General features: G+C 43.5%; 1 protein-coding gene across 1 annotated transcript; it reads right to left on the reverse strand.

Moving 5' to 3' along the window:
- Positions 1-3,413: 3,413 nt before the first annotated feature.
- Positions 3,414-218,238, reverse strand: SLC16A2 (solute carrier family 16 member 2). Its single transcript, XM_073556213.1, has 6 exons — positions 217,819-218,238; positions 35,859-36,003; positions 31,497-31,947; positions 30,825-30,968; positions 13,023-13,251; positions 3,414-10,454 (listed from the first exon to the last, which is right to left on the reverse strand). Exons 1-6 carry the CDS (start codon positions 218,198-218,200, stop codon positions 10,237-10,239), a joined length of 1,569 nt encoding a protein of 522 aa, XP_073412314.1. The 5' UTR covers positions 218,201-218,238; the 3' UTR covers positions 3,414-10,236.
- Between the last annotated feature and the right edge of the window lie 70,120 nt (positions 218,239-288,358).

Consider the following 288,358-nt stretch of genomic DNA (forward strand, 5'->3'; position numbering starts at 1 on the left):
AATTTTATCACTAACATGAAGTACAATTTGTCACAAAAAAACAAATCTCAGAATCAGTGGGATCCATTGAAGCTATAACCTCAAAGTGACAGTGGCCAGAATTGTAAAAATTGGCTTGGTCATTAGGGTCAAAATTGGCTCAGTCACTAAGAGGTTAATATTGTGTCTACAGATAGGACTGCATTTCATATTGACCGCTTCTGTTTAAGGCAGAGGTCTCAAACTGCATTCTTCAAGGGCCACAAACAGGTCATGTTTTCAGGATTTCCTTGTATTGCACAGGTGATAATTTAATCACCTGCACAGATAATGATTCCAGCACCTTGTGCAATGCTGAAGATATCTTGACAACACGCATGGTTTGCAACCCTCGAGGAATGCAGTTTGAGACCCATGGATTAAGGAGTTATCTAGATTTAGAAAAAAAAATGGCAGGTTCCTTAAAAAAATAAAAAAAAAAATTAAAAAAAACAACATGTGTCCATAGATTGTGCATAATATTACTTAATTGACAACAACAGGACAGAGCTCTAAAAAAGGAACAACAGGATTGTACAGAAATGAAGAAAAAACATGACTGTTTTCTTCAAGGAATGTCACTGTAATCATCTGTGCCTGGTGTTGCAGTTCAGCCTTGAGAAAGCTGTACCCCAGACAGCGAAACGCGCATCAGGGCTCTTCCTTAGGGGTCACCTTCTTTCTGCCACTTTATTGGTAAGCCTGATTATCCTATTATTCTACTGATGTGATTTTTCTATGTATTGATACTCTTGTGATCAGGCTTTGCCCGCAGATCAGTTACTGCATTATGCTTTTTCTTAATGCTCTTTTAATGGAAGGGTGACCCTTATCCCATAGAGTCACTATCTTGTACCTCTATTATGTTTTGTTTGTGATTGTCTTGTTTTCCTAACTTTATATTTAATAAAATTTTGATACATTTTACTAATAATCATTCGTAGCATATTTTTTCTCTCCTTGATGCCCAGTTCAGCACCACAGTAGTATGGCTGATCAGTTTCATGTAATTCAAATAACCTGAAGTTAGAAAAAGCTGTGCACCTCAATTCTGGATACCCCTATAATCTGTGTATGGCAGTCTATAGACACTGGTATTAATTTTAACCGTGAAAAACAGGGATAGCACTTGTATGAGAATAACGAACATCTGAATGAGTCCATAGTCAACCAAATTTATCATACAACAAGAGCTACCATTGCACATTTCCAGATTATTTAACTCATATTCCCATGCTTTTTTTCTGATTTATTCTTCCGATGTCCACAGTAAAATACACAGTAGCAATCTGCTCTGAAAAAAAAGCAAAAAAGCACAGAATCCCAATGTTTCTGAACTTAATAAAGAAAAAGAAAAGAAGAGGAACTAAACCATTGAAAATAATGCAACTGCTTTTTTCATGCATTTTTGGGGCTCCCCAATGATACCTATAAGGAAAAAATGCACTAAAACCCACTGTTCTGATAAGAGTCTGTAAATATACAGTGGGCATGAGTTTTCTGGAAATCACATCCACTTTGCTTGAACTATCAAGCACCATGTATTTTCTGCCCCAAAAACCCCGCAGCATGTGTTATGTGGGAACAAAACCTTCAAAGGTGGTTTTTTGCCATTTGCCCCAATTTCATAGAAATAGAAGCTGTATAGTCCAACATAATTCAACCATCTCTCTATATAAAAATGAATGTGTGTGTATCACCAACCAATCATGAAGCATCTTTCATTTCACCAGAGCTGTTCAAAAGAAGCTGAGCTGTGATTGGTTGCTATGAGCAACAGTTTTCCTTGCAAACAATCATTAAGCATCTCTCATTTCACCAGAGCTGGTTAAAAGAGGCTGAGCTGTGATTGGTTTCTATGACAAACAGTTTTCCCACTTGACAATACCTCAGCAGACACTGACATGGCAGGAGAAATCTAGCATCCCTGGGAACATAAGCTCCCAGCCATTGTCTGCCCCCCAGACAGGAGCACAGAGCACGACAGAAATGAATCCCCCCTCCCGTGCCCATATACACATCACACATCCTCCAACCTGTAGGCACATCTTCCCTCTTAAAGGGATCATTGGTATGGAAGTCAGAGCAAATCCATCCAGCGCTTTGGTTTTGACCCCAGGCCTCTCTTAAAGGGATCCCCGGTATGGAAGTTAGGACAGTTCCACTCAGCTCTGTGTTTCTGACTCCAGGGTCTCTTAAAGGGATCATTGGTATGGAATTTAGGGTAAATCCACTCTGCACTTTGGTACTGACCCTAGGCCCTTCTTAAAGGGATCTCCGGTATGGAAGTCAGGGCAAATCCATCCAGCACTTTAATTCTGACCCCAGGCCTCTCTTAAAGGGATCCCTGGTATGGAAGTCAGGGCAATTGCCTTCAAATGCTCTGGTACTGCCCCCAGGTTCTCTTAAAGGGATCTCCTGTGTGGAAGTTAGGGTTAATCCCTCAGCACTCTGATTCTCATCCCAGGCTTCTATTAAAAGGATCATTGGTATGGAAGTCAGGGCAAATCCACTCAGTGCTCTGGTTCTGACGCCAGGACTCTCTAAGGCTACTTTCAGACTTGTTTTTTAAATCCGACAGACTGCGGCGAAAAGTTGTCAAACCTGATCCGGTAGAAGTCGCAGCCCGCCGGATCATCTGTTGAGGCCGGAGACGGTGCAGGAGAGGGAGAGGGCGAGAGAGTCTTCGGGCATGCACAGTGGAAAAAAGCGGTCCGGCGCTGACAAAAAACGTTGCAGGGAACGTTTTTTGCAGACGCCGGACAGGCATTTTTTGCCGTATCCGGCAAAAGTCGGACACGCCGCATGGCCATCAGGCGCAATGCGGCGATAATGCTAGTCTATGGGAAAAAAGCCGGATCCGGTGGCAACCGGCGCCGAATCCAGCTTTTACATTTTTCGCCGCATCGTGCCTGATGCTTAAAAACTGATGTGTGAAAGTAGCCTTGAAGGGATCCCCAGTATAAAAGTTAGGACCGTTCCACTCAGCGCTCTGGTTCTGACTCCAGGCTGACGGGATGATGTGGGATATTAGTGGTAGTTGTCCGGTGGATCTGGCTGATGGGATGATGTGGGATATTATGGGTAGTAGTCCGGTAGCTCTGGCTGACGGGATGATGTGGGATATTAGTGGCAGTTCTCCGGTGGCTCTGGCTGATGTGGGATATTAGGGGTAGTAGTCCAGTGGCTCTGGCTGACGGGATGATGTGGGATATTATAGTGCATGTGGCTATGCGGAATGGGTGAGGCTCTACACTCAGATTTATATATATAGATATAATCATTATAATTTGTTATAACTAACCGTAGTTAGTTACTATGACGGGAAGCGCCGGGCTCTTTAGCTAGTTCTAGATAATTGTCCGTGTAATGTTGTAGAATGAATAAAACAGGACTTCTCAGGTTAACACGATTTTATTGTATTGTTCTTTGTTATAAATATTACTGCTAATGTTCAGTAAATTATCATTTCTCATCTTGTACAGTGTATATAGAAAATATTTTACAAATATCGAAAAACAAAGCAAAATTAAGAGAAAAAAAAAAAAAAAGAAAAGTCAGTATGAGCCTTCACGCCCACATGCTTCAATACAAGTGAATCCAATTCTATAAAGAATTATAACAAGGACATTTCTTTTATAGAAAATTGTTAATCCTTTGGGGATGAACTCATCTTTATTCCCCATTTGGTTTCTATTAGGACAGTTACAATAAAGCAAATTAAAGCAGCAAATTCTTCGCAATTCTCAGTTGAGGTGTACTGCATGTTGGCAGAGGTCGTGGGGGAAACTCGGGAACAAAAGGCCGGGAAAGTGGTAGCAAAATTGCAACATTGAAAGCTAAAAATGACAAATGGATTTTGAATACATCATTTCGTACTAAATTAAAAGCAGGGGCAGATCGGTGCCCGGCACGTGCACATTACTGGCATCTACGAGAGGTATATTTAAGGCATGGTGTCAAAATTCGACAACACTTCACATTACTGAAAAACTTAGTATAAAAACACAATCTTGAGAAATAAGATTGTTTCAAAAGGTAAATGGCACTTTTCATTATTGATATAGTCAAATTGGTAATTTTGGTTGAAAATCCAGCAAGCAGCACTTAGTATAGCAGACAGGATAGTGGAAAGGCACTCGCTCTCACAGGAGGATACAAGAAGATGCTTTAGATTGCAATCGGAGCATATTTCCAGTTATTTAAGTTGTGCTACCACATGTACTTGGGGTTTTCGTCTACATTTTACATTACTCTATAGGATATATTGTATGTAACCCCTTCTCATGTATAGCACCATGGAATCAATGGTGCTATATAAATAAATAATAATAATAATATCTTTGGGTTGGAAATGTTCTTGATCAATAAGTGGTGAGCAGCAGAACCTTTCTAATTTCAGACAATCCCTTTAATGACATGTGCACCATTGTTGCGCACAGACATATTAAAGATGTGTTAAAATGCTATTTAAGAATCTATGGGCCATTACCATACCCCCATGTGCCTCCAGTTTTGTAAAGGAGGCTTATTCACATTGCTTTAAGGGGAGAATATGGCGACAGTGGCACATAGAGAACTTATGTTTACATAATGTGGACCTATAGGGAATTTGTGTACATGAGACCTTAAGAACGGTCGAGAGTACTTAAATGGAAATAGTCAGCAGGTTTTTGTTATGTAATCTCAGAGCAGCATGATATTGGGGCAGAGACTCTGATTACAGTGACATAAAAAAAAATATAAAAAAAACCTGACCGTCACATCCAAACATAAATTTGGTCTGGACAGGTGCTTACCTAGAGTAGCCAACTCATGTCCAATCAGTCTAAGAGAGGATTGGAATTAGGTCCTGTCAACAAGAATCACCTTATCGTGGCTGCTAGGTACACATGAATTGGCCAATTTATGCGCTAAGCATTCTCAATTTTTCATATTTCTAGTGCAGTAAAGCAATTCAATTTTCATATTTCATGTTTGCATGCTGTGGCGCAACAGAGTGCTGCTTTTAGTCTGATTACAGTGATGTGTCACTAAAACTATGTGATAGCGTTTCAATAAAATCCCCGTTTTGTCAGAAGATTATCACTACAAGACTAGTTGTTTCATGACTCCTCATCAACATGGCAAGTTCTTTCAAAAATAACCTGCCTCCACCACTGATTGGCTGCTGTCTATGTACAGTGAACACAGAAAGCTGCCAATCAGTGGTGGAGCGGGGTTATACAGGGTTCAGCATTCAGAGAATTTCAAGATTTACAGGAGGCAGGAGATAAGAGTGACTGTATAAAAATGGCAAGCAAGTGAAATTGCTCGAATCAGAGCCTATGCCCCTACATCAGGCTAATCTCAGATTACATAGCAAAAACGTGCTGATAGATTCACTTCAAGATCTGGATGACATGTAGATTCCTCTGTTTATTCCAGAGCAAAAGTTAGCCAAAAGACCCACAGTATTTGTTCAGTTTTTTGCCTAAGTATTTGTAAGCCAAAACCAGGAGTGGGTAAAACATGCAGAAGAGGTGCAAATGTTTCTATTACACTTTTCCTCTGATTGTTCCACTTCTGGTTTGGGCTTACAAATAACGAGGTAAAATACTGACCAAATACTGAACGTGTGAATGTGACCTTATGTTGTAGACCTCTTTGTGTGAGCGTAAACCCTGCTCTGAGTGGTCAGAACTTCTGTGCTGAATGGCCCGACATAAATGCAACTTATTACAAATAAATTTGGGCCCCAAGGCTACAAACACACATGCATGTGACATGTTTTGTGTGTTGTCAGGTTTTTTTCCCCACCTAACACTACACAAACCTAAAGAATTTCAATGATCCATACAAACATCCATTTCAAAAACTGATCCATGTGACTGAGAATGTCCTAGTCGCATCGGTTTTGCAACGTACAGTAGGGAATTAAAGTCTATGGGGATCTGTATAAAACACTGAAGACAGACATTGTACTTCAGTGTATCATTTGCTTTTCACTGATCCAATGTTGAGTCACTGGCTATATAAAAGTTCAGGCAGTCTACCGGCTTCAGTTTTTAAAAACTGACGAGAAAGAAAACCGACGCAGTATGGATGTAAAAATTGACATGGATGTGTGATTGTAGCCTAATTTCAGGGCAGCAACATCTTAATATATCCTCCTGTAATCTATTTGTCGCATCCAATGCATGGATTTGTGAGATCTGTCAGACTTCACACATGGATCTACCACTGGTGTATGCATACAAAGACAAGTCATTTTCATTTGAGGAAAACTTTTTGTAACTGGGGAAAGTTTATAGCAGGACATAAGAGAATTTCTGTGGTCTTGAACTTAAGAGTAAAATAATGTCAGAAAAGTCTGTAACAGCAGGGGAATAGTACGTTTAGTGAACCTACCAAGCTATTTGACCCCAATATCAGTCGATGACATTGAGTAGAGATGAGTCTTGTCCATGGTTCCACAAGAATTAACCACACGGATTTCACAGTGAGTACTGCAGGCCAGCCAAGTAACAACATATAAAATGCACAAAAGGCTTACAGCAAGAAGACATGCACTACAAAATATTGTCAGCATTATGAAATTGGATTACACGCTTTACACAAATCAAATAAAAAATATCCACAGCTTCACGAGAGTCCATTAAATAGTAAAGCTAATGTGCGTTCACGTCTCCTTGGTTGATACTCTAGCGATTCTCCTATCTCCTCTAAGGCAAGGTTTCCGCCTATGAATGATTGTCATTGCTTCTTAGATATGATGAGCAGCTTCTATATATTGCAGGAAAAACACTACTTATTTACATCAGGACATACATTTCTTCACAAAGAAAAGAGAATGAACCTTCCCTTCGTTTCCGCAGGAGCCATGCAATGCAGTGCTGATCCTCTTGATGAAAAACTCCAGGTCGGCTCTTAAGACAAGAGCTCCCAGTTTGATCCCGATGGACGCCCACTCTCAGAAAGATTCTCCAAGCATTTGGAAAAGCCCATATTTTATCTGTAAATGGTACTATTCAGTGAGGAACCAATCAAACCACAGAACCTAATCTAACTTGTCAGTCACAGATATAAACATATTTGGTGAGAACTTAGTTTTGACCCACTTGACAAACCTCAATGTAACAGTTCACAGACTGCAGCTTTTTAGCATATAATGTATATATATATAGCTCATGCATTTGAAGAGCAGACTCTAAAGCAATAGTCTCCAACCTGCAGCTGTCCCAATGCTAAGACATCTCCCAGCATGCCTAGACAGCCAGAGGTTGTCATATCACACCGGGATTGGTAGTTTTCCTACAGTTCACGAGCCACATGTTTGAGAACGTCGGTCGAAAAGAAGGATTTAGGAGCAGAATTTAAGCTTAATTTTTATCCAGAATTATTGCTAGAAAATACATGAAAACCTAAATCAAAATTTAAAGTGTGAACTGGGGCTTTTTTCAGTTTAGGTTGGCTTGATACAGTTGACATTGAGCCTCTCTTTTACAGCTGTAACCCTTGGTTTGGTAGAACCACGGGTAGGCACATTAAGTGGGCTTGTAAAAAAGGCCCTAAAAACGCAGCCATATTAAACCTTACTCTTGAAGGCCGTGTTCACATAGTCCACGATCACAAATTTTCTTTGAACGTAAAAAGTGATTTGATCCACAAAAAGAGAAAGAAGTATAAGACTTTCGTTTGCATTTTGGAATTCATTCCTTTTGGCCAAAATGCATTTAAAAATGTATTAAAAGTTATTACCTATCCAAGGAAGGGGCGATAAATTATTATAGATTGGTGGGGGTCCAAATGTGAAGACTCCCACCAATCCTGAGAACGGAGCATGGAAACGGCTGCTTGAAATGAAGCGGTGGCTGCGCGTTCTCTATGGCGAAGGCAAGGCACTGTATGATGTGAACAGGACCCAGTTCTCGTCTCGTGACAATTCATTTAGGCTGCTTCCATTGTGCAGCAGCAAATGACATCCACAGCCTTATCTTTCTAATTGGGGATTACATTTGCAGCTAAATACAGTGCAATTAATTAGACATTATTGTCACTACTCTGACCTGACAAATTATACCTTTTTCAGACTAATAGAGCGAAGCCTCAGACAAACAACTGCAAGGACGTTACACACTAAAACATTGTATTAACCTACAGGAGACACACACTCTCACATACCTTAGTAGTACAATAGTGTTGGATTTTGTGCAAAAAATAAAAGACAAAGCTTCTGTTATCACACAACCAGCCAGTCAAAAGAATGAATGGTACGACCCTACAGACTATGTGCAGATGAGTGACGGAGCATTGGCAGGGTCACGTATTAAGTCAGGTCTGCTTACAGCTCATACCACAGGGCTGGTCTTCTAGAGAAGGAAGCCCAACTTTATTGGAAATCTCCAACCAGTTCAGGCAAGAATATCTGTTCACCCAGCAGCACAAGGCAGGAGTGAAGATGCCAGAGGCATGGAGACATTTACTACTCACAGTGGCCATCACATCCCTCTGCCCACATGTTCTTACTGAATACCTATATTTCAGTCCTTGCAGCATCAGAACACGTGCAATATTGGTTCCTTGTCCTACAAACTTAGATCACTATCTCCTATAGATCCGAATAGTTAAGTGGTCTATGACCCCCATTACTTTGACTTCTTGCACCGCGGGATTATCTTCAGAGACGTAGATGCACAGCATCTTTAAGTGACACATGACATCGTCATTCCAAAATCTACTAAACACGGACAAATGCCAATCCAACCTCCCGTTTTATGGAATAAGTCCTTTTAGTATTAAGTATTTATGGTCAAGGTAATATTTGGAAAACGCTGCTTAATTTTACAAATGGGCCATAGCATCATTAGATTTACACTCCTTGATTCGGCAAGCCTATCGGTTATGGCATCCTAAGGCCCTGTCCAATCCTACATGTTAAGATTAGACTAACATGGCAGCTTTTTTTCAGACACAGTGCCTCCATTGCCCTTTGGTTCTGTCTGGTATTGCAGCACAGCTATATTACATTGAATGGGGCTAAGCTGCACTACCACTTATAATATATGGACATGTGTGGCGCTATTTTACATTTTTGTAATCCTGGAAAAACCTTTTTAATCTATTCAATTCATTGAATTCATTCATTACATTATATTGCCTTTAGGCTCAAGCACACTGGTTACTGATAAAATCCAAGCTTTCCACTGCAATACAAAACATTGCATGCTAGATCATGCTATCGCACCCTACTATTCAGGGACAGAACCGTATAAGGCCATTGCCCCCCTAACCCTCATATCCTTTTCCTACTTGTCAAAAGTGCAGCATGACCCATCTACAGTGTTCCCTCATTTTCCACTTCCATGTAGGTAGACAAGTTGGAGCTATGGCTGCCCTTCTTTCGACATAAGGTGCATGGGTTACCTCTGTGTTATGTTCATCCTTGAATGATGGGCACAACAGAAAAATGACCAGAGAGTATAAGCTTACATGGCGTGATGAGACTGCTGATCTTACGCAAGAGAAGATGCTACATGAGCAGATACCATGGAAATGTCTGAGCTCAGTCAGAGACATTGTTTTTCCTCTGACATTTTGCGACACAGATTTCTTTAGTTTTTCTTGTGTTTTACCCGAATGCTTCATTTAAAACCATGTGGGGTAACCAGCCCCGATAAAACCGCGAAAAATCTATTCCTTCTCTAAATTACAAGACGGGAAGAGGCCAATTAACAAAATCGCACATTGAAAATCTTAACATTACACTTCAAAGTGCAGAAACTTGTAAGTTTTGTGTCGCCGGTCCTCTAAAATGTGTTATCTCAATGATGAGCAAGCAATGTAAAATGCATAAGACAACTGAACATTCAATGAAAAGATGCCTGTGAAGGACGCACACCACGCAGCACGATCAGGTCTCTTTCACACTAAAGAACACGGAGGGCTGACACAGAACATATACCTTCATAAAGGGTCACCTCAGTTAATCCTGTGAGTCTAAAATCAGCACAGCCAGGACCCCTCCCTCATGTATGTGTTTTGTACAAAGATAAAATCATATCACTAATGAGCCTTGTATAAAAATCATATCAATTATATGGCTCCCTAACAATATAAGGCTCGATTCTGAGACTCTTCCAGTTAAACAGCAACTCAGAACAACTAAAATATGTTTCTACCCAGAATTGCCATGAGGTTGGCATCATGCCCTGTGGACGTTGGATTCTTAGAAGCTGATTAAACACAAGCGTCAGTCACAGGGCTTCCAGGAAGAAGTTCTCCGTTCACCACGCCATCCTGTGTCTTCTCCTTCCCTGCCTCAACCTGTTCAGCTTTCTTCAGGTCTCGCTCATGGAGCAGGGGAACAGACAGCAGGACCAGAGCTCCGATCAGAGGGGGAATGCCAGCCAGGTAAAATGCCAGGTTATAATTACCAAAATGATCCCGCAGCAGTCCTGTGACAAGAGACAAAAGGTCATATTTGTGTTTCCATTTACATAAACATACAAGTTCTCTAGTTTTGTTGGACAACAGAACGTTAAAGAGTTTGGCCATTTTCCAGTTATTCTTACACATGTCCAGGATACATCCACTTAATCCAGTTACTAATATAATGAAATTATCACTGCATTGCCAATGTCCACACTTAAAAATTGCCGCTCCCTCCACGGCATGGTGCATAACATGGAGGCTGATGAGGCTCATGTGATCAGACCCCGCCATCAGCAGTCTCAGATGACCCGGCACTAGAAACTAGATCATATGCAGTGCTGTATACAGTGGTATTCAACTAATGCCACGAATGGCGGGGTCTGGTTACATGTAGCTGTATCCAAGGCCTTATTCCAGAGCGCCATACTAACAGGGGGCTGCACTTTGTAATTGAGGACATCAGCACTAGTGTGCTAATTACATTGCATTTAAGGAGACCCTTAACAAAATTTGGAATCAAGAGGAACTGGACTAAGCAATAATGGCTGCAGAGAAGACATTTTTTTTAAAATGTTGCGTCTATTAGCAATCAAAGCATTCGACACGTAATGAGTTAATTTTGGTTAAGTCTAAGTGGGTGTTATCAGAGAGCTTTCACTGAGAGTCTGTACTCTGTATGACGCTGACCAATCATAAACAGGCAGCAACACAGCAGAAAAAGAAAACGACCCATCATAGATAACAGCAGAATTCTCAGTATGTGAGATGTAATCATACTTATGTCTGCTTTGCTCAAGCTCGCTCTGCAATAAGATCAGGGTTGTCATTACTTCTCACACAGGAACACACTGTTATGGCATAATCCTATATGAGATATAATGACATCCGCCTCTAATCTCACTGCAGAGGGATTAAAATTGTCCTGAACACAACAGACATAAGTGTGATTACTGACACATCTCGGGGACGATAGTACAGCAGAGATGATGGTGCTATAAGAGGAAGAGAGCTGATACAAGGGTATATAATGTCACACAGCTAAACTCAGTTGCATTGCTCATCCTCCCTACAGTCATCTCTGCTCTACTTCAGTGCTTTGTAATCATGCAGGAGGTTCGACCAGGAGATCATGCCATCATTATACACCTGACACACTGTCAAACCTGCTGTAAGCTATGGTGAGTGCATATTCTTTTTCTGTTGTGTTGCTTGCCTGCTTATGATTGGTCAGCATCATACAAGATGAAGAAGTACACGCCCCCAGTGAAAACTCTCTGATAACACCCACTAGGACGTAACAAAAGTTAGTTTGTAAATTGCACCTTTCATAGCCAATATCTCCGTAATGGAAATGTGAAATAAGTTAAAAAAGTTTTATTCTGCTCTGCATTATTATATCAAGTTTCCTGTTCAACATGAAGATTTGGTGAGATCCTCTTTAAGGGGATTCTGACAACCCCTAAACTCAATTAAAACTACTTACACAGTCCTATATGGGACTTAAGCCCAATAATGAAAATCACACCTGCAATATAGATTTTCCTCTTTATTCTTAGAAAAAAACTTTAATTTCGTATAGAAATAAAAGCTCCTCGATGCACTATCACTTGTTACACAAAACCGGGTACCTCAATCAACATACCGCGCACCTCCCTTTCAATTGATTGACAGCATTCACTTGTCCAGAGTTATCGTTGCCCGATTTGAATCCCCTGCTGTGCACTGACTCTACAGGTGTGCACACAGTGTCAGTGCAAGCATACTCTTAAGGGCCTGTCACACTAAGCGATATCGCTAGCAATATCGCTATAACTTCTGACGTTATAGCGATATTGCTAGCGATATCGCTGTGTGTGATACTTACCTACAACCGTCTCTTATCGCTGAACGTCCAGGACCGCTTCTCGTCGTCAGCTTCCTGTGGAGAGACGAGCGACGAGTGTGGACGGGAGGACGTAAGATCGCCTAGTCTGACAGGTAAGTAGCGACCCCCGTCCCCTGCGATGTCGCTGGTGAGATCTGCCTGTGTGGCAGCTCACTAGCGACCACTTAGCGATGTACCAGCGATCCTGACCGCGTCCTATCGCTGGTCGGGATCGCTGGTACATCGCTAAGTGTGACAGTACCTTTACTCCTCTATCCTGTCTACAGCGGCTGTTCGCTACAAGGTGTGCAATGACTGGATGCCTATAGGATCACTGTATGAGTAGTTTAATTCAAGTCTTGGGGTGACAGACTCCCTTTAAATGTAGCCGTTTTGGACATTTGTACAACTATTTAGAACCCTTTCAAGCAAATTGGTTTTATTTCTTCATGGAATCTAAAACTTACATCAATAAAAGGAACCTTTCAGGATGGATGACTTTACTAATTGAACTAGTGGAATTATTTTAATATTGGGGGGGAGATAAACCGATGCCTGACACCAGACACGGGCTATGCAGACTTTCATCTAATGTGTTCAGCAGATGTGTACTCGCTGTGATAACCCTTTTGACTTTATTGTATATGAATATCAACATTTAAAAGACATGGAAAATTAATTTGCTAAGTTTATATTTGAGATTTACCAATCAATGCTTAAAACAAACCTGCTAAAGGAGGTCCAGCGGTCATTGGAATGGACATCAGTCCCAGGACGTAACCAATAGCTTGTGACGCTTGCATTGGGCCCACCAACTCAAAAGCAATAGGGCTCATCATACTGATAAGAAAGCCATCGCACAAGCCAAGGAAAAGGCACACAACAATCACGCTTTCGAACACTTGGCACTGTGGCAGCATCATACTCATAATGCCCAGCAGTAAAAAGGAGGCCACCTGAAAAATACAACGATTGAAGATCATAAGAATGGAACAGTAAATCCTGAAATGGTGAGATCATAAAATTGTCAACTTATCAAAGGTAATCACTGAATGCTGGTAATACAGAAGAGATAAGGTGGCAGCATACACAGGTAGGTTGTTGGAAATGCCATACTACATAAAATGCCGCTAACAAGCCTTGGTGCCCAAGCACAATAAAGTGCTGAGAACTGCACTGGCAGAAAGGGTGTTAGCTGCTGGAATTATGAGCAGTGGAAAAGTGTGAGATGAAACACTAATCCTAATGGGCCTTAACTGCAGTGCAGATGTTTCCCTCATTCATCCCACAGGAAAACAACTGCAAAATTCCTGTGAGGGCAAAATGTGTCAAGAACAAACCACTGATCTGCAGCAGTTCCAGTAGAGACAATGCTACAATAAAGCTATTTGCACATATATAATGGATGAACCGCACTGCAGCAAGGTCTTACAGATTCTTTCCAGCAACTAATTGCTCTTCTAGGTCTTTTTCAGACATCCAATTTTCCCACTTACGACAAAAATGGCCAGATTTTGTGGGATCAGACTTTGATCAGAGTGTTGTGCGAGTGTCATTAAGTTTTCAAACAAAAGTTTCTTGACGTTCTCTTCTCTGACAGTCCGTGAAAATTGGACCATACTCGAATGGCATCAGAGTGTTGTCTTAATTTTTTTCACGGTCCCATAGACTTGCATTGCTGATTTTGATCTGATACTCAGATCAAAATTAGACAAAGCGCTGCAATTTTCCGTAAACAGCAAAATATCATGGACACGTAAATGGCCCCACAGACCATCATAGGCACGGGTACCTATTCATGAAAACCATGGAAAGCACTTGTACATGAAAATCCTATGTCTGAATGAAGCTTTCTCCAACGGTATTTAGTTACCTGAAATGCCACATTAAATCTTCTTGACCCCCTCCAAACTTCCACTACAGATAGTCAAATATGTGCTCGTAATAGTGTAAAAACAGACACAGGAACATTTTTAAAAAAAATTATTTAGTTTAAAAAATTGTTCAGTTTTAGAAGATTTAATAGAGAAAGGTAATGTATAAATGTGGGACAACCCATTTAAATACCAGTTTTGCCACCTATGTTGTAAGGGAATTTCTATCTCTAGCAGATACACACTGATGGTCGAATAGGCAATTGTGTTTTACAGTGTGACTGCTAAATGAAAATTGCTGCACAAAGCAAATATCCAGGGCAGAAATTTCACATGTACATTAGTAGCAATGAACAGACAATGACCCTCTCTTTTGCATTGAAGCATCTAATGAGTATGTGCAATGTCACAGAGGGATAAGGAGCAGGGACCGCTGTGTCCTCCCCTACTGTGATTGGTGGATCCTGTGTTATTAACTGTGAATAGATGTGTTACCTGTCACTGTAATCCTGCCTGTGGTAATAAGGAGCCTGCTGAAAACTCATCCTGAAAGGAGAGGAAGTAGGAGTCTAAAAAAGCCCCAGTGGTCAATGTGTAACTAATAAAATAAAACAAAATAATAAATGAGTAAGGGTTGTAACAGAAAAAAAAATTAACATCTCACAAATCCCTGATTTACACAATAAGTAATTTAAAATTGAACAGCACTCTGATGCCATCTGATTGCTGTTTGATTTTCACCGACATCTAGATAGAAGGTAGAGAAACTTTTTATTTTTTTTCTCATCCAAGAAAAACTGAGGAAACTCTAAACAAAACCTCTGATGAAACTAGGACTGTTTCTCGCATGGAAAAAAAACCCCAGATGTCTGAATGGGCCCCAAGGAGAAATATGTTTCTTTGCAAGACCAAAGAATCATCATGCTATTATGTCTATACATTACACATAGACCGTGGGCAGGTGTAAAAGACTGTGTACAGATTTACATATATTATAGTGAGTCTGTGTGCGTCACCTTATACGCAGACCTGATTTATAACACAGTGTTCACTTCTCAACGTGAAATATACTTTTAATGAATATTCAGTTATTTCTGGGAAATTGAAAACCAATAAAATATTCTCCTGTCTGTACCCACATGTCATGATTTAAAAGTCTTGTTATATAGGGTCTGGGCTCTAGACCCATTACACGTCAGCGGTATAAAATTTCCTGTAACCTATACAGCCTCTTATAAAACCTCAAACTTTGGCTGGCCAAGAATCTCGCTAAACATAGCACTTCATTTCCAAAATCCAGCAGGGACCTTCTATATGTTGTAACTCTGGATAAAGAAATGAATGTTACCCTATAAATTACAATGCAGCAGCTGCACCACATAAAAGAGAAATATTCACAATCTGCCTGGGCTAACAAAAACTGAGGATAAAGAAGCCTAACCACTCCAAAGATTAGTTATCAACATTATCTGGTGAGAAAAACAAGTTAAAATGTGCCTGGCAAGAAAAAAAACAAACAAAACATTGTGTTGATAAGCACAAATTAATGAACTTCCTGTCAATGCATTTTACCATGGAGGAAAATATGCTTCAAATTTGTGTCCAAAGTCAGGAAAATTTACAGGTTTGCACAACCCCAAAATGAAGCTGTGTTACAAGAAAGTGTGTGTTACTATAACTACTAAAGGTTTTCACTTCTTTCAAGTGGTGATTTTGTTCAGTTCCCTGACCACATCATCATCAAAAGACAAAATAAAAAAAGACAAACTAGCAGAGTTTGAGTTTTATCGGTTCCATGCATTATATGAATCTCTAATTAAGGGGGCACTTTGAACGACATCCCCGACAGTGACATTGTGTTTTGCACATTCCTTCAGGTGTTCTGTATGAATCCCTGAAAGACATGATTCACATGGAAACTCTGACGGAGCCATGGAGTACAGTGAGATAAAGAGATTTCAAATAGACTCTTGCTGCCAGGAACTGGCACAATAATATATAGCTCTGGCAAAAATTAAGAGACCACTGCAGAGTTTTATAAAAATCAGCTTCTCTACATGTCTGACAGCCATTCCATTCCAGTGTCAGGTGAATTCCAACCAGAGTATACCTCATTCTACTTAATGTGCTTCCTGACGAAGGAATCTACCGAAACGCGCGTCGGGGCGTGCATCCGCACCTTTCCCGGGACCACTATTACATTCAGGTAACCCCTTCCATGCTGCATACTTCCAAATATATCCCGATATCTTTTACTGATGTTGGCTATTCCTAACCTTATGCCCTTTGGCCATATTAACTTGGTGAAGATTCTGTGACATAGGATTATTATTATTTATTTCCGGGTCAAGTCACTGATATTTATTCCTAATTATTCACTTTTTCGATCTATATTAATTGTTGTACTCTTTGTATTTGTTTATTTGTATATATGTATACACTATTTTCATAGATTTATTTATAATAATAATTTTATTTCTATAGCGCCAACATATTCCGCAGCACTTTACATTATAGAGGGGACTTCTACAGATAATAGACATTACAGCATAGCATAGCAATAAACACATAGATCAAAACAGATACCAAGAGGAATGAGGGCCCTGCTCGCAAGTTTAAGAAAAAAGGGAAGACACGAAAGGTAGATGATAACAATTGCTTTTATTGTTTGGACCAGCCATAGTGTAAGAATCGGGTGTTCCTGTTGCTGCATGAACCAGTTAACAGTCTAAATATGTAACAGTACAGAAACAGAGGGCTATTAAATGCATAAAGCATGTGAGAACATGATGCGAGGAACCTGGTTATGGTAAAAATTTTTGAATGAGCCACACAGGGATATTTAGGTTAATGCGTTGAGGCTATAGGCCAGTCTGAACAAATGCGTCTTTAGGGCACGCTTAAAACTGTGGGGATTGATCGTATTAACCTGGGTAATGCATTCCAAAGAAATGGCGCAGCACGCAAAAAGTCTTGGAGAAGGGAGTGGGAGGTTCTGATTAATGAGGATGTTAACCTCCGGTCATTAGCAGAATGGAGGGCACGGGTAGGGTGGTAGGCTGAGACGAGGGAGATGTAGGGTGGTTCTGAGCCGTAGAGTGCTTTGTGGGTGAGGGTAATAAGTTTATACTGAATTCTGGAGTGGATGGGTAACCATTGTAAGGACTGGCACAAGGTAGAGGCATCGGTAGAACGATAGGTGAGGAATATGATCCTAGCTGCAGCATTCAGGACGGATTGGAGAGGGGAGAGTTTGGTAAGAGGGTGACCGATTAGTAGAGAGTTACAATAGTCCAGACGAGAATAAATAAGAGAAACGGTAAGAGTTTTTGCAGAGTCGAAAGTAAGAAAGGGTCGAATTCTCGAGATGTTTTTGAGGTGCAGATTACATTTTTATACAGAGTATACAGAGTATATTTTTTATGGCTCATCAGTATACATTATAAATTTTATTGGGGTTAATTTATATTTTATACAGCATGTATTTTTATTTAAGGTGATACAATTTATTTAATAATTCAATGATTACTTGTATCAGTATATTTTTGCACCTTAGATTTAATATTGATTTTTTAATATTGGTCCCACTTACATTTTATCTATTTTTCTGTGTTTTATGTATTTTTATGTCTTATGTGTGGTGCATCTTTTTATAGCACTTTTTTGTGGCCAATACTTCCAATAAAGGCATTTTTTAATCAAATTTCCCTGTCTATATATTTATCTATTTATTTACATATAGATGCATTTTATTTCCCAATTTTTTCTTAAACCATCTCGCAGTTTTTAGGTTCATCTAATTTTGAGTGGTATCCACTCCTCGATCTTTTTGGTTGGTCATAGATTTTTATACATAACCCTATACATATCTTCTTTATTGGAATTTATGATTATATTGAATTTTAGGGAATTTATATGTATTTTTTATCACGTCCATCCTGTTTGGTTTTCTAACAAGGTCAAGCAGCAGACATTGGGGACAACAAAGCTACAGACCGTCAGAGGGCGAAAACGACCGTCATCTTATTCGAATGTCACTCAGCAACTGCAGGATGACATCAAGTGACCTACAAAAGGAATGGCAAATGGCAGCTGGGGTGAAGTGCACGGCAAGAACAGTTCGTAACAGGCTCCTAGAGGCAGGGCTCAAGTCATGTAAAGCTAGAAAAAAGTATTTTATCAATGAGCAGCAAAGGAGAGCCAGGCTGAAGTTTGCCAAAGACCATAAGGATTGGACCATAGAGGACTGGAGTAATGTAATCTCTGTGATGAGTCTAATTTTCAGCTTTGCCCAACACCTGGTTGTTTAATGGTTAGACAGAGACCTGAAGAGGCGTACAAGCCACAGTGTCTTGCACCCACTGTGAAATTTGGTGCAGGATCGGTGATGATCTGGGGATGCTTCAGCAAGGCTGGAATTGGGCAGGTTAATCTTTGCGAAGGATGTATGAATCAAGCCGCATACAAGGTTATCCAGTTGATTTCTTCTGCTCAGGCAATGTTCCCCAACTCTGAGGACTGTTTTTTCCAGCAGGACAATGCATCATGCCACACAGCTAGGTCAATGTGTGGATGAAGGACCACCACATCAAATCCCTGTCATGGCCAGCCCAATCTCCATATCTGAACCCCACTGAAAACGTCTGGAATGTAATCAAGAGGAAGATGGATAGTCACAAGACATCAAACAAAGAAGAACTGCTTACATTTTTGTACCAGGAGTGGCATAAGGTCACCCAAAAGCAGTGTGAAAGACTTGTGAAAAGCATGCCAAGATGCATGAAAGCTGTGATTAAAAATCATGGTTATTCCACAAAATATTGATTTCTGAACTCTTCCGGAGTTAAAACATTAGTATTGTTGTTTCTAAATGATTATGAACTTGTTTTCTTGGCATTATTTGAGGTCTACAAGCACTGCATTTTTTTGTTCTTTTGACCATTTCTCATTTTCTGAAAATAAATACAAAATTTAGTGCTTGAAAATTCAAAGACATGTTGTCAGTAGGTTTTAGAATAAAAGAGCAATTTACATTTTACTCAAAAATATACATATAAAGAGAAAAATCAGACAAACTGAAAATTTTGCAGTGGTCTCAATTTTTGCCAGAGCTGTAGTAGGCTATGTTCTTGTGTCCTTCTATAAAATAGAAACTGCCAGAAAAAAAAAGCACAAAGTCAATCTGAATGGTTTGTCCTATTGTACTTTGCTTCACTGGTTTGTCCCATTGTACTTTGCTTCACTGGAGCTTGTGTCCAAGTCACACTCTTTGGGGATGCAGATGGAAGGTATAAAATGCAATGAGAATGGCAAGGAAGCTTTGCGAACACAGTCTGGCAGACATGTTTCTAGAGACAGATACACTTTATACTGTGTACTAGAAAAATGAAAAATGCATTCTGATAAGTTTCATAACAAAGTGTTCATGTGATAAAACTGAGCTGTCAGAGAGCAGCTGTCACAGGAACACAGCATAACTTCTCGTAACAAGAAAGAAAATATCTCCAGGCAAGAAATTTCTGCTAGAACCTTTCTATGCACTTGTATTAAAAACATGGATTTTTGTGATAACTCACCGTAAAATTCTTTTCTCCGAGACGCTCATTGGGGGACACAGGTACTGTGGGGACACAGGTACTGTGGGTGTATGCTACTGCCGCTTGGAGGCTGACACTAAGTGAAAAAAAAGAGGTTAGCTCCTCCTCCGCCGTATACACCCTCGCCCCGATTGCGGGCGGAAACCAGTTTGGTGCAAAAGCAGTAGAAGATCAAACAAAAATCAGACATCAACTTCAATACAGGTAACAACATGTCTAGAAAATAGCCACCCTAGTTTCATACAGAAAGCATATTAATTAAATAAACAGAATCCACTTGGCTAATAGGGTGGGTGCTGTGTCCCCCAGTTAGTGTCTCGGAGAAAAGGATTTTACGATGAGTTATCACAAAAATCCATGTTTCTCCTTCGCCTCATTGGGAGACACAGGTACTGTGGGACGTCCTAAAGCAGGCCCTGGGTGGGAAGTTGACTCACCGATCAAAGCTACATGCACCTCTTGTCTAAAGGTGTGCCACTGCTGCTTGGAGAATCCTTCTACCCAGGCTCGCATCCGCCGAAGCCTGAGTATGGAAATTGTAATGTTTAGTAAACGTGTGCAGGCTGGACCAGGTTGCTGCCTTGCAAACCTGTTCCGCCGAAGCCTGGTGTCGATGTGCCCAAGAGGTGCCCACTGCCCGAGTAGAGTGTGCTCAGATCCCTGCTGGAATCTGCGCGCCTCTGACACGGTAGGATTCCTGAATAACAAAATGAATCCATCTGGCTATGGTCGATTTTGAGGCAGCGTGTCCCTTCCTGCGACCCTCGGAGCATGAACAGCGCGTCTGACTGACGAAAGGGTGCCGTCCGCGACACGTACCTCCTGAGAGCTCTCACCAGGTCCAACGTATTAAGAGCCTTTTCCACACGGTGCAACGGTGCTGGACAGAAAGAGGGCAAGACAATATCCTCATTAATATGAAACGATCTTTGGTAAAAAAAAGGAGGAGCTGGTCTAAGAACCACCTTGTCTTTGTAAAAGGTCAGGAATGGGGCTCGGCAAGATAACGCTGCCAGCTCCGAGACCCTCCTGATCGATGTTATGGCTACCAGAAACACCACATTCCAGGAAAGGTATGACAAAGAGACATCCTGCAGCGGCTCAAATGGAGGTTCCTGCAGAACACTTAGGACCAGGTTAAGGTCCCAGGCGTCCATAGGTGCCTTATAGGGAGGTACCAAGTGGGAGACCCCCTGGATGAAGGTCTTAACCTGCAAGTTGGTAGCAATCCTGCGCTGAAAGAGGACGGATAAAGCAGATATCTGTCTTCTGAGAGAACTGGGAGCCAAGCCTGAGTCTAAACCAGACTGGAGAAAAGCCAAGATATTAGGGATGGAGAATCTCAGTGGCGAACAACCGTTGCCCCGGCACCATGCAAAGAAAACCTTCCAGGTGTGGTGGTAAACTCGTGCCGAGGTAGGCTTTCGGGCGCTAACCATTGTAGCAACCACCTTGCGCCCGAACCCCGCCTGCGTCAGGATCCAGGATTCAACGGCCAAGCCGTCAAACACAGGGCCCCTGAGTTCGGGTGGCAGATCGGCCCCTGAGACAGTAGATCTGGGCGCTCTGGCAGGCGCCATGGTACGCCGACGAGCAGCTGCACTAGATCTGCGTACCACGCCCGACAAGACCAGTCTGGGGCTAGCAGAATCACTGGCACCCCCTCTGCCTTGATTTTCTTGATGACCCTCGGAAGCAGAGGCAGCGGGGGAAACAGGTATGGGAGGCGAAACTGATTCCATGGCAGAACCAGCGCATCCACGGCGATTGCCTGCGGGTCCCGGGACCGCGCGACGAACATGGACACCTTGGCGTTCACCCTGGACGCCATCAGATCCACATCCGGAGTTCCCCACCGTTGGCAAATCTGCTGAAAAACCTCTGGGTGAAGTGACCATTCTCCGGACGCAAGCCCCTGCCGGCTGAGAAAGTCTGCCGCCCAGTTCTCTACCCCCGGAATGTGGACCGCCGATATCAGAGAGCGGTTCCTCTCGGCTCAGCGAAGCACGTGCCCTACTTCGCGCATGGTTTCCCTGCTGCGGGTGCCCCCCTGGTGATTTATGTAAGCCACCGCCATGGCGTTGTCCGACTGAATCCGGACAGGGCGGCCTGCTAGAAGGTGATGGAATCGATGCAGAGTCAGCCGGATCGCCCGTATCTCCAACAAGTTGATCGGGAGGGCTGCCTCCTGCGGTGACCACCGTCCCTGGGTCGTGTGGTGGCGAAAAACCGTTCCCCAGCCGCAAAGGCTGGCGTCGGTTGTGACCATCAGCCACTGATCTGGGGGGAAGGGTTTCCCATGAAGCAGGGAGGAACTGAATGTCCACCACTCTAGTGACTGCCTGACCTGAGAGGACAACCGGCACCGATGATCGAGCGTGAATGGGTTCTTGTCCCAGGCTGACAAGAGGGCGTGCTGAAGGGGACGAAGATGAAACTGAGCAAACGGGATCGCTTCTATCGCTGCCACCATTTTCCCCAGAATCCTCATGCCGAAACGGATGGTGTGAGGGACTGGTTGGCGCAGTACTCGCACCCCCTGCCGGAGGGCTAGGGCCTTGTCTCGAGGGAGACCTACCAACGCTCGTCAAGTGTCGAAGGTCATCCCTAAAAAGGAAATTCTCTGAGCTGGAACCAACCACCCTAAGCGGGCAAGAGTATCTAGCGTAATGCTGACAATTTCCTCGCATGCCTGCCTTGAAGGGGCTTTGACCAAGAGGTCGTCTAAGTAGGGGAATACTACTATGCCCCGGGAGTGCAGGATGGCCATGGGGACTGGCATGACCTTTGTGAACACTCTAGGAGCCGTGGCTAGCCCGAAGGGCAGCGCTGCAAACTGAAAATGTAGACCGTTGATGACGAAACATAGAAACCTTTGATGCGGAGGGAAAATGGGAATATGCAGATAGGCGTCCTGGATATCGATAGAGGCCAAATTACTCTCCCTGCCTCCTTGCCGCTATGACTAAACGGAGAGATTCCATCCGGAAATGTCTGATCCTGATAAATCTGTTCAGGAACTTTAGATCCAAAACGGGCCTGACCGTCCCGTCCTTTTTGGGAACTGCAAACAGGTTGGAATAGAAGCCCTGCGCCTTTTCGTTTTCCGGTACTGGAATGATAACTCCGTTGTGAGAGAGCGAATCAATGGCCTTTAGTAGAGCCCTTGCCCGGGTATCCACTTTGGGAAGCCAGGAAAGAAAAAATCGTCTTGGGGGGTACCTGTCAAATTCTATCTTGTACCCTGTGGACACCAGCTCTCTCACCCATGTGTCGGGCGTAAAATTGAGCCAGGCGTGGTGAAACCGGAGTAGGCGGTCGCCTACCCCGCTGGGGCCGCCTGACAAATGCCCCGAGTCATTTGGCTGAAGATCTTTGGGACCTGGATCTTCTCGACCTAGACTGGTTAGCACGCATCCTCCCCAATGGGTTGGCTCTATATGAGACCTGCCGGTCCCTATTGTGGTTGGGACGCCCTGATGTGGCGGAGTTAGCCACTGTCATCCACCCGGGGTTGCGAAAGGTCCGAAATCGCGCCTGCAACTGGTGACGAAACGGCGGCTTGTCCTTTTGCTGAGGAAGAAAGCCGCTCTTGCCTCCTGTGGAGTCGGAGATGAGCTGATCTAGCCTCTCTCCGAACAGGCCGGCCACACTGGTAAGGTAGAGCTGTCAAGGCCTTTTTTGAGGCTGACAGCCCACCATGTCCTTAACCATAGCGCTCTCCTAATGGAGATTGCATTTGCGGCTGCAAGTGCCGAGCAGTTGGCCGCATCTAAAGATGCATTAATCAAATAGTCCGCCGCCATGGCTATCTGATTGGGGATTTCTGATACTTCCGCTGGTAGGCCTCGGTCCTGCAAGGCTCTATTCAAAGTTTCTGACCAAGAAATCATGGCCTTGGCTACCCACATTGCTGCGAACGAGGGAGAAAGCGCTGATCCTGATGCCTCAAACATTGAGCGAGCCAAGTTCTCTATGAGACGATCAGTGGGATCTTTAATAGAAGAACCACTAGGCACAGATAGTAAAGTTCTTGTAGCGAAGCGCGACACCGGTGGGTCCACCGTTGGGGATTCTGTCCACTTTTTACAGAGATCCGGGAGAAAAGGGTACTTTGTCTCGAGGGCCCTCTGACCCGAAAACCACCTGTCCGGCCGTTCTGTGTTTTTGCACTATGTCCTCAAATTCAGGGTGAGTGCAAAATACTCTATGGGGACGCTTGACACGCTTAAATGACACTTTATGGCCCGCAGCCAGAGTGGAATCATCCTCAATCCCCAGAGTCTGGTTGACGGCTTCTAAGAGGCTGTCAACCGTTTCCTGACCACCTGGCGTATCTAGGTCAAGGGGTATATCCAAGTCCGTAGTCCGAGCCTTGTTCGCTATCGACTGCTGGCGACGGGGAGCGAGAAGCAGAGCTCACGGATGCCGAGGCACCGGATGGACCGGGAGACTTCGTGTGGGTTCGTTTCCCCCGGGTCTGCCTGGAGTGAGAGCGGCCCCTGCAGACCGGAGGCTCGTGTGAGGTAGAGGACCCCTCTAAGACAGGGGAGCCACTGTCTCTGCCCCTATCTGGGGCTCGAAGGGACTCGATTGCTCTCGTAAGTGACGCCATAGATTGCGACAGTGATAACGCCCATTCCGGGGAACCTGTTACACTGGGCTCGGTCGCAGGGGAGGGCTCCCGAGCGCGTTAGGACTCACAGGCTTCGCATACCCGTTTGGTCTGTGCCCGCGGAAAAGCTGACTGACAGGAGATGCATGCAGCGTATAGGAATGTATGTGTCTTAGATTTTTCTGACATGTTGTACCTGTCAGGTCTCCGTGCTGACAAAAAAAAAGCCAGGGGAGGGCGCTCTTTGTTCCTGATAGCGTGGCCTGTCCGTGGGGCTGGGGGGCAGCACTTACCCCAGTCCTGTGTCCCCTGTGTCCTCAGCGTGCGAGTCGCTACTTTAATCTGCGCGCCAGTACTGCAGGTTGGTCCCTGGAAGAAAAAGAAGGATCCTGGGGGCGGTCTTTTCTTTGCGGCCTAGTTCCGGCCTAAAGCCGGGGACTAAATTTCCTACGGCGCCCGCCCAGGCTACAGGGGGCGGGGCCACCGTGACGCGATGCCGGGGGCGGGGACTTCTGGCCACGGCCTAGCGCTGGCTGAAGCCGCGGCCTCGATTTTTTCCCCCATCCGCCCGGGGGGGCGGGCGAAACCGCCGGACCTCCAGAAACCGGATCCCTGGATGCCGCAGGAGCCCTCCCTGGCCATCATTCCTCAGGTAGAGGGGAGGGGGCCCTAAACGATCAGGACGGTGCAGGTATCCTAGCTCCATCTAACCCCCTGCAGGGGTGAGAGGGACCGTCCGCCACCTTGTCCCCCGCAGTCCTTAGCATTGGTGGGGCAGCGGAGCCGCCGCGGACTACGCTTGTGCCTCTGTGCAGCCCAGGGTTTCAATACCCTGGGGTGGACAGGACTAAGTTCGGCATCATGTCCCACGGTGCGGGAGAGGATATGTGGAGGGACACTCACACGTTCTCGCCCGTTGTTAGTTTGGGGAGATCGGACCCCTTCGATAGGGTCCGTCGCCCGTATCTCACCTCCGTAGTCTGAAAATATCCCACAGTGCGGGAGAGGATACGTGGAGGGACACTCACACGTGCTCACCCGTTGTTGGTTTGGGGAGATCGGACCCTTTCAATAGGGTCCGTCGCCACTATCTCCTTTTCATCGTGAAAAAATGGAACATCCGGCAAAAATCTCCGTTGCGGGAGAGGATACGTGGAGGGACACTCGCACGTGCTCGCCCGTTGTTGGTTTGGGGAGATCGGACCCTTTCAATAGGGTCCATCGCCCTTGTCTTATCTTCATGGGGAAAAAAAAAAAAATCAGTCTCGAGACAGACCGACGTGTGCCTTTAACAGACACTAAGCAAAAAACTGGTTTCCGCCTGCAATCGGGGCGAGGGTGTATACGGCGGAGGAGGAGCTAACCTCTTTTTTTCACTTTGTGTCAGCCTCCAAGCGGCAGTAGCTTACACCCACAGTACCTGTGTCCCCACAGTACCTGTGTCCCTCAATGAGGCGAAGGAGAAATTTTTTTTTTTTTTTTTACAGGTAATCTTTCTCCATTGGATGAGCAGCTGCCTTTCCCCCTTGAATGTATGAGCGTATGTAATATAATATATAAATAGAGAGCAAATCACAGTGGATCTGCGACCAACTTTCACAACACAAATGGCATATTAAATAGGTCTTTTTGACCTGATGAGGCAGGTGTATATACTTTGAAAATATGTCAGAATAAATATTGTTAATCACAAAACGCTCATCTTTATTTCAGGATTCTACACCCATTCTGACATTCTACACCCATTCTGACATGGATTTTCAGAATCCTGAAATAAAGACCAGAATGTTGTGAATCTAGGTAGCGTTTGATTATTACAGTGGTTCTGACCTGCCTCATCACGTCTAAGAGATCTGCTTAAATAATGCAAGCAGTTTGAGTTGTGAAATGAGCTGTCGAAAACTGAAAAAGAACTTCAACACAGACCAAAAATCTTGCTTTTCCTATAGTTTCCTTTGACAGTTGATTGTTTCATACTTGATGACTGTCATTACAGAGTGGTACTGAATGAAAGGTTACATAGTCTCTTATAAAGCGGAAGCCTGGCTGTGTGTATCTCGGCTCATTCTTTTTAAAAAGGACCTGCCACCAGATCAAAAGGCGACAGTTTTTATTCATCGGAGTATTTAAAAAAAAAAAAAAAAAAGATCCGCCATATAGTTTCAGAGATACGGGCCTTTCTATTTGGTGCTAATTTTTATGATCTTTACCAAGGAGGCGTGTGTCTCATGGTTCTCTTCCCTGTGAGCCACGACCCATTGTTAGGGCTAGCTCACATTCACATGTAAAAAAAATAAATCTGTCCTATTCCGCTTCTGAAGAAACTTCTGTCATGAGAGTGTGCGATTATTTTCTTACCTACCATACGTATGACGTGTATGCAATCTGCATGCAAAGTGTTTTAACATAATCTTTTACATACTATAATTTTTTATGCACTGTAACTTAAAACTGGTTTACAAGGGTGAAAAATCAACCTTATATAAAGATATAGATAGAATAGATAAAATATCCTGCACACACAGTATACACTCCCTAACAGAAGTTATATCGCTTATCCATGTTATGTAAATAAAAGCTTATAACCTGACGTTAAATTCATCCATTGGTTGTATAAATTATTCTTTTGAAAGCTGAAACCCTCTGAAATGTGGTTTGGGTTAAGAAAATATATTGCCATCAATGCAGAAATATTGATCATTTAATGGACACAGAATGGTCAGATTTTGGCAAGACAAAAGTTTTGTCGGCCACAGAAAGTAATGTGATATTCAAACAAATAATTAACTTAAAATACAAATATATGTTGCATAACATTGGTGAATGAAGTTGTGGTGCTATTAGTCATATTTAATATTTTGTGTGACTTCCATGAGCTTGAAGGACTGCATCCATGCGGTTCAACAATGATTCATACAATTTATTAATGAAGTCATCAGGAATAGCAGAGAATGCAGTCTTACATAACATGCCTCCCAGAGTTCATCTAGATTCTTTGGTTTTGTCTTCCAAGCTTCCTCTTTCATCCTACCCCAAACATGCTCAATGATGTTCATGTCTGGTGACTGGGCTGGCTAGTCCTTGAGCACCTTGATCTTTTTTGCCTGGAGGAACTTTGTAGAGATGGATGTATGAGATGGAGCACCATCCTGCTGCAGAATTTGACCCCTTTTATGATTTGGAATATAAGAGGTAGCTAATACTTCTTGATATTTTAGGCTATTAATATTGCCTTCCACCTTGCAAATATTTTGCACACCCCCATACTGAATGTAACCCCAGATCATGATCTTTCCACCACCAAATTTAACTGTTTTCAGGGTGTATTTTACGGGCTCCAGTAGGTCTCCTGCACTATTTACGGCGGCTATGGTGTAATTCTACTGAAGATTCATGAGAGAAATCCACCTTCTGCCACTTTTCCAGCGTCCATCTGTTTAGCAGGCTGTGGGACTTTGCAAATGCCACACGGTTTTTTATTTGCCTTTTCTTTAATGCTGGCTTCTGGGCACTGATTCGACCATGGAGGCCATTTCGAAACAGAATGCTACAAACTGTTCTAGTTGACACAGGGACTTGAGGTGACCAGGCCTGTTGGAGCTCTGCTGCAGTGGAAGAGGGGCTTGCTTTGGATTTTCTAACCAACACACGTTCCTCCTGAGTAGTTGTCTTGCGGGGTCTACCAGACCCGGGCTTGTCAAACACATCTCCAGTCTCTTTGAATCTTTTTTTAATTCTTTGTACTTGACGATGAGACACATTAAAGGTGCCAGCCACCTCTGCAGTGGATCTGTCTTGTCTTCAGCCTCTTGATAATCCAGGCTTTGGTCGCAGGGTGGATTTTTGGCATGTTGTCTTGCCAAAATCTGACCTTTCTGTGTCCATTAAATGATCAATATTTCTGCATTGATGGCAATTTATTTTCTTAACCTAAACCGCATTTCGGAGGGTTTCAGCTTTCAAAAGAATAATTTATACAACCAATGGATGAATTTAACGTCAGGTTATAAGCTTTTATTTACATAACATGGATAAGCGACAACTTCTGTCAGGGAGTGTATAGTTTTACAAGACCCCTACATATTATTAAACTTGCACCCTTTAGTGCCTTTCATGTAGCATTAATAAAAGGGGTTTAGGCTGGTTTAACCTAACAAATAATTTAAAAAAAGTGAGGTGGGGTCTCCCCTATTTTTGATAACCAGGCAGGGTAAAGCAGACAGCTGTCCCTTCCCAGCCTAACAATACCAGCCCACAGCTGCCCCAGAAGTGACAAATAACATAAGATGCTCCAATTCTGGCACTTTGCTTCGCTCTTCCCCATTGCCCTGGTGTGGTGGCAATCAGGGTAATAGTATTTCAGGTGGATTCCAGCTGAAATCTTCCAAAAATCACAGCTAGCATCAAGCTCTGGTGTTTATAATGGAGAGGTGTCTATCAGACACCCCTATTACTAACCCAATAATCAAAAAAATACACACAAAAAATACTCGGTGTGTCGTCTGATTTTTTTTATAGCACCCATTGACTTGCACTGGAGAGTCTCGTATGTTCTATGCAGTCAATTGTGGCATGCTACGATTTTTTCCTCGGCCCGATTAGACCCGAGAAAAGAACCTCACAGATGAGCACTGACTCATTGAATAACATTGATCAGAGTGCACAGCGATGTTTTCTCGCACTGTACTCCTCTGTATTATACGCCAGTGTGAGCGAGCACTAAAGGCTATAGAAATTAGCATTAAATAAAAAGACCCATAACTCTGTAACCATACGGTGGATTTGTATAAAACAAAAAAACAAAGACGCCGAGGACCTGTCACCAGTCAGAGGACCTGTCACCAGGTGAAAAGTGGCCAGTTCTTGCTCTTCTTTTCTTCCGGCTTCTCCTGTGGGTGGCTGCAGGTGGGGACCTGCCTACCTAGCACAATAATATACCTGTTTTGGCAGTTTCCTTTTCAGCAGTGATCCAAGGTTACATATGTGACTGAATCAGCTGGAGTTATTATATCATTCCGATAATCTTCTTATGATGTCCCCTGCATTGTCAGCAGACTAGACCTGACGCTGCAGCATAAGGTGATTTTGATTCAGAGGAAAGTTATAAGCAGCAGCTAGAACAATCGCTGGGCGACTGGACTTTCCAAAAAACCCTGTAGGTAACTGTTTCCTACTGTTATCTTTCCAAAATCGTTTACATATACACAAACTATATGATCCTGCGTCATGAGAAGTGCAGACACAAAGTAAATGTTGGCACATTGCTTGTGAAGGAACAAATGTTCAAGGGCAGCCACTGACATCTGTAATGTCAGGATGACTCATTATCCTGATCTGCACCAGAATCCAAAAAAAGCCATGGTTGCTACGGTTACTCTTTTGCAAAATAAGTGCTGCAAAGCTGACCACTCTGCCCTAGTCTGCAGATGCTCTGTCTCCAGTGCAACTTAAGGGGCCTCAACCTAAAGGACAGCATCAAAAGTACAATACAGATCAGTTACTTCATGCAGAACATAAAAAAACCCACTATATATAAGTGATACGGTAGAACTAGCGAGTGGCGAGTGCTATATCTTAGCAATATGCCATCACTGTAGGTCTTCACTATAATAAAGGGTGTCCAACCTCTGCGTTCCCCACTGATCGGGAGTATGAAGTTCTCACTGGAGTGGGGCTGTGCTGAACATCCCTGCATAAGTGGCAGTGATGGCCGCCTTGCAGAGAAAGAAGCCAGACACTAAAAAAGTTCATTCTCAGGATTAGTGGAGATCTAGGCGATGTGCAAGCACCATATGTGATGGGTAGAACCCTTCAATAAATTATTTCCTAGCAGCCCTGCAGCTAAATAAAGTGGTTTCTCCAAAATATAAGCATATCGACTATGCCCCGTTTGAATGAGGCGCCACAAGAAAGCAATGCAGGTATAAAGTCTATGGGAGTGACAGCAGGGTACAGTGCTCAGCAATCTGAACCAGTCCTATAGGCACTGAATAAGGAAGATGCATGCAGACACTTAGTCAGAAAGTCGGACACTTAGTACTTATCTGACCAGTAAGCAATGCTTTAATTTTACAAAAACCTATTTCAATAACCATGATAAAAGGGCATTCCCATCATGATTACAGTGGAGAACTCCCTGCCATTACAGCCTTGATGTAGTGGAAGGTGAGACTCTCTCGAATTCTTGCTTAGAGCTATATTGTGGTTTACAAGTGACTACTTTGCCGAGTATCTATGAGCAGGCTGAAATTCGTTCTTCATCCCTCTTCTGAAGTAACCAGTCCCCCTTGCTGCCTTATTCTGGGGAACCCCAGTTTTCAAGGAACGACTCTTGAGAAACACTTTACTAGGCAGCTGCCATTTATACCATCTTATTGTGGCTCCATAACTAAACTTTATATATGGAACCAATACAATTCCTAAAACTTTATTAATGCCAATACCTGCAAGTAAATCTTCTTTAGACCTGGAATAGAGTCACCAATTTTACCAGATGCAAGACGCCCCACTCCAGATGTTGCTCCAATGCATACCAACAGTATCCAATCCTGGGAATTTTCCTTAAACTTCTGCTCCACAAACTTTATCTGAAAAAAATAAAACCCAGTTAAAAAGTCAGTAGCAAAGGTTTTCATACGCAGTGGTTTGTATTACCGTGTGGCAAATATGTTATATTAAAACAGGTATCATATACAGTATGAGTGCATGACGGGAAATTTAGAGTTGGTGTAAATCGATTCGTAGGAACCTGGCCCATCAGCCACATCGGTGCCCAGGCTGTAATCAACAGAAGAGCCATGAATGTAGTCAGGTAAGAGGTGGTTCTCAGGCTTCCCGTCCAGGATCACAGATTACTAACGTGGCCGCTGGAAGGAGTCCTGCGAATCGATTTATACCACCTCTGGTAGGCATCCCAGCCGTGGCACTCCCATTATAAGCAGAACACAGGGGAAGAGGCGTCACAGTCCCTTGTCTGCAGTAATACCAGACAAAACTGAAAGCTAACAGGTACTGCAGTAAAACGGGTGCACTGCTCCAGAGACTGTAAGACTGCGTCAGGTACTATAGCAGATGCACGGTTACATACATTTTGACCATTTGTAATATTCACATACCAGGTGTATGTATGGAACAAAATATCCCAAAACCGTTGTAGCAATACCGCAAGCCCAGATTCTGTAGGTCTTCTTCCTGATCACTTGCATGTTGAAATATTTCCGGGCATGAGCCAGATACTGCTGGGTCTTGCTCCTTCCTGCCAAATTCTCTTTAACATCTATTGGGGGTGTCAGAAGTGGCTTGAACGTCAGAGAAAGGAAAATCTGGATGAACATGAAAACGCTGAGCACTTGAAACGTATGTGCCAATCCGATTTCTTTTCCCATTGTCTTCAGCAAGAAGGGAAAGCATACTGTGAACACGCAACTGCCCCCGGCCACTATGCCATTCACAAGACCAAGGCGCTTCTTGAAATAATGACCAAGTATGACCAGGGAGGGCTGGAAAGCAAAAGAGGAGCCACAACCAAAGAGGATCCCATAAGTAAAATAGCGGACACCTAGAGAACTGTGGAGAAAAATAAAATTATGTAGATATTTTATTGGCACGCAACAACTTGAGCATTGTAGAAAAATATTACAAAATAAAGCAAAATGTCAACATGCCCACTGTGTAAATCATGTATAAGGCCTCTTTCACACTTCAGTTTTTTGGATCAGTTATAATCCGCCAAAAAGGCGGACAAGCGGATCCGTTTGAGAGAGAGAGAGAGATTAATGCAAGTCAATGGGAAAAAAACGGATCCTCCAAAAAAATTTGAGGATCCGTTTTTTTTCAAAACCTGGCGGATTGTGACTGATTGTAAAAAACGGAAGTGTGAAAGAGGCCTAAGAGTAATGGCTGTCTGAACGAGGCCTAGTAGTCACACAGGATTACTGAGGATATATATCTCTTTTTATGATAATGCGAGACAAAAGATCAAAGAAGAGGAGATTAAGAAAAAAAATTGCTGGGATTTTTTTGCACGTTCTGTTTTCAGTGGTCTTTTAATTCATAATAAGCACTAGAAATCCTACTCGAGCTTTTGGTGGTCAGGCCTCCTTACAGCACATGTTAATTAAGTGTCATTAGCTCATCCTGATCTAGCCGCAAATTGATTTTTTTCTAATTGTTTACCATGTTTCTAGTTGTCCTCAATTTGTTGTTAGTTCTCGCTTTTTGATATTTATAGCGGTTATACAATGGTATGCTACATCATTTACGAGCACCGCTCAACATCAAGTACTGCACAAAGTCCACAAATTTCTAATCTAATTCTTAACATGATCATGATGGGTTGCCATGCATTTGAGAGAAGAAATTGAAATTGTGATAGCTGGCTCATGTTTTTCCTAGAACCTTCTCTAACTACAATCCCTAGAACTACGTCAATAACTACTGTATTATTTCCAGACTCACAGCGGTGCATCTTCAGCTAAGCGTGTACATGTGGACTCACCAAGAATAATACAGATCAATACGAGAAGTGAACAGAGGGAAACAAATCTGCACTGTTTCCTTGGTTCTTTGCCTGGGCTTTTACATGATGATTTACTGAAGTTAAGACAAACAGCAGAAATGTTAATTTGCCATTGACTTCTACTCAATTCTGTAACAATTATTTGCAAGATAAAAAGCTGCTGATGAAAAGATAAAAAGGACAGGATTCTGAGTGTTAGCACCATATTTTCCTCAGGGTATAAAGCACGGTACTTTGCTCTGACCACTAGCTCATCTCTCCCATTACAAAGTCTCACGCATACTCAAAATGATGGGTGACAACATATAACCGGCATCAGACTGACAAACAGTAACAGTGTGCGAAGCGCACTCTACCATGACTCCCTTTTATTCCACATGTGGGATGGGCAGTCATGCGACCAACATTTATACAATTTGCATACCTGCGGACACTTAAGACTCCTGCACTACTCTCAATTCTGTTCTATTGAGTGAAGCCTTGACTGCAACTTTACAAATCGCATATATGTGGGCAAATGACCACCCACCCACACGGGGAATACTAGAGAATCATAACAGTGTGCACATCACACATTGTGTCTATCCAGTAGTCTACAGTCATAGTGACTGCAGACTTTTCTTCTTAGACTGGACATTACTTGAAAGCACCACTCCAGTGTTTTTTTTAATCCCAGCACTGGAGTGGTGCTTTATTTGCAATTCCCATGTCCAGTCTCATACTCCCCTGTAGCTTCCTTCATTCTTTTCCAGCATCACTCAGGACGGTCTCTGGCAAAAAGTGACCTGCTGGCCGCTCGATTGTTTCATGGAGTGCGCCGGAGATCACTGTGCAATACATCTCTATGGCTGGTTTCACATTTGCGTTTTTTAGCGCTGGAAAAAAACGCACACCTGCGCATGCGTTTTTTCCCCTATATTTAACATGGGTGCGCATACCTGCGCGCTGGTAAGCGCATGTATGCGATTTTCATGCGCTGCATTTTTTTGGGGTGTGCGTTGGGATTTTCCAGACGCAGCATGTTGCATTTTTTGGCCCTGCAAAAAAGCGCATGCGCACATATTCGCACGTTTTGCGCTAAAAATGGCCATTATAGCCTATGGATGCGCATATGTGCGCACTGGCATGCTCATGTATGCGTTTTTTTGCATATGCGTTTTTTTTTTTTTAAACCATGGAATTTAGGGGTTTGGGTTAGAGTTAGGGTTAGTTAAGGGGGTTTAGGGTTAGGGTTATGGTCAGGGTTAGGGTTGGGGTTTGGGTCAGGGTTAAGTATGGTTTTGTTAAGGATTAGGGTCATGGTTAGGGTCAGGATTAGGGTTAAGTATGGTTTTGTTAAGGGTTAGGGTCAGGGTTAGGGTTAGGGTCAGGGTTAGGGTTAGGGTCAGGGTTAGGATTAGGGTTAAGTATGGTTTTGTTAAGGATTAGGGTCAGGGTTAGGGTCAGGATTAGGGTTAAGTATGGTTTTGTTAAGGGTTAGGGTCAGGGTTAGGGTCAGGGTTAGGGTTAAGTATGGTTTTGTTAAGGATTAGGGTCAGGGTTAGGGTCAGGATTAGGGTTAAGTATGGTTTTGTTAAGGGTTAGGGTCAGGGTTAGGGTTAGGGTCAGGGTTAGGGTCAGGATTAGGGTTAAGTATGGTTTGGTTAAGGGTTAGGGTCAGGGTTAAGTATGGTTTTGTTAAGGGTTAGGGTCAGGGTTAGGGTTAGGGTCAGGGTTAGGGTCAGGGTTAGTTAGGGTTTAGGGTTTGGGTTAGGGTTAAGTATGATTTGGTTAAGGGTTAGGGTCAGGGTTAGGGTTAGGGTCAGGGTTAGGGTTAGTAAAGTCATGGTTTGGGTAGTGTGCCACCTAAAAATGTTGGAAAAAAACGCAAACGCGGTAAAAACGCGCTAAAAACGCATACAAATGCATAAAAACGCTGCGTTTTTTTCATGCATGCTCATAAAAATGCTTGAAAAAAACGCAGCAGTTGTATGCGTTTTTTCAATGCGTTTTTTTGCGGGAAAAACGCGCTGCAAAAAAAAGCAAGTGTGAAACTAGCCTATGAGATCATCATTTTGACTCTCATACACTTGCACTGAGTTTTTGTGACGTAACTTCTGACTTCCGGACAGTCAGACGTTATGGACACGAGATGGCACTGCGGGACCGGAGCACCGTCGTTAAAAGGTGAAGTCGCAGAAAGCGAGTATAAGAATGGGAGCGGGGGGTTACATTTAAAGCGCCAATCCAGCGATGAAAAACAAAATAAGGCGCAGGAGTGATGCATTGAGAGATCAATGAAAATAGCTACACTTTCTCATTAAGGGCTTTTCACATGTCAATATTTACATCCAAGCACAGACTATGATGTCGGTACCGGCAACAAATCTACTCACCGAAACTCAACCCACTAACACAGGCCTTATACTAAATATGAAGAAAACTCCCATAGATAGTGAAATATGCACTACAGAAATAAAGAAGTGTAACTCGGAAATATTTTTTTTTATTGTCTAGGGCTTTTTGTTTTGTCTCAAAAGTAGACCAAAAATGGAATCCAAATGGACACATATTGTCTGCTCAGGAAAACTCATCTGTGTCACAGATCCGTTCTACTAATGGGTTCAGTTTCTCTGTTCATAATGCAATAAAGAAACAGAACTTTAAAAGGCCGGTTGTGACACAGCCGAAACATGACTTATGGAACGTCTGAATACTGTGCATGAAAAGCTGCAGGGTCGCATAATTCGAAAATACTCATCATTTCCCACGAGACATTTGTCTGTACCTGTGGCTTAGTAATAAAGGATATATGATATATTAAATTGTATGCCACTGTAGAGATCACAGAGTAGGTCCACCTCATAAAACAAAGAGTAGTTTTGTGCTTCGGGGTAATCTGGTCTATAATGAAGGTAAAGAGCTGAGAGAACAGGTGTTTAGTACCAAAGAATGTGCGACATGAGAATCACAAGCTTACTTGGTGAAAGAACTTGACAACAATCCAATGAAAGCCAATGCAGCTCCTCCAGATGAGGTCTTTCGACATCCCAGTCTGTCTGTGAAGATGCTGACAATTGGGGAGCAGAAGAAGATCATTCCCATGGCAAGAGATCCAACCCAAGCTGCAAGGAAAAAAACAACACATGTTTAACAGATAACAATTGGATACAAAGTACTCTTCAATTCGTTTTTAACTTATTATTAACTTATTTCGAATCACGAAAATGCAACTTTACTTCAGTGAATTTTATGGGAAAAAAGGCCTGGTTTGTTCCATTATATCCTGGTAGATAATCAATATCTTGGATAACCACTTTGTGAAGAATATAGGGGATATACTTTCATAAAAATGGACTATCATATCCAGCCAGAGATTACAGACAAAAATGTTAAGCTGTGACAGGACACCTGGCTAAACAGGTTATCAAGCTCCAAAATCTCCAAGTGGAAAAATTCACAGTCCTAGCAGCCTAAGTTCTCCTGTGTATGGAAGTGACAGTGAGATAGATGCTGGTCGAGCAATCAGCTAAACTATTGTTTGCAGACCACTATTTAAAGAGTATGGGAGGCTTAAAAGATGTATTAAGTAATATATGCATGTGAAATCTGGTGACAGATCAGATTGAAGCTTACCTGGTGTTTTTTTATCTATAGATTACACTACAATACTCTAATTGGCATTCTTGGAAGCGCAGGTGGTCTTCTCTTCCATCCTCCCAGTGGATGGCCATGGAACAAGGAGGTGGAATAAGATTCTGCAGGTGAACAACTGGCTACGTCGATGGTGCCGTCAGCAACGATTTGGATTTCTGGATCACGGAGTGAACTACTTATACGATGGACTACTTGCTAGAGATGGGGTGCACCTTACGAAGACTGGTAAGCATGTATTTGGAAGTCGCCTTGCTACACTTGTAAGGAGAGCTTTAAACTAGAACAACATGGGAAGGGAAGCAAAAGACCAGAAAAAGCCATACACCTGACAAATGCTATTGAGAACTCTGCTATTAGAAGTGGAAAGGAAGAACAAAGACGAAAGAATCTAATTAATAAAAATATTGGAGAAAGAGAAACCAATCACAAACTAAAATGTTTCTATACTAATGCACAAAGCATGGGCAACAAACAAGGAGAATTGGAACTACTAACACAGGAAAAGAAATATGATGTCATTGGAATCACTGAAACTTGGTGGGACAATACACATGATTGGAATACAAGACTAGAAGGATACAACTTATTTGCAAGAAACAGACTTGATAAACGAGGAGGGGGTGTCGCATTGTATGTTAGAAACGCGTATATCTGCACAGAGATTGAAGCTTCAGAGACTGGGAGTTCTGTGGAAACTGTTTGGGTAAGAATACAAGGACAGAACAATGGAAAGGACACCATTGTAGGCATTTACTACAGGCCGCCTGTGCAAGCTGAAGCTATGGATGAACTCTTTATGCATCAAATGGCCAAGTTCTCCAAAAAATATGACATAGTTGTCATGGGAGATTTCAACTATCCAGACATTTGTTGGGAATCTCTCTCAGGCAAAACTAACAGGTCAAGGAAATTCTTATCCTCTCTTGCTGACAACTTTATCTTCCAAAAGGTAAGGGAGAAAACAAGGGGAACTGCTACCTTGGATCTAATCCTTATAAACAGGGAGGAAATGGTTGAGGAGGTAAAAGTGGCTGGGACCCTAGGAGGTAGCGACCATGCTATTTTAGAATTTTGGATAACTAGAGGCGGAAGACCTGTGAAGACTCAGACGTCAAGGTTAGATTTCAGAAAGGCAGATTTTAAGGGATTCAGAAAGAGAATTGGAGGGATCCAATGGCTGGATATCCTTAAAGACAAAAATGTCCAGGAAGGATGGGAAATCTTGAAAAATGAAATTCTCAAAGCACAGTTGTTAACAATTCCGAGGGAAGAATAGGAAGCAGTTAAGGAAACCAGGATGGATGAACACAGAACTTAAGCACATGCTAAAAAGGAAGAAAAAAATGTTTATAAAATGGAAAGAGGGAGGCATATCTAAAGAAGAATATAATGCTGTCTGCAGAACCTGCAGGGCACAAATCAGATTAGCTAAAGCTGAAAATGAATTGAGGCTTGCAAGAGATGTTAAAAGCAATAATAAAGGATTTTGGGGATATGTCAAAAGTAAAAGAAAAGTCAAAGATGCTATAGGATTTTTTCAGGATGAAAATGATGAAATGGTAAGACAGGATGTTGAGAAGGCTGAACTTTTAAATTCCTATTTTGCATCTGTTTTCTCTCAGAAAGGAAATGTAACATCAACTGTTATTCACTGTCCTATTAAGGGAATAGAAGAATCCAGGATATCTATAAACAGAAAGATAGTGAGGAAACACTTAGCTAGCCTAAATGAATTCAAGTCTCCAGGTCCAGATGAATTTCACCCCAGAGTACTGAAGGAGATAGCAGAAGAAATTTTTGAACCCCTCTCTATAATCTTTGAAAATTCTTGGAGAACAGGAGAAGTGCCAGAAAACTGGAGAAGAGCAAATGTTGTTCCTATCTTCAAAAAGGGGAAGAAGGTGGACCCAGGTAACTATAGGCCGGTGAGTCTGACTTCTATACCAGGAAAGATCTTTGAACAAATTATTAAACAACATGTATGTCAATACCTGGATAAGAATGAAGTGATTAAACAGAGTCAGCATGGGTTTGTAACTAATAAGTCATGTCAGACTAACTTAATTTCCTTCTATGATGGTATCACTGAATGGGTGGATCAAGGAAATGCTGTAGATATAGTATATCTTGACTTCAGCAAAGCATTTGACAAAGTCTCTCATACAATCCTTATTGAAAAAATGATTAAGTATGGAATGGACAAGGCAACTGTTAGGTGGATTCATAACTGGCTTAGTGATCGGACCCAAAGAGTGGTCGTAAATGGCTGCACATCCAGTTGGAAGAATGTCTCAAGTGGGGTACCACAGGGCTCTGTCCTGGGCCCTGTATTGTTCAACACCTTTATCAACGATTTAGATGAAGGAATTGAGGGTAAACTGATTAAATTTGCTGATGACACAAAGCTAGGAGGGATAGCTAATACTAGAGAAGAGAGAGAGAGGATTCAAAAAGATTTAAATAAACTGGAGAAGTGGGCAGCAACTAACAGAATGGTTTTTAACAGGGAGAAATGCAAAGTACTACATCTGGGCAATAAAAATGGAAAAAGCATATATAGAATGGGAGGAATAGGGCTAAGTGACAGCACATGTGAAAAAGACTTGGGTATACTAATAGATCACAGACTGAATATGAGTCAACAGTGTGATGCAGCAGCAAAAAAGGCAAATGCAATTCTAGGATGTATTAACAGAAGCATACAGTCTAGATCACGTGAAGTCATTATTTCCCTCTACTCCTCTTTGGTCAGACCTCATCTGGAATATTGTGTCCAGTTTTGGGCACCACATTTTAAAAAAGACATCAACAAACTGGAGCAAGTTCAGAAAAGAGCGACCAGAATGGTGACCGGTCTGCAAACCCTGTCTTATGAGGAAAGGTTGCAGGATTTGGGAATGTTTAGTTTGCAAAAGAGAAGACTGAGAGGAGACTTAATAGCTGTCTACAAATATCTAAAGGGCTGTCACATTGTAGAAGGATCAACTTTATTCTCATTTGCACAAGGAAAGACTAGAAGCAATGGGATGAAACTGAATGGGAGGAGACAGATTAGATATTAGAAAAAACTTTTTGACAGTTAGAGTGATCAATGAGTGGAACAGGCTGCCACGAGAAGTGGTGAGTTCTCCTTCAATGGAAGTCTTCAAACAGAGGCTGGACAGACATCTGACTGGGATGATTTAGCGAATCCTGCTTTGAGCAGGGGGTTGGACCAGATGGCCCAGGAGGTCCCTTCCAACTCTACGATTCTATGATTCTCTAAGATACATACACACAAATCCATTCTAATTTTCAGGTAATGCAGAAGATGAATTTCTGGCTATAAATTAGGTGCTAATGAAAGACTTGAAAAGTAATTTGGCTGAGATCACCATGACATGCAAACTTCTACCAGGTATAGCTAAAAGTGCAAATATTTATTGTTTGTAGACTGCATTCAGGGCAACAGAGATCAAAGCATTCCCCTAACTCACTTGTGAGCCATTGCTAATTGTTTAAGTGTCTGCTTTGCATCAGGAGGCACTTGAAAACATGATGTCAATTTTAAAGCCTCCTTCATGGAAAACATACAAAGAAATCAGTAAAATGCAATAATCTGAGTTATGTGACTAAAGCCTCAAGCTCTTGAGGACAGAAGAGCTATGCTCTATAATATTTTCATTACAAATAATCCTGGAATCTTGTCTACTGTATTAAAAGGATAAGTCAATCTGATATCTAAAAAGAGAAAAATGTAAGGAGGCTGAATTCTTATCCACCGTTCCTGAGCTTCTAGCAGACCATGAAAGAAATAGGTCGACTGCTGGGCATAGAGTTCTCCATAACAAATATTAATAGAAATTCATTTTACAGAGGTTTTCCCATCCAGAACATACTGAAAGGAAATTATAAATGTCCGATGGCTAAAGGTCCCACCACAGGGAAAAGCAGCCTCAGGAATGGGACCCATTGAGATGTGTGACCATAACAGAGATGTGTATCTGCAAACATCTCTTTACTTAATTAGGAGCTGAGTGGGCAACTAATTGCACCCTTAAAAGGGTTATCTATTACATTAGACGACCTGCGACCATTAAATGAACCCTCAAAGGGCTACGTTTGCCAAATTCCAATTAATAGCCTGGTTAGACCGGGCTTCCGATACACACAGAACGATCAGTATTAGATCTATCACTGTTGGCCAATTAAAAGCCAACTCACCCAACGAAAAAAATTTTTCTTCCACTTCATAGGGTGAACGGCAGCCTGTTTACATTGGCCGATTATCGTTAAACGAGTGCAAGTGCACCTTAACTTTCCTTATACTAATAGAACAAGAGCATATCTATAAGATGGGAGGATACAAGGTGGAAGGTAATCTTTTGAGTGATGAAAAGCGATACTGTAGTGAATGAATAACTAGCTGTAGACACTGGTCAAGACTCAGGACCTACAAGACATGCCTATTCAGGATTCGAAACATTTATTGCAATTTATACGCAATCCAATTGGGATTTCTATGTATATCTTATCTGCTAGGAGAAACTTATTTGTATATTTTACTGGATTTGCTGTTTTAAAACATGATTCCCATGCTTCACTACATTTGGCAACTGAAAGCAAACAAAACTGAGGAGAAATGAAGAAGTCTACATCACACCAGCAGCATACACTGGTTCTTTTCAACATATCTTGTAGATATTTTGGGTCAAGGAGACACAGAATAACGTGTCTGAGCTTGATCCATTTACTCTATATTTTCTGTAATAGTACTGTCTCGACTTGAAGTAAAAAAACAACAAATATTTCTATGCGTTAAAAGGGTTGATTCACGAAGGCAATCTCTTTCTAAATGGATGATCAGCTTCTCCAACCTCTGGTGACCAGATGCATCTGATTACACATTTCTAATTTATGGACAGCCAAGTAATACATACACGGTGGCGTGAATCTGACTGAAAGATGTTCTTTGTGATGGCTCTCTGCTGCATACAGGCCATAGAGAGAGAATAAAGAGTAAGTTTCCTTAAAGGGGTACATTTATATTGACTGCTACCTTTTGGATAGGTCATCAATCTAAATCAGAGGGGGTGCAACAAACGGCACCCCCTCTGATCAGCTGTTCCCTCTACAGGTAGGGTGTGCTCAGTCACGTAGCAAAGTACAGGTCAGATAACTGTTGTTAATGGCAGCAACAGGATACTGCAGATCTACCCCTATTCATGTGCAGAATCCACAGGTACTATACAGTTGAAGGAGCTGTGCTGTTCGGCTCCGCAACTGAACACTTCCACTTGCCACCTGCACTGGGAACTGCTAAATCGGTGGCAGGGGTTCCGACAGTCTCGCAGCCCTTCGGATCTGATATTGACAACCTATCCTAAAAACAGCCCATCAATATAAAAGTCCTAGACAAACACTTTTATTATCAAGCAGGTTATTTCTAATAAAATGACCATAGATACATATACCGTATATACTCGTGTATAAGCCGACCCATGTATAAGCCGACCCCCTTAATTTTGTCAAAAAAACTGGGAAAACTTATTGATTCACGTATAAGCCGAGGGTGCACAGTGAGTGGCCCCAGTTATGCTGCACAGTGAGTGGCCCCAGATAATGCTGCAGTGTGTGGCCCCAGATAAATCTGCACAGTGAGTGGCCCCAGATAATGCTGCACAGTGAGTGGCCCCAGATAAATCTGCACAGTGAGTGGCCCCAGATAATGCTGCACAGTGTGTGGCCCCAGATAAATCTGCACAGTGAGTGGCCCCAGATAATGCTGCACAGTGAGTGGCCCCAGATAATGCTGCACAGTGTGTGGCCCCAGATAAATCTGCACAGTGAGTGGCCCCAGATAATGCTGCACAGTGAGTGGCCCCAGATAATGCTGCACAGTGAGTGGCCCCAGATAATGCTGCACAGTGAGTGGCCCCAGATAATGAGGACACTGAATGGCCACAGATAATGAGGACAGTGAGTGGCCCCAGATAATGCTGCACAGTGAGTGGCCCCAGATAATGCTGCACAGTGAGTGGCCCCAGATAATGAGGACAGTGAATGGCCCCAGATAATGCTGCACAGTGTGTGGCCCCAGATAATGCTGCACAGTGAGTGGCCCCAGATAGTGCTGCACAGTGTGTGGCCCCAGATAAATCTGCACAGTGAGTGGCCCCAGATAATGCTGCACTGTGTGTGGCCCCAGATAAATCTGCACAGTGAGTGGCCCCAGATAATGCTGCACAGTGTGTGGCCCCAGATAATGCTGCACAGTGAGTGGCCCCAGATAATGCTGCACAGTGAGTGGCCCCAGATGAGGACAGTGAATGGCCCCAGATAATGAGGACAGTGAGTGGCCCCAGATAATGCTGCACAGTGAGTGGCCCCAGATAATGCTGCACAGTGAGTGGCCCCAGATAATGAGGACATTGAATGGCCCCAGATAATGAGGACAGTGAATGGCCCCAGATAATGCTGCAGTGTGTGGCCCCAGATAAATCTGCACAGTGAGTGGCCCCAGATAAATCTGCACAGTGAGTGGCCCCAGATAATGCTGCACAGTGAGTGGCCCCAGATAATGCTGCACAGCGAGTGGCCCCAGATAATGCTGCACAGTGAGTGGCCCCAGATAGTGCTGCACAGTGTGTGGCCCCAGATAAATCTGCACAGTGAGTGGCCCCAGATAATGCTGCACAGTGTGTGGCCCCAGATAAATCTGCACAGTGAGTGGCCCCAGATAATGCTGCACAGTGTGTGGCCCCAGATAATGCTGCACAGTGAGTGGCCCCAGATAAATCTGCACAGTGAGTGGCCCCAGATAATGCTGCACAGTGTGTGGCCCCAGATAATGAGGACAGTGAATGGCCCCAGATAATGAGGACAGTGAGTGGCCCCAGATAATGCTGCACAGTGAGTGGCCCCAGATAATGCTGCACAGTGAGTGGCCCCAGATGAGGACAGTGAATGGCCCCAGATAATGCTGCACAGTGTGTGGCCCCAGATAATGCTGCACAGTGAGTGGCCCCAGATAATGCTGCACAGTGAGTGGCCCCAGATAATGAGGACAGTGAATGGCCCCAGATAATGCTGCACAGTGTGTGGCCCCAGATAATGCTGCACAGTGAGAGGCCCCAGTTTTGCTGCACAGGGAATGACCCCAGATAATGAGGACAGTGAGTGGCCCCATGTTGCTGCCGCTGCCTCCGTTACAAAAAAACAAAACTGTATACTCACCTATGTCGCTGCCCGCTGCTCATCAGTGTTGCTGGCTCTGAAGTGACTGTTCAGGCAGAGGGTGCGTACTAACTACGTCATCGCGCCCTCTGACCTGAATGTCACTGCAGAGGACGCAAGACAGCAGAGCAGCGGTGGAACGGGGACAGGTTAATATGGCTCCCCCCGTTCATACTCACCCTCTCCTGGCGCTCATCTGCAGCCCCCCTGCTTGTTCCATGTTCTCGGCGCCGCTGCTCTTCCTGCTTCAGCAGTCACGTGGTACCGCTCATTAAACTCATGATCAAGGATACTCCATGAGGAGAAATTTTACATGGTGCCCGAGATCAATGTCGATTGACAGTCATTTTGTATTTTTTCCACTTTCTTACTACTGCACCAACAGTTGTCTCCTTCTGACCCAGTGTCTTTCTTATGGCTTTGTAGCCCATTCCAGCTTTGTGCAGGTCTATGAACTTGTCCCTGACATCCTTATAAAGCTCTTTGGTCTTGCCCATGTTGTTGAGGTTAGAGTCTGACTGATTAATTGAGTCTGTGGACAGGAGTCTTTTATAAAGACGACTATGTAAGACAGTTGTCTTTAATGCAGGTAACGAGTTGATTAGGAGCGTCTAACTGATCTGTAGGAGCCAGAACTCTTAGGGTCCCGTCACACACAGTGATCAGCGAGATCGCTGATTTTGTGACACATCAGTGATCTCGCCAGCGAGATCGCTGTGTGTGACGGGGATCAGCGACCGGCCCCCCTGCCGGTTATCGCTGATTGTGCTCGAGTGGCCTGGGCCGTTTTTCGATCGCTGGTCTCCCGCTGCCCAGCATGCATCGCTGCGTGTGGCAGCGAGAGAGCAGCGATCAGCGACGCTGGTTTCTAATGTAAACGTCGGGTATCCAGGAGCCCCGGCTCCTGGATACCAGCTGTTTACCTTGGAAACCGGCGTACACACTGGTTTCCAAGGTAAACAGAGGGTATCCAGGAGTCGCGCGGCTTCTAGATACCCGATGTTTACCTTGGAAACCAGCGTTGCTATTCCTGATTGCTCGGGTTGTCTATGTGACAGCTCACCAGCGATCAGCCTAACGATGTCCCAGCGATCCCATCCATGTCGGATCGTTGGTGGGATCGCTGGGACATCGTTATGTGTGACGGGGGCTTTAATGGTTGGTTGGGGATCAAATACTTATTTCTCACTGCAAAATGCAAATAAATTTATATAATTTATACTATGTGATTTTCTGGATTTTATTTTTGATATTCTATCTCTCAATGTTAAAATTAACTTTAATGGTTGGTTGGGGATCAAATACTTATTTCTCACTGCAAAATGCAAATAAATTTATATAATTTATACAATGTGATTTTCTGGATTTTATTTCTGATATTCTATCTCTCAATGTTAAAATTAACTTACCCTTAAAATTATAGACTGTTCATGTCTTTGTCAGTGATCAAGCTTACAAAATCAGCAATGGATCAAATACTTATTTCCCCCACTGTAGATGGCTTAGTATTCCTACTAAAAGAGATTCTTTTAAAAGAAAAAAGACTTAAAAATAACCTACCTACCAATTCGTGTTAACAGCTCTTATGCAAACCAAATGAGTGTCAATGGCAACAGACTATAAACACACATTGTATAGACTGAATTATGAGTAGTATGCAACTGTGAAGAAGCAGAGGTTGGCACTGAATGCGTATACAGTATATTTTAAATCGGCTTTCAAAGTTGCTTAATTTATTGTAAATTGCACTGAAACTCCATAAGATCGACACAGACGTGCCAATGCTTATAGAGGTTGTCTAAGAATACTTTCCAGCTTAATTTAACATTGACGGTAGAGAGATATCACTGTGCGCTCAGCCATATAGTTGCTGAGGTAACCGTCTGACACTTAGTATCACGCACGGATCCTATTAATGGCAACCTAGGCGTTGGACACTTGCCTTGGCAATAGTACCAATCAGCACAACTCATGAAAGGCCACTGAGGAATATGGTAAGCCCTCTTTATTGATTCTGTTCACCATATTTGATATTGCCTGCAATAGCACATGCTCCTTCCTCAGTTTACTCGGTCAATCCATAGACTTCAACAGAGTAGGCCGGATGCAAGTGAAGCCACCTCCCATACAACACTTAAGCATTTGTCAATCAGCAGCCGTTGTTCTCTTAGGAGGTGACATACCTGCTACGACTCTTGTCGGGTGTCTCGGGACCAGAGGCTCCTTCCCTGTTCCTAACGGTAGGGGCGCCCTCACTCGCCCTGTTCACCGTATTACTTCTGATAGTGAAGACGCTGGGGCCAAATACCTTTCCTTAGTTCCTGAATTTGCCCTCAGTCTGTACCCTTCCCCCACCCAGGGAAGAGGGGAGTAGTAATGTACCGTAATACACCAAACAGACTAGCAAGGTAATATGGACAGGGATAAAGGAAAATATAAATCATACAAAATATACACACAAACATCAGAGTTAAACATTGGGGAATGGAGGATGGGGTTAAACCAAAGTAGGAGAAGAAAGGGAATTATCACACACTCAAAACCTAGCAAGTCACAAATGAATCCACAGGGGCAGGACTACCGCGGTTGCAGGGGTCACAGCTGCGACAGGGCTCGGAGTGTTTAGGAGCCCGATCGCGGAGCTGCAGCCGCTCATTGGCTTTGCAGCTCCTTGCTTTGAATGGCTGCCAGGCTGCAATTGGCCTGACACGATGGGTGCACACAGGGCCTGTGATGAGGTCACAGGAGGGGAGCAGTCAGGGGTCACATGATCAGGAGCCTCCGTGTGTGTGCAGTACTCTGCCGTGCTGGTTGTCACGGTGCACTGCTGGATGAGGGTAAGTTTATGTGTGGGGTCAGGAGTGGTTTACAGGGTGGATGTAGCAGAGCCGTGTGTGTATGAGGTGTGCGGAGCCGTGTGTGTACGAGGTGTACGGAGCGGAGCCGCGTATGAGGTGAGCGGAGCTGTGAGTGTACGAGGAGAGCAGAGCCATGTGTGTACGATGTGTGCGGAGCGAAGCCGCGTGTGTATGAGGTGAGCAGAGCAGTGTGTACGAGGTGTACGGAGCGGAGCCGCGTGTGTACGAGGTGAGCAGAGCCGCGTGTGTACGAGGTGAGCGGAACCGTGTGTACGAGGTGAGCGGAACCATGTGTGTACGAGGTGAGCGAAGCGGAGCCATGTGTGTACGAAGTGTACGGAGTGGAGCTGCTATGTACGAGGTGAGCGGACCCTTGTGTGTGTACGAGGTGTACGGAGCGGAGCCGTGTGTGTATGAGGTGAGCAGAGCAGTGTGTGTACAAGGTGTACGGAACAGAGCCGTGTGTGTCAAGGTGTACGGAGCGGAGCCATGTGTGTATGAAGTGCATGGAGTGGAGCCGCTTGTGTACAAGGTTGAGCGGAGCCATGTGTACGAAGTGTACGGAGCAGAGCCGCATGTGTACGAGATGAGCGGAGCCGTGTGTACTAAGTGTATGGAGCGGAGCCGCGTGTGTACGAGGTGTACGGAGCGGAGCCGCATGTGTACGAGTTGAGCGAAGCCGTGCGTGTACGAAAAGTACGGAGCGGAGATGTGCGTGTATTTTGGCATGGGGGACCCCATTTGAAAGTTGGCACCGGGGCCCATAACTTTGTAGTTACGCCACTGTGAATCCACCAAACGCCTTCTTCAAAAATAACCAACAACAACCTTCAGTCATGCAGAATAAGCTACTCTGACAATGAGTGGTAGATAGGGCCCAGATTATATAGGAGATGGGAGTGCCAAACAGTGCACAACTGAGAGCCTTAACGCAGGAAAGCTTCTAGGAGCTCGCAACTTAGCAGATTAACCCCTGCACTGCTAAAAGAAATTTACACCGTTTAATATGAAGGTGAAGTGCTTCAAATCAGTGCAGGAGTAGGAGAAATCGAACACTGTGGTCTTCTTGCTCCTCTCTGTCACGGTAAACCCGTGAAAATAGCTATCGGCATTTGTGGCTAATGTATATAAAATAAACATCCAAGATTTAAATACCTCTTCAAGGTTATTTTGGGAGGTAAACATGCAATTGCAAAATTAGGTTCAAATGTCTAAGTCTGCCTTCCAACTTCTGGGAGGCTGTCGTTTCCAATCCACTGACAAGATGTACAATAATGATTTTCCTGTTACCAACAATTCCATGACAAACAAATTAAATAAGTGATTTTGTCATGCTGACAATGGATGTTCAGAAAATAAAAAAGGACTAGCAAGTATGAATGTGCCTAAATAGATCTGAATGGTTTTGGGCACAAGCTGTCTTTGGCACTGCTTTATTCTCCCAAGTTTCAAACAATGCTACCAGCCAGCCTAATGGATTACAAGCACGATAGTATCACACAGAGCCAGGATATAAATACATTTAATCAATTGTGATAAAAAGTTTTAATGAGAACACAGAACAAAAAAAAAAATCCTTCGGTACAAATAGTGTCTCCTAAAAGGACTCTTTTCTAACCCAAGGTAATAATCCAGGCATTGTCCAGCACTTGACCCACTTGCACCCACTGGCAGAGCGATCGCACATTGAACAACCGTCTGCATATAAATTGTGACTAATAGCGCCAGGTCTGTGCCCTACATTTCTGGAACATAGTTTATTAACTATGAATTACACAGCGCAAAGCCAGAACTTTGTGTAGATCCACATTGATGTTCAAGAGATTTTGTGCAATGGGTTTCCCTTAGAAAGACAGAGTATGCATTTTTATCTAAAAAAAAAATGGACCATTACGAACATTTTCCCAATGTATAATTTGTTTGCAATTACTTCAACTTCATCACCTTACTTTTCTGGGCTGTGACCTGCAGCTCTGTGGCCTTCTATTTCCATCCTTTACTTTCCATCATTAGCCATGTGTCTGGAACTCAATAAAATAAGCCCATAGGGATATGTCAACATACAATCATCATATTCACCGTCACAGATGTAATTGTAAAATCTATAAAGCCATCACTGGAGAGGAGACGCATCACCCTCATATTGAACACACTGGATTAACTATAACTGAGGAAGTGAAAAAGAGCTGGCACTTCAATCTCTATTGAACTAGGACCTCCTGCAGTGAGCATGTAATTTCAGCAGAGTATGTGCTGGGTGCCAGACACATAGTCTAGGATCCGTATATTTAAGAGACGGAGAAGTACAAATCTAACAGCTTGAGAGGTAAAGGCTTCCTCCGTTTAAAGCAACATTGAATAATTGGAGTCAGACACCCTGTATCTACCGTAATATCTTATTAATATGGCATAGGTCCTACTGTTATGGCAGACATATTTTCGGCATCGTGACGAAGTGGCGAATTTAACGCATTGACTTACATCCCTGGGTGGTCGTTGCATCAGTCCCAACTTAAAATATTACAAAAGGATGACAATATACAGTGGGGAAAATAAGTACTTGATACACTGCTGATTTTTTAAGTTCTGCCACCTACATAAAATGGAGAGGTCTGTAATGTTTATAATAGGTACACTTCCACTGTGAGACAGAACCTAAAAATAAAATTCAGAAAATCACATTGTATGATTTTTAAATTAATTTGCATTTTATTGCATGAGATAAGCATTTGATACAATAGAAAAACAGAACATTAATATTTGGTACAGAAACCTTTGTTTGCAATTACAGAGGTCAGACGTTTCCTGTAGTTCTTGCCAAAGTTTGCACACAATGCAGCAGGGATTTTGGCCCACTCCTCCATACAGATCTTCTCTAGATCTTTCAGGTTTTGGGTCTGTTGCTGGGCAACATTCAGTTTCAGCTCCCTCCAAAGATTTTCTATTGGGTTCAGGTCTGGAGACTGGCTAGGCCATGCCAGGACCTTGAAATGCTTCTTACAGAGCCACTCCTTAGTTGTCCTGGCTGTGTGTTTCGGGTCATTGTCATGCTGGAAGACGCAGCCACGACCCATCTTTAATGCTCTTACTGAGGGAAGGAGGTTGTTGTCCAAAATCTCGCAATACATGACCCCATCCATCCTCCCCTTCAATATGGTGCAGACGTCCTGTCCCCGTTGCAAAAAAGTACCTCCAAAGTCAGATGTTTTCCCCACTATGCTTCGCAGTTGGGACGGTGTTCTTGAGGTTGCACTCATGCTTCTTCCTCCAAACATGGTGAGTAGCGTTGATACCTAAACTTTATTTTGGTCTCACCGGACCACATTACCTTCTCCTAGATGCCGTCACTGAATCATCCAGATGGTTATTGGCAAACTTCAAATGGGATAGGACATGTGCTGGCATGAGCAGGGGGATCTTGCGTGCCCTGCAGGATTTTAATCAATGACGGCATAGTGTGTTAATAACGGTAATGTTTGAGACTGTGGTCCCAGCTCTCTTCAGGTCTTTGACTAGGTCCTCCCATGTAGTTCTGGGCTGATGATTCTGGACCTTTCTCAGAATCATCCTTACCCCACGTGGTGAGAACTTGCCTGGAAGATTTACAGTCATCTTGTGTTTCTTCCATTTTCTAATAATTGTGCCAACAGTTGTTTCTTTCTCACCAAGATGCTTGCCTATTGTGCTCTAGTCCATCCAAGTCTTGTGCAGGTCTACAATTGTGTCCTTAGATAGCTCTTTGGTCTTGGCCATAGTAGAGACGTTGGAGTGTAAGGGAGTATGTGGATAGGTGTCTTTTATACAGGTAACAAGTTCAAACATGTGCAATAAATACAGGTAATGAGTGCAGAGTAGGAGCCAGATTTCTTGCTGGTTGGTAGGTGATCAAATATTTATTTCATGCAATAAAATGCAATGTAATTATTTAAAACTCATACCATGTGATTTTCAGTTTTTTTTAAATTTAGATTCGGTCTCTCATCGTTGAAGTGCACTTATGATAAATATTACAGACCTCTACATTCTTTGTAGGTGGGAAAACTTACAAAATTGGCAGTGCATCAAATACTTTCTTTCCCCACTTTATATGCCATTTTTCCCACATATGGAAAGCTAATATCAGGATAGGAAATATGGCATTACTATCTCCTGCATGGTCCTCCAGGGGCAAAGATATCCTGAAAGTTGCAGATCCTATCATTTTCTTGAGAACTAGCCCCATCCCATGACCAGCCCCCATATGAGCTCATCAAGCGGAGGTATGTGGACATAACCTTTAGCTAATAAAATCAGAGTTTGAGTTTTCGTCATTGTCAGTCCTGGGACATATAGCCCGCTGTAGTTCTGCACAGTTTCCAAACAGCTCCCCTTCATAAGAGTCAAAGCCACTCCTGCAACGTAAGGTTTAATGTAAAAAATAAAAATGATAAAATAAATGTAATGGTATATACTGTATTGCTTTGTTACCATTTTGTAACTTTTTTATATTTTTTTGAACACTGCTCACTTTTAAGATTAATTATATACAATTTAATAGCTTCGCTCCTCTTGCTTTATAAACCACACCTCTGAAGCCTCGTGAGGCCATATGTTGCCAGTCCAATCGGACTGTATAAATGGTTGGTAGTGACAACGACCATGAAATTATGCAAATTGCAATATATGTTCCTAAGCTGCAGAATGGCCATTCAGAGCACAACTAAAACTTGATAAAATTAATGTACAAATGTCTTTTTTCATCTCTCATGCATAAAATGTTATTTGTATCACTATGACTTGAGAAATCAAACACCTAAATTCATTGTTATAGAGTTCTTAGAGCACACACATGGAACCTAAATGGCATCACCAACATGGAACCAAAAGATTTGAAACATTAACAATGTGTAATTAGATTGAAAGAGTGGACAGAAGAAAGGTATGGAACTATGGTTTTCTTAAACCCCTTCATGTGATGGGAAGCCATTATCTATGGTGTTAGAAATGCATGAAAAATAATAAATACGGTGGGCGTGTGAACTTGAAACTGAACAGAGCCGTGATAAATGAATACTGTGAGGTTACGTCAAGGCCATTTACTGCCCCTTAGACTTTTTAATTTTACAGCTATGCCCCTAAATTGACCCCATTTTGTTTCCTCGAGGAAGTAGAATATTCAGAACATATATGTGATGAAGATCATGTTAATCTTATTATGAACTGAAGGCTAAGAAAAATTTGCAGAATGAATACCACATTCTCATGTGATCCTATAATACATTTAGACAATAAATGAGTGGATGAAGCAAGACTAAAAAACAAAATCTAAGTAAAATCAAGTTAACCTTTACACATGAAGTATTCCTATCCGTACAAGAATCCACAAAGTATTCCGATCACGAACGGAAAAAGTGAACTTCATGAAAAGAAGACAGATTGTGGTTTGCTATGGCATATTGTTCTTCAAGAAACACTTCTAAGAACTGGCTGTAGAATGCTTATTCCATTAAAGGAAAGTGAGGTATAAGAAGTAATGTGCAAGTGGCCAAAAGAATTAAAAAAAGACAATGCCTTCCAAAACGGCACATGTGCCTAGGTAGAGCTCTCACGATTCACCCACAGGCTCAGTATCACTAAAATGACTTAATCTATGCTTTTTACTAATTTTATGTTAATGTTGACTTTGCATTTTCATGGTTTTCCTTTATTATGGTTCACAGTGAATACTCCGATTGTGTTTATTTTTGTGATTTATTACATTTCAAGAATACAAAACAAAAAAAAGGTAAAATAAAACCCAATGATTACAACTAGTGATGAGTGAGTATACTCGTTACTTGAGATTTCCCGAGCATGCTCGGGTGATCTCCGAGTATTTGGATGTGCTCGGAGATTTAGTTTCTGACACCATAGCTGCATGATTTGCAGCTGCTAGACAGCCTGAATACATGTGGGGATTGCCTGTTTGTTAGGAAATCCCCACATGTATTCAGGCTGTCTGGCAGCTGCAAATCATGCAACTACAGATCACCCAAGCATGCTTGGGAACTTTCGAATAACGAGTATACTTGCTCCTCACTAATTACAACCTCAACACCAAAGAGAAGTTGGAACCTTGTGTAAAATATAAAACAAGAATAGAATGATCTGGAAATCTCTTATAGCCATATTTTACTCCCAACAGAACAGAGAATACAGTTCAGAAGTTGAACATAATTGTTTTTTTTTCAAATGAAATAGAAAAATGTCTAACCCCTTTTGGAAATTGATGTCAGCAACACATCTCAAAAAAAGTTGGAAAAGGGATAAGAAAAGGCTGGAAACGTTAATGGTACTAATGAACTAGAGCAGGAGGTTCACTTTTCAACTGAGCTACAGGAGTGCATGAGGCAGTGTCTCTCCAAAGCAAAGGTGGTCAGAAGGTCACAAATCTAAACAGTTGCATCTAAAAATTGTAGAACAATTTCAGATAAATGTTCCTCAACATAAAATTGAAAATATCCCACCATCTATGGTACATCAAAAGATTCAGATATTGTGGAGAAAATGGTCAATATCGAATGCTTATGCTCTACAGACCCTAAGGTTATGTGCACACCGTGCGGATCCTCCCGGATTTTTCCGAGCGGATTTTACTAAATCCGCAGGTCAAATTACCTGCATTTTTCCTGCGGATTTAGTGCATTTTTTGTGTGGTTTTACTGCCGTTTTTCACTGCGGTTTCCTACCTGTGGATTTGTAGAATGGAGCAGGTGGAAAACTGCAGCAAAACCGCACAAAAGAAGGGACATGCTGCTTTTTTTATTCTGCACGAAATCTGCTAGGAAAAATCCGCAGCATGTGCACAGCGGTTTTTTTTTTTACATAGCCAATAATGGTACTGTACATCACCTGCAGTTCTGCTGCGGATCCGCAGGGCCAAATCAGCTGCGGATCCGCAGCAGAATCCGCACCGTGTTCACAGAGCCTTAGATGGTACTGCATTAAAAACAGACATTATTCGGTCATGGAAATCACTGTATGGGCTCATTAACACTTTCAGAAATAATTCTCCGCATACCAAGTTCAAAATGCAATTTAATGCTCTATCATGCAATGAAGAGACCATAACTCAACAAAATCCAGAAAAGCTGCCATCTTCTCTGGGCCAAAGCTCATTTAAAATGGAAAACTGTTCTGTGGTCAGATGAATCAAAATGCGAAATTTGTTTATGGTAAACAGGGACGTCATATCCTGAGGATTTGAGAGAAGAGAGACCATCCATCATGTTATCAGTGCATAGTTGAGAAGCCTGCATGGTATGGGACTGCATTAGTGCATTATGGCATTGGCAGCTGAAACATCTTGAAGTGCTGATCATTATATAGAGGTTTTAGAACACCACATGCTCCCATCTAGACCATGTCAATTTCAGGGAATGCCTTGAATATCTAACCAAGAGGATGCTAACCACACACTGCATCTATCACATCAGCATGGCTAGCCAGGAGAACAGTTTGACTGATGAACTGGTCTCCCACAGACCAGACCATTCACCAAAAGAAAACATTTGGTGCATTATAAAGTGAAAAATGCAGCAAAAACCCAGGTCTGTGGAGAAGCTAAAATCCTACTTCAGACAGAAATGGGACAACATTCCTCTCCCAGAACTCCAGCAATTGGTCTTCTCTCTTCCCAGACGTTTACCGTATTTTTCTGATTATAGGATGCACCCCAAATTTTCAGGAGAAAAATCAGAAGATAAATTTAATGCATAAAATGGGGGTCCATCTTACAGTCCAAATTCAGCTTTCCAGAGGACGCGTGGCGGCAGCGAAGGGTCACAGAAATTGAGGATGTGTTTGGAGGTGCGACTGTGGGGTGATGCGGAAAGTCCCATCCCAGGCTGGTAGAATGGGGTGTCCGGCAGTGCAGGGGCTCCAACACTTTGTGAATGTCCAGAGCCCCCGCACTATCATGGTTTTAATTCAGAGGACTCCGGGAAAATGACCGCGGGAGGCGGAGAATGCACAGATTTTTATCTCAATCTGAGCATGCGCCACCCTCTGGTGGCCAATTTCCTGGAGTCCACCGCATTGAAATCATGGATGTGCGGGGGCTCTGGGCTTTCACAAAATGTCGGTGGAGACCTCGCACCTCCGAACACCAGCTCCTACTAGTCCAGGGCCCACAGCATCGCCCACCTACTTCCACCACCCCCTCCAAGGTAAGGTCATTTTCCCCCTACATTTTGGGGGGAAAAAAATGCGCATTCTAGTCTGAAAAATAAGGTACATACTGTAGCATTGGAAAAAGAAGAGATGTGTTTCTGCCAATTTCTAAATAAAATAAAATTATTCCAAAGAAATGGAAAAATGTCTAACATTCAACTTCTGATCTGTGTTATATGTTCTGTTGTGAATAAAATATGGCTGTAAGTGATTTCCAAATCATTGCATTCTTGTTTTCTTTGCATTTTACACAGAATAAAAAATGTTTTCTTTTTTTTGGAATTGAGGTTGTACATTTTTAGGCTCTATTGGCTTCTTAATATGAACTATTTACACTATTCATTCAAAGTGTGTTCGTTTTCTCAAAATCATCCACTTTTGCAAATGGAATACTTTTGCTTCTTGAATTCTGGCCACAATATATTTGGACCTGCGTGAAGTGGGAAATAAACACCTAGAACTGTACACTGCACTTGGCACATAAGGGAAGAGTTGTGTGTCATTAGTGGAGTACCTGATCTGAATTGAATGCCTTGGTTTTGTTATAGAACAAGAGTCAGGGGTACACACGTTTTTCATATGTGGGCTTTCATGCATTTATATTAGCTAGCAGGGCTGTGGAGTCGGAGTCGTGGAGTCGGAGTTAGTTTTGGTTGGAGTCGGAGTCGGTAGAAATGTACCGACTCCGACTCCAGCTTTAAAAAAATGTATTAATATTTTATAATTGAACTTTCATATGAATTTTATAAATGTTACTCAAATATATATGTTCTGTCAAACTATGAACAACAGTGATAAGCAGTTCTGCTGGAGATAGAGACATTTCTTACTTCTTGTGTGTCACTGTTCTCCACTGCCCTTATCTAATCTTATACTTGGTTAACCTCATGCTGCCCCAACCCCCCTACTTACAATGTATGAAACTGAAAGTGAAAATGTGTTGCAAATTCTTAGTAGTAAAGCTCCTCCTCTAGACTAGATCATACTAGGCGTGCGTCTTCCAAGCATCTCACAGCTGCCTGCTACTCAGAAGAGGAAGACTGTAAGAAGTATTATCCTTTCAACAAACTTTGCATCAGTTAACTGTGAGTACATGAGGAATAATAACAGTATTACTGACCACTATATCAGTTGTACGACCTGGCAATAATTTTGTACAATTGTTTTTAGGAAAAACAATTGTCATTTGGATTGTGAATGCAGAATTAAAAACCTGAGAATGTCAAAGAAGCATCACATTAAATCAGCTGTATTTGAACATTTCACCATCACTCAAGATAGAAAACATTATGTCTGTCAGTGTATGACAAATGATCCAGACGAAAACAAATGCTGTGAAGCCAAGATGAGTGCATATTCAGGCAAAGATAAAAATGCTCCTACCAGAGCTTCTAATCTAGAGACATTTATAGCGCTTTCATCCAGAAGTACTGAAAGCAGTGGATGAGAAAGACTGCATCCAAACCAATGAACCAGTGCCCAGCTCTTCCAGCCAAACAAAGGAGCAGAGAACTTTGCAGCCATCACTTGCAAGATATTTTGTCAGTGACAAAGTTACTGTGACAATAACAGTAGATACATTTAAAAAACAGATCATAGAGCTTGTTGTAAAGGATAGTGTGCCTATTTCATTATTTTCACGACCAGCTTTTATGTGTCTGAATGGGGAAATGGCCCGCAAGCTTGGTGTTTCTCTGGAGAGAGAGAGTATTAGAAAATAAGTAATCGAAGAAGCTTTTAAACAAAAGGAAGAACTTAAAAAAACTCTCAAGGGACGCTTTCTGTTTCTTAAAATGGATGCCTGCACACGTCACAGAGTGAACTATTTTGCCATCAATGTCCGATTTGTTTGTGACAAAAATGAAATAGTTACCAAGACATTGGCAGTAAAAGACACCAAAGCTCATCACACCAGTGAGTTTCTCCAGGTCTTGGTGGAAAAGGTTCTGCAAGACTATGAACTTAAAAAAGAGCAAGTTCTTTCAGTCGTAACTGACAATGCTTCAAATATGATAAGTACTATTAAGCTAATGAATGAGAGTAATGATGGTGACCAACAGCTAGAAGAACATTCTGGGTCCACAGACACAGAAATGTTTGAAATAGAGGAACACAGTATTGTAACTGAGGAGCAAACTGAAGTTGCTTCAGATGAACAGCAACATGATAGTTAAGATGATCTTGTTGAAACTGTGTCAATATGTTCTTTCATTCATCACATGCGCTGTGTTGTGCATACGCTACAGCTGGCTATAAGAGACAGTCTGCAAGAAGGACATGCTGCTGCACTGATTGGCAAGGTGAGAAAATTGGCTACTGTTGCCAGAACCCCTAAAGTTAACTCAATTTTGAAGAAACGTGCTGGAAAAGGGGCAATTATTGATCAAGCCACACGATGGGGCAGTACTTACTTAATGATTCAGCGCTTGGTTGAACTGAAAACCTTTCTTGTAGACATGGCTAACCCTCAACTGACGCTAAATGAAAGTCAGTGGAATCAGGTGACTGAGCTGGAAAAATTGCTAGAGCACCCATTTACAGTGACTAAAAAATTACAAGCAGAGGACTTAACTCCAGGTATTTTCTTAAAGGAGTGGAAGAACCTGATGTTTCGCCTGTCCCAAAGAGGAGGGTTAATTGCAAGTGGCATTGCTACATCAATGAAATGGAGAGAGGAGCTACCTGTAACAATCTTGCTGGCGTCACTGCATGGCCTCCCATCCCCCGCACACCAACTTACTTTCTGCTTCAAGCCATGCTGTGAAATCTGTTGCCAGCCCTGAGCTCCATGTGCTATGCCTCTGGTATTCCTGCTTGCTCTCCATGTTTCCTGACTGTGTGTATAGGGGGGCGGCGCATGAACTCTCTGGTTCTTATGCAGTCTGGGTGCACCTGGGTAATCTGTCCCTGACCAATCACCTGGAGCCCTTGACTATTTAGTTTCACCACTCCCACTGAAACATTGCCTGTGCAATGTCTAAACTCAGTTAGCTCCTTGCTGCTGAATTAGCCAGGCCCTGTTCTGTGTATCTCCTTCTCTGTAGGAATACTCTGTCTCGCTTTGTACCTTGTCCGCCTGCCAGGAGGCAGAATATCCTGGCCCTTGAGTCTTGTTCCCTGTACCTTGTCCGTACTCTGTCTGCCTGACAGGAGGCAGAATATCCTGGTCCTTGTGTCTTTGTCCCTGTGTCTCTGTCTGAACTCAGTCTTACCTCTGTCTGTCAGTCTCCTTGTTTGTGGTTCCTTCTCTGCCGTGTCTTTCCTTGTGTCCTCCCTGTGTGTGCATCTGCACCCTCGCAGCTTTATTTGTGTTCCGCACTCCTGCGGCCCTGCCTGCTCCGCACTCCTGCGGCCCTGCCTGTTCCGCACTCCTGCGGCCCTGCCTGCTCCGCACTCCTGCGGCCCTGCCTGCTCCGCACTCCTGCGGCCCTGCCTGCTCCGCACTCCTGCGGCCCTGCCTGCTCCGCACTCCTGCGGCTCTGCCTGCTCCGCACTCCTGCGGCTCTGCCTACCTGCATCTCCTGTGTGAACAGGTCCAAACCTGTTCTCTCATATACCACACCTTCCTGCCTATATCCATACCTGCATCTCCTGTGTGAACAGGTCCAAACCTGTTCTCTCATATACCACACCTTCCTGCCTATATCCATACCTGCATCTCCTGTGTGAACAGGTCCAAACCTGTTCTCTCATATACCACACCTTCCTGCCTATATCCATACCTGCATCTCCTGTGTGAGCAGGTCCAAACCTGTTCTCTCATATACCACTCCTGCTTGCCGTGTCTCCAAGCCGTGTCCGCTTGCCCAGTGTCTCCAAGCCGTGTCCAGTGTCTCCAAGCCGTGCCCGCTTGCCCAGTGTCTCCAAGCCGTGTCCGCTTGCCCAGTGTCTCCAAGCCGTGCCCGCTTGCCCAGTGTCTCCAAGCCGTGCCCGCTTGCCCAGTGTCTCCAAGCCGTGTCTCCAAGCCGTGCCTGCCTGCCAGTGTACCAAGCCGTGCCTGCTTGCCCAGTGTCTCAGCCTGCTTGTCACTCGCACCTGTCCAGGTGTCCTGTTCCCCAGTGGGATCAGCAGCCACAGCCAGACACCACCCTGGAGTGGCACCCGGCAGCTACCTGCCGCACAAGCCTGACCTCACCATCAGAGGCTCCAGTGAAGACCAAGGTAGCTGTCGCAGTCACGCCCCTTCCAGGGTAGTCTGGTCTGTGGCATAGTGGGGCCACAACCCCCGGCTCGCGCCATTCAGCCAAGGCGCGAGCGTGACACTACTATTACAAAATAACATTCTTTTGGCAGCTGTTTATGTAGACCCAATGCATCGGATTCTTCTAGATGATCAACAGCTAAGTAAAGGAAAAGAAGCTCTGTTTGAAATAGCAGTAAGGATGAAAGGGTTGCAGAACAGTCAGGAGGAACAAGAAGAATTTGGTCGTCCTGCCACATCTTCACCCTCATCATCAACTGATGAAGAATTTAATTTCGAAAAATATTTGGATCACAAGGACCGTGCAAAGCGTTCCCGCATAGAAGAAGAGTCATTCCCATCAAGGAACACAGCCAGTACATTTCAGCAGAATTTTTCATGTGCACTAAAAGAAATTGAGAAATTTGAACGTTCATCAAAAATAACAGTGCAACAAGCGATTCCTCTGTATCCTGACATTGTCAGAGATGTTGCCCGAGTGGTTACTGCTTTGCCACCAACACAAGTTGGTGTAGAGAGGTTGTTCTCTGCTCTCAAAATAATTAGATCATATTTGAGGGCATCCATGAAGGAGGATCTGACAGAGGCAATACTTTTTCTGAGGACAAATTTATAGATTTCTTCTTATTAACTGCATAAAAGTGTTTATTGCATATTTTCTTACAGTTTAGAAAAGTTTATAAAAGTTATTTGCCATATTCTAATTGTATTCTAATAAATGTAGTTTTTGCTCTAAGTGGTCTGATTACTTATATGATGGTGAGAAACTGAATAAGCACGATGTTTAACATTTTACAACAGTAAATTTGTTGTTATGAATTGGCCATTTATGAAGGAGTCGGAGCCGGAGTCGGAGCCTGATAAAATCCAGGAGTCGGAGTCGCAACTGTGGCTTACCGACTCTACAGCCCTGTTAGCTAGTGATAACAAAAACATACTGCCAACATTATAACAATATTTTCTAATAAATGTTGAACAGTAACAGTTTATTCAGCTGGAATAATACCAGGTTTTCTTAACAAGCAACACGAGTATTAAGGACTAATTGCATAAGTTCTTGAAAAACGCAAGAAGGTATCCAACACCATCAACAACCCCACTTAGGGGGATACTTTAGCAACACACTGGACTGACTAGTGGGATATCATGGTGGTCCACCTGACAAGTAGTAGTTAAACAATGTCAACGAAGACTGAAAAGGTGTCGAGGTACTGGGCAGTGTTGGTACATGGTGGATCCTGAATCCACAGTTGTGTTGCAGATACTGATGCAATATTTTTAACTTTTTACTGCCATGAAAAAGTGGTTGTATACTGATCCCAGCTCAGTTCAGCTACTTCATGTTGATATGTTAAAATGATTAAAGCACCACTCCAGCGCTTTTTTTTTCTATTTCACTGCTGGAGTAGTACCGTACTTGAAATCAAAGTCCTCTGCCCCTTGTCCGGTAATCACTTTCTGAGATTTTCACCACCGCTCCAGTCAGTCTCCTGCAGTGTTTCATGGGGCGAGCTGGAGGTCACTAATCAACGTACAATAAGTCTATGAGAGCCTCATTCTGGTTCTCATAGCCTTGCAATGAGAGCTGGTGGCTTAGCTTTTGAGCTCCGGTCAGTCAGAAGCCGCTCTCACAAGATGGCGCTGCAGAACCGGAGTGGCTCCGAATAAACGTGATGTCGCGGATGGGTGCAGAGGACTTGTGCTTAAAGCACCACTCCAGCCGTGAAAAAAACAAACAAGAAACAGATTTAAGAAATCATTCACAAAATTCCCTGCCTATTAGGTTAAAGAAGGAAGAGACAATTTAAGGAGCTTACATGGATGGTCTACTTTAGAAAATCCATGTTATCCAATTAGTAACCCATTCGTGATTGTTGTTAATTTACTGTATCTTAATAGGAATTTATTTTAATCCATCTCATGTGCTACTTCTTTTAGCACCTTCATTCCTTTAATTCCAATTATTCTATCATTTTTTATACACAACTCTGAATAGAAGCAAACTCCTGTTACAATATCAAAATTCCCAGTAAGATATCCTTTAATCTTAATTTTTGTTTAGTGATCGCTATAATTAAAAAACGTATCCACGCTTTGACACTGCCTTATGAAAGATAATCCATTAAATATAGTCATAGCTCTAATCACATCTGTAGGAGTTAAAATAAAAACCAAGGCTTCACTGACATATCTTCAAACTAAAGTTCTTTAAACTAAAGTTATCTAAAAATGCTCACATATGACAAGCCTTTATATTTCCATTAAACCACAAGTAAAAACAATGACAGCTTCTGGCAGTTTTTATAAATCCATGTAAAAAAAACAGATCTCAGAAATTCATAGTTACATAATGTGTTGATTCAACACATCAATAGGAGGCTTAATGCCGCTGCAGACCTCAAAATCCTCATATTTACATAAAACTGTAATGCAAACTATCTACAGCTACAGAAATGTAACTGGTATGCAATAGCATCACGAGAAAAGGAGTGACTCACGGTCTGCAGAGTCTGACGCCACTCTCGGACTGATGTAGAGTGACAACTTTCAGCAAAGAATAGTGTGCAAAATAGTAGAAGGGGCACTTCTTTTCATTAAAAAATGCCAATATAAATGGTAAAAAGTATTGGGAGAAGCAAATCTGGAGCATACATAGTGCCTATACAGAAACATACATCACTTGAGTGATCCCTACTAGCCAAGCAAAGACACATGGTATGTTCATGGCTCTAGACCTCCTCATAAGCAAGAAGTACCACCAGGACATGTAGCCTGAGCCTGGTCACCATTGCAGACTGAGTGAGAGATCTCTGAGGAGAGCCATCTTGTACTTATTGGACTCTAAGGTACTATTCCTCATTCATTCGGGACCTGCTATGACTTTTGCAGGTGGCTTTTGATGGCGCGAAAAGTGGCAGGGCCAGATTCGATTTCACATACTGTGGGATACCCTCTTCCCTATGTACACCATCCATGCCTAGTAGATACTACTCATATCAACAGTGAAGCCAGACAAGCTTTTTAACAGCTATCAAATCAGGATATTATGAATACAAATACACATTCAGAAAGGTTTTAGAATCCTATTTATACCCGAAATGTCCTGCTCCAATACTGAGGGATCTATAAGACGACAATTTTTCTCATATAGAACTGCTGCCCGATATAGCATAAGGGACAGTGTACAAGTCACTGCATTTTAGCACCAAATGACACACACCAGAACACGGAGACATTGCAGATTTTGATCCAAGTCAAAGATCAAACGCGCCAATACAAATCTCACAGTGTTCGTAAAAGAATAAAAAAACCCACATTTTTATATATATACACACACACACTACCCCTTTAAATTAGATCTTACACATCCAGTGAGCAACAAAATATATAGCCAAAACATATCTGTAGCCTAGTGCAGGTCTACGTTTTTGTCCCTGGTGTCCTTAGACAGCTCTTTGGTCTTGGCCATGGTGGAGAGGTTGGAGTGTGGTTGAGTGTGTGGACAGGTGTCTTTTATACAAGTAAGGAGTGCAAGCAGGTGCAATTAATACAGGTAATGAGTGCAGAGTAGGAGGCTTCTTAAAGAAAAACTAACAGGTCTGCGAGAGCCAGAATTCTTGCTGGTTATTAGGAGATCAAATACTTATTTCATGCAATAAAATGCCATTTAATTATTTAAAAATCATACAATGCGATTTTTTCTATTTTTAGATTTTGTCTCTCAAAGTTGAAGATGATAAATATTATAGACCTCTCCATTCGTTGTAGGTGGGAAAACTTGCAAAATCAGCAGTGTATCAAGTACTTATTTTCCCCAATGTATATATACACAGATACAGGAAAGACAGGTTGTGTGTAACTAACATTTTGGGTTTCTATGAGTAGGGAAGTGCAAATCTGGATGTTGATCATGCAGCTCATGTGATTTATCTGGACTCTGCAAAGGCATTTGATACTGAACCACATAACAGCCATAGGGCTTATACTCACTTGCGGGAGACTCGCACGAGAACCAGGGACTGCCGCCGGCACTCAGACGAGACGAGAGCGTGCGGCTACAAGTATTTCTTGGTAGCCGCACGCTCTGGCCCGAGTGCCAGCGGCAGTCCCAGGTCTTCATGCGAGAGAGAAACTACACAGTGAGACATCTGCCATTGTTAGTACTGCTGGGGCAGAGCAAATACTCCCACACAAAGGGTCCGAGAAGCACATTACCCATTAAAATAATCTGTCCCCAGTTGCTAATAGTTCAGTTCTATTCTTACATATATTTTGGCTTATGTTCTCCTGTCACTTCCTCCTTCAAAAAACAAGTACTCACAGTGAGCTCAAGCTCTGTTATCTGTTACCACTGACCACCATTTACGGTACTTCAAAGTAAAAACTAATTAGATAAAGGAGACTAAAAGCAATCGGCAAACTGAAAGATTTTTCTAATTACAGAAAGCGCCTTTAAAGCTACGCTACAGCAGTCAGTGTATGTAGTGAGCAGAGATGAGAAAGTTCTGCGCTTGCTCCTGCAGTAACGCTGTGTGCTCGCACACTGCAGCTCTCTTTTCAGGCAGTGCTCACTACAGCCATGTGAGTGCTGTTATTCTATATAGTGAAATTTGGTGCAGCATGGCGACTGAGGACCAGAACGTGCAGTGGGCACATTTATCCACACCAAGGGTGCACCGAAAAGCCAATTTGGCATACAACTCAAACTGCTTTTTAGGCAAACTAAAGGCAGTGTTTATTACAATAAAAGTATGATTTTATAGGGGCCAAGGGTTTTTATTTGACTATGTGGTGGGTTTAAATACCATTTTTGAGTTGCCAGATCCCCTTTAAAGAACCACTTAAAATTTTTATTGGCTAAACCTGTGCGAATGTATATGTAGTGTAGTGTAACTGTTTTAATATACTCACCGATTGCAGCCTTTTCCGGTTTCCAGTGTCGCTCCGCTCCCCTTCTGGGTCATGTGATGACTATTCCAACTTGACTGATCACACTGGGGTTTATGTGTCACCGGGAAGTCACTTTTACAATATAAGGCTATTGATTCTCGTTCTGACACGTCATAGATTTATGCCACTTCCAGATCACACAGACCACGGAGAGCCTGAACTTCAGTCATGAGACTTAGAAAAGGACCAGAGCCATGCTGGACACTGGAGAAGCCAGCAATCAGAGTGATTATACTAATGCATCCACACTACATATACACTCACTGGCCACTTTATTAGGTACACCATGCTAGTAACGGGTTGGACCCCCTTTTGCCTTCAGAACTGCCTCAATTCTTCGTGGCAGAGATTCAACTAGGTGCTGGAAGCATTCCTCAGAGATTTTGGACCATATTGACATGATGGCATCACACAGTTGGCGCAGATTTGTCGGCTGCACATCCCTGATGCGAATCTCCCGTTCCACCACATCCCAAAGATGCTCTATTGGATTGAGATCTGGTGACTGAGGAGGCCATTTGAGTACAGTGAACTCATTGTCATGTTCAAGAAACCAATCTGAGATGATTCGAGCTTTATGACATGGCGCATTATCCTGCTGAAAGTAGCCATCAGATGTTGGGTACATTGTGGTCATAAAGGGATGGACATGGTCAGCAACAATACTCAGGTAGGCTGTGGCGTTGCAACGATGCTCAATTGGTACCAAGGGGCCCAAAGAGTGCCAAGAAAAAATTCCCCACACCATGACACCACCACCACCAGCCTGAACCGTTGATACAAGGCAGGATGGATCCATGCTTTCATGTTGTTTACGCCAAATTCTGACCCTACCATCCGAATGTCGCAGCAGAAATCGAGACTCATCAGACCAGGCAACGTTTTTCCAATCTTCTACTGTCCAATTTCGATGAGCTTGTGCAAATTGTAGCCTCAGTTTCCTGTTCTTAGCTGAGAGGAGTGGTACCCGGTGTGGTCTTCTGCTGCTGTAGCCCATCTGCCTCAAAGTTCGACGCACTGTGCGTTCAGAGATGCTCTTCTGCCTACCTTGGTTGTAACGGGTGGCAATTTGAGTCACTGTTGCCTTTCTATCAGCTCGAACCAGTCTGCCCATTCTCCTCTGACCTCTGGCATCAACAAGGCATTTCCGGCCACAGAACTGCCGCTCACTGGGTTTTTTTTCTTTTTCGGACCATTCTCTGTAAACCCTAGAGATGGTTGTGCGTGAAAATCCCAGTAGATCAGCAGTTTCTGAAATACTCAGACCAGCCCTTCTGGCACCAACAATCATGCCACGTTCAAAGGCACTCAAATCACCTTTCTTCCCCATACTGATGCTCGGTTTGAACTGCAGGAGATTGTCTTGACCATGTCTACATGCCTAAATGCACTGAGTTGCCGCCATGTGATTGGCAGATTAGAAATTAAGTCTTAACACACAGTTGGACAGGTGTACCTAATAAAGTGGCCAGTGAGTGTACATAGGTTTAGCTTTTAAAAACGTTAATGGCAGCTCTTCTTTAGCAAAGTTATGCTGCCTTCGCACTTCTGTTTTATGGTCTGAGTACAGACTTATGCATGGACAGTCGGTGGGTCTCCTGATCCAATCTTGACAGCCTCGTATATGCTTATGAATCTCTTAAGCTTGAGTCACGACACATGTGGCCACCACATGCATCATGGTCTGAGGCACACAGATGTGAAAATGTGGCATAAGTGTTATAGCCCTATACACAATAGACCAATATCAGCAGAACTCGCAGATATCACTGGGTTTGGCCAATACTCTAATGTGTATGGGTGCGCCGGTCCAATTGATTGATGGGGGAAGAGGTCAATCGAGCATGTCTGATTTTGGACTGCAAATTGTATTGTTCAACCTGGAGATATGCAGTCGACAGAGATGTCTGTCAAAAGCTTTCTCATAGAGAACACAGGAGTGCTAGGTCAAAGGAGCACTCCTTTGTATGGGAGAGATGGCTGCCTGCTGAACGATCAATTGAAGCTTTGATCTGCCATCAGCCATCTATTGTGTATGACAGGCTTTACTACTGCAGTCCTAAAGCATCCGTTATGCAGTATCTCCATCTAATATCCACCATCTACCAGTTTGTCATCATTAATTTTTTCATCTGTTTGGAATACAACATAAATTATCAAAGAAAACTGGTTTAAAAAAACTCTCAAGAGTAGACGCATCTTAAGTCTTCAAAAAGTACATTTGGCCAGGTGTAGAATTAAGGCAAAGAAACTTTGCATAAAATGGTGACTTTTTAAAAGAAAAAACATTTTAAAAGAAAAATCAACATACCATAATTAAGAAGATGAATCCTGCTGCTACATTTAAATTCCAACGAAGGTTATATTGTAGGGAAAAAAAAAATAGCTGTATCCTGAAATGAACCTGGAAACCTCATTAACTGAATTCTCATAAGACAACATTATGTGAAAACCTCAAAAAAAAAAAACAAAGCCTGGGAAACCCATCCCCGCTACATCCCTGATGATCCTGCATTAGGTCTGGAGCTGTGGCACATCCCAGACTTGTATTCACACGTCCAGAAAATGAAGGCAAATTGCTGGTAATCGTACATCTGCTGTGATGTATGATTCACACTGATGTCTCACATATTGTGTAGATTAACTGTACCATGACTAATTATTTTTTAAGAAATAATTATAGTCCATTGGCACCATGAGGCTCTAGTTTCCCCATAAAATAGAAACAAAAAAATAAGTCTGACGATCAAAACTCCCATCTTTGGGTATTAAATTGGCCTATGATAAGTTTACACTATAATTTAAAAAATAAAGCCTAATTTGTCTTGTATTGGCAAATTAAAGAGGTATTCTGGTTCACATATATTTTGAATATGAATTAATTATGGTTACGTGATCTCTGCTTCTTTTCTTTAAAAAACTATGTCTATTCCTGCCTTTTAGAGGGTGGTGGGGAGGTATGTATATTTCCTGTCAATGGACACTGTTACCTATGTATAGTCATGGCCGAAAGTGTTGGCACCCTTGAAATGGTTGCAGAAAATGAAATGTTTCTACTACATAAAATTATTGCAATTACACGTTTTGCTAGACATGTTTATTTCCTTTGTGTGTATGGAACACACACACACACAAAAAAAAGAAGGCAAATAGAACATAATTTCTCACAAAACCCCAGAAATGGGCTGGACAAAATTGTTTAATTGTTTTCACCTTTTCAAAAATTGTGGGTAAACAACTTTGTTTCAAGCATGATGCTCGTTCAAACTCACCAGTGGCAAGTAACAGGTGTGTGCTATCTGAAAATCATACCTGAAAGTCCATCGACAGATATTTTGAGGTTTCTTTGTCCACCGTACGCAACATAATCAAGAGGTTTACAACACATACCACTGTAGCTTATCTCCCTGGACAGCAGAGAAAAATTGATGAAAGATTGCAACGCAGGATGGTGGATAAGCAGCATCAATCAAGTTCCAAAGAAATTCAAGCTGTCTTGCAGGCTCAGGTGCATCAGTGTAAGTGCGGACTATCTGTCGACATTTGAATGAAATGAAACGCTAGGCGACCCAGGAGGACCCCACTGCTGATGCAGACATAAATAGCTAGACTGCAGTTTGTCAAAATGTACGTGAGTAATCCAAAATGCTTCTGGGAAAGCTTCTTGTGGACACATGAGACAAAGATAGAGCTTATTGGTAAAGCAAATTATTCTGTTTACTGAAAAAGGAATGAGGCCTACAAAGAAAAGAACACAGTACCTACAGTCAAATATGGTGGCGATTCAAAGATGTTTTGGAATTGTTTTGCTGCCTCGGGCACTGTGCGCCTTGACTATGTACAAGGCATCATAAAATATAAAGATTACCAAAGGATTTTGGGTTGCACTGTAGTGCCCAGTGTCAGAAAGCTGTTGTTGCGTCCAAGGTCATGTATCTTCCAGCAGGACAAATACCCCAAAAATGACCCAGAAATGGACAGAAACAAAGAGCAGGAGACTTCTGAAGTGGTCAACAATGAGTCCGGATCTAAAACCAGTTGAACACCTGTAGAGAGATCATAAAATAGCAGTTGGGAGAAGGCGAACTTAAAATGAGAAATCTGGAGCAGTTTGCAAAAGAGTGGTCCAAAATTCCAGTTTAGAGGTGTAAGAAGCTTGGTAATGGCTATAGGAAGTGATTGATTGCAGTTATTTATTCCAAAGGGTTTGCAACCAACCAAATATTAAGCGGAGGGTTCCAAATATTTTGTCCGGCCAATTTTTGGGGTTGTGTGTGAAGTGATGTCTAATTTGCCTTTATTTCCCCTCTGTTTTTTTGTGTTGTTCCAATACTCACAACGGAAATAAACGTGTATAACAAAACGTGTAATTGCAATAATTTTCAGGGAGAAATACTTAATTTTCTGGAAAAATTTCATGGGTGCCAACACTTACGACCATGACCGTATACATCTGCCATTCATTGCAACACTATCTATGATGATCGGTACAGAATAAGAAGCGTCAGCTTATTCTCAGGGCTCATTTAAGCCCCTGTCACATATAGCGACGCACCAGCGATCCCAACAACGATATGACCTGGTCAGAATCGCTTGTGTGTCGCTACATGATCGCTGGTGAGCTGCCAAACAGGCAGATCTCACCAGCGATCAGGACCAGTGACAACGCAGGTAACAAGCGTGCGCGTCGCTTAGTTACCCACTGTGTACTTTGGATACCAACGTGCTCGCGCTGGGAGCTGGTATCCAAGGTAAATATCGGGTAACTAAGCGAGCGTGGCACTTAGTTACCTGCTGTTTACCTTGGATACCAGCTCCAGCTCGCTGATCGATGGTCTCCCACTGCGACGCGATGCGTGCTGGCCAGCGGGAGACCAACGATCAAAAAAACGTCCAGGGCATTCGAGCACGATCAGCGATACCCGGGGTGGGGGGGGCGGTCGCTGATACATGTCACACAGCGAGATCGCTGGTGAGATCGCTGCTGTGTGTGACAGGGGCTTTAGACTGGCCTAAGAAAGCTTACCAATTATTGGCCTGTCAAATTTGCCCCCCAATGATCGTTCTGTGTGTATAGAAGTGCTGTCGACCTGTCTAAACAGGCCTTTAAAAGACTTCCAATCTGCTTCCACCCAGCCAATCAGCAGCCCTAAATGACCCCATACATCAGACTAACGTCGGCCAAACTTCAGTCTAATGTGCTAACCGACTCTTGAGATAGGGGTCTGGCATGTCCGATTTTGACTGCCAATCCTTTTGTTCTTGGGGAGAAAGGCCGTTGGCAGAGTCTCGCAATAGCTCTCTTGTAAAGAACACAGGCGTGCTCGGCGGAGTGAGAGTTCCGGTATATGGAAAAAACGGGAGAGATATTTGTCGGCCAACAGTTACACATTGCCCTTTAGGCTGTGGTCAGCCTCCAAACTGCAAGATTTCTTAGTTTTTTAAATATACAAAACTTGATCTATTGCCGCACGCACATTATCAACGGTTCTTTGTGTACCAAAATTCAACAGCTTCTTTCTTTTAGGCAGCTGTGCAGAAACACAGCCTGGATTTCCATCTTACATCCCACAAGATTCCACCCACATGTGCTTTAAGAAAAATTACCATACTCTCAAGCGCAGGAGGACAACTGTATTATCAGTGACCTTGCTACAAAGAAAACAAGTCTATATGCCAAGAAGAACAGCTTTGGGGCAGATTGTGCTACATGCAGAAATGAGGGATGTGATTAGTCTGAGCATCTGTCTAGAGAAACAGCTCATACAGGTGAATGTAAACTTTCAACCACTATACCACAGGGGTCACAAAGAGAAAACGTATCTAGCACTGGTGGCAAAATGCACAGACGCCAATGACTGTTTTCTTTGCTTATATTTCTAAATGTACCACTCTTCTTCACTTTATTCTTGTGTACAAGGTTGCCCTTGGATGGAGAATAAATCTACTATCACCAGATACACAGGACAAATTAATTGCAATTCTTCATGCTGCCACCAGAGGGGGTTAACTGTCCATCGTGTTATTCTTCTGTTCAATGGCAGTGGGCTCCCCCTACTGGTGGCTGCAGTGAAACTGAATTTTACCAACTATCCTCGGTGCTGTGTACCGTGAAGCAGGGAGCTTGGAATCCTATATAAACCCACAAGGAATATTAAAAGGGTTGTCTGGTCTAAATCGATAAGTCTGCAGTCACTTTTTGTGACTCCAGACTCATGAGTCCACCAGTTTCTGAGCCGGGACCGGCAGGTATTTATGTATTATACCTATTCCCAGCCAGTGGCCGTGGCCTCGCTTCCATATATTTGTATGGAGCAAGTCCACATCCATTACGTGGGCTCTGGCTGGGAGTATGTATAACTCATACATACCTTCCGATCTCGGCTCAGAACCAGTGATTCCCCGCAGCTGCATAGGACAGCTTTATGGACACCTTTTTGGGGTAGATGTGAGGTTTTGATAGCTTCTTATTATATTTTCTTCTTCAATCTGTAAATCACGGTCTTCATCAGGTCCTTATCCATCATGGTAATCCATGAGTTCCTTGCGACACAGTGAGACAATAAAAGTGAGTGTGTACAAGCTCCGACGACCGTGCCATTTAAATGCTGCTGTCCTACATTAACAGTGGCATCTAAATGGTTAACAGCAGTGGGCAGAACTCACAGATGACAGCTGTATAATTTAGCTGGAATCTGCAGCGCGTGGACCGAGCTCAGCTCATAAACCTGCTCCACAAATCACGACTCACTCTATGCCGTATATATCAGTCATGGGGTGTTAAGGGGTTAATTGCTACAAAGCTCCATTTAATTCATATAATTGTTGTGTCACAGGACTGCTGCAGTCAATCAGCGACTGTAGGTTGCCTGCAGCGTGTACCATTTTGTCAGAATGAACATCTCCTCTGACATGATACTGATGAGCTACTGTCGGTCAGCGGCTGATGATCGACTGCAGCAGTCCTGTTCACTGCCAGGAATAGCAGTGCCAATTTTGCCGGAATGGCTCGGCTGCAGGAGGGGAGTCCATGGTTTTCATTTAAATGGGGCTCTAAAGTGATTAGGCAGGTGTTGTCCGGTAGTGAACAACCCCTTTAGTAAAGGCGATAAATTATCAGAAAATTTCTGGACACTATTTAGCACTTTGCCATCGTACATGCTTTGTAATTCGGCTCTAAAAAAGTTGTGCTTGCCCTTGATCTATGCAGAACACTGTCAGCAAGTAGACTGCGGGAAAGGAGACAGTAAGGCGCCCGATTTATTATTTTTTTTCTTTTAACAAGACATGGTGCAGCAACAAGCCTGGAAAATAATGAGATGAGTGAGCGAGCACATTTTATTACGGCAATTAATTTGAGTTTTTCTATACGAATAATGTGTGGAACGCTGTTTTAGGGACCACAAAACCAAAGCTTCACTACATCTTAAAAACTGGAAAATGCCACAGTGGAAAAACAGACTCAGCATCTCCCAACAGCTCACTACATAAATTTGCAAACATCAATTTGCCTTCAAATAGAAAATTCACAGAAAGACATACAAAAAATATAATAAAAACAACCTTCTTTCCTAATAGGTCAGCTTCATTCTGCCAGCTTAGCATCTGTCTTATGGACAAAATATTCCAACATTCCCTTGATTTCTCCAAACCAAGTATTGGGAGTAAGTGACACTAGTCTAGGAGGTAGGTAGACGCTCTAAGGCCAAATTCAGACGTCTGCGAAACAAGGTTCGTGTCCGGACAGTGATGCACATTGTGGCCACGGGTCTCGGACCCAAACTGGACAGCCTCATCCATGAAAGAGTGATTTTATCAGCGTGGATGGAGAGCTCAAGAGGGAACAACAAAAGTTTCTCATATGTAGAGAAAAAAAGCAGAATTCTCTCTGATAAAATATATTACAAAGTTCCCTATATACACATGTACTATTGAATTATGCAACGTTTGTGAAAGTACAGTTCTCCCAAAATCTGCAAGGAGTTTGTATGTTCTCCCCGTGTTTGCGTGGGTTTCCTCCGGATTTTCCGGTTTCCTCCCACACTCCAAAGACATACTGATAGGGAATCTAGATTGTGAGCCCTAATGGGGATAGTTCCGATAATGTCTGTAAAGCGCTGTGGAATTATTGGCGCTATATAAGTGAGTAAAATAAATAAATGTGGGAGCAGAGACTCAGATTATAGTGATGTGTCACTTTCTGTGCTGTTTCAATACAATCAGTATTATAAAAAGCAGATTAGCACTATAGGACAAGTGGCCTTGTGCCTCCTAGTCTAAAAGAACTGAGTAGTAGTACTGATCATCTTTCTTTTGTTGTTTTTCTTGCATACAGTTTAGTAAACCTATTTTTTATAAAAGAAGAATGAACCCATGGTATGAATAATGCAAGTAAATGCCAAATGCCAACCAACCTGAAAATAGTAAAAGGGTAAATCTGAGTTCATTTATATTTTTAGAGTTTCAACTCTTTAAAGCTAAAAGAAGACACCGTTCCATTGTGTTCAACTTGTTTAAATTGTCTTTGACTTTTTAAAACTGTATATTAATTTGTGGGAATAATAGTGGGAATAATAATAATAATAATAATAATAATAATAATAATAATAATAATAATAAAAAAGCAAGAGATGAAAATTTGGGCAAATTCCAGTCCTTCAAAGAGTGACAGTAAGCCAGTGTTTCATGACCTGATTGTGCATTTCTGACAAAACACTAGCCTTGTAGATGTCTCATAAATCAGCCAGGTCACATACAGTTCAGCCAGCCAAAAATAATAGCGAAACATCCCCAAACAGTAGCAACATTCTCATGTGTTCCTTGGAAATATCAAGGATGTTCCAAACTGATCAAGAAATCAAGTTGTGCCCTATCCAAGAACAATTTTGGATTATACAACAGGCTTGAATGCCAAATAACATAAAAAATAAATATTAGCGCATCAACATTAAATGCTTATGTTCGGCTAAGCTCACACTGCGTTTATGTACTACGTCTGGGGGTTAAATCTGGATCCCCATAAAAACGTGATTCAGAGAGCCAGAGACTGCAAATACAAGAACAGAATTCAAATGATCTTGGTTTGTGTTTTCTTTTTCCTTAAAGTGTCCTTTTCAGATAGGTACAAAAAGTAGTTGACTGTTATAGTGTCAGTCTAAAAAGATTGATACTTTCAGAAAAAAGGCAATAACAGCTCATTTGAACTTCGCTCCTTTCATAGAGCTTCATCAGGGGTTTCTGTTAGGCAGCTCCAAAAAAACTCCCATAATTGAAATTTAATCTTTATGCAGGTTTCCTGGTAACCTATATTTGTGATAGTGCCACTGCTTAAAAGGGTTAAAAGAAATCGCGTCAGCTGTGTACTGCCAGAGAGTCAGCACTTCGGAGACAGCAGCAGAATCCGGGCGCCTGGAAACGGGACTGAGGTATGTGGTGGTTTCTTTTTTTTCATGTGCATGAATATGGGGGTGAACATGGGGATTTTATGGGGGGTCAACATGGGGATTCCATGGAGTGAACATGGGGATTCCATGGAGTGAACATGGGGATTCCATGGAGTGAACATGGGGATTCTATGGGGGTGACATGCTGCACATGGTGAGGCTATAGGAAGGCTGTATGCTGTCATGCAATATATGGGGAGGCTGTGTGGTGCTCAATCAGTATATGGGCAGGCAGTGGGGGCCTCATGCAGTATATGGGGCCTATCCAGTATGTGGAGAGATTGTGGGTCTCATGCTGTATATAAGAAGGCTGTATGGGCATCATGCAGTATATGGGAAAACTAGGGCTCATTCTGTACCGGGGGAGGCTGTGTGGGGCTTATTCTGTACCGGGGGGAGGCTGTGTGGGGCTCATGCTGTACCTGGGAAGGCTGTGTGGGGCTCATGGTGTACATGGGGAGGCTGTGTGGTGCCTCATGCAGTATATGGGGAAACTGGGGCCCATGCAGTACGTGGAGAGGCTGTGTGGGGCACATGCTGTACATGGGGAGGCTGTGTGGGGCCTCACGCAGTATATGGGGAAACTGAGGCTCATGCTGTACCTGGGGAGGCTGTGTGGGGCTCATGGTGTACATGGGGAGGCTGTGTGGGGCTCATCTTGTACATGGGGAGGCTGTGTGGTGCCTCATGCAGTATATGGGGAAACTGGGGCTCATGCAGTACATGGGGAGACTGTGTGGGGCTCATGCTGTACCTGGGGAGGCTGTGTGGGGCTCATGGTGTACATGGGGAGGCTGTGTGGTGCCTCATGCAGTATATGGGGAAACTGGGGCCCATGCAGTACGTGGAGAGGCTGTGGGGCATATGCTGTACCTGGGGAGGCTGTGTGGGGCTCATGGTGTACATGGGGAGGCTGTGTGGGGCTCATCTTGTACATGGGGAGGCTGTGTGGTGCCTCATGCAGTATATGTGGAAACTGGGGCTCATGCAGTACATGGGGAGACTGTGTGGGGCTCATGCTGTACCTGGGGAGGCTGTGTGGGGCTCATGGTGTACATGGGGAGGCTGTGTGGTGCCTCATGGTGTACATGGGGAGGCTGTGTGGTGCCTCATGCAGTATATGGGAAAACTAGGGCTCATTCTGTACTGGGGGAGGCTGTGTGGGGCTTATTCTGTACCGGAGGAGGCTGTGTGGGGCTCATGCTGTACCTGGGGAGGCTGTGTGGGGCTCATGGTGTACATGGGGAGGCTGTGTGGTGCCTCATGCAGTATATGGGGAAACTGGGGCCCATGCAGTACGTGGAGAGGCTGTGTGGGGCACATGCTGTACATGGGGAGGCTGTGTGGGGCCTCACGCAGTATATGGGGAAACTGGGGCTCATGCTGTACCTGGGGAGGCTGTGTGGGGCTCATGGTGTACATGGGGAGGCTGTGTGGGGCTCATGGTGTACATGGGGAGGCTGTGTGGGGCTCATCTTGTACATGGGGAGGCTGTGTGGTGCCTCATGCAGTATATGGGGAAACTGGGGATCATGCAGTACATGGGGAGACTGTGTGGGGCTCATGCTGTACCTGGGGAGGCTGTGTGGGGCTCATGGTGTACATGGGGAGGCTGTGTGGGGCTCATGGTGTACATTGGGAGGCTGTGTGGTGCCTCATGCAGTATATATGGAAACTGGGGCTCATGCAGTACATGGGGAGGCTGTGTGGGGCTCATGCTGTACCTGAGGAGGCTGTGTGGGGCTCATGGTGTACATGGGGAGGCTGACTGGTGCCTCATGCAGTATATGGGGAAACTGGGGCTCATGCAGTACATGGGGAGGCTGTGTGGGGCTCATGGTGAACATGGGGAGGCTGTGTGGTGCCTCATGCAGTATATGGGGAAACTGGGGCCCATGCAGTACGTGGAGAGGCAGTGTGGGGCACATGCTGTACATGGGGAGGCTGTGTGGGGCCTCATGCAGTATATGGGGAAACTGGGGCTCATGCAGTACATGGGGAGTCTGTGTGGGGCTCATGGTGTACATGGGGAGGCTGTGTGGGGCTCATCTTGTACATGGGGAGGCTGTGTGGTGCCTCATGCAGTATATGGGGAAACTGGGGATCATGCAGTACATGGGGAGACTGTGTGGGGCTCATGCTGTACCTGGGGAGGCTGTGTGGGGCTCATGGTGTACATGGGGAGGCTGTGTGGGGCTCATGGTGTACATTGGGAGGCTGTGTGGTGCCTCATGCAGTATATATGGAAACTGGGGCTCATGCAGTACATGGGGAGGCTGTGTGGGGCTCATGCTGTACCTGAGGAGGCTGTGTGGGGCTCATGGTGTACATGGGGAGGCTGACTGGTGCCTCATGCAGTATATGGGGAAACTGGGGCTCATGCAGTACATGGGGAGGCTGTGTGGGGCTCATGGTGAACATGGGGAGGCTGTGTGGTGCCTCATGCAGTATATGGGGAAACTGGGGCCCATGCAGTACGTGGAGAGGCAGTGTGGGGCACATGCTGTACATGGGGAGGCTGTGTGGGGCCTCATGCAGTATATGGGGAAACTGGGGCTCATGCAGTACATGGGGAGTCTGTGTGGGGCTCATGCTGTACCTGGGGAGGTTGTGTGGGGGATCATGGTGTACCTGGGGAGGCTGTGTGGGGCTCATGGTGTACCTGGGGAGGCTGTGTGGGGCTCATGGTGTACATGGGGAGGCTGTGTGCCTCATGCAGTATATGGGGAAACTGGGGCTCATGCAGTACATGGGGAGGCTGTGTGGGGCTCATGCTGTACCTGGGGAGGTTGTGTGGGGCTCATGGTGTACATGGGGAGGCTGTGTGGTGCCTCATGCAGTATATGGGGAAACTGGGGCTCATGCTGTACATGGGGAGGCTGTGTGGGGCTCATGCTGTACATGGGGAGGCTGTGTGGGGCTCATGCTGTACATGGGGAGGCTGTGTGGGGCTCATGCTGTACATGGGGAGGCTGTATGGGGCTCATGCTGTACATGGGGAGGCTATGTGGGGCTCATGCTGTACATGGGGAGGCTGTGTGGGGCTCATGCTGTACATGGGGAGGTTGTGTGGGGCTCATGTTGTACATTGGGAGGTTGTGTGGGGCTCATGCTGTACACTGGGAGGCTGTGTGGGGCTCATGGGTGGCAGCATACTTAATTATGCTCAATATTAAGTGATACAATTAATATTGAGTAGAATTAATTTCAAGCTATTAGTTTGGCCCTCCACAACAGTCACGGTCTCTCATGTGGCCCCTCGGGAAAATTAATTGCCCTCCCCTGATCTATACTATGCATATTATTTTCACATAGTTTTGGGTATTTTCTTTTTATATAATTCCTAATTCTGTGTCTGCCAACCTTACTCATCCTATATGGCCTTTTATATGTTTAGTGAACTCATTTTTTCTGAACATCCAATTTTAGGGTGCACAGTTTCACTCGTTATTCTGTTTTTTGTCCATTACAATTTCTGTATAATTTTGTGCTGACCCATTAGTGTTTATAATCTTTCTATGGTATTTATTTGAAAGTAAAATTGTGAACTTTGGATCCCATTGCCTCCTCTTGTACTCTGTAGGTTGCAAAAGAAAGAAAAAGGCCTAGCCAGAGTATGTACAAACAATGTATTTTTCACACTGATTTCACCTGAAATCTGCCAGAACGTAAATACACACCGGAAAAAAGGAACATAATGCACAGCAATGTAAAAAAAAACTGGTACTTCTTTTAACCACTTTAGGACACATTCACACGTTCAGTATTTAGTCAGTTTTTTACATCAGTGTAAGCCAAAATCAGGAGTGGATCAATCAGAGCAAAAGTATAATAGACATGTCACCACTTCTGTATATTTTACCACTCTTGGTATTGGCTTACAAATAGTGGAGGTAAAAAAAAAAAATCATGAAATACTCAACGTGTGCATGTGGCCTCAGGGTTTGGAAACCTTGAAGTAATTAAAAGAAGTGACATGTTCATTGTTCAGGTGGCTTTGTTGTAAAGTCATTCACTCTCTATACCTGAAAGTACAGAGCAAAGAAAAAGACTTTTTATCTCTTCACTTTAAAAGCATGTGTCACAAAAAAATTTGGACTTAATCAGAATGTTGGCAAAAACATTCAAAGAAAAAGTCCCAGGGAGATTATAGTTCAAGGTGATGCGTTTCAAAGCAATACAACTTACTCATAACATATTATGAGTAAGAAGTATCAATTTGAAACGCGTGAACCTTAAAGGGAAGGTGCCATGTTTTTTTCATAATTTAATGTAAAAAAGAAAATAGTATAAAAAAATATGGTCTCCTAAGCTTGACTCAGTGGTGTGTTTTTTTCTTTTTTTACTGTATTAATGCAGCCACTGGGGGCTGCTATCTTACCTCTCTGGCTGCTGAACGACACTTTCCATGCTCATTTATGGCAGTCCTTGGGCATAAGAGACAATAGTCGGCTCCCGACCCCTATCTGTATCATTGCAGCAGCATCAGCTGTGAACTGGGCACGCCTCTGTGGGCAGCTCAATTCACAGCTGTAGGTGTGGCCAGGCGCCATCTTATTAGAGCCCAGTGCTTTCCTTTTAGCTCCATTTACACGCTATGGCAAGCCCTGTTATGCCGGATGCAGGGCTTGGCTGTTCACTCTGCACATACCAGCTGCAGGAGAGGATACAGGACCAGCTCCTGGAGACCAGCTGCTCTTTCCAAAACACTCGACCAGCTGCTACCCCTGCTCTTGCAAAACATAGCAGCTGCTCCCTGCACTTGGTCATCTGCTGGACATCTAATCCTCTCATGTGTGATACAGTCTGCTGATCCTTGTAACTAATCCTCTCCTATGTGATACTGACTGCGGAGCCGTGTATCTAATCCTCTCCTGTGTGATACTGACTGCTGAGCCGTGTATCTATTCCTATCCTGTGTGATACTGACTGCTCAGCCGTGTATCTATTCCTATCCTGTGTGATACTGACTGCTGAGCCGTGTATCTATTCCTATCCTGTGTGATACTGACTGCTGAGCTGCATCTAATCCTATCCTGTGTGATACTGTCTGCTGAGCCGTGTATCTAATCCTCTCCTGTGTGATACTGACTGCTGAGCCGTGTATCTAATCTTGTCCTGTGTGATACTGCTCTCCTGAAATACTCTGTGTTGCTGTCACCCTGCTGGTTTTATGTGTGATCTACATGGTGGTATTGTGCATGATCTATATGGCGGCATTATGTGTGAAGTATATGGTGGTATTATGTGAGAACCCTATGGCAGTATTATCTGCTAAAAGGGGACCCATTCTAGGGTGGATCTGGCTGAGCACCTGCACACGGGTCAGGGGTAATAGTTAGGTGCAGTCAGGGGAGGGCTGGTGAGGCAGCTGAAGAGGGGGTCTCATTTTTATCGTTACTGTATGGCTACATTTCCCCCCATTCTGCTTCCCAGCGCCACCCCGGACTGGGCCTGTCGCCTCGCTTTCACACATCGCCAGGACAGGATCTGAGGAGGGGATTGGGGTCTTTGCATGCAAAGTCTGGATCAGAACAGGCCATCAATCAGCAGAAATGTTTCCTGGATTTCTGTGGTGCTGTCACCCTGCTCCCAGAATCCTTGCTGCCTGCCATCCTCAGTGACCGAAGACCCCATTCCTCTCCTCAGATCCTGTCCTGGCAATGTGTGTAAGCGAGGCAACAGGGGCCTGATATATGGTGGAAGGAGCAGGGTGACAGCAGCACAGAGTATTTCAGGAGAGCAGTGTGCTGGTCTATGGGGGCACCCTGTTCGGTGCCAGGGATTGTACATAGAGCGCTGTGTTTTATACACATGGATGGACCGTCTTCTTCTCTGCTCCACAGAAATCCAGGTAACATTTCTGCTGATTGATGGCCTGTTCTGATCCAGACTTTGCATGCAAAGACAGGCCCCATCAAAATGGCTGCTCACTGTGTTCCTAAATGTCATCCTCTCTTTTCCCTTAGCAAATACCCAGAAGAGGAGGAGAGGAGTGACACCACACCCATGTCAGCAGATTCCGCCCATAATTACTGCAGGGCAGTAAAGTGAGCTAGTTGTACACTAGGTTTTTGTGCCAAATTTCAGTAGCTGCTCCCCCTAGTGTTAACAAGTGAAAATGCCAAACTTTTTAACATTATTTTTCATATTTTACAAAATTAAAAACAAATGAGAATATTTTTTAAGAAAATGTAAACATTAATTCTTAACATTTTTTCAATTGCTGAAAACTGAAAAAAAATTTTTTGGATGGCACCTTCCCTTTAACTATAGTTTCCCTGGGACTTTTTCCCTGATGTTTTTGCCAACATACTGATTAAGTCCAAACATTTTTGTGACACATGTTTTTAAAATTAAGAAATAAAGAGTTTTATTTTATTGAAGTGCTGCAACAACCTGTTTGTGGATTGCTTCTCCTTTGGAATGGAGGTCCTGTGCACTAACTGATAGGTGAGCCGATTATATTTTCTATTTTTGCAGTACAAAAATGCCAAGCTGTTGCAAAAATTACTAAAAAAAAGCACTGGTGAAGACACTTCAGGTAAACGACTTTGTTCTCGCTTTGGAAATCTCGTTGATTCCACCAGTGCTGAAATGTACATAAACTTACGGCAGTAAATGCAGAGATTCTATCATGAGCCATTACCCTTCTTCTGCCGTTGGTTTTCTATAAACTATGGAGGAGACAACGGTGTACATGTTTCGCTCTTGAACCATCTTCCAGGTAGAATGTAGTTAGTGGGGACTTGACAAGAATTCCCTACAGATTATCATACACTGCGAGAAAGGAGGTGGCAATTAATCTCATCTTGCTTAAGAAGAATATTTCTGGTGAATCTCCTCTAAAGCGGAGTCGGTTTTGTTTTATTAGGAAAAAAAAGTTTGTTATTCTCCTGAAAAATCAACTAGAAAAGTATCAAAACATGTTTCCCTGCTAACATACTTGTTTTACATAATATTCGTGGTAATCACTAATAGATTCAGTAAAATTACTGTTAAAAAAAAGGTGCATCGGAATAATGAAAAGCAAAAAGAATATTATATATATACACACATACATAGTGCCTTGCGAAAGTATTCGGCCCCCTGGAACTTTTCAACCTTTTCCCACATATCATGCTTCAAACATAAAGATACCAAACGTAAGTTTTTGGTGAATAATCAACAAGTGGGACACAATTGTGAAGTTCAACGAAATTTATTGGTTATTTTAAATTTTTGTGGAAATTCAAAAACTTAAAAGTGGAGCGTGCAATATTATTCAGCCCCTTTACTGTCAGTGCAGCAAACTCACTACAAAAGTTCATTGTGGATCTCTGAAGAATCCAATGTTGTCCTAAATGACTAATGATGATAAATATAATCCACCTGTGTGTAATCAAGTCTCAGTATAAATGCACCTGCTCTGTGATAGTCTCAGGGTTCTGTTTGAAGCACAGAGAGCATCATGAAGACCAAGGAACACAACAGGCAGGTCCGTGATACTGTTGTGGAGAAATTTAAAGCTGGATTTGGATACAAAATGATTTCCAAAACTTTAAACATCCCAGGGAGCACTGTGCAAGCGATCATATTGAAATGGAATGAGTATCATACCACTGCAAATCTACCAAGACCTGGCCATCCCTCTAAACTTTCATCTCAAACAAGGAGAAGACTGATCAGAGATGCAGCCAAGAGGCCCATGATCACTCTGGATGAACTGCAGAGATCTACAGCTGAGGTGGGACAGTCTGTCCATAAGACAACAATCAGTCGTAAACTGCACAAATCTGGCCTTTATGGAAGAGTGGCAAGAAGAAAGCCATTTCTCAAAGATATCCATAAAAAGTGTCATTTAATGTTTGCAACAAGCACCTGGGAGACACAACAAACATGTGGAAGAAGGTGCTCTGATCAGATGAAACCAAAATCGAACTTTTTGGCAACAATGCCAAATGATAGGTTTGGCGTAAAGACAACAAAGCTCATCACCCTGAACACACCATCCCACTGTCAAACATGGTGGTGGCAGAATCATGGTTTGGGCCTGCTTTTCTTCAGCAGGGACAGGGAAGATGGTTAAAATTGATGGGAAGATGGATGGAGCCAAATGCAGGACCATTCTTGAAGAAAACCTGTTGGAGTCTGCAAAAGACCTGAGACTGGGACGGAGATTTGTCTTCCAACAAGACAATGATTCCAAAGATAAAGCAAAATCTACAATGGAATGGTTCACAAATAAACGTATCCAGGTGTTAGAATGGCCAAGTCAAAGTCCAGACCTGAATCCAATCGAGAATCTGTGGAAAGAGCTGAAAACTGCTGTTCACAAACAATCTCCATCAAACCTCACTGAGCTCAAGTTGTTTGCCAAGGAAGAATGGGCAAGAACTTCAGTCTCTCGATGTACAAAACGGATAGAGACATACCCCAAGCGACTTGCGGCTGTAATCGCAGCAAAAGGTGGCGCAACAAAGTATTAAGTTAAAGGGGCCAAATAATATTGCACGCCCCAATTTTCAGTTTTTGAATTTCCACAAAAATTTAAAATAACCAAGAAATTTCGTTCGACTTCACAATTGTGTTCCACTTGTTTTTGATTCTTCACCAAAAAATTTACATTTGGCATATTTATGTTTGAAGCATGATATGTGGGAAAAGGTTGAAAAGTTCCAGAGGGCCGAATACTTTTGCAAGGCACTGTACATATATATATATACATATATACACAGTATATCTCAAAGTCCCATCATGTGGAGGAGACTAATCATATTAGCTGCACCATCACAAATTTCTCACAACAATCTGCCACACTGAAAAGACTGCTGCACATTCCCGTCAAGTCAGCACATTTAAGTCAGATCAAACATACTGTACAGCGAACAAATGATTAACTACAAGGGTCAGCTAAAATGAGAGTAAGCTACAAATGAGGTTAAAATACTCAGAAGTCTCCTGATCATATGATTCACTTCTGTCCTTATTCACTTTGACCACCATGGTATTTTCAACTTGACTAGACACTCCACAAACATGTCCTTTCACCTTGTCTAGTCATCCATCTAATCAAATGAAAAGAGAGTCAGAACAGGTCTCCAGTCCAAAGCACTGCTATGTGTTAACCATAAATTACCATATTCACACTCTGCATCTAATCTACTTAACTCCAAAGTGCTGTTTTCAGATAGCGGTGATACAGCTGAACTTTGCAAAGTTTAAGAGCAGCAGTGGTCATATAGCGTTTAATAGTCTCGTACATCACAGGGCTACGAATCTAAAAAGACCATAGAGAGGGGACTCTCACCCTTTATATATGCAAAGCCATGTATAAAAAAAAAAAGCGTTAATTTTTTTTTTTACATTTTATTTAAAAATAAATTTGTCACACTGATACACCCAATTAATGAAATATGATTGACTTATCTTCCTCTCCCACCACTATTCATTGTCCAAAAACTTTTGAACATCCAAACTTTTTTTTCAGGTGGTAAGACAATAGCCTCTCGACGGTGCATATATGTGGTTAATTAGACATCATTTTAGGGAAAAATTCAGCGCTTTAATATTGCAGAAGTCCACAACATTCCTGGCATCAAAAGCAAAAAACTGATATAAGTTTAAAAAGGATCTGTCACTTGCCACATTTTCTCCACCTGTTGGAAATGCTGCTATTCTCCTGAATCTAGCATTATATTTTTTTCCGCTCCTGCAACTCTCCGCTCCTGAGATATGGGCCGCTCTTCTCTGTATACACAGTGAGCATGGAAAGTATTCAGACCCCTTTAAATTTTTCACTCTTTGTTTCATTGCAGCCATTTGGTAAATTCAAAAAGGTTAATTTTTCTCATTAATGTACAGTCTGCACCCCATCTTGACTGAAAAAACCCCAAAAAGTAGAAATTTTTGCACATTTATTTAAAAAGAAAAACTGAAATATCACATGCTCATAAGTATTTAAGACCCTTTGCTCAGTATTGAGTAGAAGCTCCCTTTTGAGCTAGTACAGCTACAGTTAGGTCCATATATATTTGGACAGAGACAACATTTTTCTAATTTTGGTTCTAGACATTACCACAATGAATTTTAAACAAAACAATTCAGATGCAGCTGAACTTCAGACTTTCAGCTTTCATTTGAGGGTATCCACATTAAAATTGGATGAAGGGTTTAGGAGTTTCAGCTCCTTAACATGTGCCACCCTGTTTTTTAAGGGACCAAAAGTAATTGGACAGATTAAATAATTGTAAATAAAATGTTCATTTCTAGTACTTGGTTGAAAACCCTTTGTTGGCAATGACTGCCTGAAGTCTTGAACTCATGGACATCACCAGACGCAGTGTTTCCTCCTTTTTGATGCTCTGCCAGGCCTTCACTGCTGTGGTTTTCAGTTGCTGTTTGTTAACAAGTGAAATGCATGCTCAATTGGGTTGAGATCAGGTGACTGACTTGGTCATTCAAGAATATTCCACTTCTTTGTTTTAATAAACTCCTGGGTTGCTTTGGCTTTATGTTTTGGGTCATTGTCCATCTGTAGTACGAAACGACGACCAATCAGTTTGGCTGGATCTGAGCACACAGTATGGCTCTGAATACCTCAGAATTCATTCGGCTGCTTCTGTCCTGTGTCACATCAATAAACACTAGTGACCCAGTGCCACTGGCAGCCATGCATGCCCAAGCCGTCACACTGCCTCCGCCGTGTTTTACAGATGATGTGGTATGCTTTGGATCATGAGCTGTACCACGCCTTCGCCATACTTTTCTCTTTCCATCATTCAGGTAGAGGTTGATCTTGGTTTCATCTGTCCAGAGAATGTTCTTCCAGAACTGTGCTGGCTTTTTTAGGTGTTTTTTTAGCAAAGTCCAGTCTAGCCTTTTTATTTTTGATGCTTATGAGTGGCCTGCACCGTGCAGTGAACCCTCTGTATTTACTTTCATACAGTCTTCTCTTTATGGTAGATTTGGATATTGATACGCCTACCTCCTGGAGAGTGTTGTTCACTTGGTTGGCTGTTGTGAAGGGGCTTCTCTTCACCATGGAGATTATTCTGCGATCATCCACCACTGTTGTCTTCCATGGGCGCCCAGGTCTTTTTGCATTGATGAGTTCACCAGTGGTTTCTTTCTTTCTCAGGATGTACCAAACTGTAGATTTTGCCACTCCTAATGTGGTAGCAATTTCTCGGATGGGTTATTTCTGTTTTTGCAGCTTAAGGATGGCTTGTTTCACCTGCATGGAGAGCTCCTTTGACCGCTTGTTTCCTTCACAGCAAAACCTTCCAAATGCAAGCACCACACCTCAAATCAACTCCAGGGCTTTTATCTGCTTAATTGAGAATGACATAACGAAGGGATTGCCCACACCTGTCCATGAAATAGCCTTGGAGTCAATTGTCCAATTACTTTTGGTCCCTTTAAAAACAGGTTGGCACATGTTAAGGAGCTGAAACTCCTAAACCCTTCATCCAGTTTTAATGTGGATACCCTCAAATGAAAGCTGAAAGTATGAACTTCAACTGCATCTGAATTGTTTTGTTTAAAATTCATTGTGGTAATGTCTAGAACCAAAATTAGAAAAATGTTGTCTCTGTCCATATATATATGGACCTAACTATGTGTCTTCTTGGGAATGATGCAACAAGTTTTTCACACCTGGATTTGGGGATCCTCTGCCATTCTTCCTTGCCCTCCAGTTCTGTCATGTTGGATGGTGAACGTTGGTGGAGAGCCATTTTCAGGAGTCTCCAGAGATGCTCAATTGGGTTTAGGTCAGGGCACTGGCTGGGCCTGTCAAGAATGGTCACAGAGTTGTTCTGTAGCCACACCTTTGCTATTTTAGCTGTGTGCTTAGGGTCATTGTCTTGTTGGAAGGTGAACCTTTGGCCAAGTCTGAGGTCCAGAGAACTCTGGAAAAGGTTTCCATCCAGGATATCTATGTACTTGGCTGCATTCATGTTTCCTTCAATTGCAACCGGTCGTCCTGTCCTTGCAGCTGAAAAACACCCCCATAGCATAATGCTGCCACCATGTTTCACTGTTGGGATTGTATTGGGCAGGTGATGAGCAGTGCCTGGTTTTCTCCACACATACGAATTAGAATTATTACCAAAAAGTTCTATCTTCGTCTCATCAGACCAGAGAATCTTATTTCTCATAGTCTGGGAGTCCTTCATGTGTTTTTTAGCAAACTATGTGAGCTTTCATATGTCTGGCACTGAGGAGAGGCTTCCGTCTGGCCATTCTGCCATACAGGCCCAACTAGTGGAGGACTGCAGTGATAGTTAACTTTGTGGAACTTTCTCCCTACTGCATCTGTGGAGCTCAGCCACAGTGATCTTGGGGTTCTTCTTTACCTCGCACACAAAGGCTCTTCTCCCACGATTGCTCAGTTTGGCTGGACGGCCAGGTCTAGGAAGACTTCTGGTGATCTTGTGGTCCCAAACTTCTTCCATTTAAGGATTACAGAGGCCACTGTGCTCTTAGGAACCTTGAGTACTGCAGAAATTCTTTTGTAACCAAGTGGCCAGATCTGTGCCTTGTCACAACTCTGTCTCTGAGCTCCTTGGCCAGTTCCTTTAACCTCATGATTCTCATTTGGTCTGACATGCACTGTGAGATCTTATATAGACAGGTGTGTGCCTTTCCAAATCAAGTCCTATCAGTTTAATTAAACACAGCTGGACTCCAGTGAAGGAGTAGAACCATCTCAAAAAGGATCACAAGGAACTGGACAGCATGTCACTTAAATATAAGTGTGTGAGCAAAGGGTCTGAATACTTATGGCCATGTGATATTTCAGTTTTTCTTTTTTAATAAATTTTCAAAAAATTCTACATTTCTGTTTTTTTCAGTCAAGATGGGGCGCAGAGTGTACATTAATGAGAAAAAAAAAGAACTTTTTTTAATTTACCAAATGGCTGCAATGAAACAAAGAGTGAAAAATTTAAAGGGGTCTGAATACTTTCCGTACCCACTGTACAGTAAATCTTGACTTTTAGGCTAACTATGCGTTGGTCCTGAAGAAGACTCCAAGAAGAGTTGATGGCCACGACAACTTGGTTAAAAAAATACTAGATTTACATACAGGGAGTAAAGAGCAGTATGTCCTGAATGTAGGTTATTCTTCATCCATCCCTTATCTGGCACATTGGTGGATAGATTGGATCTACGTTATATACCTTAATTACAGGAGGAGCGGAAAGCCCTTGTTGTTAATTTATTTGCAAGTAGCATAGCAACAACACAATAATTCTGGATCATCATTGCCATGAATTATTTCTTATCCAACTCAAGTTTTTACTAAATAAAAGAGATGACAAATTTTCAATAAATGCCATTACCATAAAGTACATTTTGATTTTCAATAGCTTGCCATATGTTATACTATTTCTTTCAAGCTGATGAGAAAATTGAGAAATGACAAAATCGACCTCCCGTACCAAAAGAAATAGCGGCTAAAACAGTTAATCATTTCTCTCTGAATGCAGGAACATTCACTTCACTGAAGATCCAAGTTCAATAATGTAACGTGATGCATCTTCCAGTATGTACACACAATTCATACAGTCTTGGTAACGTAATGCTTGCGCTCTTCTGGTCCTCAGTCACAAGAACGTGATCCCAGCACCAAAAGTTAACTGGAGATGAATTGTATCTGGAAATCCCCAGTAATTCTTTACATATGTGATGCTGTATATAATGGCGCTTGCTCAGCCTTGTCTCTATGGTAATTTATCATGCTTCGTGTTCTAGATGTGCCTTTTTCCAAGGCTCAATATAGTAAAATAAAATTAATTTTAAATCTCTCTAATAATGATTTAAAAATACATTAAAAAACATAGGCGCCAATTCAAAGAGTTTTTGCCAAAATTCAACCCACATCCTTCTCCAATGGAAAATGTTCGACAACTGCAAACTGCACTTCTTCTGGCAGCAGTGCTCTTAGTGCCTTGCACTGTACTGCTTAAATAGAGCACAGCAGGCAAGAGGACCATCATTGGCTACTGCACTCTGCATAGGCAATGGCCAAAATGACAACGCTCAATATTATAAATTTTGTCTTCTCAGTCGCTGCCTATTATTGTTATTATTATTATTTAGCACAATGAAAGAATAAGGATGGCACTCACCGTTACCAAAAGTAGAAGTCTTTATTTCATGGATAAAAATGAATGGGCTTGGGAGCAATGCAAAGAGTGCAGACTACGGCCGTTTCGCGCTACTGCGCTTCAACAGGTCCTAAACCTAAACTTTTAGGACCTGTTGCAGCGCAGGAGCGCAAAACGGTCGTCGTCCGCACTCTTTGTATTGCTCCTGATTCCATGCATTTTTATCCATGAAATAAAGACTTCTACTTTTGGTAACAGTGAGTGCCATCCTTTTTTCTTTCATTGTGCTATTGGATTTTGTCATATTTCTTCAGGATTGAGCACCCGTTCCTTGGGGTATGTGGCGTTCATATAGTGTGTGAAGGGTCTCTTTAGATTTGTTTAAGAGACCACGGTGGTGCAGCGGTGCCGAATCTGTTTATCTTTTTTGGACATTATTATTTATTTATATAGCACCATTGATTCCATGGTGCTGTACAAGAGAAGAGTTACATACAAATTGCAGATATCACTTACAGTAAGCAAACTAACAATCACAGACTGATACAGAGGGGAGAGAGGACCCTGCCCTTTCGGGCTTACATGCTACATGCCTATGCAAAGTGCAGCAACCTATGACATTCATCTCAACTCCTGCGCTCTGCATATGCAGTGACCGAGATGAGAAATGAGTAGCTAATATTGACTTTACGATTCAATATTGTCTTCATTCCTTACTAATAGAGGACCTTACGTATACGATTTTGTAACCCTATCTGGCTTAGGCATTGGATTTAAGGTTAGACATAGGGTTGGGGTAATAAAATGGTTATATTAAAAAAAAGCAAGGGCTGCGGAATATATGTTGGCGCTATAGAAATAAAATTATTATTTATAAGGGGAGGCAAAATACTTGCTTTGCCCCAGGCGCTGTCAACCCAAGCTAAGCTGCCGGAGTGAATTCCTCGCATCGGCACATAGCAGCTGAAAGTGGTGATAAATTCATTAAGCGGTACAGGTCTCTTAGTGAATGTCGCACATCTTACTCCAGCACTCTCTTTATCACGACTGGCACACAAAATGCCAGTCTTTATTAATTGAGGCCATAGAATTCATGAAAATCTAAATCCAGTGCTGTATCTGATGTGCATGAAATGATGGATTGGTTGTGTCTTGCAGAATGCTCTGTACCCGTTCACTGCTCTCAAGGTCCAGAACTGATCAGAGCAATCTGCAAAACTAAAATTAAAGACCTTCATCTCTGTTCCATTTGCACTGTGAAACATACCATCGCAGCTTGCACAGATTGTTCTTTGTTAGGCTGAAATGACCATTTTAATCGCTTAATCATCAAAACGATTGACTATTTCTCATTGGTGTAAGAAGGTTTTAGAATTCTAAAACTGCTAAATCTCACCAATGGAAGAAGGGGTCAAGGGGCATAGATACATTGTATTTCCTACAAAGCACTAATAAATGTATGGAAATAGTATTCCTTTAAAAAAAGAAAGAGCATTACTATGCTGTATGGCTGTCAAAAGCCATCTGCAGCCTTCTGATGCAGGGCACAGAGTGCAGGGCTGACATGACAGCTCAATTCTTCTTTTCCTGCAGTGATCATAGATATCAGCTCTAGGAACACATTAGTGCCCTCTAGTGGCTTCACACTTGCATCTTACATGTTAAAGAAAGGCCTAGGGTAAGGAGCAGTGCCCCTTTAAAAGCTTTATAGCATCCCTTTGGAGTGGTACAATATGACAAACAAGCCCTCAAATCGGAAAAGGTTGTGATTACCAACCATACAATAGTATCTAACTCTAGAGGAGACTTAGGACATGACTGGGGGGGGGGTGTTTTGTTAGAAAGCCCATTTTGAGGGAGAGTCTCCCATTCAGGACTGTCATCTATTAGACTTACAATTATTTTTAGTATTATACACAGTGAACTTAAAACCTAACAATATGTCAGTTAATCATGAGTTGGGCCTGGGCTGTTAGGACACCCACCAATTCTGATAATGGGTCAGCGCAACCATTGATAGAAACACGTTTAATTAGAGATTTAACACAGGTTCCATTCTCCCCAGAATCTAGTAAATATGCCGTAAGAATAATTTTCTGTAAACTCCATTAAAATAATCACAGAAAAAGAGCCAGTATGTAATGAACAAAGCTGCTGACCAAAAAGCCAAACATTGCAGAGGGTATAACAGTATTACAAGAGTATAAGACTCCAATAAGGTCACTCTGTTTTACATAACACTGTGTAATATATGACATTGTATCCTTTACCAATACACATTTCCAAACAGCTCGCCGACAAATGATTTCCAATCAATGTTTTTCTTCTCTTTCAGTAGAGATCTTGTGATTTGAGTCATCAGTCTTTAGTATGTGAAGTTAAGTACTGACCGAGGAAAAACAAAACTTTTAACCCACAAAGTAGATAATAAAAAGGAAACATTTCTAGGGAAAATCATTTCCCAAAAATGTCTCCCACACTCAAACAACTGGATGATTCACAATGTAACTCATGACTAGGACGAAGGCATTGCTCAAAAATCCCCAGAGAGATGCTGTAAAGAAACAAGAGGGTAAACATTATTGTTATCCAGAAGATACACAGACCCGTTGTAAGGAGAGGTTTCAGAATATACAGCTCTGGCAAAAATTAAGAAACCACTGCACAGTTTTATAAAAATCAGCTTCTCTCCATGTCTGACAACCATTCCATTCCAGTGTCAGTTGAATTCCAACCAGAGTACACCTCATTCTACTTAATGTGCTTCTCATTAGGTGATCACCTGAACAAAATCTTATTTAACGAAGAAAAGTATAAAAAACCCTGCTGTGGTGTTCACAATCCTCTTGCAACAAGACAAGTTGGATGGCAAAACAATTGCTAGTAATATCCCAAAAGTAATAGGAATGAAAAGATAATTTTTAACCATGCCAAAGGAATTGAAACGTCTTGAGTGAGGAAAAGAAGAGCTCAATTCTGGCTTTACTAGCAGAGGGATACAGTGAGCGTCATGTTGCCTCCATCCTTAAAATTTCTAAGATGGCAGTTCATTACAGCAAGGTCAAGCAGCAGACATTGGGAACAACAAAGCTACAGACTGGCAGAGGGTGACAACGACTCTCCACTGACTGGGATGACTGTCATCTTATTCGAATGTCACTCAGCAACCGCAAGATAACATCACGTGACCTACAACAGGAATGGCAAATGGCAGCTGGTTTGAAGTGCACAGAAGGCTCCTAGAGGCAGGGCAAGTCATGTAAAGCTAGAAAAAAGCCTTTCATCAATGAGAAGCAAAGGAGATCCAGGCTGAAGTTTGCCAAAGACCAAAAGGATTGGACCATAGAGGACTGGAGTAAGGTAATCTTCTCTGATGAGTCTTAATTTTCAGCTTTGCCCAATACCTGGTAGTCTAATGGTTAGACAGAGACCTGGAGAGGCGTACAATCCTCAGTGTCTTGCACCCACTGTGAAATTTGGTGGAGGATCGGTGATGATCTGGGGATGCTTCAGCAAGGCTGGAATTGGGCAGATTAATCTTTGTGAAGGACGTATGAATCAAGCCGCATACAAGGTTATCCTGGAAAAACCGTTGATTCCTTCTGCTCAGGCAATGTTCCCCAACTCTGAGGACTGGTTTTTCCAGCAGGACAATGTGCCCTGCCACACAGCTAGGCTAATCAATGTGTGGATGAAGGACCACCACATCAAATCCCTGTCATGGCCAGCCCAATCTCCATATCTGAACCCCACTGAAAACCTCTGGATAGGAAGATGGATAGTCACAAGCCATCAAACAAAGAAGAACTGCTTAAATGTTTGTACCAGGAGTGACAACAGGTCATCCAAAAGCAGTGCAGTGTGAAAGACTGGTGGAAAGCATGCCACGACGCATGAAAGCTGTGATTAAAAATCATGGATATTCCACAAAATAGTGATTTCTGAACTCTTCCTGAGTTAAAACATTGGTATTGTTGTTTATAAATGATTATGAACTTGTTTTCTTAGTATTATTTGAGGTCTGCAAGCACTGCATTTTTTTGTTATTTTGACCATTTCTCATTTTCTGAAAATACAAAATTTAGTGCTTGGAAATTTGAAGACATGTTGTCAGTAGTTTATAGAATAAAAGAGCAGTTTACATTTTACCCAAAAATATACCTATAAAGAGAAAAAGCAGACAAACTGAACATTTTGCAGTGGTCTCACTTTTTGCCAGAGCTGTATATTTTGATTAACCTTTGCCTAAAATAGTTTTTCACTTAAAAAAAAGTGCTTTTAGATGTGTAACAAAGCAGGTAGTCGTTGTCCGTGATCTAGTGCTGGCTCTCACATGCCACACCAATCTCAGCGTTTTTGCTTCAGTACTGACGTCACATCACCGCTGCAGCCAATTACTCAGCTCAGTGGGTCTACCGATGAAGACGGTTCAGGCCAACAAGCTCAGCGATTGGCTGCAGAAGTCATGTGAACTGCTGAAATTATGTCACAGCTGCAGCCAAAAGATCGGAGACCAGAGTAGTGGCAAAGAGCCGGTACTAGACTCGGGACGGGCTAATACTTGCTCTGTTTGTAACGTTACATATCTAAAAGCGTTTGGAGTCCACTTTTCTTAAAGCTGAAAGTTACTTCAGAAGTGTTTTTAACCTATATTTTAATTTTTTTTTAATTCAGTTTAATCTTTGTTTGTTTACTTATAAATGGGGAATAAAATATATATATAAAAAAAGTTGATTATCAAGGTTATGTACCATTAACAAACTTAACTGGCGCCACAAATACCGAACAGAATAAAAATAACACATTCACTTACAGGAAATATCCAGATTTCGGTCTTATTTTTCTGCCTTGAGAATGACCTATATTTTATTTATTATTTTAGTGACTGATTCCACTGTTTTTTTTCCCCGTGATATAAAAGAGTTGTTTTGCCTTTAAGGTATGCATATTTACCTTCCCATAGAAATGTGTAATCTACACATTTCCTGCTGACTTCAGGAAACAGAAGAACACAGAAAGCTTCAGATGAAGCTCTCTGCGGGGGCAGGAAATGGGGTGCTGTACCCCATCGATTCGCACCTCAACACATTCTAGCTGGCGTTACCGCTGAGAAAAAAAAAAATCTATTTTTTCTCCTGTCTCATGACGCTTTGAACTTCAACACCCTCCCACTCCTCCTCTCCACATCACCCCCCAAAAAATGGCCGGAAAATATACATTGAAGTCCAAACAAAACAGTCAAGCTAAAAGTCCACAGGAACGCGGAGTCGGAGCAGTGCGTGTTATAAAATGGATTTAGGGTTCACTCCGCTCATATGGAAGTAATTCTTATTTTATGAACATCTTGCTTTCTTGTATAAGGAAACACACCATAAATCAGGATTTCCATTAATGGGATACATTTTTACCAAGAACCGCTGACATTAAAACAAGAGGCTCGAGCAGGGAAAATTTCTGGGTCATGGCCTCTCCCCACAAAACCTGGGGCATATAAAGATCCTGTCCTTTATAGCTCATTAAACTGTTCTCTTAACCGGAACAGTGTAATGCTGTGATAATTCCGTCATACAACTTGTTGTTGTTGTCGTAAACTTCAAACAAAAAAATAATTGGATGAGAGGAAAAAGGAGGAGCGCATTTCATTTGGAAGTTACACATGAATATCTACATGCGAAAAATACTACAGACATATCATATGAAGGTCATACATGGAAGTGGGTTTTTTTTTGCACAATATTTTAAATGGGACAATAATGGAAAGATCTTTGTATCAGGAGTTCTCATTTTATATTGACATATGTAGATTTGCCAAGGTAGCCAAGCAGAGAATAAAGCAGTCGCTACAGTTTCTCAACAACTCATGGTAAAACTGTCAGATATGAGTAGAACATGCTGACAAATGACAGAATGAGCTTTTGAGAACAGGAAGACATTCAGCGTCCCTTTCACAAAAAAGGTTGCTGCAACAAAATGATTAAAAGGGAAATTTGTAACCAGGCTTTGGCATGATGTAGGGAAAGAGGCCCCAATTTCAGTGATGTATCACTCACTCGGCTGCTTGCTGTAGTTTTTACAAAATCACCATTTTATCAACATGAGATCATTAGAGGACTAGTATAGTCCTCCATATTCATGAACTCTGTAAAACCCTGCCCCCAAACACTGATTGGCAGCTTTCTGCCTATGTAGAGTGTACACAAAAAAAAATGGCAATCAGTGATGTGGGTGGGGTTATACAGAGCTCAGCATTCAGAGAACTGTTAGATCTGCAGCAGATTAAACCGCTTTTAATCAAAACTGCAGAAAGCAGTCTGGTAAGTGATACGTCACTGGAATCAGGTTATTTAACCCTATAGCATTCTACTCTCAGATGGGGTAGCAAAAACTTGGTGATATATTCCCTTTAAGTGCTATAGCAATTCTAAAGCAGAATTATTAAAAGGAGCACATCTGTCTAGTGCAGGGCACGAGGATAGCTGTGCATGAGCTAGGGGTTCACAGAATGGTAAAGGTAGTTTGTACTCCTCTTCTCGTCCTAAGCTAGACATAAGATTGTGTATAAGATTTTCCTGCTGTGACTTCTGATTGATTAGTACATGTCCAGGTTTCTATTTTCTCTTCAACTACTACTATTTTCTTTCATTTAAACAACGTATCCCACTCCACTGAACCCCTCTATGCTCACAGAAGCAATAAGCACAACTCCACTGTCCCCGCCACCTATCTGTGCCCAGCCCACAAAACCCAAGTCCTCCCACTAATCCCTACAACACCACAGGAGTAGCAGTGGTGTTGTACGGAGCGGTGGGAGAACTTTATTTTCGAGGGCCGGACAGCTGGGCAACGAGCGGCTGCGGGGACAGTGGAATAGTGTTTGGTGCTGTTGTGAGCACTGAGGAGTTTACCGCAATGGGATACTTTGGTTATATGTTACCATTTTAGTTTACGATTGACAAGGGTGTACATTACCATCTGCTGCGGTTCCCCGTGCCCCCTTCGCTTTCAAATAGAAGCGCATCAACTGCAATGGATCTGTTGGGTTTCCATTATGGAGTTTGTCATTTTAACAGACAAAAACAGCACAGCCGCTGCCCTATTTTGTCTGCAATTCTTCCAAAGCAGATGTAAACATACAGCCAAGGCATGCTGTAGTATGTTCACATTTAGTGGAAACTATAGGGCAGCACTACTCTTTTCTGGTAACATGACAATTTGCTTTTCTCCATTAGGGAACATTGAGGTTGTGTGGGAAAACCCCTTGTGAATTGTACATGAAATATAACATCTAACTTCAAATGCATTAAATTAAATCCTGCTTTGTTGTCAGGTGTCCGGAAGAAAAATAGGAGCTGCATAACGCTCAACTAACACATGAAGCCATAACGAAAACCTACTGGATATGAGTTTCTAAAATAGTTCCTGCTCACTTTAGTCTTCGGTCCCATTCAGTCATACCTTGTGAAAGTTTAATATTAGATTAACACCATGAAAAACAGTGGAGGGACGAGGTCTTGAAAAGAGCAGCACAAACCATGACTGCAGTCAGCTAGTCATCATACACAGCTAGTAGACAAGAAGTAGTAGAGACAGATGGGTAAGGTTGGATTAGGGCACATAGGGCAGCGGAATAGATTTTTTGAGGCGCACCTTCCATCTATACAGTAACATAGCATAGCTACACTTTCCCAGCTTCAACACTCTGCAATGACATGCCATCCCATCTGGTTTGCACTTAGTGTTACGATCATGTGTTGCAACATGTTTGTCCAGAAATTGGAAGGACGGAGTGTCATTTCATTCGTTTCAGATTACACAGTCTCCACAATCACTCAACCTTAACCTAACTGACCTGATTTGGAAGGAGTTGGAATTTGCAGCTAAAGCGAGGATAGGGTCCTACTTCCAGCACAAAGGCCCACCAGGGGATTTACCAGCAACCTGGAGGGTCAGTCAGAGGCTGCAGATAGGAATGGATTGTGTGGCACAGAATAAAAAAAATAGGTATAAAGCAATTTGATAGATATTTAACTTTAAAGCACATAACTTATTTACAATTAATTTTTAAGCAAGCAAAATGAGGATCTGTCGTCTCTTAAGAAATTCAGCTTTTAAAAAAAAAAAAAAAAAAAGAGCCTGTCAGCTCCTTTTTGACTGCTATTGGGGACTGAATGGAGATCTGCATAAGTATACCTGTAAATGAAAAAAGTGATAATATGGCTTTTGAAATACAGTTTCACGCAAACACTTGTCACTCTTACTGGAGGCAGAGCCTAGATCTGACGTTACCTCCGGTCTCTGTACTGAACACTTTGCAACCCCTCTGCGCTAAAGTGAATAAGAATTGATCTGCAGTACCCAGGAACTGCACTACACAGTGTATGGAGTGGTGTCATTCAGGGTCTATAAACTGCTTACAGACAGCCACAACTAGAACTGGTAAATGATTGGTAGGGGTGCATGGAGTCAGACTTCCACCCATCTGATCTTGATGACTTATCCTAAAAAAATAGCAGACAGTTCTTTTACATAGCTCCACTACAAATATACATAAAAATAGTTAAATAAGAATGTTAACAGGACAAAAAAACAAACAAACAAAAAAAACCCCACATGTTTGTAATGGGCTGCATATGGTAAAAATTAATTCTTTAAGTAGTACGGCATTCATAGCGTGTTGCCAAACATTCTCATTAGCATGCCATTACAGCAATGATACATAAATATTTAATGTTGCGGATGTAACTCTTGCTTTCGATGCTCTGCTTTTGCCTTATATGACCTCAGTGTATAGCTGGACAGCTGAACATACAACCATATTATCACTGCATTCTATACAGGCTTTCGGGTTCTAATCATCCCATAACTTGGAGACACAGGAAAATGATGGCGATAAATGAAGCATAATATTTCCTACAACATTTTACCTGGAAGAATATTGTATCAAACAAGAATCCTTGATGGTTCTCAAGCTATAGGGCTTTATTCAAACAAAGACTCAAAAGAATATTTGTAGGTCTAAGCAGTGGCATCACAAGGTCACCACCATTAGTTGGCGAAGTCAGCAGTAGTAGAAAGCAATGCTCCCAGTATGGTCCCAGGTGCAATACTGGACAAGAAGAGTAATGTTGCAATGGTCTGTCAGTATAAGCTTTTGCATTCTAAAAGACATATAACTCTAGCCTTATAGAAAACTAAGGGGATAACTGTACTAGAGACTAAAAGGAAAGGCCATTTGGTTAGAGGTGTAGATGCCCCATCATCATTTTCCATTAGTAGAGTAGCTGTATAGCTGAGAACTCAATCATATACTAGCCCAAAGGAACCTCAACCACTCGGGGGGAAAGCAATTCCTTCATAGAGGTAATAACAGTATTGCAAGAATTGCAATATAATATGTTAAAACACAAATCTTTACACAAATTTACACTTTTAAATAACATATACAGTCCTTACAAAGTCAACATGGGGGCACAAAAAAATATGGGGCACTGCATAAATAACATCTCCAATCTGTAATTATGGGAAATGTTCCCTTTAGATGCAGGAAGGTTCTGAAAAAAACAGCAGGAAGTGTCAAATGCCCTTTGCTTGTCCTGTAAATGCTGCGGTCACGATTTCTAAACATGCCGAATATTAGGTTTCCCCATCCACAGTTTGCTGGTTTCTAATCTAGAGCTGAAAATAGTCCCGTTTCAAGCCTCTGTACACATGTAAAAAGGGTAAAGATTTTGGGAAATTAAGGTTTCTTTGTTGCAAAATTTAACATCATAGAAAACAATCGACAATGCAAGTTGAAGATCGCTTGGTAGAACTTCCCAGATTGTCACACAAGGTAGCAGTGGCACATATGGCTCCATGTGCCAACAATACCGATATTCTCACAGACGCAACAATGTAGCAGACGTTCTCACCGTTGCGAATTCCAGAACATCTTGTAACATAAAAGGCTGACTGGTATTAGAAACACAAATGTGTCAGGAAAATGGGATAATCTCTGAGATCATCTCTAGGATAGATGTTATTGCCGTGTTGGGCGTTTGTTCTTTTTGTTTTCCAAGTTGTAGAACTAGACCTTCAAGTAAAGAGCAAGAAGAGCTGGATTCGCCACTTGCAGTTCATGCCATTTTTCTTTTTTGTCTTGTGGTAGTTGCTGACTTTTTATGTATTTTTGTTGAAAAATGTATCAATGTGTGCATGTAATTCAGGAATTTTGCACAAAAGAAAAAAACTATTTGTATTTAACAATTTCTGTAACTTTTTTAGTTTTGAAAAATGTTGCATATAATTTACTTACATAGAATCACTCCAGGCTAGGCTTTAAGTATTTGCGACAAATTTTTAGACTTTTCGGAAAAAAAAAGTAACAAAATGAACAAATAAAATAGGTTGAAGACAAAAAAAAATAAGCAAATGGAAAGTGAATATGACCCACACACACATAAAAAGTGCTAAACACAAAATACTTGACAAAAAAAAAAAGAAAGACAGGTGCAAAGGCATTCACATCAATTTCCTAGTTTTCAGGTACAGTTGGTTTGTTGAAAGGGTTACATTTCATAGAGAAAAATCGAAATAAATTGTGAAATTCGATGCAGGAACAAAATGCAGAGTACTGTTGTGGATATGTGTGGGATTTTACTCTCTGGGGGCTTTGATTCCTGTATTCTTATAAGGTTATAACGGACAGGAAATTCTTTATTAAACTAAGTGGCGAGAGAGTACAGAGAGTCCTGAACGCGGAGCTGGGAGTTGGAGATCAAGCAGAATGTCAACTGGACAGAAAAAAAAAAAAGTTTTCAATCCCCTCAATGGCTCAGCATAGAGAATGTTAATTAGTTCTATACAGCCCAGACCTGGTGTCAAGCATATAAAATAACCCTGTCTGGTGATTAGTGACGGACCGCACTCTAATTCTTACTAGCGACTGACCCTACGATGGAATAGTTACATTACAGTTAGTCCTCATCCAAACTGTACTGTGGTAATAGTGCAGAAATAAATATTAGTCCATACAACGTTCAAACCAATACAAAAGACATACATAAATCTTCCTCTATGGCTCATATTTGAAATGTGGTGCTTGGTAGGAGAAATACAAACACCAATTCCCTGGTTGGAACATGCAGGTGGTACAGGGTTTACAGGTGTCACATCCTGCACAATAGTCCTGTGCCACCAGCTATTGGACCTGTCCAAAGTTCTGATATCTACTTCGATCCCATGTGAACAGGACTTTATCCTATGGCCGGGATCACACATGCGAGGAATACGGCCGAGTCTCGCCGGTTAGTACCCGGCACTGCCGCCGGCACTTGGATCTGACCATGCGGCCGCATAGCAATACATGAGTGCCGGCGGAAGTGGCGGGTATTAACATGCGAGACTCAGCCGTATTCCTCGCATGTGTGATCCCGGCTTTAGGAATAGAACACATCACATATGAGGAATACTTGAAATCCAGGACAGGGCACGGTTACATAGTAATGAGGGTGTGGTTGACCACAATTGGGCAGCATTATGCCAGATAGTGTGCAATGATTATTTTGCCTAATCTCACTATTCCACTAGATTGGTAAATATTACAAGGGAATGAGTAGCGTTGTGCCCATTGATATGTGAAAGACACGGCTATTGTGCCACTTTTAATAGGAGGATGAATTACATAATCTCTGTATAATGGATTCATTCAGTAGGGAAAGCTTCAATAAAACTGGACTGGATCCAGTGTCAGCCGTCTTACAGCCCACAAGTAGGATGTGTGGTAATATAGATGCCCAGAACAGGTTATGTAGAAAACAGCCACCACGAGAAAATGGCACAGCACTGAGGGCACAATGTAAACTAACCAAATTCATATTTTATTTTTATTTTGGGAGGGGACCAGTATTCAGTGGTAATTTCTTACTTAAAAGGCACCTGGCACCATGAAAATGCCATCCAGTCTGCAGGCACAAAGTTATAGAGGAAGGGGAGCTGAGCAGATTGTGCTGAATATTTTCTCATAAAACTATATATCAATCTGTATTTTAATCATTTAAATCCAGAGGCACAACGATCATGATCACAGAGGGTGTTACCATGACCTTGAGGGAAGAGGCCTGCAGACCCCAATTTCACCTGGATGTGCGGCCGCTGGCCAATCAGAGGCCAGCAGCTGACATTGACTTGCTAGTGATGCGTAGTGCATGGCGGTGTGACATAGTCGGCACGCTGAATTCAGCTGCTGGCTAATGCTCCGGCTACAGAAGAGGACGCCACATTGCGCAGGAGCAGACGAAGGTGAGTAAAATAATTTATTTTTAAAATGTGCTGGAAAATAATGTAAAGGGCTTAGGCTTGTGGGTTTAAATCAGGATGGGAGCAGAGGATTATACCAGGATGAGGGAGATTATACCAGGATGGGGGAGATTATACCAGGATGGGGGAAAATATTATAGCATGGGCCCAGGATGGGAGAGATTACTACAAGCAGGAGCCAAGAAGGGAGACATAACATGTAGGCGAACATGTAGGTCTTCATAGAGTCTAGAATGCTACCAGGGCCATTCATCTGATAAACATGAAGGTGGGGGTCCAAGTCCAAATTATGCACCAGGGCCCATCAGACTCTAGTTACACCACTGTTTAAAATTCTGCTGTTTCTGGGATTTTGGGTCCGGTGGTAGCCCCATCAGTGACAGCCATCTGTGTATGCACTCTTATACAAAGAAAGCTGTCCTTCACCGATAGTGACAGTCCACAGGACTGGTGCCTACAGATTGGACTGCATTTTCATGAGGACAGGTTCCCCTTAATATAGCTTTGCAGTAGTCATGGCTTTGCTCTTCTGTTACAGTATTATTAATAAAAAAAATAAATAAATGGCTGCACAAGGGAGATCATTCTAGTTTTTTATAGAACTCAATAAAATCAGCTGATATTTTCCTACATAGTAGGGCAATAATTTTTGTTTAAAGTATTTATTATACACATATCAACCTACGTAAAGGGGTGGCCCGGCAAACAAGTTTTCACCCATCCTCAGGATGGTGTATAACAGATCGGCAGGGGTTCGGTAGGGGTCTCGTACTGATCAGCAGTTCGGCACAATTTTATCGAGTGGCAGTGCACATAACTGACCCCAGCTCCCTTCATACCTCATGGTGCTGCTGAGTGGTGCACTCAGTTTTTTACGGCAGCCTCAGCGGAATGGAATGGAGTAACAATCAGTCATCCTACCTGCCACTCCATTTTGTAACCGTGGTAAAAATTCTCAGTTCTGCCCATCGGTGCAGGTCCCAGCAGTTAAGCCTCTGCAAATCAACAAGTTTGTCATTTTCACCAGACAACCCCTGAAAGCTTAGTGCTGCAGGACTAGCATGCTCAGTCACTCTCCCCACTAGCAAATCCTCCGTGCTAATCTCAGCAGTGATCCTCTGGTCACTGAACAGCACTACAACAGTCCGAATTTCTCCTATCGTGCCAGACAAGGAAAAACTAGAACCTGTGCACAGTGATAAACAGCAGAGATGAGAAGACTGCTACTGAAAGGGATTGTCCAGCCTTACAGAGCGACTGCAGACTTGTAGCCTGACTGCAGACTTGTGAATCCTCAGTTTGCCCGCACGTGACTTAGTATGCAATTTGCATACTACAGGCCACATTCCAGCCCCTCAATTCACTTGCATTGGGAGAGTCAGCACCTATCTAGTTGGCACCTGCCAGCATGTATGCAAATCATATACTAGCAGTCATGCGTCCGCAGCTCCCGAGACTTCACACAGCATGCAGTGCGTGATGTGAGGTTACACAAGTTTGCAGTCATTCTAAGGCAGGACCACCCCTTTAATTCCAAATTGTAAGCAAGCAGTGATATGTTTCATTGCTGCAAAGTGTATGGTATCATAGTCATGTATCTTCAGGGGCACTTACTGGGAAGAGTAAGGAGACTAACACGGGGATTCTAGGGCACTATTTCTACTTGAGACGGTATTTATAGCTACTAGAGGGGAAGGAGACTATATGTGGACTATACGAACAGTATGCACAGGAGAAAGAATATTGTATAGGACGCTTACTGGGGAATATACAGATTGCTGTCAGAGGGGGTAGGGGAATGACTATGAAGAATTCCATAGGCTACATTTACAGCCACTAGAGGGGGAAGAAGACTGTTAGGCTATGTGCACACGTTGCAGATTCAGCTGCGGGTTTTTCCGCGCGGATCCGCAGGTAAAACCGCAGGTAAAGTGACCTGCGGTTTTACTGCGGTTTCACACCTCTACTATGTTAAAGGTGTGAAACCGCTGCGGAAACCGCCCAATTGACATGCTGCGGTTTGTAAACCGCAGCAAAACCGCGCAGAAAAAAACGCAGTGTGAGCACAGCGGTTTTGAAAAGCCATAGGGTTACATGGTACTGTACCATGTCAGCGGAACTGCTGCGTTTCCGCAGGGCCAAAACCGCTGCGGAAACGCAGCAGAATCCGCAACGTGTGCACACAGCCTTAATGTAGTACCCAGTAAAACAGTCACCAGACTGCAGAGGAGATTGACTGGGAACTTACTGGAGATTATACACTACTCACAAAAAATCTGAGATATTTGGCTTTCTGGCAAAACTTCAGGATGAACTTAAAATGCATTCTAACCTTTTTAGGTGAACTTAATGTGACCTTCTCTAAGCTTTTGGATGCACGTGTTCAATGTTTCAGTACTTTTTGCACAACTTGCTTTTCTATAACAAAAAGCTTAATGGCAAAATTCACAACAGGTGTTCCACGAGTTGCCCAATAAATTTTGGGGTTCATCAGCAGGTTGTAACGGAGATACAGAGAGACTGGAAGAGTCACAGAAAGGCAGAGAAATGGACGTCCTTTGGCCACATCCAACACTAATGCAAATCAATTTAATAGCTGGAATAACCCATTAAAAATCCAGGAATATAGTGTGGACAGCTTGAGGTGACAGAATAAACCTGCCAGTAGTCTATATGAGCTATGAAATTACTGGCTAACCTATATTAACATATAAACATGTAATGGAGCATAATAAAACAAATTATATACCAGGTATAAATTAAATCCTTTTGTTTTCTTCAAGATAATCTTGTTGTAGTCCTCACTGCAAAGTCAACAGAACAGACATGTCAGCTTCAGTATATCAGAGGTTAACAGTTTTATGCAAAAGGCAAATATGGATACCCTCTGGTATACTCAGAATATTTATAATGCGGCGTTTTAACCAGATGTCTCTCTCTACGCACCTAAAATAACACCCCCAAAGTTGCTAAACTCCACGCTGCAGAGAGATGGAGACTGCCAAGTCCAGTTACCCTCATGTATCCCAGACAGTGCTAGGCAACATGCATGAATGACCCTGTTCTCCAAACTGTGCTGACTGTGAACGCAGCTTTCATTGCTCCTTTATTTCTGTTCAGCTTTAAAACCTATTGTCTAGGAGAGGCTAGAAAGAGTCGCTGCCCTCTACCTCACTAACAAAGCGGGCTTATCGAGTAATGCTGGGGCTACACAGAGACGTGCCTCACGGCGATGAAATCGCAGTGACATACTGCATCCAATGAATTCCTATGGTGTGGTACTCATAGGTGGATTATAACGAGGGCAATAGGGGATAGCGCCCAAGAGGCCATGGAGTGCCCCCTTTATAATTCGCAATCGCATGTGCTTGTCCCCGCCGTGGCCTCAGATGGTTTACATGATGCTGGGCCTGCCCTGCCGCATGACGTCTGGCAGGACCCAGCATACACAGTGAGAGCGTATGTTCAAAACTCACGCGCCTACCTTAGCCCAATAGCAGGCAGTAGCGTTGTACCGAGGCTGCGGGAGTGGAGGGGACTGAGGGGTTGCACAATGGAGCCGAGTGCAGATTGGCTTGAGGGGACAGGACTCTGTGTGAGTGCTCTGAGGATGTATTTTGGGGGCAAAAATATGAATGATGTTACTATATACGGGCTGCATGTTGAAGGGTTGCAAAGGGAAATAGCCGCTGCTACTTGTGAGTGGGGCTGCAAAGGGAAAGTGATGATGACGAGGGGTTGTGCGCAGAAGGGAGATTATGATGAGAGGTTGTACAGAGAAGGGGGAGATGATGAAGAGGGGATTATGAGGAGGAGCTGTGTGGAGAAGGGGAATGATGAGGGGCTGTGCGTAAAAGGGGAGGATTAGGATGATGTGGAGCTTTGCAGAGAAGAGGGAATGATGAGGGGCTGTGCAGAGAAAGGGGAGATTATGATGAGGAGCTGTGCGGAAAAGGGAGGATGATGATGAGGGGCTGTGTGGAGAAGGGGGAGGATGATGTGGAGTTGTGTGGAGGAGGGGGGATGATGAGGAGAGGCTGTTCGGAGAATGGGGGCTGTGTGGAGAAGAGGCTATGTGTGGGATTATACTGTATATAGAAGACTATGTGCAGGCTCGTACAGTATATATGAGGCCATACAGGGGCTCATACTCTATATAGGAGTCCATGTGCGAGATCATACTACATATAGGAGTCCATGTGCGGGTTCATACTGCATATAGGAGGCCAGGTGCGAGCTCACACTGCATATAGGAGGCCATGTGCGAGCTCATACTGCATATAGGAGGCCATGTGCGAGCTCATACTGAATATAGGAGGCCATATGTGGGCTCATACTGCATATAGGAGGCCATATGTGGGCTCATACTGCATATAGGAGGCCATGTGTGGGTTCATACTGCATATAGGAGGCCATGTGCGGGCTCATACTGCATATAGGAGGCCATATGTGGGCTCATACTGCATATAGGAGGCCATGTGCGGGCTCATACTGCATATAGGAGGCCAGGTGTGAGGTCATACTGCATATAGAAGGCCATGTGCAAGCTCATACTGCATATAAGTCGACCCAAGTATAAGCCAAGGCACCTAATTTTACCACAAAAAACTGGGAAAACTTATGGACTCGAATATAAACTGGGTCTGCATGGCCACCTCATCCCCATTCTGGTCTGCATGGCCTCTTCATCCCCATTCAACCGGCGGGGAGCCAACTCGTCTCCTGTGTGGCTTGGTCCTTGGTGGCTATTAAACTATGTTTTGCTTTGAAACACTGCAACGTTTCAAAGTAAAAATATACATAGATGAAGTCATAGAGCCGGTTACAGATGGGGCAGCGTGCATCAGCTGTCAGGTTCCATTTAAAGAGTAATGACATGATCTTGCTACTAGTGGAGCAGCCCAAATGCTTCATCTTTTTGTATTATTTCAGACTACATTTCTGAATACAACAGACTAACAATTTAGGCTGTGTGCCCACAGTAGCGTTTTTTAAGCGTTTTTGAAGTGTTTTTACGGGTCAAACCGCTTCAAAAACGCTTAAAATAAGCTTCCCATTCAATTTAATGCTTTTTGGGCTTTTTGTGCCAATGGATACGTTTTTTACAGCTAAGGAAACGCTTAGCGGCTAAAAACGCAGCATGATCACTAATTTTGCGGCTTAGTCCGCGTTTTTAGCTATTTCCTATGGTCCAGAAGACGAGCGGGAAAACCGCATCAAAAACGCGCGTTTTCTGGGAAGGAGTCCGGTTTTGTGTCAGGTTTAAAACGCTATTGTGGGCACATAGCCTTAAATGCGAAATAGAAGAAGATCCCCACACAATCAAACTCTAGCCTCTTGACAAGCGCCCACCAAGGATTGGCTTAGCAGGAATTTCCAGTGTGTCCCACATGGGACAAGGAAGCATAGTCTGTCTGGGACTAAGGGCCCCGTTACATTTAGCGATGCACCAGCGATCCCGACCACGATACGACCTGGTAAGGATCGCTGGTGCATCGCTAAATGGTCGATAGTGAGCTGCCAAACAGGCAGATCTCAGCAGCGATGCAGTAGCGGTCGTTACCTGTCAGACGCGGCGATGATGACGTCCTCCGCCCGCGTCCACGCGTCGCTAGTCGGCGCCAGCAGGAAGCCGCCGCCGAGAAATGGCCCAGGACGTTCTCACGCGATCAGCGATAGCCAGCGAGGGAGCTGGTCGGAGGTAAGTATCAGACATCGCGATATCGCTAGCAATATCGCTGCTGCGTCACAAAATCAGTGATGCTTTAGCGATATCGCTATGTGTAAAGCCCCCTTAAGTAAGCATCAGAACTGCTTGGGAATCGGTGCAGGTGACTATCTCTAATTATTTTAATTGGTTTAAGCCATTTAAAAATAAAGTTTCATAGGCTTAAAACCCCTCTAAAGTGATTATTCCAATTGGTTCTATTTCTGGCAACAAGGAGGAGAATTGTCTCATCAGTTTCCTAGATAACAATGGTGCATGTAATGCTGTCATTCTAATTCACAGGATCACGAATGCCAGAAATTTAGACATATCAGAAAAAAAACATAAAATAACCTAAACAATGAAGAGCCTGTGAAACAAAGGGAGCTCTTAACTATGTGAGATACTTATAGAACCAAAGGACATGTTTTCACAATGCATGTTTCCGAACATAAAAGAAAGTAAGTAAAACAGGATATAAGTATGCAACATTAGTATAAAAAATAATTCTCCTGCCAGCATAAATAGTGCACATATCTGTGCAGCAATCTAGTACAGTATTATTAGGATCCTTTGATGTGAGGAGGACGAGGGAGGAGTAGAGGAACTGTAAGTTGGAGACTAAGTATGGGTTTCCAGATGTAGATAATGCAAAATGTATCCCTACAGAATGTAATGTGCTGTGTTTCTCTACTGCAGATCTCAGGAGATGCAAAGGTTTAAAAAGTTCTAAAAAAAAAAAAAAGTAGGAAAAACACTAAAGCTGCAGAAGTGGCTGCGGGTGTTGTACAGAGCACATTGAAATGGCATCACAAAGGGCCAACTGCAAATATGGTTGGGACATACGATTGTGACGATATCACTTTAAGGCCACGTTCACACAGCCAGTATTTTACATCAGTATTTGTTCTAGCGTTTCCACAAGAGAAATTGACATGCTGCGGTTTGGAGAGACGTGCTGCATGTCTGTCTCAGCGGCTGAGCCTTGGGTGACTCTGGACGCATAGTGGGCATGAGATATCTTGAAATCCCATGCACTATGGTATAACATCTGGCCGCTGCGGGTTGGATGCTGCACAAATACACAGTGTCCAACCCGCAACGTTTACCGATTGTGTGCACCTACCCTAAAAGGCCGTGGAATAGCTCCAATGAATGGCAACAGTGCCAATTCTCATGGGAGACCGCGGCACAGTCTTGGATTTCTGCCGTGAATCCTCTAGCCTGTGGCAGGTCCTCAACCTGTGGTCTTGTGCCACTTTCACATGCTTTGGTGAAGCATACCTAAAATTGGAAATAGTGGAGTCTTCAGTGGCATGGACTGGCTCCCAATTTTGGCTTACAAATACAGGTGCAAAATGACAACCAAAATATTGCTTTGTGAATAGGGCCTAAGGCAGATCACAGACATTGGCAATGCAAAGATGAAATACATTGCCTAGATCAGTTTAAAAGAAAAAAAAATAAATAATTTATATATATATATATATATATATATATATATATATATAGTGGGGGGCTACTAAAGACTGACGTAGACATTTTTTTTTCCCTTTGGCTCTTGACTGATGAAGGCCTCAGCCTAATTTTGCTGAGCTAAGTGCCAATGCAATGTTTTTTTTTCTTTCTAAAAAAAAAAAAAAAAAAAAAAAGACTCATAAGTTAAAAGTTTTGCTCCCTTTTGGCTCAAATTGCTCCCATTAAAAGCAGTGAAATTTCAATTTTCAGAAGTGCGCTTTTGTCATGCCTTCATATCTCAATTGCAGGCCTGATAATTGCAGCAGGCAGGATAACCAGGCCATGTATGGCAGCTTAACAGCACACAAAAACCAATGGAGGTGTGAAGCACATTGTTTCAAAAAAAAAAAAAAGCATTTAGATATAATTTTTAGCCCCATTCACTGCTACGACAGCATCATAAATCTCCCTCAGATTAATGGAGCTGTAAATGCAGTCACTTTGCATACGCTACACAATGACATGAGGAGGAAGAGAACTACATCTGTGCTTGTACACAATTATGCCATGTCGCTCTGCAGAGAGTGATCAACCACGGAGTAACAGTGGCAATTACTGAACGCCCAGACGAGGCTTTGAGAAGTTCAGTTCAGGACTTTAGGCGTTTATGAATTCATCTGAAAGACATTGAAGTGTGTGAAGGACATGAATTATCGCTGTCAGTGTGTGGGTGTGCAATGTGCAGAGGCATCGCCAGGTGAATGTTTATTTCACACAACTGCAGCCAACAAAAGGTAATTTATGAACATTTCTCATTTTTAAATTATATTTCATGCATTATTGTCTCCATATAATAGCCCTATTACAATAAGGGCTCGTGTCCACAACCATAAAAAAGAAAAATCGGATGAGCGCTGTCGCTTACTGATAGCATTCGTCCCCATGTTATTCAGTGAGGCCTTGCACATGTCTGATTTGCCTCTGATGATATTCAGAACACGCTCGGGCAGTCAAGTATTTGGGACCGAGAAAAATAAAAAAATAAAATAAAAAAATTGGCGCTCAGATGACATCAGAATGCAATCAGAAAATTGAGACACATCTGAAAGAGCACACCCTTATTATAAAAGGTTTTGTGATATGTAGTTGTCATTCTAAATCACTGTATTAGGGAGCTTTGTTAATGTGCGCCACAGCGCCTCCAAGGTGTGAGCTTCATTTAACTGAACAGTGTCCCGCTCTGACAGCTGGGCTACCGTCTTCAATGCGGGAGGCAGCACTATATGATCCTGTGCCACGGATTGCTGAGAGAAAAAAATCAGAGGACACCTGGACCACACTTGGATGAGACTGAGGAAACAAAAACCACAAAAAGGATGGTTTGTCTCATACATGGAGAAAAAAAACCCCAAAACATCTGAATGATCCGTAAGTGTAATTTCGACACTTTTCAGATGCTCGGTGGTGACGGACGACAGCAAAACTCCTTAATAATTTAGACAAACACAACTATATTCCTTAACACATGGGTACATAACACCTTGGGATGTTACAATCATTCCCTACACTCCACCAATCCTAAGTGATGTCTTTTTTCATTCCTTGTTCAAACACCTGCATCCAATAAATTGGATAATGTTTATTGTATTTCTATTGGCTGAGAGCGCATATATATAGCTCTCATTTTCCCACTCTTCCATACTCCTTGAGAAAGCCACGGAGCGAAACGCATGTTTATATGGCAGGTCTGCCTTCTTTGATATCTGCTGGTGTTTTATTATACTTACCATTTACCTACCCATTTCTAATACATATATACAGTGGGGCAAAAAAGTATTTAGTCAGTCAGCAATAGTGCAAGTTCCACCACTTAAAAAGATGAGAGGCGTCTGTAATTTACATCATAGGTAGACCTCAACTATGGGAGACAAACTGAGAAAAAAAAATCCAGAAAATCACATTGTCTGGTTTTTTTTCATTTTATTTGCATATTATGGTGGAAAATAAGTATTTGGTCAGAAACAAAATTTCATCTCAATACTTTGTGATATATCCTTTGTTGGCAAATGACAGAGGTCAAACGTTTTCTGTAAGTCTTCACAAGGTTGCCACACACTGTTGTTGGTATGTTGGCCCATTCCTCCATGCAGATCTCCTCTAGAGCAGTGATGTTTTTGGCTTTTCGCTTGGCAACACGGACTTTCAACTCCCTCCAAAGGTTTTCTATAGGGTTGAGATCTGGAGACTGGCTAGGCCACTCCAGGACCTTGAAATGCTTCTTACGAAGCCACTCCTTCATTGCCCTGGCGGTGTGCTTTGGATCATTGTCATGTTGAAAGACCCAGCCACGTTTCATCTTCAATGCCCTTGCTGATGGAAGGAGGTTTTCACTCAAAATCTCACGATACATGGCCCCATTCATTCTTTCATGTACCCAGATCAGTCGTCCTGGCCCCTTTGCAGAGAAACAGCCCCAAAGCATGATGTTTCCACCACCATGCTTTACAGTAGGTATGGTGTTTGATGGATGCAACTCAGTATTCTTTTTCCTCCAAACACGACAAGTTGTGTTTCTACCAAACAGTTCCAGTTTGGTTTCATCAGACCATAGGACATTCTCCCAAAACTCCTCTGGATCATCCAAATGCTCTCTAGCAAACTTCAGACGGGCCCGGACATGTACAGGCTTAAGCAGTGGGACACGTCAGGCACTGCAGGATCTGAGTCCATGGTGGCGTAGTGTGTTACTTATGGTAGGCCTTGTTACATTGGTCCCAGCTCTCTGCAGTTCATTCACTAGGTCCCCCGGCGTGGTTCTGGGATTTTTGCTCACCGTTCTTGTGATCATTCTGACCCCACGGGGTGGGATTCTGCATGGAGCACCAGATCGAGGGAGATTATCAGTGGTCTTGTATGTCTTCCATTTTCTAATTATTGCTCCCACAGTTGATTTCTTCACTCCAAGCTGGTTGGCTATTGCAGATTCAGTCTTCCCAGCCTGGTGCAGGGCTACAATTTTGTTTCTGGTGTCCTTTGACAGCTCTTTGGTCTTCACCATAGTGGAGTTTGGAGTCAGACTGTTTGAGGGTGTGCACAGGTGTCTTTTTATACTGATAACAAGTTTAAACAGGTGCCATTACTACAGGTAATGAGTGGAGGAAAGAGGAGACTCTTAAAGAAGAAGTTACAGGTCTGTGAGAGCCAGAAATCTTGATTGCTTGTTTCTGACCAAATACTTATTTTCCACCATAATATGCAAATAAAATGAAAAAAAACAGACAATGTGATTTTCTGGATTTTTTTTTCTCAGTTTGTCTCCCATAGTTGAGGTCTACCTATGATGTAAATTACAGACGCCTCTCATCTTTTTAAGTGGTGGAACTTGCACTATTGCTGACTGACTAAATACTTTTTTGCCCCACTGTATATGCCTGCTGCTATATCTATAAAACAGACCGACAAGTTTTTTTTCTTTTTTTAGGGATGATGACCGTTATTTAGGTCATACCCACCCTCCAGACATTTTTCATTGTGTATTGCCTGCCACCATTTTTAATCTTTATGTAAATAAAATGGTATCTTTTATATTAAAAAAATCTTTTTCATGTCTATTTACATTTACATTGGTAGGTTCAATATTTGCATTGTAAATATCCACATATGTAATGTTACTTTATCTCTATTGTGGTGTATTTGTATATTACAGAGTCTGTTGCTTTTCATGTGAAGTAGAATTCCCTTTGAAATGAATAAGGCCACATCTACGATACATTACATAGTACACAGCATAACGCATGGGACAGCGGCTTACAAATAATCAGCATGCAGAGAAACTTCCAAAGAAAATCACACTCCATGTGAATGTACTCCGAGTTTAAAGTACATGAATAAAAATATTGGAGAAAGAGAAACCAATCAAAACTAAAATGTTTCTATACTAATGCACAAAGCATGGGCAACAAACAAGGAGAATTGGAACTACTAACACAGGAAAAGAAATATGATGTCATTGGAATCACTGAAACTTGGTGGGACGATACACATGATTGGAATACAAGACTAGAAGGATACAACTTATTTGCAAGAAACAGACTTGATAAACGAGGAGGGGGTGTCGCATTGTATGTTAGAAACGCGTATATCTGCACAGAGATTGAAGCTTCAGAGACTGGGAGTTCTGTGGAAACTGTTTGGGTAAGAATACAAGGACAGAACAATGGAAAGGACACCATTGTAGGCATTTACTACAGGCCGCCTGTGCAAGCTGAAGATATGGATGAACTCTTTATGCATCAAATGGCCAAGTTCTCCAAAAAATATGACATAGTTGTCATGGGAGATTTCAACTATCCAGACATTTGTTGGGAATCTCTCTCAGGCAAAACTAACAGGTCAAGGAAATTCTTATCCTCTCTTGCTGACAACTTTATCTTCCAAAAGGTAAGGGAGAAAACAAGGGGAACTGCTACCTTGGATCTAATCCTTATAAACAGGGAGGAAATGGTTGAGGAGGTAAAAGTGGCTGGGACCCTAGGAGGTAGCGACCATGCTATTTTAGAATTTTGGATAACTAGAGGCGGAAGACCTGTGAAGACTCAGACGTCAAGGTTAGATTTCAGAAAGGCAGATTTTAAGGGATTCAGAAAGAGAATTGGAGGGATCCAATGGCTGGATATCCTTAAAGACAAAAATGTCCAGGAAGGATGGGAAATCTTGAAAAATGAAATTCTCAAAACACAGTTGTTAACAATTCTGAAAAGAGGGAAGAATAGGAAGCATTTAAGGAAACCAGGATGGATGAACACAGAACTTAAGCACATGCTAAAAAGGAAGAAAAAAATGTTTATAAATTGGAAAGAGGGAGGCATATCTAAAGAAGAATATAATGCTGTCTGCAGAACCTGCAGGGCACAAATCAGATTAGCTAAAGCTGAAAATGAATTGAGGCTTGCAAGAGATGTCAAAAGCAATAATAAAGGATTTTGGGGATATGTCAAAAGTAAAAGAAAAGTCAAAGATGCTATAGGATTTTTACAGGATGAAAATGATGGAATGGTAAGACAGGATGTTGAGAAGGCTGAACTTTTAAATTCCTATTTTGCATCTGTTTTCTCTCAGAAAGGAAATGTAACATCAACTGTTATTCACTGTCCTATTAAGGGAATAGAAGAATCCAGGATATCTATAAACAGAAAGATAGTGAGGAAACACTTAGCTAACCTAAATGAATTCAAGTCTCCAGGTCCAGATGAATTACACCCCAGAGTACTGAAGGAGATAGCAGAAGAAATTTTTAAACCCCTCTCCATAATCTTTGAAAATTCTTGGAGAACAGAAGTGCCAGAAGACTGGAGAAGAGCAAATGTTGTTCCTATCTTCAAAAAGGGGAAGAAGGTGGACCCAGGCAACTATAGGCCGGTGAGTCTGACTTCTATACCAGGAAAGATCTTTGAACAAATTATTAAACAACATGTATGTCAATACCTGGATAAGAATGAAGTGATTAAACAGAGTCAGCATGGGTTTGTAACTAATAAGTCATGTCAGACTAACTTAATTTCCTTCTATGACGGTATCACTGATTGGGTGGATCAAGGAAATGCTGTAGATATAGTATATCTTGACTTCAGCAAAGCATTTGACAAAGTCTCTCATACAATCCTTATTGAAAAAATGACTAAGTATGGAATGGACAAGGCAACTGTTAGGTGGATTCATAACTGGCTTAGTGATCGGACCCAAAGAGTGGTCGTAAATGGCTGCACATCCAGTTGGAAGAATGTCTCAAGTGGGGTACCACAGGGCTCTGTCCTGGGCCCTGTATTGTTCAACATCTTTATCAACGATTTAGATGAAGGAATTGAGGGTAAACTGATTAAATTTGCTGATGACACAAAGCTAGGAGGGATAGCTAATACTAGAAAAGAGAGAGAGAGGATTCAAAAAGATTTAAATAAACTGGAGAAGTGGGCAGCAACTAACAGAATGGTTTTTAACAGGGAGAAATGCAAAGTACTACATCTGGGCAATAAAAATGAAAAAAGCATATATAGAATGGGAGAAATAGGGCTAAGTGACAGCACATGTGAAAAAGACTTGGGTATACTAATAGATCACAGACTGAATATGAGTCAACAGTGTGATGCAGCAGCAAAAAAGGCAAATGCAATTCTAGGATGTATTAACAGAAGCATACAGTCTAGATCACGTGAAGTCATTATTTCCCTCTACTCCTCTTTGGTCAGACCTCATCTGGAATATTGTGTCCAGTTTTGGGCACCACATTTTAAAAAAGACATCAACAAACTGGAGCAAGTTCAGAAAAGAGCAACCAGAATGGTGACCGGTCTGCAAACCCTGTCTTATGAGGAAAGGTTGCAGGATTTGGGAATGTTTAGTTTGCAAAAGAGAAGACTGAGAGGAGACTTAATAGCTGTCTACAAATATCTAAAGGGCTGTCACATTGTAGAAGGATCAACTTTATTCTCATTTGCACAATGAAAGACTAGAAGCAATGGGATGAAACTGAATGGGAGGAGACATAGATTAGATATTAGAAAAAACTTTTTCACAGTTAGAGTGATCAATGAGTGGAACAGGCTGCCACGAGAAGTGGTGAGTTCTCCTTCAATGGAAGTCTTCAAACAGAGGCTGGACAGACATCTGACTGGGATGATTTAGCGAATCCTGCTTTGAGCAGGGGGTTGGACCAGATGGCCCAGGAGGTCCCTTCCAACTCTACGATTCTATGATTCTATGATCTACATCTCTTACGCTGTTATACGCACTCCGTTTCATCTAAAAAAAAAACAACATTTCAATATGGCCGTTATGATTTACATGTTCGTACTATAAGGGCACGTTCTGCGTAGACCGTGGTCCTTCAACCAAACTGTATGGACAGGATTAAGTAACAACTGTTCACGTTATCAGTGCATCTCAAACTAAGCCTTCCGTCACAGGTCCGTGTTTGCAGCACATGTAGCATCAGCTGTTTTCATGGATGTCACCCGTACACATTATAATCTATGCTGCTGTGCACATGTCCTTGCCTTTTACAAGTGCATGGATCCATGTAAAACACGTACAGCGCTCAGATGTCATCGGTGTCACACTGCAAAGTATGCAAGATGCTTAGTAATATATTTCTTTTGCCACACCAAAAAAACACTGCCATCAGTGCCGTGCTGTGCAATACAAAGGACACATGAATGATGACTAAGGCCTGTTTCACACGTCCGTTTTTCAGATCAGTTGTAATCCGCGAAAATGGCGGAAAACGGATTTTTGAATTTTAAAGGAAGCCGTGCCCGGAAAAACGAGGAGAGAGAGGAGAGGGAGAGAGAGAGAGTTTTTTTATGATCCCGGAATGGCATTACTGGGTTAAAAATGATACCGGAGCAAAGCCTCCGGGCATGCGCACATGAAAATAGCGGACCGTCAAGAGGAAAAAATGTTGCAGTGTCCGTCTCATCCACCCGGGAGCCAGAAAAATATTGGCGGATCCGTCAAAAAACGGGGGTTACGGATGACCGTCAGTCAAGATCCGCCAAAAATGTAAAGGTACTGTCACACTTAGCGATGTACCAGCGATCCCGACCAGCGATATGACGCGGTCAGGATCGCTGGTACATCGCTAAGTGGTCGCTAGTGAGCTGCCACACAGGCAGATCTCACCAGCGACATCGCTGGGGACGGGGGTCGCTACTTACCTGTCACACTAGGCGATCCTGCGTCCTCCCGCCCGGCTCCACGCGTCGCTCGTCGTCGCAGCAGGAAGCGCCGCAGGAAGCTGACGACGAGAAACAGTCCAGCCTGTTCTCGCGCGATCAGCGATAACCAGCGAGGGAGCAGGTCGTAGGTAAGTATCAGACATAGCGATATCGCTAGCAATATCGCTATAACGTCACATGTTATAGCGATATTGCTTAGTGTGACAGGCCCTTAAGTCTATGGGGAGAAAAAAAACGGATCCGCCCCTTTTTTGGCGGATCCATTTTTTTCAAAAATTTGCGGATTTTGACTGACGCAAAAAACTGAAGTGTGAAAAAGGCCTAAGAGGTAGGATCTGCTAGTGCGTCACCCCTCTGTAACACATTCTGCCATCAGTAGTTTTTTCTACACTGTTATCAATGTATTCACACACAGATAACAGGCCATTTGAATAAGAACACATCCTCATGACAGTGAGAGAAGAGCCATGATTATGAGAGCTGCTGTGAAATGTGCAGCTGGTGATTTTAGAAAATTTATAACAGCATCTCTTCAGAACATGACAAGGAGGGTGGGAGATGAGCAGAAAACTACTATATAGAAATCAATGGGCAGGAGAGAGCTGACTGAGATGTTAAGAGTTAACTCTTTTCATGGAATGTAACTACTGCACACTGTGGCCAAGGTCTAGAGGCCAAGCTCCATGGAAACATTCTGTACACTATGTAAGATAAAAGCTCTCATTGCAGGAAAATGACAGCAGATAGAAAAGGCAAGCCAATTACAAGCTTGGTTATTTATATGCAGTAAACTGAAGCAATTTAAGAACCTGAGAAAACCCTTAAGTGGTGAAAAGAAAAAATGCAATGCTGTGTTGCCATATTCCAAGACACATAAGATTTTAATTTTTCACTTGATGGGGCTGTGTGATTTTTCTTTTTCAGGGCAACATGACATTTTTATCAACACCATTTACGGCTACATAGGAGTGTTTATCAATTGGGTTAATATATTTTATATAGATCTGACAATTTTACTTTTTTTAATATGCTTTCAATGGGGAGAGGAGTGATTCAAATTACGTTCTCATTTTTAAATATTGTATACATTTTTTTCACATTTTATTTTATTTCTTTTAGTCCCTATGTGTACTTTAAAACATGGTTAAAGTCAGGTCTCATCATTGTAGCTTCTGTATTCCTATGAGAACGCTCCTTTCCTAGGATCTTGTTCAGCCATACTATAGGGACATTGTGGACCCTTACAACCTACATTTTAATCTCTGCTGAACTTGCCAAAGAAGTTTAGCCATTTTAGCATAGCCTCTACAGTACTAGCTTTGACTTGGATCCCATCCCCCATATTGATATGGTTCACAATGACTATGCAACATGCCAGAAAATAGTTGGAATTCATCATAAAAAGAAAGCTACAGTAAGTCAAATTATACTTCAGGAGAAAATGCAAAAATGTAAAATGAATTAGGCTAAGTGCACATGTAGCAGAAATTTTCTGCAGAAAAACAGGACTCCCTTCCCAGAAACCGCGATTTTTGCGGGGGTTTTTGCGCGGTTTCTAGACACATGGAAAAAGCCAGAAACACGGAAAAAAACGCGAAATTAATGAGCATGCTGCGTTTCTTACCGCGATGCGTTTTTTTTGCGGTAAAAAACGCATCAATGTGCACAAAAAGTGCAAAATGCACAGAAATGAATGGGAAGCTTCTTTTTCGCGTTTTTCCCACAGATTTTTTGGCAAATCCGCGGGAAAAAACGCGAAAAAAACGCTGTGTGTGAACACAGCCTCAAAGTGGTGGGTGGAAACCGAGAGCAGGATGAACTTTGGCACAGCTTGACATTTTCCACCTTAAGGCTATGTGCACACGCTGCGGTTTTGGCCGCAGTTCTGCAGACAGTGTATAGTAGCATGTAAGTCTATGTGATTTACATTCTGCTGTGCACATGCTGCGGATTTTTAACTGCGGAAAAGCTGCGGTTTTGAATCCGCAGAAAGAAATGACATGTCACTTCTTTTCTGCGGATTCTGCTGCGGTTTACCATCTCCTCCATTGTAGAGGTGATAAACCGCAGGGCAAAATCGCAGACCAGTCCGCAGGTAAAACCGCAGGTCATTTTACCTGCGGTTCCGCAGATAAAAATCCGCAGACCAATCCGCAGCGTGTGCACATAGCCTAAGAATTATGCATTCCATCCCGTAAAGCAAAGCTCAGATTTGCGATTCTTAAGAGTAGTAAATTCATTAATATTTATACATATGTGTGAGTATATTCATTTTTCTATCAGTACATCGCCCATTTATATAATCAGAAATAGAACATATAAGAGACATTACCTCCAAGCTGTAATGATGCTGTTCCGCTGTATCAGGAAGCTTGTCAGCCCCATTTACATAAGCCGTTTTATTCCTTAGAACAGTTAATGGTTTTTGTTCTAAATCCTGAAAATCTGTATAACGGACTAGAAATAAATCTTATGGCTGGCTCAGTAGATCACATGCTTAAATTCTTTTCAGTTGAGCAATGCAGCCGAACAGATTGGAAATATAAGGTTCTTAATTAAGGATTTAACAAAATTTAAAAAAAAATACTGGTTTCATGCATGTTCAGATCTATTTGTTTTTTTTTCTAAAAAAAATTAAAAGAAAATGAAAAATTTAAAACTTTGGTAGTTTTTCATGCACACAGGAAGATTAAAAATATATAATGAAATTACACATGGAAAAAAAATATAATTGCCCAGGACAGGATCGTATTAAAGAGGATCTGAATAAAGAGAAGTAGAGCTGGTTAAAGAGGGTCTTTATAAAGAAAAGTGGAGCTGGTTAAAGAGGGTCTGGATAAAGAGAAGCTGGTCAAAGAGGGTCTGGACAAAGGAGAGGAGTGGATTGGAGAAGATCTGAATAAAGAGAACTAATGATTGATAAAAAGTGTCTAGATAAAGAGAAGTGTAGCTGGTTAAAGAGTCTGGATAAAGAGAAGTGGAGCTCTTCAGAATGGTTCTTTGGTTCAATGACCCTAGAACCATACAATAAGAGCTGGGTCTGCAAAGAGGTGAATTGGGACCATTGAGTGAAAGGTTGTGGTGAGAGGAACAAGGCCCCAAGACAGTGTAAATTAAAAAAATATGGCTTTAGAGGACAGGACATGGAAGTTGTGCGGAATGACCACTCCATATCCAGTGGCAGGTAACTGACAGGTTGTGACTGTCACAATTAATACTATCCTGGATGTGGCCCCTGAGAATCCTACAGGGACCAGTGTTAAGTGGTCAGACATATTCACTAGTGTATTTGGTTGATTTTATTTTCAAATACAATGAGCAGCCGTGCCACAATCTGTGTACGTAAACCAGTAAGATACTTTCAGTGTGTGATTGTGAAGAGTGTGGAAACCATTTATATTATAGCGCCTCTTAGGGCTCTTTCACTAGACCTGATAATTCTGGTACCAGAAAAAACAGTACCGGATACATCAGTGTCCGTGTGTTTAATACTTGTGGCATACATGTGCCGCCTCAGTAGCACATGTACCCGTGGCCTGGGAAACAGCAGTACTGTTTGTGCTGTTCCTTGGCACAAGGTGCTAAAGACCACTGGCATAATTTTCCCCTGCTCGCGCTGCAATCAGTGCTGGCAGGGGAGAATGTTGAGAGTTGTATTCAGCTCATAACAGCGAGAGCAGGTGGCGACGATGAGTATTCATCAGCCGCCGCCTGTGCGGTAAATAAAAAACCCAGCGTGGGTTCCCCTGTATTTTTTATAACCAGCCAGGCAAAACTCACAGCTGCAACCCTCAGCTGTCAGCTTCAGCAAGGCTGGTAATCAAGAATAGGGGGTCTCCACGCAGTTTTTTTTTTTAATTACTTACCGTAATTTTAAAAAATGGTGTAGGGTCCCCCCATTTTTGACATCCAGCCTTGCTAAAGCAGACAGCTGGGGCTGGTATTCTCAGGCTGCCGGCTGGTAAGGGTCCATTGACATTGGCCCCCAGATCCTAAATATAGCAGCCTGCAGCTGCTCAGAAAAGGCGCATCTAGTAGATGCACCAATTCTGGTGCTTTGCCCGGATCTTCCCACTTGCCCTGTGGCGGTGGTAAGTGAGGTAATATTTGTGGGTTTGTGTTGCCTGGGGACATCAAGACCACAGATTAGTATTGGATAGGTGTCTATAAGACACCTATCCATTACTAATCCTATAGCTGTATTGTAAAGAAACACAGAAAAAGTATAAAGTCTTTAATTTTAAATAAAAGACTTTTCCATTTTTATTTAAAAATAGCAAACAAACACAGTTATATTCACCTAACACCAATTCCATTGAAGCCCTTGTTTCCAGTAAGAAAACTAAAATAAAAAACAATATCTCTCACCTGTCCGCAGTCTCCGCAATATAAATAGACATGCTGCGGTCTGGAAAGACTCGCCGCATGTCCGTTTACGCAGGGATGCTGGGGCGTCTCTGAACGCATAGTGGAGATGGAACTTCTTGAAATCCCATCCACTATGCTGTAACATCTGGCCGCTGCAGTTTTGACGCTGCGGATGTACGCAGAGTCCAACCTGCAGCGTTTACTGAACATGTGAACATACCCTAATAGTTTTCAACCTGAACGGTGCCGAGATATAACCGTCCAGGCTGAGAAACAATGAAAGAATTAGCTGCTGCGAGTGCAGCATCAGTGAGCTGCGGCGTCATCAAAGTTACCGCGGGTCACTGAGGCTGCTTTCAAAGCCGGGCTGATTCCACTGGGAATGCAGCCTCGATGAGGTCACCGCTGCTCACTGCTGCTTCAATGGATTGGGCATTAGTTATACGCACCTATGTTTGTTATTTTTAAATAAAAAAGGAAACATGTGTTTTGTTTTTATTTTAAATAAAGGACTTTACTTGCTGTGTGTTTATTCACAATATAGCTATAGGATTAGTAATGGATAGGTGTCTTATAGATGCCTCTCAATTACTAAGTCGTAGGCTTGATGTTACTGCACAATACAAAGGTGACATCAACCCCACAAACATGAACCACACTTTTCACCACCACAGGGCAAGTAGGAAGAGCCGGACAAAGTGTCAGAATTGGCACATCTAATAAATGCGCCTTTTCTGGAGCGACTGTGTGTCAAAAATAGGGGGACCCCACGCCATTTTTTAAATTATTATTTAAATAAAATTTTCAAAAAACAGTGAGGGGACACCTGTATTTTTGATAACCAGCCTTGCTAAACACTAACAGCTGAGGGTTGCAGCCCATAGCTGTCAGTTTTGCATGGCTGGTTATCAAAAATACAGGGGAACCCATGCTTTATTTATTTATAGCACAGGCGGTGGCTGATGAATACGCTCATCAGCCGCCGCCTGCTCTCACTGTTATTAGAGGTAGCAGGTGTAGGCTCATGGGAGTAGTAGTCCAGTCCCATCCGCACCCGCCTGCTCTCGCTATTATCAGCTGAATAAAATGCTCAACATTCTCCCTCTACTAGCACTGATCTCAGCACGAGCAGGGAAGAATGAAGAGATTAGTCTTCATTCAGCACCCGGCAAAGAGGAACAGGGCTAATCCGTGTGTCAGTATGCACGTGTGCTGGACATTTTGCGGCCAGTGCTGCTGTTAAAAAACTGGCATGTTGGCATATTTTGCCCACGGACACACAATGACATGTGCACAGACCCAGAAAACTGTCACCACACGTACTAGACACACTGACTGGAGAAAGAGCCCTTAAAGTGACAGTAAACAAAATATTGAGCAGGATATCACTTACAGTGACACAAGAAGCAAAGTTCAACTGTTTGAATTACATTGGTCTAGGACTGTCTATTTTTAAAGGGGAACTACTAGACTGGGATATACCCACATGACAAAAAATTACTTTGTAAATAGCTTTCAGTGTGGGTAAATGGAGTATAAATAGGTAGCACAAAAGCAGTGTTCTCTCTATTTTTCAATGGTGCAATTTCCAACTCCCCTGAGAGCTTTCCTTATAATCAGAGGAGATCATGCAAAGACATATACACCGTGGCAACTACTTGCTATAATGAAAGACGTTACACATACATATTACAAGTGATTAAGACAACCTTCTTTGGAAGGAACATTAACTAGCACGACTTGGCACCTGTCCACACTGCCAAAAGTACCAATACCTGGTTTAAAAACAACAGTATCACAGTGCTTGATTGGCCAGCAAACTCACCTGACCTTAACCCCATAGAGAATCTATGGGGTATTGTCAAGAGGAAGATGAGAGACACCAGACCCAAAAATGCAAAAGAGGAGCTGAAGGCTGCTTTCAAACAAACCTGGGCTTCCGTAACACCTCAGCAGTGCCACAGGCTGATAAGCTCCATGCCACGCCACGCCAATGAAGTAATTGATGCAAAAGGAGCCCCAACAAGGTATTGAGCGCATTTACTTTACATACTTTTTAGTAGGCCAACATTTTGGATTTTAAAATCATTTTACAAGCTGGTGTTATAAAGTATTCTAATTTACTGAGATAATGACTTTTGGGTTTTCATTGGCTGTAAGCCATAATCATCAACAGAAATAAACACTTGAAATAGATCACTCTGTTTGTAATGGCTCTATAATATATGAGTTTCACTTTTTGTATTGAATAACTGAAATAAATTAACCTTTTGATGATATACACACACACACACACACAGTGGGCTTGGAAAGTATTCAGACTCGTTTAAAATTTTTCACTCTGTTTCATTGCAGTTATTTGGTAAATTGAAAAAAGTTCATTTTTTTCTCATTAATGTACACTCTGCACCCCATCTTGACTGAAAAAAACCAGAAATGTAGAAATTTTTGCTAATTTATGAAAAAAGAAAATCTGAAATATCACATGGTCATAAGTATTCAGACCCTTTGCTCAGACACTCATATTTAAGTCACATGCTGTCCATTTCCTTGTGATCCTATTTGAGATGGTTCTACTCTTCATTGGAGTCCAGCTGTGTTTAACTAAACTGATAGGACTTGATTTGTAAAGGCACACACCTGTCTATATAAGACCTCACAGCTCACAGTGCATGTCAGACCAAATGAGAATCATGAGGTCAAAGGAACTGGCCAAGGATCTCAGAGACAGAATTGTGGCAAGGCACAGATCTGGCTAAGCTTACAAAATAATTTCTGCAGTACTCAAGGTTCCTAAGAGCACAGTGGCTTCCATTATCCTTAAATGGAAAAAGTTTGGGACCACCAGAAGTCTTCCTAGACCTGGCTGTCCAGCGAAACTGAGCAATGGTGGGAGAATAGCCTTGGTGAGAGAAGTAAAGAAGAACCCCAAGATGATGGTGGCTGAGCCCGACAGATGCAGTAGGGAGATGGGAGAAAGTTTCACAAAGTCAACTATCATTGCAGCCCTCCACCAGTCGGGCCTTTATGGCAGAGTGGCCCGACGGAAGCCTCTCCTCAGGGAAAGACATATGAAAGCCTGCAAAAAACAGGCACTGCTCATCATCTGCCCAATACAATTCCCAACAGTGAAAAATCGTGGTGGCAGCATTATGCTATGGGGGGGGGGGGGGGTTCAGCTGCAGGGACAGGACGACTGGTTGCAATTGAAGGAAATATGAATGTGGCCCAGTATAGAGATATCCTGGATGAAAACTTCTTCCAGAGTCCTCTGACCTCAGACTTGACCAGGAGTGGCTTCAGTACAACTCTGTGACCATTCTTGACTGGCCCAGACAGAGCCCTGACCTAAACCCAATTGGGCATCTCTGGAGAGACCTGAAAATGGCTGTCCACCAACGTTTACCATCCAACCTGATGGAACTGGAAAAGATCTGCGAGGAAGAATGACAGAGGATCCCCAAATACAGGTGTAAAAAACTTGTTGCATCATTCCCAAGAAGACTCATGGCTGTACTAGCTCAAAAGGGTGCTTCTACTCAATACTGAGCAAAGGGTCTGAATAATTATGACCATGTGATATTTCAGGTTTTCTTTAATAAATTTGCAAAAATTTCTACATTTTTGTTTTGTTTTTTTTTAGTTAAGATGGGGTGCAGAGTGTACATTAATGAGAAAAAAATTAACTTTTTTGAATTTACCAAATGGCTGCAGTGAAACAAAGAGTGAAAAATTTAAAGGGGTCTGAATACTTTCTATGACATCCCAAAGATGTTTGCATTGTTCTTAAAAGTTTGGGGCAGGGCAGACACAAGGATCTGGCGCCATAGTACACTGGTAGCCTTCCTAGAATCCATGGGTCTGGGAGAACATCCATTAAAACTTTCTATAAATCTTTAAAATGAAATAAAATATTTTGAAGTCAGAAGCCACATATGTAAAATACAGCTCTATAGATTTCAATATGTAAAGTCTTGTAGATCAATACAACTCAGAGCTTGTATGGAGCTGTAAAAAAATCATTAGCGATAAGGTACTTGAGCCAACAACTCCCTCATTAAAAAGAAAAGTATGAAGCCCACCTCTGCTCCAGTGATTGAGTTGGCAAGACAGTTTAGATGTCAGCATGTCATGGATTTGTTCCCTAGAATTTCATGTGTTCTCAATGTATCGCATTTCTAATATAGTATGATCAGTGTTTTTGGCTACTAGTTGGTCCAGATGTACTGTGCTGCAAACATCTGTTTATGTGAGTAAGTATGACGAGTAGACATTAAGGAGCAGTGTATGCACAAAATGAGAAGAGACTGGGCTCCTTCATTCATACCTTGGCACCAGTACCCAGGACATACTGTAATATGCCTACGCATGTAGCCTGTTTACTAGTTACACTATATACAAGGATATCATTTGCATTTTAAAAGGACATTTCTGGCTTTGTTGTTCTGAGACCTTGTCTAATAAGAAAGATCTAAGGGTGAATAACAAAAAATGTGTAGAGTGTACCAGGCTATTTTATAGATAGTACAGTTTTCAGTGCAGATTCAACTTGGCACTAACCAGCTCACAATTTTGCCCATACAATAAATGTTCAAGATTCAATAGTAATAAAGTCAGACATAACCATCTTCCAATTCTAAAAAGGTAAAAATGTATTTATTTTTGAACTTCAAATGAAGAAATTATAAAATAAAAAGGTTCAAGATTTTCTTTTGAGAGAAGCTCTAAATTTAATTCAAATCCTTTTCTCAAATCCTTAGAATAAAGAAACCAGCATACTTTGCTTAAATCAAAAACGCTCTTGGGTCATTTCCCACAAAATACACTCCTATCTTGAAAATAGCCACAAATCCTCTAGCAAGAAAGAACACTTAAGAGAAAACTTGTGAAAATCATTTAAGGTGTGTTTCCTATTGTTCGAATACTGTTCAAACAATTTCATGCTGTAGACTCCATGAAACTCAGAAAGCCTGTGTGCACACATTTCTTACAATGGACAAGTCAACCATCAATTATACACTTGGATCTCTACGGTATCTTACTGCTAACTTCAGTATATCAACTTGCTCATAATATAAGCAAAGGCAATACTTTCAACACTACTTAATAGATTGGGCAATTTGCTCTTTGTCTGGAGGGCGGCATCCAAAAGAGAGACAGACAAAATAGTAATTTTCTAATTACTCAGGAGCCTTTAATGTAGAAACTTAAAAACACATTGTTTCCCATAATACAAACCTACAGTACCTCGATAAACAGACCTTTGTTTTGATTTTTTTTCTACTTTAAACATTAACATAATGATAGATCTAATAGATGCAGAACTTTCATATAAAACTACTCTGATTAAGCAGCTGGATCTCAACCAATTCAGTGATTTTTTTTTGCGAGGTCAACAATCAAAATGTGTCCAGAGTTTGTACATTTCAACAGGAAAACTTACATTTCTTCTTATTAAAGGCTTTGGATGATATAAATTTAAAGATAATATGGTACCCAAGAAGTATCATTTCTCCTTGCGAAGAATGACATGCTAAGCATGTCAAGGTGAGACGCTTAAGGTACTGTCACACTTAGCGATGCACCAGCAATCCCAACCAGCGATATGACGCGGTCAGGATCACTGGTACATCGCTAAGTAGTCGCTAGTGAGCTGCCACACAGCCAGATCTCACCAGCGACATAGCAGCGGTCAGGGGTCGCTACTTACCTGTCAGACGAGGCGATCCTGACGTCCTCCCGCCCGCGTCCACGCGTTGCTCGTCTCCACAGCAGGAAGCTGACGACGAGAAATGGTCAAGGACGTTCTCGCGCGATCAGCGATGGGTAGCGGTCGGAGGTAAGTATCACACATAGTATCACACAAAAAACAGTGACGTTATAGCGATATCGCTTAGTGTGACAGGCCCTTTAAGCCGCAATGCTCATCTGGGAAATATGCTAATTACGCAAATTGTCTCTTCAGAGAAAAAGAGGACTAGAACTCTAGTGACCCTTTAACAAGCCTTGTTACATGACTTAGGATAAAAGCCAAGCCAGAATCTCAATTTGCAAACACTGTGTTTTGGGGTACTGCCCCTCGTCAGTGCAAAGTGTGAGATCTGGTTTGGCTGTGTGAGAGGCGTCTGACCAATATCCAAGAAGTATCATTTCTCCTTGTGGAGAATGACATGCTAAGCATTTCGAGGTGAGGAGACTTAAAGCCGCACTGCTCCTCTGGGAAATATGCTAATAAGTGGCACTAGAGTTCTAGTCCTCTTCCTCTGTGAAGAGAGAATTTGCATAATTAGCATATTTCCCAGAGGAGCATTGCGGCTTTAAGTCTCCTCACCTTGACATGCTTAGCAAGTCATTCTCCGCAAGGAGAAATGATACTTGGATATCGGTCAGACGCCTCCCACACAGCCAAACCAGATCTCACACTATGCACTGACGAGGGGCAGAACCCCAAAACACAGTGTCTGCAAATTGAGATTCTGACTTGGCTTTTATCCTAAAGGCCTCCGTTACATTTAGCGATGCACCAGCGATCCCGACCACGATAAGACCCGGTCAGGATCGCTGGTGCATCGCTAAATGGTCGCTAGTGAGGTGCCAAACAGGCAGATCTCACTAGCGATGCAGCAGCAGTCGGCGGTCGTACTTACCTGTCAGACGCGGCAAGGGTGACCTTCTTCCGCATGCGTCCATGGCTCACTCGTCGGCGCCAGCAGGAAGCCAACGACGAGAAATGGAGCAGGCCGATCTCACGTGATCAGCTATAACCAGCGGGGGAGTCGGTCGGAGGTGAGTATCACATGTAGCGATATCGCTAGTGATATCGCTGCTGCGTCACAAAATCAGTGACGCTTTAGCGATATCGCTATGTGTAAAGGGCCCTTAAGTCATGTAACAAGGCTCGTTAAAGGGTCAACATTGACTTTTAGGGTTGCTACTTCCAATAGGTGGCACTAGAGTTCTAGTCCTCTTCCTCTCTGAAGAGACAATTTGCAAGATAATATGGTCACATTTTAACCAATAAAATAAATTAAAAAAACAAACATGTATAAAACTACTCTGACATCAAAGAAAGAACCTCCCAAACCACTAATCATTTGTGAGTGGGGCCTAAAAGGGTCCAGCATTTTATGACACCATCATTTCAGCATGTACTGGCTTTCCAGCAAAGATTTTATAAATTATGGGTTCCATCTGAACTAGTTTTTCCTCTAGGATTATTTAGTTTTCAGCTGTACCTGTGCAGGAACATATTGTTCAGATACATAATTGGAACTTGGAATTCATGGATTTTTTGTAGGTTTTCAGTTTATCAACCCTTTAAACATAAGCAAAGGTTCAGCTGTATGGTACATCTAACCTAGACCATGCCTACTATGAAACCGAGAAATCAAACAAAAGAATAGCAAATACTGATTTTCTAATTATTATACACTGTGTTTCAAATTATTATGCAAAAAATATTTCCTCATATTTTCTCTACATTACCCATATGAATTGCAGTCATTGTTATTTTCCAGTCATCTAATATTCTAGTATAATTGCAATGTTTTTGAACAAACTGCCTATGAAAACAGTATATTTTTAAAAAATAATAAACACTCAAAATGCATGTTCCAAATTATTATGCACAGCAGAGTTTTCAACCTTTTTATTTTGAACAAAAAAATGGGCAATTGTGAAATTATAAGCATTATCATCAGCTTATTACAAAATGAAATCAAACAGTTTTCAAGTCAAAACTTTATTCTACTGTAGGTGATGTTACATTTGCACATAGGACCCCTTGTTCGAAAGAAGCTTCTGAACTCTCTCGTCCATTGAATTTGTCAGTTTTTGGATGGTTTGTGCTTCAATTGTTTTGCATGTGGACAGAATACCCTCCCATAGCTGTTGGTTAGATGTGAACTGTTTCCCGCCATCATAGACACTCCTTTTGATGATGCTCCAGAGGTTCTCAATGGGGTTGAGGTCAGGGGAAGATGGTGGCCACACCATAAGTTTGTCCTCTTTTATGCCCATAGCAGCCAGAGATGCAGATGTGTTATTTGCAGCATGAGACGGTGAATTATCATGCATGAAAATGATCTTGCTGCGGAAAGCACGGTTCTTCCTCTTGAACCATGGCAGGAAGTGCTGTTTTAGAAACTCCACATAGATTATGGAGTTCATCTTTACCACTTCAGGGATCCTAAAGGGGCCGACAATCTCTCTCCCCATTATTCCAGCCCAAAACATTAGTCCACCTCCTCATTGTTGGCGCCTTAGCCGTGTTTTCATGGGGTGTCCATCAACCAGCCATCCTCCACTCCATCTGGACCATCGAGCGTTGCACAGCACTCATCGGTGAACAAAACAGTTTGGAAGTCAGTCTTCATGTATCGTTTGGCCCACTGGAGCCGTTTCTGCTTGTGTGCAGTGGATAAAGGTGGTCGACAGGATGGCTTACGCACAGCTGCAAACCTCTGAAGGACCCTGCATCTTGTTTTTCGGGGGACGTTGGAGGCACCAGCAGCTTCAAAAACTTGTCTGCTGCTATGACAAGGCATTTTTGCGGCTGCTCTTTTAACCTGACGCAATTGCCTGTTGGAAAGAGACCTCAATTTTTCCTTATCAGCACGCACACGTGTGTGCTGGGAATCAGCTACATACTTCTTGATTGTGCGATGATCACGATGAAGTTTCTTGGCAATGTTGATTGTAGTCATACCTTGACCTAAATACTCCACAATTTGTTGCTTCTCAGCAGCCAACACATCCTTTTTCTTTCCCATTTTGGCAAAAAATGTAGGCTGCTTAATAATGTGGAACAGCCTTCTTAAGTAGTCTTGCCTTTATTTGGACACACCTGCCAAACTAATTTGCACAGGTATCTGCAATTGCTTTCAGTGATATAAAAGAGCCCTGACACACATCACCATCAATGAGTTTAAATGACAAACAAAAAAATTCTAACCTTATCACTCCTAAACTCTTTTTGCATAATAATTTGGAACACAGTGTAGAGAACAGAATTACAAACTCTTACAACACAGTGTAACCTAATACCTACAAATTAGATCAAACTGATAAAATATGAGCCTGAAGTCAAACTGTTCATAATCATAATCTCAGCAACTGTAGATAAGTAAACTTCAAGTTCATCACCAAAGAAGCAATTAGAGAAACTTTTGAGGAATGGAAATGTCTGCATTTCCCACTGTAGCCCAATCATAATCCATTTTTCTAGGATACAGTGAAGGGAAACTGTCAGTGGTATCTAAATTCATCTAAATACATGGCTGGCATTTAGCAAGAAATCCTCTTACAGACCAACACAATTAGGTTGCAGTCAGATTGCCATATACGGAGCACGGACTGGACGGTGGCTATCCAACCCTAAGGGTACGTGCACACGCTGCGGATTGTAGTGCGGATTTGGCCGTGTGGATTTTGTAAAATCCGCAGGTAAATCTGCTGGTCAAAAGACCTGCGGTTTTACCTGCGGATTGCTCTGTGGTTTTGCCCTGCGGTTTTTCATCTCCTCAATGGAGGAGATGGCAAACCACAGCGGAATCCGCAGAAAGAATTGACATGTCAATTCTTTCTGCGGTTTCAGAACCGCAGAAAAACCGCAAGAAAAATCTGCACCGTCTGCACTGCGGTTTTTTATTCCCATAGGGAATAATGGTACTGTACACTGCAGCAAAAACTGCTGCGGACCCGCAGCGGCCAAGTCCGCTGTGGAACCGCAGCAGAATACGCAGCGTGTGCACACACCCTAAGTATGACAGCTTCATATATTGCTTTGCAGAAGTCACAATAGTATCGGCTGAGCACCCGGCCAGTCCGTGCACTGTGTTCAGATCTCGCTCAGAATTACGCAGCCGTCTGACTGCGCCCTTAAAGAGGTTCTCTAAGCATTAGCTAAAATGGAGTCTCTGATAAAATTCAAACTGCAGCCAGTCCTAGTCACATCGGGCTGCAGACTGAAGATATGCAGCTACCGAGACTGGTGCCTCAACTGACAAGAGTTGTATCATACATTCTCCTTCATCAGCAGAAGGAGGCTTGACTACAATACGTGAAGAAATCTCCAGCTTCATTCTCCTAAGACAGTCTGACAGCTTTTATAGCAGTGTAGAGACTAAAGGTACTGTCACACTTAGCGATGTACCAGCGATCCCGACCAGCGATATGACGCGGTCAGGATCACTGGTGCCTCGCTAAGTGGTCGCTAGTGAGCTGCCACACAGGCAGATTTCACTAGCGACATCGCAGGGGTCGGGGGTCGCTACTTACCTGTCACAATAGGCGATCCTGACGTCCTCCTGCCTGGCTCCACGCGTCACCAGTCCAGCCTGTTCTCGCGCGATCAGCGATAACCAGCGGGGGAGCGAGTTGTAGGTAAGTATCAGACATAGCGATATCGCTAGCAATATCGCTATAACGTCACAAGTTATAGCGATATTGCTAGCGATATCGCTTAGTGTGACATGCCCTTAACTGCACCCAACTGGAAAACAAATAAACATTGGAGGAGGAGGATGCTGGAGATATCGCCTCCTTGCTGAGCAGAAAGAGGGTTATTTCTTCACATAACAATCGTGCTCCCAGCCACCGACTGAGGCATGTGTGATATAGCTTGTCAGTTGAGACGCAGCTCTCGGGGAGCTGTATGTCTTCAGTCCGAAGCCCGTACTAATATGTGATTAGCATGGACTGCTTTTTGAATTACATCAGAGACAGCATTTTGACCTCATTCTTGGAGAACCACTTTAATGTAACGTTTAAGAACAAAATTAAGGTATTATGCAAAGTTGAATGCGAATTCCAGCTCACCTTCAAAGAAATATTTAATTCATTATCTACCAGAAAAGTCAACGATGCATTCCTGTCTACTAGTAACCTCGGCACATAGGAGCCAAATGTCATCACTTATTCTAAAAATGCAACCGAGCAAGTTAAAACGTGTAAAACCATCACATTTGTTGTCATGTTTTTTTTTTTTAATCAGATATTCATAAAAGTATTTCAGGTATTCTCAAGATGTATATAGATGGTTATTTAAAAAAAAAAAAAGGAAGCACACTGCTCAGTTACACAAAACTTAAATAAAATGGTCTTACCTAACATTATAGTAATCTTCTTATTCCAGCCCTTTTTTAGATTGTCAATCCAATAAACCCATATAGGCCATCAACAGATAAAATGAATGAGTGTCCACGTAATATGTGGAAGAGAAGATTCTAACACTGTTAGAGTAGATTCACACAGAACTTTTTAGTTTTTGGAGCGAAGATCCTCCAAAAAATGTGTGGAGTTCAAACATCACGAGTTTTGATTGGAGAATTGCAGAGTTTTTGCTCTAAATACTACTGAAAATAAACTATGAGCATACCCTTAGTGGCTCTACAGCCTGCCCAATGGTTAAGCCTAAGGACAGGACCCTCTAAGATTTCCATATCGCATTGGAGGCTGTGAGGCAGTGACCCGTTACAGCAAGGCGGCGCTGTATTTGCAGGATGTGCACGAAGGAAGCGTATTGAGGCCATGGGAATGCACTGTGGTCACAGGGGTAGCTGGGATTGCAATGGAGAAGCAGTGACCGATGTCACAGGTAGGGGTCCCTGTGTGTTCTCCCCAGGATGTGCATGGAGGCGTATGAAGGCAATAGGTGTGCATAGCAGTCACGGGCGTAGCAGTGACTGCAATTCAGACTGATAATAAAAGTGTTAGTCTTGGACATGTTAGTGTCCAAGACAGAAGTAGGGAAAACCTGCTCTGGATGTTGTGTATGAAACAGATTGCAGTAGGATAGTGTTGCAGTCTGTTCCATTCCGGACCTAGGCTTTCCATGTGGCTGAAAGCCACAGGTTTCTGTGATAAAAGCCCTGTAGGAAAGGGTTAGTGAGGTCTAAGTGAGTGCTTAGTGAGTCTCAGGTGTTTCAGGGCCAGAGTGAGGCCTGGCAACCCGCAGTGTACGCAAAGATGCAAGTCTTCCACGGTGACTGGTCGCCGATGTGGACAGTCCTGTGCCCGGAGTTGAACCAGAGGTGGATGCTCTGTGCCCGAAAGAAGACTGGCGTGTGTACTGATTGCAAAAAACAGGTGGATATGGTGCCCGGCTGCAATCCTAAGGATATCCTGAACTGTGTACGGATGTGCGAGTAAAGAGACTGTGATGCAGCAGTGCAAGACGCACATAGGAACTAGTCAGAGGAGGACTAGCGTGTATAGTGCCTGCAACATGTAATGCTAAGTGAATAGAGTCTTGGATACGGCGCATAGACACCCACAGGAACTAGTCAGAGGAAGATTGGCATGTTTAGTGTCAAATGGTGAAATGGATACTAGTTATATGCACTGAAGTTATATGCACTTGTGTGGATTGGACTTTTAATGCTGTGAGGAAACACTAATTTTTGTGTTTGAATTTTGTGGGTACGATGCTACTGCTGCCTTACAAGGCATACTGTATGAAATGGGATTGTCCAAATGAGGCAGTTCCCTTAGTAATGTTCCACTCTACAAGTGCAAGACTCCAGTGATATTGGAGGAATTGCAAGTCTGACATTAAGTAAATTTAAAAGATGTTACAAAGAAAAAAAATGGTATGAGTATGAATGCTGTTTTATCACGTCTTACTAAACCTGTCCAAGAGTTTAGTTTTCAAAGTGGCCACATGACAGGCTAGGAAGGAACTCAATCACACTAACTTATTTCCAAAAGGAAACTCAATGCTGGTGATGATGGACACTGCTCAAGCACTTCCAATAACCAAGAGCAAAGAATTACGATACCAATATGACTGACTTCATGACAGTCTATCTTCATAAGTTGTGACGATGATCATTCTACTGTTGTAGATGCGGTTTAGTTCTTTAAATGGAATCACCAAGCAAAATTCACCGAGACATTTGCCTCAGTTTTATCATCACATCTTGGGCAATAATGATCCCTAAGGAATATTAAGATGCATACTGCATGGACATCTGTTTTTTGTAAGAAATTTAAACTTATTCTGAATTTACACAGCTATATATCCATCTATACACAGGAACAGCTGTGCCAGATAATATTTGTGATGCATAGAAAACAAATTAATCAGTCCCATGAATTTGAAAATGCTTTCCTTTCCATTTCATCCCTTATTCACACATGGAGGTGTTGGTGTTCTACAAACTATACTTGTACAATGTACACTGAGCCATTCTTTGAAAGTCTTCCCACATCGGTGGTTTCTGAAAACTATATCACAGTAATAGCTTTTACTCGATTTCCAGCTTTTTTATTTAAAGGGAATCTTCTATTCTAGCAGATAGGAAAATCTTTTTATTTCACATTTTTCATATATTTAGGTTGGAGAATATCTTCAAAACAATTTAGCTCGATTTGCAATATTAAAAAAAGATATAGCACTTTATAGGTGTTGCTCCGACCACACGGCGCACAATGGAGCATTCTGTCGGCCTTCTGTGCGGGTATGCCTTCTTAGCTCTTGGAGTAGCTTGCCTAATAGATCTTGATTAAAATTAGTCCTTAGTATTCTGACTCTTAAGGTACTGTCACACTTAGCGATGCACCAGCAATCCCGACCAGCGATATGACGCAGTCAGGATCGCTGGTGCATCGCTAAGTGGTCGCTAGTGAACTGCCACACAGGCAGATCTCACCAGCGACATAGCAGGGGTCGGGGGTTGCTACTTACCTGTCAGATGAGGCGATCCTGACGTCCTCCCGCCCGCGTCCACGCGTCGCTCGTCGGCGCCACAGGAAGCCCAGTAGGAAGCTAACGAAGAGAAACGGCCCAGGACGTTCTCGCGCAATCAGCGATGAGCAGCGGGGGAGCCGGTCGGAGGTAAGTATCACACATAGCGATATCGCTGCTACGTCACAAAACCAGTGACGTTACAGCGATATTGCTAGCATATCGCTTAGTGTGACAGGCCCTTTAGTAATCATCTCACACTGATCAGAGATCTAATAGGATAAGGATTTGCTGGAACGTTGTTGTGTTGGAGCAGAAACACAAAATAACAACGAAATCACTCAGCTCACTTATCTGGACTTTTGCTCCAAAACGTCTTCATTCGGGGCTAAAGGTTGGGACCATGGTTATGTTTTTAGCAATAACTATCTGTAATGAGGGATTTATGCCAATTCTTATGTAATGGACGTGATGGGAATGACTACTGGACAGCAAGCGGAGATGTATGCGCACACTCGGGACGAGGCTCATTTAAGTCGCTCAAAGCAGTGTTCACCTGACTCAGTTCGAGACGACAGATCTCATCGCAGAAAAGAGAGCATCTCTGCAGGAATTTTAGGAGCCCAAGGAAGGATCCTGGAATAGCTGATTGATAATAAGTAAATCTGTCTCTGTGTAATCAGTACGAAAAACTTAAAGCGTTTTTCCGCGAAGCCACTTTTTTTCAAATCAGTGGCAATGATGTCTTTAGAACCAATTGGCAAAATTGAGCCATGCAAGTATATAAGTGTACCAGAATCAAGGCAAAATCTTTTTTTTTTTATAACTTTGAAAGGCCTCCAATTGTGCCAAAAATCAATACTCAATTTTCAGCATGACGCCTTTGTTTTTAATTTTCATGTTTTTGTTTTATATTATGCTACTGGAGATAGTGCCATTTCATAGTAATTAAAGTATCACTTTGAGTTTTTGTTTCAGTCAAGTGCAACAGCAGGGATCATGGCCACCGTTCACCACCAGTCTTTTTTCCTTGCCAAGCCCAGTTCATTGCATTTTTAAAGTACTTACTTATACTCTTTTCAGAATATAAATATTTTTTAAAAACGGCATGGGGTCCCCCTCATTTGCGGCTCTCTGACCAGCAGGGATAATTTCACCGCCGATCAGAATCGGTGTTTGCAGCGCTGTCATGTACATGACAGCGCGGCAAACACACGGTGTTCAGGCAGCAGAACTCGAACAGTAGCACGGACTTCCTAGTGAAGTCAGTGTTCCGTGTCCGCGTGCCCGAACAGTAGGTGTTCGGTATGGACACTGAACTTTACTGTTTGGGATCGCCTATCTCTACTGAGAATCAACCAGCTCCTTTTTGATAAGGAGTTTGTAACTGGTATCTGAACTCCTCTCAGCCGATTTGTGTACCATCCCATCAGAACAAGCTGACTGACAAGTTCTTCGATAACTCATTCTACAGCCAGCAACAGTTATTACAACACTGAGGTTATACAAGTCAAATACTGCAAGATTGTTCTAGGAAACTGAAGAGTAAAAATGACTAAGCCCAAAATATGTGAAGAAAAAAAAAGCCTGGAATGTGTCCATATCCTTTAAATATTAAAAGTACAATGAAGAAACTGATTGAAATTGCACATTCTTCTAGATGCAGGAAATGTGCAGCACTTCTAGAGTTAATATATTTGTTTTAGTAACTGTTCTTTGTAGCTACAGTGCCTGTTAAACCGGATTATCATTGATTGCCACATTCCATGGTTGGACAGAATACTTTTTGTGCTGTTCACAGAATTTATAATCTTTCCTTCTAATACCGTTGTACCCAACATAACTGAAGCCATACTATGCACTGCAAAAGGACTCATAAGAGTTAAAAGGTATTCATATTGTAAGTACCACAGTGGGTCCATATTTCTGGAAGCTCAGTGGCGTTGCTCAGTTGGAGGCCAGACCTTGGGCGTCCATTGTTTATGCACAGCTTGGGAAATGAATGTCTTTAAACTGAAACACACGGATTAGCAGCTGGCAAGAGCTCAAGAACATTATGGCCGTGCTACCCTCCTCCTGTAGGAGCTAAGCAGACAGATATGTAGTCTGGAGTTGTGTTATGTTATGCAATGAGTCTAAGCCATATCATAACAAACAAGTATCAAACTAAGATCCCCATGCTCTAATATGAGAGACTGTTTCCGGCTGGTACTCAATCAATTTCGTTGTCCTTGTTTAACCCCTTTACAGCTAAAGAATGCTATATTTGCTCTGATGAAATGCACTTGTGAATGTTCCATTCACAGGAATGAATATATTCTAGTTGGGAGCTTTGCATTGCATTTTTTCCGGTGAGATTTTCATACAGGCAGAGAGTGGGAGAGACTGACAGCAGAACAATACATGTTATCAAATGCCTGCAGAGCCATACATAAACACGTAACGACTGCAGATAGTGAGGTGGCCAAACAGGAGATGTGAAAGGAGCAATCAGTAGCACAATATCAATTATCCGCCTTCCTCCCTTGGAATATTGATAATAAGAAATATACATGGTTTAATATACAGTAAGTAAATCTGCTGACTTCTATATGCAGATTTTTCATACATGAAGATGCAACTAAAAATGGCTTGAGGATTTAAAAAAAAAAACAAAAAAAAAACACTAAGGCTGTGTGCACACGTAGCGATTTTTAAGCGTTTTTGCCGCGATTTTCGGCGCGCAAACGCTTAAAAATCTTGTACAGAACGCACCCCATGCATTCCTATGGCATTCCGCACATGCTGTGCTAATGCTGCGCTTTTTTCCGCGGCGGAACCGCATCGCGGAAAAAATCGCAGCATGCTCATTCTTTGTGCGGAATCGCAAAGAATTGCCGCAATTCCGCACCCATAGGAATGCATGAGAATCGCTTACTTCCCGCATGTGGCTATGCCCACATGTCGGAGGTAAGTATCAGACATAGCGATATCACTAGCAATATCGCTGCTACGTCACAAAATCAGTGACTTTACAGCGATATTGCTAGCGATATCGCTATGTTTAACGGGGGAATTAGGGTATGTGCCCACGATCTGAAACTGCTGTGTGTTTGACGCTGCATATTTATGCAGCATCAAATCCGCAGTGGTCAGACGTGACAGCATAGTGGATGGGATTTTAATCCAATGTCCGCTATGTGTCCATAGTCGCCTGCGGATCACGCGCAAAGACTGACATGCAGAGCATCTTTCCAAACGGCAGAATGTCAATTTCTCTTGCAGAGAAGAGAAAGTCTCCGCAACAGAAATGTAATCAATAGAATGTATTGGATGAGGTAAATCCGCACGGTTCAGTGAACACACGCAGCTTTATCGATGTTCAATAGAAGGCAGTCCCCTTTGAACACAGCGAACATGCGCTTTGTTCAAAGCGCTGCTAGTTCCGGACGGTGGCTACCCGGCCTTAGATGCTGCAGTCAAGGCACCCCATTTCAACAGCGTGGTACCAATGGCTTTCAATGGCAGCTTAGTCCACCCAAAAATGTCCTCCTACAGCAGAAATATAGAAAACAGAAAAGTCACCGCCTTCAAAATTAGGAGATGAAAACTAGGGAAGTAGGAAATCTCTTCATCCTTAATATGGACTTTTCTTTGCGCTTCACAACGTAAACTGTAAACATTATTAAAAGGATTTCCTTTGATCTAATGAGGCTTCTGTAATCAGTTTGAAAATGTCCATGTCAGAATGGCTGCATAGTCCCAGTATGAAAAGAAGCATTTCATGAGACCAGCTAAAAAAAGTGAGAGCATGCAAATGCCAGAGTATTTTATCTCCACCCACCCAGGATGACAGACTGTTGCACATTGCACTGAGCAGTGTGAGATCTCAAGAGCAGGAGGGACACTGAGGAAGGCTTGCAAATCAGGCTAGGTGGGCAGACACAGAGTTGAAACTTTTTAAAATAAATACAGCTATTCTGACATACTGTATACACTAGAGTTGGTCAAAGATGACAGTTTACGAAATCTCAGCTATGTTTAGTAGTGGCCAATTTTTACAAGACCGCAGATTTCACAGCCAGCAGTGACCACCCGGGATCTCCATAGGATCAGTATGTGAATACATGGGCTGATGGTACATATCGATGATTCACCAGCTCAGCATCAATTTTCTGAATACAGCAAGAACACACTGAATAAGATACTGTATATTTATCAGCTGGGGGAAAAAAAAACTATAATGCAAGAGCTTGTAAATAGCTTAACTCAAATGGGAACAGTAAAAATGAAACTTCAGGAAAAACGGCTAACAACATAATCTTGCTGTCAAACAGGATTCTTAACATCAAGTGGAAAAGACTGGATTTAAAAAATAGACTTAAAATAAAAGAACACCCAAGTAGGTAATGGCAGAGCAGAAAATGTTTACAAGGGTATGTGCACAAGAAGTTTTACAGGCACATTTTGCCTGAAATGAGCCTAAAAAAAATGCTAAAAACGAATGAACATGTGCATTGCACTGTCAAAATAACTTCAGGCTTTGAAAGATGCAAAGCTGGTAAAATAAGTGACCTGACCATTCTTCTGGCGGCGTCTGCTCAAAAGCCACTCATTATGTTATACCGGAGGTGCACAAATTTTTTTGATCCAAGGGCCACATTGCCAAATTGAACCCATCCTAAGGGCCACAATTTTTTAAGGGGTAGTAACTTGAATACATCACCAGAACCAACATCAGTGCATTAATACATCACCAGAACCAAATTTTGAGTATTTGAGAAGGATTTAGAGAGTTTCTACTAAAAAAAATAAAAATAAAAAATATTAGTTTGAACACATGCTAACAAACTGAGGGTTTTTTTCAGCAGAAACTTGCCAAATACTCATTATAATCCCAAATCTCTAGCCATGAAACACGTTATAAATCGATACATGTGTGCAAGATCAGGACCAATGTTAGCACGAGTGCAGTACCAGAACAACCATAAGTACATGAATGCAGCACCAGAACTACCACGAGTACATGAATTCAGCACCAGAACTACCACGAGTACATGAATGCAATGTCAGAACCATTCTACACTACACAGCAACTCTACAGTGTACTAAAAGTTTGACAAGATTTAAAGATTTTTTTTTTAATTATTTCACAGCTGGATTGGTAACACTAAAAGCATTTACCGTGCCCCAGTATGATACTTACCATCTGCTGTCTTCATCTGTTCTCGGCGCTGCTCTGGTCGTCTTCTGTAGATTGTGCCTTGCTGGATGGCTCCAGTGTTTGCTGGGTGGGCCGAAAGTCACTTTTCAATGTAAGATATTGAGAGCCAGAACAAGGCTGTCACACACTTACACTGAGAGCTTGTGGCCGCTACCTCTGACTTCCGATCAGTCAGAAGCTGCAGTCACAATAAGGCGGAAAGGGACCGGTAAGGTGCTGGGAAAAGCTTAAGACAGCAGCTCGTAAGTTTGTTACTAGGGGCAGAGCACTTGTGAAACCAGTACAGTGCTGAAATTATTAAAAAACATATCTCCCTCAAAAAGTGAAGTAGTAAAAAAGGAAATCCGTTGTATTGGCCATTAGATGGTACTTTAAGCAAAAAGAACCAACAGCTGACAGAGTCCTCATACAATGCTATCAACTGTAAGATGAAAAAATGGCTCTCAGAATACGGTGACTGAACCCCCCCCACCCAAAAAAAAAATTGATGTTACCAAAATTACAACTCTTCTCAGAACAAACAAGCTCTCATACAGCTATGTCAGAGGGAAAAAAAAAGTATGGCATTTGGAAGGTGACGAAGAAAGAAAAAAGGCAAAGCAACAAAAAAGTTCCTTTAGAGGACTGCCACATATATCTTATTACATATCATTCAGTTATTTACTTTCTGATCTAATTTTCAAGCAGGGATATTGTCACAGATTATAATTTTTTCTGTGACAAAACAACAGCAAAGGCAGCTGGAATTAATAGAAAACAAGAGATAGTTGTTGGTTTGTGGCTACATTTCTTCTCTTTTTATTTGTAACAAAAAAGCCATAACATACAGATAGGTCCATATATATTTGGACAGAGACAACATTTTTCTAATTTTGGTTCTAGACATTACCACAATGAATTTTAAACAAAACAATTCAGATGCATTTGAAGTTCAGACTTTCAGCTTTCATTTGAGGGTATCCACATTAAAACTGGATGAAGGGTTTAGGAGTTTCAGCTCCTTAACATGTGCCACCCTGTTTTTAAAGGGACCAAAAGTAATTGGACAGAATAAATAATTGTAAATAAAATGTTCATTTCTAGTACTTGGTTGAAAACCCTTTGTTGGCAATGACTGCCTGAAGTGTTGAACTCATGGACATCACCAGACACTGTGTTTCCTCCTTTTTGATGCACTGCCAGGCCTTCACTGCGGTGGTTTTCAGTTGCTGTTTGTTTGTAGGCCTTTCTGTCTGAAGTTTAGTCTTTAACAAGTGAAATGCATGCTCAATTGGGTTGAGATCAGGTGACTGACTTGGTCATTCAAGAATATTCCACTTCTTTGCTTTAATAAACTCCGTGGTTGCTTTGGCTTTATGCTTTGGGTCATTGTCCATCTGTAGTATGAAACGACGACCAATCAGTTTGGCTGCATTTGGCTGGATCTGAGCACACAGTATGGCTCTGAATACCTCAGAATTCATTCGGCTGCTTCTGTCCTGTGTCACATCATCAATAAACACTAGTGACCCAGTGCCACTGGCAGCCATGCATGCCCAAGCCATCACACTGCCTCCGCCGTGTTTTACAGATGATGTGGTATGCTTTGGTTCATAAGCTGTACCACGCCTTCGCCATACTATTCTCTTTCCATCATTATGGTAGAGGTTGATCTTGGTTTCAACTGTCCAAAGAATGTTCTTCCAGAACTGTGCTGGCTTTTTTAGATGTTTTTTTTAGCAAAGTCCAGTCTAGCCTTTTTATTCTTGATGCTTATGAGTGGCTTGCACCGTGCAGTGAACCCTCTGTATTTACTTTCATGCAGTCTTCGCTTTATGGTAGATTTGGATATTGATACGCCTACCTCCTGGAGAGTGTTGTTCACTTCGTTGGCTGTTGTGAAGAGGTTTCTCTTTACCATGGAGATTATTCTGCGATCATCCACCACTGTTGTCTTCAGTGGGCGCCCAGGTCTTTTTACATTGATGAGTTCAACAGTGCTTTCTTTCTTTCTCAGGATGTACCAAACTGTAGATTTTGCCACTCCTAATGTTGTAGCAATTTCTCGGATGGGTTTTTTCTGTTTTTGCAGCTTAAGGATGGCTTGTTTCACCTGCATGGAGAGCTCCTTTGACTGCATGTTTCCTTCACAGCAAAACCTTCCAAATGCAAGCACAACACCTCAAATCAACTCCAGGCCTTTTATCTGCTTAATTGAGAATGACATAATGAAGGGATTGCCCACACCTGTCCATGAAATAGCCTTGCAGTCAACTGTCCAATTACTTTTGGTCCCTTTAAAAACAGGGTGGCACATGTTAAGGAGCTGAAACTCCTAAACCCTTCATCCAATTTTAATGTGGATACCCTCAAATGAAAGCTCAAAGTCTGAACTTCAACTGCATCTGAATTGTTTTGTTTAAAATTCATTGTGGTAATGTCTAGAGCTAAAATTAGAAAAATGTTGTCTCTGTCCAAATATATATGGACCTAACTGTAGCTGTAATATATACATAAAAAATTCAAATTCTGCCCATCACGCTCATTAATGGGAGATGCTATCTACATTACGAAGTCTTTAGATACAGTCATATGTTAAAGTTTGGGCACCCCTATTAATGTTAACCTTTTTTCTTTATAACAATTTTGGTTTTTGCAACAGCTATTTCAGTTTCATATATTTAATAACTGATGGACTCAGTTATATTTCTGGATTCAAATGAGGTTTATTGTACTAACAGAAAATGTGCAATCTGCATTTAAACAAAATTTGACCGGTGCAAAAGTATGGGCACCTCAACATAAAAGTGACATTAATATTTCGTAGATCCTCCTTTTGCAAAAATAACAGCCTCTAGTCGCTTCCTGTAGCTATTAATGAGTTCCTGGATCCTGGATGAAGGTATTTGTGACCATTCCTGTTTACAAAACAATTCCAGTTCAGTTAAGTTTGATGGTCGCCGAGCATGGACAGCCCGCTTCAAATCATCCCACAGATGTTCAATGATATTCAGGTCTGGGGACTGGGATGGCCATTCCAGAACATTGTAATTGTTCCTCTGCATGAATGCCCGAGTAGATTTGGAGCGGTGTTTTGGATCATTGTCTTGCTGAAATATCCATCCCCTGCGCAACTTCAACTTCGTCACTGATTCTTGCACATTATTGTCAAGAATCTGCTGATACTGAGTTGAATCTATGCGACCCTCAACTTTAACAAGATTCCCGGTGCCGGCATTGGCCACACAGCCCGAAAGCATGATGGAACCTCCACCAAATTTTACTGTGGGTAGCAAGTGTTTTTCTTGGAATGCTGTGTTTTTTAGCCTCCATGCATAACGCCTTTTTGTATGACCAAACAACTCAATCTTTGTTTCATCAGTATACAGGACATTCTTCCAAAATGTAACTGGTTTGTCCAAATGTGCTTTTGCATACCTCAGGTGACTGTTTGTGGCATGCTTGCAGAAACGGCTTCTTTCGCATCACTCTCCCATACAGCTTCTCCTTGTGCAAAGTGCGCTGTATTGTTGACTGATGCACAGTGACACCATCTGCAGCAAGATGATGCTGCAGGTCTTTGGAGGTGGTCTGTGGATTGTCCTTGACTGTTCTCACCATTCTTCTTCTCTGCCTTTCTGATATTTTTCTTGGCCTGCCACTTCTGGGCTTAACAAGAACTGTACCTGTGTTCTTCCATTTCCTTACTATGTTCCTCACAGTGGAAACTGACAGGTTAAATCTCTGAGACAACTTTTTGTATCCTTCCCCTGAAAAGCTATGTTGAATAATCTTTGTTTTCAGATCATTTGAGAGTTGTTTTGAGGAGCCCATGATGCCACTCTTCATAGGAGAATCAAATAGGAGAACTACTTGCAAGTGGCCACCATAAATACCTTTTCTCATGATTTGATACACCTGGCTATGAAGTTCAAAGCTCAATGAGGTTACAAAACCAATTTAGTGCTTCAGGAAGTCAGTAAAAAGTAGTTAGGAGTGTTCAAATCAAGAAAATGATAAGGGTGCCCATACTTTTGCACCGGTCAAATTTTGTTTAAATGCAGATTGCACATTTTCTGTTAGTACAATAAACCTCATTTGAATCCAGAAATATAACTGAGTCCATCAGTTATTAGATATATGAAACTGAAATAGCTGTTGCAAAAACCAAAATTGTTATAAAGAAAATAGGTTAACATCAATAGGGGTGCCCAAACTTTAACATATGACTGTATAAAGGATTAACTACCGTTACAAGGAGCACTGCAGAATAAAGGGTTAATGATGTGCCGCTTTTCTGCGGTCGTGGTATATGATAGAATAAAGGTTATTTTTTTCCATGCTGATAATCCTGGCAAATATTTAATTAGAGGTTTTGGTGACTTGGCATACTACATTCATGCTGTCTCAGTGCTGCTGTTCCAATACATAGTGCTGTGCTGCGGTTTATAATTATGCAGTCATAGCGAATGCAGTCACAATTTGGACGCATGGTGCAAAGGGGGGGGGATCTTTAGCAAAATTTGGCTTTAAACTCAAGAGTTATCTCATTCCCTTTACCAAACTGCAACTGCACAGCCTTAGCCAATTTTTTTCCCCAACCTTTAGGTAAATTTTGTGGCAGCGCCATCCTTGGATCAGAAGAGTGAGATGTAGCCAAACTGATCATGGGTTGTGTCTGGTATTTCAATTCTGCCCCGTTAAACATTGAAGTGAAAGGAGCGGAGCTGCACTAACAGCCACAACCCATGGTCAGGGGTGTCATTGATTAGGAAAGAAAGCAGCAATCTAATCCTGGACAAGCCATCATACCTTCCGATCTGACAATTGGAAGAGCATAGATACCTATTAACACCAACATATTTGTGTCTGCATGTCAACTTGATGACAGGAACCAGTTTATTACAAGATAGTCCAAGTAGAGAAATGCTTAGTTTAATGAGTTACCCTTTAACCCTGTCACTGATGAATGTAACACCTTGTCACTCTGGCACAGGATATGTAGCATACAGCAAGAAGATCTTCTCTTAAAAAAGGAGGAAAATGCTAAGGCTATGTGCACACGATGCGTTTCTTACACACGTAAATGCACCAAAAATGCAATGGAATACTAAATTCTGAAGTGTCGTGCACATGATCAGTAAATTTCAACCCGTATTTGCGTTTTAGTTTCTGCAGCATGTCAATTATTTTTGTGTTTCTGAAGCGTTTTTGACTCATTGACTTCAATTGAGTCAGTTAAAAATGCAGCAAAAACACAGATGTAAAAAAGTTTGTGTATTTGCTGCAGATTTGCTGCCAAAAACACTGCAAAAGTGTCAAAGGAAATTATGTCAAGCGGAGAATGTGTGCGCGGGCATCTGTCTGCATGTGTACCCATGAAACGAACAGCCCATAGTGATTGTAGGTGTCGCCTGATGGGACTACTACTCCCATCTCGCTATGTCTGCTATCACATATGACAGAGACAGCATGAGCCGATGATGGGAGATTAGTCTCATCATCCGACGCCTGTGTTCAATTGTAAAAAAAAATAAAAAAATAAAAAATAAAAAACATTTACATAATTCTATACATATTCACATACAAAGTACATACTCACATACTCACAGAACACCTAATCCCCGACGTCCGTGTCTCCTGCAAGCAATCAAAAATAATAAACCAACATATACTCCCTGTCCGCCGTAGTCTACTTAATACCGAGTGTCCCACGGCGATCTCACATGTAGAACAGTCACATTGGGAGATGTGACAGCTCTACCCGGCCTCCGGCGATACACTGAAAGGAAGTAATCCCTCTGCTGCCATGAGAGTTCACCGGAGTTCATCAGCTGATTAGCTTCAGTTCTCAAGCAGCGGTGCCGTGAGAGCACCGGAGCTGGTGAACTCCGGTGAACTCTCACGGCAGTGCAGTGATACACTGCAGGAGCGCTTACCTCCTGTCAATGTATCACCGGAGGCGGAGTAGAGCGGCCACATGTTCCAATGAGACTGTTCAACATTGTATAGTATAGTATATGTTGGTTTATTACTTTTTGATTGTTTGCAGGAGACGAGGATGTCGGGGATAAAGCGTTCAGTAAGTATGGTAAATTAAGATTCAATAAAGGAGTCTGTGTGATTATTTCAAATAAAGGACTTTATTCTGGCTGTGTCTTTATTTACCATGTAACTATAGGATTAGTAAAGAACAAGTGTCTTAGAGACACCTCTCCATTACTAACCTGTGGGCTTGATGTCACGTGACAATACAGAGAGGACATCAACCCCACAAAGATGAACCCCACTTACCACTGCTACAGGGCTAGTGGGAAGAGCGAGGCTAAGTACCACAACTGGCGCATCTATAAGATGCGCCATTTCTGGTACGGCTGATGTTTTTAGGCTGGGGGGTGCCAATATCCATGGCCCATTTCCAGGCTATTAATATCAGCCAGCAGCTGTCTGCCTTTGCTGGTTTGATTTTGGTACGGGGACCCCATGTCAATTTTTTTCTGGGGTTCCCCTGTAAACTATCCAGTAAAGGCTAAGCAAACAGCTGTGAGCTGATATTAATAGCCTCGAAACCTTTATGGCTATCAGCTCCTTCCCAGAATATTAACATCAATATGTTAGGCTGGTGAGTGAGTTATTTAACTCTTTATGTACTGTTTTATTAATGAGGGTATCTGGCTAACATCTGTTCATTACTAAACCTTGGGCTTCGTATAATATTATATTACTAAACTAAAGTGCTAATGCATTTTCCACAGCAGATTTTTGCACTTCCATACAGCGCTCCTAACACTGGAACCCCGGTAACACGAGACGCATGTGCCTTATTAGGCAGTTTCACTTGTCCTCTGCACTAAATATTGTCTGAAGAAGGTCCATATAGTGACCGAAAAGTTACAAATGAATATAAACCGTTTCGAACACTTCACTGTGAATATTCAATTTTTGCTGAAACGGGAGTGCCAAGTTTTTTTTCTAGGTGCTAAAATTATGAGACGTCTGACGTTCTCATGACATTTCACCCACCTCCAACAAAGTGGGTGGAACTGAGGTGGGACAGAGGGTGCTGGCAATCGTTGCTCAAATTCATGACTATCAGTGGCGTTCAGTGACTGGAGTAAGATTTGTGGCAAAGCATACAGGAAGTGCACACCACTCATTTAATTCTCCCAATTCATGAATGAGGAGTGTTGGACTTTAGACCTTTCGCTCAGCAAACCCAGCATAAACAACGCCGATCTTGATAAATTGAGCCCACAGATGCTTGATAATTGGGCCTTTAGACTTCTAGCCAGAATAGCCCATAAATACCAACATGCCAAATGGTATGGTAACCCCCAACACGCATATATATTATTAACTTCCACTGGCCCCCCGTGACCCAGCAATGTGGTCCACTGAGATGCGAGATCCTGCATCTGAGAGCTACAGCAATCCAGCAGAATTATGAATGCAGTTCAGACTGCGATTAGAAGAAAAGGCATGAAGTAACATTGGGATCAGTTTAAATAAATATCACATCTAAAACATTAATCAACATCACATGTATATGTAAAATGTTGTTTAAAAGCAGAGTTTCTATTTAAAGCACCACCGCCAGAACAGATGCTAAGAGTTGACATAACAAAAAAAGTGTACTTTAGCATCTGAAATTTAGATTTGTGCTTAATGATACACAAACACATACAGGTAAATATAAAATAAAAAAAAAAAGTGTTTTTGCGTACATTACATTATTCCATAATACAGTATGGTAAAAATGTAAACTGCTGGCCCTTATTAATTTTTTATGTACCGATTCCATCGGTATTTTTCACCCAAAGAAAAAAAAAAAGTATCCATTACAATCTTTCGGGCTGTACATATGTCGGATTTGTTTTTTTACACACAGTACACAAAAATAAACAGCCAAGTCATGGATAAAAACAAAATAAACTCACATACGGTACATACAGAAATTTAGGTGTACATGGATGCCGTCTGTTTTTAACACTGTAATGGGTAAAAGTAGTTTTGCTATTTTTCTCTTTGGCATACAATAAAATCACAGATGCAGAACATGGGCACACCGATGAAAACCAGTTTCAACACAGATTATAAAATCAGTCCATTTTCTTTTATGTACGTGAAAAAAAAATGGACATCTGAATGAGGCATTAGAGGCAGAATGATGCTCTGAGCAATGTTCTGCTGGGAAACCTTGGATTCTGGCATTCATGGATTTTACTTTTACACATACCATCTATTTAAACTTTTTTTCAAACCAGGTACACTTCTTAATAACAAATGGAATTGGTCTCTCTTACTAAAATAATGAGCCCTGCCATTCTGCAAAAAAATAGTTTCAGGACTATGACAAAGGGCACTATGTGATGACTAGCCTCCAAATTAACCAGATCATAATCTGATCAAGCAGCACATATATGGCATTGCTATGAAAACAAGAATTGTAAGATTTATTTTTGGGTAAATATTAGTAACTAGCTGAAGAGCCCGGCACTGCCCGGGCATAGTAACTAACTGTGGTTAGTTATAACAAATTATAATTATCCCCCATTTCATAGTCCCGTGCCCATATACCCGTCATACATATCACCATCCCATAGGCCCGTGCCCATATACCCATCATACATATCCTCCATCCCATAGTCGAGTGCCCATATACCCATCACACATCCTCCATCCCATAGTCCCATGCCCATATACCCATCACACATATTCTCCATCCCATAGTCCCATGCCCATATACCCGTCATAGATATCCTCCATCCCATAGTCCAGTGCCCATATACCCATCATACATATCCTTCATCCCATAGTCCTGTGCCCATATACCCATCATACATATCTGCCATCCCATAGTCCCGTGCCCATATACCATCATAAATATCCTCCATCCCATAGTCCAGTGCCCATATACCGATCACACATCCTCCATCCCATAGTCCTGTGCCCATATACCCGTCATACATATCCTCCATCCCATAGTACAGTGCCCATATACCCATCACACATCCTCCATCCCATAGTCCCGTGCCCATATACCCATTATGACATCATCATCACCATGGCAACCGTTATGACATAACCGTCACAATTGCAACCTATTAAGACATCATCACCATGGCAACCATTGTGACAGCATCTTCGCCATTGCAACCTATGACATTAGTGTCGTCATGGCAACCATTATGACATCATAATGAGGGGCGGGGCTTGCAACCTATGACATCAGCGTCGCTATGGTAACCATTATGACATCATAATGAGGGGCGGGGCTGGATACACTTTTTCCCCATTATGTAGATAGGGGCAAAATTGTTTGGTGAATTGGAACGTGCGGGGTTAAAATTTCACCTCACAACATAGCCTATGACGCTCTCGGGGTCCAGACGTGTGACTGTGCCAAATTTTGTGGCTGTAGCTGCGACAGTGCGGATGCCAATCCCGGACATACACACACACCCACATTGAGCTTTATATATTAGACTAGCTGAAGAGCCCAGCGCTGCCCGGGCATAGTAACTAACTGTGGTTAGTTATAACAAATTATAATTATACTCCATCCCATAGTCCCGTGCCCATATACACATCATACATATCCACCATCCCATAGGCCCGTGCCCATATACCCATCATACATATCCTCCATCCCATAGGTCCGTGCCCATATACCCATCACACATCCTCCATCCCATAGGCCCGTGCCCATATACCCATCATACATATCGTCCATCCCATAGTCGAGTGCCCATATACCCATCACACATCCTCCATACCATAGTCCCATGCCCATATACCCATCATACATATCGTCCATCCCATAGTCCCGTGCCCATATACCCATCATACATATCCGCCATCCCATAGTCCCGTGCCCATATACCCATCATATATATTCGCCATCGCACAGTCGAGTGCCCATATACCCATCAGACATCCTTCATCTCATAGTCCTATGCCCATATACCCATCATACATATCCTCCATCCCATAGTCCTGTGCCCATATACCCATCATACATATCCTCCATCCCATAGTCCCATGCCCATCATACACATCCTCCTTCCCATAGTCGAGTGCCCATATACCCATCATACATATCCGCCATCCTATAGTCCCGTGCCCATATACCCATCATACATATCCTCCATCCCATAGTCCAGTGCCCATATACCCATCACACATCCTCCATCCCATAGTCCCGTGCCCATATACCCATCACACATCCTCCACCCCATAGTCCCGTGCCCATATACCCGTCATACATATCCTCCATCCCATAGTCCAGTGTCCATACACCCATCACACATCCTCCATCCCATAGTCAACCATTATGACATCATAATGAGCGGCGGGGCTTGCAACCTATGATGACATCAGCGTCACCATGGCAACCATTGTGACATCATAATGAGGGGCGGGGCTTGATATGCACACCGTTTCCCCATCATGTAGATAGGGGCATTATGACATCATAATGAGGGGCGGGGCTTGATACACACACTTTTTCCCCATTATGTAGATAGGGGCAAACTTGTTTGGTAAATTGGAACGCGCGGGGTTAAAATTTCGCCTCACAACATAGCTTATGACGCTCTCGGGGTCCAGACGTGTGACTGTGCCAAATTTTGTGGCTGTAGCTGCGACGGTGCGGATGCCTATCCCGGACATACACACACACACACACACACACATATACACACATATATACATACACACTTTGAGCTTTATATATTAGACTAGCTGAAGAGCCCGGCGCTGCCCGGGCATAGTAACTAACTGTGGTTAGTTATGACAAATTATAATTATCCTCCATCCCATAGTCCCGTGCCCATATACCCATCATACATATCCACCATCCCATAGGCCCATGCCCATATACCCATCATACATATCCTCCATCCCATAGTCCCGTGCCCATATACCCATCATACATATCCGCCATCCCATAGTCCCATGCCCATATACCCATCATACATATTCACCATCCCATAGTCGAGTGCCCATATACCCATCACACATCCTTCATCTCATAGTCCCATGCCCATATACCCATCATACATATCCGCCATCCCATAGTCCCGTGCCCATATACCCATCATACATATCCTCCATCCCATAGTCCCGTGCCCATATACCCGTCATACATATCCTCCATCCCATAGTCCAGTGCCCATATACCAGTCATACATATCCTCCATCCCATAATCCAGTGCCCGCATACATATCCTCCAGCCCATAGTCCCGTGCCCATATACCCGTCATACATATCCTCCATCCCATAGTCCAGTGCCCATATACCCATCACACATCCTCCATCCCATGGTCAACGATTATGACATCATAATGGGCGGCGGCAGGGCTTGCAACCTATGATGACATCAGCGTCGCCATGGCAACCATTGTGACATCATAATGAAGGGCGGGGCTTGACGTGCACACACTGCTTCCCCAGTATGCAAAAAGGGGCATTGTGACATCACAATGAGGGGCGGGGCTTGACGCGCACACACTTTTTCCCCCAGTATGTAGATAGGGGCAAAATTCTTTGGAGAATTGGAACACACGGGGTTAAAATTTCGCCTCACAACATAGCTTACGACGCTCTCGTGGGCCAGACGTGTGACTGTGCCAAATTTTGTGGCTGTAGCTGTGACGGTGCGGATGCCTAGCCCAGACATACACACACACATACATACACACTTTGAGCTTTATATATTAGATTGAACAATGGCCTTAGAGAAAGAACATGAAAAAAAAAAAATACATGAAACATTTTTTAAAATTACCATGTTTTTTCCATTTTCTCCTAAACAACACCTACAAAATGAAATTCTACAAGAAAGCTCCATGTGTCAAAAATAGGTATTAGACCTACCGGTAATGATGTTTCCAGGCGTCCATCCTGACAGCACCATGGAGGACGTCCCCCTCCTCCTTACAGGGACAGGAAAAGCACACGAGAGGTTAAAAGGTCATGTCCCACCCCCTCTGCCTCAGTGATTTAACAAGTACCATAACGTGGATAATGCAAGTTACACTTTAATGAAACAATCATATTACAGCATATGACAAGAAATAATCATAAGATAACAAATAGGGAGGGAACTACCCGTGCTGTCAGGATGGACTCCTGCAAACATCATTACCGGTAGGTCTAATACACATTTTCCAGGACGTCCACCTGACAGCACCATGGAGAGTACCAAAGCACCTCCTCAGGGTGGGATTACCGCCTGGAGAACTTTTCTCCCAAATGCGGTCTGTTGACCAGATAACACATCCAGCTTATAGTGCTTACAGAATGTATTAAGATTGGCCCAGGTTGCTGCTCTACAGATTTGATCGACCGAGGCCCCCGCCCGTTCGGCCCATGAGGCCGATACTGCCCTCGTAGAGTGGGCCTTTACGGAATTTGGCGGACTGGCGCCTTCGGCTTGGTAGGCGTCAAGATTACTGAGGTAATCCATCGTGCGATGGACGCCTTAGAGGCTTTTTTCCCCTTATTTTTACCCCCAAAAAGGATGAACAGATTTGGGTCAATGCGCCAACTATTGGTGGCCTTAAGATAGTCTAGGACTGCGTGCCTCACATCCAGTGAGTGAAGACGCTCTTCCTTTTTATTACGGGGATTATCGCAGAAAGATGGTAACACTATCTCCTGGCTTATATTTTTAGAAGAGGCTACCTTTGGGATAAATGCCGGGTCCAATCTTAAGATTATACAGTCGTCTCTTATCTGGAGATATGGGTCCTTAGTGGACAGGGCCTGGATCTCACCCTATTCTTTTGGCTGTAGTAATGGCTACCAGGAAGGCTGTCTTAGGCCTCTTTCACACTTCCGTTTTTTCTTGTCAGTAAAAATCCGCCAAAATGGCGGAAAGCGGATCCGTTTGTAACTGATGCAAATGGATGCCACCAGACCGTTTTTTTTGACGGATCCGTTGAATACAGAATTTTAAAGGAACCGCAGTTGAAAGAGAGAGAGATTTTTTTTTTCCACCGCCAGAAAGGATTTCAGGGTTAAATCCCCAGCTGACTTCCTTTCTCCGGGCATGTGCACTGTAAAATGCGGATCCTGCAGACAAAAAAAAAAGTTGCAGTGTCCGTCCAGGCATGCTGGCGGACGCAAACATTTTGGCGGATCTGCAAAAAAACGGATCCAACGGATGGCCATCCGTCAAGATCCGCCGGTAATGCAAATCAATGGGGAAAAAAACGGATCCGCCCCAAAAAATGGAGGATCCGTTTTTTTCAAAAACTGGCAGATTTTGACTGATGGTCAAAAACGGAAGTGTGAAAGAGGCCTTACGAGTAAGAGAAGAGATTGTTATTTTCTCGCTGGGGGCTTAGGGGTCTGTACAGAGAAACCCGAGTACCAGGCCCAGGTCCCAAGGCGGGGTGAGCTGCCTAATCGTGGGGCGCAGGCGCTGCGTGGCTCTTATGAATCTTATTACCCAGGGATGGGAAGCTAACTGGTAATCGAAGAAGGCACTCAAGGCTGAAATCTGGACTTTTAGAGTGCTGGGCTTAAGGCCTTTATTAAACCCTGACTGCAAAAAGTTTAGTATGCTAGGGAGGTCAGGGGTGCCTGCCATGAGATCGGACCTGCCACCCTCCAGACAGAATCTTTTCCATATCTTTCGATAGATTGCGGATGTCACCGGCTTCCTACTGGCCTGTAGGGTGGATATGACCTGATTCGACAACCCCTTTGCCTTCAGGATGTCCCTCTCAGGACCCAAGCCGATAGGTGGAGTCTTGCTGGGTTCGGGTGGTGGATCGGGCCCTGGTGAATGATGTCCTTCCACAGGGGTAGTTCGACTGGATTTCCTACTGCCATGGCTCCTAGCAGGGAAAACCAGCTTCTCCTCGGCCAGTATGGGACGATCAACATCACTCTTGCGTGGTCCTCGCGTATCTTCCTGAGCACTGCCGGTATGAGAGCCAGTGGTGGGAACGCATAAGAGAGGGGTTCTCCCCAAGTCTGGCTCAGGGCGTCTACGGCCTACGGATGGTCCGCCAGATTCAAGGAGTAGAATCTGGGAACCTTTGCGTTCTTTCGGCGTGCGAATAGATCTATACTGGGGGTCCCCCAACGCTGACAGAGATGGTTGAAGATTTCACCGTTCAGTTCCCACTCTGTCGGGTGGATCTGTTGTCTGCTCAAGTAGTCTGCTACTTCGTTCTGGGAACCTTCTAAGTGCACTGCGGTTACTGATAGGACTGTTCGTTCTGCACAAGCGAATATTCTTCCCGCCAGGGCCTGCAGAGGTTGATGTTTGGGCCCTCCCTGGTGCTTCAGGAATGCCACTGCCGTTACATTGTCGGATAATATGCTAACATGACGATTCCTTAGTACCGCCTGGTTTCGCCGCAGCGCTTCCCAGACCGCGTAGAGCTCTCTGAAATTGGAGGATCTGGTCCTGATGGCCATCTTCCCTGGAAGATCTTCCCTTCTATGTGGGCTCCCCATCCCCACGTACTGGCGTCTGTGGTGACTATCACGTATGGAGAGGTTATCCATAGTACGCCCACCTGAAGGTTTCTGAGCTGGGTCCACCACCGTAAGGACTCTTTCACCCGTTCTGGCAGCCATAGGGGTTTGTCGAGCGACGTCTGCCTTCTGTCCCATTTTGCGAGGATCTCTCTCTGTAATGATCTTGAGTGGAACTGCGCCCATCGGACACATGGGATGCAGGCCGTCATGAGGCCCAAAACTTCCATTGCCTCTCTTATGGAGCCTTGCCGCTCCAACAGGTCTCCGACCCTGGCCTGAATAGTTTTCTGCTTCCTCTCGGGTAGCCGGGATATTCTGCTGGCAGAGTCTAGAAGGACTCCGAGGAATACTTTCTTTGTCTCTGGCCTGAGGTCCGACTTTGTCCAATTGATCACCCAGCCAAGGGACTCCATTACGGTCGTTGCTGTTTCTGTCTCGAATGAGCGCTTCTTCTGACCTTGCCACCAGTAGGAAGTCGTCTAGATATGGAATGATCACGATACCTTGATCCCTCAGGTAGGCTACCATCTCCACCACCAGATTTGTAAAGTTTCTGGGAGCTGAAGCTAACCCAAATGGAAGGCACTGAAACTGGAAGTGGCAGGTCCCGGCTGGTAAACTGACCGCAAACCTTAGTAGCCTCTGGGATGAGGGATGGATAGGGACCTGATAGTATGTCTTCTTTAGGTCTAGGGTGCACATAACTGCGTCCTTATTAGGAGTATTGCGGATCTGATTGATTCCATCCGGAATCTCTTGTACCTGACCCAGGCATTTAGTGGTTTCAGGTTTATGATGGTACGGGCCTCGCCGGATGGTTTTGCGATCGAGAACAGGGAAGAGTAATGCCCTCTTCCTCTTTCCGTCGGGGGAACTGGTACTATAACTTTTGAGTTGACCATGTCCTGAAGATCCGTCCACATTGCGGAGTCCGCCAGGACAACGGTGGGGGCAACATATCTGTCGGGGGGAGGAGAGTAGAGCTCTATACTGTAGCCCTCCGCAATGGTTCTGAGGACCCACTGATTCTGGGTGATTCGGGACCAGTTTGCTGCGAAGTGGCACAGTCTCCCCCCAATACCTATGGCTTCATTGCCTCCTAGATCTGGATGTTGATGTGAACAGGGAACCCTTGTTCCTCCCACCCTGGCTGTAGGAGCTCCTATAGGAGCCTCTATTGGACCTAGCCTGACCCCTGAAGTCCGTCTGTCTCCTAGAGAAGGAGCCTCTCTGAAAAGACTGGGGCCGCTTGGGTTTTTCCTCTGGGAACCATTTATTTTTATCGGACACTTGCTCTAGAATGTTATCTAGGTCTGGACCAAATACCCTCAGGCCCGAGAAGGGGATAGCGCATAGCTTTGTTTTATAGGCGTTATCTCCCGACCAGGATTTAAGCCAGACTGCTCTTCGGGCTGCATTAGAGAGGGAGCTGTTTCTGGCTGCAAACCTCACTGACTCCGCCGACGTATCCGATAGGAACGCCGTGGCCGATTTCATCTAGGGGATCTAGGGGTCTTGTTGGTTAGGTGCTCCTCCAACTGCCCCATCCACAAAAACATAGACCTGGCCACCAAGGTGGCTGCTATGTTGGCCCTAATAAGAGCCGCCGACGTCTCCCATGTTGTTTTTAACAAGATGCCGCCTTCCTATCCATCGGGTCTCGGAGACTTAACGAGTCCTCAAATGGGATGGCCGTCTTCTTGGTAACCTTGGCTACTGGAACGTCTATTTTAGGGACTTCGTCCCATGCCCGTGTTTCCTCGGGATCAAAAGGCAGTCTATTCTTAAAGTCTCGGGAGAGTATCAACCGACGTCCTGCCTCTTTCCACTCCTCCAGGACCATCGTCTTGATGTGCTCACTTACGGGGAACACGACCTGTCTCCGAGCCACCAGTCCTCCAAACATTAAGTCCTGTCTGGACTGCGGTTTAGGGATTTCCTCCATTTGCATAGTATTTCTGACTGCTTGGACCAACTCGTCCGTGTCCTCCAGTCTGAACAGGTACTTCCTGCCCTGGTCCTGTCTATCACCCGGGATCTCGCCTTCTTCCTCTTGATCTGAATCACGGAAAGCGGACTCCTCGCTAGGGCTTGCTTCCGAAACTGGATCTGCTTCCCACCTTGGGCGCTTGCGGCTCGGCCCTGGGCTGGGGGACTGACGTCGTGCGAGGCTGGCTCTAGAGGCCTGGACTTCCTCCCTTATCAATTATCTCATCTCGGAAAGGAGGGATGGTTGTTCCTCGCCTATGACCCTAGAGGTATAGGGCCCGCATAGGGTCTTGTTATAGGTGTCTGGCAGCTTTACCCTGCATACGGGGCATCGGACCGACTTGGAGGTGGCTTTAGCCGGGTCCTTCACCCCAGAGGGCGATTCTGCTGGGGTTCCCTTATCCTAATACAAGATAGGGTAACCGTCTCAGTCCCGGGCTACGGAAGTGGGTGTGGGGAGGGTGGTCTGCGCCAGGCGCACTTACCCCTCCACCTGCTGGAGCGTTTCCTTCCATCCTACGCGATCTGCTTCCAGAGCGATGTGGGCCTGTGGAGCGCGCGCTGGAATTCAAACCCGGCGTGCGACGTCACCGGACATGACGCGGAACTCTCGCGATAGGCCGCCTCCTTCAACTTCCTGCCCGGGCTGCGCCTGTGCCCGACCGCGCTGATCTGCCCCCAGTGCCCGATCGGCCAGCCGCCTGCGGGGAGCCGACCTCCGCCTGCTATGGCGGACTGCTGGAGCCGCAGCCTGCGCCGACCGCGCTGTTTCTCTGTCGGTGCCCGCCCGGCCAGCCGCCTACGGGGAGCCGACCTTCGCCTGCTATGGCGGTGTATCCTGAAGCAGAGAGCCTCCCACAGGGAGGAACAGCTCCCTCCAGGAGCGTCGTCCTGCTCCTGGCCTTTGGAGCAGAGGGACTCCCCCTCGGGGAGTTTCGGCCCCAGGACCTCTTGACAGGGGAAAGATTGGACTGGCCGCACGATCCCGAGCCCCTCCGGTAAGTTCACAGCGGTCTCTCGTGTGTCCCTCCGTGCAGGGACAGGAAAACACTGAGGGAGAGGGGGTGGGACATGACCTTTTAACCTCTCATGTGCTTTTCCTGTCCCTGTAAGGAGGAGGGGGACGTCCTCCATGGTGCTGTCAGGTGGACGTCCTGGAAAAATAGTTAAAACCCAAAAGCTTTTGGATTGATTTCTAAACAGAAAACAAAATATCTTTTGCCTTGTAAATGTCAAAAAAGGTAAACTTTTGCTCTAACTATGAAGACCTTTCCTTTAACGTGTCATACATTATTTCCAGTTCGTTGATGTGTTAGTGGTGTCTTCCAGGGCAGTGTTAAGAATATTTTGAAACAAAAAGTAAAAGTCTGATCCGACAAAAAAAAAAATCAGTATTTGCAGCAATAATGGTTGGCAGTGGTAAGTGTGAGGAAGTTCTAATGAAATGTCTCCTCCTCATCATACAGAAGACATGCCAAATAAAATGGGTCTTTAACACAGACTGCTTCATACATAGTCCTCAGGGTCTCTAGGGCAGAAATAAATCACATTTCTTCATGTTTTTATTCTTGTAGTATAAAATTCCCATGATAATGTGTAGGATTTCATTTCTAAGACTTAGGACTTTCTTTAATATCCACATAATTTATTGCCCCTTGAATGAATACGGCTATTAATTTCACAAGGAAAAAAATAAAAAAAGCAATTTTACCCTAGGAAGACCACACAGAATTCATTGTGCAATGTGAACCCCATTTGAGATGCTGGAAAAAATGTAAAGGAAAAACCCCAACGAACTATAAGGGCCACATTGTATTGTTTTTTTTATACTCACAATTATTAATTGGGTTCTTCTACTATTAAGTTCTTAGGAAGCAGGTTTGCCCTTATAAACAGGTCTGTATAATACAATATTGTTGTAAGAGACGGCAAGTGAACCGTCTAGAATCATCTTTATTTCCACAGTGATTACCAATAAAATGTGGCCTTATTGTTTAGTCTACAAATGTGACTTGGATAACAATGAGACTAAACTGTTTGACTGCACTCACTGAGTAAACACCAGCGCAACAGTGAGCAAGTAAACTTCATTTTAATGACTTCTACAAAAGTTAATTAAGGAAATAAGATTGACAGTGTGGGTTTTACAGGTGCTTTGCCCATTGAATAAAGGCACACAAAGCCTGGCTACTGGCAAATGTGTTCTTCTCAAGAAGATTGGTTAGTGTGAACTATGGCTCAAGGTAAACAACTTTCAGAACACCTCAGAAGTCATGTTTTGAGACTCATGAAGCTGGAACAGGCTGCAAAAAGCTTTGCAGAAGACCTGTCTGTACAACAGCCCAAGGTAAAACAAACAGTCTCCAAACAACAATGGTGATCATGGAAGGGAAAAAAAAAAAGTTGCACACTCTAAATTTACCTGAGACCACCCGGATCTCCCACAATGCTACTGGGAAAATGCTCTATGGAAAGACGAGACAAAAGCAGAATTTTTTAGCACTAGGTGAAACTTTTTAACAACACAGTATAACCGTTTAAGAAGTAGCATGATGTTAGCTCAGTGGTTATTTCTTGCAACCCTAGGTTCAAATTCAACGAAGTGCAACATCAGCATGGAGTCTCCAGGTTATCTCCATGTTTGCATGCACGAAAGGTGTTCAACAAGTCGGCTTCCCCAGTATACTTTGTCAATACCAGAGAGCTGAGCTTTTCTGTACATGTTGACACAAACCTTTTTCAGGGTTAAGAATCCCCTGAAAAAAAAATGAAGAGATCCATAGAAATACAATTAGAGAATGCTTAATCTGTATTCAAAGTTAATCTAAAAGCAACAATGAAATCTGTAAAAAACAAAAATGCCTCTAAGGGACATAGTGGCTGACACTGGTGCCACCAACAAGGCTCAATGGCTATAATACAACATTGATTATATACATATAAATTTGGTGGCACTTCTGCACCACAAGTGATGATGTTTCGGAATAATCTAGATACTCCAGGTGCAATCAGTATGGTTCTAACTAATTAAAGCATTGTGGTAATCTCACCCAAATTAATATCAACAGGTAAACATGTCCTTGCTCATGAACAGTGAACAAGTGCTATGTACATAGAATTAGCAATAACAATTTCCTATCACAAGATGTCCCTTTTAAATGTATCTATATTACACATAGTCTGCTGGCCGAAAATTGTGTCAAACGTAGTTAGTACTAATAATTTCCTTTATCAGGATGTTCTTATTACACGCATTGCACATTACCCGCTAACCAAATATAATAGATGCAAATGTTATATGAAAACTTGCATATTACCAACTGGTTAACCCCTTTCCTACAATGGACGTAATATTCCGTCCATGTGACCTGGGACCTAAGTCCCATGGACTGAATATTACGTCATAGCGATCAGCGGCGCCCACGAGGTGAGCGCAGCTGATCGCGGCCGGGTGTCAGCTGATTATCACAGCTGACACCCGGCACAATGTGTCAGGGCGGTCATGGACCGCCCCCGACACGTCGACCCCTGGCACACCGCGATCAAACACGATCGAGGTGTACCGGTGATCAAAGGGAAGCATTGGCAGGGAGGGGGCTCCCTCCGTGCTTCCCTGAGCCCCCCTCAGCAGCGCAATGTGCAGTGCTGCTGCAGGGCTCTCCTTCCCTGCAGGTCCCCCGATCCAATATGGCGGCGGGGACCTTCGGGGGCCTGCAGGGAGCTGGCTTCCTCATGCCTGCAAAGCGCAGGCAAGGAGGAAGCCTTTGTAGTGCCTGTGACAGATTGCTGATCTGTCACAGCAATCTGTGATGTGACAAATCAGCGATCTGTCACAGGACAGTGATGTCCCACCTAGGACAATGTAATAAAGTTAAAAAAAAAAAAGTAAAAATAATTAAAAAAAAAAATAAATCGCTAAATAAATTTAAAAAAAAATAAAATAAATGAAAGTACATATATTTGGTATCGCCGCGTCCGTAACGAACCGCCCTATAAAACTGTCCCATTAGTTAACCCCTTTAGTGAACCCCTAAAAAATAAAAATAAAAAACGAAGCAAAAAATAATGATTTATTATCATACTGCTGAACAAAAAGTGCAATAACGTGCGATCAAAAAGAAGCATATAAATATCCTTGGTACCGCTGAAAACGTTATCTTGTCCCGCAAAAAACGAGCCGCCACAGAGCGTCATCAGCGAAAAAATAAAAAAAAGTTATAGCTCGCAGAATAAAGAGATGCAAAAATAATTATTTTTTTTATATAAAATTGTTTTCATTGCATAAAAGCGCCAAACATAAAAAAAACGACATAAATGAGGTATCGCTGTAACCGTACTGACCCGAAGAATAAAACCGCTTCATCAATTTTACGGCACGCAGAACGGTGTAAGCGCACCCCCCAAAAGAAATTCATGAAATGCTGGTTTTTGTTCATTCTGCGTCCCAAAAATCGGGATCAAAAGATGTCACGTGCCCGAAAATGATACCAATAAAAACGTCAACTCGTCCCGCAAAAAATAAGATCTCACATGACTCAGTGGGTCAAAATATGGAAAAATTATAGCTCTCAATATGTGGTGATGCAAAAACTATTTTTACAATAAAAAGCATCTTTTAGCGTGTGACAGCTGCCAAATATTAAAACCGCCATAAATAGTAAATCAAACCCCCCTTTATCACTCCCTTAGTTAGGGAAAAATAATAAAATAAAAAAAGATTAGGGTTAGGGGTGTGTTGGGGTTAGGGTTGGAGTTAGAATTGGGGGGTTTCCACTGTTTTGGCACATCAGGTGCTCTCCAAACGCAACATGGCATCTGATCTCAATTCCAGCTAATTCTGCGTTGAAAAAGTCAAATGGTGCTCCTTCCCTTCCAAGCTCTGCCATGCGCCCAAACAGTGTTTTACGCCCACATATGGGGTATCAGCCTACTCGGGACAAATTGCAAAACAACTTTTGGGGTCCAATTTCTCCTGTTACCCTTAGGAAAATAAAAAATGGGGGCAAAAATATCATTTTTGTGGAAAAAAATATGATTTTTTTATTTTCACACCCGGGCGTTATAAACTTCTGTGAAGCACTTGGGAGTTCAAAGTGCTCACCACACATCTAGATAAGTTCCGTGGGGGTCTAGTTTCCAAAATGGGGTCACTTGTGGGAAGTTTGAATAGTTTAGGCACATCAGAGGCTCTCCAAACGCACATGACACCCGCAGACCATTCCATCAAAGTCTGCATTCCAAAACGTCACTACTTCCCTTCCGAGCCCCGACGTGTGCCCATACAGTAGTTTTCTCCCACATATGAGGTATGAGCGTACTCAGGACAAATTGGACAACAACTTTTGGGGTCCAATTTCTCCTGGTACCCTTGGGAAAATAAAAAAAATTGGGGACTAAATGATCATGTTTGTGGAAAAAATACGATTTTTTTATTTTCACGCCTGGGCATTATAAACTTCTGTGAAGCCCTTGGGGGTTCAAAGTGCTCACCACACATCTAGATAAGTTCCTCAGGGGGTCTAGTTTCCAAAATGGTGTCATATGTGGGGGGTTTCCACTGTTTAGGTACATCAGGGGCTCTCCAAAGGCAACATGACACCCGCAGATCATTCCATCAAAGTCTGCATTCCAAAACGTCACTACTTCCCTTCCGAGCCCCGACGTGTGCCCATACAGTAGTTTTCTCCCATATATGGGGTATCAGCGTACTCAGGACAAATTGGGAACAACTTTTGGGGTCCAATTTCTCCTGGTACCCTTGGGAAAATAAAAAAATTGGGGACTAAAAGAACATGTTTGTGGAAAAAATACAATTTTTTTATTTTCACGCCCGGGCATTATAAACTTCTGTGAAGCACTGGGGGGTTCAAAGTGCTCACCACAATGGTCTACTGAACCACTGCACAACCTGTTCTACCCTCTCCTACTGTATCCTCACCCATCCCTGTAGACTGTGAGCCCTCGCGGGCTGGGTCCCCTTTCCTTATGTACTTGTGTGTCCCTTGTCTTACACATGTTTATTATACTTGTCTATATTTCCCCTTTTCACATGTAAAGCGCCATGGAATAAATGGCGCTATATAAATGCATATTAATAATAATAAGTTCCTTGGTGGTCTAGTTTCCAAAATGGTGTCATTTGTGGGGGGTTTCCACTGTTTTGGTACATCAGGGGCTTTCCAAACGCGACAAGGTGTCCGATCTCAATTCCAGCCAAAAAAGTCAAATGGCGCTGCTTCCTTTCCGAGCTCTGCCATGCGCCCAAATAGTTGTTTACACCCATATATGGGGTATCAGCGTACTCAGGACAAATTGCACAATAACTTTTAGGGGCCTGTTACCTTTGGAAAAATAAAAATTGGGGGTGAAAAGATCATTTTTGTGGAAAAAATATGATTCTTTTAATTGTAGCGCTGTACGTTATAAACTTCTGTGAAGCCCTTGTTGGTTCAAAGTTCTCACCACATATCTAGATAAGTTCCTTGGGGGGTCTAGTTTCTAAAATGGGGTCACTTGTGGGGGGTTTCCACTGTTTAGGTACATCAGGGGCTCTCCAAACATGACATGGCGTCCGATCTCAATTCCAGCCAATTTTGCATTGAAAAAGTCAAACGGCGCTCCTTCCCTTCTGAGCTCTGCCATGCACCGAAACAGTGGTTACCCCCTCATATAAGGTATCAGCGTACTCAGGACAAATTGCACAATAACTTTTGCAGTCCAATTTCTCCTGTTACCCTTGGTAAAATAAAAAAAATTGAACATGAAGTATTTTTTTGTGAAAAAAAGTTAAATGTTAATTTTTTTTAAATATTCAAAAAATTCCTGTGAAGCACCTGAAGGGTTAATAAACTTCTTGAATGTGGTTTTGAGCACCTTAAGGAGTGCATGTTTTTAGAATGGTGTCACTTTTGGGTATTTTCTATCATATAGACCCCTCAAAGTGGCTTCAAATGTGATGTGGTCCGTAAAAATAAAATGGTGTTGCAAAGATGAGAAATTGCTGGTCAACTTTTAACCCTTATAACTTCCTAACAAAAAAAAATTTTGGTTCCAAAATTGTGCTGATGTAAAGTAAACATGTGGGAAATGTTACTTATTAAGTTTTTGTGTGCCGTATCTCTGTGATTTAAGGGCATAAAGTTGGAAAATTGCGAAATTTTCACCAAATTTCTGTTTTTTTCACAAATAAACACAAGTTATTTGAATGAAATTTTACCACTAACATGAAGTACAATATGTCACGAGGAAACAATGTCAGAATCACCGAGATCCATGGAAGCGTTTCAGAGTTATTACCTCATAAAGGGACAGTGGTCAGAATTGTAAAAATTGGCCCGGGAGTTAACGTGCAAACCACCCTTGGTAGTGAAGGGGTTAAACACCAGTATTGGATATAAGACATGCGATTTGACTACAGACAGACCATAAGATAGGAGGGCTACTCTGCAGACAAGGCAAAATACAAAGGAAGGTAAGAACCATTTATTACTAGTGATGAGCGAGTATGCTCGTTGCTTGAGATTTCCGAGCATGCTCGGGTGTTCTCTGAGAATTTGGACATGTTCGGAGATTTAGTTTTTGTCGCCGCAGCTGCTAGACAGCCTGAATACATTTGGGGATTTCCTAACAAACAGGCACTCCCCTCATGTATTCAGGCTGTCTAGCAGCCGCAAATCATGCAGCTGCGGCAACACAAACTAAATCTCCGAGCACGCCCAAATACTCGGAGAACACCCGAGCATACTCGGAAATTTCAAGTAACGAGCATACTCGCTCATCACTATTTATTACCTATAACAGGGTCACCCTGGATCTCCATCAATGTCAGCCAACTGTGTCCAGTGTCCACTCAACCCAGAAACACAGTTGGGGAAAATACGTATTTGATACACTGCCGTTTTTGCAAGTTTTCCCACCACCTACAAAGAATGGAGAGGTCTGTCATTTGTATCGTAGGTACACTTCAACTGTGAGAGACAGAATCTAAAAATCATACAATGCGATTTTCTGTTTTTTATTTTTAGACTTTGTCTCTCACAGTTGAAGTGTACCAACGATAAAAATTACAGATGTCTCTATTCTTTTCAGGTGGGAAAACTTGCAAAATCGGCAGTGTATCAAATACTTGATTCCATGTGCTAATGAGAATAAGGATGATCCCTCCCTCTATACTGTGACATACCTTCAGACATTTGTAGACAGCCATTAAGTCTCCTCTTAACCTTTTTCACAAGCTAACCATTCCCAGATCCTTTAGCCATTCCTTTTAAGACATCCTGGTACTCTTCTCTGAACTTGCTCTGGTTTATCAATGTCTTTTTAAAATGTGGTGCCCAGAACTGGACACAGTATTCCAGATGAGGCCTGACCAAGGAGGTGTAGAGGGGAATAATTACTTCACGTGATCTAGACTCTAAGCTTCTCTTAATACATTCTAGAACTGTGTTTACCTTTTTTGCTGCTGCATCACACTGTTGACTCAAGTGCAGTCTGTGGTCTATTAGAATACCCAAGTCGAATGCTGTCGCTTAGTTCCATTCCTCCCATTTGAATGGTGGGGGTGTGCCCACAGCAAACCCCACTAATCTCATACTGATAACCTATCCTACACGTAACTCATCAAATGTTCAGTCCTGACAGTCTTTTTGACCAAAGGAAATGTGTGTTATAATAAAAATGATAGTGGAAGTTGCACTTTAAAACTTGGAATAGCGGGACAATTTTGGCCTTAAGAGTTTTCAGATGGCCTTAAGAGTTTTCAGACCTCCCTCCTGTTTTTTTCCCCTCCTTGTATTCCAATGACAAGAGCTTCTTTTGTTGCAGGACAAGTTATACCTAATTAAATAACAGACATACACTCACTGGCCACTTTATTAGGTACACCATGCTAGTAAGGGGTTGGACCCCCTTTTGCCTTCAGAACTGCCTCAATTCTTCGTGGCAGAGATTCAACAAGGTGCTGGAAGCATTCCTCAGAGATTTTGGACCATATTGACATGATGGCATCACACAGTTGGCGCAGATTTGTCGGCTGCACATCCCTGATGCGAATCTCCCGTTCCACCACATCCCAAAGATGCTCTATTGGATTGAGATCTGGTGACTGAGGAGGCCATTTGAGTACAGTAAACTCATTGTCATGTTCAAGAAACCAATCTGAGATGATTCGAGCTTTATGACATGGCGCATTATCCTGCTGAAAGTAGCCATCAGATGTTGGGTACATTGTGGTCATAAAGGGATGGACATGGTCAGCAACAATACTCAGGTAGGCTGTGGCGTTGCAACGATGCTCAATTGGTACCAAGGGGCCCAAAGAGTGCCCAGAAAAAATTCCCCACATCATGACACCACCACCACCAGCCTGAACCGTTGATACAAGGCAGGATGGATCAATGCTTTCATGTTGTTTACGCCAAATTCTGACCCTACCATCCGAATGTCGCAGCAGAAATCGAGACTCATCAGACCAGGCAACGTTTTTCCAATCTTCTACTGTCCAATTTCGATGAGCTTGTGCAAATTGTAGCCTCAGTTTCCTGTTCTTAGCTGAGAGGAGTGGTACCCAGTGTGGTCTTCTGCTGCTGTAGCCCATCTGCCTCAAAGTTCGACGCACTGTGCGTTCAGAGATGCTCTTCTGCCTACCTTGGTTGTAACGGGTGGCAATTTGAGTCACTGTTGCCTTTCTATCAGCTCGAACCAGTCTGCCCATTCTCCTCTGACCTCTGGCATCAACATGGCATTTCCGGCCACAGAACTGCCGCTCACTGGATTTTTTTTCTTTTTCGGACCATTCTCTGTAAACCCTAGAGATGGTTGTGCGTGAAAATCCCAGTAGATCAGCAGTTTCTGAAATTCTCAGACCAGCCCTTCTGGCACCAACAATCATGCCACGTTCAAAGGCACTCAAATCACCTTTCTTCCCCATACTGATGCTCGGTTTGAACTGCAGGAGATTGTCTTGACCATGTCTACATGCCTAAATGCACTGAGTTGCCGCCATGTGATTGGCTGATTAGAAATTAAGTCTTAACACACAGTTGGACAGGTGTACCTAATAAAGTGGCCAGTGAGTGTATATTAGAGCTAAATTTCTTTTTTTTTATCTTTGGGTAGAAAACATTTCTCAAGAAATCAGATGTTTCTGTGATTTCTGCCATTGTAGTGAGACTCCAGCTTTGTAATACAGGTGTTACCTGCTCTTGACTATCCAGGCAAAGTGGCAGTGTCCACATAATCAACCTGAGAAAAATATTGATTCAGCTACAGCCTACCAGTTAAAATGCACAAGCTCATGTCCTGAAGAGGTTAAAGAGTTTTTTTGCACATGACAAATCTGATAGAATAAAGCTGTTTTTCCTCTACATTCTCAATGATAGACAGAGTACTTTGGTTTCAATAAGAATGAAAAGCAGTTGATCAACTGTTTCACTTACATCACCTGTTATTTTTTCCCTTCTCATTTGCTTTGTGAAAGAAAAATCAAAATTTAATAAACATACTGTGACAGTGTTACATCGCAATCCAGCATGATTCAAGATACCAAAGTACTGCCATCATAAGCAGATGTTGCATATCTACATTGTAAATAAACATTCTCATACAAGTATATTCCCCACAGATGATGGTTTATGAAGTCTGCCATACACATATGTAATGAAATGGACTACAGTCTGTACAAACCCCTTATATTCCCATAATAGTGCAGAATGGCTTTGGATATTTGTTTCATACAGGTCCTGTGATGCTTGCAAATCTGTGCTATGTAGTCCAATTACCAAATCCGAGGTGGTGGTGAGTGCGGTCCGGAGACACCAATCAGCAGATTTGTATGCAGCACGAAACCTTTATAAAACCATTTTGTAAAGACATGCAAAAGATGCAGGGAGATACCAAACATGTAAAGGTTCTTTTTTTTTAAAGTGGTGGAAAAAAAAAAAAAAGGCGCCATGTTTCGTGATCTGTGGCTGAGTGAGGGCTTATGTTTTGCGCCGAGCTGATGTTCTTATCTATACCATATTGGGGTAGATACAATGTTTTGATTGTCTGTTATTGCAATGTTGCGATAACCAAAAAAAATAATTCTGGTATTTTTTCTTCTTGTGCTGTTTACCAATGGGATAAATTTACTTTATATTTTGATAGATGAGGGGGTTTCTGAATGAAGCGATACCAAATGTGTTTTTTATTTATTGTTTTATTTTGAATGCGTCAAAAGGGGTGTGATTTAAACTTTTATATTTTTAAATACCTTTGCCTAATTTTACTTACTTCAGTAGTCATCTATTGCTTATGCTACAAATAGCGCCTATGTGTAGCAATGATTATCTTCCATTGAAAAAAAAATTACTTATGCCAGCTCCATTCTACATACACAGGCTTATTATTGCATTATTGCAGACCAACAGAGCATTGACTGATAGGTACAGTTGTGCTCAAAAGTTTACATACCCCGGCAGAATTTTTGCTTTCTTAGCCTTTTTTCAGAGAATATGAATGATAACACCAAAACTTTTTCTCCACTCATGGTTAGTGGTTGGGTGAAGCCAATTATTGTCAAACTACTGTTTTCTCTTTTTAAATCATGACACCCCAAAACATCCAAATACCCTGATCAAAAGTTTACATACCCTGGTGATTTTGGCCTGACAACATGCACAGAAATTGACACAAATGGGTTTGAATGGCTACTAAAGGTAACATCCTCACCTGTGACCGGTTTGCTTGTAATCAGTATGTGCATAAAAGCTGAGTGAGTTTCTGGGATCCAGACAGACTCTTGCATCTTTCATCCAGCCACTGACGTTTCTGAATTGTGAGTCATGGGGAAAGCAAAATAATTGTCAATGGATCTATGGGAAAAGGTAGTTGAACTGTATAAAACAGGAAAGGGATACAAAAAGATATCCAAGCAATTAATAATGCCGGTCAGCAGCGTGCAAACTGTGATTAATGGGAAATCATGGGCTCTGTAAAAACAAAACCACGGTCAGGTAGACCAACAAAAATTTTGTCCACAACTGCCAGGAAAATTGTTCGGGATGCAAAGAAAAACCCACAAATAACATCAGCTGAAATATTGGACTCTCTGAAAATTAGTGGTGTGGCTGTTTCAAGATGCACAATAAGGAGGCACTTGTAGAAAAATGGGTTGCATGGTCGAGTCGCCAGAAGAAAGCCATTACTGAGCAAATGCCACAAAGTATCTCTCCTACAATACGCAAAACAGCACAGAGACAAGCCACAAAACTTCTGGAACAAGGTAATTTGGAGTGATGAAACCAAATTGAACTTTTTGGCCACAACCATAAACGTTACATTTGGAGAGAGGTCAACAAGGTCTATGATGAAAGGAACACCATTCCTACTGTAAGGCACGGAGGTGGATCGCTGAGGTTTTGGGGATGTGTGAGCTACAAAGGCACGGGAAACTTGGACAAAGTTGAAGGAAAGATGAATGCAGCACGTTATCAACAAATACTGGAGGCAAATTTGCAATCATCAGTCCGGAAGCATGGGACGTACTTGGACATTCTAACATGACAACAATCTAAAACACAAGGCGAAGTCAACCTGTCACTGGCTACAGCAGAACAAAGTGAAGGTTCTGGAGTGGCCATCTCAGTCTCCTGACCTCAACATCATTGAGTCACTCTGGGGAGATCTCAAGTGGACAGTTCATGCTAGACAGACCAGGAATTTACAGGAACTGGAGGCTTTTTGCCAAGAAGAGTGGGCAGCTTTACCATCTCAAAAAATAAAGAACTTCATCCACAACTACCACAAAATACTTCAAGCTGTCATTGATATTAGAGGGGGCAATACACGGTATTAAGAAATGGGGCATGTAAACTTTTGATCAGGGTCATTTGGATGTTTTGGGTTGTGATTATAATTTAAAAAAAGGAAACACAATAGTTTGACAATAAATGGCTTCACCCAACCACTAACCATGAGTGGAGAAAAAGTTTTGGTGTTATCATTCATATTTTCAGAAAAAAGGCCAAGAAAGCAAAAACTCTGTCGGGGTATATAAACTTTTTAGCACAACTGTAGCTTTGATGCAGAAGGTTATGTTCCCACCTGCAAAAGAGATTTGATTAATTACATTGAGCAAATTTGCCAACTAAAATATTGTGTGTGAAGAACATTCATTCAATAAGTTGCCCTGATAGAAACTAATGCTGTTAGGCTTTTAAGACATTACTACGCCAATGACTGAGCTCAGCGTCTCGGCCAATGTAAATGGCATGAGCTGAGCTCAGTGATTGGCTGCAGAGGTGATGTGCACTGTAGACGAGATTACAAACGCAGCCTGTAAACAGACTGAAGAAGCAGTTGCCGCTGGAGCAGGGAAAGGTGGATACCATCTCAGTTTATGATTTTAACTCTCTGCTAGCTTGTGAAGATTATGGATGATAAACGTTTAAAACCCCTCAAACCAGGACAGGCACAATACATTGAAATGAGCATAATGTAACAAATCACATGGTTACCCATGGATTATGCCAGCTATAACTGTACACTTACAGAGGAATTAAATAACAAACATACTCTAACGAATGGATTGCTTAATTTCAGAAGGGGTTGTTCAAATGAACGGATGGGTCTAAATTGATAATGCAATTATGAATTATTATGAAGATCAATATAAGTTACAGAGTTTGGGATACGCGACTTTAAAGACATGTCAATGTCACAGTATTTAAAAAGAAAAAATAAATACATATAGGGTGTGGTTCTTCAAACAAAAGTATTATGCTTGTAAATTAAAAAGTAGCATCTTCTTGCTGCGAACTCCCTGCAGGCTACTGCATCAATAGCAGTGCCAAATGGGAACATATAATCATTAACAACATATTCCCTCATTAAAGCAGACTTTCAGCAGGTCTCATCTCTACACTGTCCAGTTCACAGATTCAAAGCACTCTGATGGCTTTTATACTAAATGAACACTTTGAAGTTGGAATAAGAGGATGCTGTTGAGAGATCTGGAGCCAAGGTCAGCAAAGGGTCCAGGAAAAAGGCAATATAAACTGAATAATTAGAACAGTTTCAGTCAGGTCAGGAAACACTACAGTAAATACTTTCATTCGCCCATGCCATCAAGTGTATATTATCTGAAAATTATTTTAAAAGGAAACATAACGGAAAAAAAGTGGTAAGAAGGTGAATTATCTGGGAACCAGTACTAGACATCGAAAAAGATAGGTATATGTGACCTAGGTTTTAACTATTAATTCTAATAAGATTTCATAGACATAATTCATTATCCCTATTATGCAGCAATCTTCACTCTTGATTTGAACATACTTTACTGTAATTTTCCTGAAAAGCTAGTGGTTTAAGCCTTTAATCTGCAAAACCTTTACTCTTTGATGCTGTAAAACACCGACAACGATTGTGCTGGCTTCCTACAAGACATTTTTTCAAGATTTCCTGTCTATCTTAGATTTTGTCAAGGTTGCCAAACGTTTGTAACTTAGTTTGAAATGGCATTTACAGACAAGACCTGCAAAAAAAAAAAAAGTCCATTTGTTTAATGTTTTGTATGGCCAGCTTAATTTCAACTTAACCATTGTCAGAATAGCACAGAAGTAAAATGTCCTTCAGGTCCTGTGACCTGGAGATAAAATATTTATGAATATATGGTAAAATATTTATGAATATATGGTACGATAAATGCTAAAAATGTGCTGCAACCCAATGCAGTTTTTCAGAAGAGGATTAATTAGGGAGGAGACTTAGGGTACTGTCACATTTAGCAATGCACCAGCAATCCTGACCAAGATACGACCCGGTCAGGATCGCTAGTACATCGCTAAATGGTCGCTAGTGAGCTGCCACACAGGCAGATCTCACCAGCGATGCAGCAGCGGTCGTTACTTACCTGTCAGACGCGGTGATGAAGACGTCCTCCCGCCCGCGTCCACGCGTCGCCGCCAGCAGGAAGCGGCCGACGAAAAACGGTCCAGGACGTTCTCGCGCGATCAGCGATAACTAGCGGGGGAGCGGTCGGAGGTAAATATCAGACATAGCGATATCGCTAGCAATATCGCTATAATGTCACAAAACCAGTGACGCTTAAGTGATATCACTAGCGATCTCGCTTAGTGTGACGGGGCCTTTAGTTTGGCACAAATTGTTGCATAGTAGGTTAAATAAGTCCTTCTCCTCCATCAAGCTTTTTATCCTCTTATTATATTGCAATAATCACATTATACAGCACTGCATACTTACAAGTGTTCATTTTGCCTTTCTACCTAGTTAAATATTTTCTTTTCTCTGCTCTATGTAGAAACATTGTCTCCGCCCTAATCATTCCCCTCTTCACCTCCTGACCCAGCTGCTCCGCTCCTCCCCCGGCCATAGACTTTTGCAGTGACCCATGACTTTTGCAGAGCAAATTGACCTCCGGTTTCTACATAGAGCTTCACATAGTCAGTTATTAGTCATGTGATGATATAGACCTAAAAGGAAAAGAGAAGAATTATCTGGGAAGAAAGGCAAAATGAGCAATTGTAAGTACACAGTGCTGTATAATATCATTGCAATATATTAAGAGGATAAAAAACTTTGAAGGGAGGAGGGGGGCTTCTTTAACTTAGAAAACTGGTAATTATAGATAAAATCTTTAGAAGCTAGTATTCTTTGGGCAGAATCCCAAAGTTAATCTCATTGTAAGCCACTTTCCAATCAAATGCATTTTTTTGGTGGCTGTCATTATACTTTGCTCCCATGATAGACCTTCTGCTAATTTTTTTGATGCAAGTAGATACAAAAAAAATGTATACCACTGGTAAAAAATGAAAATGTCTTCATTAATGTTTATGACCTTTTTTAGACATTTTTTAAAAAAAAAAAAAAAAAGGGAAAAAAACCGACAACTTTTTAATACATTCACTTCTCACTTGACTGCTTTGAAGTCTTCAGACTGCTGTTTGTAGTCACTACTTTCTTTTGGGGTCTGTGAGGTCATGTGGGCTATACTTTCCAAAGTGATTTCCATAATCTATGGCACTCATTGGGCTGGGCTACTGATCTATGGTGCATGCTCAATGAGCTGGTCAGTGGTCTGAACATATGCTAGTGTGCATGTGCCAGCACTCTGCATACAGCTTGGGGGAAATCAAGGGTTCTGTAGTTTTCAACCCATTGCTAAAATTACAAACAATCCCCCACCACACCAAAGGAATTGAATGGGCAACAAAGCAGGGAAATAATGAACATTTGGAATCTACTAGAAATATATAGCAAATGTATTTCTTGTTCCTTGGTGAGTAGTTCTAGAGCCATGAGCCCCTTTGCCTACATTTTGAAAGAAAAAGGCAATCCATATATTTTACTGTTAAATAATAATAATAATAATAATAATAATAATCTTTATTTATATAGCGCCAACATATTCCGCAGCGCTTTACAGTTGAACAGTTTCAAACACAACAGTCATAAGTAACAACGTTAACAATACAATAATTAAAGCGAAATAAGACGACCCTGCTCGTGGGAGCTTACAATCTACAATGAGGTGGGGGAGATACAAAGCACAGGTTTGTATTTACAATGATGTATTTACAATGATGGTCCAGCCATCTTCAGGGGGTGGGGGTTAGATGGAGATAGTGAATGGGCTACACACACACACAAACATAACATGACTTTGATTACTGAATGTGATAGGCCGCTCTGAACAAATGTGTTTTGAGCGAGCGCCTAAAACTATGCAAATTGTGGATGGTCCTAATATCTTGGGGTAGAGCATTCCAGAGGATTGGCGCAGCACAGGAGAAGTCTTGGAGTCGGGAGTGGGAGGTACGGATTAGGGCAGAGGTAAGTCGAAAGTCATTTGCAGAGCGCAGCGGTCGGTTAGGCCGATAAACAGAAATGAGGGAGGAGATGTAAGGGGGTGCCGCACTGTGGAGAGCTTTGTGGGTGAGAACAAGTACTTTGAATTGTACCCTGTAATGAATTGGCAGCCAGTGTAACGACTGGCGAAGAGCGGACGCGTCTGAGTAACGATTAGCCAGATGGACAACCCTGGCTGCTGTTATATAAAAATCAACAGAGTTCCTGTAATACTACAAGAAGATGAATAGCAACAATATATACACACACATATATACATACATAAATTTCAAAAAACGAAGGTAGCACTCCGTAACCATGATAGAAAAAATGTGCAAAATTTATTCAACCCACGTCTGGGCCGGGCGACGTTTTGGCTCTAACTGAACCTTTCTCAAGGGGCTAGCCCAACAATTAACCCCTTCAGTACCTTGGGTTTTTCAGTTTCTGTTTTTTTTGCTCCCCTTCTTCCCAGCGCCAAAACTTTTTTAATTTCCGGACTATATGGCCATGCGAGGGCTTGCTTTTGTTTTTTTGCGGGATGAGTTGTACTTTTGAACAGCACCATTGGGTTTGCCATATAGTGTACTGGAAAACAGGAAAAAAATTCAAAGTGAGGTGAAATTGCACAAAAAAGAGCAATTCCAGAATGTTTTTTTGTTTGGCCATTTTACCATGTTCACTAAAAAAAAGTAACAATTTTCCGAGATCCGTAGAGTCTCCATTTTTCGTGAATTGGGGCTAGCTGAGGGCTTATTTTCTTGCACGCCGAGTTATTGATATAATTATGGTGTAGATATTATCTTTTGATAGTTTGTTATTGCATTTTAATGCAATGTTGCAGCAGCCAAACAAACATAATTCTGGCGTTTCAATTTTCTTGTTATGTTGTTTATGTCGGTTCAATTCTTTTTATATATTGATTCAACAGGCGATCTTGAATGCGGCGATACCAAATGTGCATTTTTTTTTCCTTGTTTTATTTTGAATAGGGCAAATGGGGGTGATTTCAACTTTTATTTTTTATATTTTTTAAAACTTTTTTTTTTTTTTATCATAGAATGGTAGAGTTGGAAGGGACCTCCTGGGTCATCTGGTCCAACCCCTTGCTCAAAGCAGGATTCACAAAATCATCCCAGTTCACACAATCATCCCAGTTTGATGTCTGTCCAGCCTCTGTTTGAAGACTTCCATGGAAGGAGAACTCACCACCACCTCTGTTCCACTCATTGATCACCCTGTCAAAAAGGTTTTTTAATATCTGATCTGTGTCTCCTCCCATTCAATTTCTTCTCATTGCGTCTAGTCTTTCCTTGTGGAAATGAGAATAAAGATGATCCTTCAACAATGTGACAGCCCTTCAGATATTTGTAGACAGCTATTAAGTCTCCTCTCAGTCTTCTGTTTTGCAAGCTAAACATTCCCAAATCCTGTAACCGTTCTTCATAGGACATGGTTTGCAGACCGGTCACCATTCTCGTCACTCTTCTCTGAACCAGTTTGTTGATGTCTTTTTTAAAATGTGGTGCCCAAAACTGAACACAGTATTCCAGATGAGGTCTGACCAAAGAGGAGTAGAGGGCAATAATGACTTCACGTGATCAAGACTGTATGCTTCTGTTAATACATCCCAGAACTGTATTTGCTGCTGCATCACGCTGTTGACTCATGTTCAGTTTATGATCTATTAGTATACCCAAGTCTTTTTCACATGTGCTGTTGCTTAGCCCTATTCCTCCCATTCAGTATATGCTTTTTTCATCTTTATTGCCCAGATGTAGTACTTTGCATTTTTCCAGGTTAAATACCATTGTGTTAGTTGCTGCCCACTGCGCCAATTTATTTATATCTTATTGAATCCTGTCTCTCTTCTTTAGTATTAGCTATCCCTCCTAGCTTTATGTCATCAGCAAATTTAATCAGTGTACCCTCAATTCCTTCATCTAAATCACTGATATTTTGACCAATACAGGGCCCAGGACAGAACTCTGTGGTACCCCACTTGAGACATTCTTCCAAGGGGATGTGCAGCCATTTACAACCACTCTTTGGGTCCGATCACTAAGCCAGTTATGAATCCACCTAACAGTTGCCTTGTCCATTCCATACTTAGTCATTTTTCCAATAAGGGTGGTGTGAGATACTTTGTCAAATGCTTTGCTGAAGTCAAGATATACTATATCTACAGCATTTCCCTGATCCACCCAGTCAGTGATTCTGTCATAGAAGGAAATTAAGTTAGTCTGACATGACTTATTAGTTACAAACCAATGCTGACTCTGGTTAATCACGTCATTCTTATCCAGGTACTTACATACATATTGTTTAATAATTTGTTCAAAGATCTTTCCTGGTATAGAAGTCAGACTCACCGGCCTATAGTTCCCTGGGTCCACCTTCTTCCCCTTTTTGAAGATAGGAACAACATTTGCTCTTCTCCAGTTTTCTGGGACTTCTGTTCTCCAAGAATTTTCAAAGATTATAGAGTGGTTCAAAAATTTCTTCTGCCATCTCCTTCAGTATTGCAGGGTGTAATTTATCTGGACCTGGAGACTTGAATTCATTTATGTTAATTGTTTCCTCCCTATCTGTTTACAGATATCCTGGATTCTTCTATTCCTTTAATAGGACATTGAAGATCAGTTGATGTTGCATTTCCTTTCGGAGAGAAAACAAATGCAAAATAGGAATTTAAAAGTTCGGCCTTCTCAACATCCTTTCTTACCATTTCATCATTTTCATCCTGTAAAAATCCTATAGCATCTATGACTTTTCTTTTACTTTTGAGACATCCCCAAAACCCTTTATTTATTGCTTTTAACGTCTCTTGCAAGCCTTAATTCACTGTCAGCTTTAGCCAATCTGATTTGTGCCCTGCAGATTTTGCAGACAGAATTATATTCTTCTTCAGATATGCCTCCCTCTTTCCAATTGAAAAACATTTCTTTATTCTTTTTTAGCATGTGTTTAAGTTCTATGTTCATCCATCCTGGTTTTCTTAAATGCTTCGTATTCTTCCTTCTTTAGTTTTTACTTGCTTCAATAGTCTCCATGGGAGACTAGAAGCTGCGATCATCCGATCGCTTATGCTACACAGAGAAGGGTTGAAGCCCTGGTCTATGAAGCTAAAATGCTCACTTGCTATGAGCACCGACCGCATAAAAGCTTAAAAGGTAACCTGAGAGTTGATACATGCAGCCCAATCCATGGGCAGCATGTATCAGGTAGATTTGACTCTGAAATGTTTCTGAGAAAAACATACTTTAATAGCAGTCGGTGACATAACAGTGCTAAAGATTAGTTGGACAGGCGGATCCCTAGCGGTTTCTCCCCTCTGTCTTAGATAGACAAGTGTCTTCTATGTCTGAGTATAGGGATGCAAATTACAAGTATGCACCAGCGCTGCCACTTCGTGTCGGTGCTTCAAGCTGCATGTGTAGGAGTGGTGGAGAGGATGCTCTACGCTACGACACCCAAAGTGGTAAATGTATTTTATAATAATGTATGTTATAATAATAATGTATATTATAATGAAAGTAAAACCATCTGGGGCTGCAGTTTAGCCTAGGCAGGGTTAACAGTAACAGCCAGTCCAGAATAAAAAAGGTGGTCTGAGCATTGGTGCCAAGTTCAGAAGTATCAGGGGCAGTTAGAGAAAGTATAGTGAAGTGACAGCAGTGGTCATAGACTGTAGGCGGTTAGGGACAACGTAAACCTGTTACTCAGGGCAGTGGATTGCCATAGAACCTTTCCGTGCGAATCTGTGTCAGCCTGGGATACTTGAGATGGACATGGGGGCCCTTTTGTGCACTAAGCCTGCGGACCCACAGGGGAAGATTGACTCACTCTCAAAGGCGGAAGGTGATGGAACCCCGATTCACTGCTTGTGATGGAGAAGATTCCCTAGTGCTAGAGGAGTTAGGCAGAGGGAAGCTCTACCCATACCGAGAATTAGGGCCGAAGTTATGTTTGGTACCTGTGGAAAGGACTAACTCGTTGAGCACTAACCTATATGCTTCTTTGTAACCACCATAAGTTGCTAAATAAAGGTTTGACTGTTTTAACAAATTCACTGACCCTGGATTGCTTGCTTTGAATGTTCTGGAAGATGAAAGCCAGGAGCCAGTGGAGGCCTATAGGCCACCAGTAAGTGTGATGCACCCCACACACAACAGCACACTGGGAGCTGGATCATTTTTTTGTATGGAGCCAGAGCGTGCAGAAACAGCAGCTCACCCATGACGATCTTGCTCAGGTACCTTACAGGTACTGACTCACTGACTTAACCACGAGCGTAATGAACTATGCTCGCTGAAAAAAGAACAGTGACATGCCCTAAAATGCGCCTGTAGGGAATATCAATAGGCTGATCATCCTTGCCTGTCAATATGAGTTGTCTCTATTTGGATGGCGCTACGAGTCTTCTGGTATGACTAGTTGTCTGCCATATGGTGGATGACAGTGAGGTGGATTTTTTACTTTGTATCCGTGCCGTGTTGAGCAAACAGTGTCGGCAGCATTCCAGCTATTCACGCTTGCTCAGACACTTGTTTGAAAAAGAAAACTGCTGCTCTATGCACCTGTGAAGTCACTAGCTACATAGAAGATGTTTTGTCAACTCATGTTGACAAGTAAGGTTTATCAGCCTATTGATATTCACTACAAGTGCATTTTAGCAGGCGTCATCGTTTTGTTTTTTTCAGTTAAAATATATTATTTGTCACATTTGTGTTTAAGGGACTTTAATATTTGGTAAATAAGAGATGAGAAGTTGCACATATAGTACTCTCTCCCAGCAACTAATCAGGTCACTTGTCAATGCTGTGACACAAATGCACCTGGATCATTGATGCAGAGATGTATCTGTATTGTACAGACTTGTGAACGCAGACTTAGGCATTTGGGGCTTAGACTCAATTTTGGTCAGAATTTTAGCTATAAAGTACAAAAGGTTTATGGATTAACACTGTATAATCTAAAAGGCAAAATTACATGAACATTTCCCTGATGTTTACGGTAAGTGCTGTGGAATTTTCATAATGTTTGTTACAAATTAGAAAAGAGGGACAACCCAGAAAGCATCCAGGCTTTCCAAGACCCAGAACCACACCATTATCATGGTGCAAATTTCAATAAACTGGAAAATAATGATCCAGCTGACATGAATGTAATGGAGTATCTTCAAATTTTCATTAGGTCATCAGTTAAAAAAAATTCAAAAGAAAAAAAATCCTAAAACTTCTATTCCACCATGGTGTTTCTGGGGTGACTAAGATGCCCTTATTCATGGTGAAAATCTCACTATGATTAAGGACAATAGTCACTCCACAGACGAGCTGGTGAAATGGAGGATTAATTCTTTTGCACTGCCCATTTTTATATGATGACTGCATAAAGATTTGAAGATTTTATATGATGTTCTTGTGAGCTTGATCCATCTTTAGCAGATTATTGTCATAATATGCCAATTTTACACAGGTACAGTGGCTTAGTGTATTTTTAAGCATGAAAACGGCCTGGCAGCAAACTGTGTGTCACACTAAGGAAGACTTGAGAGTATAATCACTGCAAAAGGTGTCTTAACATACCAATAAAGTAGTTATCCTGTGAACAGGTAATATAATTCATAGGAAAAGTTACTAAATGTCTGATGACTGGAAATCTCACTGCTGGCTTCCTCACAATCACTAAAACAGGAGGTCCTAATTCACTTTCTTCCATACACATTTGGTATTGAACGGAGCGTCAATGTCGTGCATGACCACTACCTCTTCACTCATGTCTATGGGACGGATGGATATAACCAAGTGTTATACTCAGTCTGTCCCACAAACGCGGAATTGAGTGGCAGCGGTCGTGTGCATGCAGTCTAACTATTTGGTCTCAACAGGAAAGAACAGGGGTATTGGAGGGGAACCCTTAGTGATCATCCATTTATCACCAATCAAGTAGAGAGGTAATAAGTTAATTTTCTGAGTAAACACCCTTAAAAATATATAGGTTCATCTAGGATTTAAACTTTATTTAGAAATTCACAGAAAGAAAAAAAAAAAAAAAAGAAACAAGCACAAAATGCTATTTATTTCTCCAAAAGTAGTAAAAAAAAAAAAAAAAAAAAAACAGGGTAAAGTACAAGATTCGTTGCATTCTACAAAAGAAAAAGCATGTAAAAAACTAGTTATTGTAAATCATTTTGTTAAAGGGACTGTCGGCACAGAATGGCTGTAAAACCCAAGTAGAGTACTGGATGCATCATGTTGGGGCCAAACATTTATATACACCGTCCCACCTGCTTGGTTTCCATCTATCGTCACCTTTGCCTGGCTTTTCGAAGACAGAGAAGTCAAAGATGTGGGGAGGAGTTAGAAGGGAAAATAAGTTGGTGGGAAGATGCACGTAAATGTTTGGACATGCCAAGGATGCACCAGGCACCTGTTCTTGGTTTGAACAGTCATTCTGTGTCCATTTACAAAATTTCTCTCAAAGCCATTTTTTTTAAAAAAAAAGGAAGTATAAAAGATATATAAAAACTATAAACACATGGTAATGTAAGAAACTTTTATCTTAATCTTCCAATGAAATAACACCTGTGATTCACTCTGATCATTTCCTGCACGTGTTCATAAGACACACAATCAATGCAATAGCAGTATTTGTGGCACTCAAGGAAGCAAACGCTTCCCATTCATTAATATGTCAAGTGACTTGGCTTTCACAAACGCTGCGCTTTTCTAGCTGTGTCTGCGAAAACCATTTCATCAGCTTGACAGGGTCTTTATAACAGAAAAGAGCAATTTTTAATTGCAAGCACAACCTTGATTGAGGCTAGCTTCTTAGAAATCTGCTGTGCTCAAAGCATGCAACGTTTTTAATTAAATTTCTGATCAAAATTGAAAGTTTTTGACAAAGAGAAAAATAAGTACGGATAAATTATAAAAAGCTTTAAATTGTATCATGTGTTACAAATAATTAAAACTATTTGTTAATCCTTATATAATTAAAATAATCCTTTTAAAACATGTTTTTTAGTAATCCTTACTTGGCCTTGAATTATAGGCTGTTCAAGTGCAGGCCTGCTTTTCTATTAGTCTTTTTAAACTCTGCAAAAGCGGAGCTTCTCCTTAAGGCCTGTTTCACACTTCCGTTTTTGTGTCCGCCAAACGGATCCGTTTCCGTTTTTTTGACGGAAACTGATGCAAACGGATCCGTTTTTTTAAAAACGGATCCGTTTTTTTGACGGATCCGCGGTAACCGTAATGGAAGTCTATGGGACAAAAAAAACGGATCCTGCAAAAAATGGCGGATCCGTTTTTTTTACGGAAAACAACGGATTTTGACGGATTTGAAAAAACGGAAGTGTGAAACAGGCCTAAGTTGGGATCTAAGCAAGCGCAGATCCTCAGAGATGTTTACCACACTGCGGTCAGTGAGAGCAGCTGACATGTTAATAGTAACCGCACTACGGAGGAGTCTATATGATGAGAGCACTTCACGTGTGTAGGAGTGCAGTGCTGTCAATAAACCCTACAGAATATACACTCACCAATTCTGGTATTCAATTACTTGCAACAGGTCTTGTGTTCAGGATTTCCTAGGTATTGTAAGTAATGTACAAGAAATATCATTATGGACAGGGCATTAGACACTTCTTTCCTAAATTTTACTGAAAAAAACAATCAAATTGTATGTAGTAGAATTACCATAAATTCAATAAAACACACAGGGAACTACTGAAAGCAGAGCTCTGATACTTTAGATCATCTAAACCTATGTTTTCTTTTTCCTTATAAAAAGAAAACTTAAACCCTGCCAGGACTTTTAGGAGAGACAGTGAGGGATTTATAGCTTTACACATTTTAAATTGTGCGTACACAGAATGCAGTCAACTATAGTGTGTGAGTGGAGAACCTCTATGTATGATCTCATCAAATGTCCGATCAGGGTAAGTGGGCTCAATAAGAGCATCAAAAATCGCTTCTTACAAAGTCAAAAATAGGTCAGACAGAAAGAAGTACGCATCTTTCCAATTCATTTTAGAAACCACTCCTGGTTTTAGTGCAAAAAAGTACCTAGATGTACACACCACGCTTTTTTTTTTCAGCCGAATTATAACTGAAATCTTATTGAAAAAGCATTGCAAAAGCACAGATAAAAATCAACATAATGCACAGAAATGTCATAACAACATCTCTGTGCACATGTACTGTCTTACGTCATTTCTTTTACACGATTCAGAAGTAAAGTTAATTCTTTAGATGGCTTCCACTACTCCATTCACTTGAAAGTGTAGAATAAAGACACCGGTGGAAGACACTTCAAAAACTACTGAAAAAATGGCAGCATTTTCCTGAAGAGTTTTTGCCTTGAAGAAAACTTGTTGGTTCTGCCAGGATCTTAAAAATGCTGTGTGCACATACCTTGAGGGTATGGAGTTTATTGGTGTGGATTCCTCACTAAAATGTACAAAGTCTTCAAATCAGCTTGCAACAAGCGTTCCATCCATTTTAATGAGAAGTGCCTTTAGTGCACATGTAGCATTTAATTTGTAACCTCTATTGTCTTTAGGTAAGGCTTTCGAAGCAAAAATGTATATTTAAGAAAAAAAAAAAAAAACACACGATGATCCCCATAATATAATTAAAACTGCATAAAAAATGGCAGTAAAAAGAAACATCAAAAATCACGTGTTATAACAAAATTGCTCTAAAACCATGACCCAAGGCTTATGTTTACACCATGTCTTCGCCATACAGCATATACCTGTAGGTGATAAAAAAAAAACATACTGCTAACTGAATGCTTATGCATTTGGATCCCGTTTACATTTTGTCAGGATGGAAGGTCCAGCCTGCTGTTTCTCTCTACCGTCAAAACATAATATCCAGATGTAAACTTATTTACAATTGAAATCAATGGCAGCAGGATCCAATTTTATAAGTATGCAGATAGCAGTATACATATTTTTTGCAGTTGGCAGTAAAAATGGATGCCAAGAACATGGTGTTTTACACAGTTTTTAGCCAGAAATCCTCTTTCAGATATCTAATATATAAAGCTCAAGTGTGTGTGTGTGTGTGTGTGTGTGTGTGTGTGTGTGTGTGTGTGTGTGTGTGTGTGTGTGTGTGTGTATGTGTGTGTCCGGGATTGGCATCCGCACCGTCGCAGCTACAGCCACAAAATTTGGCACAGTCACACGTCTGGACCGCGAGAGTGTCCTAAGCTATGTTGTGAGGCGAAATTTTTACCCCGCGCATTCCAATTCACAAAACAATTTTGCCCCTATCTACATAATGGGGGAAAAAAGTGTGTGTGTATCCGCCCCTCATTATGATGTCATAATGGTTGCCATGGCGACGCTGATGTCATCATAGGTTGCAAGTCCCGCCCCTCATTATGATGTCATAATGGTTGACTATGGGATGGAGGATATGTATGACGGGTATATGGGCACGGGACTATGGGATGGAGGATGTGTGATGGGTATATGGGCACTGGACTATGGGATGGAGGATATGTATGACAGGTATATGGGCACGGGACTATGGGATGGAGGATATGTATGATGGGTATATGGGCACTGGACTATGGGATGAAGGATATGTATGATGGGTATATGGGCATGGGACTATTAGATGAAGGATGTGTGATGGGTATATGGGCATGGGACTATGGGATGGAGGATGTATGATGGGTATATGGGCATGGGACTATGGGATGGAGGATATGTATGATGGGTATATAGGCATGGGACTATGGGATGGAGGATATGTATGATGGGTATATGGGCACGGGCCTATGGGATGGTGGATATGTATGATGGGTATATGGGCATGGGACTATGGGATGGAGGATAATTATAACTTGCTATAGCTAACCACAGTTAGTTACTATGCCCAGGCAGTGCCGGGCTCTTCAGCTAGTAATAAATAAATATCTTATCCTGTCTTCACATACAGCAGCATAAATCAGACGGATTCTCTTTAACTTAGTTCAATTCATCTCCTACTTAGGCCTGTTTCACACTTCAGTTTTTCACCATCAGTCAAAATCCGCCAAAATGTTAAAATGGTGGATCTGCTTTTCTTGTGGCGGATCCGCCATTTTTTCCCATTGGGATACATTAGTGGCGGATTTTGGCGGATGGTCGTCCGTTACGTCCGCTATTCGGCGGATCCGCCAGATTCCTGGCGGATTCTGTCTGAGGTGGACGGAGCTTGCAACGTTTTTTGGCAACGTCAAAATGGCGGACGACGGCGGATTCGCCGTCCGCCATGCGGTAGAATGGGCGCCTATGGGCGGCGGATCCGCTATTTTGCGGAATCCGCTAAATCGCACTGAGCATGCTCAGAAAAAAAAAAGATACTTTTCCAGACAGTCCCAAAACTATATAAGGTGGGCTAATTAATCATTGGGCCCAGACATCAGGCACCAGCCAGACTGATAGGAGCCAGAGCCAGCCAGCCATCCAGCAAGCTATAAAACCTGCCTGCCCAGCTGCAAGACCCCTGCACCAGCCTGCCTGACATCACCTTCCCAGCACCAAGACAGGACGGAGAGGCCTGCTAGCAAGCCAGCCTGCAATTATGTGGGTATAACTATTTGTGTGTCTGTGGCTTGTCTGCCTGTGTGTGTGGCATGCGTGTATGTGTGTGAGGTCTGCCTTCCTGTATGTATGTTCTTGGCCTCCCAGTGTTGCGTGTGTGTGTGTGTGTGTGTGTATTTTTATTATGGTTTTTTTTTCATACTTTAATTGTTTATGTTGCATGTTCACTGAATTTTATTTTCATATATTTTCTTTATTTCCGGCAGGTCTGACAGCAGCATTCACCTTACATGTAAGTGTTACTCCATAACGCAGCCCTTATATTTAGCTTTGTATTATGCATGGGCAGTTTTTATCTCATTTAGTTTACATTTAACGCCCTTAGGGCTTATCAGCACAGAGCACTCATGCACTTTACAGATAGTATCCTACCCGGGGTATTGATTGTATGTAACACCCTCTTTTTTGGGAATATATTACTTCAATTGGGTGGTTGCTGTCTATTGTGTTCCATATTTGTGAAATAACTGCTTTTGCTGCACAAAAATGTGTATATTTTTCAAAAAAAAAAAAAATTTTTTTAAGGTGCTGTACAATCACTTAGTGTTTATGTCTGCTGCGACCTATACTAGCATGTATGCTCTGTTTATCATTATTATAATAAATTATATTTGAGCTTTGAAAAACTCTATTTTGATCTCCTGTTGTGCTTAATAGCTTTTGCATGAGATTCCATTTATTTTGTATTGTTCAGTGAGTTGAGCCCTTTATTATTTTTCCTAGTGTTTGGGGTATTTGTATTTAAGCTATAAAACCTGCCTGCCCAGCTGCAAGACCCCTGCACCAGCCTGCCTGACATCACCTGCCCAGCACCAAGACAGGACGGAGAGGCCTGCTAGCAAGCCAGCCTGCAATTATGTGAATATAACTATTTGTGTGTCTGTGGCTTGTCTGCCTGTGTGTGTGGCATGCGTGTATGTGTGTGTGTGGTCTGCCTTCCTGTATGTATGTTCTTGGCCTCCCAGTGTTGCGTGCGTGTGTGTGTGTATTTTTATTATGCTTTTTTTTTTTTCATACTTTAATTGTTTATGTTGCATGTTCACTGAATTTTATTTTCATAGTACTGTAATTTTATTTAAATATTTGCAATTGTGCTAAACTATTTGTGTGGGGCATGTCTGTGTGTGTGTGTGGCCTGTCTGTGTGTCTGAGTGTGTGGTGTGCCTTCCTGCATATATGTTCGTGGCATCCTACAGTTGTGGCCAAAAGTATTGACACTACTGCAATTTTGTCAGATAATACTCCGTTTCTTCCTGAAAATGATTGCAAACACAAATTCTTTGGTATTATTAACTTCATTTAATTTGTCTTAAATGAAAAAACACAAAAGAGAATGAAGCAAAACATTGATCATTTCACACAAAACTCCAAAAATGGGCCAGACAAAAGTATTGGCACCCTCAGCCTAATACTTGGTTGCACAACCTTTAGCCAAAATAACTGCGACCAACCGCTTCGGGTAACCATCAATGAGTTTCTTACAATGCTCTGATGGAATTTTAGACCATTCTTCTTTGGCAAACTGCTCCAGGTCCCTGATATTTGAAGGGTGCCTTCTCCAAACTGCCATTTTTAGATCTCTCCACAGGTGTTCTATGGGATTCAGGTCTGGACTCATTGCTGGCCACCTTAGAAGTCTCCAGTGCTTTCTCTCAAACCATTTTCTAGTGCTTTTTGAAGTGTGTTTTGAGTCATAGTCCTGCTGGAAGACCCATGACCTCTGAGGGAGACCCAGCTTTCTCACACTGGGCCCTACATTATGCTGCAAAATTTGTTGGTAGTCTTCAGACTTCATAATGCCATGCACACAGTCAAGCAGTCCAGTGCCAGAGGCAGCAAAGCAACCCCAAAACATCAGGGAACCTCCGCCATGTTTGACTGTAGGGACCGTGTTCTTTTCTTTGAATGCCTCTTTTTTTCTCCTGTAAACTCTATGTTGATGCCTTTGCCCAAAAAGCTCTTCTTTTGTCTCATCTGACCAGAGAACAGTCTTCCAAAACGTTTTAGGCTTTTTCAGGTAAGTTTTGGCAAACTCCAGCCTGGCTTTTTTATCTCTCGGGGTAAGAAGTGGGGTCTTCCTGGGTCTCCTACCATACAGTCCCTTTTCATTCAGACACCGACGGATAGTACGGGTTGACACTGTTGTACCCTCGGACTGCAGGGCAGCTTGAACTTGCTTGGATGTTAGTCAAGGTTCTTTATCCAACATCCGCACAATCTTGCGTTGAAATCTCTTGTCAATTTTTCTTTTCCGTCCACATCTAGGGAGGTTAGCCACAGTGCCATGGGCTTTAAACTTCTTGATGACACTGTGCACGGTAGACACAGGAACATTCAGGTCTTTGGAGATGGACTTGTAGCCTTGAGATTGCTCATGCTTCCTCACAATTTGGGTTCTCAAGTCCTCAGACAGTTCTTTGGTCTTCTTTCTTTTCTCCATGCTCAATGTGGTACACACAAGGACACAGGACAGAGGTTGAGTCAACTGGCTGCAAGTGTGATTTAGTTATTGCCAACACCTGTTAGGTGCCACAGGTAAGTTACAGGTGCTGTTAATTACACAAATTAGAGAAGCATCACATGATTTTTCGAACAGTGCCAATACTTTTGTCCACCCTCTTTTTTATGTTTGGTGTGGAATTATATCCAATTTGGCTTTAGGACAATTCTTTTTGTGTTTTTTCATTTAAGACAAATTAAATGAAGATAATAATACCAAAGAATTTGTGTTTGCAATCATTTTCAGGAAGAAACTGAGTATTATCTGACAGAATTGCAGGGGTGTCAATACTTTTGGCCACAACTGTAGTGTGGCATGTGTGTGTGTATTTTTAGTATGCTTTTTTTTCATATTTTAATTCTTTTTCTGTTGCATGTGTACTGTATTTTATTTTCATATTTGCAATTGTGCTGTGATTGTGTTGTGTATTGTATGTGGTGTTTCTCAACACTTTTTTATTTTTCTTTTATTGTGGTATTTAAAATAAAGAGCAGAGTAGCTCCTACTTGTGTAAAAAAAGAAAAAAAATTAACTTAAAAAAATTTAATAAAAACTTTTTAAATACTGTCCGTAGTATTATTTTAAAGCCAGGTAAAATTAAGTATGGGTATATGTACAAAAAAGGTACATAAAGTGTTGGTTTTTGGTATACAAGTGTGGTTATACTCTCAAGTGAGAGATTGGAATTTACACTTTCAAACACTTGGGTATTCTCTCGATGAGAGATTTTCATGGAATTCAAACACATGCAAACACAAAGTGTGGGTATACACAGGAATTACACACATGCAATCACTGTGTGGTTACACTCTCAGTGAGAGTTTTTCAGAGAATTCACACATGCAAACACAAAGTGTGGGTATACACAGGAATTACATACCTGCAATCACAGTGTGGTTACACTCTCAGTGAGAGTTTTTCAGGGAATTCACACATGCAAACACAAAGTGTGGGCATACACAGGAATTACACACATGCAATCACAGCGTGGTTACACTCTCAGTGAGAGATTGTCAGGGAATTTACACACATGCAAACACGTGTGGGTATACTCAGTTTCAGGGAATTACACACATTAAATACCAATGAAGATTTTTTTTATGTTATTAAAATTTTCTTTATACTTTCAGATCATTTCAGGAAGCACCGCACACCCGCCAGTCAGCAGCAGACCCACCACACCGCAGCAGACCCACACAAAAGAGTTAAATTTTCTCAGTAAGTATAAAAGCCTGAAAGCTTTTGTTATCCTTTGTATAGTAGCTTAACTTGTCTTTATACTTGCAGATCACTTCAGGAAGGACTGCACACCCGCTAGTCCACAGCAGACCCACACAAAAGAGTTAAATTTTCTCAGTAAGTATAAAGGCCTGAAAGCTTTTGTTATCCTTTGTATAGTAGCTTAAGTGTCTTTATACTTGCAGATCACTTCAAGAAGGACTGCAGAGCCGCAGCAGCCACACCGCAGCAGACCAGCAAGCCAGACCGCAGGAATGTCTTCTTCTGAAAGCTCCCCCTCACATCATCAGCGAACTGAGATAAATAATGTTTTTTTTTACTCTTATTTTAATTTTTTTTTTTTAACCCTATATGCATGTATTTGGTTTTCACAGGAAGCTGAATCTGAGGAGCTTCCAGGAGGAGACATGCAGGGTGGAGAGACGCAAGGAGGAGGCGCGCAGAGTGTAAGTTTAGCACATACAGACATACATACATAATGCTACACCCAACACAAACATTCATCACAGCGCACACACAATAACTACGCATCCATCCAAACCAAAATTTTATTTTTTTTTTACAGTCTTCACAATCTGGTGCCCGCACAAGAGCGACTCCCAGGACATCCCAGCGTCGTCGAGGTGATGCCTCTGGTGGTCGGCAAATGGTAAGTAACCGTATTTGGATAATTGAGTAATGAACCTCATGTGTTTGAATAGAATGTAATTTTTTTATTTTTTTTCTTCACAGGTTTCACAGCGTGCTCCCCGGAGACCAATTGAGGAGGGTCTCATAATAAACACTGATGACCTCAAATTGAGGAGGGTCTCATAATAAACACTGATGACCTCATCCATGAAGTAGAAACACGGGAGCCGCTGTGGAACATGGGAAACTGTTTACATGCTGACCAACCGACGGCTCTGGGATGAGGTGTGTTCCGAGGTTGTAGAGAACTGGGAGGAGCCCGATGCGAGGGCCAGGGATTTAGTGCGTAACTATTACAATTTCAGTAACTTATATTACAGCATGTGAAGTGTTGAATACTAACCACTTTGCCTTTCTCCTTCACAGGTGACAAGGTTATCACACGGTGGCGGTCGCTCAGGGATCGCTTCAAGAGGGACTTCAACAAGGAGATGCAGACCCCGAGTGGATCGGGAGGACGCAGGAGCAGCCGGTATAAATACTACAGAGCCCTGGCGTTCCTCCGGTCAACGATGGTGACCAGAAGGTAAATATTCCACACACCATTTCTGTAGTAGAAATGTTTACATGTTTAACCAATTTTTTTTTTTCAGCACAGTTAAATTAAATATCAATATCTTAATATATTTTTTTTCTCTTTTTTTTAGCACCGTCTGCAGCACTCGGGAGCTTGCATCTGAGTTGCCTCCCTCTGGAGGGATCCCTTGTGAGACCACCCCTGATGAACACATCGAGGTATCCGACCCCTCTCTACCTTCCCTCTTGTCTCATCCCTCTATCCCCTCCACCAGCACTGGAGCAGCAGGGCAGACTTCATCACATGAAGCTGCTGGTGACGACTTGTACCCTGTTCCCCACCCCTCAGACACTGCCGCAACATCTCGACCAACTTTTGGTTCTGGCCGGCAGCGTCTGAGAGGTCAGGAAAGGATGACCTTGTCTGACTGTTTGAGTCTGAACTCATCTGTCCAGCATGGTTTCCACACTTATGAACAACAGTTATCTTCTAGGTTGACCATGATCAATCAAAGTATCATGGAACTCAGAAGATACATGGAACAGATGAATTCAGAGTCAAACCAGACGCCGAGACATATTTTTTTTTCAATCAGTTGTCCGGCAAATGGAAGGTTTAAGCACTCACCAACAGATGCGTGTGATGCAAGCCTGTCACAATGCTCTAGTGGAAGTATTGTCGGAAGCATCCCAACCTCCCCCTGTCCATCCTTCCCCCGTCCATCCTTCCACCACCATCCATCATACAACCATCCCACCTACCACTCCCTCTCCTTTCTCTAGTTCCCCATTCCATTCTTCCCAGTACCTTCATTCCCCACTACATTATACCCCAATGACATCACCATACCCACCCCCACACACACCTTCAATGTTCCCACAAACCTCGTCTGTCCATCCACTCCCGTCCCAACCTCATGTTTTCAACCCCCCTTCTACTTCTGATCCTCACCAACTCCCTTCCCAGTCCTCCACCCCACCCCTCGATGTGGTCAACCCTGTTAACCCCTCCGATAGTATCTCCACCCAAAACGACCAGCATTTGTAATGTTATTTTATGTATTTTCCAAAAAAAAAAAAAATTAAAAAATTTTCTAACAAAACTAAAAAGCTTTCTAATATAACATTTTGAAAAAAATTTGAGAAATAAAACCAATTTTTTCAAAAGAACTTTATTGTGTAGTTTCTTTTTTTTGTTTATTTCTTGGTAAAGGTTGAAAGTACACCGGTGGTGTAATAAGGTCACAACACTTGGTAACGTTTAAAAGTACGCTGGTGGTGAGGTAAAAAAAAAAAAAAAAAAAAACACAACACTTGGTAACATTTAAAAGTACACCGGTGGTGTAAAAGGTACAAAACACAACACTTGGTAACATTTAAAAGTACACCACTGTGTAAAAGGTAAAAAAAAATAAAAAAAAAAAATTTGGTAACATTTCACAGTAAACCGTTGGTGTAAAGGTTAAAACACAACACTGTTAGTACCCACAATTGGTATATAAAAAAAAAAAATTATACCATGCCATCTTGCCAGTCAAGTTGTCCCTCTGGTGTCAGAAAATAATCTGCAAATGTGTCCCTCATTCTTGCCACTGACCCAGTACTCCGAACAGTTGGCTGCTGATAATCCCACAAGGTGGTTTCAGTCAGATTTTCTTCTATGGAAACAGGTTCCTTTAAAAGTACAAAGTTGTGCAGGATGACACATGCCTTCACCACCTCATCCACAGTCTCGGTTTTCATTTTTATGGCCGTTAACAGGACTCTCCATTTGGCAGTTAAAATCCCAAAAGCACACTCCACCACTCTTCGCGCTCTGGTCAATCGATAGTTATATATTTTTTTTGCGGTGTGTCACCAACGCACACAATTGGCATTGGTGGGCCTGTTGTTCCAGGGAGTGGTCTTGGAGGTGGGAAGTCAAAATTGTCTCCATACAAACGACGGCCCATTGCGGACATCTTGAAGACCTGAGAATCGTTTGAACGCCCATACGCACCAATGTCCACGGCAATAAATTTGCAGTTGGCATCTGCAATGGCCATAAGTACAATGGAGAATTTCTTGTAGTTGTAAAATTCTGATCCAGATCCAATGGGTTTCACAATCCTGATATGCTTCCCATCTACAGCACCAACACAATTTGGAAACTGGCAGATTTGTTCAAAGTTGTCGGCAATCTCCAACCACCTCTCCTGTGTTGGCAGTGGGATGTATTCCTCCTGTAGACAATCCCACAATGCCCGGCAGGTCTGTTGTACAATTCCAGATATCGCTGAAATGCCAAGCCGGAACTGGTAATGGAGGGAGGTGAATGATTCTCCAGTTGCCAGGAAACTTGTAAAAAAAAGGGAAAAAAAATAAAATTAATACAAACCATAACAATAAAAGTCTGCAGAATCTGAAACCTTTTAAAAAATAGATAATTTACCGAAGGGTCACCATCAAACGCTCCGCCGGTGAAATAGAAAACCGCATGTAGGTGTCCCTTCTCCAGATTTGTTCTCCAACACACTCCACCAATATCTCAAACAAGTCCTGCATCATGCGCACATAGTTGAAGAACTTGTCCGGATTATCCTTCAATTCCAGGTATAGTGTAGAAAACACGCCACGGGTAAACCTCTGCGCATTTATCGGATGAATGCACTGCCGTCGTCTCCTCAGACGCAGGATTCACAGTCTTCTTTTCTCCCTCTGGAGAGCAATAATTGCCAACCGATTGCAGTGAAGATCAAAGTCCACACAGAAGCTGTTAATACTCGCAATAACTCCTTCCATCGCTGCCACTAGCTCTAAAACCTTTCAAAGATTTTGCATTACAACACCCTAGATATAGTTTTCCCTAGTTTCCAGGATCCAACCACATTTGGGAGCATTCTCCAAGAGCCAATCATATTTGGGAGCATCCCATTTTGGAGGTGTGGAAAAACGGAACCGCAAGAAAACGGATCCAACGGATGGAAAAAACGGATGCCAGCGGATCCGTACAAAAATCAGTATAGCGGATCCGTAAAAAAACGGATCCGTACCATCAGCTGGCATCCGTTTTTACACATTTTTTGCGGATCCGACATTTTCACTTTTTGGCGGATTTTGACTGATTTGAAAAAACTGAAGTGTGAAACAGGCCTTAGGTCTATGCAACTGCAGATCACTAACCCACAGTGCAACATACCATGCAACAGAGTAACACAGCTGAGAAGTGAAAGTGAAACAGGAAAATGTCACTGTCCATCAACTCCTAGTTACGCTAGAGAAAATAGCAAGAAATGACAATGTGAAAGGTAAAATATTTATTTTAGGGTTCATTTTTCCTTTTATGAAAGTCTTGCCTTCCCCCCCCCTCCCCCACTTTGGATGGCTAGGAAAGCATGAAGCACTATTCAAAATGGATTTATACTCAATAACCTGCAACATTACACCACTGTCAATCACCTACATTTAAGCCAACAAATGGCCGTTTAATAGCCTGTCGACAGGCAGACAAGTAGCTCCCATGTGCATGGAGAAATCTGTGATCTTATCGTTGTTCTTCCCAGCACAGGTCCTGTTTACACAGGATGCCGAGAATGTGGAATTGTTTTTTCTAGCCAACCTAAAAGATCAATGAACCAGCGTTTTGCTAATTTTTCAGTAATCAAAAGACTGTTGATAATGTAAGATTATCAGGAAAAGAGCTGTCCTTGTAACATGCATCCCCGATAAGCACGCGGCGTAAATGCATTCTTAAACTGCATAGCAAGGTATGGCCTTGTACAGATTACTCACAGTATGATGAGGCACAAATCTGGTGACAGGTCCCCTTTAAAAAGGGTCAGATATACTTTCTATGTGCCCAACTTGAGAATATGGGCAATTTAACATTTAACTCATTACACATCTAAAGTACGGTAGGTCAAAACACGCAGGAAACTAAAATGTGTGTTTTGCTTGATTTGTAAACTGAGTAGTCTTTTTAGCACATAGTCATGACTTGTGCAGGTACTAGCACTTCAGATCATAATTTACTGAATCAACGTTTAACCCCTTTACCCCCAAGGGTGGTTTGCATGTTAATGGCCAAGCGATAGTGGTATAATTTTAATCTCTTTGCTAAGACTTGCGTTTATTTGTGAATAAAAAAACGGAAATTTGGCGAAAATTTCGCAATTTTCCGACTTTGAATTTTTATGTCCTAAATCACATAGATATGTCACATAAAATACTTAATAAGTAACATTTCCCACATGTTTACTTTACATCAGCACAATTTTGGAACCAAATTTTTTTTTTTGCGAAGTTATAAGGGTTAAAAGTGGTTAAAAGTTAAACAGTGATTTCTCATTTTTACATTTCTCATTTTTTGGGAGGCAGAATGAACAAAAACCAGCAATTCATGAATCTCTTTTTTTTGGGGGGGTTTTATACCCGACTGATAAAGCAGTCAGTCGGGTCAGAACGATTACAGCGATACCTCATTTATATCTTTTTTTATGTTTTGGCGCTTTTGTACAATAAAACTATTTTACATAAAAAAAAATATTTTTGCATCGTTTTATTCTGAGAGCTATAACTTTATTTTTTCGGTGATGGAGCTGTATGGGGGCTTGTTTTTTGCAGGACAAGATGACGTTTTCATCGGTACAATGGTTATTTATATCCATCTTTTTGATTACGTGTTATTCCACTTTTTGTTCGGCGGTATGATGATAAATCATTGTTTTTTGCCTTGTTTTTTTATGGTGTTCACTAAAGGGGTTAAATAATGGGACAGTTTTATAGGTCGGGTCATTACGAATGCGGCGATACAAAATGTGTACTTTTGCTGTTTAGATTTTTTTTCATTCAAATTTTTATTTAGTGATAGAATATTGATTTTTTTAATTATTTATTTTTAAAAATATATATTTTTACAACTTTTTTTATACTTTATTCTATCTTTCACACTTTGTCCCACTATGGGACAATTTTTTTTTGCAGGCTGATTGCTTCTGTAGCATGCAGATGAAGCAGCATCTGCATATTATAGAAGCCGTCAGCTCTGCACTTACTGTACACTGACCTGAGAGACTTCCTGATCATGCACTGCACATGACTGGGAAGTTTCTTAGCTCTGGTAACCCAGATGTCGTCATCGGGTTAACATCGGGTTAACATGGCAGCGATCGGAACCCCGCGTCATGCCGAAGGGTATCTGCTCCCGGAGCAGTCTGTGACCACTCCTGGCACTTAGTGCCGGGTGTCAGCTGTGAGAATCAGCCAACACCCGGCCGCACACCACACGTGTGCGCGGCCGATCACTGAGATGTACCATTCTGTCCATGGTCAGACAGGCCCAGGGACGGAATAGTACGTCTGATGTCAGAAAGGGGTTAAGTTTTCTTCTCTTCTCGCAGTGATAGGGCGAGTGTGGACCACATGGTATGTCACTGTTCACAATTATTGATAAAGGAGCCACATTCTGCAAAAATTTAGGACAAGTTGTCAGCACTCAGGCATTTAGCATTGAACTAAGCTTTGAACAAACGTGTTCAAAACACATCGCTTATTGGCCATCCTGCCTTGGACTTTTTAACTTTTATGAGATAAAGTTGGTATATTTGACTTTTACTAGAAGCTGGAACAATTCCTACTTTTTCCATATTCCCAACACGAATGCTCGGTTTGTGGTTCCGTGCACGCTGGATTTCTATGGTGAGCTGGCATTACTTTTCTTTGTTTCTTGATTGAGCAGGCTGTATTGCAACATCAGAGGGCTCCGGTCGTTTAGATATTTTGATTTTTTTACTTGTATGCCATTGAACCATCCCATTTAAAGAAAGATTTAGGCTAAGTGCACACGTTGCAGAAAATTTCTGCTCAAAAACCTGACTCCCTTCCCAGAAACCACACCTATTTTTCCGCGGCCTTTTTTGCTCGTTTTTTGCGCGTTTTTGATGCGTTTTTTTCCGCAGCGGTTTCTAAAAGCATGGGAGAAGCCTAAACCGCGGAAAAATCCACAAAATTAATGTGCATGCTGCGTTTTTTACCGCGATGCGTTTTTTTCGCGGTGAAAAAACGCATCAATGTGCACAAAAAGTGCAAAATGCATAGAAATTACTGTGCAGCTTATTTTTAGCGGTTTTATAGTGAAAACCACGGTAAAAACCGCTAAAAAAACGCTGTGTGTGAACACAGCCTTAGGCTAAATTCCCGCTATGAGTTTTTGATGTTGCTGATTTTCTGCCCTTATTAAAGAGGAAAAACAAAATCCCAGGAGGATGCGGAGTATAAGGCTATGTGCCCACGTAGCGTTTTAAAACGCTCACTAAAAACCGGACTCCTTCCCAGAAATCGCGCGTTTTTTTCCCGCGCGATTTTACCGCGATTATGATCGCGATTTTGCCGCGATTTTCGCATGCGATATTCAAGCACTTTCCAAGCGATTTGAAGTGATTGACAGGTTGGTCACACTCGTCAAACATAGTGTTTGACAAGTGTGACCAGGTTTTTACTATTGAGGCTGCCTATGCGGCATCAATAGTAAAAGATAGAATGTTAAAATGCTAAAAAAAATAAAAAAAATCAGGGTATATTTACCTTCCGGCGTCCCGCGCTGCATTCCCGGCCTCAGCGTTCCCAGTAATGCCTTGCGAGACCTGTGATGACGTAGTCTCGCATTGCTATAGCGATCTCGCGAGACCGCTAGAGTCACGCGAGACTACGTCATTACAGGGCCTTGCCGCAAGGCATTACTGGGAACGCTTAGGCCGGGAATGCAGCGCGTGACGCCGGAAGGTAAATATACCCCGATTTTTTTTTTTTTTTTACAGGGGTATGGTACCCAGGGCCTGGAGGACAGTCTCCTCTCCTCCACACCGTGGGTACCAACCGCACATGAGACGCTTAACTTCCCGCATAGCCCCATGCGGGAAGTAAGCGATTCTCATGCATTCCTATGGGTGCGGAATCGCGGCAATTCTTTGCGATTCCGCACACAAGAATGAGCATGCTGCGATTTTTTCCGCGATGCGATTCCGCCGCGGAAAAAAGCGCAGCATTAGCACAGCATGTGCGGAATGCCATAGTAATGCATGGGGGGCGTTCTGTACACGATTTTTAAACGTTTTCGCGCCGAAAACCGCGGCAAAAAGGCTTAAAAATCGCTACGTGGGCACACAGCCTAAAGGTTAAAATAGTAAACTTTATTAGACAAGATATCATAAAAGTCACAAAAAAGCATGAACAAAGTGTGTCAAAGACAGACAAACATACAGTAGCCAGCCTACAGCATCTATACCGGCACACCACGTGCAGCAACATGTGTGCGAGTTGTGCTCTAGGCAAGAGCAACCAAATACCAGCCCATATGGGTCAAACAAGTGGCAATAAATACAAGGTTAGAGGAGGTATATCTTAACAAAAGTAGAGGGAGCCCAAAGGTGCTGAATAGTAGGACCTCAATGCGTGTTTCGCGTGACAGTTACAGCTTTCGCAAGGGGAATATGATATGTATATACGTATAATATTATACCTATTGAAGGGGGTTGTTCACTACTAGGACAACCCCTTTTCATTCTGAATGCTTGGCGGTGATAAAATAAAAAAAAAAAACTTATACTCACCTCTCACGCTGGTGTCATCAGTCACGTTCGAGTGGTTGTTATGACCAGTGAGCCATGCGAGTTTTTCCTACTTCCTGGTATTTGACTTTGGCAAAAATTTACTGATGCATGTATTCTGCAAACGACTGTGTTTTCGCACACTGTGTATTCTGCACACGACTGTGTTTTGAGGGGTTTTTTTTTTTGTTTTTTTTTTTTAATCTGCGGATTCTCTGCATCTAATGAAAGTCTATGGGAAAAATTTGCACATAAAACTCAGCGTATCCACGAGAGAAATTGACATGTTATGTTATGATTTCAAACATGCACCGCAGGTCAGTTTACACAAAGTAAAAAATTTTTAAAAAGTCCCATTTACTTTGCTGAATTTTTGATGCACTAAAAATACCTAGCGGCAAAAACTCATCGTGGGTACACATACTAGTTACGGTAGTTATTTTTAAACAATGTCAGGCTAGTACAAGTTGTGCACTATTTTTATATAGTTAAAGCTTCTTGGCATATACGGTATATAAAAAAAGCCACACTACATCATCTATAATACAGGGGGGCGCAGAAGAAGGTATGCAGTTAAAAAAAATAGCAGAATTATAATCAGGTTTCCAACTGTGCATGGTTTTCGTGAATATACCTGATCTTTGATAACTCCCTCAAATCAAAAGTCCATATGGTTAAGGTATGGTGGCCTTTCAAACAGGCCTCTTATTTATCCACTTACAGTAATAAAAAAAGGTTATATGAATAGAAACTGTATGCCCACACACACAGTTAAAAAAAAAAAACAATGATGCAGATGGAAAGGTGACATTCGGATAGGTAGGTTTATACTGCTAAAACCTTGCTGAGAAGAGGAGGCTTCAGGTCACATGTATTGCCTTAACACTCGTCATCAAAAACAGCAACGAAACAGTAACACTCTTTCTGGCAGAGAGTTTTAGAAAGGCTTATCCCAGGAGAGCCTGGAATGTACAGTGAGACGAGGCCTGCAGCAAACCAGTAGCATGCTTTTTCTCAATAGCCAGCTCCCAACAGTCTGTTTCTTCCACCCCCCATAAGGTCCTTATAGAGGCCACAGAGGAAGCGTGATGGCAGGGAGGTGTTCCCCACAAAGTCAAACCATCTGTCTAGTAAGCACTGGCGAACGTCTGTAGAAAGTCTATGTGAACAGAGCAGAGAGAAGCAGGTGAATTGGGTAACACTAGATGCACCAAGCAGGAAGGATTTTACCAATACGCAACGCTTACTGCCAAAAGTGTGAATAAACCACATGTGGTATGGTCTGAGGTTAGGAAAAGAAACGCAAAGCGCAAGTAGAGAACACGCACAACAGTAAAATGTCATAAAGAGGATAGATTGCAATATTACAGTATTAGTGAAAATATATAATAATCATGCAAGCCAGTATGATAACTATAGCTCAGGGTAAAGAGGAGTATAGAGATGTAAGACAAGGATGTCAGGTCTAATATTACATCACTGTTGATTTTGGTACCAAATCGTGTCTTTCTATGGCAGGTTGAAAACAAATACTATGCAAACCACTATTTACTATTCTCCCTGTTCACTGGGAGAATTTCACTGCGGTGAATTCGCCTCTGCACCGTGCGACTTTCACACGGTGCTAGTGGGGATCTCACCCCGGTCAGCGCAGTTCAGCGATGCTGGAAACGCAGCCTCAGTGGCATTACTGCTAGTCAATGACGCTGCGCTCGCAGCAGCTCAGTCACCAGCGTTTCTCAGTCTGGACGATCACAACCGTCCAGGTTGAAAACTAATTATCCCCCAGACATGCATTACAGCGTTGTACAGAACGACGGAAAGGTGAGGGATATGTTTTTTTTATTTTTGGTTTACTACAGGAGATCGAGGGCTTTGGTGGAATTAGGCCAGGTCGTAAGTATGGTTTAATTAAGATTATTAAAAGAGTCTGTGTCATTTTTTCAATTAAAGGAATTTATTCTTGGTGTATTTTTATACGTGACTATGGGGTTAGTAATTACTAACCTCGGGGCTTGATGTCACCTGACAATACAACCCTCCCTCCCAACTATCACCCCACTTGCCACCACTACAGGGCAAGTGGGAAGAGCGAGGCAAAGTGCCAGAATTGGAACATCTTATAGATGCGCCTTTTCTGGGGTGGCTGAGAGCTGATGTTTTTAGCCTGAGGGGGCCAGTATCCATGGCCCCTTCCTAGGCTATTAATATCAGCCCACAGCTGTCTGCATAGCCTTTGCTGGTTATTAAATATAGGGGACTCTGTCATTTTTGGGGGTTCCCCGTTTTAATAGCCAGTAAAGGCTAATTATACAGCTGTGAGCTGATATTAATAGCCTGGGAAGCTCCATGGGTATTACCACCTTCGCAGGCTATAAACATCGGCCCCCAGCCATTGGCTTTCCTTCTGCTGGTTACGAAAATTGCATGGGAGCCCACGACATTTTTTCTCAAAAAATAATCTTTTATTAATTAAATACATGTACAGTAAGCCACACACACTATACTAATTTTATTTGTCACTGACATATATATATCTACCTATTGTGAGGCAGGGAGAGGGGATCATATGCGAGGGTCGATATGTATCTCCCAGGATGCTGCGGAGGAAGTCCTATTAAACCCGCTGAGCGCCTTGTGGTCACAGCAGGATGCCTGTGAGTCACAAGGCAAAATAAAAGCATGGACCTGGTCAAGCTATTTGGCCAATGCATTGTTCAGGAGAACCTGTTACGGACTTATTTTTGATATAGATACAGGAAGGTAGCAGTGTGGTTTGTTTCCTCCAGGCAGGCTCATGCAAGTGGCCCATGGCCACAGATTCCAGTTTAAAGAAGACCTGCAGCAAGGGATTGGATGTGTCAGTTTAGAGTTTGCAACTTGCAGAGCAGACGGCTCTGCAGAAACTCAGCTTGTGTGACTTAACACAGAGCCAGCAGAGTGAACTCCTGGCACCCCGCAGTGTGATACGGTGGTGCAGCCGCCCTTGGCAACTGGACTCCCACGCACTGTTTTGTTTCCCGGCTGCGATACGTAGGATACCGTGTGCTACACTGTGTGAGTGTGGACATTAAACTCGCTTGCTGTGTGACCTTTTCCTGTGGTCACTGTCAGTCACACTGAACGAACCCCGCTGCACTACACTACACTGCAAACAAAAATGCATGAAAACATGCGTTTTTTGCTGCAGCTCCTTTGCTGCCGAGAAATCATGTTTTGCTGCAGGAAAAAAAAAGCCCAGCAAAAACGGCCAAAATGAACTTAGTAACCCAGTAAGGACCAGTCGCCATCTTCTTCTGTTATCGGCGCCGCTCTGGTCATTTTCTGCTAGTTGTAACCTGCCAGATCAGGATGCAGGTCTCATGACCTGAACTTGAGACAGCTTTACATATGAGAGAGCAGCAGTCGATGCTTAAATCACAGTCCGTACTCAGATCGTGACACTGATGTGTGAAAGTGGTCTAGTTAGTTTGATCGTTTCCTACAAGTTGAATCCCAAATTCAGAATTGTTCCTTTATGATATGAATAGCTGCAAAACCTGCAAACAGTACAAACAGGGTAATGCATCTTTTGTAGCTACCACAGGAATGCAAACGATATTGAAAGCTGTACTGCTTATGCTTATAAGCAAAACTATGTGATTTATCTATGACTACATAGCTAGGGTTACAATCCATTTGTCTAAACCGGTTTTAATGCAAAAAAAAAAAAAAAATGCTTTACAGACAACCAATGAGCAACTTTACAATAGTTTGAAAACAAAAACAGCAATACAGAGCTGCTTCCACTTTATAGTAGATTGACACACAATGGAAGGCGGAAAATAAAATAATATCAGTTGCAAATTCTGTTAATTATCACCAACAAAATCTGGAGATACTATATGCAGACCCCAATGTGGATTTCATCATATACATTGCAAAGAGTGAAATGAACAGTGAAAATCTGCAGAAAAAGAAGATCCACATCACCAGACTTTCCATCTAATTTACCAAAATGTCGCACAAGGGTTGATAATTTTTTTGTCTTCGCTGCAGAGTTTTCTTTAATCTTCAAACAACCCACCTATTTAATTGAAATTCTGCAAAAAGTTTGCTCTTCAGTTTTGCAAACTGGACTGCATGTGCACAACTTGTTGTAAATTTTAGCACAAGTGGTTAATAAATGTGCCCAAGATCTGATTAGACATTTTAGAGTAAAATGCGCAAAAAATAAATAAATGCACAAATACACTGATTAATGTGGACCAGTGATTATTGGAAGGGAAACGTACACATACAGATTGAAGCAGTTTGCAAGATGCCTTTGTTCTCACTCACTATTTAAATTGGGTGAAAAAAATATAAATATGGTACACAATTCTGTGCAAAAGTTTTAAGTCTGGAAAAAAATTCTTCTCCAGCATATAGAAGTGTTAACAGATAATTTTTTATCAATTAACTAAAACGCAAAGTGAATGAAAAAAAATTGGTGTGACCGCCCTTTCTGCCTTCAAAACAGCATCAATTCTTCTAGATTCACAGTTCTTGAATATATTCATCATGCAACACTAACCGGGTGGCGTCCAATTGACTCCAAATTTATTGTGCAGCAGGATAACAACTTCAGTTAATGTCATTAAGAACTATCTTCAGAGGAAAGAAGAACAAGGAGTCCTGAAAGTGATGATAAGGCCACACACAGCCCTGATCTCACGATCATCCAATCTGTCTGGGATTCCATGAAGAGACAGAAGTATTTGCACAAGTGACATCCACAGATCTGTGATTAGTTCTCCAAGATGTTTGGAACAACTTCCATGCAGAGTTCTCTCAAAAGCTGTGTGCAAGTGTAACTAGAAGAATTGATGCTGTTTCGAAGACAAAGGGCGGTATCACCAAATGATGTGATTTAAATTTGTCTTTTGTTTATTCACTTTGCATTTTCTTAATAAAAATAAACTGTTAACACTTCTATTTATGAAAGTGTTCTTACATTACAGCATTTTCCCAGACCTGCTTAAAACTTTGGCACAGTACTGTATACAGTTGCACGTAAAAGTTTGGACACCCCTGGTCAAAATTACTATTGTTGTTCACAGTTAAGCAAGTTGAAGATGAAATGATCTCTAAAAAGGCCTAAGGTTAAAGATGACACATTTCTTTTGTATTTTAGGCAAAAAAATAAATACGTTATCTTTTACATTTAAAAATTAGGCAGCTACAAAAGTTTAGGCACCCTTGGAGATTATTTGTGTGCTCAGATAACTTTGACCAAGGTTTCAGACCTCAATTAGCCTGTTAGGGTTATAACTTGTTCACTATCATCATTAGGAATGGCCAATGTAGTAATGCAAATTTCCCAGCTTTACAAAAACCCAGCCTCCTCTAACTTTGTGCCAAAGAAACAGCAGCCATGGGTTCTTCTAAGCAGCTGTCTAGCACTCTGAAAGAGAAAATGGTTGCTGCCCACAAAGCAGGAGAAGGCTATAAGAAGATGGCAAAGCGTTTTTACTTTGCCTTTTCATCAGTTCGAAATGTAATTAAGAAATGGCCGTTAATAACAAACAGTGCAGGTCAAGATAACGTCTGGAAGACCAAGCTCAATTTCAGTGAAAGCTGCTCGTAGGATTGCTATGGAGACAAATCAGAACCCCCTGCTTGACTGCAAAAGACCTTCAGAAAGATACTGCAGACTCTGGAGGTGTGTACTGCAGACTCTGGAGGTGTGGTGCACTGTTCTACTGTTCAGAGATACCTGAACAAATATGGACTTCATGGAAAAGTCATCAGAAGAAAACCTCTCCTGTGTCCTCACCATAAAATTCAGTGTCAGAAATGTGCAAAAGAACATCTAAACAATCTTGATGCATTTTGGAAACAAGTCTTGTGGACCGATGGAGGTTAAAATACAACTCTACTCCCCCCTCATCTCTTCTTCCCACAACCGCATTCAAGACTTCTCCCGTGCTTCCCCCATACTCTGGAACTCTCTTCCGCAACACATCAGACTCTCACCAACAACGGAAACCTTCAAGAAGAACCTGAAGACCCACCTGTTCCGACAAGCCTGCAATGATCCTCGGTCTACTGAACCACAGCACAACCAGCTCTACCCTCTCCTAGTGTACCTCACCCATCCCTGTAAACTGTGAGCCCTCGCGGGCAGGGTCCTCTCTCCTTCTGTACTTGTGTGTCCCTTGTCTTGCACATGTTTATTGTACTTGTCTATATTTCCCCTTTTCCCTGTAAAGCGTCATGGAATAAATGGTGCTAAATAAATGTATAATAACAATAATAATAACGCTTTGGCCACAATGATCAAAAGGTATGTGTGGATATAAAAGGGCATAGAATTTCAGGAGAACAACATTTGGACAACCATTAAAAATGAGGGTGGCTCAATCATGCTTTGGGGATGTGCTCCAGCCAATAGCACGGGGAACCTTTCACACATAGAGGGGAAAAATGAACTCAATGAAATTTTATAAAAAACTTCTTGATGCAAACATAACACCATCTGTAAAAAGCTGAAATTGAAAAGAGAATGCCTTCTATAGATGGATAATGATACTAAACACACGTCAAAATGCACAATAGACTACCTCAAAAAGCGCAAGCTGAAGATTTTTGCAATGGCCTTCACAATCCCCTGATCTGAACATCATTGAAAATCTGTGACTAGCATGCAGAGTGCCCAAACATTTGCATTAACCCATTTTCCTTTTTGTAATTTTAAAGTGTAAAAAAAAATTTTTTTTGCCTAAAATTCAAAGGAAATGTGTCATCTTCAACTTTAGCCCTTTTAGATATCATTTACTCTTCAACTTGCTTATCTGTTCACAATAACAGTAATTTTGACCAGGGCTGCCCACAGTTTTTCATGCCACTGTATATGTAAGTAAAGTGCCCAAGTCTGAAATTGCAGTCCTAGAGTGTCTTAAAAGGGGTTGTCGCTTTTCACCAAATTTTAGTCCCGACACATTTGAGATAAAAAAAAAAATAAAGAAACCAACACATGTTAATCTCACGATCCTCTGGTCCAACAGCGAGTCTTCGTTGATGCTTCGTGCCTTGGATTGGTTGCGGCACTGCCGTCACACTTACAGCCAGTCAGCTCCAAAGCTCTACCAGTGTAGATGGAATACACCGTTCAGAGTCACTGAGCTCATTGATTGGCTGCAGCACTCTCATTAAGTCAGAGCCACAGTCCATGGCAGTTACCAAGAGCAGAGTTAGAGACTCACAGGTGGACTGGGGGCCGGCGAGTATAACACGGTTTGGTTTTCTATACCAAACTGCATTGAGGTACGAAGATTTTTGGAAAGTGAATAACATGATTTCAGCTGCACCACTATTCCAAATCTTTCATACATAAAATATACCTTATACACAAAAAAACAAAGCTACAAACATGTTTACAATCAAAATGTTATTAACTTTATAAACAAAACAAGAAAAAAATAAAAAATCCCAGCCTGAATAATAGCTCTGGATAAAGAATAAGCCATCATATATAATAAACCATTCATTTTTTACTAAAACATCAAGCTGGGCTATAAGCGAGTTAATATATGTATAGATGGATTAATCACCAAATGTCTGTGGAGATTACAGGTATACTCACTGGGCCCTAAAACATGAATAGGAACAAGTGGCTCACATTTCACTTAATACTATAGCATGACAAGGGCAGGAGTGCCCCTCGTCCGGCAAATGTTAGCTAATGGAAGTAAACCATCTGTCTGTTGGATGGCAGATGGTATCACCTCACATCAATAAATAGATTTCTGCTTAATGTGTTCACAGCATAGGACACGGAGCGGGTTACCTATCTGATGAAACAATGCCTCGCTTAGTAGGATGCTTGTGTGTAATCCCAGATTACTCTGAAGGTTGCAGGTATGTATGCTCCATGCCTATGTATTAGGATAATGTAGCAGGCATCGGTTTCTTACACCGGTGAATCGAGGAAGAGTTTCTACAGATATTCAGTTAATACGAGGCCCAAATAACATGGGTTCCTCTCTTGTAAATTTTAGTTATCCTAATAGCTCTCAACACAATCTTTGAGTTGTCATGAACTGTATTGCTCCTTCCATACTGGAGCATAGGTCGTTACTGTCCATTCAGTCCCCTTGGGCTTACTTATTCTTTACTCCAATTTGAACAGAAAAATATCCTACTCATAAAGCTATTATACGCTATACGTAGAGTTAGATTCTTCCCGAAGGGCGCTGACCCTATAGAAGTATAGTGCAGTACATCTCAACACTAGGAAGCATGGTATAGCAGCACAGGGAGACTGTATGGGATTCAGAAGAGGAAATCAAAAGTTTACCATGTGATTCTGTGCTGTATGCATAGTGTCGTATTATATACTGCATCCAAAAATTTCGAGGTGCTCAAATCTCAACCTATAACACTATGGTGCAAGTAAGTCATAAGTATGCCTCACAAATCAAGCACAGGAATTAACAAAATCTTATAGGTCAGAGGTTACCTGTAATCATCACTCATTTTCAGACCCCCTTGTGACGTTAGTGTTAGGGAATCCTATTTTGCAATCCCACTTTCCAGTTCCGGTTAGGAACTTGCAGCTCACTGGCGCCCCCCTTACCCTCAGGTCAGTCAGGAAACTACACCGAGGGTAAGTAGTCGCCAGAAAGGCTGCCTTGCTGTGCACTGGCTATTGGGCACTCTGCAGTCAGGGCGGTATGAATATCCCCAGTCCCAGGGCAAGTAATACACATATAAATCTACCATTCCATCACTGCCAGAGTCTCCCAAATCCACAGAACACTTTGCTGCCACCAGCTCCTCGTTTGACATTAAAACCAATATTGGGTCAGGAGCCCACCCACAGGGTAGCGTAATTTAGAGCGGAGGTCGTGTCGGTTCGTTTATACAGCACTGAAAATGAAACTAGTAAATTTTATAAATTTACTCCAGAAAATAGGCAGTGTTTACAAAAATATAAAAGATGTTACAAAAAAGACAAAATACAGTATATACAAACAGTTACAAAATAAAAGGGATTAAAATATGAAGTTTACACATTTCAGTCACTGGCACGCCATGTGGAGGAGGGGGAGGGAAGTTCCCAAGGACAAAGATTCAGTCCACAGCATGGATGGTAGAAAGCTGTCTCCCCAGGTCTGAACAATAGCCTCTTTGAGCCTTCTAGCCTTATGCCTTTTCTTTGCTGACCTCACTGGGTGGGCGGAGCCAAGGAGTGTACTCCCCTTTTTAAAGCTACTAAAAACTTATAAATGCCATAACTCTAGCTGCGAGGCTCCCAGAGTGACGACAGGAGTATTATATGTTTTATTACCAAATTATCTTTCATTCAATCCGTTTCTCGATTTCTGGCAGCCGCACAAGCTTCAAAACCCACCTGTGGATAGCTTTAATTATGCATATTCCAAAAATATAAGTTTCCTGCCTCTATAATTATTCTGTGCTCTTATATTTGAGTTTGAATAGACAAAGGAACTTTCAAATCCGTGTGCTACAGACAAACCGGATTTACCTGGTCAAATGCCACATTCCTGAGGGAGGCGGGAAAGAGTGGGATAGAATTTCACACAGGCAGGGGAAGAGAGAACTGCACATGTGATGCTCAGTGTGATACTGCACAAATGTGATGGGGGAGCACTGGAAGTGCACATAGAAATTTAGGAGTTATTTATATTTCTGACAGTTAGTCACTACTCACAGATAATCAGTGAAACAGGGTAGTCAAGATGTCCAGGGTTAGATACCAAGAGAGATCATCGTAAACTAAAGGGAAAGATCAGGTGACGGACCGAAGGCATAATTTCAAACAAAATCAAGAAATAACGGCTTCGTAAAAGGATGGTCAAAGGCAAATCCAATGTCGGGCAACAAAGATCAGAATATAAGAATTCCTAGCACACAGACCAATGGAACCAAGCTACAACTGGCAGTAGTTGGAGGCAAAGAGCCAGGTAATCACTCCAAACAGAAGACACATGGAGAAAACCCTGCGCACCCTGACTCGGATTGCACGGCGGAGCCTTCTGTCACCATACTGACAGCTCAAGATGACCCCAGCATCCGATTGAACAGCTCAGCTGTCCATCACCATACTGACAGCTCAACACACCTGAGCCCTAGATTGGACAGCTGACTAGTCACTCACTGCATCCAGACACACCGATAAGAGGACCAGTGACACCCCTGACTTGCAGTTTGCAATCTGATCCAAGTTTTAGATTTTCCTTCTTTGGGAGTGTCTCCTCCACAAATATAGGCTCTGCATATCCAGGGTGCCGCTGACTTCATGAGCTCATATCAAACCAGCTTCGATCCTGCACTAATTTCCACTTGTGCTTTCCTTACAGCTGATTTTCTCTATCGTTTCCGAGACTCTATATAATCTACCTTTCCCTATTAACATCCGTGCACATATTTTTCATCCAGTTCTGCTATTTCGAAAACTAAAAGGAAGGAAGGAGACCAGAGAGACATCAAAACTGAAGAGGAACTGATAGATTTGTAGTTTTTAAAAACCACTTAGAAAAAGTTTCTTATCTTTGCATTTTGGAAACAAATGAATAATTAAAAAAAAAAATAATAATCAAACTGGGAAGAATGCGTACATATACTTTAAAAATGGAGCTTGGCATATTATTGGGACCGGTATTAATTAGTTACACCAGCTATTCATGCCAAACAACGGCGTATACAACTGGCTAGACATGTCTTATCGTCCTTCCTCCACTTTAAGCTGCAACAGATATGTGGAGTGCCATGAAAAATCCCCAGGGACATCTCAATGAAAATGGATGTGTTGTCTAAATGCTACTATTAATTCACACCTTCAATAGACTAATTACATTAACCCATCCATTATATAAACATTAAAAATTATATTACGTCTGCCATAATTGTGATTCATATTACTGCGTTCTCTCTATTTTTCAATGGTGCAATTTCCAACTCCACCGAGAGCTTCCTTTATAATCATAGGAGATCATGCAAAGACATATACACCGCTGCAACTACTTGCTATAATGAAAGACGTTACACATCCATATTACAAGTGATTAAGACAACCTTCTTTGGAAGGGACATTAACTAAAAGGGCAAATGAATTGGAACCTTCTCGGGGATTGTGCAAAGAGGCAAAAAGTGTGTAATATAACGTATTTTTTGCTTTATAAGACACAACGGATTATAAGACGCACCCAATAGGAATATGCACCACAAATTTTGAGGAGAATAATAAGGGGAAAAAAACTTTTTTTAATAAAATGGTGGTGCTTCTTATAATCCATGTGTCTTATTGCTTACCGGGGGTGGTGGCTGTGGTGAAGCGAGGTCCCAGGGTCGCCGCTGGAGGAGGCAAAAGTGGAGCATTGCTGCAGGCCAGAGGCTGAGATGAGGGGGTGTTCAGATGTGCGGTGCGCCGCTGCGGGTGTTCGGTGCTGCAGGGGCTTTGCCAACATCTTGTGCAAGTCCAGAGCTCCCGCAGCTACATGGTTTCCTATGCGGTGGACTGCACTCCGGGAAAATGGCTGCCGGCCGGGGGTGCGCAGATGGAGATCTCGGCACCAAGATCTCGGGAGATGAGATCTCAGCTCTGACGAAGGCATGGCAAAACGAGCATAGGGGCGGCAGGCTGGGATCTACTCCTCTATTATCATGTAAGTTTAGTCAGGCACAAGCACTTTAATACCTTTCTACGGCTTATTTGCACATTAGGCACCTTAGCACTTTTTGTATAAGACTACTGCGCCTACAGCTCCACCTCACTTGAGTATGATGTGTATATAGCACAGTTTGAGTGCCCATGCTAATGTGATCTTATTATATACTGTTTATTACTTCTTATGATGCCCGGTTTACCAATTTTTTAGGCTTTGATAAATCTCGAGCATTGGCTTTTCCTTTGCATAATTGCCATTTAGATAGGATACCTTGGCTATACTCAGATTTATTTCCCACCTGATCTGCTGTGGTAGTGGTACTCTGAACGGATATGTGTTCTTGATGTGATCAATTACCATATATACTCGAATATAAGCCGAGATTTTCAGCCCACTTTTTGGGGCTGAAAGTCCCCCTCTCGGCTTATATTCGAGTCATATACGCCAGGGGGTCAGAGGGGGAGCGGGGGTGTCAGGTCATACTTACCCCTCCTGGAGCGGTCTCTGCAGCCCCCCTGCTTGTCCCACGGTCTCCTTTCCTTCAGCGGTCACATGGTACCGCTCATTAAACTCATGAATATGCGCATATTCATGATTTAATGAGCGGTACCACGTGACCGCTGAAGGCAGGAAGACAGTGGGAGAACGGAGCTGCAGAGACCACGCCAGGACGGGTTGAGTATAGGTTATATTCACCTGTCCACGGTCCATCGCTGCTTGCTGCTGTCTGATGTGTCCTCTGTCAGTGACGTTCAAACAGCAGAGGGCACGGTGACGTGGTTAGTGCGCGCCGTGCCCTCTGCTGCCTGAACGTCACTGACAGATGATGATGGCAAATAGCGGTGAGCAGCAGCGATGGACGCAGGACAGGTGAATGTCTCAGGTGCCGGGTCCTGAGCCAGCAGCGACACTGGCACCTGACACCCAGTGACGGAGAGGCGAGTATGTCATTTTTCTTATTTTTATTTGCAGCTGCAGCAGCAGCATATGGAGGCATAATCCATGGAGCAGCATATGGGGGCATAATCTATTGAGCATTTTATGGGGGGCATAATCTATGGAGTAGCATATGGGGGCATAATCTATGGAGCATCTTATGGTGGCATAATCTATGGAGCATCTTATGGGGGCATATCCTATGGAGCATTTTATGGGGGCATAACCTTTATGGAGCAGCATATGGGGCATATTATTCTATGGAGCATCTTATGGGGCATTATTAACCTTTGTACAGCATTATATGGAGCGTATTTTGTATGGAGCATCTTATGGGGCCATCATGAACTGTATGGAGCATTTTATGGGGCTTCTGATTCAATATGGCTATTGAAAAACATTTATCCTACCGATGTCTCAATTAATTTTACTTTTATTGGTATCAATTTATTTCATTTTTGAAATTTACCAGTAGCTGCTGCATTTTCCACCCTAGGCTTATACTCGAGTCAATAAGTTTTCCCAGTTTTTTTGTGGCAAAAAACTTGAGTATATGCGGTAATAAACTTTATACATTTATTTAAATATACTCTTTGACCTTTTCTGTGTTTAATACTCAGTGAGGTGTTTTGTGACATTCGATGTTTTGAGTTTTTTCTACTTTTTGAGATGGATATCTAATTTTGGGAAACATTTGTGTTTAGTATAGTAGCATTTCGTCAGACCCAGGTTCTCTTGCTTTGTCCATGTATGGTTTATTCCAGTAGCCCATTTAGCAGATTGTCCAGGTTCCTCAACATCTGATGCGGACCTTGTTAATCCGGGCGATGTCCGAGCCAGCATGACTCTCTTTGTTCGTAATACTCTGTTTATTGAGGCAGGCACTAAAGTGTTAGTTGTCTTGCCCAAATATATTTTATACAGAAAAGTCTCTGGGGTATAACCAATGAAGCAGAGTGAAAATTGCCCTGTACATTATAGGAAAGTCTCTGGACCACATGGTGCATCAGAACATTATATACAGCATGTAAGGAAGCAACTAGAGTTTCTGACTAAAGCCGCCATCACACACAGCGAGATCACTAGCGAGATCGCTGCTGAGTCAGTCACAAGTTTTGTGACGCAACAGCGATCTCACCAGCGATATCGCTGTGTGTGACGGGGATCAGCGACCGGCCCCCCCCGCCGGGTATCGCTGTTCGTGCTCGAATGCCCTGGACCTTTTTTTGATCGTTGGTCTCCCGCTGGCCAGCATGCATCGCTGCGTGTGGAAGGCAGGAGACCACCGATCAGCGAGCTGGACGCTGGTTTCCAATGTAAACCGCGGGTAACTAAGGGCGCACGTCACTTAGTTACCCGCTGTGTACCTTAGATACCAGCGCGCTGGTGCTGAGAGCTGGTATCTAAGGTAAACAGCGGGTTTCTAAGCGCCGTGCGGCACTTAGAAACCCGCTGTTTACCTTGGTTACACAGCGCTGTTTGTGTCGCTGTTTACCTTGGTCACACAGCGACACACTAAGCGACATGCGCGCTTGTTACCCGCGTCGTCGCTGTCCTAATAGCTGCTGAGATCTGCCTGTTTGGCAGCTCACCAGCGATCATGTAGCGACACACCAGCGATCCTGACAAGGTCATATCGTTGTTGGGATCGCTGGTGCGTCGCTATGTGTGATGGGGCCCTAAGAAGCAAGCATAAAAAAGTGAGTACCTGCTTCTGGGAAAGTCTAAAAAGAGTCTTACACAAGGAAGCAAAAAGTACACACATGTATGACAAAGTAGCACATATCACATACAGTGGGGAAAAAAAGTATTTAGTCAGTCAGCAATAGTGCAAGTTCCACCACTTAAAAAGATGAGAGGCGTCTGTAATTTACATCATAGGTAGACCTCAACTATGGGAGACAAACTGAGAAAAAAAAATCCAGAAAATCACATTGTCTGTTTTTTTTTCATTTTATTTGCATATTATGGTGGAAAATAAGTATTTGGTCAGAAACAAGCAATCAAGATTTCTGGCTCTCACAGACCTGTAACTTCTTCTTTAAGAGTCTCCTCTTTCCTCCACTCATTACCTGTAGTAATGGCACCTGTTTAAACTTGTTATCAGTATAAAAAGACACCTGTGCACACCCTCAAACAGTCTGACTCCAAACTCCACTATGGTGAAGACCAAAGAGCTGTCAAAGGACACCAGAAACAAAATTGTAGCCCTGCAACAGGCTGGGAAGACTGAATCTGCAATAGCCAACCAGCTTGGAGTGAAGAAATCAACTGTGGGAGCAATAATTAGAAAATGGAAGACATACAAGACCACTGATAATCTCCCTCGATCTGATGCTCCACGCAAAATCCCACCCCGTGGGGTCAGAATGATCACAAGAACGGTGAGCAAAAATCCCAGAACCACGCGGGGGGACCTAGTGAATGAACTGCAGAGAGCTGGGACCAATGCAACAAGGCCTACCATAAGTAACACACTATGCCACCATGGACTCAGATCCTGCAGTGCCAGACGTGTCCCACTGCTTAAGCCTGTACATGTCCGGGCCCATCTGAAGTTTGCTAGAGAGCATTTGGATGATCCAGAGGAGTTTTGGGAGAATGTCCTATGGTCTGATGAAACCAAACTGGAACTGTTTGGTAGAAACACAACTTGTCGTGTTTGGAGGAAAAAGAATACTGAGTTGCATCCATCAAACACCATACCTACTGTAAAGCATGGTGGTGGAAACATCATGCTTTGGGGCTGTTTCTCTGCAAAGGGGCCAGGACAACTGATCCGGGTACATGAAAGAATGAATGGGGCCATGTATCGTGAGATTTTGAGTGCAAACCTCCTTCCATCAGCAAGGGCATTGAAGATGAAACGTGGCTGGGTCTTTCAACATGACAATGATCCAAAGCACACCGCCAGGGCAATGAAGGAGTGGCTTCGTAAGAAGCATTTCAAGGTCCTGGAGTGGCCTAGCCAGTCTCCAGATCTCAACCCTATAGAAAACCTTTGGAGGGAGTTGAAAGTCCGTGTTGCCAAGCGAAAAGCCAAAAACATCACTGCTCTAGAGGAGATCTGCATGGAGGAATGGGCCAACATACCAACAACAGTGTGTGGCAACCTTGTGAAGACTTACAGAAAACGTTTGACCTCTGTCATTGCCAACAAAGGATATATCACAAAGTATTGAGATGAAATTTTGTTTCTGACCAAATACTTATTTTCCACCATAATATGCAAATAAAATGAAAAAAAAAAAACAGACAATGTGATTTTCTGGATTTTTTTTTCTCAGTTTGTCTCCCATATTTGAGGTCTACCTATGATGTAAATTACAGACGCCTCTCATCTTTTTAAGTGGTGGAACTTGCACTATTGCTGACTGACTAAATACTTTTTTTCCCCACTGTAGCTAATACAAGGAAGCCTCTTTAGTGTTAAAAAGACACATTTAATGGCATATGACGACCATTTTTCTAAGGTGAGAGAATTCCAAGTATCTTTAAAGCTTTTGGACAGGAGCACTGTATGTAGTCATATAGACCTTGAAGACTACAGTGTCTGGGGTAATGTCTATAAGTAGGCACAGTCTCTTCCTTAGGGCTCATACTCACTTGCGAGAGACTCTCACGATTCTCGTGCGAGTCTCTCGCATGAAAACCTGGCACTGCCGCTGGCAGTCGGACCGGAGTGTGCGGCTACATGTATTTCTATGCAGCTGCACGCTCCGGTCCAAGTGCCGGCGGCAGTGCTAGGTATTCATGTGAGACTTTCACGAGAATCGTGCGTGTCTCTCGCAAGTGAGTATGAGCCCTTAGTTCCATTTTTAAAGGGAATCTGTCAGTAGGATCACCCCTTCTAAGTCATCTATATGGGCATGTAGGTCATAGGAAGCTGAATAAAAATGATACTTTGAGACCTGCGATCTGATATCTTTTTCCAGAGAAATTCATGTGTTCTTAAAATGCAAATTAGATCAATGGGCTGCACACTAATCTCTCAGAGAATCTACCTCCACAGCTTATTTGAAATAAAATGAGGTGTTATGAGTGTGAGACATGCAATTACTGACAGTCTGCTCTCCTGGTCTACATGTTTCACACCCATTCATTTATAATAAGCTCTGGAGGCAGATTCTCAGAGGGATCTCTGTCCGGCCCACAGATCTTTAACATCTCATTTACATATTTAAAAAAAAAAAAAACACAACACAGATTTCTCTGGAAAAAGACATTGTCACAAGGTATCATTTTATTCAGCTTCCCAGGACCTGCATGCTTATGTGAGTTTATCCTACTGACAAACGCCCTTTTAGGGACTCACAAGTATGAGACATACACAAAATCCAGGAACACGATGATTATCAATGGAATTTTTAGTTCTTCATATTAAAATCAAATTGGCCCAGCATGGACACAACTTACATTGAGCTACAAACATGCGAGTGTGATCTGTGGAAGCATGGTCTACACAATGCCAATCTGAATTAATTTTACAGAAATAAGGATTATATCATCATTCAGTGCTGGACAATATAGAATTATTTTTCCCATTATCAGTTATACTTACTGCTTATTTAAAAAGGTTAAGAGTCTAGAGTGGTGCTTCTGGAGTTCGGGAACTTCGAACCTCGTTGAGAATAAACCTCACTGATACTGCTTTTACGGCATACTGGATTTTTTTAAACTGAACTCAGATGTCTAATACCATTATGTATAAGCCAAGTGATGGGAAAAAGATGTACCGGAGAGTTCAGTGACTAACAAGTACTTTGAGTACTGCAGAATCTCTCTATGTCGTGTTTATTAATTCTGAATGAGACACAGATGAATGAATTGTGATAATAATCTTCTGATATTTACTAAATAAAGGACATTCAGCATTGTCTCTCCAAGTACTGTAACTAAGCTCCATTAACATTCACTATTGACAGCTAACTATTTCAGTCCGAATCACCAGCTTCTTCCTTGAGGGGTGTAAGTGTCCTGGGAGTACCAGCTCAGGTAAAGGCTAATCCGACAGGAGCATGAGGGGTCTTATAGTCCTAGATGAGCTATATTTGCCCCGTATCTATACACATTAATTGAATAACTTTTAGTGGTCCACAGCCTTAGCTGTATGCTTACAACCCCACCTTGCCCTACCCTGGCATTATTACTAATACAGAATATCATACATTCTATGGTTTACCACAAGACAGTAATACAAGGACCATGCCTGGTCTACTCATTACTTCCGCTAGTACCAGCTGGATCTTTTTAATTTATCGATTTCTGGTCTGTACCACATTATGCGCAATGTGACGGATCATCCTGAATGAAGCATGTACCACGTGCCAGCGTCATCATTCACATATACCATTTAAATTTCTATAAATAGTTTTTAAATCTGTGATATTATTACCTGTTATCATCAGACTACAACCCTCATTCTCTACAATAGACAGACATTGGCGCTGGTAGTTCTCTACTCAAGTGATGAGAACCAGCATGTGCAGTAATGTTATGTGTGGCACCAGGTCCATGCGTGCCCAGGCTGTGCAGTAATGTTATGTGTGGCACCAGGTCCACGTGTGCCCAGGATGTGCAGTAATGTTATGTATGGCACCAGGTCCACGTGTGCCCAGGCTGTGCAGTAATGTTATGTATGGCACCAGGTTCACGTGTGCCCAGGCTGTGCAGTAATGTTATGTATGGCACCGGGTCCACATGTGCCCAGGCTGTGCAGTAATGTTATGTATGGCACCAGGTTCACGTGTGCCCAGGCTGTGCAGTAATGTTATGTATGGCACCGGGTCCACATGTGCCCAGGCTGTGCAGTAATGTTATGTATGGCACCAGGTCCACATGTGCCCAGGCTGTGCAGTAATGTTATGTGTGGCACCAGGTCCACATGTGCCCAGGCTGTGCAGTAATGTTATGTGTGGCACCAGGTCTACGTGTGCCCAGGCTGTGCAGTAATGTTATGTGTGGCACCAGGTCTGTGTGCCCAGGCTGTATAGTAATGTTATGTGTGGCACCCAGCTGCCCGACCCATGGGGCACACGATGTGATGCAGGGTTATGAGGGCACAGGGTGGGCCCTGGGTAGTGCAGCTGCCTGGCACACGATATGGTGCAGGGTGATTAGGGTGCATGGTGGGCACTGGGTAGGTCAGCTGCCCGGCACATGGGGCACATGATACGGTGCAGGGTGATGAGGGTCCACGGTGGGCGCCGGGTAATGCAGCTGCCCGGCACATAGGGCACACAATATGGTGCAGGGTCATGAGGGTGCACGGTGGGCGCTGGGTAGTGCAGCTTCCGGCACATGATACGGTGCAGGGTGATGAGGGTCCACGGTGGGCGCCGGGTAATGCAGCTGTAGGGCACACAATATGGTGCAGGGTCATGAGGGTGCACGGTGGGCGCTGGGTAGTGCAGCTTCCGGCACATGATACGGTGCAGGGTGATGAGGGTACATGGTGGGCGCCGGATAGGGCAGCTGCCTGGCACTTGCGGCACACGATACTGTGCAGGGTGATGAGTGTGCACGGTGGACGTCGGGTAGGGCAGCTGCCTGGCACATGGGGCACACGATATGGTGCAGGGTTATGAGGGCGCACGGTGGGCGCTGGGTAGTGCAGCTGTCCGGCACACGGGGCAGGGTGAGGATACGGGGCAGGGTAGTGCAGCTGCCCGGCACATGGGGCACACGATATGGTGCAGTATTATGAGGGTGCACGGTGGGCACTGGGTAGTGCAGCTGCCCGGCACATGAGGCACATGATACGGTGCAGGGCGATGAGGGTACACGGTGGGCGCCAGGTACTGCAGCTGCCTGGCACATGGGACACACGATACGGTGCAGGGTTATGAGGGTTCACGGTGGGCGCCGGATACTGCAGCTGCCCATCACATGGGGAACACAATACGGTGCAGGGTGATGAGGGTGCACAGTGGGCACCAGGTACTGCAGCCGCCCAGCACATGGGGTACACGATACTGTGCAGGGTGATGAGGGTGCACGGTGGGCGCTGGGTAGGGCAGCTGCATGGCACATGGGGCACACGATACTGTGCAGGGTGATGAAGGTGCACGGTGGGCGCTGGGTAGGGCAGCTGCATGGCACATGGGGCACACGATACTGTGCAGGGTGATGAGGGTGCACGGTGGGCGCTGGGTAGGGCAGCTCCATGCACATGGGGCACACGATACTGTGCAGGGTGATGAGGGTGCACGGTGGGCGCCGGGTAGTGCAGCTCCAGGCACATGGGGCACACGATGCTGTGCAGGGTAATGAGGGTGCACGGTGGGCGCTGAGTAGTGCAGCTGCCTGGCACATGGGGCACGCAATACTGTGCAGGGTGATGAGAGTGCACGGTGGGCGCCGGGTAGTGCAGCTCCAGGCACATGGGGCTAATGATACTGTGCAGGGTGATGAGGGTGCACGGTGGGCTCTGGGTAGTGCAGCTCCAGGCACATGGGGCACACGATACTGTGCAGGGTGATGAGGGTGCACAGTGGGCACCAGGTACTGTAGCTGCCCGGCACATGGGGCACACAATACTATGCAGGGTGATGAGGGCGCACGGTGGGCGCCAGGTAGTGCAGCTCCAGGCACATGGGGCTAACGATACTGTGCAGGGTGATGAGGGTGCACGGTGGGCGCTGGGTAGTGCAGCTCCAGGCACACGGGGCACTCAATACTGTGCAGGGTGATGAGGGCGCACGGTGGGCGCCGGGTAGTGCAGCTCCAGGCACATGGGGCACACGGTACTGTGCAGGGTGATGAGGGTGCACGGTGGGTGCTGGGTAGTGCAGCTCCAGGCACATGGGGCACACAATACTGTGCAGGGTGATGAGGGCGCACGGTGGGCACCGGGTAGTGCAGCTCCAGGCACAGGGGGCTAACGATACTGTGCAGGGTGATGAGTGTGCACGGTGGACGTCGGGTAGGGCAGCTGCCTGGCACATGGGGCACACGATATGGTGCAGGGTTATGAGGGTGCACGGTGGGCGCTGGGTAGTGCAGCTCCAGGCACATAGGGCACACGATGCTGTGCAGGGTGATGAGGGCGCACGGTGGGCACCGGGTAGTGCAGCTCCAGGCACAGGGGGCTAACGATACTGTGCAGGGTGATGAGTGTGCACGGTGGACGTCGGGTAGGGCAGCTGCCTGGCACATGGGGCACACGATATGGTGCAGGGTTATGAGGGTGCACGGTGGGCGCTGGGTAGTGCAGCTCCAGGCACATAGGGCACACGATGCTGTGCAGGGTGATGAGGGTGCATAGTGGGCACCAGGTACTGTAGCTGCCCGGCACATGGGGCACACAATACTGTGCAGGGTGATGAGGGTGCACGGTGGTAGTGCAGCTCCAGGCACATGGGGCACACGATACTGTGCAGGGTGATGAGGGCGCACGGTGGGCACCGGGTAGTGCAGCTCCAGGCACATGGGGCACACGATGCTGTGCAGGGTGATGAGGGTGCACAGTGGGCACCAGGTACTGTAGCTGCCCGGCACATGGGGCACACGATACTGTGCAGGGTGATGAGGGTGCACGGTGGTAGTGCAGCTCCAGGCACATGGGGCACACGATACTGTGCAGGGTGATGAGGGCGCACAGTGGGCAGCAGGTACTGTAGCTGCCCGGCACATGGGGCACACAATACTGTGCAGGGTGATGAGGGTGCACGGTGGGCGCTGGGTAGTGCAGCTCCAGGCACATGGGGCACACGATACTGTGCAGGGTGATGAGGGCGCACAGTGGGCACCAGGTATTGTAGCTGCCCGGCACATGGGGCACACAATACTGTGCAGGGTGATGAGGGTGCACGGTGGGCGCTGGGTAGTGCAGCTCCAGGCACATGGGGCACACAATACTGTGCAGGGTGATGAGGGTGCACGGTGGTAGTGCAGCTCCCGGCACATGGGGCACACGATGCTGTGCAGGGTGATGAGGGCGCACGGTGGGTAGTGCAGCTCCAGGCACATGGGGCACACGATACTGTGCAGGGTGATGAGGGTGCACGGTGGTAGTGCAGCTCCCGGCACATGGGGCACACGATGCTGTGCAGGGTGATGAGGGCGCACGGTGGGTAGTGCAGCTCCAGGCACATGGGGCACACGATACTGTGCAGGGTGATGAGGGTGCACGGTGGTAGTGCAGCTCCCGGCACATGGGGCACACGATGCTGTGCAGGGTGATGAGGGCGCACGGTGGGTAGTGCAGCTCCAGGCACATGGGGCACACGATACTGTGCAGGGTGATGAGGGTGCACGGTGGTAGTGCAGCTCCCGGCACATGGGGCACACGATGCTGTGCAGGGTGATGAGGGCGCACGGTGGGTAGTGCAGCTCCAGGCACATGGGGCACACGATACTGTGCAGGGTGATGAGGGTGCACGGTGGTAGTGCAGCTCCCGGCACATGGGGCACACGATGCTGTGCAGGGTGATGAGGGCGCACGGTGGGTAGTGCAGCTCCAGGCACATGGGGCACACAATACTGTGCAGGGAGATGAGGGTGCACGGTGGTAGTGCAGCTCCCGGCACATGGGGCACACGATGCTGTGCAGGGTGATGAGGGCGCACGGTGGGTAGTGCAGCTCCAGGCACATGGGGCACACGATACTGTGCAGGGTGATGAGGGTGCACGGTGGTAGTGCAGCTCCCGGCACATGGGGCACACGATGCTGTGCAGGGTGATGAGGGCGCACGGTGGGTAGTGCAGCTCCCGGCACATGGGGCACACGATACTGTGCAGGGTGATGAGGGTGCACGGTGGTAGTGCAGCTCCAGGCACATGGGGCACACGATACTGTGCAGGGTGATGAGGGTGCACGGTGGTAGTGCAGCTCCAGGCACATGGGGCACACGATACTGTGCAGGGTGATGAGGGTGCACGGTGGTAGTGCAGCTCCAGGCACATGGGGCACACGATACTGTGCAGGGTGATGAGGGTGCACGGTGGTAGTGCAGCTCCCGGCACATGGGGCACACAATACTGTGCAGGGTGATGAGGGTGCACGGTGGTAGTGCAGCTCCCGGCACATGGGGCACACGATGCTGTGCAGGGTGATGAGGGCGCACGGTGGGTAGTGCAGCTCCAGGCACATGGGGCACACGATACTGTGCAGGGTGATGAGGGTGCACGGTGGTAGTGCAGCTCCCGGCACATGGGGCACACGATACTGTGCAGGGTGATGAGGGTGCACGGTGGTAGTGCAGCTCCAGGCACATGGGGCACACGATACTGTGCAGGGTGATGAGGGTGCACAGTGGGCACCAGGTACTGTAGCTGCCCGGCACATGGGGCACACGATACGGTGCAGGGTGATGAGGGTGCACGGTGGTAGTGCAGCTCCCGGCACATGGGGCACACGATGCTGTGCAGGGTGATGAGGGTGCACGGTGGGTAGTGCAGCTCCCGGCACATGGGGCACACGATACTGTGCAGGGTGATGAGGGTGCACGGTGGTAGTGCAGCTCCCGGCACATGGGGCACACGATGCTGTGCAGGGTGATGAGGGCGCACGGTGGGTAGTGCAGCTCCAGGCACATGGGGCACACGATACTGTGCAGGGTGATGAGGGTGCACGGTGGTAGTGCAGCTCCCGGCACATGGGGCACACGATGCTGTGCAGGGTGATGAGGGCGCACGGTGGGTAGTGCAGCTCCCGGCACATGGGGCACACGATACGGTGCAGGGTGATGAGGGTGCACGGTGGTAGTGCAGCTCCAGGCACATGGGGCAGAGCAGTGCACACGCTCGGGAGCCGCACTGACACCACACGTGAGGCTGTCACACACTGAGGGAAGTTGTGAGCGCAGCTCGGGACAGGAGTGCGGGGAGGAAGCAGCGCGGTTACCTGTCCTGAAGTCCATGTCTTTCTCCTCGCCGGGGTGCATCTCGCCCTGCAGGATAACGTACAGGATCCCGAATGAGTTCTGGATGCCGAAGATGGAGCCGCTGCACCAGGTGGCCGCCAGCGCCACCACCCAGCCAAAGCCGCCCTCAGGGACTCTGCTCCGCACTTCTTTCTCCCGGCCGCCATGTGAGGGCACCTCAGCGGGCACCGGCACCCCTTCCGGGGCTCCCCCGAGCAGGCTGTCCCGCATCCCCTGCTCTTCCCCCGGTGGCAGGTTCTCGTCCTCCTCCGTCTCTTCTTCCATCGTCTGGCAGTGGCTCTCCTCCTCCTCAGAGTTCCCTCCCAGCAGCCTCCCATGCCTCCGCCCCACGCCTCCCTCCATGCCCCGGTCTACCTGCTCCGGCAGACGCCACAGTGCGACGCAGAACCGCTTACCTCAGCTCACCTTAGCCGTGCAGCATAGCTCGCACTATATACACACCGCCAACGTGTGGACGTCACCTACATAATGTATATACGTCACCACTGTATATACCTCACCTATATAACGCGTGTATGCCACCTATATAACATATACCGTACCTATGTAATGTATATATCTCACCGCCAACATGTATACCGCACCTATATCATGTATATACCTCACCGTGTATACCTCACCCATATAGTGGGAATACATCACCACTGTATATACCTCACCTATATAACGCGTGTATGTCACCTATATAACATATACCGTACCTATGTAATGTATATATATCTCCGCCAACATGTGTACCGCACCTATATATGTATATACCTCACCGTTTATACCTCACCCATATAGTGGGAATACATCACCACTGTATATACCTCACCTATATAACGCATGTATGTCACCTATATAATGTATATACCATACCTATGTGGCGCCCCTGAGGCTCAGTCGCCACAGAGGTACTGCACCTTCTCCTAAGGTGTGGTGCCCCACCATCCAGGTAAGGTGGGAACTCCTTTCCACGCTCCAACACTCGCACCCCACACAACAGGGTAGTTCTGCACAACCACATTGCGGCTCAGTGCTTGGAGAGTAGCAGAGCACCTCTGGTGGTTCCCTGCATGGAACTCTGGATGTGTTGGAAGGTGGGTGGAGTTGAGCTATATAAAAGAGTGTGAAAGTGTAGGATGACAGGGCAGTCTGACAGGAGGTCAGTGAGGTAGGAAGCCACTCGGGACGAGTGGGGATCCCTGGAAGGAGGGATGGAGGAAGGAGTGCTGCAGCTGCCTCAGTGATCTGAGCCAGCTGGCACGGTAAAGGAACAGAAGGAGAAAGACGTAGAACTGCAACCTAAGCTTCTATAAGAGAGAGAAGGAACAGCGCGGAACGAAGGAGTAGGAGAACAGAGAGGAGTTGTGGGTTGGAAGAGGAACCCTGCCTATAGGTTCTCAGCGCAAGGCCGGGGCACGGTCCCCGAGGTTGTATGGACACTTATGGTTCTGCAGCAGACACCGGTGGAGTAGTTGGCTGTAAATGCACTACTCCCAACTAAGACTTGGGGCACAACAGCAACTGAATAGAGAGCCCGGACTCTGGAGAAAGGGAGTCCCCGAGAGAGGCTACAGCTGTCTGCCATACGAGTAGAGTTGTTAGGAACATCTGACAGGAGGAACTTCAGAGTACCACAGTACTGGAGCTCTTCACACCTTAAGGCACAATAGAGGAGTCGTTCAGGAAAGGTACATGTTGGCGGAGTGTTGGAGAGGAGAATCATGACTTGCCCGGGAGGTTGATCGAGTCTCTGCCCCAGAGGACACGGCACGGAGGCAGGCACCAGTTACCACGGACTGTGAGTAAAGCTTTGGAACTGCAGGCCTTGGTGTCCTCCATTCATTCTTGCGCCAACCCGCTCAGCACCACTACATCTGGGTACCATCCTTTACGCTGCCTGCGCCTTTCCACAACCATTACAACTACACTGCCCTGGGACACCAGCCCTGCCTGTGGAGGGCTATACCAACACTGCTGCATCCTACCATCTGTCCCAGAGGATCTGTCTGCAGCGTCGGCTTAACACCTCCCTTGCCGAGCACCACAGGTGGAGTCACAAACTATTCCATTCCATTAACTACATTCCGCCATTGACTTGGGCGCCCAGGGCCACGGACCGGGTCACCGCTGCTGTGACACGTCCCCCCTGACACCGGCCCGGTACCGAGTACCCCACAGCCCTGGGAGGGCGACCCACCTATATAATATATATACCTCACCACTGTATACCTCACCTATGTAATGTATATATCTCACCACCAATGCGTGTATGTCACCTATATACAGTAATGTATATACCATACCTATATAATGTATATACCTCACCACTGTATACCTCACCTATGTGATGTATATATCTCACCGCCAACACGTGGATGTCACCTAAATAATGTATATACCGTACCTATAAAGTTTATATGCATACCGCCAAAATTTATATACTGTATCTAATGTATATACCTCACCCATAAAATGGGAATACATCACCACTGTATATAACTCACCTATATAACGTGTGTACCTCACATATATAATGTGCATACCATATCTATATAATGTATATACCTCACCACTAACGTGTATACCTCACCTATATAATGTATATACTTCCCACCAACGTGTATACGTCACCTATATAATGGGAATACATCACCACTGTATATACCTCACCTATATGACGTGTATATATCACCTATATGATGAGTATACACATCGCCAACGTGCGTACGTCACCTATATAATGTGTATACTGCTCCTATATAATATATATACACACCGCCAATGCGTGTACATCATCTATATAATGAATATACCTCCCCACTGTATACCTCACCTATGTAATGTATATATCTCATCGCCAACGCGTGTATGTCACCGTCACCTATATATAACGTATATACCGTACCTATAAAATGTATATGCATAACGCCAATGTGTAGACATCACCAATATAATGTATATACGTCACCCCTATATATACCTCACCTATATAATATGTGTACACCACTGTATATACCTCACCTATATAATGTATATACGTCACCACTGTATATACCCCACCTATATAATATATATACACCACTGTATATACCTCACCTATACTGTATAACATGTATTCCTCACCTATATTATATATACCAGCACTGTATGTACAGTACCTCACTTATATAACGTGTATACCTCACCTATATAATTATATATATGTCACCACTGTATATACCTCAGTTATATAATATATACACCACCACTGTATATACCTCACCTATATAACGTGTATACCTCACCTTTATAATGTATATACGTCACCACTGTATATACCTCACCTATATAATGTATATACGTCACCACTGTATATACCTCACCTATATAATATATATATATATATATATACACCACAGGGCTGTGGAGTCGTTAAGCCACAGTTCCGACTCCGACTCCTGGATTTTATCAGGCTCCGACTCCGGCTCCGACTCCTTCATAAATGGCCAATTCATAACAACAAATTTACTGCTGTAAAATATTAAACATCGTGCTTATTCAGTTTCTCACCATCATATAAGTAATCAGACCACTTAGAGCAAAAACTACATTTATTAGAATACAATTAGAATATAGCAAATAACTTTTATAAACTTTTCTAAACTGTAAGTAAATATGCAATAAACACTTTTATGCAGTTAATAAGAAGAAATCTATAAATTTGTCCTCAGAAAAAGTTTTGCCTCTGTCAGATCCTCCTTCATGGATGCCCTCAAATCTGATCTAATTATTTTGAGAGCAGAGAACAACCTCTCTACACTAACTTGTGTTGGTGTCAAAGCAGTAACCACTCGGGCAACATCTCTGACAATGTCAGGATACAGAGAATCGCTTGTTGCACTGTTATTTTTGATGAACGGTCAAATTTCCCAATTTCTTTTAGTGCACATGAAAAATTCTGCTGAAATGTACTGGCTGTGTTCCTTGATGGGGATGACTCATCTTCTATGCGGGAACGCTTTGCACGGTCCTTGTGATCCAAATATTTTTTGAAATTGAATTCTTCATCAGTTGATGATGAGGGTGAAGATGTGGCAGGACGACCAAATTCTTCTTGTTCCTCCTGACTGTTCTGCAACCCTTTCATCCTTACTGCTATTTCAAACAGAGCTTCTTTTCCTTTACTTTGCTGTTGATCATCTAGAAGAATCCGATGCATTGGGTCTACATAAACAGCTGCCAAAAGAATGTTATTTTGTAATAGTAGCTCCTCTCTCCATTTCATTGATGTAGCAATGCCACTTGCAATTAGCCCTCCTCTTTGGGACAGGCGAAACATCAGGTTCTTTCACTCCTTTAAGAAAATACCTGGAGTTAAGTCCTCTGCTTGTAATTTTTTAGTCACTGTAAATGGGTGCTCTAGCAATTTTTCCAGCTCAGTCACCTGATTCCACTGACTTTCATTTAGCGTCAGTTGAGGGTTAGCCATGTCTACAAGAAAGGTTTTCAGTTCAACCAAGCGCTGAATCATTAAGTAAGTACTGCCCCATCGTGTGGCTTGATCAATAATTGCCCCTTTTCCAGCACGTCTCTTCAAAATTGAGTCAACTTTAGGGGTTCTGGCAACAGTAGCCAATTTTCTCACCTTGCCAATCAGTGCAGCAGCATGTCCTTCTTGCAGACTGTCTCTTATAGCCAGCTGTAGCGTATGCACAACACAGCGCATGTGATGAATCAAAGAACATATTGACACAGTTTCAACAAGATCATCTAAACTATCATGTTGCTGTTCATCTGAAGCAACTTCAGTTTGCTCCTCAGTTACAATACTGTGTTCCTCTATTTCAAACATTTCTGTGTCTGTGGACCCAGAATGTTCTTCTAGCTGCTGGTCACCATCATTACTCTCATTCATTAGCTTAATAGTACTTATCATATTTGAAGCATTGTCAGGTACGACAGAAAGAACTTGCTCTTTAAGTTCATAGTCTTGCAGAACCTTTTCCACCAAGACCTGGAGAAACTCACTGGTGTGATGAGCTTTGGTGTCTTTTACTGCCAATGTCTTGGTAACTATTTCATTTTAGTCACAAACAAATCGGACATTGATGGCAAAATAGTTCACTCTGTGACGTGTGCAGGCATCCATTTTAAGAAACAGAAAGCGTCCCTTGAGAGTTTTTTTAAGTTCTTCCTTTTGTTTAAAAGCTTCTTCGATTACTAATTTTCTAATACTCTCTCTCTCCAGAGAAACACCAAGCTTGCGGGCCATTTCCCCATTCAGACACATAAAAGCTGGTCGTGAAAATAATGAAATAGGCACACTATCCTTTACAACAAGCTCTATGATCTGTTTTTTAAATGTATCTACTGTCATTGTCACAGTAACTTTGTCACTGACAAAATATCTTGCAACTGATGGCTGCAAAGTTCTCTGCACCTTTGTTTGGCTGGAAGAGCTGGGCACTGGTTCATTGGTTTGGATGCAGTCTTTCTCATCCACTGCTTTCAGTACTTCTGGATGAAAGCGCTGTAAATGTCTCTTTAGATTAGAAGCTCTGGTAGGAGCATTTTTATCTTTGCCTGAATATGCACTCATCTTGGCTTCACAGCATTTGTTTTCATCTGGATCATTTGTCATACACTGACAGACATAATGTTTTCTATCTTGAGTGATGGTGAAATGTTCAAATACAGCTGATTTAATGTGATGCTTCTTTGACATTCTCAGGTTTTTAATTCTGCATTCACAATCCAAATGACAATTGTTTTTCCTAAAAACAATTGTACAAAATTATTGGCAGGTCGTACAACTGATATAGTGGTCAGTAATACTGTTATTATTCCTCATGTACTCACAGTTAACTGATGCAAAGTTCGTTGAAAGGGTAATAATTCTTACAGTCTTCCTCTTCTGAGTAGCAGGCAGCTGTGAGATGCTTGGAAGACGCACACCTAGTATGATCTAGTCTAGAGGAGGAGCTTTACTACTAAGAATTTGCAACACATTTTCACTTTCAGTTTCATACATTGTAAGTAGGGGGGTTGGGGCAGCATGAGGTTAACCAAGTATAAGATTAGATAAGGGCAGTGGAGAACAGTGCAACACAAGAAGTAAGAAATGTCTCTATCTCCAGCAGAACTGCTTATCACTGTTGTTCATAGTTTGATAGAACATACAGTCATATGTAAAAGTTTGGGCACCCCTATTAATGTTAACCTTTTTTCTTTATAACAATTTTGGTTTTTGCAACAGCTATTTCAGTTTCATATATCTAATAACTGATGGACTCAGTTATATTTCTGGATTCAAATGAGGTTTATTGTACTAACAGAAAATGTGCAATCTGCATTTAAACAAAATTTGACCAGTGCAAAAGTATGGGCACCCTTATCGTTTTCTTGATTTGAACACTCCCAACTATTTTTTACTGACTTCCTGAAGCACTAAATTGGTTTTGTAACCTCATTGAGCTTTGAACTTCATAGCCAGGTGTATCAAATCATGAGAAAAGGTATTTCAAGTGGCCACTTGCAAGTAGTTCTCCTATTTGATTCTCCTATGAAGAGTGGCATCATGGGCTCCTCAAAACAACTCTCAAATGATCTGAAAACAAAGATTATTCAACATAGCTTTTCAGGGGAAGGATACAAAAAGTTGTCTCAGAGATTTAACCTGTCAGTTTCCACTGTGAGGAACATAGTAAGGAAATGGAAGAACACAGGTACAGTTCTTGTTAAGCCCAGAAGTGGCAGGCCAAGAAAAATATCAGAAAGGCAGAGAAGAAGAATGGTGGGAACAGTCAAGGACAATCCACAGACCACCTCCAAAGACCTGCAGCATCATCTTGCTGCAGATGGTGTCACTGTGCATCGGTCAACAATGCATAACGCCTTTTTGTATGACCAAACAACTCAATCTTTGTTTCATCAGTCCACAGGACCTTCTTCCAAAATGTAACTGGCTTGTCCAAATGTGCTTTTGCATACCTCAGGCGACTCTGTTTGTGGCGTGCTTGCAGAAACAGCTTCTTTCGCATCACTCTCCCATACAGCTTCTCCTTGTGCAAAGTGCGCTGTATTGTTGACCGATGCACAGTGACTCCATCTGCAGCAAGATGATGCTGCAGGTCTTTGGAGGTGGTCTGTGGATTGTCCTTGACTGTTCCCACCATTCTTCTTCTCTGTCTTTCTGATATTTTTCTTGGCCTGCCACTTCTGGGCTTAACAAGAACTGTACCTGTGTTCTTCCATTTCCTTACTATGTTCCTCACAGTGGAAACTGACAGGTTAAATCTCTGAGACAACTTTTTGTATCCTTCCCCTGAAAAGCTATGTTGTTTTCAGATCATTTGAGAGTTGTTTTGAGGAGCCCATGATGCCACTCTTCATAGGAGAATCAAATAGGAGAACTACTTGCAAGTGGCCACTTGAAATACCTTTTCTCATGATTTGATACACCTGGCTATGAAGTTCAAAGCTCAATGAGGTTACAAAACCAATTTAGTGCTTCAGGAAGTCAGTAAAAAGTAGTTAGGAGTGTTCAAATCAAGAAAATGATAAGGGTGCCCATACTTTTGCACCGGTCAAATTTTGTTTAAATGCAGATTGCACATTTTCTGTTAGTACAATAAACCTCATTTGAATCCAGAAATATAACTGAGTCCATCAGTTATTAGATATATGAAACTGAAATAGCTGTTGCAAAAACCAAAATTGTTATAAAGAAAAAAGGTTAACATTAATAGGGGTGCCCAAACTTTTACATATGACTGTATATATTTGAGTAACATTTATAAAATTCATATGAAAGTTCAATTATGAAATATTAATACATTTTTTTTAAAGCTGGAGTCGGAGTCGGTACATTTCTACCGACTCCGACTCCAACCAAAACTAACTCCGACTCCGACTCCGACTCCACAGCCCTGATACACCACCACTGTATATACCTCACCTATATAATGTATATACGTCACCAATGTATATACCTCACCTACATAATATATGTACACCACCACTGTATATACCTCACCTATACTGTTTGACGTATATACCTCACCTATATAATGTATATACATCACCATTGTATATTCCTCACCAATACGATATAAATACACCACCACTGTAAATACCTCACCTATATAATGTGTATACCTCACCTATGTAATGTATATACAACGCCACTGTATATATCTTACCTGTAATATATATATATATATATACAGTGGGGAAAAAAAGTATTTAGTCAGTCAGCAATAGTGCAAGTTCCACCACTTAAAAAGATGAGAGGCGTCTGTAATTTACATCATAGGTAGACCTCAACTATGGGAGACAAACTGAGAAAAAAAAATCCAGAAAATCACATTGTCTGTTTTTTTTTTCATTTTATTTGCATATTATGGTGGAAAATAAGTATTTGGTCAGAACCAAATTTTCATCTCAATACTTTGTGATATATCCTTTTTTTGGCAATGACAGAGGTCAAACGTTTTCTGTAAGTCTTCACAAGGTTGCCACACACTGTTGTTGGTATGTTGGCCCATTCCTCCATGCAGATCTCCTCTAGAGCAGTGATGTTTTTGGCTTTTCGCTTGGCAACACGGACTTTCAACTCCCTCCAAAGGTTTTCTATAGGGTTGAGATCTGGAGACTGGCTAGGCCACTCCAGGACCTTGAAATGCTTCTTACGAAGCCACTCCTTCGTTGCCCTGGCGGTGTGCTTTGGATCATTGTCATGTTGAAAGACCCAGCCACGTTTCATCTTCAATGCCCTTGCTGATGGAAGGAGGTTTGCACTCAAAATCTCACGATACATGGCCCCATTCATTCTTTCATGTACCCGGATCAGTCGTCCTGGCCCCTTTGCAGAGAAACAGCCCCAAAGCATGATGTTTCCACCACCATGCTTTACAGTAGGTATGGTGTTTGATGGATGCAACTCAGTATTCTTTTTCCTCCAAACACGACAAGTTGTGTTTCTAGCAAACAGTTCCAGTTTGGTTTCATCAGACCATAGGACATTCTCCCAAAACTCCTCTGGATCATCCAAATGCTCTCTAGCAAACTTCAGACGGGCCCGGACATGTACAGGCTTAAGCAGTGGGACACGTCTGGCACTGCAGGATCTGAGTCCATGGTGGCGTAGTGTGTTACTTATGGTAGGCCTTGTTACATTGGTCCCAGCTCTCTGCAGTTCATTCACTAGGTCCCCCCGCGTGGTTCTGGGATTTTTACTCACCGTTCTTGTGATCATTCTGACCCCACGGGGTGGGATTTTGCGTGGAGCACCAGATCGAGGGAGATTATCAGTGGTCTTGTATGTCTTCCATTTTCTAATTATTGCTCCCACAGTTGATTTCTTCACTCCAAGCTGGTTGGCTATTGCAGATTCAGTCTTCCCAGCCTGGTGCAGGGCTACAATTTTGTTTCTGGTGTCCTTTGACAGCTCTTTGATCTTCACCATAGTGGAGTTTGGAGTCAGACTGTTTGAGGGTGTGCACAGGTGTCTTTTTATACTGATAACAAGTTTAAACAGGTGCCATTACTACAGGTAATGAGTGGAGGAAAGAGGAGACTCTTAAAGAAGAAGTTACAGGTCTGTGAGAGCCAGAAATCTTGATTGCTTGTTTCTGACCAAATACTTATTTTCCACCATAATATGCAAATAAAATGAAAAAAAAACAGACAATGTGATTTTCTGGATTTTTTTTTCTCAGTTTGTCTCCCATAGTTGAGGTCTACCTATGATGTAAATTACAGACGCCTCTCATCTTTTTAAGTGGTGGAACTTGCACTATTGCTGACTGACTAAATACTTTTTTTCCCCACTGTATACACAACACCACTGTATATACCTCACCACTGTATATACCTCAGCTATCTAATGTATAACACGGATAGATAATACTACGCAGGAGCAGCCGGAGCCATTTTGAGAAAGAACTTTTCTTTCTGAAGAAATGTATATCACTAAATAAAACAAATAAATGGATATTATAGATGCGATCACGCTACAGCTCCAGAGCCTGCCTGCTGAATGTGAATTTTTTTTAAAATCATATTATGTTCAGTATGTAAAATAGGGGCAGGACAGTGAGGGACCAGTGACCTGTCATAACCCATACAGATGAATATTTAAGCAGAGCACCACATGAAGACCCCCCACAGGCCTCCCCAAACCAGAGCATATCATTAACCGAAAACTACAAATAAAGATTACACAATAACCACAAGACGGATTTAATCAATCAAGGTATCATTCTAATCAGTATAACGGCGCCAACCAGGCACTGTCTGTAGGTTACTAAGCACAATCCTGCTGACAGGTTCCATTTAAGCAAGTTGAAGATGAAGACCAAGCAAAATTTCCAAACTGTTTGTAGAATTGCTAGAGAGGTAAGTCAGAACCCCCACTTGACTGCAGAAGACCTTCAGAAAGATTTAGCAGACTCTGGAGATGTGGTACCTTGTTCTACTGTTCAGAGACACTTGCACAAATATGGCCTTCATGGAAGAGTCATCAGAGGAAAACCTCGTGTCCTCACCATAAAATTCAGCATCAGAAGTATACAAAATAACATCTAAACAAGGCTTATGCATTTTGGAAGCAAGTCCTGTGGACCAATGAGGTTAAAATAGAACTCTTTGGCCACAATGATTATAGTATGGGTGGAGATAAAAGGCTACAAAATTTCAATAAAATAACTTTTTACCAACAATTAAGCATGGGGGTGGATCAATCATGCTTTGGGATTGTGTTGCAGCCAATGGCACGGGGATATTTCACTGGATTCAATGAAATTTCAACAAATTCTTGATGCAAATATAACACCATCTGTAAAAAAGCTGAATTTGAAAAGAGGATGCTTTGTACAAATGGTTAATGATCCTAGACACATGTCAAAAACAACAATAGACATCCTGAAAAGGAGCAAGCAGAAGGTTTTACAATGGTCCTCACAGTTCTCTGATCTGAACATCATTGAAAATCTATGACTAGATCTCAAAATAGCAGTGCATGAAAGACGACCCAGGGATCTCACAGCACTGGAGTTTTCCAAGGAAGAATGGATGAAAATCCTTCCAACAAGAGTTGAAAGACTCTTGTCTGGCTACAAAAAGTGTTTACAAGCTGTGATACTTTCAAAAGGGGGTGCTACTAGGTACTAAGCATGCAGGGTGTCCAAACGTTTGAATCTACCCATTTTCCTTTTTGCATTTTTTAAAATATATAGACGAGGCATCATCCCAATGAATGCTGCCTCTCCTTTTACTGTTGGCATAATACTACTCAGACAAGACAGGGTGAGGGTAAAACAATGTGGCAATAATTTATTAAACCACCAACAAAGAATGACATATAGAACAGTCTTAGAAAATACCCAAGATGGCGCACAGGGTAATCAATACTTAGGAGGACAATTTTATATTACAGGAGGATTTATGTAAACTAGAAGCTTGGGCTGATAAATGGCAAAGGAGCTTTAATGGGGATAAATGTAAGGTCATGCACTAGGGTAGAACAAGCAATATGTATAATTATGTGCTTAATTGTAAAACACTGGGCAAAACTGTCACTGAAAATGGCCTGGGTGTATGGGTGGACGACAAACTAACATTTAGTGGCCAGTGTCAGGGCGCTGCTGCAAAGGCAAATAAAATAATGGGATGCATTAAAAGAGGCAGAGATGCTCATGAGGAGAACATAATTTTACCTCTATATAAGTCACTAGTGCGACCACACTTAGAATACCGTGTACAGTTCTGGTCTCCGGTGTATAAGAAAGACATAGCTGAACTGGAGCGGGTGCAGAGAAGAGTGACCAATGTTATTAGGGAACTGGGGGGTCTGCAATACCAAGATAGGTTATTACACTTGGGGCTATTTAGTTTAGAAAATCGAAGGCTTAGGGGTGATCTTATTACAATGTATAAATATATGCGGGGACAGTACAAAGACCTTCCTAATGATCTTTTTACTCTTAGACCTGTGACGGGGACAAGGGGGCAGTGAGACTATGGAACTCTCTGCCATATGATGTTGTAATGAGTGATTACCTACTAAAATTTAAGAAGGGACTGGATGCCTTTCTTGAAAAGTATAATATTACAGGTTATATACACTAGTCTCCTTGATATTGCGTTGATCCAGGGAGCTAGTCTGATTGCCGTATGTGGAGTCTGGAAGGAATTTTTTTCCCCAATGTGAAGCTTACTGTTTGCCACATGGGTTTTTTTTTTTACTTCCTCTGGATAATCATGTTAGGGCAAGTTAGGATAGGATATGGGTTGAACTAGATTGACTTAAAGTCTTCCTTCAACCTTAATAACTATGTTACTATGTTACATTACAGAGTCTCACCCTTCCGATGATTCTCCAGGATTAGAGCAGCTGGAACGTTGGGGTTTCTCGGGCCGCCTATCCCAAGCAGTGACACCCCGCTTTTGTTGGGCATCCACTGAGAGGAGGTAATGACAAGCTTAGGAAGCTGACAGTCCATTGATGTACGAGGCCATCTGACTTGATTGTCCCAACTTGGATTCTCTAAATGTCTTTGAGGGTTCAGTGATGGTCAAGAAGCAGCTCTGTATTTCTTCATTCGAAGCCATGATGCTATAGCTACTGTAATGTGAGTCTCTCTAAACACAGGCAGATTCTCCTTTTGTATAGTTCACAACTCTCATTCAGGTATTCCTCCACAGGCTTGGGGGAAGGTGGAAGGAGGCCAACCCTCACTGCTGAAGGATTCAAACAACATGCATAGATTGTCCTTCATATTTGTAGAGCATCAGTGTGTCATCAACATATTAACAAACATTGTTCAATTACCCTGTGCCTTTGTTTCCCTAGGAAAGTAGAACAACAGTAGGACTGAAATATTAGGACATATACAATAGCTAATCAGTAGCCACTGAACATTAATTCAATTGTCAATTACAGTCAATATTGTCATGGTTAGGACATGGTTAATGTCCTGTTCTCACAGGGCGAACTGTTGCCGGCCTCTCTTTGGATCTGGGAGGGGTATTTATACTCACTCCAGACTACCATTCTCTGTCAGCTATACTGTTATTCTGGCTGTGTGTCTGACCAACCCCCCTGGTGTGCGTGTACTGCATTGCTTGTTTTATTCCCGTGTCTGACCCGGCCTGTCCCCTTGCTCTGAACTCCGTCTCATGTTTTAGGTACTATTGTCTTCTCTGATTCTGACCTCCTGGCTTGGCTATTGTTACTATGCTACCGTTTGCCCCTATTGTACCATCTATTGCCCGTTCTGGTTTTCTTATCTATTGCTACGTCCTGACTATCCGCTCTGTCTAACCCTTTGGTACTGTCCTGCTATCTCGTGCATTGACCCCGGCTTGATCTGGTTTCCACCCCTGTCTATGCCCCTTGGTAACCTGTCCTGTAGTTACCTTCCTAGGAGTTTCTGCAGCTCCTAGCTCTGTGGAGCTTAGGCCACACCCCCAGCAGTCATGTGCTTCAGGTCCTGATAGTTTGAAGCATGCATTGTCACCGCTGCTGCCCTGCTCCACAGGTATCTTTGAGCACTGTTTTTGTACTCAGGACATGCGCACTGGCTCAGTGAGCGAGTGTAGTGCGGTGTTCCTGACATTGTAGCTGACCATTTCTCTGAGGGGAAAAAAAAAGTGTGTTATCCTCATGGATCCCATACAAGCTTTGGCTGATCAGGTCAAGCACCTGACCCAAATGTTCCATAAACTCAATGTGGAACAGCGCACGATGGCCCATACCCAGCAACAGTTGGTGGTTACAGTGCAGGGGGCTGTCGCTGCAGGGGCTTCTAGTTCTGGGGGTAGAGATGTGTCATAAGCGTCCCCCGAATCTCCGGTCAAATTGCCAGACCTGTTCTCATGGGATAAAAAGGAGTTCAGGTCTTTCAGAGAAGGATGCAAGCTTTTTTTTCTCTAAGGCCCCGCTCCTCCGGGTATGAGTTCCAAAGGGTGGGGGTCATTATTTCCCTACTTCGGGGGGCTCCACAAGCATGGGCTTTCTCTCTCTTCCTCTGCTCCTGAACGTATGTCTGTGAATTTGTTCTTTGAGGCTCTGGGGCACATTTATGATAAGCCTGATATAGTGCGTCTGGCAGAGGATATGGTGATGAGTGTGACACAGGGGAGGCACTCTGCTGAATGGTTCTGCTCAGAGTTTAGACGTTGGACGTCCAAAGTATCCTGTAACGACGCCACCCTGAGGGGGTTGTTCCACAGGGGCCTGTCTGACCCTCTGCAGGATGCTCTGGTTTTACATCCGCCTCCTGATACCCTGGAGGACGCCATGATGCAGGCGGTCCGTATGGACCGGAGACTCCGTGCTAGAGGAATGATGCAACGAGCGTCTCCCTTGTACCCCAAATTGTGTGACACTGCACCTGTATCTGAGCCCATGGAGGTTGGGTCAGTCTCGGTTAAGGAGAAAGAGAGAAGGCACCGTAGAGACAACCTACTATGCTTTTACTGTGGTGCCTTTGGATATTGGAAAAGGAATTGCCCCTCCTACCCTTCTTCAGAGAAACGACTGAGTCTAGGCAACAATCGAGGAGGTTGTCCAGACTCCCAGGTACATTTTTTCTCACGTATAAAAATGGTGCTCCAGGTTGAATTGGAGCTTGCTGGCAGTCCTGTTATGACCACCGTCTTTCTCGACTGTGGTTCCTCCATTAATCTGATTGATGCCCAAGTTGTGACTCTTAATAAGATAGGGACAGTCAGGTTAAAAGACCCTGTTAAAATTGTGGCTGTGGATTCATCCCCTCTTACCCAGGATGGAATTTGTTTTATGTCTGAAGTTTTTTCTATGAAAGTGGGTTCCACTCCTGTGGAAAATTTAAGTTGTTTCGTTATGAATAATCTGCCTGCAGGACTGGTATTGGGAATGCCCTGGTTGCAACGCCACAATCCTCTTATTGATTGGGTGAAGGGGGAGACCACCCAATGGGGATGTAATGATATTGGTCTGTGTTGTAACCCGGTTCCTTTTGTCAATCCGATAAAATCTGTATCTGTGTCATCTGTCGGTCTGGAGGGTATTCCGGAGTACCTGAGAAACTTTAAAGATGTGTTTTCCGAAAGCGAGGCTGAGGCGCTCCCACCACATAGACCATATGATTGTGCTATCGATTTAGTACCTGGAGCCAAATTACCCAAGGCTCGTTTGTTTAATTTGTACGGGCCTGAGCGCCAAGCTATGAAAGAGTACATTAAAGAAAGCCTTCGCAAGGGGCATATTTGGGGCTCGGTCTCACCCGTGGCAGCGGGGTTTTTCTTTGTATAGAAAAAAGATGGTGGGTTGCGACCGTGCCTCGACTTTCGAGAACTGAACAAAATTACTGTTAAGAACACGTACCCTCTCCCGTTGATTCCTGATCTATGCAATCAACTCAAATGGGGCCAAATGGTTGATCTACGAGGGGCTTATAACCTTATAAGGATCCGGGAGGGGGACAAATGGAAAACAGCATTCCTGACAACTGAGGGGCTGTTTGAAAACCTGGTTATGCCCTTCGGCCTCACTAACGCTTCTGCGGTTTTTCAGAACTTTATTAATGTTGTTTTTTCTGACTTGATTGGACGTTACGTAGTCATTTGCCTGGATGACATCTTGATTTACTCTGAGGACAGTCAGTCACGCTTGCACCATCTGCGTACGGTTCTTATGAGACTCAGGGAGAACCATTTGTGCGCTAAGCTGGAGAAGTACTAATTTTTTATGCAAGAACTATCTTTTCTGGGTGTAACTGTATCTGGCTAGGGATTCCGCATGGATCCAGGGAAGGTTCAGGCCATTACAGATTGGATGCAGCCTCATGACCTGAAGGGGTTGCAGCAATTTCTGGGCTTCGCTAATTATTATAGGAAGTTCATTAAAGGGTTCTCACAGGTGGTGAAACCCTTGACGGACCTCACTCTTAAAGGAGCAGATGTAAAAATTTGGTCCGTGGTCGCAAATAATTCCTTCCTGGCATTAAAGAAGTGTTTTACTACAGCCCCTGTGTTGGTACAACTCGATTCGTCAAGACCTTTTATCGTCGAGGTCGACGCTTCGGAGGTGGGGGTATTGTCACAGGGCCCCTAAACCCTGACTAACCTCAAACCCTGTGCCTTTTTCTCTAAGAAGTTCTCTTCGGCCGAGAGAAACTATGATGTCAGTAACAGGGAATTGTTAGCAGTTAAATTGGTCTTCGAAGAGTGGAGGCATTTTTTGGAGGGGGCCGCTCATCCCATTACGGTCATCACTGATCATAAAAACCTGGCCTATATCGAGTCTGCTAAGAGATTGACCCCCAGACAAGCTCGGTGGGCACTTTTTTTTTCTCGATTTCATTTTACCATCACGTTCCGACCAGGGTCTAAAAATGTAAAGGCGGATGCCTTATCCTGAAGTTTTGATTCTGTGTCCCCTCCAGAACCTCCTTCCTCCATTCTTCAACCAGGAGTGGTTGTAGCCGAAATCTCCTCTGAGTTACAGATAGAGATTCTGGAAGCACAAGCTCCCAGGAATAAACCCCCCAGGTAAATTGTTTGTACCCGAACAATTCCGTCCCACACGCCTTCAAGAATTTCATGATTCTGTGCTAAGTGCACACCCTGGTATTGCAGCTACCTGGGGGGCAGTAGCTAGGGTTTTTTGGTGGCCCTCTATGGGTACTGATATAAAAAGGTTTGTGAATACTTGTGGGGTGTGCGCGCGCTCTAAAAGCTCTCAGGTCCGTCCGGCCGGGGAATTGGAGCCTTTGCCAATTCCAGATAAACCATGGACACAACTGTCCATGGACTTTATCACTAATCTTCCACCTTCCAATGGCAACTCAGTGGTATGGGTAGTGGTTGATAGATTTTCTAAGCAAGCCCACTTTGTGCCATTACCTGCATTACCATCTGATGAAACCTTGGCCTGCTTGTTTATACAGCACATTGTTTGACTGCATGGCGTGCCTGTGAACGTGGTGTCGGACAGGGGTGTGCAATTTGTGGCCAGGTTTTGGAGAGAGTTTTGTATGAAGTTGGGGGTTACGTTGTCATTCTCCTCTGCCTATCACCCGGAATCCAACGGACAAACTGAACGCACCAACCAGTCATTGGAGCAGATTCTGAGATGCCTGGCTTCCTCCAGACAGGAAGACTGGTGTGAGGTATTACCCATGGCAGAATTTGCATTCAACTGTCGGATTAATCAGTCTACCGGAAAGTCTCTCGTTCAGGTCAATTATGGGTTTGTTCCGCAGTTTGGGGAATTTTCCCGTATGGATTCGGATTGCCCTGGTGCCGAGGGGATGGTACAACAATTAAAAACCCTCTGGAAGGAGGTGCAGGGGAACATCTCCAAAGCCCAGAAGAAGTTCAAACATTTTGCAGACAGGAGGAGGGGGGTGGTTCCTGTGTTGACAGTGGGAGAAAAAGTCTGGTTGTCCACCCGTAACATCAAACTTCAAATACCCTCTATGAAGTTGGGCCCCAAATTTATTGGCCCATACAAGATTGTAGAGGTGATCAACCCGGTGGCATACAGATTACAGTTGCCAACCTCCTTCAAAATCTCTAACATCTTTCACAGGTCCCTATTAAAACCTGTGGGGACAGTTAGAGAAGATCCCTCATCTGTGTCTCCACCAGTCTTGGTAGAGGGTCAACTGGAGTACGAGGTAGGGCGCATCGTTGATTCGCGGTGGGTGCGCCGGAGACTTCAGTACCTTATCCACTGGAAGGGATATTCCGTTAAGGATCGGTCGTGGGTTCTGGCCAGTTCGGTGCACGCTGATCGACTGGTGCCGGCTTTCCATGCCAGATACCCTGAGAAACCTGGGAGTCCAGTGGCCCCCATTAACCCCTTCACGACCTTAGCCCCCACGTGCCTACGATCGCTCTGATTGGCTGTTAAAAGTGAGACTGCCAATCATAGCAATTGTAATATTTCACCAATGAAAAGTGGTGAAATATTACAATCCAGCCATGGCCGATGCTGAAATAGCATCGGACATGGCTGGACACCGAGACCCGACCCCCCCCACACCGACTGACGGCACCGATCGGCTGCCGCCACCGTCTGACGGCACCGATCGGCAGCCGCCGTCATAATCTGCCCCCCCACCTTCCCTCCGCCCCCCCAGCCCTCCGATCATCCCCTCTCACCCTCCGATCACCCCCTCTCACCCTCCTTTGTGCCTCCGATCTCCCGCTATCTGTCCCGGTGTCCCGCCGTCCAGCGTCATGGGCGCCACCATCTTGGGAGATGGCGAGCGCATGCGCAGTGCGCCGAATCGAATCTGCAACGCTGCAGATTCATTCATTTATTTTGATCACTATAATAAACTTTCATAGTGATCAAAATAAAAAAAAAGTAAATCACCGCCCCCCTTATCACCCCCATAGGTAGGGACAAATAATAAAAAAAAACAAAATATTTTTTTTTTATTTTTCCATTAGGGCTAGGGTTAGGGCTAGGGCTAGGGCTAGGGCTAGGGTTAGGGCTAGGGTTAGGGCTAGGGTTGGAATTAGGATTAGGGTTAGAAATAGGGTTAGGGTTGGACTAAGGGATAGGGTTGGACTAAGGGTTGGAATTAGGGTTAGGGTTGTAATTGGGATTAGGGTTGGGTTGGGGTTGGGATTACAGTTAGGCTTGTGGTTAGGGTTAGAGTTGGGATTTCGTTAGGGGTGTATTGGGATTAGTGTTGTGGTTAGGGTTATGACTAGGGTTGGGATTAGGGTTAGGGGTGTGTTGGGGTTAGGGTTGGAGATAGAATTGAGGGGTTTCCACTGTTTAGGCACATCACGGGGTCTCCAAACGCGACATGGAGCCACCATTTATTCCAGCCAACTTTGCGTTCAAAAAGTCAAACGGTGCTCCCTCCATTTCGAGCCCCGACATGTGCCCAAACAGTGGTGTACCCCCACTTATGGGGTATCAGGGTACTCAGGAAAAATTGCACAACAACTTTGGGGGTCTAATTTCTCCTGTTACCCTTGGAAAAATAAAAACATGGGGGCTAAAATAATTATTTTTGTGGAAAAAAAATGATTTTTTATTTTCACGGTTCTGCGCTATAAACTTCTGTGAAGCACTTGGGGGGTTCAACGTGCTCACCAAACATCTAGATAAGTTCCTTGGGGGGTCTAGTTTCCAAAATGGGGTCACTTGTGGGGGGTTTCCACTGTTTAGGTACATCAGGGACTCTGCAAATGTAACATGACGCCCACAGACCATTCCATCAAGTTGGCATTTCAAAACGTCACTACTTCCATTCCGAGCCCCAACGTGTCCCTGAACAGTGCTCCCCCCCACATATGGGGTACCAGTGTACTCAGGACAAACTGGACAACAACTTTTGGGGTCCAATTTATCCTGTTACCCTTGTGAAAATAAAAAATAGTGGGCTAAAAATAATTTTTTGAGGAAAAAAAAATAATTTTTTATTTTCACAGCTCTGCATTATAAACTTCTGTGAAGCACTTGGGGGTTCAAAGCGCACACCTCACATCTAGATTAGTTCCTTGGGTGATCTAGTTTCCAAAATGGGGTCATTTGTGGGGGGTTTGCACTGTTTATGTACATCAGGGGCTCTGCAAACGTAACATGACGCCCACAGACCATTCCATCAAGTCTTCATTTCAAAGCGTCACTACTTCCCTTCCGAGCCCCAACGTGTGCCCAAACAGTGGTCCCCCCCACTTATGGGGTACCAGCGTACTCAGGACACACTGGACAACAACTTTTGGGGTCCAATTTATCCTGTTACTCTTGTGAAAATAAAAAAGAGTGGACTAAAAATCATTTTTTGAGGAAAAAAAATATTTTTTTATTTTCACGGCTCTGCGTTATAAACTTCTGTGAAGCACTTGGGGGTTCAAAGTGCTCACCTCACATCTAGATTAGTTCCTTGGGTGATCTAGTTTCCAAAATGGGGTCATTTGTGGGGGGTTTCCACTGTTTAGGTACATCAGGGGCTCTGCAAACGTGACATGAAGCCCACACACCATTCCATCAAGTCGGCATTTCAAAACGTCACTACTTCCCTTCCGAGCCCCAATGTGTGCCCACACAGTGGTCCCCCCCACTTATGGGGTACCAGCGTACTCAGGACACACTGGACAACAACTTCTGGGGTCCAAAATATCCTGTTACCTTTGTGAAAATAAAATAGTGGACTAAAAATCATTTTTTGAGGAAAAAAAAATATTTTTATTTTAACGGCTCTGCGTTATAAACTTCTGTGTAGCACCTGGGGGTTCAAAATGCTCACTATGCATCTAGTTAAGTTCCTTAGGGGGTCTAGTTTCCAAAATGGGGTCATTTGTGGGGGAGCTACAAAGTTTACGCACACAGGGGCTCTGCAAACACGACATGGTGTCCGCTAACGATTGGAGCTAATTTTCCATTCAAAAAGTCAAATGACGCTCCTTCCCTTCTGAGCCATGCCGTGCGCACAAACAGTGGTTTCCCCCCACATATGGGGTACCAGTGTATTCAGGACAAACTGGACAACAACTTTTGGGGTCCAATTTATCCTGTTACCCTTGGGAAAATAAAAAATAGCGGGCTAAAAAATCATTTTTGAGGGAAAAAAAATATTTTTTTATTTTCATGGCTCTGCATTTATAAACTTCTGAGAAGCACTTGGAGATTCAGAGTGCTCACTACACATCTAGATAAGCTCCTTGGGGGTTCTAGTTTCCAAAATGGGGTCACTTGTGGGGGTTTCTACTGTTTAGGCACACAGGGGCTCTGCAAACGCAACATGACGCCCGCAGAACATTCCATCAAAGTCCGCATTCCAAAATGGCGCTCCTTCCCTTCTGAGCTCTCCCGTGCTCCCAAACAGTGGTTCCCCCCCACATATGGGGTATCGGTGTACTCAGGACAAATTGCACAACAACTTTTATGGTTCAATTTCTCCTGTTAGCCTTGTGAAAATAAAAAATAGCGGGCTAAAAAATCATTTTTGAGCAAAAAAAAACGATTTTTTATTTTCACTGCTCTGCGTTATAAACTTCTGTGAAGCACTTGGGGGTTCAAAGTGCTCACCACACATCTAGATAAGTTCCTTCAAGGGTCTAGTTTCCAAAATGGGGTCACTTGTGGGGGAGCTCCAATGTTTAGGCACACAGGGGCTCTCCAAATGCGACATGGTGTCCGCTAACGATTGGAGCTAATTTTCCAATCAAAAAGTCACATGGCGCTCCTTCCCTTCCGGGCCCTGCCGTGCGCCCAAACAGTGGTTTATGACCACATATGAGGTATCAATGTACTCAGGAGAAATTGCCCAACAAATTTTAGTATCCATTTTATCCTGTTGCCCATGTGAAAATGAAAAAACTGAGGCTAAATAAAATTTTTGTGAAAAAAAAAGTACTTTTTTTTTTACGGATCAATTTGTGAAGCACCTGGGGGTTCAAAGTGCTTACTATGCATCTTGATAAGTTCCTTGGAGGGTCTAGTTTCCAAAATGGGGTCACTTGTGGGGGAGCTCCGATGTTTAGGCACACAGGGGCTCTCCAAACGCGACATGGCAACCGCTAAATATTCAAGCATATTTTCCATTCAAAAAGTAAAATGGCGCTCCTTGCCTTCTGAGCCCTGCCGTGCGCCCAAACAGTGGTTTATGACCACATATGAGGTATCGGTGTACTCAGAAGAAATTGCCCAACAAATTTTAGGATACATTTTATCCTGTTACTCATGTGAAAATGAAAAAACTGATGCTAAAAGAAAATTTTGGTTGGAAAAATTAAAATGTCCATTTTTTCATTCCATGTTGCTTTAGTTCCTGTGAAGCACCTGAAGGGTTAATAATCTTGAATGTAGTTTTGAGTAGCTTGAGGGGTGCAGTTTTTAGAATGGTGTCACTTTTGGGTATTTTCTGCTATATAGACCCCTCAAAGTGACTTCAAATGTGAGGTGGTCCCTAAAAAAAATGGTTTTGTAAATTTTGTTGTAAAAATGAGAAATTGCTGGTCAACTTTTAACCCATATAACTTCCTAACGAAAAAAAATGTTGTTTCCAAAATTGTGCTTATGTAAAGTAAACATGTGGGAAATGTTATTTATTAACTATTTTGTGTCACATAACTCTCTGGTTTAACAGAATAAAAATTCAAAATTTGAAAATTGCAAAATTTTCAAAATTTTCACCAAATTTCCATTTTTTTCACAAATAAACGCAAAAATTATCGACCTAAATTTACCACTAACATGAAGCCCAATATGTCACGAAAAAACAATCTCGGAATCGCTAGGATGCGTTGAAGCGTTCCTGAGTTATTACCTCATAAAGGGACATTGGTCAGAATTGCAAAAAATGGCCAGGTCGTTAAGGTCAAAATAGGCTGGGTCATGAAGGGGTTAAGAGGTGGGTACTGTCATGGTTAGGACATGGTTAATGTCCTGTTCTCACAGGGTTAACTGTTGCCGGCCTCTCTTTGGATCTGGGAGGGGTATTTATACTTACTCCAGACTACCATTCACTGTCAGCTATACTGTTATTCTGGCTGTGTGTCTGACCAACCCACCCTGGTGTGCGTGTACTGCATTGCTTGTTTTATTCCCGTGTATGACCCGGCCTGTCCTCTTGCTCTGAACTCCGTCTCACGTTTTAGGTACTATTGTCTTCTCTGGTTCTGACCTCCTGGCTTGGCTATTGTTACTCCGCTACCGTTTGTCCCTATTGTACCGTCTATTGCCCGTTCTGGTTTTCTGATCTATTGCTACGTCCTGACTATCCGCTCTGTCTAACCCTTTGGTAATGTCCTGCTATCTCGTGCATTGACCCCGGCTTGATCTGGTTTCCGCCTGTCATGATCCAGGACGGAGTTTCGCTTTGGCCCGTCCTGGTCTGACTGGGGGTTAATTGTTTTTCGCATCTCCCTGGCAGAAGGCGGCTATTTAATGCTCACTGGACCTAGGACCGGTGTCAGTTATACTCCTGCCCTCGGCTGAGTTAGTTGACCTTGTGCGTACGTGTGCCTTGTGCCTGATATCTTGCTTGCTTGTTTGGTTTTGATCCGGTTCTGTCCCTGTTACGAGTTCTGCCTGTCCCTCTTGTACTGCACTACCTCTTGTGTATGACTCTCTGCTTGCGACCCGACTTCTCTCTGCTCGTCTCCTTGGTACCACGTCGCCCTCTTGTGTATGACCTTTGGCTTTGTCTGACCTCCCGTCTGTTTATCCCTCACTGTCCGTACTGTGTATGAACTCCGTTTTGCCTGACTCTGAGTTTTCTGTCTTCTCTGAAAGCAGGACGCTAAGCCCCGCCCTCTTGAAGTCACGTGACCGTAGGTCCCGTGCTGGCTTGCTAAACTTCAGCACTCAGGTCCTGTGCACCTATACTTTCTGGCTGTCCTGATCCCCAGGAGTCCCTACAGTGCGGGTGAGTCCCTGCTCAGCGGAGGCTGTACATCGGCGCTGTCAGGATCCTGATATTATAACTGACCGATACCATTTTTTTTCTCTGCTCCCTTCTTCTGTGTATGTGATGGATCCTATGCACGCTCTTTCTGAGCAGGTTAAACACCAGACCCAGATGTCTCAGAAACTCCTTGGAGAACAACGAGTCCTGGCTCAGTCTCAGCAGCTGATAGCTGACACTGTGCAGGGGGTTTTTTCATCGGGGGCTCGGGATATTACATTAGTTTCCCCTGAGTCTCCAGTGAAGTTACCGGATACCTTTTCTGAAGATAAAAGAGAGTTCAGAGTTTTCAAGGAGGGCTGTAAGCTTTTTTTTTCCTTAAGACCACACTCTTCTGGGGATGAAAGTCAGAGAGTGGGGGTCATTATGTCTCTGTTAAAGGGAGCCCCCCAAGCTTGGGCTTTCTCCCTTCTGACCACGGCCCCTGAGCGTATGACGGTAGATGCATTTTTTGAGGCCCTGGGGCATATTTATGATGAGCCTGATCGTATGCGTATGGCTGAGGACATGGTGATGAGTGTGAGCCAGGGGAAGCACTCAGCCGAGTGGTTTTGTTCAGAATTCAGACGCTGGGCTGCTGAGGTCTGTTGGAATGATGCCGCCCTCCGGGGTTTGTTCTGTAGAGGCCTGTCTGAATATCTGAAAGATGCCTTGGCTCTCCACCCTCCGCCTGATTCCCTGGAGGAGGCTATGACACAGGCCGTCCGAATGGATCGCCGGCTACGGGCGAGGGGAGTGATGCCAAGTGAAAGACCGTTATTCTCCCAAGGAAGGGGAGCCAGTCCTATATTGGAGATCACGGAGATGGGAACCATCGACTTCAAAGAAAATGAAAGGAGACAATGGTGCGTGGGAAAAGGCTGTTTTCACTGTGGCGATTCTGGACATTGGAGAAAGGGTTGCCCCTCCCGTCCACTAACCAAGCGACTGAGCCCGGGTGATTGTCGTGGAGGTCACCCAGGCTCTCAGGTACCTTTTTCTTCCTTCTCTAAAATGTTGTTGCAAGTGGAACTTTGTTGTGGGAGTGTCTCCACATCCAATTCTGCCTTCGTAGATTGCGGATCAGCATTGAACTTTATTGACTCTGATTTGGTATCCAGGTGTAAGTTAGGGACAGTTAGGTTGGAGACTCCTATTCACATTGTGGCCATTGACAAAACACCACTGGTAAAGAATGACATTGTTTCGTACTGAAGAGTTTCTCCTTAAAGTGAGTTCCTTGCACCAGGAACGTATTTCATGTTTTGTGATGGACAACCTGCCAGCGGGACTGGTGTTGGGGTTCCCCTGGCTACAACTGCATAATCCTGTAATTAATTGGGAATGTCTGGACATTGTTAAATGGGGTCCCTATTCTGAGAAATGTCTTGATACTGTGTCTGTGTCGTCCGTGGGTCTGGATGGTATTCCGGAGTGCCTGATAGACTATACGGACGTTTTCTCCAAAAAAGAGGCTGAGGTTTTACCACCACACCGCCCATTTGATTGTGCCATTGACCTGGTTCCAGGTGCTAAATTGCCCAAGGCCCGCTTGTATAACCTTTCGGGTCCTGAATGGGCTGCGATGAAGGAGTATATTTCCGTGAGCCTCCGTAAGGGACACATTCGTCCTTCTGTTTCTCCTGTGGCGGCGGGGTTCTTTTTTGTAAAGAAAAAAGACGGTGGTTTACGCGCATGCCTCGATTTTCGTGAGTTAAATAAGATAACTGTGAGGAATACGTATCCCCTTCCACTTATTCCTGATTTATACAACCAATTGTCCGGAGCTAAGTGGTTTTCAAAATTAGATCTACAGGGAGCGTATAACCTTATCCGAGTCCGAGACGGAGGTGAATGGAAAACCGCTTTTCTCACTACTGAAGGGTTGTTTGAAAATCTGGTCATGCCTTTTGGCTTGACCAATGCTCCAGCGGTCTTCCAAAACTTCATAAATCACGTGTTCTCTGATTTTATTGGACGTTTTTTGGTGGTATATTTGGATGACATATTGATCTATTCTCCTGATAAACAGACTCACATTGGTCATGTTCGGGCAGTTCTCCAAAGACTGCGGGAGAACTGTCTCTTTGCTAAACTGGAAAAATGTTTGTTTTTTGTTCAGGAACTGTCGTTTCTGGGATTCATCGTGTCTGCTGAAGGGTATCGCAGGGATCCTAATATGGTGCAGGCCATTGTCGAGTGGGTTCAACCTTGTGATTTGAAGGCTCTGCAGCGTTTCCTAGGATTCACCAATTACTATCGCAAATTTATAAAGGGGTTCTCACAGGTGGTTAAACCCCTCACAGACATGACTCAAAAGGGGGCCGATATCAAGAATTGGTCAACCGCAGCGGTAGCGGCATTTCAGTTTTTGAAAACATGTTTCATGTCTGCCACGGTTCTTGTTCAACCGGACCCGTCGGAACCATTTATTGTTGAGGTAGATGCCTCAGAGGTGGGGGTGGGGGCGGTATTGTCCCAGGGACCCGCCACTTTGACCAATTTAAGACCTTGCGCCTTTTTCTCAAAGAAATTCTCTCCTGCGGAGAGAAACTATGATGTGGGAAATCGAGAACTTCTGGCCGTTAAGTTGGCCTTTGAAGAATGGAGGCATTTTTTGGAGGGGGCTGTCCATCCTATAACCGTAATTACGGACCACAAAAACCTAGCTTATATTGAGTCAGCTAAGAGGTTGACTCCTAGACAGGCTAGATGGTCACTTTTTTTTTCCCGATTCAACTTCTCGATCACTTTTCGGCCAGGGTCCAAAAATGTCAGAGCGGATGCTTTGTCACGCAGTTTAGATCCGGTGTCCCCCCCCGGAACCTCCATCCTACATTCTTCTGCCTGGGGTGGTGGTGGCAGGTATTTCGAATATGTTGGAACGAGAGATTCGGGATGCCCAGTCTCTTGCACCGCCGGCTAAACCAGTGGACAAACTTTTTGTGCCAGCTCAGCTTCACCTTAAGGTCCTCCAGGAGTTCCATGACTCAGTTCTGGGTGGCCATTGCTAGAGTATTCTGGTGGTCTGCTTTAGCCTCTGATGTTGGAGAATATGTGTCTGCTTGTGAGGTTTGTGCCCGTGTAAAAACCCCCCATAACCGGCCGGGGAATTGGTACCACTGCCAATTCCTGAGAGACCATGGACGCATAGTTTCATGGATTTCATCACCAAACTTCCCCCATCCAAGGGTAATGCCGTCATCTGGGTTGTGGTGGACAGGTTTAGTAAGCAGGCACATTTTGTACCTTTGGCAGCTCTACCTAAACACTGTCCAGATTGTTTGTTGAGCATGTGGTGCGGTTGCATGGCGTACCCTTGAATGTGGTGTCTGATAGAGAAGTGCAATTTGTTTCCAGATTTTGGAGGGCTTTTTGTAAAAGGTTGGGTATTGGTCTGTCCTTTTCATCCGCTTATCATCCAGAGACTAATGGGCAGACCGAGCGGACCTATCAGTCGCTGGAGCAAATTCTGTGTTGCTTGACCTCAGACCGACAAGATGATTGGTGTTCTGTGTTACCGGTGGCTGAGTTTGCATTTAACAACCGCGTTAACCAGTCTACGGGTACATCTCCCTTTTTCTGCAATTATTGGTTTCATCCTCATTTTGGAGAATTTTACCGTTTGAATTCTGGGTGTCCTGGGGTGGATGAGACGATCCAGCGGTTGGGGGAGGTATGGCGAGAGGTCCAGAGTAACATTACGAAGGCCCAGGACAAATTTAAATTTTTGCGGACAAAAAACGATCTGCGGGATCGGTGTTTAAGATTGGGGATAAGGTATGGTTGTCCTCCAAGAATATAAGACTCAAGGTCCCCTCTGCGAAGCTTGGACCCAAGTTTATTGCTCCTTATGAAATTACCGAGGCAGTTAACCCGGTGGCTTTTCGGTTGCGTTTCCCGCCATCTCTGCGGATCCCAAATGTTTTTCATAAGGCCCTTTTGAAACCTGTGAGGTCCGTTGGGGAGGGATCATCAGCTTCCCCAACACCGGTTTGGGTAGACGGGCAGTCGGAGTACAAGGTGGAATGAATTGTCGACTCCAGGTTGGTCCGTCGTGCCCTTCAATATCTGGTACATTGGAAAGGCTACGGTCCTGAAGAACGCTCGTGGGTTCCTGCTCGATCGGTTCATGCGGATCGGTTGGTCCGGGCCTTTCACGCCAAGTACCCTGAGAGACCTGGGGGTCCAGTGGCCCCCCATTGAGAGGAGGGTACTCTCATGATCCAGGACGGGGTTTTGCTTTGGCCTGTCCTGGTCTGATTGGGGGTTAATTATTCCGCCTCTCCCTGGCAGAGGGCGGCTATTTAATGCTCACTGGACCTAGGGCCCGTGTCAGTTATACTCCTGCCCTCGGCTGAGTTAGTTGACCTTGTGCGTACGTGTGCCTTGTGCCTGATATCTTGCTTGCTTGTTTGGTTTTGATCCGGTTCTGTCCCTGTTACGAGTTCTGCCTGTCCCTCTTGTACTGCGCGACCTCTTGTGTATGACTCTTTGCTTGTGACCCGACTTCTCTCTGCTCGTCCCCTTGGTACCACGTCGCCCTCTTGTGTATGACCTTTGGCTTTGTCTGACCTCCCGTCTGTTTATCCCTCCTGTACCTCGCTGTCCGTACTGTGTATGAACTCCGTTTTGCCTGACTCTGAGTTTTCTGTCTTTGAAAGCAGGACGCTAAGCCCCGCCCTCTTGCAGTCACGTGACCGTAGGTCCCGTGCCGGCTTGCTAAACTTCATCACTCAGGTCCTGTGCACCTATACTTTCTGGCTGTCCAGATCCCCAGGGGTACCTACAGTGCGGGTGAGTCCCTGCTCAGCGGAGGCTGTACATCGGCGCTGTCAGGATCCTGATACCGCCCCTGTCTATGCCCCTTGGTAACCTGTCCCATAGTTACCTTCCTAGGAGTTTCCCTGCAGCTCCTAGCTCTGTGGAGCTTAGGCCACTCCCCCAGCAGTCATGTGCTTCAGATCCTTATAGTTTGAAGCACTTATTGTCACTGCTGCTGCCCTGCTCCACAGGTATCTTTGAGCACTGTTTTTGTACTCAGGACATGCACACTGGCTCAGTGAGCGAGTGTAGTGCGGTGTTCCTGACAAATATTCATTCTCACATGAACACTAGCTCATGTCCCTGGGCCTACTGAGATAATACATCTGGATAATTAAGAATAAATGCTGTGTTATAACAGTCATTTTTAACTTTAGCCCTTGAAGAGATAATTTCATCTTCAACTTGCTTAACTGTTCACAATAACAGTCATTTTGACCAGTGGTGCCCAAACTTATACTTTCCACTGTACAAGTCAGTAGTGTGGCCACACTTAGAATACCGTATATAATTTTGGCTGCAGTGTATAATAAAGACGTAACGGAACTGAAGCGGGTGCAGAGGAGAGCGACCAAGGTTATTAAGGGAATGGGTGGACTGCAATACCAAGACATGTTATCAAAGTTGTTATTTTTTAGTTTGGAAAACAATGTAGGGGATGAACTTATCACACTGTATAAATACTGTATATGAGAGGATAGTACAGAGATCTTACTGATGATCTTTCTATACCTAGGTCTGCAACTCTGGCAAGGCGGCATCCTCTACATGAAAGGTTTAATCATTGTCATAGATGGCGATTCTTTACTGTAAAAGCAGTGAGAGTATGGAACTCTCTGCCATATATTGTTGTAATGGTTGATTCAGTAAAAACTTTGAAATTTAAAAGTTGAGTGTTTTTCTGGTACAGAATTGTCTCCCTTTATAAGAAAGAGCGCTCCAGTCGTGTTTGTTACTTTTTGATAGGCATCCATAATAATAAACTCCCACAATAGCTGTCGGCTAAACGTTTAGCCAACAGCTAATCTTTCCTGACTCCCCTATGGGAATGGGAAGAGGCGAGTAGCAGCTTATCTAACTGCAGGACAATAGGATCAGGTGTTTCAGTGCCATCTTCTTATTCCGTCTCTTGCTTGTCATCTGTCAGGGGCCGTTATACCCCCATTACAATAAATACCATATAAAGGCATTCTAAAGGCCCCAATACACATTGGTGAGTGGGCCCTGCGCAAATCACATACGTATGGGAGCCTTTTCAGTATCTTTATATGGTTATTAGGATATTTAAATCAAAGAATTCCTAGAAAAGCAAGGTTAAAAAAGAATCTTACTTTCGCTGACCTTGCAAGACTGTAAATAAATCTGCAGTAGTTTTCATGGTGCTCTTATGGCTGTGTTTTCATCTTACAGTGAATTAAAATAAATATTTTCTATGATATAGTGTGTCAGGATACCTAAGCACTTATACAGGATGGCATGAATCATATAGCATTTACCATCTGCCTGACATCCAAGAACAGACTGTGAGATACTGGATAATTCAGCTGTTTCAATTGAACATATATAATTCATATTACGCTGTGTATTAGCACTCATACATCATACGACTGTCAGCATGGGAAAGCTATAGAGTGCCTAGTTACTTTATAGAATCCAATGTGCTATATATTATCATTACAGTATACTGAGTATTTCACCATTACATACTTATCGTACCTCTATATTTCTTATTATTCTTTATGTTTAGTAGATTAGTATTATTTTTAAACATTTTATACAAAAAATCGGTTACAAAAAGTCTGGTTACAACAAAAAAAAAATCACAAAAAATATATGAAATTCCATAATGCTCAGAAAATAGACCACCCCAACTCAAAGGAAGGAACAGAAGAAGAGATTCTACCTGTTCTCAATTTGAACCTTTCTCACAAACCATTTCTATTTATACCAATCCTAACTTTATTTCCTTAAGTCCTGGATGAATCTGAATCTTAAGTAAACACGTATCACTGAACTGAATGTTACACAGATTTATCAAAACACACGGCTCTCCAGTGGCATTGCCTATAGCAAGGAAGTAAATTTCTCATATTTCTAGAGCGTTAAAGGAATTATCCTGGCTTTTAAAATTGGTAAGCTATCCACAGGACATGCCTTGCAATATTAGAGGTAAGAGGTTCATACTTGCACAAATTCAAATGAATAAGACAATGTTGTGAATTTCTGTGAGAGGGTAGAGCCTGACTTTCTATGCATGAATATATTGGCATAGCTAGAAGTTTATTGTTGCATTCCAAATCTAAGAAAGCTTAAGGCTAGATCAGGCAGAAGATGCCCCAAATTTTTGACAGTGACTTATGCTGTGTTAAAGATTTGTGACCAGCATCTCTGATGTCATCATCCAACACCTTTTAAGGCTGACTTAGGCATCCATGAGTTGTCTGAGTATAGCACCTTGCTTCCACATGTTTTTGCAGGTGTTAGCCTCATCTTCGTCTAGACTCTGTCCAGCCAGGTGGCTTATTATCCTCACTGCAACGTCTGTCTGCCATAAAGCATACCACTCAGGGCCGGCGTTAGCGGCTGGCAGACCAGGCAGCTGCCTAGGGCCCCTGCTCCCCCAGGGGCCCCCAGCCAGTCGCCTTCCTCCAGCGCTGACTCCCCCCTCCAGTGCCAATATATCTATAATAATAAATGCCCTAAGCAGCTTCCAGTTGTAACAACTTCCGTCCAGTTGTAACCGGTGACGTCACCACACACCTCTTTCCATGTTAACCCTCAACACACACACTCCTCTCACCTTTCACCATCTCCACTCACGTCCACTCACTCTTTCACTCCACATACGACCCTTTCTCTCACTCCGTCTCTCATACTCACGCCGTCATCGCCGCTGATCCACGATCCCCGACATCTTCTTCCGCCGGCGCCATCCTGGATCCAGACGTCCTCCACGCCGGCGACATGTTCTTGCGGCGACGCCATTTTGGATCGGCGAAATCCCGCGATAGTCAAGATGGCGTCGCTGCAAGAACATGTCGCCGGCGTGGATGCCGTCGGGATCCAAAATGGTGTCGGCGAAATCTCGCCAGATTTCGCCGACTCCATTGTGGATCCCGACGGCATCCACGCCGGCGACATGCTCTTCCGGCGACGCCATCTTGAGTATCGCGGGATTTCACGATACTCAAGATGGCGTCGCCGCAAGAACATGTCGTCGGCGTGGACAACGTCTGGATCCAGGATGGCGCCGGCGGAAGAAGATGTCGGGGATCGTGGAGCAGCGGCGATGACGGCGTGAGTATGAGAGACGGAGTGAGAGAAGGGGTCGTATGTGGAGTGAAAGCGTGAGTGGAGATGGTGAAAGGTGAGAGGAGTGTGTGTGTTGAGGGTTAACATGGCAAGAGGTGTGATGCTATCGCATCCTCCCGATGCGATAGCATCGGGCAATAATCTAGTTCAACTATAACCGGTGTCTATGACGCTGGTACGGTTCAAAGCAATGATGGAGGAGAGAAAGTCAGCTGACGCTCCCTCTCCCATCATTCCCCTCTGCCTCTGATATTGCAGGTGTGCGATGAAGTAACATCACTTCATCACGTACCCGCTGTGTGCCGGGCAGTGCAACTGCTGAGACCGGAACCGAACTGGGAGCAGCACGGGGCACGAGGAGAGGTGAGGATTGTGTGTTTTTTTTTTAATATATCAATGAGTGAGTACTCTACTGTGGGGACATTCTCGGGGGGGGCTACATTATATTCTATGGGGGAGGGCTGTATTAGATTCTATGGGGGGCTACATTATATTCTATGGGGAGGTAGGCTGCATTAGATTTTATGGGGGGGCTACATTCTACATTATGGGGGGCTGTATTATATTCTCTGGGGGAGGATTGCATCATACTTTTTGATGAGGCTACAGTATATTCTATGGGGGGTGCTGTATTATCTTCTATGTGGGCTACATTATATTGGGGAAGGATTGCATCATACTCTTTTATGGGGTTACATTATATTCTATGGGGAGGTGGGCTGTATTATATTCTATGGGGGCTACATTATATTCTATGGGGGCTGTATTAGATTTTATGAGGGAGGTTTGCATCATACTCTTTGATGGGGCTACATTACATTCTATGGGGAGGTGTGCTTTATGATATTCTGTGGGGGGCTGTATTAAATGTATTATATTCTATGAGGGGTGATTGCATCATACTCTATGAGGAGGCTATATTGTATTCTATGGGGGGCTGCATTATATTGCATGGGGGGTTTCATTATACTCCATGAGGGGGCTACATTATAGTCTATGGGGGGCTGCATTATACTATATGAGGAGGGCTACATTGTATTCTATGGAGGGGCTACATTGTATTTTATGGGGGGCTGCATTATACTCTATGAGGGGGCTACCATATATTCTAAGGAGAGGCTGCATTATACTGTATGAGGGGGCTGCATTATATTCTATGAGGAGTTACAATATATTGCATGGCGGGGTTGCATTATACTCAGGGGGCTACATTATATTCTGTGGGGTGGCTGCATTATACTCTGTGGGGTGGCAGCATTATACTTTTTGAGGGCTGCATTATACTGTATCGAGGACTATGGGAAACACATTATACTATATGAAGAACTACGGGGTGCATTATACTATGGGAAGTGAATTATACTACGTAGATGACTATGGCAGTGCATTATACTATATGGAGCACTATGAGGTGTGTATTATACTATATGGAGCACTGAGCAGTGTGTTTTAATATATGGAGGACTATGAGGAGTGTATTATGCTATATGGAGGACTGAGGAGTGTATTCTGCTATATGGAGGACTGAGCAGTGTATTTTAATATATGGAGGACTGAAATATATGGAGGACTATGAGGGGTGTATTATACTATATGGAAGACTATGGAGAGTGTATTATACTATATGGAGGATTATGGGGAGTTTATTATATTATATGGAGGACTATGAGGCATATTATATTATATGGAGGACTATGGGGTGTGCATTTTACAATATGGAAGACTGTGGTGCACATTATACTATGTGGAGGACTATGGAGTGTATTATACTAAACAAGCAAAATGCTGCATATTCATCGAGTGATTGGATTGTTTATGCGGGAACAAAAATCATTGTTCACAGCAGCACATCGCCAGTGTAAACTGTAGATATGCTGCTGATAACATGATACTGTCTAATAATGATTGTTCTGTCCCCATCATTCTTTCTCAGTTGGTGTAAAGAGGCCGGGAACAAGCAAACGACTTCAATATTGTCAATCACACTCGTTTAGCGTACTGAACTCAAATGCAACAGAAATGCTTCTGTGTGATGTGCAATATGTTAGCATTTGGGGCCCCATTTTAAACTTTTGCCTAGGGCCCCACTTTGCCTAAAACCGGCCCTGATACCACTACTACTTCCTAGCTCAGTCCATTGAATCCTGCTGTTATTGCTGTATAAAGCTACAAGCTAGAAATTCACCTCTGCTGTTCCTGTATATAACTGCCCATCAGTTGCATCTACTGCTTCTATATTCTTTTGTGCATCTGCTGTCCTGGATACCCTGCTATCCATGTCCTCGCTGATCTAAGAGTTTTTCAGCAAGCCCAGGTCCACTGCATTATTGGCTCTGGTCCTTGCCGCTCATCCATGACCCTTGGCTTAGAGAGTGCACATCACCAAGTGAACTTCTAACAGATGTGCTGCTCCTTTAAGGTTGGATTCACCTGCGGATTTCTCCGTGCGGATCCGCAGGTAAAACCTCAGGTAAAGTGACCTGCATTTTTTCCCTGCGGTTTGACACCTGGACAATGGAATAGGTGTCAAACCGCAGCGGAATCCGCAGAAAGGATTGACATGCTGCGGATTTCAAACCGCAGCTTTTCTGCACAGAAAAATCTGCAGCATGTGCACTGTGGATTTGAAAACCTATAGGATAATATTATACTGTACACTGCCTGCGGAACTGCTGCGGATCCGCAGGGCCAAATCCACTGTGGATCCGCAGCAGAATCCGCAGCGTGTGCACATACCCTAAGAGTAGAGAATGTTTTTGCTTTGTGTACAGCAAGGCATACCAAAGAGAATATGAACAGCACTTCAGACTTTGTGATGCAAATGCAAGTAGGTATTTATTACGACATCAGAGTTCCATAAAAGAAGAGCAGTAACAAATGTTTCAGACAATCATGTCCTTCAGGCTCCATGTGCTCTATCATTTGCAAGACTACTGTAAAGAATAGTCAAAGAAAAGATGACAAATTTAAACAGCTTGTTAGTTATAGAAAGAGTGCATAATTTTAAAAAAATGTGGTGCCCATTAAAGAAAGTTTAAAGCACCCCTTCACCTACAAAGTAAATGCGACTGCCCATTTGTAGTCATGATACTTAATGACCTCTTTACTGCTACCGCTCCTTCAGTATCTATGATCAGCATAGGAACGGCTATGGTAAGCCTTTTTTTCTTTGCTATGGATCAGGGTCAGGTACAGACTGGGTCAGAAATTCAGCCCTGGCATTTGAAATCACACAGGCCCATGTTGTCCCTGTCCTCAAGCACCAGATGGGATATATTACTAATATTACCCTGCATGGAGGAAAGGAAGACTTACTACAAGACCAATATTTCTAATGATACCTGTGGCCTGCTGGGGTAAGTGACAGAGTCCGCGACTTGGTGCTACGTTACAACTCTTAACAGTATGTGTGTCTTGAGAACACCGATTCTGTTAGCAACGCAGCAGGCAAGGCAGCCCACGACCAGACAGGCCCTTCTGGCATTTGCCAGAATTGCCAGATGGCCAGTCCGGCCCTGACCAGGGTCGTCAGATCTGGTCCATACTAGACCAACAGACAGTAAGGCAGGATAGATGTGGTTCAGACTTAATATTGAACTCCCCTTGCTTCTTCAGAGACCATTTAGGACATGATGTGATTAGGGAGATTTGCAAACACAAAGCAAGTAACAATAAACAAATGCCATGTCAAATATTCGCACATGCAGAACACATTTATGCACACATTGCTTGGGCCAAATGGATTTATCAGACAGTGAACAACATACACAAGTAATATTTAGCAGAGGACTAATATTAGTAAATATAATCCTTTGTCCTTTGATCTCCCATGACAGTGTAGTTAGTATTTTTTGTGCAGCTTCCTATTTTTTTTCTACCCTACCACCTCTGCTGCTAAAGCACTGCACCCACACATTGTTGTACCCAGCATTGCCAGTTTCGCAGTCTTACAGTTGAGCAGGCACTGCAAAATATCTCTTTCTTACTGGGTAGCATTTTGAACTATCTTTATTTTCACATATATCTGTATTTACTGATGTTTACTATCTGCAAAGTACATGGCCTAAATAGTGAATGTTTCTGAGTACGCACGCACGTCTTCACTTTCACAGAACCCTTCCCATCAGTTCTTCAACGTAACTTGTGGGCAGGACAATTATGTGCTTTGTGTTTACTCCCTGCTCTTCTAGGAATTGCTGCACAGCAAATACATTTTCAGAATTCATGCATAGTCTATGAATCAACTAACGCAGTCGGTGAAGAATGATACATTATTGGGAAATTAATGTATTACTGCAACTGAAATCTAAGGTGCGCTGTGTTTGCTCATGTCATACTCAATACATAAAATGCGCATAGGTTCCTGTGTATTGAATGCAAAAAGCAGTGGGACTGTGTCTGCACATCTAGCGCATACAGCTTAGACCCAGACAGCACACGTGGGAGACAGGGAGGTGCTGTGCATCAGTAGTGAGACGGCAATGTAAAAGACTGGTACAGTCTGTACAGCCTGCACACATTATAAAATAACAAGATTTGATTACGTGGAGTGCACAATTCAAATATCCATCGATCCAGGGAACATTTATATTTTATTCCTGCGATTGCTCATTATAGCTTAATATTTCATAGAGGTATTCTGCAAAAGGTAATGTATACCAGATGGCTCATATAATATCATGTTATATCTACCGTACATTGTATCATACAGTAGTTGTCCTTTGTGTCACCCAGAATAACCCCATGTGAGCACATTCACACAGGAATATTAGTCATACATAACTGCATTGTTGTTGAATAGAGTGTTCGCTTGTGTGGAAGTACATGAAATAAACACATTATTACTCATCACTTCCATCTGTTGCCTCTTTCAGAGTCTTTTTACACTGTGTTTTGCAGTGTCTGTTGCATGTACAGTATATGTCAGGAAGATACCCCAATTTTTTATTGAAAGGGGTTATCCCCTACTTGAGCAACCCCTTCTTAATTAATCAGTGCCCTACATAAAATAAAATCAATATATACTCACCTCACAGGACAGGCGCCATTTCCAGCAATGTTGGCATGGTGTTTGCAGGTGCTCGTCACATTGTTATGTAATGTGAGCACTGCAACCCACCAGTTGCCGTTTGACATATGTGTTGGTAGATTCCCAGGTGCATACAGTATGTCAGGTGGATACTACTAAACTCAGTGTGAAAGTAGCCTCACATATTCACTGATAATTTGTAATAATCTGAAAACTGCACTTTAGCACACTTTAAAGGGAACCCTTTATTAGATTTCGAGCGAGGCTGTGCGATTGCAGCCAGGTATGTTATCCTCTGAAACATTTCGATTTTCTTGCCAGTCTTGAAGAAGGAGTGTGTAGGAGTCAGATGTTCCTGATTCATTAAGATGTGAATCATTAATAGCCTTGGGCTGCAGCCTGCCAGTTATAAGTTATACTTACCCTAGTGTTTATACTCCACTTACCTCCTCCTCATGTTTGATTCACGTTACTGATCTCTGCATTTTCCTGACCACATTACTGACTTCTGATTTTAACCCTGACTTTGACCTCCTGGATATTGTCTGGCTTGATGACCCTTCTCTCTGCCAACTCGCTCCACTGGCTAGCAGCTATTCTGTGACAGTAACCAAGAGGAACCAAGAGGGTCTTGCATAAGTTCTGATCCCTGAATAGGGTTTAAAGATGTTCTGTGGCAGTAACCAAGAGGGCCTTGCATAAGTTCAGATCCCTGAATAGGAGATAAAGATGTTGTACACTGCTTTATCATTGATTTATTCAAATAAATAGGAGGCAGATGTGCAGTCTACTATCAGAAGACGGATTGCTCCGGAATTGAGCATTTCTGGCAGATAACGATGCCAAGAATGGCTGATCGACAGGGGTGCTGGGTGTCGGACCGCAACCAATCAGACATTGATGACCTATCCTAAAGATGTGTAATCAATGATAAAGTAGTGGACAACCTCTTTAAGAGGCAAAAGCTAGGGTTACCAAAGAACTTGCTAAACAAAGTGGCTTGGGAAAAGCCAGTCCATGGAAGTCCTATTAAGAGCTGCCAACCTTCCTTGAACAGTGCACCTTTACAACCACCAATATCACCTATAGCCACAATATCTTGGTGACATCTCTTACCGTGCTCGTCGCTCACTGCTCCAAAACTTGGCGGACAAAAGTCTAGATGCAAACATAAGAATTGAATCTTTAAGGACGCGTTACAGCCAAGATCCTTTTATGTTTTGAGGAGATTTTCCGCCAACTCTTCATAGTTATCTGCACTTGAGTTTCCCAAAAAATTAGTTACCACTAATGCGAATGCTACCCATGCTGCCTTTTCCTTGCCCTTCAACAAACTAAGAAGCGCCTCATCTTCAGGAAACTTACCAATCTGAGGTCCAATAAAGATTGTGAAAATTAGAGCCAACCAGCAAATTTAAGGATCATATTCGTTTTCAGCACCGCAAAATTAGTTCACTTCAACTGTTTTCCTCTCTGAACCAGTTTGGCTGTAGAACAGTCAGAGGCGTATCCAGGGGGGGCAGCCGGGGCAGTTGCCCCGGGCGCAGCCAGCGGGGGGGCGCAGTCGGGCCGCCTAATGCAGCGGTCCGCAGTGTCTCCCCGGCGGCTGCGTTCTGCCGCCCCCCCGTCCTGTGTGTCGGCTGTACTCTGTGTCGGCTGTCAAGCTGACAGCCGACGCAGAGAAGGAGGCCGCGCTGGCTCCCAGGCAGCAATTATACTGGCGTCTATACAGACGCCTGTACAATTGAAGCTCAGACCGCCGGGTCAGAGCGACGTCGCAGTGTGATCATGTCATGTGATCACGCTGCTGACGTCACTCCCCAGCGCCCAGAGCAAACGCTGGTGGTAAGTGTGCTCCTCTGTGGAGCTGAAGAACCACCGAAGATGGGAGGTGGGGATGGGGGTTAATGAGTGGGGGTTAAAGTGTGGGGGTTAATGAGTGGAGATGGGGTTTAATGTGGGGATGGGTGTTAATGAGTGGGGGGTTATTGAGTGGAGATGGGGGTTAATGTGGGGATGGGGGTTAATGAGTGGAGATGGGGGTTAAAGTGTGGGGGTTAATGTGGAGATGGGGGTTAATGTGGGGATGGGGTTAATGAGTGGGGGGGTTAATGTGTGGGGGTTAAAGTGTTGGGGTTAATGTGGGGATGGGGGTTAATGAGTGGGTGGTTAATGAGTGAAGATGGGGGTTAATGAGTGTGGGGGTAATGAGTGGAGATGGGGGTTAATGTGGGGATGGGGGTTAATAAGTGGGGGTTAATGAGTGGAGATGGGGGTTTAGTGAGTGGAGATGGGGGTTAATGTGTAGGGGGGTTAATGTATGGGGGTTAATGAGTGGAGATGGGGTTAATTAGTGGGAATGGGGGTTAATGAGTGGGGATGGGGTTAATAAGTGGAGGGGTTAATGAATGGGGATGGGGGTTAATGAGTGGGGGTACATAATGTGTGGGGGGATTTGTGAGTAGGGACGAGGGATTATTGAGTGGGGATGGAGGATACTTAATGTGTGGGGGGATTTGGGAGTAGGGACGAGGGATTATTGAGTGGGGATGGGGGATACTTAATGTGTGGGGGGATTTGGAGTGGGGATGGGGGTACTTAATGTGTGTGGTGGATTTGGGATGGGGGGATTTGGAGTGGGGATGGTATTTAACGTGTGTGGGGAGATTTGAGGACACAAAATGAAGAGTATGTATGAGGGCATATATGAGGAAGCAGTATGGGGGATGGGTGCAGACAGTAAGGGGTGCGAACGGGTGAATGTATGTGGGCACAGTATGGGGAGTGAGGGTGATGGCATGTGTGCAGACACAGTATGGGGAGTCAGGGGTATGTGTGAGCAGACAGTATAGAGAGTGAGGGGGTAAATATATGAGGAGACAGTATGAGGAGGGAGGGGAATAGTGTGAGGCGACAGTATATTGCAGATATTTTTATTTAGGAGCATTATAATGACACTTCTATCTTTAAGGGCATCGTGTGGAGAATTGGTGCAGAAGACCGGAGAAGATGGAAGTCTGCTGAGACGAGATGTGGGTGAGAAAACTCATCATGGGGTCGGGACAAGAAGAAGAAAAGAAGGAGAACGACTCCAGAGACGACGTCATATATACAGTGGGGAAAAAAAGTATTTAGTCAGTCAGCAATAGTGCAAGTTCCACCACTTAAAAAGATGAGAGGCGTCTGTAATTTACATCATAGGTAGACCTCAACTATGGGAGACAAACTGAGAAAAAAAAATCCAGAAAATCACATTGTCTGTTTTTTTTTCATTTTATTTGCATATTATGGTGGAAAATAAGTATTTGGTCAGAAACAAAATTTCATCTCAATACTTTGTGATATATCCTTTGTTGGCAATGACAGAGGTCAAGCGTTTTCTGTAAGTCTTCACAAGGTTGCCACACACTGTTGTTGGTATGTTGGCCCATTCCTCCATGCAGATCTCCTCTAGAGCAGTGATGTTTTTGGCTTTTCGCTTGGCAACACAGACTTTCAACTCCCTCCAAAGGTTTTCTATAGGGTTGAGATCTGGAGACTGGCTAGGCCACTCCAGGACCTTGAAATGCTTCTTACGAAGCCACTCCTTCGTTGCCCTGGCGGTGTGCTTTGGATCATTGTCATGTTGAAAGACCCAGCCACGTTTCATCTTCAATGCCCTTGCTGATGGAAGGAGGTTTGCACTCAAAATCTCACGATACATGGCCCCATTCATTCTTTCATGTACCCGGATCAGTCATCCTGGCCCCTTTGCAGAGAAACAGCCCCAAAGCATGATGTTTCCACCACCATGCTTTACAGTAGGTATGGTGTTTGATGGATGCAACTCAGTATTCTTTTTCCTCCAAACACGACAAGTTGTGTTTCTACCAAACAGTTCCAGTTTGGTTTCATCAGACCATAGGACATTCTCCCAAAACTCCTCTGGATCATCCAAATGCTCTCTAGCAAACTTCAGACGGGCCCGGACATGTACAGGCTTAAGCAGTGGGACACGTCTGGCACTGCAGGATCTGAGTCCATGGTGGCGTAGTGTGTTACTTATGGTAGGCCTTGTTACATTGGTCCCAGCTCTCTGCGGTTCATTCACTAGGTCCCCCCGCGTGGTTCTGGGATTTTTGCTCACCGTTCTTGTGATCATTCTGACCCCACGGGGTGGGATTTTGCGTGGAGCACCAGATCGAGGGAGATTATCAGTGGTCTTGTATGTCTTCCATTTTCTAATTATTGCTCCCACAGTTGATTTCTTCACTCCAAGCTGGTTGGCTATTGCAGATTCAGTCTTCCCAGCCTGGTGCAGGGCTACAATTTTGTTTCTGGTGTCCTTTGACAGCTCTTTGGTCTTCACCATAGTGGAGTTTGGAGTCAGACTGTTTGAGGGTGTGCACAGGTGTCTTTTTATACTGATAACAAGTTTAAACAGGTGCCATTACTACAGGTAATGAGTGGAGGAAAGAGGAGACTCTTAAAGAAGAAGTTACAGGTCTGTGAGAGCCAGAAATCTTGATTGCTTGTTTCTGACCAAATACTTATTTTCCACCATAATATGCAAATAAAATGAAAAAAAATCAGACAATGTGATTTTCTGGATTTTTTTTTCTCAGTTTGTCTCCCATAGTTGAGGTCTACCTATGATGTAAATTACAGACGCCTCTCATCTTTTTAAGTGGTGGAACTTGCACTATTGCTGACTGACTAAATACTTTTTTTCCCCACTGTAAGGTACCTGGATGTAAATGTTATTAGTGATACTGACTTATTCTCATGTTTTTATTTGTTAGGAACATTAAAGGGGTTCTCCAGGTTTGTACGGTGTCTGCTGTCATTCTATGTGACTGCAGACTTCTGAATTCTCACAGTGCTCACTGAACGCTGTCAGGATTCTCTCGTGCCGGTAATTTACATACCTGCGGTCACATGCTGACTAGACGTGTGGCCTCACTCAATGATAATGAACGGAGCGAGGCCGGGCACGTCTAGTCGGAATGTGGCCAGAAGTATACAAATCACATACTTGTGCTGACATGACTGTACATCGGCAAGGGAGAATCCTAAATGTGTGCAGTGCATTCGTTGTGAGAATTCAGAAGCTGCAATGTCAGGACTCAGCTCTGCAGGTTCCAATAGTCATCACACCGACACGTCACTCATATGCGATTTTCATAGTTATGGTCTTGTGACAACGAGCTTCTCATCCTGCTTTTAGTTTTTTACTGAACATTGAGAGGATAAGGGAGAGCAGCTCGTGGCTACATGGCTAAGTGTGCAAGTCACATATGTACTTTTGGGGGGGGGGCGCCGAACCAAATTCTTGCCCCGGGTGCCAGAAAGCCTAGATACGCCTCTGAGAACAGTGTTATCAGTCACAATAATGTAGCAAAAGTGATCCAAAAATATGACAAACATGGAACTGTACCCATTTCACAGCGACATCCAGGCCAACCACAGAAGTTAGCACCTAAAAGGAACGACTTCTGATGAGAAGGGTTTAAGAAAATAGACATACAAGTTAATTGCAGTTAGCTAAAGAAGCAAAAAGCAAAACTGGGGAGTGTTTCCCATGACACAATATGGCATACACTACAGAGGATTGGCATGCATGGATGTCGTCTGTGAAGGAAGCCCATGCAAAGACTGTCTGCCTACAATTTGATAGAAACTGTGTTGAAAAATATGAAGACTACTGGGACTACTGTTTTTGGAACTGATGACTTCAAAATTGTCACAAAGGTGAGGAGTACAACGAAAAATGCATGGTGTCTATAGTGAAACATGGTAGCGGAAGTGTTGTTATGTGAGGCTACATGAGTGCTGCTGGTGTCGGGGAGCTATCTTTCATTGATGGTATCATAAATTCACAGATGTACTGCTCTATATTGAAAGAGAAGATACTACAATCACTCCATGTCGTTGGTAGACATGCACTTTTCCAACATATTAATGATCTAAAACACCTGTTGTATCTGTGAAGAACACGGTGAAAGTGATTCATTGGCCAACAATTTCTCCTGATCTGAACCCAACCAAAACACCTATAGGCAATTTTGAAGGGACAAGTTAACATCAGTCTCCATCCAAGCAACCAGTCTTTAAAAAAGATGGTTCTTGAAGAACGGAAAAAGATAGATGTTGCAACATGTCCCTGACTTGTTCATTCCACGCCTAGAAGATTTGAATGATCTCCATGACTTTTTTAAAACTCACAGAGGTCATAGAAAATGCTAGATGTATTAGTTTTTGATATTGGGTTGTATTTATTTTTGCATCAACTAATTCGAGTAAAACTGAAGATTTTTCATGAAAGTTATATTATGAAACTTGCTTTCATGTTATGGGTTAAAAACTGTAGATATACACCAGGGGCGCACATAGAAATCATGGGGCCCCATAGTAAAAGTCTGAATGGCCCTCCCCCCAAAAAAAAATTCACTGCCGGGTCCAGCTCACCGCCATGCGTCTCCACACAGCCTCAGATCCTCATGCTCTGCCTCCAACAGCCGGTAGCCACCCTCACATGTGCAACTACTTCCGGCCAGTCCCAGCATACACTGCTCTCTCTGGCTGGAAAGCTACACCAGCCAGGAGGTGTGGCGTCCTTATGCAAACCCAGTCAGAGAGTTTAGCTGGAAGCAGTGCAGGACTAGAAAGGAAGAGTTAGGAGGAGCCAGGTACAGAGTGATGGTGGCGCCCATATTTAATTAAAGGCACACGGCACAGCACAGCTCAGGGGCGGACACTGACAGCTTGCTTTCTCCCCACCAACCCATCATTGTTCATCCACCACCTCCATCATTGCCTTCTCCCCCACCATCCCCATCATTGCCCATTCCACCACCTCCACTATTTCCTCCTCCCTCAGCACCCCCATTATTGCCCTTTCCACCATGACCATCATTGTCCTTTTCACCACCACCATCATTGCCTTTCCCCACCACCCCATCAGTTCCCATTCCACCAACTCCATCATTGCTTTCTCCCCACCACCCCATCATTGCCCTTTCCACCACCTCCATCATTGATTTCTCCCCCACCACCCCATCATTGCCCTCTCCCCCACCACCCCTGTAATTGCCTCCTTCCCCACCACCCCATCATTGTCCTTTCCACTGCCACCATCATTGCCTTCTCCCCCACCACCCCATCATTGCCCATTCCACCACCTCCATCATTTCCTCCTCACCAACCATGCCCATGATTGCCCTTTCTACCATCACCATCATTGCCTTATCCTCACCACCCCATCATTGCCCATTCCACCAATGCCATCATTTCCTCCTCTGCTATGAATGGGTCACCGAGGAGAAAAAAGCAAAACAAGCTAAGTCACAGAAAACCAGAGAGGTTGGTAACTATGCAGATTGCAGATCCCTGATCTTACCACACAACAGCAGTAGCCGTGGAGTGTGCCTACGATGTTCCTAGACGCTTCGTCATGGCCAGAGGACTAAATAACCCTAAAGCAAGAAAAGGGAAAACTAACTGCCCCAGAGCAGACCCCAAAGGAATAGATAGCCCCCACACATGTATTGACGGTGAAACAGGATGAAGGCACAAACACAGGCAGGAAAATAGGCTGAGCAAATGATGGGGCCTAAACTAACTAGACAGGAAAGGAAAGGAAAGACACTGTCTGCAACCTGCAAAAAACCCTACAAAAATCATGTCCAACACTTCTGATAGCAAAATTAACCCTGAAGTCACTAGACTTCTCTCACTATATCAGCACTCTGAAATATTGTGAGACAGAGCAAAAAAAGACCGAACTAGTAAGGGACAAAAAGCCAACTGGCAAAATACTGATAAATAAGAGTGGAAATTCAGCACAGCCCCCAGCAGGGGCTGGCTGACCACACCAAAAAACTGAATAGACCAACAAAATCAAGTGTGAACATTAGCAGAAAAACTTAGCTTTAGATGACTGGAACAGAGGTGAAAACCAAGAGCTGACAAGCCAGAAGGAATCACCAGCAACTGAATAGGGCGTCGGCTGTCTTAAGTCCAATCTGAGACTCCTAAGATCCAATCGTCATTCTCATTCTCAGGTGGCAGATCTCCACCGATCAAATCAGCCTCTCTACCTCCTGTTACCACCAGAGGGAGTCTGGAAGGAGATCTCACAACTGGTGAACCAGAGAATGAACTCACAACAGTACCCCCCTTGAGAAGGGGTCACCGAACCTTCATCCACGCCACCAGGCCAATCAGGATGGGCCCGGTGAAAAACACAAACCAATCTATTGGCATGAATATTGGAGGCAGAGACCCAAGAATTATCCTCCTGACCATAACCCTTCCATTTGACCAAATACTGGAGTCTCCGTCTAACCAAACGAGAATCCAATATTTTCTCTACCTCATATTCCACATTGCCTTCAACCAACACAGGGTCAGGAGGTGCTGCCATAGGAACCACTGGCTCAACAAACCTCTTCAACAGAGATTTGTGAAATACGTTATGGATCTTGAACGTAACTGGAAGAGCCAATCGAAACGAAACAGGATTAAGAATTTCCAAAATCTTATAAGGACCAATAAATCTTGGCTTAAATTTAGGAGATGCAACCTTCATAGGAATATTCTTAGATGACAACCAAACCATATCACCCACTTTAAACCGGGGACCAATGGTCCTATGCCGGTTGGAAAATCGCTGGGCCTTTTCCTGAGAGAGTGACAACTTATCCACCACTTGGTCCCATATCTGCTGCATTCTCTTAACCACATTGTCCACACCCGGGCAGGACGAAGATTCCACTTGCCCTGAAGAGAATCGAGGATGAAACCCAAAATTACAGAAAAAGGGTGACATCAAAGTGGCAGAACTAGCTCTATTGTTCAGTGCGAATTCGGCCAAGGGCAAAAATGAGACCCAATCATCCTGATCAGCAGATATAAAACATCTCAAATAAGACTCCAAGGTCTGGTTTGTTCTTTCAGTCTGTCCATTGGTCTGGGGATGAAACGCGGAGGAGAAGGATAACTGAATTCCCAGATTGGAACAAAAGACTTTCCAGAATCTGGAAACAACTGGACTCCTCTGTCAGACACAATATTCTCAGGAATCCCATGTAACCGAACCACCTGTTGTAAAAACAAGGGCACCAACTCAGCGGAAGATGGCAACTTTGGGAGTGGTACAAGATGGACCTTCTTCGAAAATCTATCACAAATCACCCAAATAACAGTCATTCTCTGAGAGACAGGAAGATCAGAAATAAAATCCATTGAGATATGGGTCCATGGCCTCTTGGGCACCGGCAAGGGCATCAGCAACCCACTAGAACGAGAACAGAGTTTAGACCGAGAACAAGTCCCACAGGACTGTACAAAATTCCTAACGTCACGAGATAAGGCAGGCCACCAAAAGGACCGACTCACCAAATCTCTGGTACCAAAAATACCTGGATGACCAGCCAATGTGGAGCAATGAATTTCAGACATCACTCTCTTTCTCCACTGGTCAGGAACATACAATTTTCCCATAGGGCAACGGTCAGGTTAATCCTCCTGAAATTTCTCCAGGGCGTGTCTCAAATCGGGCAAAATGGCAGAGAGAACTACCCCCTCACCTAGGATGGTAGTAGGCTCGGTCACACTAAGAGAATCGGCAAAGAAACTCCTAGAAAGGGCGTCTGCCTTAACATTCTGAGTGCCCGGAAGAAAAGAGACCAGAAAATTAAAATGCGTGAAAAACAAGGCCCATCTAGCCTGTCTAGGATTCAAGTGTTTGGTCGACTCCAGATAAATCAAATTCTTGTGAGGACCACAACTTGATGTCTTGATCCCTCCAACCAATGTCTCCACTCCTCAAATGCCCACTTCATGGCCAACAATTCCCGATTCCCCATGTCATAGTTGCGTTCAGATGGGGAGAACTTTCGAGAAAAGAAGGCACAGGGATTCATCTTAGAAGTCACAGGGTCTTTTTGGGACAAAACAGCTCTTGCACCAATCTCATCTACCTCCACCTGAAATGGAAGTGAGACATCAGGTTGCCGTAAAACTGGAGCTGAAGTAAATCTCTGCTTAAGCACCTGAAATGCTGAGATAGCCTCAGGAGACCAATTCAGCACATCAGTGCCCTTCTTGGTCAGATCAGTCAGTGGTTTGACAATACCAGAAAAATTACCTATAAATTTACGATAGAAATTAGCAAAACCCAAAAACTTCTGGAGGGCCTTCAAAGAAGTAGGCCGAACCCAATCATAAATGGCCTGTACCTTGGCCGGGTCCATTTCAATAGACGATGGAGATAAGATAAACCCCAAAAATGAAATTCTCTGTACACCAAAGAGGCATTTCGATCCCTTAACAAACAGGGAATTCTCCCTCAAAATCCGGAACACAGTCCGGACGTGTTCCATATGAGAATCCCAATCACTAGAAAAGATCAAAATATCATCCAGATAGAAGATCAAAAACTTATCCACAAAGTCAAGGAAAATATCATTCATAAAGGACTGGAAGACAGAAGGGCCATTAGTGAGCCCAAAAGGCATCACCAGGTACTCAAAATGTCCCTCCGGAGTATTAAACGCCGTCTTCCATTCATCCCCGTGCTTGATGCGAATAAGATTATACGCCCCCCTGAGGTCAAGCTTAGTAAACCAGCAGGCACTCTTAACTCTGGAGAATAAATCAGACATCAGAGGTAACGGGTACTGATATTTAACCGTCATCTTGTTAAGGGAACGATAATCAATACACGGTCTTAATGAACCATCTTTTTTGGCCACAAAAAAAAAAGCCAGCACCTAAAGGTGATGAGGATGGTCTAATATGACCCTTCTTCAATGACTCCTTAATATAAGATCGCATAGCATCATGTTCGGGTACTGATAAGTTGAAAAGCCGACCCGTGGGAAATTTACACCCAGGCATCAACTCAATTGCACAGTCATAACTCCTATGAGGAGGCAAAGACGCAGACTTGCTCTCACTAAATACATCAGAAAAATCGGCTAGATAATCAGGAATATCATGAGACTGAGGAGAGGTGGAGAAAACAGGAGCGTCCCTAAGAACACACTGACAACCCCAACTCACCACAGACACAGATTTCCAATCCAAAACTGGATTATGAGTTTGCAGCCAAGGAAAACCCAGAACAATAGTATCATGCAGATTATGCAGCATCAAAAATTTACAATTTTCTTGGTGGTCTGGGGCAACTCGCATTGTCACCTGGGTCCAAAACTGAGGTTTATTCTCCGCAAAAGGAGTAGCAACAATACCCCTCAAAGGAATAGGCGTCCGCAGCGGCGTCATGGAAAAACCACAACGTTTAGCAAAGTCCAAATCCATCAGATTCAACACTGCTCCTGAATCCACAAAAGCCTTCGTGGAAAACGTGGATAAGGAGCAGATCAGAGTAATTGCCAAAAGAAACTTAGGTTGTATACTGCCCACAGCAAATGTGTGTGCAAAACGTTTCTCTCGTTTTGGGCAGACAGAAATAATATGAGAGGCGTCTCCACAGAAAAAACACAGCTTATTACGCCTTCTAAACTCCTGACGCTGCGCCCTAGACAAAACCCCATCACATTGCATAGGTTCAGACGTTTGTTCAAAAGGTGGCAGCGCCTCCCGTGTAGTTTTACGTTCACGCAAACGCCGATCAACTTGAATGGCTAATGACATAGAATCATCCAGACCAGAGGGAACAGGAAATCCCACCATAACATCTTTTACAGTCTCAGATAAACCCTTCCGAAAGAGAGTTACCAATGCACTATCATTCCATGTAGTAAGGACCGCCCACTTTCGGAATTTTTGACAGTATAACTCTGCAGAATCCTGACCCTGGTTTAATGCCAACAGGGTTCTCTCAGCTTGATCAACAGCATTAGGTTCATCATACAACAACCCCAATGCTTGCAAAAATGCATCCACATTAGTCTGAATAGGATTTTCAGGTGTCAGAGAAAAAGCCCAATCCTGGGGATCGCCACGCAGCAAGGAGATGACAATTTTAACCTGCTGCACAGAGCTCCCCGATGAGTTAGGCTTCAAGGCCAGAAATAATTTACAATTCTTCTGAAAATTCAGAAATTTAGACCGATCCCCAGAAAACACATCAGGAGTAGGGATCTTAGGTTCAGAGCATGTGACTGAATGAGATAGGTGGAAATTCCCTGCACTTCAGCAACCAGCTGCTCCACACGATCAGACAATTGCTTAATCTCCATTAGGAAAAAGAAAAAAAAAATCCTCCTATGGCCCCAGAGAAAAAAGAGGAAAAAATATAAAAAACAAAAAAATTCTGACCCTTTTTTTTTTTTAACAACTTTTTCCTGCTTTTGAGTACCCTAGAATCTGCGGTATAGCTGGTGATTCTGTTATGAATGGGTCACCGAGGAGAAAAAAACAAAACAAGCTAAGTCACAGAAAACCAGAGAGGTTGGTAACTATGCAGATTGCAGATCCCTGATCTTACCACACAACTAACAGTAGCCGTGGAGCATGCCTACAATGTTCTTAGATGCCTCGTCACGGCCGGAGGACTAAATAAGCCTAAAGCAAGAAAAGGGAAAACTAACTGCCCCAGAGCAGATCCCAAAGGAATAGATAGCCCCCGGCCGGGGTGAGCTGAATTCCATTTTTGTCTCTGATCTGTTGATCTTTTGCTCTGTCTTCAGAATATACCTGAGTGCTGATATAGTCTTTTGAAGCCTAGCGACTTCAGGGCCTGTTTTTCCTATCAGTCGGTTGGCTCATTTTGATAGGGCTTTTGCGGATGGCAGACAGCAGCTTTCCTATGCTGTCCTATGTAGTTAGCTTGGGCCCTATCATTTGCTCAACCTATCTTTCTATCTGTGTTAGTGTTTTCATCTTGCTTCACCGTCATTATATGTTGTGGGCTGCCTATTGCTTTGGGGTCTGCTCTGGGGCAGTTTAGTTTTTCCCCTTTCTGTCTTTAGGCTATGTAGTTCTCCGGCTGTGATCGAGGGGTCTAGGGCACCGTAGGAACCCCCCACGGCTACTGCTAGTTGTTGTGGATAGGTTCAGGGGTCTGCAATCCGATAGCTGCCAACCTCTCTGGTTTTTCTGGACTTAGCTGGTATTTTGTTTTTTCCTCCTTCGGTGACTCATCATAACAGAATCACCAGCTATACCGCAGATCCTAGGGTACTCAATAGCAGGAGAGAATTGTAAAAAAAAAACAGGAAAAAAAAAAAAAAGTGTCAGAATTGCATATTTTTTCCTCTATATCTCTGAGGCCGTAGGGGGAATTTTTCTCTCAATGGAGATGAAGCAATTGTCTGATCGTGTGGAGCAGCTCGCTGCTGAAGTGCGGGGAATTTCCACCTATCTTGCTCATTCACATGCTGCAGAACCAAAGATTCCTACTCCTGATGTGTTTTTTGGGGATTGGTCTAAATTCTTGAATTTCAAGAATAATTGTAAATTATTTTTTGCCTTGAAGCCTAACTCGTCGGGGAACTCCGCGCAGCAGGTTAAAATTGTCATCTCTTTGCTGCGCGGCGATCCCCAGGATTGGGCGTTTTCTTTGAAACCTGATGATCCTATTCTGAATAATGTGAACGCATTTTTTCAAGCCTTGGGGTTGTTGTATGATGAACCTAATGCTATTGATCAGGCTGAAAAGACCCTGTTGGCATTAAGCCAGGGTTGGGATTCGGCAGAGTTGTACTGTCAAAAATTCCAAAAGTGGGCGGTCCTTACTACCTGGAATGATGGTGCCTTGGCAGCCCTCTTTCTGAAGGGTTTGTCAGAAACTGTAAAAGATACTATGGTGGGATTTCCTGTTCCCTCTGGTCTTGACGATTCTATGTCATTAGCCATTCAGGTGGATTGGCGTTTACGTGAACGCAAAACTACACGAGAGATGTTGCCACCTGTTGAACAAATGTCTGAACCTATGCAATGTGATAGAGTTTTGTCTAGGGCGCAACGTCAGGAGTTCAGAAGGCTTAATAAGCTGTGTTTTTTTTGTGGAGATGCCTCGCATATTATTTCTGTCTGCCCTAAACGAGAGAAACGTTGTGCACACACGTTTTCTGTGGGTGGTGTTCAACCTAAGTTTCTTCTGGCAATTACTCTGATCTGCTCCCTGTCCACATTTTCCACCAAGGCTTTTGTGGATTCAGGAGCAGCTCTGAACCTGATTGACTTGGATTTTGCTAAACGTTGTGGATTTCCTATGACACCTCTGCGGACACCTATCCTTTTGAGGGGTATTGATGCTACTCCTTTGGCGAAGAATAAACCTCAGTTTTGGACCCAGGTGGTAATGCGGGTCGCCCCAGACCATCAAGAAAATTGAAGATTTTTGGTATTGCATAATTTGCATGATACCATTGTTCTGGGGTTTCCCTGGTTGCAAATCCATAATCCAGTTCTGGATTGGAAATCTTTGTCTGTGGTGAGTTGGGGTTGTCGGTGTGCCCTTAGTGATGCTCCTGTTTTCTCCACCTCTCCCCAGTCACATGATGTTCCTGACTATTTGGCTGACTTTTATGATGTATTTAGTGAGAATGAGTCTGCATCTTTGCCTCCTCATAGGAGTTATGACTGTGCTATTGAGCTGAACCCGGGGTGTAAATTCCCCAAGGGTCGGCTTTTCAATTTATCTGTACACGAGCACGAGGCTATGCGATCCTATATTAAGGAGGCATTGGAGAAGGGTCATATTAGACCATCCTCTTCACCCTTAGGTGCTGTTTTTTTTTTCATGGCTAAAAAGGATGGTTCATTAAGGCCTTGTATTGACTATCATGCCCTCAACAAAATTACTGTTAAACATCAGTATCCGTTACCCCTGATTTCTGATCTATTCTCCAGACTTAAAGGTGCTTGCTGGTTTACCAAGCTTGACCTCAGGGGGGCGTATAATCTTATTCGCATTAAGCATGGGGATGAATGGAAGACGGCGTTTAATACTCCGGAGGGACATTTTGAGTACCTGGTGATGCCTTTTGGGCTCACTAATGCCCCTTCTGTCTTCCAGTGCTTCATGAATGATATATTCCGAGACTTTGTGGATAAATTTTTGATTATCTATCTGGATGATATTTTGATCTTCTCCAAGAATTGGGACTCTCATGTGGAACATGTTCGGACTGTGTTCCGGATTTTGAGGGAGAATTCCCTGTATGTCAAGGGATCGAAATGCCTTTTTGGGGTACAGAGGATTTCATTTTTGGGATTTATTTTGTCTCCGTCAACTATTGAAATGGACCCGGCCAAGGTACAGGCCATTTGTGATTGGGTTCAGCCCACTTCTTTGAAGGCCCTCCAGAAGTTTTTGGGTTTTGCTAATTTTTATCGGAAATTTATAGCTAATTTTTCTGGTATTGCCAAGCCATTGACGGATTTGACTAGGAAGGGTGCTGATGTGCTGAATTGGTCTCCGGAGGCTGTTTCTTCCTTTCAGGAGCTGAAGCGAAGATTCACTTCTGCTCCGGTTTGGCGGCAACCTGATGTCTCACTCCTGTTTCAGGTGGAGGTGGACGCTTCTGAGATTGGTGCAGGAGCGGTGTTGTCCCAAAAAGATCCTGTGACATCTAAAATGAATCCTTGTGCTTTCTTTTCCCGAAAGTTCTCCCCATCCGAACGTAACTATGATGTGGGGAATCGGGAACTGTTGGCCATGAAATGGGCATTTGAGGAGTGGAGACATTGGTTGGAGGGAGCCAAACACCAAGTCGTGGTCCTTACTGACCACAAGAATTTGATTTACCTGGAGTCGGCCAAGCGCTTGAATCCTAGACAGGCTAGGTGGGCCTTGTTTTTCACACGTTTTGATTTTGTGGTCTCTTTTCTTCTGGGCACTAAGAATGTCAAGGCAGATGCCCTCTCTAGGAGTTTCCTTGCTGATTCTCCTGTTGTGACTAAGCCTGCTACCATCTTAGGCGAGGGGGTAGTTCTTTCTGCCATCTCGCCCGATTTGAGACGTGCTCTGGAAGAGTTACGGAGGACAAACCTGAGCGTTGTCCCAGTGGAAAGTTGAATGTTCCTGACCAGTGGAGGAAGAGAGTGATGTCTGAAGTTCATTGCTCTGCATTGGCTGGTCATCCAGGTATTTTTGGTACTAGAGATCTGGTGAGTCGATCTTTTTGTTGGCCCGCCTTGTCTCGTGATGTCAGGAATTTTGTGCAGTCCTGTGGGACTTGCTCCCGGTTTAAACCTTGTTCTCGCTCTAGTGGCTTGTTGATGCCTTTGCCGGTGCCCAGGAGGCCATGGACCCATATTTCAATGGATTTTATCTCTGATATGCCTGTCTCTCAGAGAATGACTGTTATTTGGGTGATTTGTGATAGATTCTCTAAGATGATCCATCTTGTACCACTCCCTAAGTTGCCATCTTCCTCTGAGTTGGTGCCCTTGTTTTTGCAACAGGTGGTTCGCTTGCACGGGATTCCTGAGAACATTGTATGTGACAGAGGAGTTCAGTTTGTGTCTAGATTTTGGAGGACTTTCTGTTCCAAGCTGGGAATTCAGTTGTCCTTCTCCTCTGCGTTTCACCCTCAGACCAATGGGCAGACGGAGAGAACAAACCAAACTTTGGAGTCGTTTTTGAGATGTTTTATTTCTGCCGATCAGGATTATTGGGTTTCATTTTTGCCCTTGGCCGAATTTGCTTTAAATAATAGAGCTAGTTCTGCCACTTTGATGTCACCTTTTTTTTGTAACTTTGGTTTTCACCCTCGATTTTCTTCAGGGCAGGTGGAGCCTTCTGCCTGCCCAGGTGTTGACACTGTGGTGGAGAGAATGCACCAGATCTGGGACCAAGTAGTGGATAAGTTGTCTCTCTCCCAGGAAAAGGCCCAGCGGTTTTCCAACTGGCGTAGGACCGTTGGTCCCCAGTTTAAGGTGGGTGATATGGTTTGGTTGTCATCAAAAAATATCGCTATGAAGGTGGCTTCTCCTAAGTTTAAGCCTAGATTTATTGGACCTTACAGGATTTTGGAGATTATTAATCCGGTCTCTTTTCGGTTGGCTCTTCCTGTCACATTTAAAATTCATAATGTGTTTCATAAGTCCTTGTTGAAGAGGTTTGTTGAACCAGTAGTTCCTGGAGTGGCACCTCTGGACCCTGTATTGGTTGAAGGTAACATGGAATATGAGGTAGAGAAAGTACTGGATTCCCGTCTGGCTAGACGGAGACTCCAGTATTTGGTTAAGTGGAAGGGTTATGGTCAGGAGGATAATTCCTGGGTCTCTGCCTCTGATATTCATGCCGAAAGATTGGTGCGTGCCCTTCATCGGGCTCACCCGGATCGCCCTGGTGGCATGGATGAGGGTTCGGTGACCCCTCCTCAAGGGGGAGGTACTGTTGTGAGTTAATTTTTCCCTTCACCATTGAGGTCTGATGAACTCCCTCCTCTAGTGAAGGAAGGTAGTGAGACTGATTACCAAACACTTGGGCAGCTAGATGATGACTGGGTGGCTGGAATTGAGGACTGGATATAAGGCTGCCGACGCCCTTCTTCCTGGCTGGTGATTTTCCTGCTGGATTCTTGGAGACCAGTCTGATTCCTGCATCTCAAAGCTAAGTTTTTCTGCTCTGCTTTGTACTCTCCAGTTTTGTTTTTGTTTTGCCTTGTTTTTTGGGAGTTCTGCCATCCCCGGCCGGGGTGAGCTGAATTCCATTTTTGTCTCTGATCTGTTGATCTTTTGCTCTGTCTTCAGAATATACCTGAGTGCTGATATAGTCTTTTGAAGCCTAGCGACTTCAGGGCCTGTTTTTCCTATCAGTCGGTTGGCTCATTTTGATAGGGCTTTTGCGGATGGCAGACAGCAGCTTTCCTATCCTGTCCTATGTAGTTAGCTTGGGCCCCATCATTTGCTCAACCTATCTTTCTATCTGTGTTAGTGTTTTCATCTTGCTTCACCGTCATTATATGTTGGGGGCTGCCTATTGCTTTGGGGTCTGCTCTGGGGCAGTTTAGTTTTTCCCCTTTCTGTCTTTAGGCTATGTAGTTCTCCGGCTGTGATCGAGGGGTCTAGGGCACCGTAGGAACACCCCACGGCTACTGCTAGTTGTTGTGGATAGGTTCAGGGGTCTGCAATCCGATAGCTGCCAACCTCTCTGGTTTTTCTGGACTTAGCTGGTATTTTGTTTTTTCCTCCTTCGGTGACACATCATAACAGGCCAGGATGGATATATGGGGGGAGCAGCACATGGGGCCAAGATTGTTATAAATAAACCAGCACAAAGGATCATATTGGATATGGGGGGGCCAGGATAGATCTATGGGGGAGCAGGACAAGGGACCTGTATGGATAGCTGGGGGGCAGGATGGATAGCTGGGTCCCAGGCTGCAAATATTGGGGCAAGGCTAGACAAAGGACATGGGGGGCCAGGCTGGGGCATATTATAAAATAAAGGGTGCTGGGCTGGATGAGATTATTAAATAAAGAGGGCCAGGTGGAGGGACTTAATTACAGTTTGGGGGCCAGAATTAGGAACATGCTGTATTAGTTTATGGTGACAAGTGGGGAAGATAATTGTTTTAGGATCCAAATAGGGGCATTATTACTACTCTAAAAAATACTTTTTAAGAAACAGTTTTCCATGGAGGGAACAAAAGTGAGGTGCTGTTAGTGTGCAGTGCAGCACTATGTCACATTTCTTTCTTCATCTATCATAGTGTAGAAGTCGGGGAAAAGTGGGGAAAGTGCTCTGGAAGCGATCAGCTATTGTCCCTTGTATATAGTATTATTTGGTCACTATGTGGTGGTGAGCTATTGTCCCTTGTATATAGTATTATTTGGTCACTATGTGGTGGTGATTTGTGGTCTGGTCATGGTGTGTTGGTTTTTATTCCTTGTATGTGGTATTATAAGGTCACTATGGTGGTAACATGTGATCTGGTCATGGTGTGGTGGTATTTCTTCCCTGTAGGTGGTATTATTGGTCTTGGTATGATGGATTGTGTTATGTATTGCTGTCATTTGTTCTCTCTGATATTAATTAGGAGAAGATTCTTTCATGCTGCTGCTTTGCAGGTAGATGCAGCTCCACTAAATGGCAATAGAGTGGAGGGAGGACTGCACACATCCGAAGCAGACCTGCAGGGCAGCAATGAGGCTACCACTAGGTGGCAGCGGAATAGTAAATCAAGCTGGGTCGATATTAGTCTGTAGCGCAGTACCAAAGGAATAAACAAGCACAGAGTCAGAAACAAGACAAATGGGTCAATCTCGGTCAGGAGCAAATATGCCAAAAACAGGAGACAAACAGCAGGTCAGGATCCAAGCCAAGTCAAATACCAGGGAGTCAAAAGACAAGAAGGGGAACACAGAGCCAGGATGGGAAGAGGGGAATAAACAGACACGGGTACAGTCAGCAAAAGCAGCATGACAAATCAGGATAAGCAGAGTCAGCTACACAGCCATAGCAGAAACAATAACTGAAACCGCCTGCAGGATGCAGTGGAGAGAAATACTGTGGTGTTAGTCTGGTTCACACATTTAGGTTACTACATTTCATGTGTACCACTAGAAATATCCTGACATACACACACAGTTTCAAATTCATCAACTTTGGCAGTTTACATGCAAATCTTAATGAAGAGTGTAGTAGAGTATGATGCACCACGTTCACTCTTAGTGATTTGGTGCATATTTTGGCCTGTCCCAGAGTCTGAAAATGTTCTTCTGTTATGAGAGTGAGTAGATTTGTGCTATAATTTACTCCACTTTCTAGTACAAGTTTTACTATGAATCTGTTAGGCAATAGAAGGATACACCCCCTCCTCCTAAGTCCCACCCACTTTTTGGAAAGATACCTGAGCAGAAGCAAAATTTACCAAAAGTTGTAAAATTATAGACAGTTTGTCTGACATAACAAATATAACGAATTTTCAGTAAATGGGTCTACAGGATTAGATTAGCTAGAAGGAGGCCAAAAGAGTGTTTTTTTTTGTTTTTAAGAAAGTGATTTTACAGGTGATGAATGCCACACTGTCATGGTCACAGGACGACTTTTAATACTTTGCATATGGGGTTAATAACTAATAGGCAGGTAGTTGCTAACTATCTGTCTGTTCTTCATGGGGCCAATGCCTGCCGGTCTAGCCAGCAATTATTCAATTCACACCTCATCAACAGAGAGCACTTTCTCTTTCAGGCTGCTCTGTTGACGGAACATCAATGCAGATGTCATGCTGATTGACAGCTGTCTCCCCGCAGTTAGCCTTGTAGAGCTGACTGTCATTTAGCATGACATTGGCAGACACTCACCGTCAATAGAGTAGAAGCTACTTGTCCTTGTAATACATACAAGATGTGAGTTTTGAATGGCAGTATGTTGCTGTATATACTAAATTTTATACCTGGTCTGCTTTTTCTTTTACTGCCCATGAACATTTGTTTTCTCTCTTATAGCAAAATATATTGCTGAAGCAAAGTGTGTTATTCACACATCTAGAACAACACCTGCAGTCTGCTATGGGCAGGCTCAGACTGGCCCATGGGGAAATAGGTGAATTCTTTGATGGACTGTGTGCAGAAAAGGGCCCTCACTCTCGATATGAGAAGTTGGATCACTTGATGTAATATATACAGACACAGGCTGCATATGGCATCGTAGTATCCTCCATTTCTTAATGGGTTTATCTAAGTACTAAAAAGGGCAGCACGATGGGTCAGTGAATAGTACTGCAGCCTTGCAGCGCTGGGGTCCTGGGTTCTAAATCCCACCAAGGACAACATCTGCAAGGAGTTTGTATGTTCTCCTCATGTTTGCGTGGGTTTCCTCCGGGTACTCCGGTTTCCTCCCACATTCAAAAGACATACTGATAGGGAATTTAGATAGTGTGCCCCATTGGGGACTTTGCTGATAATGTCTGCAAACTGTAAAGCGCTGCAGAATATGTTAGCGCTATATAACAATAAAGATTATTATTATTAAAAGACAACAGCAAAAAGTAAAACAAACTAAATGTCCCTATAATGAGTCCACAAATGCCTCTTTTACCTTTGTTTTAGTTTTTAGCTCCCCTTCAGCTCCTTGCAGTCATTTGTGTGGTTTCTTATTTTTTACATTCTGAGCTTTCTGACAGCTCTCCCACTATTCCTCTAGTCTACATTTCCCAATATGCATCTGTCTAACACAAAAATAGCCTGGCCAAAGTTTTTCTTGGGATGTGTTTTTTCACCTTTGTATTACATCTCCTGCTTATGTTTGGTTAATGTCATGCCCTGAAGGCAGAAGGCATGGCTGTATGTCAGAGGCCTCACGTGACAACGGAAGTATAATACTTTCGATGCCACATCTATAAAATCCAAGTTTGACACAATCCTTGTATACATCAATGATCGGGGAGCCTATTTGCATCTGTGGGTAAAATTACAATGGTTTTGGTTGCTGGCAACCCACAGGAGTGCAATATCTCCCTGAATTAATGAAATATCATATTGATGTGTGGTATGTACTGAATGCTTGTAGAATGTTTGGTAGGATGATGGCCATATTGTTTCTTTAGGAGGTTCCTGGGGGAAAATAGGGCTAACAGCAGAAATATGACCTAAAACCAGATTAGAATCAAATCTGTTCAGCCGTCCTCTTTGAAGGGTCTGAGCTGGTTCGCAGGATGCAGTGACGAGACACGAGACTGAGTGTGGTTTGTGGAAATAACTTTTATAAACTGTGGCCGCTGGGGCTATATTGATCAAACAAAAAAGTATTAACAGCAACCAGTCCATGCAGGGACTCAACAAACCGAACAACACTTTCTTATGGGTAATGCGACTAACCCAGTTGGCCCGGGTGCTATAGGCCACGTATGACCAAATTGGGGGTCTTTATCCCCTATAGTAAACTTATCCTTCCAGGGGTCTGTCAGGATCACAGGCGTGGCCGCGTAGAGGTCGCTGATGCGACTGCCTTGACGCCTCAATATTCCGGGAAGGAGCTGGGCTCGACAGGCCCTTGAAGAAACGATGCCGGTGGGGCGCAGCAGCCCTGAAGAAACGATGATGGTGGGGCGCAACAGGCCCTGAAGAAACGATGCCGGTGGGGCGCAACAGGCCCTGAAGAAACGATGTCGGTGGGGCGCAACAGGCCCTGAAGAAACGATGACGGTGGGGCACAACAGGCCCTGAAGAAACGATGACAGTGGGGCGCAACAGGCCCTGAAGAAACAATGACGGTGGGGCGCAACAGGCCCTGAAGAAACGGTGCCGGTGGGGCGCAACAGGCCCTGAAGAAACGATGCCGATGGGTGCAACAGACGTCTCCTTGCGGCTCTCGTCTCACCGCGGAGTTATGACGCAGTCTCTAAATATACCCGTTCACCAACCTCTGCTCAGGGTCCCTTAGCAAACCGGACGGGGCCTCTACGGCCGCCTGTAGGGAGATCGCGTCCCCAGGGGCCGGTGATTACAGGACCGCAACTGTGGGAGAAGGCAGGGGGCAGTGTCCTGACCGCTGTAATGGAACGGTCTGTAGTCGCTCACTGGAGGTCGTGGACTTGTTACAAGCAGGGAGGGAAACAGCGGGGGGCGGCTGTATGCGACCGTATGAGGGGAGCTGTCGCCGGTGAAAGTCTCTCACGTGTCACTTGTCGGTGAGTGTGCAGCTTTTCTTTCACAGACCCCTGTCGGTCTCTCCAGGACACACCGTCCGCTCCATCAGTCCTCTCTGTCTCACACGGCTTCCTGTCTGTTGTCCGGCTTTCTGTCAACTGACACCTGAGCACGCCCCCTGCTCCTTTCATCCTAGCCCCGCCCCTGTTGCCCTGACACCCTTAGTCGTGTCTCTCCCTTTGTCATCCCCCTGGTGTGATTCCTTCAGGAACCCTGATGGCGGTCCTCTTGGTTCCGGCCCAATCACTATATGGGGGTCCTCCTCCTCACATTCCCCCACCCTGTAAGCTCGCCAGTCCTGGAGCGAGGGCCTTAGTCTATTGAAATTAATCTGCGGAGGTATCAATGTTCGTTGCCATACAAACTGGTCTTGTTCATATCGTTCAGGGGGTTTACCAGCTGTTGACCAATTGGAGCGTCTAAGTTCAGCTGGGGTAGAGTCGTCTGGGGTGGTGGACATCGGTGGGCTGGTTGGTGCGGGCGGGCTAATTGTGTCAGATGATTCATTACTGAGTGGAGGGCCTCTGTGTCCTGGGAGACAATCTTCGTCGTCCGGGTCCCAACATACGGAAGACGGTACGGATGTCGACGAGGTAGGCTCCGGTTGCTTTGGGTCGGAGGAAGTACATGGGCATAACATATTACGATGCACAATACGGGTGGGCAGTGTTTCATCCTCCTCAGGTCGTATTTCGTACACCGGTCTGTCTGGATGGTTATGGCGTAAGACCCGATAAGGACTTTCTCCCCAACGTGGCTCCAGTTTGTTCTGGGGGCGTTAATCTAGTACAAGCACCCAGTCCCCGCTTTGGAGGTGAGGAGGTGGGGTTGCATTCTTCCCTGGGTGCTCCCAGTCTCGGAGCTTGGTGTGTACAATTTGGTGAAGAGTTTGCAGCCGGTGACGATAATTTCGGACCCAAGATGACACTCCAGTCCAAGGCTGAGGCTCTTCGGGGTCTAACTCCACCTCCATGATACCTTTTCCTTCTTGTCCGAAAAACAGGGAATAGGGGGTATAGCCATTCACTCAATGTACCCTATTGTTATAGACCCAAACTAACTCAGAAACATATTCGGGCCAACGGGCCTTCTTGTCACTCTCCAGAGTGGGCAACATCTGAATCAATGTCCGATTAAATCGTTTACAAGCCCCATTCCCTTGTGGGTGATACGGTGTGGTCCGGGATTTGTCAATTCCATAGAGGTGATGTAGTTCTTCCATGACTTTTCCCCAAAAAAATGCTCCCTGATCAGAATGTATTCGTTGAGGACAGCCTTATACTTGTATAAAGTTTCTACAGATTGCGGAGGCAGCTGACTCTGCGGTCTGATCCCGAGTGGGGGTGACCACAGCAAACTTGGTGAAATGATCTACCATAACGAGACAGTGTTCGTATCCCTGAAATGCGGGCCCAATGGTCAGATAATCCACCGTCAGGAGCTCAAGGGGCGCTGAGGTCATAATAGTCTGTGTGGCGGCTCGCTGAGAGGGTGGTTTGGCTAATTCACACAAGCGGCAAGTCCAGCAAATTTCGTCCACAACAGCCGGCAAGCGCGGGTGGTAAGCTTTCTGTTGCAGCCATTGCAAAGTTTTTTTTGTTCCAAAATGGACCCCTTTTTCGTGAGCCTCCCGAGCCAGTACGTGAAGTTGGGCTCCAGGCGTAACCACCTGCCAAACCGTCATCGAGGTTGTTTGTGATGTTATTTTGCGATACAATAATCCCTTTCGGAGAACCAACCTCTCCCATTGTCGCAGCATAAGCAACAGGTCTTGAGTCAAGTTTTGCCGTTGGGAGTCAGTGGGTAATTGCCCAGCGGCGACCCATGTCCTGAGGAGGCCAACCTCTTCGTCTTCTTGTTGCTGTTGTATCCACTTATTCTGGGATTGTTCCAATATGCCCCTTGGGGTCTCAGAGGAAGATATTTTTTATTGTCAGTTGTGAGCATGGCAGCAGTGAGAGCGAACGGTATTTCCTCGCCTTCTAATTCTTCGTCTCGATTCTGTCCTGGAGTTGTATGTCGAATCCTGGAGAGGGCGTCTGCATGGACATTCTCGGCCCCTCTTTTGTAGATAATCTTATAATTGTATTTCGTCATCCGGGCCACCCATCGCTGTTCCAGCGCCCCCAATTTGGCGTTTTCCGTACTTCGCCATCCGGGCCACCCATCGCTGTTCCAGAGCCTACAATTTGGCATTTTCCAAATGAGCCAGTTGTTGTCAGTTCGCACTACCACCTCGGAGCCCGCTAGGTACTCTGCGAATCTCTCCATTATAGCCCACACCACTGCGAGGAGCTCGAGCTTAAAGGAGCTGTAATTGTCAGGGTTACGCTCAAAGTCATGGAGTGAGCGACTTTCATATGTGATCACCCTCTCCCGGCCATCCTGAACCTGTGACAACACAGCCCCAAGCCCGTCAGTTTGCAAGATGAACGGCTGAGAGAAATCCGCGTAAGCCAACACTGGGGCATCCGAGAGCGCAGCCTTGAGATCTCGGAAGGCCTCTTCCTGAGGTTGTTGCCACTGGATTTTTCGCCCATTGGCCCCAGCGGGAGCCCCCTTCAGCAGGTCGTGCAGGGCTCGAGATCAACATGCCAAATTCTTTACGAAGCGACAGTAATATCCGGCTAACCCCAGAAAAGCCCGCACATCTTTCACCGTCTCGGGGGTAGGCCATTCCAGGATAGCAGCAACCTTCTCCCAGGATGGCCTCACACCCTCTGCCGAAACGACATGACCCAGATACTCAATCTGAGAGCGAAATAGGTGGCATTTCTGAGGCTTCACCTTCAACCCGTACTTTTGCAACTGGCTGAGTACCTGTCCCAACCGCTTCAGGTGGTCCTCAAAGGTGGCGGCATAGACGATGATGTCGTCCAAATAGATCAACATAGCCTCAAAATTAAGATCTTCCAGACACCGCTCCATCAATCGCTGAAAGGTCCCGGGGGCGTTGGCCAGCCCAAACGGCATCCGATTAAACTCAAACAGTCCCATGGGCAATATGAACGTTGTCTTGGCTCTATCGTCTTCTGACATGGGCACCTGCCAGTACCCACTGGCTAAGTCCAGGGTTGAAAAATATGTTGCTTTTCCCAAGGCGGACAAGGATTCTTCTATGCGGGGCAGTGGATATGAGTCTTTAATAGTGTAGGCATTCAGTTTACAATAATCCATACAGAATCATAGTGTACCATCTTTCTTCCGGACCAACATGATTGGGGCCGCCCAGGGGCTTTGACTTTCCCGTATCACCCCTTTTCGCAGCATTTGGGCCAGCAAAGTTTTCACCTCGGAATCTGTCGATATCGTTCCCGGATAGGGGCCGCTCCTGCTGTGGGGATTTCATGAGTGATGGCGGTGGTACACCCAAAAACGTCCTCATGACTAGCAAATACTTCATGGTACTGTCCAAGCAATATTTTTATCTGTGAGAGTTGGGCTGCAGTTAATCCAGAAAGCTCCAAAATATTTCGGCCATTCTCTTGTGCCGAGACTTCGTGGACCTGTAAGGTTCGTATTGTTACTTCCCAAGGATCCTTGGGGTGTACTCGTAATTGAACCGCAGAAGCTGGCAGCACTTCTTCTAAAGGCCTTACTAGTTTGGCCAGAACAGTCCGTGCTTTCAGAACGGTGTCTCGGTCTTCAAGGTTAACGCACCATACCAGGATGGTTCCTTTTTGCACCGTAGCCAGGGAAAGGGACACCAGTATGCCAGGAGGTAAGCGCTCTGAGTGACACGGCTCCACCTGCACCTCCACGCCCTCCAAAGGTATCGGGGCTCGAATTGGCAGGGCCATCACTGTCTGTCCAGGAGGTAACACAAGCAGGGGAGTCGCTGGCGTGATGATCTTACCCAGAGCCTCGCCTTCCCGACGGTCCTGATGTACCCGTGCTCCCCGCACCAGCTGCTGGAATACCTGTCCCTGGGCTGCGCGAGAACCCCACTGCTTCAGAATCCTCTGTGTAGGGTCATTGAGCAGTAGGTTGCCGAACTCTCGTAGAACATTCATGCCTAGGGTGACGGGGTGTTGCTTACCAGCTTCTCCTTGAGTCAGTACACCCCTCTGCGACCAAGGGATTTACCGTACAGCATCACTTGCACCCACACCACCCTGGCAACTGGGACCGGCAGTTGGTTGGCAGCTACTAGTCTGATCACGGGCCCCCACTGAGGCTTTGCTGCTTCTGGGAAGTTCTGTTGAAAATACGTTACGGTCATAGTGGTTACTTGTGACCCCGTGTCCACCAGGCACCGGACAGCCCGGCCCTCCACTTCTGCCCAAACCACCGGACATTTTGCTACCAAATCTTTGGGACTTCCACCACCCCTAGTTGTGGTTTTCGGCTCCGAGCGGCGTCCCCCCAGCCCGGAGCCCTTTAGTTTAATGGCGGCCGGGGTGGGTATCTCCTACGCTGTAGACACTCTCGGGCGAAGTGACCTAGTTCTCCACACTCATAATACCGGGCCGGCATAGACTGACCACCCTGCGGGGAGCGTGACCCCCAGGGGCCGGGGTAAAAGCTAGGTCGTCCAGTCCCAGTTTCGGTTCTTCTCTTTACGTCGGCCAACTCGCCCTTAATATTTTTCAATTCTCGCTTCACCTCCTCCACCCACTGAGGTTCCTCCACTGCGTTCGAGGAGGCCTCCACACCTCGGACCTTCCCCATGGGGACCGCCATCCCCTGTTCTTGCTCTCGAACCCGTGCCTGACTTCCCACTTCTGAAAAGTCTATTTGGGGGTTCATTCTGATCTGCTCCCATAATGCCTGCTTTATTAGTGGATCTCGCAGTCCATTCACCAGTAGGTCACGTAGGGTAATGTCAACAGGTCCTACCCTTACCCCGTCTTTTCTTTCAATAGCCGTATGTAATTCTTGGAGGACATTCATGTACTGAGTGATCGTCTCCCCTTCTGCCTGCATCCGACTAAACAGACGGGTCCTTAACTCTCCCACATTAGTGGGATCCTCGTGGGTCTGTTCCACTATCTGTAACACTTTTTCAAAAGTGTTGCGGTGCCCCGGAGGTTTCAACATCACTGACCTACACCCCTCCCTGTCTAGGGCCATGAGTGCCACTTCAGCTTCCAAGTCAGGGGTCATTGGGTGCATCCGAAAAAGCCCCTGCATCTGCTCTGTCCAGCTCCATAACATAGTATTGGAGCCAGAAAATCTAGGCAGGTTGTTCAGCATGGCCCCCAATGAAATGCTGGTACGGGGACCCTCATTAGTTGTAGAGTTTACAGCCCTGCCCTGATCTGGGCCACCGCTGTCCATGCTCGGAGACTGCATCCTGCCGACTACGCCAAGTGTAGGGTCTGAGCAGGTTCGCAGGATGCAGTGATGAGACATGAGACTGAGTGTGGTTTGTGTAAATAACTTTTATAAACTGCAGCCGCTGGGGCTATTTTGAGCAAACAAAAAAGTATTAACAGCAACCAGTCCATGCAGGGACTCAACAAACCTAACAACACTTTCTTATGGGTAATGCGACTAACCCGGTTGGCCCGGGTGCTATAGGCCACGTATGACCAAACTGGGGGTCCTTATCCCCTATAGTAAACTTATCCTTCCAGGGGTCTGTCAGGATCACAGGCGTGGCTGCGTAGAGGTCGCTGATGCGGCTGCCTTGACGCGCCTCGATATTCCGGGATGGAGCTGGGCTCGACAGGCCCTTGAAGAAATGATGCCGGTGGGGCGCAACAGGCCCTGAAGAAACGATGCCAGTGGGATGCAACAGGCCCTGAAGAAACAATGACGGTGGGGCGCAACAGGCCCTGAAGAAACGATGTCGGTGGGGCACAACAGGCCCTGAAGAAACGATGACGGTGGGGCGCAACAGGCCCTGAAGAAACGATGACGGTGGGGTGCAACAGGCCCTGAAGAAACTGTGCCGGTGGGGCACAACAGGCCCTGAAGAAGCGATGCCGATGGGTGCAACAGACATCTCCTTGCAGCTCTCGTCTCACCGCGGAGTTATGACGCAGTCTCTAAATATACCCGTTCACCAACCTCTGCTCAGGGTCCCTTAGCAAACCATAAGGGGGCCTCTACGGCCGCCTGTAGTGAGATCGCGTCCCCAGGGGCCGGTGATGACAGGGCCGCAACTGTGGGAGAAGGCAGGGGGGCAGTGTCCTGACTGCTGTAACGGAACGGTCTGTAGTCACAACGGTCACTGGAGGTCGCGGACTTGTCACAGCAGGGAGGGAAACAGTGGGGGCGGCTGTATGCGACCGTATGAGGGGAGCGGCCGCCGGTGAAAGTCTCTCACGTGTCACTTGTCGGTGAGTGTGCAGCTTTCCTTTCACAGACCCCTGTTGGTCTCTCCAGAACACACCGTCTGCTCCCTCCGTCCTCTCTGCCTCACACGGCTTCCTGTCTGTTGTCCGGCTCTCTGTCAACTGACACCTGAGCACGCCCCCTGCTCCTTTTATCCTAGCCCCGCCCCCTGTTGTCCTGACACCCTTAGTCGTGTCTCTCCCTTTGTCATCCCCCTGGTGTAATTCCTTCAGGAACTCTGATGCCGGTCCCCTTGGTTCCGGCCCAATCACTATATGGGGGTCCTCCTCCCCACACTCTTGTTACCATAGCTGACGGAGAAGTGAGGGGTCAGGTGAGACCTTTTACAACATCTCGGTTACGCAATATCAGTGTTAGACGCCAGGAGAAACAATGAACATTGCAGATCTGTCCATATTTCCCGTGGAATTCTTCACTGCCAGAGGCTCTCAAAGATCCAATTTGTAAGATGTATCAATATTTTATCCCTTTTATTTTATACTGTTTTTGCCTGTATGCATTTCTCTTTATTAGTCTATCTTTTTCTAACCCTGTTTTTGAGCACTGTACTTTTTTTTGTATATTAAATCTAAAATGTATTAAGTTTGTTCCTTGCTGCTCTAAAGATTCCCACAAACCCCAAAGAGGGCAATAATAGCTTGATTATGTTACCCTGTGTATGCCAGAGTGAGAAAGATTACCTTGTAACACCTGTGTGCCGTGTGTGTGCAGAGCTGCCACTAGTGATCACGGTGACATTATACACAGGAGCTCTGTATATAGTGTATAATGTAAAGGAAATACAGTGATCACTGGTGACATTGTGCACAGGAGCGCTGTATATAGTATACAGTGTATAGTGTCAGTGTACAGGTAACACACTGACTCACCAGTGACGTCTCTAGGTGAAGACCTTCATATTCGCTTTTAATCTTCATTCAACACAGACCACGTCACTTCTTCCAGCCAGGGCTCGTCTCTGCAGGAAATAACACAGTTATCTAGAGCACCGCTTGCTGAACACATTACTTAATTTTTTCAAAAGTTCTAAACTACACCAGATGAAGAAAAAAAGAAGATAGTGTTGCTCTGCACAGTAACAGGACCACTCACCCATTTAAAACAGCATCATAAAACAATAAATACATCACTGCAGTAAAAATATACCTTAATTAGCCCCTATGGTAATAATATTCCCCATCCTTGCCCCGTGTGTCTCATTCCTGGCTCCAGCCATATGTTCTCCTATCCTGCCCCATGTGATGTCCCATCCTGCCCCATCTGTCCCATGATCCTGCCCCATCTCTCCAATGATCCTGCCCCATCTGCCCCATGATCCTGCCCCATCTTCCCCATGATCCTGCCCCATCTGCCCCATGATCCTGCCACATGATCCTGCCCCATCTGTCTCCATTCTGCCCCATCTGTCCCATGATCCTGCCCCATCTGTCTCCATCATATCCATCCTGCCCCATGATCCTACACCATCTGTCTCCATCCTGCCCCATGATCCTACCCGCCCCATCTACCCCATGATCCTGCCCCATCTGTCTCCATCCTGCCCCATGATCATGCACCATCTTTCTCCATCCTGCCCCATGATCCTGTCCCATCTGTCTCCACCCTGCCCCATCTGTCTCCATCCTGCCCTATGATCCTGCGCCATCTGTCTCCATCTCACCCCATATTCCTGCCCCATCTGTCTCCATCCTGCATCATGTCTTCATCCAGCCTCTGTGTCTCCATTCTGCCCCCATGTCTCCATTTTGCCCCGTGTCTCCATTCTTCCCCCATATCTCCATTCTGCACCTGTGTCTTCATTCTGCCCTCGTGTCTCCATTCTGCCCCTGTGTCTCCATTCTGCCCCCGTGTCTTCATTATGCCATGTCTCCATTATATTTGTGACACGCTTCAGGCACGATCATGTCAAATTCCGCTGTCAGAGATTGACAGCGGCATTTAACATATTAACAGCCATGGGTGGTTCGAGATTCCACCTGCGGCTGTCAGGGACACATGTCAGCTGATTTAATTAGCTGACATGTGCAGGAAAAGTTGAGGGCTCATTGCCGGAGCCCGCAGCAAACAGGGAGGTGGCTATGTAAGTACCTATACGTCTAAGGTCTCAAAGAAGCTAAAAGTGCATTTCTCAACATCTAGACCGCAGCTACACATGTGGTCAAAATTGTTGGTACCCCTCGTTTAATGACAGAAAAACCCACAATGATCAAAGAAATAACTTGAATCTGACAAAAGTAATAATAAATTAAAAATCTATGAAAATGAACAAATGAAAGTCAGACATTGCTTTTCAACCATGCTTTCACAGAATTTATAAAAAAATAAAACTCATGAAATAGGCCTAGACAGAAATGATAATACCCCTGAAAATAATATGACAAAAGGGACATGTTAAATCAAGGTGTGTCCACTAATTAGTGTTGTGAATTCGCTTTCTGGCCTACCTCTGGTTACTAGTGAAGGTAGTGGAGCTGGCTGTATTGACAGAGGGGTCGCGAGTTCTCTTTCCGGGCTCCCTCTGGTGGTTACTGGAGGTAATGGTGCTGATCTAATTAACAGAGGCCTGCCACCTGATAATGAGGAGGATGACTGGAGATCTGGAGTTTCTGACTGGATTTAAGACAGCCGACTATCCCTGCTGGTGATTTTTTCCTGCCTCCTGAGGTCTTAGTTTCCAGCTCAGTCCCTGCATGCTCAGCTAAGTGTTCTTTTGCTATTGTTCACATTTGATCTGGTTTTGTCTATGTCAGTTTTGTGTGTTCAGCCAGCTCCGGCTGGGGCTGTGCTGAATTTCCATCCTTATGTTACTGCTTGTGCCAGTTTGTTTTTGTCCCTTATTAGATTGGCCTCTTTTTGCTCTGCTTTCAGAATATACCAGAGTGCTGATATAGTGGGCGAAGTCTAGTGACTTCAGTATTTTTCTATCAGACGTGTTGGGCATTTTTTGAACCAGGGTTTTTTGCGTGATTGCAGACAGAGTCTTTCCTTTCCTGTCCTGTCTAGTTAGTGTGGGCCCCATTGTTTGCTCAGTCTATTTTCCTACCTGCGTTTGTGTTTTCATCTTGTCTCACCGACAATATATGTTTGGGGGCTATCTATTCCTTTTGGGTCTGCTCTAGGGCAGTTTAGATTTCCCCTTTCTTTCTTTAGGCTTATTTAGTTCTCCGGCTGTGTCGAGGCATCTAGGATCATCGTAGGTATGCTCCACGGCTACTGCTAGTTGTGTGGATAGGATCAGGGGTCTGCAATCCGCTTAGTTACCAACCTCTCTGGTTTTCTGTGGCTTAGCTTGCTTTTGCTTTCCTCCTGGGTGACCCAATCATAACAAATTAGCATCACAGGAGTCTACAATCTTGGAATCAGTGAGTCGGCCTGTATAGAGGGCTACAGATACTCACTGTGCTGTTTGGTGACATGGTGTGTATCACACTCAACATGGGCCAGAGGAAGCAAAGGAAAGAGTTGTCTCAGTAGATTAGAAAGAAAATTATAGACAAACATGTTAAAGGTAAAAGTTATAAGACCATCTCCAAGCAGCTTGATGTTCCTGTGACTACAGTTGCACATATTATTCATAAATTTAAGCATGGGACTGTAGCCAACCTCCCTGGATGTGGCCGTAGGAGGAAAATTGATGACAAATCAAAGAGATTAATAATACGAATGGTAACAAAAGAGCTCAGAAAGCTTCTAAGCAGATTAAAGGTGAACTTCAAGCTTAAGGAACATCAGTGTCAGATCGCACCATCCTTCGTTATGTGAGCCAAAGTGGACTTCATGGAAGATGACCAAGGAGGACACCATTGTTGAAAAAAAAAATAAAAAAGCCAGACTGGAATTTGTCAAACTACATGTTGACAAGCCACAAAGCTTCTGGGAGAATGCCCTATAGACAGATGAGACAAAAATTGAACTTTTTGGCAAGGCACATCAGCGCTATGTTCACAGACAGAAAAATGAAGCATATCAAAAAAAGAACACTATCCTTACTGTGAAACATAGAGGAGGCTCTGTTATGTTCTGGGGCTGCTTTTCTGCATCTGGAACAGGGTGTCTAAAATCTGTGCAGGGTACAATGAAATCTCAAGACTATCAAGGGATCAAGAGAGAAATGTGCTGCTTAGTGTCAGAAAGCTTGGTCTCAGTCGCAGGTCATGGGTCTTGCAACAGGATAATGACCCAAAACACACAGCTAAAAACACCCAAGAATGGTTAAGAGGAAAACATTGGACTATTCTGAAGTGGCCTTCTATGAGCCCTGACCTAAATCCTATTGAGCATCTTTGCAAAGAGCTGAAACATGCCATCTGGAAAAGGCAGCCGGACCTCTCCTGGCACCTGTGCACTGCAGGACTCTGCTCTGCCCTCAACAGGGCAGAGCAGTGAGCCTGGAGCCATGACAGGAAGCAAAGACGAGGACGTCGCCGTTAAAAGATGGGAGGCGCCGGATGGGACGGCGACACCCATCGGACTGGACCGAACTCCAGGGTGAGTATAATCTAATTGGTTTTTCTTATCTTTCAGGTTACATCGGGGGCTTATCTACAGCATTACAGAATGCTGTAGATAAGCCCCTGATGGCGGTGCCGGCAGCTGATAAGGGAAAAATAGGGTGACAGATTCCCTTTAAGGGTATCATCATTTCTGTCCAGGCCTATTTCATGAGTTTTATTTTTTTTTTAAATTCTGGGAAGCATGGTTGAAAAGCAATGTCTGATTTTCATTTGTTCATTTTCATAGATTTTTGATTTATTATTAATTGTCTCAGATTCAAGTTATTGCTGTCACCATTGTGTTTTTTTCTGTCATTAAACGATTGGTACCAACAATTTTGACCACGTGTGTATGAGGCATATAGGTGAGACTAGATTAATCTTTCTATCACCTGTATGCCCATAGTAATAGCTTAAAAGGGGTGACCGAGGGGGTGACAGACTCCCTTTAATGCAAATTACAGTAATTGTACATCCCAGTTATTGGGGCGCACAGTAGATGTGCAGGAGCCGCCTGTGTTTTTCTGTTGACGCTCCACTATATCGGGGATAACGGCTAACAGATACTGTATTTGTATATAGCTGTAGAGTGGCCCCCAGAGTCCATTGCCCC

The sequence above is a fragment of the Dendrobates tinctorius genome, unplaced genomic scaffold (genome assembly GCF_039654945.1).
Source record: "Dendrobates tinctorius isolate UK_male_01 unplaced genomic scaffold, ASM3965494v1 ptg000231l, whole genome shotgun sequence".
Taxonomy (NCBI): Eukaryota; Metazoa; Chordata; class Amphibia; order Anura; family Dendrobatidae; genus Dendrobates; species Dendrobates tinctorius.

What these genes read in the sequence shown, in the direction of transcription:
- SLC16A2 (XM_073556213.1), bottom strand. Translation starts at nt 218,200, where the DNA reads ATGGAGGGAGGCGTGGGGCGGAGGCATGGGAGGCTGCTGGGAGGGAAC. An exon ending in TTGTTCCATACATACACCTG is followed by an intron (nt 30,969 to 31,496) that starts GTATGTGAATAT and finishes TATTTTTTTCAG; the next exon opens with ATAAAGTTTGTGGAGCAGAA. An exon ending in TAAAGAAGATTTACTTGCAG is followed by an intron (nt 13,252 to 30,824) that starts GTATTGGCATTA and finishes TGTATTTTTCAG; the next exon opens with GTGGCCTCCTTTTTACTGCT.